The sequence below is a fragment of the Peromyscus maniculatus genome, chromosome X (assembly GCF_049852395.1).
Source record: "Peromyscus maniculatus bairdii isolate BWxNUB_F1_BW_parent chromosome X, HU_Pman_BW_mat_3.1, whole genome shotgun sequence".
NCBI lineage: Eukaryota > Metazoa > Chordata > Mammalia > Rodentia > Cricetidae > Peromyscus > Peromyscus maniculatus.
The window spans coordinates 58488859-58777216 of record NC_134875.1 but is presented as its reverse complement, the minus strand read 5'-3'; the positions used below and the strand labels follow the sequence as shown (position 1 = coordinate 58777216).

Below are 288358 nucleotides of genomic sequence, written 5' to 3'. Positions count from 1 at the left end.
TTATGGGTACTGCTATCCAACCCTTAGTGGCACTGTGCCATGATGGTCCTTGTTATAGACATGGGAACATGGAAAGGGGAAATCTTATAAGGCTTCACCCCTAGACAAAGAACTATAGGCAACCAAGGAATTAAGAAATGCTGAGAACAGGAGAAATAATCTCCCTCAGGAAAGTGTCCCTAGATTGGTTGTCCAGTACTGAGTGGTCAGCCCTGAAATTATATACATACAAATAACAGTATAAGGACTAAGCAGGTTGTGTTTATATGTTTAGAAATATATTAGAAATACATAGAAATATATCTATGTAACAATAGTTAAAGAAATAGAGGCCATGAATTTGACAGAGAGTAAGGGGGGTACATGGGAAGGGTGGGAAGGAAGAAAGAGAAGGAGGAAATTATGTAAATATATTTTAATTTCAAAAAAATTAAATTAAGACACTATTTCAACAATAAGATATTATTTTATCAATAAGATACAATTCTCCATTTTATTCATAAAAAGGTAACTTATAGTTCAATATTAGAAATATAATATTGTCTGTTGCATTTTCTTTTATCATTATACTATTATTATTGATTGTGAAAAACAATGAATAATATCACCATGCATATAGGTAATATATTTTTTGTCATATTCACTACTTATATTTTATTTTAAATATTATAGATTATGTATGACTGTATATTTTATATATTATACCTGTGGGATAGAGGGAAGTAAGGAAAAGTTCTTTATTATTATTATTTTATTTTATAATTAATTTAATTTTACATATCAGCCAAGGATTCTCCTGTCCTCCCTCCTCCCACTCCCCAGCCTTCCCCCCCCCAATCCTCCACCCATTCCCACCTCCTCCAAGGCAAGGTATCCCATGGAGAGTCAGCAGAGCCTGGTACATTCAATTGAGACAGGTCCAGTCCCCTCCTCCCTACACCAAGGCTGAGCCAAATGTCTCAGCATAGGCCCTAGGTTCCAAAAAGCCAGCTCATGCACTAAGGACAGGTCCCAGTCCCACTGCCTGGGGGCCTCCAAAATAGTTCAAGCTGATCAACTGTCTCACTTATCCAGAGGGCCTGATCCAGTTCCATGGGGGCTCCTCAGCTATTGGGTTCATACATAGTTCATGTGTTTCCACTAGTTTGGCTATATGTCCCTGTGTTTTTTCCAGTCATGGTCTCAATATCTCTCGCTCATATAATCCCTCCTCTCTCTCACCAATTGGACTCCTGGAGCTCCAGCTGGTGCCTGGCTGTAGATCTCTGCATCTGCTTCCATCAGTCACTGGATGAGAATTCTATCATGACAGTTAGGTTGTTCGGCCATCCAATCACCAGAGTAGGTCAACTCAGGCACTCTCTCAACCATTGCCAGTAGCCTACAGTGGAGGTCTTTTTGTGGATTTCTGGGCACTTCTCTAGCACCTTGCTTCTTCCTGTTCTCATGGGGTCTTCATTTATCATGGTATCTCTTTTCTTGTTCTCCCACTCTGTTCCTGATCCAGCTGGGACCTCCCACTCCCCTAAGCTCTCTTTACCCTGACCCTTGCCCTCCATTACCCCCCACATCCAGTTTGCTCATGTAGATCTCATCCATTTCTCTGTCGCTGGGCAATCCCTATGTCTTTCTTATGGTCCTCTTTACGAGGTAGCCTCCCTGGAGTTGTGAGTTGCGGTCTGGTTATCCTTTGCTTTACATCTAGTATCCACTTATGAGTGAGTACATACCATGTTTGTCTTTCTGAGTCTGGGTTACCTCACTTCTGACGAATATAGTAAAATGTTGATTGTAGATGTACTTTTAAAACCTGATTAGAAGCACTCACATAGTTGTAACATGACTGTTTTGAATTCAGAGCCAGTTTTTGCTACAAAATGAATTGGAAGCCAATCTTAATATCATAGAAAAATGTTATATCAAAAGAAAAAGTATATACTCAATAGTTCCTATGTAAATCACTAAAATAATTATGCAGAGATATATGTTCAAAATCACAATTGACAAGTTATATTGGACCTCTAAAAATTATACAAATATTCCCATGGCCTATAGTCCATCTTGGGGTAAGGGTTAACACAGAGTACCTGGTGTTTATATTCATTCTCTTTAAGTTTATTGATTATTCTTATAATTGTTTTTAATTATTGTCCAGAATTTCATGACTTATTTATCACTGTAATCAATTATTTTGAAATGTCTCACTTCTGGAAAGGTTGTATTAATTTGTGTTTCATGTTTCTTATGTTTCTACATTGGGATTTATGTACATGTTACTGTATATTAAACTTCTGATGAAAGTTTTAATATCACTCTTTTTTAAGTTAGTGTATTATTCTAGGTCATAATGTGCTAGGTATAACAGGATTAAGGGACAGTTTCTACCATTTGTGCTGGAAGTAAAGATTAGTAGTTTAGCTCACAGCCAACATGTTCATGTCATCATAGATAATACCCAAGAGTACTCAAGTAAATTAATGTTCTTGGCAGTAACACATATAAATGCAGTGATAATTTATTCAACACAATTCCAATAGCATTAAGGAAAAAGGATCAAGGATAATACTGAAAAAAATCGTAAAGAGGATAAAACTTAAAAGAGATAAAAATAGAATAAGAAAAGATATTTGAAAGGATAAAATTGAATTTCGCAATTTGTTTTAAAATAGTGCACAGAAAGAGTAATAGTGAAAATGAGGGAGGTGAGATTTTTAATGGATTTGACTACAAAGAAAAACTTTAGCTTGATGATAGTCATTTCAGCAATGGTAAATAATTTTTGATTTTTTTTCTTGCTTTATACTGATGTATAATGAAAATGTTACATTCTAGAAAAGTTATGGAAGAGTGTTTGAGTGCATAAAATCAAGATCTTTTTTCTGTGATATGGGAAGTACTTGAGTATTGCTGTCATTAGTGCCTCCCTGTTGAGTTAAAAAAACAAAACACAAACTAAAAAAGTCAGTAAAGATAGAACAATTAATTTCTAAATATTCTGAAAATTATATTTGATTATATTCTGAAATCTGATTTTTCCCCACTAATACACTGACACTAGCTTTAAACAGAATGTAGTTTTTCAACAGGGGTTTAATTTTCATAGAATTATACCATCTAACTATAAATTTAGTATAATTTGAGACTGAAAATTCACTGTCTCTGTTAAATTGGGCCTCAGGGCACTGTGCTTCAGCTGGTAATTCTTAAAAGTACATAAACAAAACAAGTCACACTAACCTTGAAGAATAGAAAGAAATTATATATATATATATATATATATATATATATATATATATATATATATATATATATATATATACACACACACACACACAAATATATAACTACAGATAATTCTGAACCAACTGTCTTAGATGGCATGACTATTCTATTAGAATATCAAGAATGATCACAATTGTGATAAACTATTCAATGCAATTATCTTTTTCTAATTATGCGGATCATAATGAGAGATTTAAATAAATGATTGTTTAGCTCAGCATATATTGTTTTAAAAGTTAAGGAATTTTACAAGTGCATATATTGTTTATTGTGCTGCTGCTGTAATAAAATGTAAATGTTTTAATTAAGACAATGTAATACAATAAATTGAGCCTTCCTTAAGTTAAAAATACCTGCTCTTCAAAAGCCACTATTTTAAAAAATGAAAACATATCATGGATTATAAGGAAATATTTTTAAAGTATATATTTGGTAAAAGATTTGTATGTTAAATTTATAAGTAATTTTTAATAAAAAATAATACAATATAAGAAAAAATGGGTGTGAGTTGAATAAATTGTAACAAACAAATATAAAAATGGCCTGAGAAGCATGTTAGAAATGCTAAGCAAAATTAGACATCTATAAAGCAAAATCACTATGAAACATCACAACTTACCAAAAAACAAGGCTTTCATGAAAAGGGCAGAGATGAAAAAGTATCAACTGTTGGTTAGGATAAAAAGCAACTGAAAATCTCACATTTCTTGTCCTTCTGTAAAAACATATATTACTTTGGACAACTGATAGTTTTTTTTTATGTTAGACATTCTTTGATCCATCCATCTACTTTCAATTCTATAACCATGTGACATAGAAATACATGTCCACCAAAACTTAATAGCAGTCACCATAGTAGCTGAAAAGTAGAAACAACTCTAGGAAACATAAAATGGTGACTGAATGAGCAAATTATAGAATAATATTAGCAATAAGATGAATAAACTATTGATGAATGCAGCACTTATGAAAAAACACAGACAATACAAGAAAGCTGTGCACTGTGACACAACCTTGTAATTCCAATGCTTAAGAGGCTATGGCAAAAGGATAGGAAGTTTGAGGCTAGCCTAAGATAAAAAAGTGAGAAACTGTATCAATAAATATGTATGTGTGTACACACACATATGGTATGATTGTATTTATGTACAATTCTAGAAAAAAATCACAAATGTATAATAGTTATGTGCAGCAGTGCATGATGAAAGTCAGAAACTTATTGCAAAGTAACATAATGGAATTTTTTATTGATACACATGTTCTATACTTTGAATATGGTGGTAATTAATGAGTGTAGACATTTGCCAAAACTCATCAAATTATGGAATGAATAATGGAATATTTTGCTAATGTTTACATATCTCAATCATCTAGCTAGTTAATTTATATTGATATAATTCAACATAATAAATTCTTTATATATTTTAGACACAGTGTAGTATACTACTTTATACAAAGTACTGTTATTTTGATAACTTACATAAGAAAAAGATGAGTTTGGCTATCTCTGCTTGGATCTTTGACTAGAAATTTGAGTTACATTGTTATATGATCAAATTAATTCTTTGTAAGCATGTTTTCACATTCAACACCATCCTTCAGTAACAGAGGTAAATGCATTGAACTGGTCACCAGTTCCTAGCATGAACTTAAAATACATGATTTCTATTTCCAGATTCACTAGCAAAACTATGGAGATTTCATACTTTTGATTGGACTTAAATTAATTTTCTTGTACAGGTTGTCTGACAGTGTTCAAGTGTTGAGGTCACACTAGTTATTTCACAGGGAAATGAGGGTTATTTGGCCTTTAGCTTTCTCTTATAATTTATTTCCAAGACTAATGATAGTCATTCCTTGGATAGAGATGGAGGGTGACCAGCCTATATTTCTGAACAAGTAAGGAGACTCTTCTTCACTTAAGGAAGACCTTGAAGTTATGCTTATTCTATAGATACATCAAAGTATTTTTGCATGAAAAATCTAAACATAATTCTAAATGTGACCTCCAAAAGGTGACATACTCTAGAAAATATCGACCTTTTCAGGAATACAGAGTTCTCAACGAACTCCACATTCATGAAACTACTTTTAATTTCCTTGAAGCCAATTCTGTATAGCATATAGGGTAAGGTATTGACAACTGAATAATAAATTTTGAATTATTTTACCTATCCACATAAAAAGCAGGAATGTATAGCGAGCACATTGTAGGACCAGAAAAGAACAATCTAAACATTATAAACTGGCCAACACTAGCTGAATAACTCAGTCTTGTCATACTCATCTACTCTTACATAAGGATATATGATATCCACCATTTTACAGATGCCTCAAAAATCGTACTTTTGTATATAATTCTGACTGGCATACTTGAGAATGTCACTTACAAGACTGTAGTAATAAAGGTTTCACCCTCTCTTGTCAAACATAAAATTTGCAATGTTAATAAACGCTAATTTTGGACTCAATGTAATCAAAACCCCAATTCTTTATTCCTTTTCTATGTATCTACAGTCTTTAGTCTTTCCCACTATGTTTGATGTTCAAAAGTGAATGTTATAAAAAGAGGCTCTAGTGTACCAAAAGTTGGTTACCACCTAAAATGTAAGTCTATATCCATGAGTTATTAAATTTATTTTTGCTATAAGAAATTAAAATTCAAACAAAAGTATATCCATTCCTCAGCTGAAACTTCAAAAATTATTCTGTTCCATTATCCCTAATACTTCTCTGATATTCCTCATAAATAATTCCCAGGTGCCCATTCAAAAATAAAAATGATAAGCTGTAGAGCTCTAGTGAGCAAAAATGAGGTGAATATAATAAAAACAACAATAGCTCTTTTATTTGAAAGAATTCCCAGAAATGACTCTAAGGGGAAAAAGGACAGGGCAGGGACAGAAGGAATGAATGTAATAGCTCATAAGTAGGATTTTGAAAATATATAAAATTATATAAAATATAATCCCCCAACCCTGCTGCTATGTTTTCAGAAACAGATAATAAAATAGAAAGCAAAACAGACTCTTATCTTAATAATGAATCCATATGCAAAGCAGCTATTGGATGCACTGCAAAGGAATGCATTCTTCATTGTATCATTATTACAAGCTCATTCTGTGGTTTCTCTCTCAATGGGTGATCGCAATAAGCCTGAAGGTACAGTTCACTCTTCTGAAAGAGCTATTAGAGTTGTTCCTAAATGCTTGCCTCAGAGCTACCATTTTTAAAAACTCAGAGTTTTCCTTCATCCTCCAAGCAGCTACAGCCCATACTTTTCACTGGTGGAAGAAATAAAAAGACCAGGAACTCAGTCAAATCTCAAAGGCAGTTAAATAAGTGGTTTCATCTGGGATTTGGAGTGGTGGGTTAAGTTTTTGTTTCCCTTTAGGAGCTCCAGATTCATGTATTAGGGATTCATGATGTGGTCAGACCTGATAGGGCAGGGCTGAATTCATGCATCCCATAGAGGGTTGAAGCAGACCAGAGAGATGACAGAGGCATGACTTTGTCACAGGCTGAAATGACAAGTAACAGCAAGGGAAAAGACTGAGCAGCCTACTATCCTTATTCTGGCGCATTCTATGAAAGGTAGGCTTGACCACTGCTACAGGCTGTCAACAGAGAAGTGTATTCTTTTGTCCTGTCTCTGTCGGTCTCACCCAAGAGGTAAAGTGCAGAGGCTGAAAAGGGAGAGAGAACATTGAAGGGTTTGGGTTCTGCTTTTGTTTTCACCCTTACTGACTTCCCTAATATAGAAAGCAGAGATGTGCACAGCTAGCTACCTATAGGCTGGACTGCTACCAACTCAAAAGCTGTCACAAAGTGACCTGGTGGAAAAGAGAAGATAGATGACCGGAGAGAGTCCCTCAGCCCCCTCCTCCCATAAGCAGGCACTGATTAGTAAGGACATTTCCATGAGCAGTGCAAGATTTTTTTTCCTTTGCACATGACCTTTAAAACTACCTGATAAGCTATTTGTACTGCCTACCCTAGAAGTTTCAATAGACAGAGAGAAGATGAACATTAACCTTAATGGCTAAATTACCAAGTGCCATTCTAAAGGCCTTTCCCCTTGAGAGAAGCATGTGCAGCAGCCAAACACTCACTGCTTTAAAAATTAACAGAAATGCACCACTGAGACCAAAACTGCAGTTTTCCAAACTTGGGCGCTTTTAAATATCAAAATGCTACCTTTGGAGAATATACAGCTTTAAAAAAGCAACCAATAATCTGGTCAAATAGTTGAAAGAATTTTTATTTGAGCTTTGTTTCAAAGAGATGTGAATGGCTGGAAAGATGGCTCAGTAGTTAAGAGCACTTGCATTGCTTGCAGAGGATCTGTATTCAATTCCAGCATCCACATAGTAGCTCACAAACATCCACAATTACAGTTTCCAGGCCTCTGCTCCTCTTCTGACCTCTAAGAGTACCAGGCACACATGTTGCACAGACTTACGTTCAGGCAAAACCCTCATACATTTATAGAGTATACATTGCCTGACACACATTATGCTTGATCATGGGAATGTGACAGTGAGCAAAATCATTGGTCTTGCACTCTAGGGGAGTATGCAAGCACTAATAGGTAGTCACAGAAATATGAGGTAAATGTGATGGTTGCAATAAGTGAGAATCTCAATGTTCTATGCTTAAACCCTCATGATTTCAGAGAGAATGATTACCTAGACATAGTCATGCTATTCTAAAGAGAGGGAGGTCACAGATATCTCCCTGTCCTGTAGGGGATAAAACATAATAACCTGTAGTTGGAGGGTTTTGGGGTCCTGTTTGGCCCATGGTCAGGACAAATCTCTTTTATCCGGCAGTCTCGTAGCTGTTCAGACCCAACTGAGTAAACACACAGAGACTTATATTGTTTATAAATTGTATGGCTGCAGTAGGCTTTTTGTTATCTAGTTTTTGTATCTTAAATTAATCTATTTTTATTAATCTATAAGTTGTTACATGGCTTGTGGCTTACTGGTACCTTATATTTTGTTTTTTTATGGCAGTGGTTGGCTGTGTCTCTTTGACTTAGTCTTTTATTTTTTAGAAGTTTTTTTTGTTTGTCCCGCCTATATTTCCTGTCTGCCTACTGACCAATTAGTGTTTTATTTATTAACCAATCAGAGCAACACATTTGACATACAGAATATCTCACAGCACTTCCCCTTTTCTTTTTTTTTTAAAAAGAAGGTTTTAACTTTTACATAGTAAAATTGTATTTAACAAAATAATTATCAAGCAAGAATTATAGTTATAATATCTAGTTTATTTTTAATAACTAGTTTATTTGGCAAAATTAAAGAAGATAGCCTATCTATCTTATATTTGTGAGTCTAAGGTTTTATATCTAACTTATCTTTTATTATAACTATCTCTAGTCTTTAACTACATCAAAGACCTCAGAAGGATATAATACTACCTGAGAAATGGGAGAAGGATGTAAGCAACTTTTGGGAGTCTTGCAAGAGTAGACAGAGACAGCTGGCAATCTGGACAGTCATCCAAAGTTCTTCTGTAAAGTTGGGGCATCTGTCTTCAGCCCACAGGCCTAGAGTCTCACAGTCACTTCTCTGTGTGTCCTGTAGAATGTCTGGCAGTTTCCTCTGTGAAGCAAGAACCTGAAGGACCATTTTGCCAAGCAAAGTTCAGTGGTCATTTTTCTGTGGGTCCTGTATGTCCAGTCGATCAAGCAGTCCAGGCAAGAACAGTTTCTTGCCCAAATGCCTTTTTTGGTCAAGATGAAGATAAACTCCATATGGAGTGTATTTGATGCCCATCCTCTTCTCTGAAGGAAATCGGTGCTGCCAGGAGCAGACATGTCTCATTGTCTAGAAAGTCTAAATTTTTAAAACATTTTAAATGCCATATTCTGTAGGTCTTTGAAGTGTTTGAAGATTACCTGTTTATCTGAAATATATCTATGTATACCTAGAAAAATTAACATGACTATAAGTTTGACTATCATAGAAGATTAATTGTGTGTATTTTTTAATTATCCATTACAATCTAAATGAGTTACATAAACATAATACCTCAAACGAGAGTAGAAATATATATACAGTATAATAAAATTAAGTTTAAACTTGTATCAATAAACTAAAATCCATAGTAATGTAAAACATTTTAAACAGGTTGCTCTTTAAAAGTAGATTCAATAATCTAGCCTTTTATCATATCAAATCTATATCAATACCCAGTCCTAGTGGTATCCTCAGTCTCCACTAAATCAAGTCTAGTGAAAAAAACTGAACTCTATTGCATATAAGCAATAGAGTTGTGGTCACTATTTGGCATCAGAATCTCCATTGTGATTTTTCTCATCCATTCTTCCAAACAGTTTATAAGCATTTAAGAGATTTTTGCCATGTGCACCAAACAGTGCTAGAACCTGGATAAATAAGGCAATGACCCTGCCATCAAAGTGTTCACAGTCTACAGAGAGAAACCGACACAAATGATTACAATACAGCACAATAATTGCTCTACTAGACAGAACTACAAAGTGCTTTGAGAATTCAGAGAGAGAGGAAAAAATACGCTTTTCTAATACTTTCTGGGGTCTAATCCATCAACAAAATCCTCACTACACAAGACTAACAGGAAAACACTGGCAGATCATTTGTTGTGTCGCTTGACATTTTAGCAGCAGTCAGGGGCTCCTGCCCAACAAAGGTAGGCAGGCAGTTGAAAAGGAAGCAATGGCATTAACAAACATTGCACGCCATTCTCAACTCAGTGCACAAGTGAGTTTACTGCCTGGCAACTAGTCTCTGACACCTCATTGCAGAAAAAGAAAACAGGTCTTCCAACTCTCCCCACTGCTAGGCAATTGTTAAGGATGGATTTGGATCTTTGAAGAAACTCCTCTAACACATCTATCTCAAGTGCACTTACCCACCACCCTGGGCCCTTCGCAGCCTTTCCAATTCTTCCCCTTTGGAAATAATTGGAGACAGAATTTATGTCAAGCAGCTGAGGAGAGCTACTTCTTCACCTCAGTCTACCCCTCATCAAAACACTTTATCTAAGGAGATGATAATGGGAAAGGGAAATGGTTTTGAAAAAGAAAATAAATACTATATCAATTATATACACCATAACTCTTTCTAAATTATCAATTACAGTTAAAAAAAGAAATTAAAATAATCAGTTATTGAACTGATCACATTCTTTACTACATTATGTAAGCAGTTCTAACAAAATGTCACTTGGTCCTTTAACAGACCGTCAAATCATCCTTCACACCAATATTAAAGATCTGAATTGCTCTAAGGGATACTGCCGAAAAGGATAAAAGAAATCCTTTCAAAGGGGAAATCTGTCTTGTTGAAAGTAAAATGGCTTTGAGTTTCTAATTTTAAAGCTACTCGAAGTTGAAATATAATCATTTGGAAAATGTTGACATGAATGTCTTCAGAGCAAGTTACAGAGAGAATATACACTGAGATAATCTTGTGACAATATACATTTTCCCCACAATTGCTGAGTGTTCATTAAGATGTATGTGGATATATATGTTATCATACATGACCATCAGAAGTCACATCTCCACAGTTCACAGAAATAATCCAGGTGTTCTGTATATATATGTGTGTGTATGTGTGTGTATGTATGTATGTATGTGTATATATATATATGTGTGTGTGTGTGTGTGTGTGTGTGTGTGTGTGTGTATGTGTGTGTGTGTGTGTATGTATTCATTTCAAAGATATAATGACTCCTCACTCTGAACCACATGCAGTACTGATTGAGGTCTCCTTAATTGCCACCCATTTTTCCTCTACTACATTTGTGGAATTAAATAGACTATTTTAGCATGGTAAAAGGAACCAAAATATCCCATGACTGCTTTTGCAAAGGTCATTCTTCTGCTTTGAGCTGGGGGTTATTTTTAATCACAGGTTATATATCTTAAAGGCAAGGCCTTTATTGAAACCTTCAGTTCATTTTAAAAAGTCTCCGGACATATTGAATAAATCACAGCTCAGGAGTAAAACGAGATGGTAGGCTCACTGCCTTCCTACATGCAAGGCCCTGGGGAGCTGCTTTGCAACTGTCCCTACCTCCGATGCAAATTAGCTCCTCACTCAGCCAAGTTCAAGATGATAATGCTCATCTCAGCATACACAGACCAGGAAACTTCAACCCATCAGGGGCTATGGTACCAGTTTTCAATAAGATGTGGAAAGGATTAAACTTTATGGGTCACTTAAAGTCTCCTAGAAGTTTCTCAAGAGGAGAAGCAAAAATATAATGTCCTGACTCTAGGTTCCAGGCTGAAGAAAAGAGCAACGTTAAAATCTATGTTCATATGTGACTGTGTAACTTCTGTTTTTCTCTTGAGATGCCTCACTCTAAAACTGTCTCAGTGCTGGTTGAAATGACTCTGTCACAGAGACAGCTGGATTTCTTCTGTGACTGAAATTTAAAAAGACTTGCAGATAAAATCCATATTTGTTGATACTCAGAAGAGGTAATATAAATAGTTATAAATTTGGCTAATGTTATTGGTGCTTCTCCTATCCTTTTGATTTACAACATTTTTTATCCTAATGTTTAAGGTTAGAGCTGTGCAATATACCTGGAGATTATCTACAAATAGGCCAAATTTTGAATTAGATTAAATATTCAGAAGATAAAGTAGCTGCCATCGTTTTCATTTGTTTTAGTCTGGATGCCAAATAACAAATAGCTTTCTCAAGATCTCAAAATGCAGCATCATGAATCAACTTCCTATGTACTACCACATCTTGTATTTAATATGTTAATATAAATTTCATTCTTAGTTTACAAAGATTTCAATTGGAAGGTTCAATGCAATAAGAAAGAGGCATTAAGTTTGCATTTACAGTGGTCCCCCAAGCATCTTCTTATTGGAAATACGTGTGCACTCTGAGGAAGCAGCAAATATATTTGGCCTACACTGCTATCTCTTAGCCATCTCTAATGAGACCACCTTGTGAACGTGTCAACTTCTCCTAAGAGATAAGTAACTTTCTCTTCTATAATTTGAGAAAGGAAGTATGAAAATGAAACTGTAACAAGTTCTATATCAGTGAATTTATATCACATATTATTATCATCATTGGTGCAGTCATCATATCTGTTCTATTCACAGGACACTCAAAATCGTGTGTTGTGTGCATCTGTCTGTGCATACGCATGTATAAGGGAGGACTATACAGACCTGTCCTATGGAAGCCATAGGTTAACAACAGGTCTACTCTTCAATTGCTTCTCCACCTAATTTTTGAGAGACCCTAATTTTGGATCTCTCAGTGAACCTGGGGTTCACCATTTTAGTCAACTTGGTTGGGCAGTGAACCCCTGGGATCTGCCACTTTCTATCACCAGCTTTGTGGCTTCAGATGAGTACCACCATGCCAGGATTTTACGTAGGTGCAGATATGTGTCTTAGGGTTTCTATTGCTATGATAAATGCCATAACCAAAAGCAACATAGGGAGGAAAAGGTTTATCTCAACTTCTGTATCCTAATCATAGTCCATCATGAAGAGAAGTCAGGGCAGGAACTCAAGGCAAAACCCTGGCAGTAGGAACTAAGGCAGAGGCTGTGAAGGAGTGCTACTTCTTGGCTTGCCACCCATGGCTTGCTCAAATTGTTGTCTTATACAACACAAGAACATTGCCTAGGAGTTGTGTCACCCCAAATGGTCTTGAACCTCCAATATTAATCATAAAAATCAAGAAAATGCACCACAGGTTGCTCACAGACCAATATGGTTGGAGAACTTTCTCAATTGAGGTTCCTTCTTCCCAAATGACTCTGGTGGCTTATGTCAAGTTTACAAAAAAAAAAAAAAAAAAAAAAAAAAAAAAACCTACCCAGCACACTAGTGCACATACATTCATTCTGTGCATTCTGTGTGCTGGTTAGGTGTTTATGCTTGCATAAGCAAGTTCTTTACTTACTGAACTATCTTTTCAGCCCAAACAAAGTGGGTTTTGTTCAATTACTTTTAATTGAAAAGTACAGTTTTACTAAAAATTATTGCTGTAAAGTGTCTATAGATACCATTACATTCACATATGTCTTACTCAACTGTTTTGGAATAGGGAGAAAAGCTTAAAATTAGGTAGTACTTGAAATCAATTGACAACATTTTTGATGAACCAATGAGTTACAATTGGGGTTTCTAACATGATTTGGGATGAAGAGTTACTTTATCAGAGCAGAGATGATTCAGAAGCAGCTGTATCACCAAAAAGCCCATCCCAATGTGTGTGGCAACTCAGGAACTTTGCAAACCTGAAGCTCTCTGCAGTTTGTAGGCAACGTGACAAGTCCAAGTAATATCCTTTGTACAGATTGGCTGGTGAGACTTTGCTCCCTGAGCCGTTGTTTACTGTTTCTGCAAAGCTGTGGAGGGCCCTTCTAAAATCCTTCAAGAATTCACTTCCCTCAGCTTGTGAACTTTCATGAATCTCAGGAATCTCCTGAGGTGCTTCCTCCCTCTTGCAGGGACCTTATCAATACAAAGGAACCTGCTGTGCAAAAACAGTGTCCACAGCTCAAGGGAAAAAAAAAAACATGTTATGGAGTTATAGAGGAGCTCACTCTATGCCAGGCTCCTCATGCCAACATAATATAACTTCTTTTTTCATGAACCAATTAGCTTTATTGGGATTACTTACAGGATTATGGGGGAAAGTTGCTTACTGGAGTAAAATGCACTCAAAAGATAGGTGCCATCATGAAACTCTGACCCTCATGGGATATGCATATGAACACTAGATGCATGGAATACACTGCACACCTGTAAGCATATCTACAGATTAAAGGGTGACCTATCTTCGTGGCTCAGTTCAACAAAGCCTTGTCTAAACTGCATGATTTCTGTGATTTTCTTCATGGGAGTTTATAGTGAATAGTGAAGTGTAGTGAATCCTCAGATTCAGGGAATTCTTGAAGTTGTTTGGAGTGGTTTATTTCCTGTCTTAATTAGCTTCTCTTCAGGAGGGAATGCTTCAGTGTCCATGAAATGGCTAAATAATAGCACATTCTTTAGGCTTCTCCATTTTGTATTTTTGTTTGTTTGGTTGTGTTGTTTTAAGAAATGATAAGCGGTGCTGTTGCCGGGCAAAAAGGTAATGAGACACAAGCCACAATAAAAACCAGTATCAGAGCTTTATTAGGAGGAGGGGGGAACAAAAGAATCAGGCCTGGGGAAGAAGCACATGCAGAGAGCAGAGAGAGAGAAAGATAGTGAGGGAGGAGAGAACAGAGAAGAGAGAGAAGGAGTCTGTGTCTGGCTTTTTAAGGATTCCCATGCACATGCGCAGGTGGGTTTACAGAGCTGCACCATACATGCACTGATTGTGTGAACACGCTGTTGCGCAATCATACAGCAATGGATGACATAAGACGCAAGATGCAAGACCGCCCCCCTTCGCTCTGGAACTGTGCATGTGTGGCCATGCAGCTGGCGTGTTGGCAGAATCCCAAGAAGTTGTGTCTTTTGTTATTGTTTTTTTCCCAACATTTTTATTGATCATTTGGGAGTTTCACATAATGCACTCCAAACAACATTCACTTCCCAGTCTTCCCAGGTCCACCTTCCACACTCTTGTGACCACCTGCCCACCCCCCCCCCAAAAAAAAGAAAAGATAAGAAAGGAAAAAAAACACCAAATCCAATTTGTGTTGCCATACACATTGGAGCATGGTCAAATTCCCAGTGGCCAGCCACTTACAAAGAACTGATTCCTTCCCTACCCTCATCCCTGGCAACAATATGGATCATGAACATCCACATGGCCTTTGATGGTAGTATGGCATCCTATGGGGGCACATACTTCAGACATCCACACTGCCTTTGGTGGTAACACAGATGGACTTCAACATGGACTCCTGAGGGAGCACAGACTATGCGTATCCACACAGACTCTGGCCACAGCATGGCCCTTAGCTGTAGACATTTTAGACATCACAACAGTCCAGAAGCCATGAAAATCACTTTCTTCAGAGTATTCTAAAATTTTTAAAATATTTTTATTAAGGCTGGAGAGATAGATCAGTGTTTAAGAGCATTTGTTATTCTTGCAGAGGACCATGGTTCAGTTCCCAACATCCAATTGGTTATTCACAATTACCTATAGCTCCAGTTTCAGGGAGATCTGACTTCTTCTGACCTCTGCAAGTATGAGGCATGCATGTGGTGCACATGCATACAGATGGCAAAGCATTCATACATATAAAATGAAATAAATTTTAATTTTTAAAAAAATTATAAATAAATATTAAGTATACATATAAGTAAGAAACATTGTGACAGTTCCACATATACATACAACATCAACATGCAATTGTTATATCCAAATACTCTTCTTCAATTCCTGACCCCCAAGTATGTTTTTTAGTAAGGTCAGTTCTTGCTTAATCAATAGGCCTCCATTCTAACAGGGCAAATAACAGAATTATCTCTCCACAATGACATTCCAAAAACAATGCAGTGCCCTTTAAAATATAACTTTGGATGCAATTTTAAATATACTCATACAGGAGCAGATGTTCCCTATGAACCCATCAGAAAGTACAAAATATGTATATGCATGTTATTTGTTTTATTTTGTTTTGCTCAGTTCATATCTTTTTTTTGAAACTGCAGAAGAAAAGAGCTCATTGATCTTTTCCAGACCATAAATTAATAGATAGGGCAAAAAGGATTGTGGGTTAAATAACCTTGTCTCTTTTGTGGTTGTGCCTGAAATTGTTTGATTATGTTTATTAAAATTCATCTTACAAATTAAAGTAATTCAAATTTTATAGTGTTAGTGCATAGTTTTCTTAAAATAAGCATATGTATTTGTTAGTAAAGAAAATTGTCTTTAGTTAAATAAGACAATGCAAACTGGTATTATATTTAGTGATATTGACTGTGCCAATGGATTATGAGAAAAGAATCTTAAACAAAATATTCACTGTTATCTTGTTTAATTGAATATGTTGTTATTTGATTATTTCACAAATAATTGTCCCAGTTATTTTGATTATCAGTGTAGCTAGATAATCTTCAGCTTTCTTATGGCCCTACAAATTCAGATGAAGACAGTATCACAGAAATGATGCTGGAAAATATAAAAATATAAAATGTATGTCCCCTAAAATGGAAGTGTTTCCAATTGCAAATATATATTTATATTATGTATACATATATATTTATAAAATGCAAACAATTTTCTCCAGTGCTGTCATCTTTATCTCTTATCTATAACCAGAACAGTGTCTCACACATCCTTGATTCTCCTTGTGGTTTTTAATATAATCTGAATACCTGTAGGCTATTATAATAGGTTGAACAGTAAAACATAAACAAATAAGAAATTATGATTTTAGTAATAAATTTTTAATCTGCTTATGTTCAAACTAATAAAATATCTGTACCATTATTTACTATAATCTACTAAATGAATGTCTTAGCTAGGGTTTCTATTGCTGTGAAGAGACACCATAATCAAGGCAACTCTTACAAAGGAAAACATTTAATTGGGGCTGGCTTACAGTTTCAGTGGTTTAGTCCATTATCATTATGGCAGGAAGCATGGCAGACATAATGCTAGAGAAGGAGCTGAGATATCTACATCTTGTTCCACAGGCAGGAGAAGCAGACTGTGTGCTACGCTGGGTGCAGCTTGAGCATATATGAGACCTCAAGCCACCACCACCCCCACAGTAACACACTTCCTCCAACAAGACCACACCAACTCCAACAAGACCACAGCTCCTAATGGTTCCACTCCCTTTGGGCCAAACATTCACACACATTAGTCTATGGGGACCATTTCTATTCAAACCACCAAATAAATAAATTCAAAATCATCAGACATTAGTAAATTATGAAAGTCTGTACTAATCACTACTAATACATCCAACCAGCAATTCAATTTACACTGGATTGAGTATCCTAGGACCTCACTTAATGTAGACCTAGTCCTGAATAAATGGCAGTGTTCAAACAGCATGGTGAGGGATAATATATACAGCTAATCTTCTATTCTCAAACATTCTTTATCTCAGTTTCTGGGGCAAATAAGAAGAGAATTTCCACCTTTCTCACAAAAATATCATTATAATCTCTCACAATTTTGCTCTCCTTCCTAGGCACCCTTTTAGTTCATATTTCCATCACTAATTGTCTACAACACTTTTAATCTCTGTCTTCTTTCCTATCATACTGTGTGTGTATATATATATCAAACTTACTTAAAATTCTCCAATGTCTCTTCTTTGTATTTAGGATAAAATTCATTTGTATCTGTTGTCATGTGTCTTCTGACCTTTATGTCATTATCCCTTTTGTAACACTCCATTTACTCCACCCAGTCGCTGTTGTCTTCTTTCAGGTCCTAAACTATGACAAGATAATCCAGCTAATACATTTCACTCACACTGTTTTCTCTGTCTGGAATATCTTTTACTCTATTACTCTTTATGTGAAGACTTGTTTATTAAAGCTCTCAACTGAACTCATTTTCCTGGAATAGGAATTTTTTGGTAAATATATCTAAAGTGGTACCACACTCTCCATTATTACTCTGTTTCAAAGCATAGTTACTCCTTTGTGCTACTTGAAAAAAAAAGTGACACAAATTTTTAACTATGCATATCTTGTGAATCAAATTTTAAAGTCTGTCTCTCATTAGAATATAAAACTGCTTCCAAGAAATGAATAGTATCTACATTATCCACTGTAAACTTGAATCTCAGCTATTTGACAAATATACACCAGGCATAGATCAATATATGTTTAAGAATAAATAGCTCTTCCTGTAAGCGCCCTAAGGACACCTTTGGATTGATCCTCAAAACAACTATTCTCTGAGCAGCTGTTGGTAGTATTTAGCGTGTTTGAGCTTTTTGGTGATGAGGTGATTGATGGTACTGTTGTGTTCCCAAGTGACCTGTGAAGATGGTTCGCTACTCGCTTGACCCAGAAAACCCTACGAAATCATGCAAATCAAGAGGTTCAAATCTTCGGGTTCACTTTAAGAACACACATGAAACTGCCCAGGCCATCAAGGGTATGCTCATCCGAAAAGCCACCAAATATCTGAAAGATGTCACTTTAAAGAAGCAATGTGTGTCTTTCCGGCGGGATAACGGTGGAGTCGGTAGGTGCGCCCAGGCCAAACAGTGGGGCTGGACACAGGGCCAGTGGCCTAAAAAGAGTCCTGAATTTTTGCTGCACATGCTTAAGAATGCAGAGAGTAATGCTGAACTGAAGGGTCTAGATGGGGATTCTCTAGTCATTGAACACATCCAGGTGAACAAAGCACCTACGATGCGCCGAAGGACTTACAGAGCTCATGGCCGGATTAACCCGTACATGAGCTCCACCTGCCACATCGAGATGATCCTCACTGAAAAGGAACAAATTGTTCCAAAGCCAGAAAAGGAGGTTGCGCAGAGGAAGACGATATCCCAGAAGAAACAGAAGAAACAAAAACTTATGGCACGGGAATAAATTCCGCGTAAAGTAAATGCAGATAAAAGTTTAAAAAAAAATAGGTGGTAAGTCATTGTTAAATTTTTAAAAATTCTGTAATAGATGTTATTAAATTATTGACAAGAAATTGTAATTGTAAATTAGACACAACTAAAAATTTAACAGAAACCTAACTGGAAGAGCCTGGAACATAAAGTCACTCAGAGGGCTCAGAGACATTTGGGAGGATGTGTAGCTGGAGAGCTTTTCTCTCCGGGTCCCACCAAGTCCCGCCAATTTCACCAATAAGGATGGATTGTCCATAAATCACACTGGGCCTTTCAACACCATTTATTTAGTCTCAAAGTTCTTAATTGATTCCTTATAGGGGTGTTCCCAAGGGTGTATTTATAAGTGTCCTATATTTTGTCACCTTTATCCTATGAGACTAAGTTAACAATTTATATATTCAAAATATCCAAATCAAGATGACCTATGAAAGAGAAATAAAATATTGAAAATTAATTTAAAATATGTATGTAGATTTAATATCCAATATCAGGCAGAGGACTGTACACATTTAAAACTTACAATAAAAGGGAAGATTTTTACTTGATCTCTACCTTATGACTTTTGTCTTGTCATGTAATTTTCTCCAGATCCAGAAAAATCTTGAAGATAAACCTTATTCACCTTATTGTGCCTATCATGGATAATAGCATCCAAAAGAGTTAAGTAAATTATGATGAATATCATTATCTAAATCACAATTTTGAGAACAATTTACCTTTTATTGTCTTTATTTTTTTTCTCCACTGAACTTTGAACATCACTTAAAATTGACTATTCTAACGATGTTAAATAATAAACATCTCATTGATACTCCAAACACAGCAACTAATTGTCTGCAATTCAACAGGAACCAACTTCAGACAATAGAAATGTTTTCTCTGTGCTCTGTGAATTATTAATCTTGCCTTGTACTGTTGTAGTTAAGGTTTCAAATAAGATGTTCAGTACAAAACCAAAGATGCACTTGATCTTACTCAAAGTCCCGGAAAATAATATCAAAGAGAAGGAAGTACTATAGTTCTAATACCATTTATTCTCAACTTCTTTAAGTACAGCTCTGTTGTGGGGCAGAATTTAGAAGTTAAATATTATATTCTTTGTCCCATGTGAAGACCCCAGACATCCCCAAATGTGATAAATGTCAATTTAAGCAGGTAAATATTTATTATATAGTATGAAATAAACATACTATGATAATTATGCAAAATAAATAATAATATATTGTATATTATACAATTTTATTACCTATATTCTTCATCTATTTTTAAGAAACAGGTTTTAATTGAAATATCTGAGTATTCATCATGCTAGCTATACTTAGGGTAGAAATTTTTGCAAGCATGTAATATCAATGTATATGCAACCACAGAAAATAAGAGATATCAAGTTCTTAAGTGATATTATTGCACAGAAGTATATCAATCAAAAGACAAATATTAATATTAACTTTGTTTTCTTGGACTATAAGCTCCTTAAGGTCAAACTCTGTGCTTTACACTTCTCTACATTAACCAATCTAAAAAAAAAAAAAAAAAAGGATTTTTCATATATTCTAAGTACTTTGTGAATATTCATTAGTTTATTTCCACATTCCTCTTGGTAAACCACTTCATTCTAGTATGTAACTGGTCTTCCCAGAGGAAGATTAGAAGGGCTTCACTCAAATAGACTTGAAAAGGAGGGCTTTCGTACTATCCTAACACAGTAATTTAATGTCCCCCCAGTGCCAGAGAACATCATGAATTTAACAAGATGAAACCTCTTATGAAAGGCCAAACTCCTCCAAGCAGGAATTCAAACATGTCTGTTTAAAAAAAAAACATAATTCAGATGCAAATTCAAACCCCATAATTAAGATGCAAGAAACTACACAACTTAATTCATGATGCTTATGCTCATTATATTCTTGGTTAATTTTACTTCTCAGCAATATTCACTCAGATAATACTTACCAGGAACTTCTTACGTGCCAGGTACAATGCCTGGACTAAGGACAGAGGACATATATAGTTCAAAATCTATAATAATAAATAATAAATAAATAATAAAATACATAAACTCTAACCTCCAGTTCAGAAAATTAGTCTTCTGATTGAAGTGATAAAACTCATACAAATAACTATAGCACAAAATAAGAAACACTCTCAACCACATTTAATAGTAAAGTAGTAACCAAGTGAAGAAATATGAAAGATAGATGAGGTAAGGAAGCCTTCTGAAAGAAAGAGATAATTTGCATTGGAATTGATGCAATAAGTACATAGTGAATATGTCCTGAGAAAGAGCATTTCAATTCCATATCAAGTTTCACTGGAGTTTACTTCCTACTTATTGCTGCTGTAACAACTGATTTAATAGTAGTTTAAGGCAGTACAAGCTTCTTGTATTATGGTGTGCGATGTCAGAAGTCTCTACAGCTAGCACTGAACTGAAATCAAGGCAGGAACAGATTGAGATGCCTTGTGGAAGGCCCCTACTTCCTTGTCTTTTCCAGCTTCTAGAGGCCACCTAGATCTCAACATCTCGATTCTGTCATCAATACTCCTGCAGTATGGTCTCTTGCCTTCCTTTTATAATCACATTTGTGATTATCTCAGGCCCACACATAATTCAGAACAATAAAATCCAGTATAAGTTATTCAATCCAAGGTCCTTAATCACAACATCAAAGTCCCCTTTGTCACATAAGGTAAAGTGTTGACAGGTTCTGGAGACTAAGATATGTACTCTAGAGAGAAATAGAGAGTTCAGTCTACTTCAAATACTGAAGTCAATATTGTTTATTCACTTTCACATTTTAAGTCATTCACATTTATAGCCACAAATAGGTTTCTAGGACATATTTACTCTTTTAAAACCTGTAAAGGAGAGGCTATCATTGTGGTGTCATACATTTCTATTGACTACTATTCTTCTGATTCTTATAATTGCCTAACTATACAGTGTGATGGGTGAGGTGAACACAGGAAAATTATAGGACTACACTACCCATAAAAAATCTCCCTACCCATATGTCATGTACATTGCTGCCACGATTGCCTTGAAATCATCTAAGTTAAAGGGTTTTATGACATTTTTTGGAAATTTCAAACATGAGTAATGTATTCATTTATACCCCACATTCTCCATGGGTATGTCTCCCCAACTCCCACCCTATGTAACAATTAAAGAGTTTTTTATTTTAAAGTAACACTGGATTCTGTCTTTTTATAACAGTCTTCAAATTCATAAAGATTACATGATGTCAGCAACAGGGGATCATATGATGAAGTCATGTCAATTGAAGTGAACTTTAGACATGGAAAAATATACCTGATGAACTACTGAATGTATAAAAATATGTCCACAGTTCTACATTTCCATTGTGTTATTTTGAGTGAAATAATAGATACCGGGGCACAAGAAAAAGGAAAAGAATGATAACACATATGAGACACTGATTCTCATGTCTTCAGTATGGACAGTCCAAGAGATGAGCTTGAACATGGTGTGGACTGCTACAGACAGAAACTGAGAAGCTGTTTTCACAAAGGCTTCATTAGAAACTGTACAGTAAGGTGATTTCACATTGGGGTAATAATGACAATGTAGCAAGTACACTAGGGTAAAAGATAACTCTTCCCAGTTTCCCAAGAAACATGGCTGAATAAAAAAATGCAGAATGTTTCACATCAGTTTGCTTTGCTTTCTTAGCTTTGGTTTGGCAGACTGAGGCATTAGAGAAGAGGGCAAAGAAGAAGTGACTAGATGCTTAGCACTAATTTGTTAGCAGTTCAGCCCAATGGCAATTTAGATTTATGGTATGTGACAAGCTTCTTCTCAATTTGTATCCTCATGATGGTGAGACCTGAGGAAATTTGAGTGACCTTAGTAGCATCTTTCCCACAGTAGTCTTCCAACAACAAAGATCACTTAATCTAATTAGAAAGTCATATGTGGATCTATAAGAAGCTAAACCTGAGGTAATGTGACATAGAAAGTGTGTGGAACTTTCAGAATTAGTTCAATGTGCCATAAAAACATATGAAGACATAGGATGACAAAAGATTCAGCTACAGGACTAGACATACTTGAGACCCAGAAACACTAACAGGCCATCACTTCTGTAGCTAGAGTTTTTCTGGTCCTGCCTGGCCCACAGTCAGGACAAATCTTTGCCACCCACCAGTCCCACAGCCACTCAGACCCAACCAAGTAAACACAGAGACTTATATTGCTTACAAACTGTATGGCTGTGGCAGGCTTCTTGCTAACTGTTCTTGTATTTTATATTAACCCATTTCTATACATCTATACCTTGCCACGTGGCTCGTGGCTTACCGGCATCTTCACATGCTGTTTGTCATGGCGGTGGCTGGCAGTGTCTCCCTCACTCAGCCTTCCACTTCCCAGAATTCTCCTCTCCTTGTCCTGCCTACTTCCTGCCTGGCCACTGGCCAATCCGTGTTTTATTTATACAGAACGATATCCACAGCACTTCCCCTTTTCCCTGAAATTTCTTAGCCTTACTTGTTCTTTAACCAAGCTAGTGTTTCTAACAATGTGGCCCTAGCAGCACTCATCAGAGTCATCTGAAATACAGATTCATGTGCAGCTTGTCACTCCCCACCCAGCTCAGCAACAGTTTTTAGAATCTCAGTTCAGGAGGAAGTAGAGTAAATACCTGTCAGTGTGCATATTAGCAAAGTTTGCAGATAGTCTGAACATACAGAAAATGTACAAAGCATGAACTAAGACTTCTCTTTGGCCTGAGCTCCCACTTTATAGCCTATTATAAGGCAAAAGGAAGTAAGAAAGTACATATCCACACTCAGTGAATTTGAAAGAAAGTAGTCTTTGTGAGATATCTATTCCATCTCTTAGCTATAAAAATATTCATTGAAATAAATTTTATTTATTTATTTATTTTTTTACTCAAAACAGTAAAGCCCCAGTGATAGGGTCACCATTGTCAGAATGAGTTCAACCACATACAGAGTATAAAACCCTTCTATCCTTGATTTTGAATAGTAGTTTTGATGAATTCACAATTTGGTCATAGATATGATAGCACAAGTTCTTACTTGAATTACTCTTCAAATATCCTCTTTAAAGGAAGTGAGGCCATTTAATGGATGACATTGCACTAGATATGTAAAAGTGAAAAAAATCTTTCGGGGGAATTACAGGACCTGACTTTTAGTTTATAATAATCCCTGGGGAGCCATCAGTTAGAGGAGGGTTATGTAGCCTTTAACTAATAAGCGAACTATTGACTTGAGTCAGCATGATGGTTCATTTAATGAAACCTTAACACTTGAGTTTAGCTCTCAAGTTCCACAGTTAAATAGGTATCTTTAACAATAGGCAGGAGTTAGATGTAGCTATGCAATGAAAGAACTATTTTATTGGAAGGTCAAATTTCGATTTAAATGTCTTGTTTTACTATTTGGTGATCAAAGCTGCAACACTCGAGCCAAAGAGTCACAGTAATCATAAAGAGATACATTACATAAAGAGAGTAGAGGTCTTTTCTGCCCAGAGAGGATGGGAACATATAAGTGGGAACAAATATAATATGGAAAATGTACTTAACTTTAATTCTTTACTTCCATTGTTTTCCAGTTTTTATTCTTCTTTTCTTTTTCTATCCATATGTATTCAGTTTTCAGTATACTTGTATTTCACAGACAGAATGGTATATGTGATGTTCAGCTCTGGGCTTGGAGAGATGAATAATACACACTTCCTATTCTTAAGCAAGTCACCATATAGCAGTGGTGAAATACATAAAGGCAGACAATAAGGGAAATCAGAATATTGCTAAAAACAGTATCAGTAACCATTCTCCCTGACACCCCTGAACCAAAAGCACCAGAAAACTTTCTGACCTAAATCTTTTAGGTAATTGGAGAATTCTATGTGGAGTATCAGAAAGGTAAGTATACTCTATGCAGAACAGGCAGAAATGCATGGGTACAATGCATTTCTAGAAACCATAGACACTTTGGTAGTCAAACTCTGGCCAGCTAACTGATAGCAGATTTGTATAAACAGTTTCAGGAGTATTAAACAAAGGAGCCACTTACAAATATGTGGACATGAATTTCAAACAATAACAGTACTCTGGGGCAAATAATATTTGGTTATTTACTATAAGCTTTGGTGAAGAAGCTTCAGTGGGAGTTCCAACACCAAGTAAAAGAGTACAACTAAGGCTCAATGGGAGTTCCAACAATGAGTAAAAGGGTAGGTCAGCTCGGGCTTTCTCTCGACCATTGCCAGTAGTCTATTGTGGAGGTATCTTTGTGGATTTCTGGGCACTTCTCTAGCACTTTGCTTCTTCCTGTTCCCATGGGAGGTCTTCATTTATCATGGTATCTCTTTTCTTGTTCTCCCACTGTTCCTGATCCAGCTGGGACCTCCCACTCCCCTAAGCTCTCTTTACCCTGACCCTTGCCCTCCATTACCCGCCCCCCCCCATGTCCAGGTTGCTCATGTAGATCTCATCCATTTCTCCATCATTGTGTGATCCCTGTGTGTCTCTTACTTTTAATTACACCTACATGGGTGGAGTATTATTCTCAAACTTTGACTCCTGGCCACATCACTTATCTTCCACAAACTGCTTTTTTAAACACCTACATAAACTGTCTCACAGGGCTTCCAAATATTTTAGAAAAATAAAGCATGTTGAATTTGGAAGATGTTTCACCACCAACTTCAATTGAAAAACTAAACATGAATGTATTGTTTTTAAAAACTGTGTGTCAGGACCTGTTAAACAATGCAAAGACATATTGAGGGAAACTTAGTTCCCTAATGTCATGCACTAATGTAGGAGGCTTTTTATATGGCATAATATTCCTGCTTTTGTTCTCCTATAACCTTCCCAGTTTGTTGCTAACAGCTATTCAGTATCAAGTCAATCATAAGTTGGAGGCATGTTTTAATTCTGTTTTTAGGGAGCTGGGGTGCAAATAAGAGCATTTGAATCTTAGAAACCTCACAACCACTCTGGCCCAATCTGTAGTCATCCCTCACACAAGGCTTCAGATATTTCCAACTTAACAACATGCTAGCTTTAAATGTCAGCCTCTCCATCCATAAAATGAAACAGTTAACCCTAAATTCTTAGCTTCTCATTCAATTGATTTGAGCAACTCTAAATATGACCTAATATACATTTTAACATTACAATTGGTAAATAAAAGGCACACCAAGGTTCCTGAGTTGACTCATTAGCACATATATCAGACAGATATTTTGTTCTCATGTTTTTTGAATTGGTCCTCCACTCCAGAGGAAATTATCTGTTTTCAAAACTAACATCTGGAATGAACATTAAACTTAATAAAAGGAATTTGGTTTGCACAGAGAGTAGAATTAAGCAGTTAAAAGGAATTCAGTTAGTTACATGACAGATTGGGTTTTATTTTGCAACCATCCAAAAAGCCATCAAACAGTGAGAAAAACTGGAGTTTTTCTCCAGTGCTGAAGTCATCAATGCCATCCTGGATCTCTGCCAACATTTTAGGCTCAACATGGCCTGCCTTTCTATATCCCTGTTGCCCACTTCCCAGATATACTTCTAAGTAGTGTTGAATGTGCAAGGAAAATAGATCCTAGTCTTTGTTTGGTAAGTAAATTTAGAAGGAAGATTGAAATTTGGGATATTTTGCTAGGAGCAGATGCTAAGAAAAAAAATAAGCAACCATGAAATAACCACAGGGTTTTTTTTACCTGAATACTATATGTTAACAGACAAATCCCTTTCCAATCATCTCTTTCTCACACTCTTGGCAAACAAAACTCATTCATCAACATGCCCCACACACGCCAAATAATGTCATGAAAAATACATTTGACTGTGAGCATGCTGTCTAAACCCAGGCTCAAAGAATCGGCATCATAATACACTACTATGGCCAACAATGATACAGACACATACATATCATCACACTAAACACACAAAATAGAAATAGTTCCTAAGTTCTTAGTACACTTGAAGCTGTATTAAATAATTAATATGCATCATTTTAATTTTCATAATAGTTTTATGAGTTAAATACCATTGATATTCCCATTTTTTAATTAAGAAAATGAGGTTACATGTAATTTTCCCAAGGCCACACAAATAGTAAATGTCAGAACTACAATTGGGGCTGAGGTAGTGTGCTTCTAGATCACACATTCTTTCTTTCATCCTGCCTAGACAGTCTTCCTTAGTATGTTACAGTGCCTCTCTACTCATCTACAGGGCCATCAAGAAAATAGAGCATGCACACTAAGTAAACTTACTTTCTCCCCTTCACCTGAGGAAAAGCAATCAGTGTTTTACTCCTACCTTATCTTCTATGTTGTTCTCAGAAGATAATTATCCTTTCTCAAGTCTTCCCATCTTATCTTAAGACAAGAGCTATTTTGTGCTCTCTGTCCTTAAACTTGAACCCTGTTTTAACCCTTCCTGATGTCTTAATACTCTAACATAAATGTGATTTTAAAAAAATTGACCAATACCTCTCATGTATTTTATGTATTCTCTAAGGTTTCCATTATTGCCTTTTGCTTCTATTCTTGCTACTTGACACTATAAATGTTCTCACAAATGAACCTATGAACCTATAACACACAATCATTTTCCAATCTCAGATGTGCAGAACCAATAACAGTCTTTCATAGGGCTCTGCAGTAGGCATTTGTGCACACAAACACCCATTTTAGATATCCAAATGCAAACATTAGCACTCCACAGTCTGTACCACATCTCAGTTTGTATAGAGTATTTAATCAATAAGAGTCATATTGTGCCTGATTCTTCTCTCAGTGGTTGGTGAACACACTATTATAAAGCTGTGGAAGGAGTTTCTTGGCTGAATTACTTAAGAATGCCAAGTCACAAGTTGAATCCATATGTTTATACAGCTGAATATCCCCCATCTGATCACACAGCTAGGAGAGATATTGACTAGTACTCCTATCTAAAATGTATATTTGTAAGATCACTGGTGGATCTGCTCCTAAGACACACTCCCTTGTATTATTCTTACTTTAGTCATGCGTATAGTGTTGCAAACTGGTTAGGGAGGAAAAGATTGGCAACCAATCTGAATTTGAAGTTTGGCTCCATTATTTATTGATTGTGATCTTGCACAAATCACTGTACCTTCCTAAAACCAAGTGTTTACATGTGTATTTGTGGAGAAGGAGTGAGTGTGGGTGTATGCATGGTCCTGTGCTTATGCTTATGTGTGTGGGTGTAGGGGGTGTATGTGAGGAAGTGCATGTACATGTCTGCTTATGCATGTGGAGGCCAGAGATCATTGTCACATGTTGTTTCACAGGAGCCTTGTTTTATGAGACAGAACCTCTCCATGAAATCTGGGCTGGGGTTCAAAGATTTGGCTAGGCTGATGGACTAGAGAACGACAGGAATCCATTAGGCTCTGCCTTCCCAGTGCTATGAGTACATGTGTTTACCACTATTCCTAGCTTTCTGAATGAGAGTTCTAGGGCTTGAGGTCAGGTCCTTGTACTTATAGGGCCAGGACGTTAATGGCAAAGCTGTCTTCTTAGCTTCTAGTTTCTTCCTCTTTAGTCATAGTAAAGACATCTACTTCATAAGATCACCTGTCCTTCAAATGAAGCAGAGTTGTGTGGAGTACTTATGCAATATTTGACATATTGGAAGTTAATGATAAATGATTCTTAGCAGGTACCATATAGCTACTCAATTGTACAGGAGTGTTTCTGAAGGGGGCTGAAAGGGGTTGTGTTGGGGCAAGAATAAGTTTTAACTTCACAGAAAATATTGGCGGGGGGGTTACAAAGGAAACAAAAACTGAAGCCACTATCATTGCAAATATGGTCCAGTCCCATTGTAGTTGATGTCAGAATAGAAAAGCCCACAAGTTTTTTTTTGCAATTAGAAGTAAAAAACAGAGGAGAAAATTACCAAAGTGAGCACGCATGACAAAATGCTCTTAATTTTCCCTGTAATGAAACAGAATAAAAGTGGATCATTAAAATCTTTCATTGGGAAATCAAGTAGCTCTCATATTAACACATGCAAAACAATGAAAACTTTGGCATGACTTGAGAATGAAAATGTGAGTGGCAAAATGCAAATGCCAGGGGAGAAATCAGTTGCCTTATTTTTCCATTATTAATGCTTTTTTTCTTTTGTCTACTGAATACTGGAGTTATTTTATTTAAATTCAATGTTTGTATGTAATCTTCCCTGTGCTTGGCATTCTTCAATAAAAATGATTCAGCAGAACAAAAACGAAATCTAGTAATTACGGCTGTAGCTACAATGTTTGTTAAAACTCAAAAGCAGACAATAGAAGTGGTTGTTTAATCACTGAAATTCAAAGAACAAAAAACATCTCCCTCTTACCCTTTTGTTGAACCTGGCCCAGTGAAAAAGAATTATAGCTGAATGAACCAATGCTGATGTGTGTCTTCCCTTAAAATATTTTTAAAGGTGCAAAACAGATTTTCCAAATCAAATTTGATGCCAAGGAGTTTTCTTCATTGGTGAACACTGCCTAGTAACCTCTAGTTGCCAACACACAAGACAGGTGAAAATATGATTGTAAGAGGTGTGATGACAGCTCCCTCACCATACTTTAGTAATTCCAGGATGCACTTCTGTAGGTGTTAAGTAGTTTGGGTGCCTCTTACTAAAATCCTTCATGATATTTTGAACAGATGTGCCCAAGATGTGATAAAGAAACTAGCTAAGTTTTACTGGAGCAAAATGCAATGGCAGTCTTGTGCCAGTACAAGTAGTGGTCACACGTTAACTCACTCAGTGAATAAGTATTCAGTGCCTGCATTCTAGGGAGTCAAGAGTGAACTTCTTCAGTGATGTGATCCACAGTTTAGCAGAGCTAACAGTGTCATCAATAAGAGCAGTAAACAAGTAAACAAATAAATGTTTAATTCTAGCGTGTAAAAAGGGGATAAAGAAAATGTGGCAGTATCCCTCTGGTGCAAATTCCAAAGGGAGGAGAAATGTTTCTGGAAAGGCATGAATCCACTGGGGAAATGTCCCAGTTTAACCACTTCAACAATGAATTGACCACCTTGAAGCATGAAGATTAATGGCCTTGGTAAGTTTTACCCTGATATTGTACTCACTCAGAGCATTTAATTTACCTAACAAAAATTTACCAACGGGGAAAAAAATGTGTTGACATGCCCAGTAACATAAAAGCCCTCATTTATTTCATGTGACACATGGGAAAAGATCAGCTTTGAGCTTTTTTCTTTCCTTTCACGAGGGTTGCTATTTAATTTCAGAAATCATTCTCTTAGTCCCACAACATAGGAAAGTGTAAGTAAAAGTACTGCTCTGCCATCTCTCAGCTGTTAATCATGTTCTAAAATCCTCCCCATTCACCCCCTTGCCTTTTAAAAAGTAAACAGTATACAGCATTTAATTCTTCCCTCTTTCCTGTATTTCTTGTTTCATTAATCCTTTCTGTTTCTGGATTTTAGGGTTTTTTATTTCTTTTCTTTATATTTTGAAGGAATATTGACCATAACTATGAAACAAAGGATCCAAAGCTATATGGACTTGCTTTTCCTCAGCAGAAATGTGTCTTTATCATATTATGACAGGATCCCACGAAAGTGTTAAAGTGGAACCATTCCTGTTATTAATCAGACCCAGGTCTGATCGGAACACCATGGAAAAGCAGAGTCTTGGTTAGGTGATGCATCTGTTTGGCTGCTGTAAGGAATGAAGCTACCTAAAGGCCTTGCCTTTGTTGCACCTGTTCATGTTGCTGAGCACATCCTTGCTCACAGAAATAGGCAATTTGTTGTGGTAGTGGTTTCTTTGATTCTTGGAGCAGTAAAATGATCAAATTCTGACAAACCCATGCTGTTATATAAAATCATGGTAATTCATCATCTTGGGAAACATTTCCTGGCATTCACAAAGGGTCACTGCCCCAGATCATGCTCTTCTCTTATTTCCTCTGAACTCTTTCAAAAACAGTGATCATATTGTTTATTACCAGCATTCCAGAAAGAGACAGCTTTCCTTCAGTCTCCTCCTCTCAACCCTATTCAGCACTACTTTGCTGCTTCTATTCTTTGTACCATAGCCAATCAATAGCTTCTTATTAGAGAAAGCCACAGTGACCTACAAGGAGGGCGGGGGATCTGTGGTATAGGAAAGTGCAGAAGTACGTCTTATGTGTTGTTCATGGAGTTTTTTGTTGGTTTGTTTGTTTGGTTGGTTGGTGAGTATTTTAAAAGTAATTTAAAACAAATAGGTACTCTTCCAAATGGATATGACAACAGATCTAAACCAAGAAGTGCTAAGATAAGTAAAAAAAAAAATATTTATTTAGTAAGATTAAACAAAAACTAAAAGTAAGTTCTGTGAGTTCAGAAAGTAGGTATCAAGTTCCGACTGTATGCTCAATCAGTTGATCTTCTAATAATGTGTTCTTAATAACCTTCCTTAATCTTCATTCCTTCATCTACATAAGACAGTGAGGAAAGCCCCAGAACCATTACTTATCTGTATACCAAATTTCTGTGCTATAATTTCACACTGAAGACAAGTTGAAACCATAATTCTCACATAAGTCATACATTAGATTCGTGTATCATAAAGATACAAAAAGTGGAAATTCTGTAACTCTTATTTAGCAATATTATTGGCTATACAGAGAATGCTGCTTTCTATATAGTGGGAAATGGTATTGTGTATATTGGTATTCCAAATAAATTTAAGCATTTGCCCTAGGTAACAAGCCAATTGGACAGCCATTCTCCTTAGGTAATTGGCCTCTGTTGAATGTGTCCTAAAAAAATCAATGAAAGAAAGACATGCCTCTCATTTCAATTCACACAATAGTCATCAAATCCTAGAGTTAGTGATGTAAGGAACGCCTGCACATGGACCAGGAAGAAGCTCCTTTATGGGCTTTCTGAAAACTGTGTGCTTTTATGAAAAGCTTAACAGCGAGCCAGCCTAAGAACACAAGAAACAGGGAGACTCTGAATAGTCTTTTGAAAGCTATTCCTTTCAACCAAAAAACCTAAACTGATGAAAAAGGAGACCGAGGGGATGCATGCCTGGTAGGGTGTTAACACAATCACTCAACAAACAGCAGCAGCAGCAGGTTTCACATGAGGCAGAAATCAAGGGATTAGCAACCTTGTCCATCCACACGTGAATTTGTAATGTACCACAGCTTCTGGCAAACTAATCAAGGTTTGAGGTTGATCATGAGGTCACTAAAAAGGTAGCTTGGGAAATCTCTTTCCAAGACACTACAAATTAGAATAGATAATAAGATTGTTTCTTATTGTTGGAATTAAAATGTCTTTGAAATATTGGAAAAATTGATGTGTAACACACAACTTAATTACATAAAACAGTATCCTGCTAAAGTTTTAAGGCAAGTCTTCCAGACCCAAATAATTAAACCCTTTACTTTGTCCTGTATGAGAACTAGAAGAAAAAGTGAGTTTAGAGATAAGCTTTCAATAAACTTTCTAGAGTTTGTAAATCTGCTATTTGTAAAATTAGAGGTATAAAAACCAGAAAGGAAGTCTAAATGGCCCTTGACTTTGACTCTAATATGATTAATCTTGCTGTTCCAAAGCTTAATTTATAGTGGTAGCATGTGGAGGATAGACACTTCTTCAAATTCATCATTCATTTTACTGTGGTCTGAGTGTGACATCACACACTCATTTGTATGTTCAAATCCTAGCAACAGAAGTTATTGTATTAGGAGGTAGCAACCTTTGAAAGGTCATAAGGTCAGAGCCCCATGGGTGAGATTGTTGCCCTTGTAAAAGAAGCCCCAGAGAGCTCTTGCCCCTTCAAATATGTTAGGATTGCCTTGGAGCCAGAAAGAGGGCCTTCCCCAGACTTAGAACCTACCATTGCTTTAATATTGTATCTTACAGCTGTTGGTTATAAGCTACACAGTTTGTGGTATTTTGTTATAGAGACCAGACTAACACACATCCCTTATTAACTTCACTATTCAATTAATTTCAATTGTGCATTTAAAATATAAAAGCATTCCTAGGGCCAGTGAAGGTGTGGCCAGCTCAGCCTTGCCCTCTGATTTCATCTCACATGGTTCCTAAGGCTTCGCAAGGTGACACAGGCCACAGACATCCACACAGACCCCAGTTGTAGCTGGACCATGGACCCAGACATGGTCCTCAGCAGCAGCTTGGGCCCAGTCAACATCCTGGCTCTGGGTAGAGGGACTGGGCACTCAGGTGGGAATGGTTGTAGCCCTAACCTTGGGCCTGGATGAGACTTTTGGTGACAATTCAGGACACAGACTTCAGCACAGACCCCAGCCACAGTAGAACTTCGAACCTCGACCTGGTCCTCAACAGTGGCTAGGTCCAGATATCACCACTGCCCAGTGGCATATGGCCCTGAAACACCAACCAACACAGGCCTCAAACTCGGGTGTCTACACATCCTTCTATGGGAACAGGTGCATTAGACATCAGGAGAGACCCTGGCTGCAGTAAGGCCAGAGACCCTGACATGACCCTCAGTTGCAGCTCTGGGTGGGACGTCACCATGACATTGAGTAGCAGTGTAGGTCACTCAGATCTGGATACATCCTGGCCTGGGGACACCAACCTGGATTCAGGTGGCTGATCTGACCCTGGGCATCCTCATGGAACTCGGTGGTAACAGGAGCCACATACGTCAATCCGGACCCTGGCTGCTATAATGCCACAGACCCCGATGGACACTACAGCAAGAGAGCTGGCCCATGCACCCTAGAGAGATGATCCCACCCCTCACCATAGGCCAGGGTGAACTAACACTAATGGCATGCATGTAGGGGAGCTGACTCCACCTTCTCACCTGGGGTGGGTCATCCCAGGGGTCCAGACCAATCAGCTTGGCTACCATCCAGGCCCACAGCTGGGCCTTGGGTTGACCCACCCTAGCATCTACCCCATCTAGGAACTGCTGGAGCTGGTGAAGGGGCTGGTCTAGATCTCCAAGACTCATGGCAACCACAGGTTATCCCAGAGGAGTTCCGGTAAGGATCCAGTGATTATGGTGTTCCAGAAACCAGAGGCCTTGAACCAGACCAGTGACTCATTGTAATAAACATTTGCCAGTAAAACTGATGGGACAAAGAGGTGTACTATATGGCACACTGATGCCTCCATTGCCACCAGGACGAATGAAAGGGTGTTGGAGAAGCAGGAAAGAAGGAGAAGCAAAGGATTTTTCTGTTGAAGTGGTTTGGTTTGGTTTTTGTTTTTGCTTTTGCTTGCATATGTTGATTTGTTTCCTTATGTGGGGGGGGCATGGCAAGGATGAGGGAAGGAAATGGGGGGACCAGGAGGTGAACAGAATTGGGGTGCATGATGTGAAACTCCCAAAGAGTCAATAAAGTAGTAAAAAAAAATACATAAAATAAAACATAAAAGCATTTTATATAACATAAAAGAATACTCCTTGAAATACTGGAGAAGTATAATATAAAGCACAGTCTTAACATTACAACTTTTGTGTAACAGTATCATAAAGATAGCATTAAGGCACGTATCCACAGAATTTTACTTTGATAGTCATAATAAGAACCTGAGAATTGACCTTTCTATGTCACCCTTAATAAAATAAAATTAAAAAAATAAGTGTGGTTGTCCATTCAAAACATGGAAACCTACCACTGTTGTCCTCAAACACAAGAGAAAGTCTCGGGGAACTCCAGATACAGGCAGAATGAGAGACAAGGCTCTGCAGAATGCTGGTGCTTAATTATGGAACTCCCATTAGACTAAAGAAGCTGTTCAAAGATGATGCTATACAGTTGCACTGTTAGTGACTTTAGTGACAACTGTGTACTAAATTTGGACTCAGATGGGATTTTTAATACAAAAGTCGTCTTTGTGAGTGACAGTCCAGCTAGCCAAGGGTTACTCTTAAAGACTCATTTAGCATTTTATTTTTATAATATGTCCAATGTGGTCAAGTCATGAGTACCCTTGTTGACATGAAGCACATGGAGTTTAGGTATATAAAATTAATCATTCCTTCGCACTTAAGCATCTTCACAAACAATTTTGCATGAGGGGAAATTCTGAAACTGATTAGACATATAACAATACTGGAAGCCACTGTTTGAAATTATTACAACTAATGAACTCAATTTATCGATCCCTTGTGCTTCTTCATATGGCAGCTTATCTTCAGTCATATTAAAATCAAACCTGTGAATCATCAATTAACATGATTTGTCAAATAAAGGCAAATATGCTAATATTTAAGGTAAGAGGTGTATTCCTAATTAACCAGTCTGACAAAATAAGAAAACTATCTCCTCCAAAGGTCTTAGTTTGAATTCCATAGTAGCATATCCTGAGGGGGAAAAAAATCAAGTGGCTCCCAGGAAACGCTCATTTAAAAGGCAAAAGGATGATGAAAGGAAGGAAAGACAAAAACAGCTAACACAAGATGATAAGGGAAACTCAATATTGTTGTGGAACTCTAGAGAAATTCATACCAACTGAAAGATGAAGGAAACTGAAATGTGTATGCACAAAATGCCTTTCAGACTTTAGCTGAAGGATGTTTCAAGGATCATTATTGCTTGGACACTTCGGGCTTGCACTACATCAAAAACAAATATTCCCACAAGCACACACCTATTGAAATCTGAGTTGTAACTTTGGTTCTCAAGTCAGTACATTTTATTTGCATTGAAGTCTGCTGCTCTTCTATGAGGATCTATAAAATAATAACAAATGGCATCTAACAATATAGAATACTATGTAGCACACATGTACTTCCATGCTTTCAGCCTTTTCAATGTCAACCTCTTCCCCTGGCAAAAAAAAGTACTTCAGATAGATAAGAAAGGGTTTAGTAGTAAGCATCATTTTGTGTAGAAAGTAGAAGGTCAAGAAATATGGATGGGTCACCACCATAATCTGTTATACCTTGACACCCCAATCTAACAAACTGCAGTGTCAGAATAACCTGGAATTTTTCAGAAATGCAGAGCATAAAACACAAGCTCTGATATATGCACACTAAGATTTGAGAAGCACTCTGCTGAAAAATTATATAGATGAGATAGACAGATATAAGATAGATAGACACAGATAGATAGATAGATAGATAGATAGATAGATAGATAGATAGATAGATAGATAGATAGACAGACAGACAGACAGACAGACAGACAGACAGACAGACAGATAGATAGATAGATAGATAGATAGATAGATAGATAGATAGATAGATAGAGTCACACATACACTGCAAATAGAAAAAAAAACCATTTAGGACCTAATTTGGACCAAAAGAAAGAAAAGCATCTCATTCACTGGGAACACACCAGCGAATCTGAACAGGGAAACAGATAAGCTAACTGAAGCCCCTCATCACTCACTGCTTCCTTCCAAATCCAGTTCTCCAGTCTCATCCCTAGTGCTGTAACAGAATACCAGTTGCAGCCTCTTTGCCCCCTACCCATATTTCCTTTGCACCTCACAGACCATCCCCTCCTAACTTCCCCACCTTGGTTACTTTATCCCAGCTCCCAACTACAGCAGGCAGCCCCTGCTCAACCACAGGCCACACCTACTAGAAAACCAGGTAGGGGCCCTCAGACCTTTTCCTCCCTCTCTGTTCCCCAAGACCCAATGCCTCAGTCTCACCCCAGCTATGCAACAGAACAGCCCTAGCAGCCTTCCTTGCCCCACCTACACTCTCATCTGTGGATTCCACATATATTCCCCTTCTAACTTCCTTCCCCAGTGTGTTGCTTTATCCCAGACTCCAACCCTAGCAGGCGCCCCTGCTAACCCAAGAGCTTCTCCTCCCAGGGCAACAAATAGGCTGAAGACAGACCTACACCTCTCCTACTATTCCTGAGTTACAATCCCCCAGTCTCATCCCCACCAGCATATCAGGAAAACTGATGTAGTCTCCCTTTCCTCTCTGACCCTATCTCTAATAGTTCACAAAGACCTCCTCCAATATTTCTTCCTCCAACTCATCTCAGCATCCCAGTCTCCAACACCAGCAGGTATTCCCTGTTAACACACCAGCTGAACAGGACAGGAAAACAGGCAACACACAGTCATAACACTTGCTGAAAATCCAGAAAGGAAACAGAAGACAAGGAACAAAAGACCCACCAAAAAAAGACAAATCCAGAATTCAGCACCTAGACATATAATCATCCCAAGGCCATGCTGAGACACCAGCATAAAAACAAAATCAACAACAGCCAGGGCAATATGTCTCCACTAGAGCCCAGGTGTCCTAATGCAGCAAGAAATGAATAGTCCAACATAACTGAAGCACAAGAAAAAGACCTTAAAACAAGCTATATGAAAATGAAAGATGTCCTTTAAAGATGAAATTAATAGATCCCTTAAAGAAAAACAGGAAAGCACAAACAATTGGGGGAAATGAATAAATCCCTTTAAAAAAAGTCAAGAAAACACAAACAGTTGAAGGAAACAAATAAAATTGTTCAGGGCCTGAAAATAGAAATAGAAGCAATAAAGAGAAGACAAACAGGAATTTCTGTAAATGGAAAATTTAGAAATTTGAAGAGAAACTACTGAGGCAAGCTTCACCAACAGAATACAAGAGATGCAAGAGAGAATCTTAGGTGTTGAAGACACAATAGAAGAAATGAATACATTGGTCAAAAATGTTAAATCTAAGAAAATTCCTGACACAAAATATCCAGGATATCTGGGACACTGTGAAAAGACCAAATGTAATAGGAATACAGGAAGATGTACCTATTTAAAGACCTATAAAATATTTTCAATAAAATCATAAAAGAAAATTTTCCTAACCTGAAGAAAAGAGATGCTTATAAAGGTACAAAAAGCATATAGAACACCAAATAGATTGGACCAGAAAAGAAAGTCCTCTCACCACATAATAATCAAAACACTAAACATACAGAACAAGGAAATAATATTAAAAACTGCAAGGGAGAAAAAGACCAAGTGACATGTAAATGCAAACCTATTAGAATTACGTCTGACTTCTCAATGGAGACTTTAAAAACCAGAAGAGCCTGGACAGATGTCCTGGAGACCCTAAAAGACTACAAATGCCAGCTCAGATTACTATATGTAGTAAAACTTTTGATCAGCATAGATGGAGAAAATAAGATAGTCCATGATTAAGTAAAATTTAAACAGTATCTACCTGTAAATTCAACCCTACAGAAGGTGCTAGAAAAAACCCTCCAACCTAAGGAGGTTAACTACAGCCATAAAAACACAGGGAATAGATAATCTCACATCAGCAAAACCAAAAGAAGGGGAGCACCCACACACAAACACTACCACCACCAAAGCAACAACAAGATAACAGCAATTACCAATCATTGGTCATTGATATCTCTCAATATCAATGGTCTCAATCCCCCAATAAAAAGGCACAGGCTAATAGAATGGATGTGAAAACAGGATTCATCTTTCTGCTGCATCTGAGAAACATACTTCAACATCAGGAATAGATGCTACCTCAGGATAAAGGGTTGGAAAAAGATATTCCAAGCAAATGGAACTAAGAAGCAAGCTGGTGTAGCCATTTTAATATCGAATGAAATAGACTTCAAACCAATCAGGGCCCATATAAGCTCAAAGAGACTGAAACAGCAAGCACAGGGCCAACATGGTTCTGCACTAGGTCCTCTGTGTATATATTATAGCTATTAGCTTTGTATTTTATGGGACTCCCCACTGTAAGAACAAGTGGGTCTTTGACTCTTGTGTCTGCTCTTGGGACTGTTTTCCTCCTTTTGGGTTGCCATGTCCAACTTTGATATGAGAGTTTTTGCTTCATCTTTTTATGCTTTATTTTTTTCATGTTTGGTTTTTATCTCTTGGAAGCCTGTTTTCTCATGAGAGACAGAAAGGGAGTAGCTCTAGAAGAGAAGGGAGGTAGGTAAGAAATGGGAGGAGTAGGGGGGACTATAATCAGGATATATTGTATGAGAAAAGAATCTATACGTAATAAAGAGAGAAATGGGGGGAAATGAAGGTAGAGTCATCTGGAAGTTTAGCGAAAACAAAAATCCTTCTCGGTTGCTCACTAACATTCTGTGTCAGAACCAATTAAAGTTCCATAAATAAATATCAAAGACATGAGATAACACCTGTGTGATTGAAAATACTTATGAGAGACTTCTATGGCCTGAAAGGTGTAGGGCTATTACCTAGAGGCTGCCTAAAACTTTATCAGTTTATCACTAAGCAGAAAACTAGTCATTGGCATCACAGTAGATGCTTCTTACGAAGTATCATTTCCATGGTAATGATTATTCTGATCAAAAGCTGATCCACCCTTTGAAAAACAATATTAGAAAATAGAATACTATGAAAAAAATGTTAATGAGGCCACAGAGTCAGAAACAATAATTCATAATCTTTAACTCTTTAGTCGCCCTAAAACAATTCCTCAAATGATGCTACCAATCATCCAGAAATGATTGCCTTAGTTTCTTCCCCCGCCTCCCTGATAGACACAACTTAAGAAAATGAGGACTTATTTTGATTGAAAATTCCAAGGGTGTCCATCTTAGTGATGAAGTCAAGGTGGCAGGAGCTTGAAGCAACTGATCACATTACATCCACAGTGAAAAAGAATGTGATGAATCATGGTACTCAGTTAGCTTTCTCTTTTTTTTATGCAGTCTAGGACTCAAGCCCAAAGAATGATGCTATCCACTTTTAGAGTGGGTCTTCCCCACTCAATTAACCTAAGCAAGACAATTCAAGGTAATTAATTAAGAAAGTAGGCACACTCAAAGACCCATCTCCCAAGTGATTATCAAACTAGTTGAAAATTGAGATTAACAGTAACAGTTGTCCACGATAGGTTTGTAATGCACATACAAAGAAAAGGTGGCAAAAAAGGGCCCTGTTCACCTACAGAAAGAGAATGGTATCTACAAGAGATTGTAGCTTGAGAAAAAACATAACAAACGAGGTCTAAATCACAGATGACAGGTGCAACTAGCCACATAGCTGAAAAACCTTGTCTTGCCACAAAAGCACATATGTACTAAAATCTGAGTTGTAGCTTTGGTTACCAATTTCAGTACATTTTTTATTTGCATTGAAATCTACTATTCCTCTATGAGAATTTATAAAAATCATCACAGATATGACATCTAACAATATAGAATATTTATTTGCCATATGTGCACTTACATACATTCATACTTTTAAATATCAACCCAATGAAGTGAAATACTATTATTAATTCCCATTTTACAGATAAGGAAACTGACAGTAACAGAAGATAGGTAATTAATTTGCCTAAGGTCACTTAATTAGGACATTGGAGTTAGAATTAGAGCATTGATGGTAACTATGACACTTAGACTCTTTTTATAGTTTTCTGAGGAAAGGAGAGGAGAGGAGAGGGGAAGGGAGAGGAAGGGAGGGAAGGGGAGAAGAGGGGAGGGGAGGGGAGAACATAAGAATTTGAATAAAATAGGTGCATTTGTAGTCTGCTTCACAAAAGACAATTTTGCTAACTCAGAGCCTAGTCAACCAAGTTAAAGAAACAGGAAAAGTGTGGACCATAAAAATGTGAGAGAAAAAAAAAATGGTAGAGGACTAGCATGGTGAATGCATGCCAATGACAATGAGAAGTTAAAACAAGAAAATGAGAAGATTTAAAAAAAGCACATATCTAATTTAGGAGCTTTTAGTAAAGCGGTACAAGTAACTCTAGCAGTCTGTGGTTGAGGAAAATGCCAATTTATCAAAGAAAGTAATGATGTTGAGACTATTATTATATTTAAAATATTCTTTATTCTTTTTAGAAATTCAAATCAAATAAACCCAGGAGATAAAGGACTGGGTGTAACAGGGTATTGCAGGATAAAAATGAAACTCCCCTGGGATCTATGGAAATGAGAACATTCATGAGAAATCCAGACAGTGAAAAATAGCCAATAACTGTCATTGAAGGGTTAAAAGGCACAGGAAATGATACTTTAGAAACTTGACTTAGAAGTGCAGGTTGATTTGAACAGATAATTAATGGTCAAATTCAGCATTTCTGTGAGTTCTGAAAAAAAGGATCCAAATTACAACTCGGAAGGCCTCAGGATCCGTTACTCTCTGTGGTCATTGAAGCACATATTCTGATTCAACCCATTAGCCTTTGGGGACCCCACCATACTCATACAGCTCAAGATACCTCTGTTCTTCTAGAATAGAACTTATTGACAATGGCTCGGGCCCATCAAATACACTCCAAGGCTTACCTTGATATCTCTTTATGTGAACAACACAAGAGTTTTCATTACTCTTTTCCATCCAATGCATGTGTCGTCCTCTGAAAGCAATGACTGTACCACTGTTTCTAAATTACTGAATGTATTGCCAAGATGGAATTCCACAGGAAACAATATTTATATTATGTTTCTACTGCTCATGTAAAGTACCTGAGAAAGAAAAGTCAGCAATTTTTAACTGGTTTCCCACAAAGAAAATGTAAGAGAAACATGCTATTAATAATGCTAACTGTTTTATGGGGCTGGTGGAAGAACAGATGGGCTGCGGGTGTTCAAGGAAGCATCCCTGAGCAAGTGAGAAACTACAAAGAGGTGTGAAAAGGCACCTCATCTTCGCCTATCTGAGGGCTTCTGTGGGCATCTGTCACAGTCACATCTGAGACTTCCTTGAGGGAACTGGGGAGTAGAAGCCTCAGAGCACACCTGAAGGATTCTTGCCCACTTATTGAAGAGGAAAAATTAAAAATAAAAACTACCATCCCACAAACTTCCAGACATTACCTGCCAGAAAATGGGGAGAAGGACGAAATAAGAGGTTACTTGATGGATTTCATTGTCTTCCTTCAACTATGAAGTCCCCCAAGAATGCTGCATCTGTCAGTGGGACTCCTTACAGTGTCTGAGTGCAGACCAAGCCTAAGTTTCAGCAATTTATAGCAACAAAACCACTAAAGTGGAGAGCAGCCACATCCTCATTGGCCTTGTTTCACTTGTCCAGATTAGCCATGCAAGAGAGCACCTATTCTATGATGAGACCATACCAGAAGCAAAATCCCACTCTTGTAGCATGCTTAGAGTCTTAACAATACTCATTCCTAGTAGCTTTAAATCATCTGACTACAAAGGAAATTACCAAATGTTCTGTGAGGTTTGTTTTCTCATCTAAAGTACTACCAAAGTAAAAGAGAAATGAAAGCAAGATATTCTGGGAAATGAAGCAAAACCATGGTTTCTCTGGGACAAGAAGATTAACAACAACAACAACAACAATAATAATAATAATAATAATAATAATAACCATTATTCATTGCCAGCCACAGAGAAGTCTCTAGAGGAAACACTGTATCCCAACATTCTTCTTATGTGTGTCAGTATCATAAGTACACATGTCTTGTTTACTATTGTTCCAAACTAGTTCGATCCTACCAGAGTTCAAATCTTTGATTGGTTATCAAATCAGCAGTGAAATGTAGGAACAGAAAAGTCTCCCTAGACACATTAGCGAATATTGACAAATTCAAAAATGATGAAACATATTGTTGAAGGTGTAAAAATAAGCAGAATGGAAAACACTATCTTATACAAATCAAATATAAATGAACATCATTCAAGAACCTGCATTCACAGTATATGTGGCTTAAATGAGTTAAAATTAAATATAAATTATATTTCAGTGTGTTCTAATGATCAAAATCACTAATGTTGCAAATATCAGAAAGTTCTTACCTGAAACTAATAAGAAAAGGCCATTTAGTTCTATAAAGTTGACCAATGACTGCCCTTAGCAGAGAAGCAAGGTTACTCAAGTTATCATTTATCACTACTGTGCAGTCTGTATTCCTGGGAATTCCCTTGGGAGGTTCAAGCAGCTTGTACATCATCATCCAATTAGAAAGTGATAGCCAATTAAAAAGAATAAAATCAATAACTTTGGGTTAAATCTGACCTCAGAACCATTGTCTGTTCCCTTCTTTGCAAATGGTAATGATTGAATTTCCTTATCCCACAGGAACAGCATGCAAAGCCATTGCAAAATCCCACTGCTCTTACACTCTACATCAATGACTGCAATGATAACGATTGTATTAGTTTATAGAATGAACATGGAACTAGTGTTTTTCCAAAGAGGCTCTCACAAACCATGGAATCATTTCCTTATATCACATTGGCTTCATATGGAAGTCTCTGTATGGGGCATTAAAATAAGTAGACTATTTTAAAGTTTGTTACCCTAACGTTTGCAGTCCTGCTTCAAACACTTATAAATGACTCTCCTCTCTTAGGGATGGCAATAGTTTTTCTATTATTATTCATCACTGTCTTCTCTTGGACTCTATATCACTTGCCCATATCCTTGCTCTTTGGAATCACACTCTGTCTGGATGTCTCACACCCAGTAGGACTCTGGTTGATCACATTTTATCCTCACATAGACAGCAGAAAAGAAGAATAAGACGTGGGCTAAGACTATGAGACCTCAAAGCTCATCCCCAATGATGTACTTCCTTCAAAAGGCCACAATTTCTAAAATTTCCATAGTAGCCCCAAATAGCACCACTAACTAGGGGCCAAGTGTTCAGACACATGAGCCTATGTGAGAAATTTCACATTCAAACCACAGCAGTCAATCAATTGATTCAATTCTGGTTTTATTTTCCTTCCTCCCCAGTCTCAAGTCCATGATCCATTATTGAAACACTCTTTTACATTCAAATATGTTGCTTATTTTACAAGAATGATTTTGTAGTTCCTTTGTCTTTATTCATTCTAACCCCCTACTTTCTGTATTCCTACATTCAGACAACTGACCAAGACTAGATGTGAAAATCATACAAATGTGTCTGGTGCTATGAGAAATCATGGTCTCCAAATTAAGTTACCCCCATAGACACCCAGCAATTGCTCCAAATGTCCTTGTTTCACAATTAAGTTTATTTAGAAAGTAGACAATGGTTGGGGATTTTTGCACATCCCCATTTAATCCTTCTACCTGATTTAAAATGAGTCCTGCCAATAAACAAGCATTTTGCTAAGCTGCCAATGGAAACCAAAAGAAAGGAGATGGCTAAGCCAGAGTATATGAACATTTGACATTTCTGCATATATGTCAATGAATCAAAACAACAAATTAATGTAAAGATTATAAAGCCAAGAATATAAAACATTTGGTTCATGTTATCAGAACAGAGATTGACTAGGGCCATATTAAAAGAAAGCAAGCAGACCATAAATACTAATCCCTAATGAATCAGTGCAGACCTTTCCTACTTGGAAATCAATTTTGTCTCACTCTTCCATATTACCAAGATCAAGGCACTTTACCCGGTTTCTCCTGATCTTTTCATTATGATTGAATGACCCCTCTTCATCCATTCACTGACCAGAAATCATGGGAAAATATTCTGACATATATACATGAAGATCTGTGTTGCCTCTTGCCATATGTGCATAGGGAATCCTGAAGTTAGCAGCAACCTTTCCCATACATAAATGATACAGTAGCACACAGCTAATGAATCATGCCTGGAGAAGCCAGTATAAATAAGTGTCATCTCTTAATTTATGTCAAAACAGCTCCCAACCGCATCTCACAAATGCAAGAAAGCATTTCCTTTGCCAAGCCAACTCTGAATTTCCTCCTTTGGTTCTCAGGGAATTCTTTCTGCATCTCATTGCTTTAGCTCAGCATACCACCCATTTAAGAGTTAACAGGCACAGGTACACTTACTTTAGGCAGGGTAAATTAAGTCCATTTATAAGCTCTTGCACCAATGAGTTTTCTCAGTGGGTTCTTCTAAAGTCATTTAGCTCAAGAATGTGTGTAATTGTGATACATGGAGACAATTCTCTACAGGAACACTGGGATTCAGTACAAAGTGCACGTAGTGCAGGTGCTGATGTGAGACTTGAAGGACTGGACCCAGCCTAAAGGAAATTCCTCCCTGGGAAAAACGCTTCTCTAAAATCTGAGTCATCTGAAGTTGGGAGAGTTTCAAAGGAAGCTCTGGGCAGGAAGGGTAAAGAATAACAGAGTTAATTAGGAGGGCTATTACCACTGGAAGCTTCAGGCAGGCAGGCAGAAACCCCAGTTAAACAGACTCCCAGGCATAAATCAGCAACGCTTACCAGCCACCTAGGCAAATTGGCAGGCTTTACAAAAAGACATGGTTGGCTTCCCAAGTCACACCGCTGGAGACGCAGGAATGGAGGAAAATGAGAAGTTGCAGTAGCAGCTGAGATAGCCAAACTGCTAAAACAATGGCCCCCTGGAGACTCCACTGTTCAGGGAAGGAAGCTGGTGGCAGCTAGATCATTCTTGGGTCGGGGGAGCATTGTGCTTCACAATGTAATGGACTTATAATTGCACATATTTTTATAAATTTTCAATTAAGCTACTGGATTCATTTCTTCCTAATTTGGTGCTTCAAGTACCAGTTTGTCTCCTGGAAATCTCCCGGACTGTTAGGTGTGTGACCAGAGGAACCACCCAGAAGCAGCCCAGACCTGCTTGCTGGCAGCCGGGCTTTCAGATTCCAGGCACTTTTCTCCAGGAGATTACTTTCACATTCATTTGCAGCTTTCCTCGGGCTTCCTCTTCTGGGGAGGTGAAGGCAGCCTCCTGCCCTCAAGACCTCTGTCGTGGCTCCAGAAAGCCAGTTCCTTTGAACAGGTCTGCACTTGCTTTCATGTCACTAATGGAGAGCTAGATTTCCTCACACTCTCAGATTCTTCTGAAAGGAGAGATGTCTGGCTCTCCTCTCAACACACTCCTTCTTTATCCAGGCTTCTTACACATATTCTTCTTCACATTTTCCTTTCATGATGTCCTCCCAAAAAAAAAAAAAAACCTTCTCCAATCACCTCACCTCAGTTGACACAGACCTTTCCCTTTCCTGAGCAATTGTCTTATGTAGGCAAGCAAAATGCACAATAAGGAAAAAGAGCCAAGTTAGAAGGCAGGCAAGCCTGGACTTGAATGCCAGCTCTTGAATTTACAATCTGGGTAATTTTACAGAAATTTCATCTCTCGAAGGCTCCCCCCATTGGTAAAGTGAATATACCCACCCATATTTCCTTCCTTCAAAGGGATTTATAAGGATTAAAAACTAAAATAAATAGCAAGCACACATATTTGCAGTTCTGTAAGTTAATTGTAAAGAATCATTGAGTTGTTTCGGAGAAACAGAGAGGCTAGTGGATTTGTAAAGCGGAACCAACTAGTGGAGAGAGACAAATTGAACTTCAGAAACCTAGTGACCATAGTCCTTGACCTTAACCTCTATACTATAATAATATATTGTATGTGAAAATGTAACAAGAAACACAGCAAATCATGAATTATGCAAAAGGATAAAGGGGTTCTCCCAATGTTTGTCCATAAAACAGAGTATAGTGTATGCCATAAGAATATAGATTTTGAAACAGAGAGAAAAATTCTAGCTAGACTCTGTATCTAGAACAAAGTCACTCTGCATCAGTTGTTTCCCCATCTGTAAAATGGGGATTGTTGTAGCACCATCCTTATCTAGTTGCTATGAGGCATAAATGGCATGCATACATACTGAGCAATGACAGCTAGCTTATTTCATCATTGATTATGATCCTCATGTGACATTTCCCTATATTTTTTAATATTGAAGCTTCTTTCTTCATTGGTGGGTCTCATGTCCACCAGTGCATGAAAAGCTTTAAGGGCCAAAATCATACCCTAAGCTTCTTAATTAGTCCTTGGCATAATGTTATTTCCACAAAATAATCTCATTTAACGGATTCCTAACCTCATTGAGCATATACTTGGTCCAGTTCTAGGTGAGGTGTTCAGAGTTGAGGTGCTCAAATGCATTATCTCTTTCAAGCCTTACAACTAAACTACTTTCTATGTTAGATAATAGATTTTGTGTTTCCAGGAACGAATTTCTGACTGAGAAATGAGACACATAGCTTATTAGGGACCAATTTTGACAGGGAAATAGAATTTCACATTGTTCCTATCCCCTTTATTGGCTAGGAGAAATGTAAGTTCCTCACCCTCTTTTTCAGAAAACCTTGACTCAGTGGCATTTTTTTCCAAATCACTCTGAATGTTTGTGCATGTGCGAGCCAGATTCTTCCTCCAGGGCTCAGCTGCAGGAATCACCTTGAGATTCTTTCCTCTGGAACCTTTACCCTTGGCTCTTTCTCTCTCTCTTTTGTTTTATTCATCATATTCAAACCTCAGAGGACATGTGAGGCATGCGATGCGGGACTGTGTGACAATAGTGGTTCTCTGTGTATGTAGGGCCAAAGAGGGAAAAATGCAAATTGTGAGTAAAGAAATTAACCCTGGAGCTTTATTTGAATGGCTGACAACTCATAATGCAGACATGTTGAACCATGTATCTGGTCTCATTATTTTCGTGATTGTGGCTTTATAATTGCTTCTGAGGAAAAGCAAGGAGATGAAAATTCAACACTGAAACACAACCAACAAACCCTGGTTGTGTGGAAAATGCACTGTAACAAAGAATTTACTTTCCCAGACAAAAGGATGAAAATAAGTGGGTTTGCTGCTATTGAATTTGAAGAAATTGAACTTGGCTTCTCTCTGTAGTTCAACTTTCTGGCAAATAATCTACAATGTAAATGTAGCAGAGTTTCTTTTACTGAACAAATAGTGGTGTGTTGTGAATAGGATATAAATTAAGGACACACTTTTCTCTCTAAGCCTACATGTAAGTAACTTCTCCTAACTCCCTCTGCACTACAGCTCTATTTTCACGTGTGGAATGAGATGCTTTGAAAGAAAGTCATGGAAACTGTCATCTGGTCCACCAGTGTTCGAACACTATGGGGGGAGGCAGTAATACTATGTGGCACTTTAATTGAGTTTAGGTTGATACCACAATTCAGGAATATCAATTTCTATTACCTCCATTAAGGCTAAACTATTGGATGTAGCAGTCTGAGGTAGAAAAGGTTGCAAGCCACACACTGTGTTAGGCCTGCTTAGAGAGTCACCTGCAGTTGTTTTAATCCTATCCCCAGAAAAATTGACAATTCAATAATCTAATTGGACCATTGCTGATTACCAAAACAGGCACCATTATTCAGTCCATGTGATCTGCTGGGCTCTCTAGTAGACATTTTGTTAGCTTGCTGCATTTAATCCTCACAAGAACCTTGCAAAGTACACGCGACATGACCTTAATTTTATAGATTTGTCAACTGGCAGTCAGGGGCATTAAGGAATTTACCCCCAGGTCACAAGCCTTCTAAATTATCCATCAAAGACCAGACATGGTCTGTTTGGATGTAAAATCTATGCCCTTTCAAGTGTGACGTGCTGTGAAGAAAGGAAATGATCACTTTCAGTAGGATTTCCTTGATTTCTTGACTGAGATTTTTACACTTTCCCCATAACGCAAGCTGCTGGCATGATTACCAATAGTAGATTTAATTTAATCAAAGAGTGATGGAAAATCCCTAGCTTTACCACTTCTTAGTTGTAGAATCCTGGATAAAATGGTCATTTGTCAGTCTTAATTCTTTCACCTCTAAAATGGGGCTATTAATTATGGTAGATAGTCTCAAATTCACGTACAGGTTTAATGATATCACAGATGTATCTGCCATATACTAAGCACTCGATAAACCTTAGCTGTGATTATTAGTGTACTCTATAACAGCTTATCATGTAAATTAAAGGAATTCTCTATCTTCTCCTTGACACACATGGCTTAGAAATACAATGCAAATGCAAGTGTAATATCTATCCTCTAGCATCCCTGCAAACTAAGTTCTAGCTGCAATGCTTACCAGCTTTAATAGGGCTTCAAACCCTCAAAGATCTACTACATCAGAGGAGAAAAGAAGCCTTAGAGAAAGAAAGATCTCAGAGTTTTAAACTGAACATGAGAGTTTTCTCCCCAAATATCCCAATTCACAGAATGAGTCCTTAGATGTATCTGCCTTAGGCATCTATTCACATTTCAGAATCTTTCCTTGTAGTCATGTTCCTTGAGAACCTAGTCATTAGGTCCTATCCCACACAGATGTTTCAAGTCTCCTTAACAATACCCCGTCTCATTGGTACTACAAAGATCTGCACTCTTTCAAATCCTTTTCGAAGAGCCAAATTCTAAAGTTAACATATTGCATTCACTATAAAAGCCAGATCCTTGGCCCTAACACTAAAATATTTAGTGTGCATGCACAACAAAGCTATACCTGTCATATATTTTTAATTACAATACTATTGTTTTTGCTATAAAGCAGTTGTACAGATTTTATTTCAACAAGGTGAGCAGAATCAAGGTTTAGAAAGAATGAGCCTCATTCCCTGGGTCAAACAGCTTAGAAACAAAACTGTGTTTTAAAAAATCCAAGAACAAACAAAAAAATTGATTTCGCTTTTGTTTTTGTTTAAGAGAGAGTGAGAGAGGGAACATGAAGTTGGGTAGGTAGGGAGGTGGGGAGGAACTGGGAGAAGTTGGTGGAAGGGAAGAATATGATCAAAATATATTGTATGCCCTAAAGGCAATAACACGGTGTACAAGCAGCAATGTGTCTCCTAAAGCAGCTTCCTAGGGGGAAAAAGAATATGATGAAAACTTGGTACTCCAAACACAAAAGAAAAACCAAATTGACGTATCAGGCAATTCTCAGACTCTCACTCTCTGCTTTAGCCTAAGAAAGTACTTCTAGTTGTTCCAATATACCATCTTTTGTCTTTCCTTCAGTCCTTCACTTGAACTATTAATTATTCCTAAAATATGCCAAATCTGCCACTTTACCTGTATTATGCTCATTTATCCTTCTTATCTCTCTAAAATGTCACTCTACCCAAAAGCTTTTCCTGGCCACCCCCTTCCACAGTGTGAAGTAGTAGATATTGCTATCAGTAAGCAAAAGGGATATAATTCAGAGCCTATATCATGTCACACTCTAGTATAATTGTCTACTTGCTTGTCCAATCATCCACAGGAAACAGGAAACTTACTGTAGATGAGAGAACTTATTTTCCTCCTTCCTTCCTTCCTTCCTTCCTTCCTTCCTTCCTTCCTTCCTTCCTTCCTTCCTTCCTTCCTTCCTTCCTTCTCTCCTCTTTTTTGTTTTGGTTTTGGAGACAGGGTTTCTCTCTGTAGCTCTGGCTGTCCTGGAACTCACTCTGTAGATAATACTGGCCTTGAACTCACAGAGTTCACTTCTGCCTCCCGAGTCCTGGGATTAAAGGCGTGAGCCACCACCATCCAGCTGACAATATATATCTTTTACGTAATCATGTCTCAAGGTCCAAAGCAGTGCTTAGTAAGTAAATAGTTGCTCAGTTGAACACAACTTCACTTGAAGTATGAGGGATAATAAAAAGTAAACTTATGATTGGGAAATAAAATTTCTTTGCAACATACATAGTATGAAGTAGTTTTTAAAATTAGCCATCCAAAGTGTAAGTTTCATAGTACAGTTATCATAATGTTTAGGGTTACTATTATATCTCTAACATATTTTACTATGTAGAGGTTATGATACGAAGCTAATCAATACTCACCGAATTCATCAATAAATGAAGCCAACTGTGATGATACACACTTGTAACCTCACTGCTTGGGACACTGAGGCAAGAGAAGGGCTATCAGTTCAAGGCCAGCTAGATCTACGCAGCAAAACACTATCTCAAATAAACAAAGTTTAATTAGTTAATTAATTATCAAGTGGAAATCTATTATTGTAGATAGTTTCTTCAGGAAAAGTTCATGTTCATAGAGCAAAGTGTTATCCATCAAAACACACGGCAAAATTTACCTCTTCCATGATGCTATCTCTAATTGCAGTTACCCTTTTTCCCACAAGCAAGAAGTTTTATATTATTCTGAACAAATAAAGAGGGAAAATCTATAAAATGTGAATATTTTACAAAATTTAGAACAAGTAGTCAATAGGGTGGATGACCAAATCAAGATTAACAGTGATTTCAATAAGCCAGGATAAAAAGCTTAAACCGAAAGGATTCAGCTCAACAGAAATATGCACTAACTCCAGCACTCAGCTTCAAAATATCAATTTCACAAGTACAGCATAGGGAGAGACCAGATTTGATGACCATTTGTGTGAAATGGACCTGGGGATTTTAGTTGGCCTCAAGATCAATATGAGCCAGCAGTGAGATGTCACTGTTAAAGATGCCAGTACAGTCGAAGTTTGCCCATTTCACAAAAAAGCAATCATCTGAAAATACCCCGTTTCAGTCCAACTACATCTCTGATGTTGTTTCCAATGTTTTAAGAAAAACATTTACAAAATATAATAGGTTCAGAAAAGATCAACTAAAATGGTAAGGAAATACAGAAAACACAGTTTATGTTAGGTAGCTGAAAGACCGAGAGGTCTTTTACGCTAAAAATTGTTTGATTAGATAATGTAACACTGTCTCTGGAAAAGGAAAAGGAAACAGAATGTATAGTGAAATATAGGGAAACTCTGAGAAGTCCCATATGCAGCAATACATGACTGAGTTCTTAAGGAAGTACAATTAAACTAGCCAGAGAAATACCACATGAGGGTGATTCTACAAACATTATTATTCTTGAAGTGCTCTAACAATTGGAGGGACTGCCTTGTAAAGCAGAAAGGCCCTTTGACCACTGGTAATATTTAAGCAAAACCTGCCTCCTTCTAGGACTATCAAAAAATAAATGGATTGTATAGTCAGATGTTAGAGAAGACAGCTTGTTACAGAGATGTGATTCTATGTCCTTCTACATCCTTGAATCCATAAATCAGCCAAGGAATCATATTCTTCTGGCAATTAACCTCAATATATTCATACAGTATTTAAGAACTCCATGACAGCAGAATCTGGCTAGTCTAGAGGAGAGATTATATGCCCATTTCTAATTAATCTCCAAATTTTATCTGTAAGAATATCTGTCTTGGCTATCTCAGGGGATGCTATTAAATGGAGAGGCTTACTGCATGTTTTAAGAGTTATTGCTCTATTGCTAAGGGAAGGCACCATGACCAAGACAACTCTTTTTAAAAAAAAAAGCATTTGATTGGGGCCTTGCTTACAATTTTAGAGGGTTAGTCCATGATCATCATGGTGGAAAACAGAGAGGCATGGGTACTGGATCAGTATTAGAGCTTTATTTACATCAAGATCTGCAGGTAGCAGACAGAGAGACAGGGTAGGGCATGGGCTTTTGAAATCTCAATGCCCAACACCCATTGACACACCTTCTTCAGAAAAGTCAAGCCTTTCTAATTCTTCCCAAACAGTTCCACTAACTGGGGACCAAGAATGCAAACATATGAGCCTATAAGGACCATTCTCATTCAAACCACCAGAGTTTCATAAACTATAAAGCACTGGATAGTACTCAACTCATTGGCCTATGACTAAATGGCAGACTACCTCTGTGGAAGATTTCTGCTTTCATCTGTGTTAGCAATGCCCCACTCCACCAGTCTCCACAGCACCCAAACAATATGTACTCCTCCAGGGGCTCAAGACATGTAACACCTTATCCTCTCCTTGCTTATAAATGTGAGTAAAAGGAATTTCTTAACAGTGCATTGAAAGAAAGGAAACCATTTGATGGTATAAAATTGGGGCTCCCTGTACAGCTCAGTAGCCTGTCTACCATCCTCAGAAATACTAGCAAGGGTCCATATTCCTTCCTACTATCACCATGCTGATCATGAGAGCCATCACAACATTAGAGAGTCTTCTTTTCCTCCGAAAATCTCTTAGGCTCTCCATTTCTTTCCTCTGGAGTTTAATAACGGAATTACTTTGGTTTTCTCCTGAAAACTATTTCTTGGAAAGACTATAAACTAGTTCCTAAACATTGATATATGCCTTATTCTTTTCTTTTTTTGGAAGTTATCCAATAATAAGGAACAAATGCTTTCTTATCCCAAAGGAATGAGGTTGTAAAGGACAGGCTTATCATTATTTGGGATATAGCTCTTTCTGGAATCCTTCACACAGTATCATAAAAGCAACATTGACATAGACTGACTACTCTGAAAATAAAATTCTCCCTATTCCACTCTTTGAACTCAGCCCTCTTCTAGTCTGTATCTAAGTATGCATGGTTAGCTACATAAGCTAGTCCTGGATTTTAAAATTTTAATAACTGAGAATACTGAGACACCATCCATCTGTAGACTGTGGTCTGAATACTGATAACAACAAGAGGACATGTGCCCCTTCGATTCTTCCTCCTTATGATTTCTGAGCAAAATATGGCACATATAGTTATTTGTTATGCAATTGAAATTTATACATTTGAAGCAATGTGACTCACTAATTCTAAAGCAACACAAATGTTTTAACCAATATAAAAAGGCAGTCTCTCCAAAATATTGTAGATTAAAAACATGTGCTAAAGCCCCTGGCAAAATTTTATATTTAGACAGTAATATAATTTAGACATTTTTTACAACCTTTTGACTTAAAAATTCATTCTTTATATTTAGTTTCTCCCTGTACTTGCTCTTGAAAAAGACAAGTGGATAATAGAAGAATAAATAAAATCAATGCAACCAATCAGCTATGTATCACAAATCATCTCCTTATACAGGTAGACACAGCCTTAAACTTGCATAGATTGCTCAAGATAAATTTATTAAAATGGTGTTTATAGTGACATCTGCTCTATTCAAAGAAAAGAATCATGTTTTTTATTAAGTTTGCCATAATATATATGGACTCCCATAGAAAAAATAGATTCCTTCTTGCTTCATAGTATATTCTAGCACTACAGAGAATCATCTTCCAGGTTCATAAGACCAATGCTCTAGCATCATCTCTGTTTCTACCAAGTTGTGGATTCCTTGGAAACCACTTTACCTCTCTAGGCTTCTCCTGATTCAACTGAAAACAAATGCAGTTTTACTAACCCAATTGCTCCTATGCTATGACCCATAGACATTAGTCTATGACAAAAAGTCAATGCTATCTAAACAAAAACAAGATGAAGAAACTATAACAAAATTTTCATTGAACTAAAATATTCAGGTTTTTAAAAAAATTCTCAATGTCTAGCATTTTTATATTGGACAAAAGTGTCCATTATTTTTTATATAGTGGTAATAGAAATATTAAATATTTGTTTATTAATTTCATTAGTGGCAAAAGAAAAAAAGTTGACAAGCCTATATTTTTTCTCATGTATTGATTTTTAATTTTTTTTGTTTTATTACAATTAAGGTAATGAACATGGAGAATGGTGACTATGATAGCTGTGGCCAATTGTCAAATGGAAGTCTGGAGTAGTGTGGGTGATGAGGTTCATGCCTGTGGAACACTGTAGGATTGTATTAGTCTCCCTAATTGAGGTACAAGAAACTGCCCACTGTGGGTGGCACCTTTCCCTGCCTGGGCCCTGGATAGTGTTAAGTGAAGAAGGGCATCTTATCAGAATATATATACACTCATTCATTGTTTGCTATTTTTTCACTGTGGACATAATGTGACTAACCACCTGAAACTCATGCTGCCACGGATTTCTCAAACCTTAAACTGTGAACTGAAATAGACCTTTACCTTTTAGTTATTGTGTCAGGGTATTTTATGACATTGACAGGAAGAAAACTAAGACTGTGGTTCAGGCCTATAATTCCAGCATTTGAGAAGCAGAGGCAAGTTTGGTCTACATAGCAATTTCCTGTCTAATAAATAAATAATATGAAAATTAACTTAGATGCTTTCTAAGATCTTTTCTAGCTCTCAAATTCCCAGGATTAGGCATCTTATAACTAGTTATTACCGAGATTTCCTCATTTTTAGAGTCAACATTCAAATATTTTATCTTAAGAACGGAACTGCTCTCTGAGCACTTATTCTAGAAGCCCTACAAATTGATAGGTACAATTAATCTGAAATGAAAAGTGGTAGGGGTGGGGAAGTTCGAGGAAAAGGAATGGGGTGGATTTTGTCAAAAACATATTATGTGCATGCATACAATTCTCAAACAATTGAAAAATATTCTAAAGTGTTTAATGAGTTTTCTTTAACCAAATCAATCCAGATTTTAATAAACTCCAGATACCTGCCTGAATGTTGGCTACCTCTCAAATTGAAAGATTCAACTATGGCTCATGACTCCTCTGTCTCTGTCTCTGTCTCTGTCTCTGTCTCTGTCTCTCTCTCTCTCTCTCTCTCTCTCTCTCTCTCTCTCACACACACACACACACACACACACACACACACACACACACACACACACACACACACACACGAAGGGACCCAGACAGAGGACGATTCTTCATTCCACATACCCAAAGATTTCAGGCTCTCAATAGTATATTATATATAAAATACAATTAAACAAGTCTCTCCTTTCTTAGTGCTAAACATTATCCAGTTTTTTAATATACTCACCTCGTCTTCATTACATTGGGAAAATCCCCCTTTTAATATATAATGGTATTACCACCTCATATAAATACAGTGTTTTACGGTTCTTAGAAATATTTTCAATGTTTTACTTCTTTTGCTTTCTTTATAGTGTTTTTGGTTTTCTTAATATTTCTTTTGCGTCCTGACCACAGTTTCTCATGCCTACTCTACCCCCAGTCCCTCCCCCTAACCTCCCCTTCCCTCACAGCCACTCCTCCTGCATTTCAATTCAGCAAAGGGCAAACCTCCCATGGATAGCAACAAAACATGACATATCAAGTTGCAGTAAGACTAAGTAACTTGCTTGTATTAAGGCTGGGCAAGGCAACCCAGTATGAGGAATAGGGTCCCAAAAGCCAGTAAAAGAGTCAGAGACAGCCCCTGATCCCACTTTTAGGAGTCCCGCAAGAAGACCAAACTACACAACTGTCACATATATGCAGAGGACCTAGGTCAGTCCCATGCAGGCTCCCTGGTTCTTGATTCAGTATCTATGAGCCCCTGTGCACCCAGGTTAGTTGATTCTGTGGATTTTCTCATGATGACCTTAACCTTCTGGCTCCTACAACCCCTTTTTCACCCTTCAGCAGGATTCCCTGAGCTCTACAGCTCTACTTAATGTTTGGTTGTGGATCTATATCTGTTTCCTTCAGTTACTGAATGAAGCCTCTCTGATGACAACTGGGCTAGGCACCAATCTATGAGTATAGCAGAGTATCATTAAGCATCGTTACTTTGACATTTTTTTCCTCCAGTCATGTTTGGTTCTACCCTAGGTCTCTAGGTCATCCAGCCTCAGGCAGAGTCAGAGGTGAGCTCACTCTTAATGCATGGGTCTCAGGTTGGAACAGTCATTGGTTGGTATAATTTTTTTTTAACTCTTTGGCTCTTTGTGGGGATGGGGGGTGCCACCCAGCTCCCAAATAAATACATGGAGGCTTATTCCTTTTTATAAATGCCTGGCCTTAGTTTGGCTTGTTTCTTGCCAGCTTTTCTTAAATTATCCTGTGTATCTTTCGCCTCTGGGCTTTTACCTTTTTCTGTTTTTGCATACCTTTCTTTACTTCTTACTCCATGGCTTGCTGTGTAGCTTGATGGCTGGCTCCTGGCGTCCTCTTTCCTCTTTTTCTCATTTTCTATCTTCTCTTCCCAGATTTCTCCTCCTATTTATTCTCTCTGCCAGCCAGCCCTGCCTATCCTTTCTTCTGCCTGGTTATTGGCTGTTCAGCTCTTTATTAGACTAATCGTGTGTTTTAGACGGGTAAAGTAACACAGCTTCACAGAGTTAAACAAACGCAACATAAAAGAATGCAACACATCTTTGCATCATTAAAAAAATGTTCTACAGCATAAACAAATGTAACACATCTTAAAATAACATTTCACAACAGATTGGCCACTCCCACAATCTCTGTGCCACCCTCACCTCAGCACATCCCATAGGCAGAACAAACTGTAGGTTGAAGCTTATGTGACTAGGTTGGTGTCCCAATCCCTCCACTGGAAGTCTTGCCTAGTCACAGAAGATGGCCTGTTCAGGCTATATAATGTTCACCATTGCTAGGAGTCTTAGCTGGGGTCATCCTTGTAAATCCTGGGAGTTTCCCTTGCCCCAGTTTCTACCTGACCCTGAAATGACTCCCTTTCCAGTGGTCCTGCTCAGTAATCTCCTCCTCCATCCCCACTTGCCCCCAGGCCACTCATAAAAATCTCTTCTATTTCCTCTTCCCAAATGTTGCCCCCACCTCCTTGAACCATGCTTGTTACTTAGCGTCTCAGGGTCTGTGGATTGTAGCATGGTTATCCTTTATTTTACAGCTAATATTCACGAACGTTGGGCGCCAGATGTAGCAGGAATCTTAAAAGTACTTATTAATAAAATCAAACCCGAGGCGAGTTATTGGGGTCCATGCTGGTAGATCAGAGAGACAGAACAAGCCACAGCTATCTCACCTCGCCGGATCCTCAGCTGGTCTTGTCTCCTCAGACTGGAGGCCTCTGAGTCCTCATCCGGAATGGGTCTCAGCTGAATTATTGCTCAAAAGCCTGAATGCTTAACCAGCCAAAATGTTTCTAGTTTCTGGTCCTCACACCTTATATACATTTATGCTTTCTACCATCACTCCCTAGGATTAAAGCCTTGCTTCCTGGGATTAAAGGCGTGTGTCACCATGCTTGGCTGTTTCCAATGTGGCCTTGAACTCACAGAGATCCAGAGGGATTTCTATCTCTGGAATGCTAGGATTAAAGGTGTGAGTGCCACCATTTTCTAGCCTTTGTATCTAGTGGCTGTCTGTTCTCTGACCCCAGATAAATTTATTAGAGTACACAATATTTTGGGGAACACAATACCACCACACACATTTATGTGCACACATATAATATATTTTTTAAAAGATATTACTCAATGCTCAGCCATCAATGGGAAATCTATACCATACACACATACACTCTCTCTCTCTCCTTAAAGCTCAGAGACCATCATGGAAAAAGGGACGGAAATATCGTAAGAGCTGGAGTTCAGGAAAGATTTAGGAACAAATGTATCTTCTAGAAATGACAAAACCACTGCAATCAAGGGTTCACAGCACCTGTGGTTGCCTACACAAGACTGACACAAGATCAAGTCAGTCAACACTCAAGCATGGATTAGTGAGAGGCCCATGAGCACAGACTCCAGGCTGAGGAGTTGTCAGTTAATGGATACTAGAAGGAGAGTTAGGTTTTTTTTTAAGAGTGTGGCTCCTGGTAGGTCAAGATCATGTTCCAGTGGGTGAACCCACACCCAGGAATATGGGCAATTGGCCATATTGGATGAGCACATTGGACTGAGTGGCTTGTTAAAAACAGTCAGAGACATGAAGTTGGAGGGCCATTGGGAGGATGATCTTGGAAGATTTAGGCAGAGGGACAGAGTAGTAAATATGATCAAAGCACATTGTATGTATGTATGTATGTATGAAATTATAAAAGAATTAATACAAATACTGCATTTAAATCTATGCCAATCAAACATTGATTGACTACACTAAAGACAATTCAAGTGTGGTTATGATGTTTTACCAATACTTCCTATACAGATAATTTCTATAAGTTATATGTAATTTGCCTCATAGCTGGAGGCAATGAGTTTTTCAAGTGAAAGGGGGTGTCAAAAATCTAAGTTGGGGCCTGAAGATATGGCATAGTGGTTAAGAACACTTGTTGCTCTCACAGGGGACTTGTATTAAATTCCTAGCACCCACATGATGGCTCAGAACCATCCATAACTATACTTCTTGGGGATCCAATGCCCTTGTCTGACCTCTGCAAGGCCTAGTCATGGTGCACACACATACTTATAGACAAAACACTCATACACATAAAATAAAATAATAAAAATTTAAAACATTTAATCTATATAGGTATTTTTGATAATAAAATCTATGTAAGAAAGAGGTTCTTTGCTATCCTGATTCAAAGACATTTGAAACAATGAGTTTTTTCTTCTGAGTGAAAGCCTTTAAACCCCAAATTGCACTTCAACATGGAAGCACTATTAGAGGAAGAATGGCTTTTATTAATTACTCTCTTTTAAGACATTGGATAGCATTGGAATATTCAGTGAGTTGTAAGTTTCCGTTCAACTAATTGTATCCTAATTCTTTTCATCTCCCTATTACACAGACAAGGAAAAGATCACCAGAACCTATGATAAGGTAGTCCCCACACAACAACAGAGTGCATGATGTTCAAAGTTCGACTGCTTAGCCACTGTAAGAGTATAGAAATAGAAGGTGGAATTCAGATTTGTACATTTGGGGTAGAGAAATGGCAGCTTCTAGTAATTATGCTAAGATAGAAGATATGAACTGCACCTATCTTCAGGTAAGCCAGCATGTTTGACCTTTTTAGCCATGAAGAAGAGTATCTGGGTAGTTAATTTAATCCCAGGCATTGCTCACCAGAAAGAGGCTTTGGTAATCTCTCTGCAGACAAAAAGAGAGTCCAAGTTGATGAAGTTGATGATTTCTGCCTGACTTGAGAAGAGGTCAGGTGATTGTTTAAGGATAACCAGATGTTCTCCAAGGAGAAGCCAAGGATGTCTGAATTTGTCTCTAATTTTAGGTTTATAATGTGTTTTAATTATGTAAAACCACTGATTAAGAAAGACAACTGTCACAGCACTGAATAAAAAGTATGTAAACAATTCAACTGCATTATTATATTACAAAGAGCATGTAGCAGGCAAAAACTTTCCACTGAAGATTCAATGATCTCAAGAGCAGAAAGCATTTATTTCTACCCCTCCCCAGGAACCCTCTCAAACAACTCACTCCACTATTGGTAAGGCAACCTATAGCAAAATACAAACAGCCCCTGCTGGTTGCTCAAGAACCATATCTATGGGTACAACTTAAATGCTACAGTTGGAAGCTCAGTCCTTCCTAAGCACCTTGTAAGAAATCAAAAGATGCAGTGAATCCGCAACGTGGGATCATCAATGTCTCACCCTCTCTCATGATATTTCCAAAAGAAATTTTTCTGAAAAAGGAGCCATCCTTGCTCGCTGGTGATGCAGTATCTACTTTCCTAGTAATCTCAGTGTACTCATAAAAGAAGCATGTCAGTAGACTTCATTAGAATATCTACTCTGCCAGAAAAGGGCACTTGACTAACCAGTTATCACTTAGAATCATTTCAAAGTTGGGCAGCAAACAGTTGGACTCTGTTTGAAGAGCTTCAACTAAGTTAGAAGCGGTTATCCCAGATTCCTCTGGGAGAGAGCAGTTTCCTTGTTTGGTAACATCAAATAATTATGTTGCTCAAAGCCAACACAACTTGAGAATATAGAAAACTGCACCTAGATCTGAAAGCCTAGTAAAAATCCCCAGTTCTGTGCTATGAAGAGGATTATTGGCAAAGAGAATCCTTAAATTACCCTCATAGCATGTGTCTCCTCGGCAAAGCACCAAATGGCCCTTTCTTCACTAGCCAAACTAATGGAGAAAGAATACATCCACAGATGGCAACAAGACCTGTATTGAGCCAACCATTATAATCTTCTCTTTCACCAACGCTTTTACCATACATCAAGCAGCTATCAAAGTACCAGAAAAATACCCAGAAGGCACACAGCAGAAGGGAGGTGTGGTCTGGCTAGTCAAAATCTGGATGGTTATTCCTGAGTAATTAAAAGCTGGCTTAAACATCAGTCGTTCATAACCTTACATATAAGGCCAGTTCCTGAATAACTTTATGCTGCTTGTTGATTCTCCCCCTAACTACTATAATTATTGAGTAATCTGATGCTATACCAAGATGATAAAATTTCTGATAAATGCAACATTAGTATATTACTTCTCTGTTTGTATTTTCAAAGAGTATTTCAGCTGATAACATTCCTTCTAAGATATCAGAAAGGAGGTAACCTGGTCAGGGTTAAGATTTAAAATCTCCTGAACAGACATTAGAATTCTACATTTTTCAGTATTTCTCCTGCTTTCCTTGAGAAATTTCCTTTATTGCCATATTTTCTTTCCACTGCAGTGAATGACTGGACCTAAATGACTGTACTTCAGGTACTAACAGTCTAAGTCAATTTTGGTCAGAAGAAATTCTATCTACGTGGCTATCCCTGTTCACAAGTACATAGTGCCTGACACAGACACATCTTAAATAAAGGCAAAAAAAAGCAGCATCTCATAGTAGGTTAAGAGCATGAGATTATGTGTTAGATGGTACCCAGTTTGGATGCTACTGTTATTGCTTTTAATTGTATAATGTTGTAAAAGGCAATTCACCTTTCTGTTCATCTGATTGATTGTTTTATCTGTAAAAATGGGTATGTGTGTGTATGTATATATATATATTGTTTGTGATATTTTCCATTTATGGTGCCTACTATTGGAATGTTATCCCATTGTAAGCTGGTGTGTGTAGGTATATGGATGTGGATGTGCATAGTGTTAGGCAGAATAATGATCCCTGGTAAAAATTTCTCTAAACTCTGAAACTTAAGAATATATTACCTAAGCCGGGCAGTGGTGGCGCATGCCTTTAATCCCAGCACTAGGAGGCAGAGGTAGGTGGATATCTGTGAGTTTGAGGCCAGCCTGGGCTACAGAGTGAGTTTCAGGAAAGGCACAAAGCTACACAGAGAAACCTTGTCTCGAAAAAACAACAACAACAAAAAAGAATATATTACCTAATGTGATAAGAATAATTTAGCAGATGTGATTTAAGCTAAATAATTCAACATGTGGAGATTATTCCAGGTTTTCTAGGTGGAAGTTAATATTATCATGGGAGTCTCTGAAGGTGGAAGACCAAAGAAAAATAAAAACAACTACAAAAGAATAGCCAGATAAATGCATTATTCCAGGTTTCTAGTTGGAGAAAGGAGGTCATAAATCAAGAAAAATTCATCTTCTTGAATTTAAGAGGTTAAAAAAGGTTATAATTTGATTCTTCCCTAAATCATTACCATGGGAACACAATCCTGCCAACACCTTATTCTTGGCCCAAAGAGACACATTTTACATAAACAGATATACAAATACTGGATGATGTTCACAAAAATTTAATGAGAACAAATTTGTCTCTAGTTGGTATGATTACAGATATGTATTTAGTGGTTTTAGTTGTTTGTTGTCTTTCAATTATTAAATGTTTCAGTGACACATAACAGTATATGTAAAGACAAACTATATATATATATATATATATATATATATATATACACATATATGTATACTATATGCATAAGTCAACAATTCCTATATATAGTTCCTGAATCCCCTTGCCAAACTTCTTCCAATTCTCTTAACCCCGAGCTATCTAGTCTTTATTTTAGACTTTAATACGACCATGTATTGTTTTAAAAATTCACTACATAGGTATGCAGTATAATCCAAAAAGGATATTTAGTATTCCTGATGCTTTTATTTTGATATAGATGACATTATATTCTATATACTACCTTAACATCTGCTTTGTTATTTATATTTTAAATATTTGTTTTTTCCATATTTATTTCTAGTGACATTTCAATTTCAATTTTTCTTATTAAGAAAAATTTTTATTCACTTAACATACCAATCAAAGATCCCCCTCTTCCCTTCTCCTGCCCCTCCAGCCTCTCCTCCCAACCCATCTCCCATTCCCTCCTACAAGGTAAGATCTCCCATGCAGAGGTACAATTGGTAGAGGCAGATCCAAGCTCCTCCCTCTGCCCCAAGGCTATACAAGGTGTCCCATCATAGGTAGTGGGCTCCATAATTCCTGCTCATGCACCAGGGGTGGATTCTGATCCTACTGCCAGGGGTCCCCTTAAACAGATCAAGTTACACAACTGTCTCATTATGCAGAAAGTCTAGTCCAGTCCCATGCAGGCTCCACAGCGGTTGATCTAAATTTCATGAGTTCCCACTAGATTGATTTGGTTGTCTCTGCTGGTTTCCCCACCATGATCTTGATGCCCTTGCTCATAGAATCCCTCTTCTCTGTCTTCAACAGGACTCCTGGAGCTCAGTCTGGTGTTTGACTGTGGATCTCTACATTTGCTTCCACCAGTTACTGGAGAAAGACTCTATGATGACAGTTAGGGTATTCACCAATCTGATTACTGGAGTAAGCTAGTTTGGCACCCTCTCCACTATTGCTAGTAGTCTAAGCTGTGTTCATCCTTGGGGATTTCCTGGGAACTTCACTAGCACCAGGTTTCTCCTTATCCCCATGATGTCTCCCTCTATCATGGTATCTCTTTCATTGCTCTCCCACTCCATCCCTGTTCCAGCTCGACCATCCCATTCCCTTATGTTCTCATTCCCCCATTCCCTACCCTCACTTGTCCAGCCCTCACCCCCAATTTACTCATGGATATCTCATCTATTTCCCCTTCCCAGGGCAATCAATGAGTCCCTCTTTGGGTACTCCTTAGTAGCTAGCTTCTCTGGAGCTGTGGGTTGTAGTCTGGTTATCCTTTACTTTACATTTAGTATCCATTTATGAGTGAGTACATAACATATTTGTCTTTCTGAATCTGGGTTACCTCACTCGGCATTATATTTTCTAATTCTAGTACAGTGACCACACTACAGCATTACGGAACTATATCAGGATTGATTTGATTATTCTTTTCTTTACAAGTGCATTTGGAATAGTTCTGCTATTTTGAGGTAAAACAATATTTCAGTGAACAACCTACAGAGATAGATACCTAATGCTTTTCTGAAGAAGTTTCTTTTAGATTTAGAATAAAACATGAACTTCTTAAATCACAGAGCCTATGAATCATTAGTAGGTGTATCAATTCTCTATCATCACTATGATAAAGTATCATGATCAAGGTAACTTAAAGAAGTAAGAGTTTATTTGGGCTTATAGTTTCAGAGCAATAGTCTTCAATGGCAGAGGAGGCATGACATCAGATGACCAGAGCAGAAAGCTAACACATGTCCATTCAGACATAACAAGCAGACAATGCAAAGTGAAAGTTAGGCATGGCTATAAACTGTCAAAGCCTGCTCCCATGACATACTTCCTCCAGCAAGGCCCTATCTCTTAAAAGTTCCATAACCTCCTCCCAAACAGTGCCACCTCCCTGGACCAAGTATTCAAATACATGAGCCTATGGGGGACATTTCTCATTCAAAAAACCACACTGTGTTCTATCAAATTATATTGTGCTGTTGTTTTAATTTGAGAATAGGATCTTGCTATGTAACCCAGGCTGGCTTGAAATTTCTATACACTCCCAGGCTATCCTGTATTTAATCACCATAATATTTAGGTGTATCTACTTAGTATACTTTTGTTAAGTATCATTAAAATAGGACAAACACATAGGTGATTTATATTTTAAATTTTAAATTTTTATAAATGAATTACTGATGTAAAAACTGGAGTTTTCTAACATAAAAACAATGATAAAACTATGCTTACCCCAGAAATATCCATTCAACAATCTCAAATTGTTAATGATGTCTCTGTAATCAACTGCATAATTCAATATCCTTCTGAAAGATACATGGAAACTACTTCTTATTATACTATATGTATAGAAAATGTATGCACATTTACTCAAACTGTATGATATAATTTAGATTCTTAAGATGGCAAATTCAATGCTTTCTGATTACAAGAACATTTTTAGACGGGCTCCAGGGGCTATACAGAGTAAGTAGCTAATCATGGAAGAGAATTCCAGACTTCTCGTATCTCTTCAGTGGTGAGACCAAAGTACAAAGTCACTAGAGATAGGTACCATACACCAGCAGGAATGAGAGAATCGGGGTGTCATTAACCCTGTTGCCCTTTGGAGCTAGAATAGACACTTCAGCAGCCATTACCACACACAAGTTCAGAATCTGCCTCCTTCAGACACTTGCTATAACCCCAATCACTCAGTGAAGAGTTGCCCAAAGTGAAATAGAACCCAGCAATCACCATGCTTTATGGAGTAAATATTTACTAGATATCACAGATTCTACCTATATCTAGAGTATCTAAATCATATAAGTGTGCTCCAACTTCCAATTCTCCCTTTGTTTCTCAAATATATAAACATCTTTTGGGCCTTTAAGAGTTATATCATACATTTAATAGGCTGTTTCTTATAATTTACTTAACACATATTCAACCTTTCTAGTGAACACTCACAGCATCTAGTTCATATGAAGTCCTTCAATATTTCTTTTTAAATGAAAACTTAAAATTTGTTTTAAAAGAAGGACCAAATGAAAATATGAGTAAATTTTAAAAATTATACTGGAGTGGAAGAGGCTGTTAAAATGGGAATATAAAACTCAGAATCTATGAATAAATATTTGATAAATTTGGCTACATAAAAATTTAAACCCTTTATATGGCAAAAAATACTACTAAAATGCAGAAGACAAATGACAGAGTAAAAATATTTATTTTACATTTAAGAGAAAAATAAATTCTTTCATATTTAAAGAGCTATTAAAATTCAGTGAGAAAATGAAGTAAATAGTAAATGAGTAGAAGGCAGACTAAGAAACTGAAATCTCCAATAAACACGCATGCATATTCAAACTCACTTACACTTAAATACAAAATAAAACAATAAGATACCATTTCCATTTATCAGATTGATAAAGATTATGACAGTATTAAAACTTTAAAATCAAGGTATTAGTATATATGTGTGCATAAATATTATATGTTCATAGAAAGTTTCTAAAAATGATACATAGGAATCTTAACAGTCAATCCTTACTAGAGTAAGTGATAAGAAACCATGACCAAAAGCAACTTGAGAAAGTATTACTTGGCTTACACTTTCAGGTCATAGTCTATCATTGAGGAAATTCAGGGCAGGAACTCAAAAACCTTGAAGCACAAACCGTAGAGGAACACTGATTGCCAGTTCACTCACAGGCCCAGGTTTAGCTTACTTTCTTATAGAGCCTAGTGTGGTGATATATTTTGTACCCTAATAAACTTACCTGAGGATCAGAAGACAGAGCCACTCACTAGATTAGATATAGAGGTCAGGCAGTGGTGGCACACACCCTTAATCCTATCACTTGGGAGGCAGAGATCCAGATGGATCTCTGTGAGTTCAAGGCCACACTGGAAACAGAGCCAAGCAGTGGTGGCACACACCTTTAATCCCAATACTGGGAAGCACATGCCTTTAATCCTGGGAAGTTATGTCTGGGCAGAGAAAGGTATATGTCATGAAGGAACAGGAACTCACTCTCTTTAGACTGAGGATTTCATAGAGGTAAGAACTAGTGGCTGGCTGTTCTGCTTCTCTAAACTTTCAGCTTTCACCCTGATATCTGGCTCTGGATTTTTTTTATTAAAAGACCATCTAAGATTCAAACAACAGCCTAGGACCACCTAAGGGTGATGATGCCCACAGCAGGCTGGCTCTTTCTGCATCAATTAATAAGCAAGACAGTTCCCCACAGACATGTGCACAGGCCAATCTGATCTAGTCAGTTTCTCAACTGAGATTCTCCTATCAAACTACTGTAAACAGTGTCACTCTCACAATACTGAAACATCACCCTTTGCCTTATTTTTACAATTCAATTTTTAAACATGAGTAAAAAATACATTTTAAATGCAAAAGGAGAGTTAATAATAAGAACAAAAATAGTAAGAAAAAATGACAAGGAAAGAAGAGTCTGTAAGGGTAGGTGTAAGAGCAATAGAACACATGATATATGAAAGTATAAAGGGAAATATTGGAGACAAAGGTGTGGGAGGCCTACCCATTTCTCTGTGGGAGGCCTGCTCCCACTTTTCCCCCAGTATACCCTTGAGGAGGGAGGAGGGAGAAATATTTAGATAGAAAGATAGAGGGGAGAGAAACAGATAAAAACACAGGATAGCCTTGGGAGGACCTGGATCAATATCCACCAGCCCCTTCTGTCTCTTCTAAAGGCTTTTTATAGGAATGCCAAGGGGTGGAGCAAAAGACTTTCCCCAGAACTGCCAAATGTAGACTTTTCCAATCAGCTGATAACCACACATGTGATCAAGCCATCCTCTAATGCAGCCCTGCTGGGTAAAGCAAGTTCAGCTCTCACTAGGAAATCTTTGTGGGCCTCCACACAGAAGTGCACACCAGGGATGGAGAAGGGAGTAGAGAAATGGGGAGGTGCAGAGAGCCAACCAAACATGAGCGTTATGAAAATGCCACAAGAAAACTTGTTATTTTGTAAAATAACTAAAATAAATAAATAAAATTTTATGAGACAATAAACAAACTTTCTTCCTTTCTACTATATATGATAATATTATAGTTTATTTGAAATACTGAAAATGGTATTGACAAATCCTGATATAAGGTGCTTTTACTTTTGTTCAATTAAAACATTTTTAAATTTCTAAAAATTAAAAAGGAATAAATGCCTGAAGAAATGGGACTCTCCTGCATGAATTTAGTGAGTGTGAAGCAAAAAAGAAAGGAAAGGGAACTGATAAGATCCAGGGCCATTTCAAGCTGTAGTTTTTTCACTGCCCCCAGAGATACTGTCCATATAGAGATGAGGAAAAAGTGGCTGTGAGGCCATAGGCTCCTCAGTGTGGAGACATGGTAACTAATTATCCATTTTTATTTTTATGCTGAAACAGTTGCCACATTACATTCTGCACTGTAATACTCTGGGTTAATTTGACAATTTTCATTTTCATACCCATTAATCGTAATTGCACTTTAACTTTTAATCCTTTTTTGAGGACTACAGGTGGAAAGCATTATCATTAACTGGTTACCAAGTAAACAAACATTTAGAAAAGGTTTATTAATATAAAATGAAAGAAAACAGACATCTGCTAGAAAAAAAAATACGTTTTAAGAGACTCTGACAGGGTTAAGTCTCTTTTTCTTTCAACTACATTTGTAAATTCTTAATCTCCATCCAAATGCTGAGATATTACCCCAAAGACACTGCCCACTTGTTTCAATAAGGTTTATAGCATACAGGTTGAAAACAAAGAGGAAATTTGTGTCATCATGCTGGTTCATACCCCCAGCCTCTATGACTTTGTGGCAATTTGCACTTCAGAATATTACTTAATTTCCCTGAATTCCAACCTCCCTTTCATTATCTATAAAATGGAAACCATGAAAAGATCAACAAAGTCTGTTAGAAAAATCAAACAAGGTGATTAACACACAAAGTACTTAATGCAGTCTCTGGAACATAGTAAATAATCTATAAGGGTGAATAATCAATTCTGTTTCAAAGGCCGAGAACTATATTAATATCATGTGATATTAATTAATTAATATCTCCTCTCTCATAAGGCAGCTGAGGAGAAGATCATGCAAGTTCCAAGCTCCAGTTACTAAAATCCTATATTGTTTATTGGCAAGTATTCATCTAGCTTCACCATAAAAACATTTTTTTTAAAGGTGCAGCAACTAAGCACCAAGGCATGAAACATTTCTTGGCAATAGTCCATCCAGTAAGGGAACAGTTTTTTCACAGCATAAAATTTGTATTGATTATTTGAGAATTTTTCATGATACACCCTGATCATACTCACTTCCCAGTCCTCTCAGGTCCACCGCCCACACTGGAGCCCTCTCCCTGCAAAAAAGAAAAAAAAAATGCATCAAGTACAAAATGTGTTGGAGCATAATCAACCTTCCAGTGACCAGCCCCCTTAAGAAGATTGAGTCCTTCCCCACCCCACCCCCCCTTAAAAGGTGATAGCAGGCAGGGAAAGAAAACCAAGTCTTTGGGGAAAAAAACCAAGTCTTTAATGAGGTTGAATAGTCCCAAAGCAACAACATTAATTATTTTCATAATATATATTCTCACAACAAGCTGCTCATTACATTTCTATACTTTTATGAAAGGAAAACTGGAACTGCTTGATTTTGTTGATATTTTATGGACTAGGAAGACAGCCAGGCAGTCCCTGTAGCAGAGGAGAAGGTCTGTCTTTCCACAGGTGTTCCCAAGAAGAACAACAATCAAGTGGCTTAAAAATAGAAGACAACTGTATCTGCTGGTGCCAGAGGTGACAATGGAGGAGAAGTCGGGAATAGCTACACCAGCTGATAATCCAACTCAGAAGTACTTTCAGCCATTATAAATAGCAAAAGGAGGACAAGTCAAAAATTTCATAGAAGAATAGTGTTAGGTTCTTGAAAGTGCAGCCAAGTGCTTCATGTGAGTCAAACATAGTCCTAACTCACCCTGTTCTGTACTTCTTTGGCATTTTTCCTTCAATATGCCTGAGCAAGAGCCCCCATGAAGAAAAGATAGAGATTTTCTTTGCCATTCTAGGAGAAATCATCCTTTCAAGCAGAAACATCTCAACTTGTGTTCCTCGTCATCAATACTTTCTATTTGAACAAGGAATTTTTCCTCTAGGGGTTTATCTCTAATCTTTCCAGTGCCTCAATCAAGATTCGCTATGACAGCATGACAGATACTTTCAAGTTGGGCAGTGGTAGAGATCTGGACATTGACAATATCCACAGCCCTCAGGAGCACATGCTGACTTTGGTGGACATTGGCATTGGCATGACCAAGGCTGATCGCATAAATAACTTAGGAACCATTTCCAAGCGTGGCACAAAAATGTTCATGGAGAATCTCCAGGATGGTGCAGACATGTCCATGATTTGGGTTGCATTCTCCTCTACCTATCTGGTGACACAGAAAGTGGTTGTGAATGCAGACCACAGTGAGCCTATCGGCCAGGGTACAAAAATTATCCATCATGTCAAATAATACCAGGCAGAATTCCTAGATGATATGAGGGTCAAGGGAGTGGTGAAGCAGCACTCATAGTTCATAGGCTATCCCATCATTCTTTATTTGGAGAAGGAAAGAGAGGAGACCAGTGTTGATAAGGCAGTTGAAGAGAAAGATGGGAAGGGGCAGAAAGACAAGAATTAGGGGAAGCCTAGTATTGAAAATATGGGAGCAGATGAGGAAGGTGGAAAAGAAAAAATATATATGAAAGAGAAAACCAAGAGTATTAAGAAGTAATACATTGATCAGGAAGAAATGGATAAAACCAAGCACATTTGGACCGGAAATCCTGATGACTTCATTCAAAATGAATATGGTGAATTCCATAAGAGCATCACCAACAAACAGGAAGACCACTTGGAAAATAATTTTCCCATGGCTTTCCCAGAAGCCTTGCCTGACCCTGACCCACCTGGCTCTCTGCCTAGTGTTTTTCTTCTATCCTGTCCTTGATGTCTTATTGCAGGAATAGCCTCTCCCTCATAGAACAGAAGGTTTGAATGTTGTGTATGGGGGGGAGGGGTTGCTTTGTTCTGAAATTAAAATATACAAAATAAAGGAGATGCACATTTTTTAAATGCAGTAAGTATTACTTGAGGGTAGATCTTTATTAAAATGTAACTTCTTGGGTCCTTCTATATTCACATATCTTCATTTCTATCAAGCCTCCTGTGTTATTCTCTGAAGATTAAGATATGGTGCTGAGCCTTTAAAAGTGTACTTCATTTTATAAAATAATCTTCAGCTAACAGATAATTTCCAGTCACAGGATAACTAAGAAGCAGTGCATATCTGAAAGGTTTATGGTGAATAAGCATGAGTCTGAAATCAGGCAAACCTGTGTAGAAAATACTAACTATATCTAAACATATATAGTCCGCTAAAGTTCAATTAGAGCACCAAAACAGCCCAATGAGAAAACTGGATTCCACATGTCAAAGAATGGAAATGGATACAAACCTTACACCAAAGTGAACTCCAAACAGATAAAAGATGCAAAGGTAAAACAGGAGCGCATAGAGTGCCTAGAAGAGAACAAGTGAAGATCCTTGACATTGGTCCTGACCATGTTATTTTTATTTTCACAAAAAAGTACTGGTAATAAAAAAAAAAGAAAAGAAAAATGGGACTACATCAAACAAAGATTCTGCATAGCAAATGAGAAATTGACCAAAATGACACATCAACCTATGGATCAGAAAACTGCTTACAAACCATATAACTTAGAAGATTTTTAGTTTCAAAATATATAGAATATTAATACAGCTCAAGAGTAGAAAAGTAGTACAATTCAAAAACCAGCCAGACACCCAAATAGCTATTTCTCCAAAGAAGAAAGAGAAAAAGACAAGAACAAAGGTTCAACATCACTAATCACAAAGGAAATGCAAGTCAAGACCACAATGAGGTATTACCTAACTTTGGTAAGAATGACTATTATTAAAAAGGGAAAAGATAACAAGTACTGGGAGGAAAGGAAATCATTATACACTGCTGGTAAGAATGTAAATTAGTTCAGACATTATGGAAAACAATGTCAAGGTTCTCAAAAAACTAAAAAAAATAGATTTATTATATAACCCAGAAATCCTACTGTTGAATATATATGTTTGAGTATATAATGAAATGTATGTGTGTCAAAGACACATCTGTATCGTCATGTTTACTGCATTATTCACAGTAACTAAGAAATGCAAACAATCAAACTGTCCACCAATTGATGAATGCTGAAAATTATGCAATGGATATAGAGACATTATGTAAACTTCAAAAAAAAAAGAGAAATTCCGTCATCCATCCCAACATGAATGAACCTAAAGAACCTAATTCTAAGTGACATATAAGACACACAAAAAAATCCTTGTGTATAGGTACCACATTTTCTTTATGAATTCATTAGTTGATTGGCACATAGACTGACCATGTTTGGGCTACTGTGAAGAGTGTAGTAAATAACACTGATGCACAAATATCACTGTAGCATACTGACTTAGCTTCCCTTGAATATAAATCCAGAATTGGATATATAAATGTTAGATCATAAAATGATTCATTTCTTAACTACTTTATTTTTATTGAAAATAGATTCTTCTTTCATACAATACATCCCAACTATAGTTTTTCCTCCCTCCTCTTTTCCCAGCTCCCTCTGCTCCACCTCTTCTTTATCAGGCTTTCTTGGACCACCAGGCCCCAAATCATGACACAGAAACTTATTATTAGTTACGAATGCTTGGCCTTATCTTATGCTTGCCCCGCTAGCTCTTCTAACATAATGTGATCCATTTCTCTTCATCTACCTTTTGCCTCAGGGCTTTTTACCTTTCTTTCATTCTGTATGTCCTACTTTCCTGCTTCTTCCATGCCTGGCTGGCCCTGGGTGTCTCCTCTTACTCCCTCATTCTCTCCTCTTCTTGAACCTAAATTCCTCCTACTACTTATTCTCTCTGCCCACTAGCCCTGCCTATCCTTTTATTGCCTGTCTATTGACCATTCAGCTTTTTATTAGACCAATAAGATGCCTTAGACAGGCAAGGTAAAACAGAAACACATCTTTATCTAGTTAAACAAATGCAGCATAGACAAAAGTAACACATCTTTATATAGTTAAACAATTATTATTCAACACAAACAAATGTAACACATCTTTACTTAGCTAAGCAAATATTCTATTCCACAATACTCTCCCCTATCCACTCCCCCTCGATTTCCCTTCAAAAAAGAACAGGTCTCTAAGAGACAAAAACCAAACAAAGCAAAACAAGATACATAAGACAAGGCAAATGCCCTCATATTGAGGCTGGACTCTATTTTTAGGTTTTCAAGGAAAGTCCATGCTCATTTCACAGTGATTGAATTCATTTACGTCCCTACCAGCAGCATACAATAGCTATTCCTCACTGCTGTAGACTCACTAATATTTGTGATCATGGGACGGCCAATTGTCATGGATATGGTAGAGCGAATTTATGCATTGTGTAGGAGGGTGGATTAATTTCAAAGATCTCTTTCCAATTTCTGTGAATCTGCAAATGATACAGCCTTGGTGTCTTATTCTGTCCATGTTTTAAAAGTGATCTCTGATCTCATTTTCTGCACAAGACCTTGCCTAGTTACTGAACTTGTTTATTCTCCACAGTTAAAACTAATTCTTTATGGCTTTACATTTTCAGTCCAAGGTGCCAAGATACATAGGAGACATGCACATGTGCACTTGCATGTGTGCTCTATAAGCACACACACAGACACACACACACACAGACACACACGCACATGCACACGCACACAATTTCTTGAAGAAATGTCATTGTTGAATTTTGTCCTAAGCCCACTACAATTCTCATCCTTTGGGGAATCCAGGTAGTTGTGAAACTCAAAGAATGTTTAGGTTTACCCATACCAAACATTGATTTTTCATTTACTTGACTTGACTTCTTATTCTAGTGATCAGAGAACAAAGTAAACTCTCTGGCTTGTGAATCTTGCATGTATGCGAAGTGCAACTGCATAGGAAATACAATGTAGCATAGCTTATAGTCTCTCAATTCTTCTCATTGATACAACATTTTAAAAGTAGAATTTATTGGCCATTGAGGTGGCTTAGGCAGGAAAACACACATAGCACACAAGACTGGAGACCTTGTGATCTGAGTTTAATCCCTGGAATCCATATACACATGAGGAAGATAACAAAGTCTGTAAAATTGTTCTCTGACCCACACACAGGCACACACACACACACACACACACACACACACACACACACACACTTAATGATAATACATTTTAAATGCAACGTTTATGGAACACCCAGTGTGTTTTGTGTACTTTGCGATCTCACTCAATTCGGAAACAAACCTAAGAAGTAGATTTTTTCTCATCTTCACTTTTGTAACAGAAAAACCAAGGATATTAAAACTAATTTCCAAGGAGCGGTAATTTAGAAGATTATACTAAATTGAGCATTTAAGGTATACATCATGTTATATGATATATACAGATAATTTAAAAGTTACTACAGTGAAGCAAATTAAAATATCCATAATCTCACATGGCTACTCATATTTTCATGTTTCTGTGAAAAGAAACTAAAATGTACTCATTTAGTAGGAATCCTGAATATAGTTTATTTTTCCACCAAGACCCTGAGCATCTTCTTATCCAAAATAAGCCAGACACGAAAAGTCCAGTGTTGCATATTTCTCTCATATGTGTATCCTAGCTTTTATATTATCTATATAAAATTATCTATATATGTAACATGCAAGTATATGAGACACTTCTGGGAAAGAGGAAGATAAGTGAGAGTTAAAAAGGGACAGTATAGGTTGATGGAAAAATGAATATGGCCAAGGTAAATAATACACTTGAATGAATTGTAAATAATACAATTGAATGAAAATGAATGATTTTGAAATCTATCATTTTGTACAATAAATACATGTGAATAAAAATTAAATGAAAAAAGAAAAACTTCCATTAGCACAAAGGACATTGCCTGATTTGGAAGCTCCTGCTTTCTCAGTAGTTCTGGTTATAATACAAATCTTATGCTTTAAAACCCAAGCCTGCTTCATCACAGTTGCCCATAAATCCTAGCTCTGCCCTCAGGAACTCTAGAAAACACCTGTTTACTTTCCCCCATATGATGAGCTTCCACATTCTAAGACACAGGTCTCTAGTCTTCCTGAATCAGGCTGTAATTAAAATGGCGTTCCTCTACTGGACTCATGGAAAACACATGTTGGCTCAGTACCTGCAGGAACATTGCCATCTCAGTAAAGCCCACCCAAAGTGAAAGCATGTCTGCAAAAAAAAAGAGAGATACAAATGGATGTGGTGAAATAGTCACTACAAAAAGCATAAACTTGCTGGGTGGCCCCCAAATCACAGAAGGGAGCAGCTAACACAAACGTTTTTAAGGAAGGAACTGGGAACACGGATCCATTGAGTGTTCTGCAATGGTTCTTCCAGAAATGGAACAATAATTCACAATATTCTTCAACACATACTAATTATTTCCTGGTGCTGAGTGCAGAGGAGACTCCTTAACTAAAAAGTCCCAAGGAAAACTGGAGTCCCTCTCTTTCACCACTTTATTTCTACTACCTTGGAGATGAATTTGTCCTTCATATCTAGGGGCAAAGTGGAATGTCCACAGAGTGGTTACCTTCACACATGTGTGTCCATAAGATGACAAGGCAAGTAATTGCACTTATAAAATTTCACAGTAAATTCGAGTGGATGGTGAGGATGTGAAGAATTTTAACAAGAAATATTAACAATGTTAAACACAGCACGTTTCTATGAAATTCTCTAAAATTAAGCCACACTCATCTCACAGGGAAACTGGTCATAACCTAATGGAACAGATTTTAATTTCATACTCTGTCTATGCAGTTCTCATTTACGGTTTAACAGTTTTAGTGAAGAGTTCACAGTGAATGCTTTTACCAAGCAGCTTCATATTTCCCAGATGAATTTCAGGAACTTTTTCTCTCCACAAACTGCCAGTAGCCTATTTTTCCAATTGTAGCTTCAATTCTACCCCTCCTCAAATTGGTCTCTTGGCCATGTTCCCAAAGTCCTCAGTGCTTTCCTAGCTCTACAATTTCCCTCAGTCATTTCTTCTAGCAGAAAAGTCTCATTCCTTTGTTTCTAGCTCTCCTATTAAAAATTGTTCTTCCTCCACAAATCTCCTATATTCCTATCCCCTTCCTCTAAATCCTTACAATAATCTTTCAGTACTATCCCAGGACCAAAGCTTACTCAAGTAAGACAAGAGACAAGAGGGGGGGAAATAATACTAGAAATAAGGAGTAAAAACTTTAATGCCCAAAGCCACATAAAACTTTAAAAGGCCAGGATTGGGATGAATTAGTAGAACATACTATTCAACAGATATCTAATAAGCCTTACTGTGTACCAGACATCCTAAAGTAGCAGTGTAGAAAAAAATTAAAAAGAAATGATGGCCAAATAATAATTCAAATGGAGATCACACAAAGACCTTTTGCTTGGGAAGATAAATAGATTTTAGATGAGGAAAAGTGGGAGAAGTGCATGCTGGCCTAGAACAACAGGGACTTGATAGTTCAATTTTGGCCACTTAACTTTGGAAAAAGCTATGCAATCCTCCAGTGAAAATGTCAAGCAGACAATTTTATATACAAGTCATAGACTCAGAAGACAGAAATGAAAGGAAGAGTGAAAGTCAACAACCAGGAATTCAAGAAATAGTTGAAAGTAAGTGAAATAGAGTCAGCTTGAAAGCAATTCTGTAAATATTGAGCATCTCAATAGGTCCTCCTCTCTATATTGGTGACAGGCTTTGCAGCATCTAGAAGTGAATTTTAAAAGAGCCAAGCCATCTTATGGAACTTGTAATATTCACCTTTCCTTAACATTTGATATGAACTTGTGCCATACTTCTCAGTAGAATGGTAATGATAAGGAGTCTGAATAAAAACTCTTCTCTGAATTCTGAGTCAGGAGCCTAATAGATGCTATTACCAGTGTATCTTATTAACTAGTTAATGTTAAAGCCTAGTGTCAGAGACACAGCTTAGCTAAGTTGCCCAATTTTTAAAGCCAGTTCATGATAGGATCACCATTCGCAAACGGTACTGAAAGGTATCAGGCCTCCCCCATGTGGGTATTTGCATGTTCCAAGAAGACTTAGGCATGCAGGAACAGACCAGAATGTATGTTTTTTTTTTCCTACAAAACAGCCAACTAGATTTCAAATGGAAGCTATAAAGCATAGCTGAGCATCACCTGTTGCATTGAAAAGTCTACACTTTCTATACTTTGGGTTTTGCATGAATGAGTGTATTAAGTATATAGCAAACAAAAGTAAAAAACATAAAGAACAAACAGCAGGCAGACATAAGCGGCAAATGAATAGAAAAACATCAAATCAGCAGTTTCTGGTATTTAGCAAAGACCACTAGAGTAGCCTGAATAAGAGAACAAACAAAAGAAATATCATCAAGTTGGGATCTTGCAAACATCCAGTAGAAATTGACCAGGGAAGTTGAGATAGTCATCTGGAGTTCCCAATTAGGTGTTCTTCATGGATGAGCTTCTTCCTTTCTATTCTTACTGTATGCTTTTTAGTCCATGGAATAAACAATAGTATCCCCTGTTGAATATGATTTTTTTAATCTAGTTCCTTTCAGGGGCACAATGTTTTTAATACTCTTAACTGTGTGCTCTTTTCCCCTTTCCCCATTGTGGAACCAGGAAGTCAGCCTGATGCAAAATGGGAGGTTTTAGAGGTGACAAAGGAAGGCCTCTGCCCAGAGTCTATCTTCAGGAAGCTTAAACAGCACATGACAATATTTGTTTCATACCTGCCTAGTACCTGCTCAGGATGGAGAGTGAGTGAACCTCCTCAGAAGACCTGACGTTCATGGGGAATAAAGGCACAGCTCGAGTTTTGTGCCTTCCTGCATCCTCAATGCACCCTGCACAGTGCTATACTATAGCAGATGGTAGACCAAATACTTAACTGAATAAGGAAATGGCACTAGCAGCAATGTGTAAATGTGTTGTGAACATTCATCATTCAAAACTTAGCTTCAAATCTGTATCTTTTGGAAAGGCTTATCTTATTAACACTGCTGCACTGTGATCAGATCTTAAATTTGGAGAAACCAGTGAAACATACAAGTGAGATGTCAACCAGAACATTGCATCCTGGGCTTCCTCAGCCTTTCTCTATTCTAGTTGTGCCACATGAATTTACACTCACTTGTATGCTATTTTGCAAATGATATTGAAAGTCATTTGTCAACCCCTAAAATATTCCTTTTGTAAAGGACAAACTTCTGACCAAGTATTTTATCCTCCCTTCTCATCATGTATGCCTAAAACTGATAGATACATAGTATAGCAGAGGCTTTATGACTGTCATTGCTAATTTCTGAGATTGTTAAGACTTATGTGAGATGTGAAGTATGGTATTTCTCAAGATAACAGAACCGCCACCAGGGTTTCAACTTCTGTACTTGATGCATTTCTCAGTGCTAGGCTCTCGGAACATGATTCTCTGCCTACTGCCCTTTTCTATCTATCACAAAGGAAGACATAAAGAACGACAGGCTCTAAAGAGACTAGGCTGTATACTACCCCTTTGCACTGTGGTAACACTCCTCAGTGACAGATTTTGAAGGAATTGACAAAGACTAGCCCCGAAATGAAAGCTGACAAGTTGGAGATTTCTCTGCAGTTGGTCTCACCCTCGTGCCTCTCTGAGCTGAGTAAAGGAGCAATCTCAGGTTACACAAATTGATAATGCACTTGATAGGGCATTAAAAATGAAGATAGGAAAAAAATGCTAGAAATAAGACTTCACCCTAATGGAATTCATAGAATAGGAAAAAAATCTGTCTGTTATTCAGTGAAATGCCAGTTCTAAAACTATAAACTTTTTGATTCCTAGTCCCATCTTGATTCCTATTTCCATCATAGTCCACTGAAGAATGACTCAGCACATACAAGGGGTAAACTAAAATTTAACTCCATAAGGAAGGCAGAACTTCAACACAAGTTCGAGATGAAAATATTAAACTGGGTCGAAGGTTTTGTTGTTGTTGTTTCAAGATAGGGTTTCTCTGTGTAGTTTTGGTGTCTGTCCTGGATCTTGCTCTGTAGACCAGGCTGGCCTCAAACTCACAGAGATCCACCTGGCTCTGCCTCCCAAGTGCTGGTATTAAAGGCGTGTGCCACCACTGCCCAGCATGGGTCAAAGTTTTTGTCTTAGCTTTCTATACATCATATTACCAGTATGTGGTATGCATGTGTGTTAAATGGAAGAAGGAAGCAGCGATCAAGGCAAGATCCTTTATTTATGAGTAGAGGTAACTATTATGGCTAGTGATATGTCAGAGAAAAAAGCCCCTTTAATCAAATATCAAGTTCAAAATCCTACAGAAATGAGGAAAATTATTCGTGAAGGAGTGCATCAGTTCTTTTTCCCCCTTTTTTATATAGACTTTGTTTATTAAATGAAACATACTTTACATATAGCAGAACATCTTACATATTAAATAGCACTTTAACAGAATGATATGACATATTTTTAAGCATAATTGGAAAAAGTCACTTTTTCAAAGTGGGTCAATGAGACAAATATATGCAGTGACTAGTCACATCAACTTCCTACAGCTCTCGTGGTCAATGAAAATGAAAAAGGAAAGCCAACTTTGACAATCACGGCCTCAAAGGAATAGCACGTGTTGGATTCTTTTCAAATAAAAAAAAATGGTCTTTAGTTCACCGGTTCTTAAACAGATGCCTCTGACTTTTTGCATGTGTCTCTCATCTCCCTATAGTATAGGTAGCTACTTAAAAGAGTTCTCAACTAATTTGCTCTCTTAATCACAAAATTTGTAGTATTGATATATTTTTCAATTTTTAAATATTTTCACACAATATATTAATATCTTTAAACATTTTATTTTTATGTAACTCCTGAGCCACTATATAATTATAATACCATTACACTGTAAATTAAACAGTATTTCTTATTTTGACATGCAGCATGTGGTATCATTGTAAGACATTGATGAAATTATTTTTTTTCCAAATTCACAGAACTCATGACAAATTTCAGTATTGTATCTTTGCTGTATGGGCTATTAGAAGATTAGACACTATGGAAATATTCAGGACCTCACACATGTTAATCTCATAATATGATATCTTGAAATGTATTCTTCTCTTGCCCAGGATATCTTCCTACCAGCCAAGCCATCCCCACTGTCATCTAACAGAATTCTGACTTTCGTGGCATAAATAAAATGATGCTTTCTCTTAAGCTAAGAGTCTTCAGCTGATATTGTACTCAAGTAAATGTCAAATTTTCACTGTTATGATGGCACTTGCTGTGACAAGCCTTGTTGGTCACCAATTTTCTGCACTTGCTGGCTCGAAATCCATGGTCACAAAGATGGCCCTGCTTAAACTCAACAAGTCATAAAACAATATTAAAAGACGTGAATGGGGTACTTGTAAGGAGGAAGGTGGGGTAACAGGGCTGGAGGTTTCAAAGTTGGTTAGAGTGACAGTAACCTGAATTACTGTATACATGAATGAAATTGTCAAAGAAGAAATTTATAAAAAAAAAAAAGAATAGTTAATAAATAAACCTCAACTGAAGGATCAGCACAATCTTACACTACAATATGTTGTATGTCAAGCCAAATATTCCATTTTTCTTTGCTCTACAATCTATATGCCACTCTCCTTTATAGACAGGAGTGGTTATATTTGATCAATGAGGCTAAAGGATTGTGAAGGATCTTAGATTTTTTTATCCTACTAACAAACTAATGAACTGGTATGCCATCATTTTATGAATGTTAACAGAAGACATAACACTTTGGACAGAAACAAAGGACATAATTGCTCATAATAACAGCAATAATCAAAGTATCAACATTTTCTTGAACCTGTTATCCAGATCCTAATATTCAAACGTTGATACAAAGACACATGGCACCTGGAGTACATTGGGTTATAGCACAGGAGAGGAACCCTGAGTATAAGAAACCCAAATCCTTCATAAGAAACAGCAACCATGCCTGACCTTTGCACTAGAAGAAATTACTTCTACTTTCCAAGCTATTTAATTAAACAAAAATTACTGAAAATATTCCATAATGAGAGCATCATCATCTTTGTTCATAAGGCATGTTGAAATGTGGGAGGCCACTGGAACATTGCTTGCTAAGAGAGATATAAGAAGAAATGTGTAATAGAGACTTTTGTGAAAGATTTTTAACCATAATGAGAAGGAAATGCTGCACAATATGAGCTCCTGTTTAGAGCATTTGCAAGCAAGACAACAATGCTTAATTTATTTTTAGCCACCATGAAACTGTGGAATAGTTAAAAGAATCTCAGGTATTGCTACCCAGTTCCCAGACATCATAAAATGAAAATTATCTTACCTCCATGTTTAGCACCAGCAAGCAAAAGTATCCAATCTGAAACATTTTCCTTAAGCCTCATTATTCACCTAGTTACTGAAAGCAAGAATCATATTAAATTTGCACTAATTAACGTTAGATTTTTGGCTTGAATTTTCAGTCTACTGCTGACTATCCATATGTTTGAAATTGTTGTCTAACTTTTCTATGGCTCAGTTTTCAGATCTATAGAATGATCATAATAGCTTAAACTCTCTTAAAGTATTGTGAGGTTTAAATAAAATAATGAATCTCAAGTACATAGCCTAATTCTGAGCACTCAATAAATGCTAAATAGAAAGCAACTAACAGTGGATATTTTTCATTTCTCTATGTATATCCTAAGGAAGAGCTAGCTATACACAGAATTGGAAAAAGTCCCTAGAATGTGTTGACAGGGTCATATTGCCAGAAACTTAAATATAATTACTTTTCAACCCATGGAATGAAAGAAATAGAAAGAACATTGTTAAATAAAAACCCTGTAATCTACCAAATTTGTTTTTCTTTAATATTTTCAATTTTAACTATTCTTTCCTGTATATATGTAATGAATTTTTTTCCAAATGTAGCAGTTGTGTGGAGCTGAAGATGTAGCTCAGTTGGTAGACTATTTGTCTAAAATGAATGAAGCCTTGGCCTTAATCTTGAGTACTTTATAAACTGGACATGATAGCACATGCTTACAACCCAGGACTGGGTAGATGGAGGCAGAGGATCAGAAGTTCAAGATACAAAGTAAGTTCAAGAACAGAATATGATAACTGAGATTCTGTCTCAAAAAAAATATTGATCCTTATTCTGTGTTAAAAAAGGGGGGATCCCCCAAAATGTAAAGCTAATCATAATGCTATCATCCAAACACAACCAGTGAACCCAAGGAATCACTCTGATCTTCTTTGGTCTGTTTTACTATATATGTATCTTTCAATTTAATTGTGTTCACCCTGTATATAGAAACTTGTGTTCTTTATTTTCTCCATTTAAAGTTGCAGCATAAGTATTTTCCCATGTTATTAAAATCTCCTTGTAAACACATTTTTAATGACTGCCTTGTAGCAAATAATGTGTATAAACCATAATGTACTTAAATATATTCCCACACTAATGCATTTTGGTTTTGTCTGATAATTAGCTAAAGAAAACAAGTCACAAAGAGTATATATATTCTGAAAATTTTATGGCGTTAATACAATCCTCTAGAAATATGCAGAAGTTAAATTATTACATCAAAACTTATGAACACTTCCAATTTTTTTCCAACTTATAGTCCCACCCACAACGTGTGAACATGCCTATTACATCATGCTTTCACCAACTCTACAAATTTTCATTTTCTTGCTGTGGATATCGCTCTGTATGTTGTGAATGTGTTGTTCTTATTGGTTAATAAATAAAGTGCTGATTGGCCAGTAGCCAAGCAGGAAGTATAGGCGGGACAAAGATAGAGGAGAATTCTGGGAACAGGAAGGCTGAGTCAGGAGTCGCCAGCCAGACACAGAGGAAGCAAGATGTAAAGATACTGGTAAGCCATGAGCCATGTGGCAAGGAATAGATTAATAGAAATGGATTAATTTGAGATATAAGAACTAGATAGCAAGAAGCCTGTCACAGCCATACAGTTTATAAATAATATGTCTCTGTGTGTTTACTTGGGTCTGAGTGACTGTGGGCCCAGGCGGGACTGGAGAAAACTGCAGCGATATTTTCTCTTCTCTGATCTTTTGATTGGGGGTCTTGAGATTCTAATATTCTAGTTTTCATTCCTTTGGTCATCAAAGAAGCTAATTTTTCCCATGTGTTCCCACTGAATCTTTCGATCAGAGACACTGACATGTTATAGATCTTAAGAATTCACAGTCTAGTTGCTTCTATTCAGAAGGAAGCCAAAACAATACCCAAGAAAAGCCTCAGAGGCCTAAGTTGGCACCTAAATAATCTAACTATGCAAACATTTGGCCAAAGGTTCTTATCACAGTGATGCTTGTTTCCAAGTCCGTGTTCTATAAACACTTCAGTTACTGAGAGAGAAGAGAGTGACTTACTATCCCACTGCTTCTGGGTTTCATAAACACAACCTGGAAGCAGCTGATTAAAGATCAACCAAGAAATGCCTGCTTTTGAAACCTCAGCTTAGAAGATCATGTTTAACAGGCACTTAAATCAGTCATTGTGCTTGCTTTTAACTTTCCTTACCACTAAGAAGCCTCATGATTTACAAGGAGTACAAGACATACCATAAGTCTTGATGCATTGAGGTGGCATTTCTTACACCTGCCTCTAGGCCTCTTCTCCCTTACCCCCACATAGTTGTCAGTGCCATGTCCAGGAGTGTGAATTAGGCTGACCTCACTGCCTTGCCACTCCATCACAACTGGGGAAAGGGAGATGTGTAGCTTCTCCTGAGTGAATGTCTCTGCTTTAAAAACCTGAAAAGAGACCTGGGCAGCTGTTCCATCAGTTTCCAACTATAGTCTGAGACATAACTAGTCATTCCCTAGCAAATTTTAGATGTCAGCTAGTCAGGTTTGTCACCATGATGACAGGTCAGGACTATCCACACATGTTTATGAATGAAGGAGGTAACTTTGCCTCAATTATTGCTGATTTTAAAGGTGTGTGACTTCTGAGAATAAGCCTGGGAGGGGCTTGAAGATGGTGGGCAAATGATGTGGAATTCACTTCTGCTTGATCTAGATTCTTCTCACTTACTTTTCAAGGTTTAGTTGGATCCAAGAGCCAGCTAGCATCATTTTCTAAAGCCAGGCTACTGTTATGTTAGCCAGGCAACACAATAGATCAACATGACAGGAAAAGCCACCAAAGGTGTTTTAAGATTCCAGCCCATTTGCACTTACCCAGCTTGACACAGAGTCGGCACAAGCTTGCATCTCTTTTAAAACATAATGGGCATTCTATTATACAGCTCACTGAAACCAAGAGTACAAGGCTTATAATGGAGGCATCACCCCACAGCCATCCTTGGGAATAAATCCCTCTAATAGATGCTTACTCTGAGGCTGAGTGTACAATTATCATACTATCTTAGTCTGACTATCATGTCTCAGCCTACTCTTTCTCTCTGCAGCCCTCTGATCCACGGCTGACATGTCAGACAAGGAACAGCCAGGAAATTATGGTCTTGCCATCAAAAGAACATGTAGAAGTTTGATGCAAAAAGATGTGTTTCACTCAGAAATCTTTTCATCCTTGTTTAATCATTTTCCTGCCCTTTTTCTTTATTTTGAAAACTCAACTTCCTGGCCTGGTATGAATAGAGTAACTAACTCAGAAGCCAGCACAATATCACAGAAGTGATTCTGTTCTGTCTTAACACACACACTCGGCACCAAAGCTCAGAGTCTAGCATTTGCTTAACTGGCAATAAATGGTGGATTCAACTGAACTGAATTGAACTAAGCCACATGTAATAACATGGAAACGAATAAAATTCAATTGTTTGGATTTATTAAATGGGGTCTTTCCTTTTATCCACATGTCAGCTTTCCAAATGTCCTTTTTCAACCTCCTCAGACAAACTGAGAATAAATAAATGATCAATACAATTCAGCACACATGAAAAACAGTGAGTGAGCTAGTAGTCTGTCTTTATAATGATAACCATGTAAAAAATATATAATTGTGTCATTGGTACAAAACAGAAAACAAGAGACTCTACTAAAGTGAAGTTTCCATTAGAAAGCACTGTAAACAAGACAGTTTGTTCCCAGCACCACTGAGCTCTGCGTTCTAGGCCATCTTTTGGCCCTCTCAAGCTTTCAGTGCCTTGTATTTTCATGAGATTGCTCTCTCTCTCTCTCTCTTTGCTCTCATTAAGAAATAATAATCTCTGCAACTGATGAAACATATGTATTCACAGATGTAAACCATCAAAAATCTTGGAAGTATTAGCCCTCCAAGAGATGCCTGCATGGGCTAAGGATTTAAGTAATTTACACTTAAGGTTAGTGATTGAGGAAAAACATTAGGGACTATATTGGCCTTTTAGTACTCCCTAAATTCTGCTATACCAACAGGAAGTAATTGTTCCTTTGATTTTCACTAGACCCTGTTAGAAAGGTAATGGTGTCATTACTGAGGGGGGTAACTATTTTGTTTTTTAATTAGGCCTGTGACTTGACCCCTGTAGTCTTCAGTTTCCAGTTGATGAATTTTAAAATAGGCAAAAATCACATAGCTCTTCTTGGGGACTCTTCTCAATAGCAATTAGAGAGAGGACTATCCAAACTGGGTATCTTTTGGTTTGTTAAATTGCTTGTGGCTCTAGGCTGAGGTGTTTGGGAATATATTCTGAAGAGTTAGAAGTAAAATAATCCATATACCTTCCATTTATCTCATTCTCTTCCCAAAGGAAAATTTAAGCTGTGCACTTGGCAATTCCCAACATCAAATCATCTCTTCTTTCCAGTCTTGAAAAGTACTCTTTTCATTCATGGGAGAGGGAATGAACTCTCAGCCAGAGCCAGACTACCAGTAAGAAAATTGCTGATGAGTGTACTCTTGATTGGAGTAAGAGAAGAGTGAAAAATAGAATTTTTTCTTAAAAATATTGAGAGGAAAAAAATCACTCTTCCTGCTGTTGAGGCTTACCACATCAATAAAGTAATCAAAACAAGGAGGAATTCACAGACATATACAGAGAATCCAGAAATAAATCCCACAAATATGCTCAACTGATTTATCACAAAAATGCAAAAGTAAGTCAATCGATGAAAGACTGTCTTCTTAATAAATGGTGTTATAGTAATAGGACAATTAGACAACCATGTGTAAAGTAATGGCAACAAAATGAAATCCTGCCTTCTGGGATATGACACAGCTGGGACATATAAGAATTCATTGCTGTAGTGATTTTTTGCATAAGACAAAGCCATTTAAAATTCCAGCATGGAGAAAGTAGGGTCTACTGAGACCCTACAGCTAGCAAAGTAGCTATTGTCACTTGATGGCTGCTGGAGGAGGGAAAGTCACTTTTCTTTGGGGTCTTGGTCCCTAGTACATTGTCCATCCCAATAGATGGCCCCAACCACATATGCATGTGGGTAGCATTAATTACACTCAAATTATTTTTCTTTAAAGAATAAGAAGTTGAGAGGGGAGAGATGGCACAGAATTTAAGAACATTATCTGTTCTTACACAGGACTGGGTTTGATTCCTAGCACCTACATGGTTGCTCACGATTATCTGTAAGTCTAGTCCAGAAGGAACCTACACCCTCTTCTGACCTTTACAGACACTGCATGTATGTTGCATGCATATGATGCACATACACGCATGCACCCATAGATAGATGGATAGATAGATAGATAGATAGATAGATAGATAGATAGATAGATAGATAGATAGATAGATAGATCGTAGATAGATAAAGTTCCATGACAGTAGTTCAGCTCCATTTTTATAAAGTTGGTACTGTTCCCAGCTTCCATGTAAATTCTTAAAGATTTATTTATTTTATATTATGTATATGGATGTTATTGTCTGTCTGTATGTATGTGTACCATGTATGTGATTGGTACTGGTAGAAGTCAGTGGGGCACATTACGTCCCCTGGTACTGGAATTGCAGTTGGTTGTGAGCCACTATGTGAGTGTTAGAAATCCAACCCAGATCCTCTGTAAGAGCAATGGATGCTCTTGACCTGTAAGCCATCTCCAGCCTCAAAATGTATTTTAAATTAATTGAATAATTATAATAAACATCCAATATTGGAAATTACTACATTATAACTTTAAAAGCCTTCGAAAATTTATTTTCTGGGGGCTAGGATCAATGGTTTTGGAGTCCTGGTTGCTCTTCAGAGGACCAAAGTTCAGTTCCAGGCACCTATATAACAGCTCACAACTATGTGTAGCTCTGGTCCTGGGGACATCCAACACCCTCTTCTGAACTCTGTGGACACTATGGGTATGGTACATAGACATACATGTAGGCAAAACATTCATACACGTAAAATAAAACAATGAATAAAAATTTGAAAATTGGGAAGGAGACATGTTAAAGATGTTGGGAGTAGTAGGAGGGTGAAATAAGGTTTGAGCATGATTGGTGAGCTCCGGGTTAGATAATAGTCCCTATCTCAAACAACAGGACAGAGATTGGTTGAGGACAATATTCAATGTTGACCTCTGGTCTCCATATGCATCCACAAACACATGCACATGCACTCACAGGCACATATGCACACAAACATGCATCCAGACACACCACCCTACATATATACATATCTATCAAATTATATAAGTTGTATAGATTTATACAAAATGTATAAAGTTAAAAATGCTAACAACACCAAATGCTAGGAAAGACTTTACCCATACATTGCTGATAAGAATGTAAATTAAGGTTTCTAGCATGACAATTAGGATGTTTGGCCAGGTGGCCTTTGAATACTTCAGAGATCTATTCAGAGGGCCTGATCCAGTTGGGGGCCCCTCAGCCTTTGGTTCATAGTTCATATGTTTCCATTCGTTTGGCTATTTGTCCCTGTGCTTTATCCAACCTTGGTTTCAGCAATTCTCGTTCATATAAACCTTTCTCTTTCTCACTAATTGGACTCCCAGAGCTCCACCAGGGGCCTAGCCGTGGATCTCTGCATCCAGATTCCTTAGTCCTTGGATGGGGTTTCTGGCATGACTATTACAGTATTTGGCCACCCCATCACCAGAGTAGGTCAGTTCCGGCTGTCTCTCGACCATTGCCAGCCGTCTATTGTGGGGGTATCTTTGTGGATTTCTGTGGGCCTCTCTAGCACTCTACTTCTTCCTATTCTCATGTGGTCTTCATTTACCATGGTCTCCTATTCCTTGTTCTCCCTCTCTGTTCTTGATCCAGCTGGGATCTCCTGCTCCCACATGCTCTCTTTCCCTCGACCCTCGCCCTTCATTACTCCCACTCATATCCAGATTATTCATGTAGATCTCAGCCATTTCTCCATCATTGGGTGATCCTCGTGTCTTTCCTGGGGTCCTGTTTTCCAGACAGCCTCCCTGGTGATATGAGTAGCAGCCCAGTCATCCTTGTTCCACCTCTAGTATTCTCCTATGAGTGAGTACATACCATATTTGTCTTTTCTCAGGGAACCGGATGCAGAGATCCACAGTCAGGCCCCAGGTGGAGCTCCAGGAGTCCAATTGGTGAGAAAGAGGAGGGTTTGTATGAGCGAGAATTGTTGAGACCAAGGTTGGAAAAAGCACAGGGACAAATATACAAACGAAAGGAAACACATGAACTATGAACCAATAGCTGAGGAGCCCCCAACTGGATCAGGCCCTCTGAATGGGTGAGACAGTCGATTGGCGTGATCTGTTTGGGAAGCATCTAGGCAGTGGGACCGGGTCCTTTCCTCAGTGCATGAACTGGCAGTTTGGTACCTGGGGCTTATACAGGGACACTTGGCTCAGCCTGGGAGGAGGGGATTGGACCTGCCTGGACTGAATCTACCAGGTTGAACTCAATCCTCGGGGGAGTCTTTGCCCTGGAGGAGATGGGAATGGGGGTAGGCTGGGGGGAAGGCGGGGGTGGGGGGTGGGAGGAGGGAGAACAAGGGAATCCGTGGCTGATATGTAAAATTAAATTTAATAAATTTTAAAAATGAAAAAATAATGTAAATTGATATATTTACTTTGAAATAAAAGAATGTGTAAGTTTCTTATAAACATGAATATTCAACTACCACATGAATGACCACAATTTGTGTAGTAACTTCATACAAAGTTTATTTATAATAGCCCCAAACTGGAAACATCTAAGATGCCCTTCAGTATATAAAGGTTAAAAAGACTGTGGTATATACATATTGTATAATCTTACTCAGCAATAAAAAGGAAGCACTTATTGATACATGAAACATCTTAGGTGAATCTCAAATGAATTATGCTGAATAAAAATAGTTTATGTACTCTTTTAATCCATTTTTACAATGTTATTGATATGTAATATGTAAATATAAATATGTAATTATAAATGTGTAAATAGAAAAATCAGTGATTGACAGAGCTCTAGGTGAGGCGTGGTAACAAAAGGACAACGTGAGGTTAATGTGTGGTAACAAAACAGCTCTCTGTATCGAGTGTGATGACAGTTTGTGAAGCTATATATGTGATAGAGTTTCATAGAGCTATCTACATACACTAAAATATTATCCCATAGCATGCAATATTGTAGAAGTGGGGTTGGATGGTGAATGTACATTTTACACAGTTTTTTGAATCTATGACACTTCAAAATACAAAACTAGAGTCGATGTGAAGGCCCATTTTGACTTGGTGTGCCGCTGTCTTTTACCATGACATCCAGCTCATGAGGCTACGGGAAGAAGGATGCCCAAGATAAGCTTAAGCATACAAGTCCCCTTTTAGAAACCTAACCTTGAACTCTCACTAGGAGCAGACACTAGAAGTCACTACAGCAGGCTTTAGATGTCATTTTTGTTTCTGCTAATGCTTTAGAACAGGGCCAGATGCAATCAAATACAAGTACTGTAGCCCTTCAAGCAGGGAGCCTAGCAGAGAGTCAGAAATAACAGACCTCCCAGGAGACAGTGAAGGCTAAGAGAGTGGAATGGAAGTGGGTCTTGAGGGCAGACATGAGGGCAACTCACTAAAGAAAACCTTCAAATGATTATTGTCCTTTTACTGAGACCAACCAAAATAAGGAAAGGCACAGAAGCATCCAGTCTTACTAAGTTACTTTCAAACTGTAAAATGCTGCTTGACTGTTCTACTTGCTGATTTTCTCTTCTGTGATGGGAAGGAATAAGTTTGTGCTTCACTGAAGATTCTACTTCTAAGTTGTGTCCTTAAGGTATTACATGTTAACAAAATGTTGACAGATCAGACAGCATTTTTAAATGTTGCTTCTTTTTTTATTTTGACTGTTTTTTTTCTTAAGCAGAAGGACCGCTAGCAGCACCTTCAGTGTTCATTTCATCAAAGGACTCTCTAAACATACCGTATATTTATTGCATCTTTGGGAGTGATAATTTTCTTCCCAGCTTTCAAATTACTACATATTTGTTACTGCACCACTGAGGGAGGAGATCATTTGTTATTAGTTCCTTGTCTGACGTGAAACATTTAATTTGAACTGAAACCACTGCACAAGGAAATAAACAGTGCATTTCATACTCAAAGTGTCTGCTTCCCTCACTGGGAGGCGGTGGGAATCATTTTGACCATATGGTGAGTGTTTATCATCAGATGCCTCATGAGTATCTCTGCTGTCTGCTTCGCTCTTCTCCTTAGACCTGTGCGCTGGCGCTTTTTCAAAGAATCCAGGTCAGCCTGCTTTCAGATGGAGCATGTGACCTCCAGAAGCTCATCAGAGTTCCCCCTGGGAGATTTTTTTCAATGCCTATGACCAGGCCACAACTCTCCAGGGGTGGTGCAGTTGAGTCAAGAGGTTATTATCTTGGATCCCAAAAAGACTGGGCCATGCACACAGCTTTGCCACTTATAACCATGAGTTAGTAGGCAAGACATTTAGCATATGGGCCTCAGCTCCCTTAAATACAAAGTACAGGTAATAATATTACCTAAATTCTCAGGGGTACTGGGAGGAGCAAATGAGCAAAATCCTGTAACTCAATTAAAGCAAAGCCTGGGGGTAGGAAATACATGATATTCTCAGCTGTTACTTTTTTCTAATCAACTATTCCATTCTTGACTTCTAGTAAGAAAATTTGTATCAGAGGCATGCTGCTATTCATGGGAATGGGATAACACAGCATCCTTTCTCTAAGAACAGACTTTTAAAAAAATTATGAAAGATCACAGTTAGGCAACCGTGGTGGCGGGACTTCATGGGTGTAGCTTCTCTGACATTTCTAGGAGGAGGCACAGTCTCACAGCAAACTTCCTGCTCCTCTGGCTCTTAGAATCTTTTTATCTCCTCTTCCACGATGTTCCCTGAATAATAGGTGAGGGAGATGTACTGTGGATGTACCAATAAACACTGAGCAGATTGTATTTCTGTATTTAGGAATAAATGTGTGTGTGTGTGTGTGTGTGTGTGTGTGTGTGTATGTGTGTGTGTACATATTATCTATGTATATTTACATATGTAACAATAATTGAAGAATGCATGATAAGAGGTCATGGATTTGAGAGAGCAAGGGTGTTTGGAAAGAGGGAAGGGAAGGAGTAAAATGATATAATATTTTAATTTAAAAAATAAAAATAAAGTATGAAAGAAAGAAATCTAAGCATTTCCTTCTTTAAAACTATTTTTTTTACCACTCTGAAGTTTCCCTAGCTACAGATGACTAAATCCCAAACACTTTCTGGGGGTAAAGTTCTACAAAACAGAATGGAAAACTGAAAGCCAGCTTCGAAGTAGACCAAAGACAAAGCTGTCTCTCTCTCTCTCTCTCTCTCTCTCTCTCTCTCTCTCTCTCTCTCTCTCTCTCTCTCTCTCTCTCTCTGTGTGTGTGTGTGTGTGTCTTGTTTATTTTTCTTACAAACAGAAGTATAAATCATGAGTAAAAGAAACCTATTAGAGAAACCTGTTTTTTTTAATTCACATACATGCATATGTACAATGCCAAAACATAACAATATTCTAACCATTATGTCTAACTGCTAATTTGATCATCAATATATTACTAAAATATAATATGCAAAGGGAGACAATCTATCATCCAAATGATTACAGCATTAATATATGTGACTATAGCTATGAAACAAATACAACAGAAATGACTATATTTATCCTGTTACCCAAATCCACATCTGATGCCCCTAGTTATCATGCATCTGTAAACACACATGTTGCACGTCAAATTTCTGTGTTCCTGAGCCTGACTAGATGAGTTAATTCATGGGAGTACTATTACCTTGAAACATGTTCTACCTTTACAAATATATACACCATTGCCTGGCTCTTTGGGCTGAAATCTTATTGCTATAAACTGGTCCCTTTAGTCTTTCTTAGAGTTGCAGATTGGCACAGATTGATGAACTTTCAAAAGTATAAAGTATAAAAGGGCTCAGGAGAAGCACACTGGATAAAGCTTTGAGCTACCCCTCACCCTGCACATGCCTTTTTAATGACAATACATGAAAAAGAGATACTGACACCAATTTTCTTATTTATTCTTCTAAGGGCACCTAGCATAGTATGTAGATAATCAAGAATTTGTAACTATCAAATATTACAATGTCTCTGTACCTCCAGGACACTTCATATACGTCTATGGTACAGAGTATTTACTGCCATGGCCTTTGCTGTAAGTTTTATTGCTTAAAAAGAGACACAAAAGGGACACAAATGAAAAGTTTTTTACTTACAGTAATTTTTGGGTCTCTTCTGGTTATTGCCTTTTTTCACCGCTCATTCATCTTATTTTATTGATGCTTGACTACAAATCATAACTCTGAATGAAACACTATTTGATAAGCAGGCATGAATCACTAGCCTCTCTTATCTAAATCTATCCCACTACATATTTCTAGTGTCCATTAGATCAGCCATACATATTAAGCCAAATATATTCAATATATTGTCCTTTCCTGCTAGAGATAAGAATAACACTTCAGCATAAAGTTTAAGAGGCCTCAAATCACATTTCGATTGTCATTTTCAAAACATGAATCTGCTTTGTCATATCTAACCCTCAAAATACACTTCTAGTACAGCAATTCAAGAAACTAGCTTGATTATTAAAGGGCTCTGTATTTTCTAATTTTGACCACAATATTAAGCTAATATAACGGAAGCTTAATAACTTTATTTCAGCAAGACATTATCATATTATAATAACATTTTACTCTTAGATCCTTGAACACTTTAACACAATAGAGATTCCATTAATATTAAGAGAATTATTGACTGAGAAAAGTCTGGGAGAAGACCTTCTCTTCACTTCCCAACATTCTTCAGTTGCCTATAGCTCTTTGTCTTAGGTGAGCTCTGCAGCCCCATTGCTCATTCCCCACACCCTGTCAAGCTAGCATGTCTCTGTTCAGCTCATGTTTGGGAAGTCATATTAGTGAGACTTTATGGGTAGAGCTTCTGATGTTACTAGGAAACACAATCTCACACAGAAAACTCACTGGTCTCCTGGCTCTTAAGATCTTTCTAGCCCCTCTTTCATGATGTTCCCTGAGCTTTAGGTGTGGGAGTGTTTTGTAGGAAGAAGGGTAAAAGACATATTATAGTTAGGAGGGTAATGAGATTATGTGAAAGGGAACTTTACAAATGTTTTGCCTTTAAAAAGAAATTGACATGAATAGAATTAGAAAAAAAAATCATCTGATTGAGGTAACCCAAAACCCAGGAAGACAAATATGGTATGTATTCACTTATAAATGAATATTAGCCAGTAAGTAAATGATAACCAAGTTATCATCTGTAGAAACAGAGAGGTTAAGTAAAGAGAAGGGATCTGGCAGTGGGGAATGGCTCTCCCTAGGAAGGGAAAATAGAAGAGATTTTACTGATGGACTTGGAGCAGGGTGGGTTGGGAGCAGGAGTGATCAGGTATATTGGGAGATGGGATGGAGGGAGAGAGTGTGGAGAGAGATGTCTGGAACTGGGTGGCATTTGGGGGTTGGTGTAGAAACCTAGTGCAGTGGAAACTTCCTGGAATCTATGAATATGATCCTAATGAGGACTCCTAGTAATGGAGGATACAAAGCCTCAACTGGCCATCTCTTATAGCCAGGACAGGCTTCCAGTGGCAGGACTGGATTTCATTCAATTGAGTTGTTGGCTAAGGGGGTCTCATGGAAATCCCCAAACAACTCACGCTGATGCTAAGACAAAATATTGCTCTCCACAAACTGACAGCAAGGCCCCATTGCCAAGGACAACACCCACACAACTAACTGAACATTGAGAAGTCTAGTCTCTTTGGTGCAGGAAGATACAACTGCAAGATGTACTAGGACAATGGTGGCACAGAACTTGTGGGAATAGCCAGTAAATGATGTGACTTAAGGACCACTCCATGAGAAGGAAGCTGTATCCTACACTGCTTGGCTGACCAAGAACCAGAGACCAGAAAGCCCAAAGACCTAGGGTAAAACCAAACATAACTGTTAATTAATTAATTAATTAAATTCCTAATTATATCCTGTTATATTCACACATCAGCACCTTATCCTGGGATTGTCAGAGAGGTTTCTTCCCACAGCAGATGGGAATAGATGAGAGACACACAGCTAGATATATTTGGAGAGAGAGTCTAAATTGGAGGTCTCCATCAGATCCCTCCACTCAGAACTCAAGGAATCCCTCAGAACAGGAGACAGAAGTATTGTAAGATCCAGAGTAGATGGAAGACACCAGGAGAACAAGGCCCTCTCAATCAACTAAGCAAGACACATACAAGCTCACAGAGACTGAAGCAGCAAGCACAGATCCTACATGGGTCTGCACCAGATCCTCTATGTATATATTATAAATATTAGCTAAGTATTTTTATGGGACTATTGACTGTGAGAACAAATAGGTCACTGGCTCTTTTGCCTACTCTTGGGACTCTTTTCCTCCTGTTGGGTTGCCATGTCCAACTTCAATATGATAGTTTTTGCTAGATATGATAGCACAAAAGGGTGGATTATTCTACTCTGAAAAGAAAAAAAGAAGTATATAAATATGATAAGATAAAATGGTATATTATTGAATCTACTTTTAAAAAGAAACTACTAGTTTTAAATATCGTACATTGATATAGATCTTTGTATAATTGATACAAGGTTGAGATTATTTTAGTTAGAACATACTGTACATACATTTCTAATCTTCTTCAAGGTATTGTACCTATACAATTCACTTAACAGTGTAATGCAAATTTCTAATCCTTGAAAGTTATTATTACCAATCAGTTTGGATAATAAAATATGCAGGTTAGTAGTTAGTCAGCTATTACAATTAAACATGTCATATTAGGTATGTTTTCAAGGTCAAACAGATATATTTTAGATAGACAGGTCATCTTCAAATACTTCAGAGATCTACAGAATATGACATTTAAGATATTTTAATAATATAAGGTTCTTTTTATGACAATGAGACATATCTGCTCCTGTCAGCACCAATCTACTTCAGAGAAGATGATGGACATTGAAGAAACTCCATATGGAGTTTACTTTCTTTGTGGCAAAAGCTAGCCACTGGGCAAAAAAATTCCCTTACCTCAACTGCTGACAATATGCTGTCCAAAGTGGACAAGCAGAACACAAAATAAAAGACTGCAGAACTTTGTCAAGACAAGGTAGGACAGTCCTTCAGAAAATCCTGCTTCACAGAAAAAGTCTGTTAGATATGCTAGGCTTGTAGGCTGATGATGGATGCCCCAACACTGCAGAGGAACCTTGGGTGATTGTCCAGGCAGCCAGCTGTTTCTGTCATTTCTCACATTTTTTGGAAGTTGCTTGCTTGCACTTCCTGCTTACTCGGTTAGTATTATTTCCTTTTTGGGTCTCTGAAGTTGAAGACTAGACAGTTATAGTTTTCCTTGTTAACAATTTCAGAAACAAAACTCACTAAAGAGGTGTAAAGTGTATAAGTTTGAGAAACATCAAAAGATAGTTTTTAGTTGGTAACACAAGTTAGGATAGAAAATGAATTAGGCACAACACTTTGGACTCACAAAAATAAGATAAATAATGGAGTATTTTTCTGAATTTGTCAGATGTTAATGGACTAAACATTATTGATGTAATTATTGCCTGTATATATTGTATATATTGTAATTATTGCATGTAGTTTTTCTTATATTAGTTATAACCTTTTTATTTTAGACAAAAAAATGAGAATTGTGGTGATATTTTGTGTATGCTCTAATAAATAAAGCTTGCCTGAAGATCAGAGGGCACAGCCAACCACTAGTTAGTCATAGAGGCTATGCAGTGGTGGCACACACCTTTTTAATCCCAGCACTTCAGATCTCATGTCTTTGCTCCCAGTACTTAGGAGGCACACGTGCCTTTAAATCCAGCACTAGGAAGGTTGAGATAAGAAGTGATATGGCTGGGCTGAGAGAGGTATATAAGGTGGAAGGAGACAGGAGCTCAGTCTTTTTGGCTGAAGAGTTGGTGAGGTGAGAGGTGGCTGTGGCTTGTTCCTTTGTCTCTCTGATCTTTTAGCATTTACCCAGATATCTGGCTCCAGGTTTTTATTAAAACCAATTAAGATTCATGCTACATTTGCTTCATCTTATTATATTTTATTTTGTCGTGTTTGGTTGTTATCTTTTTTTTGGGGGGGGTGGGAGGGTTGGCTGTTATCTCTTAGAATCCTGTTCTTTCCTCATGAGAGACAGAAAGGGAGTGCATCTGGAAGGGAGGGTTGATGGGAAGGGACTTGGAGGAGTAGAAGGAGGGAAACCTATAATCATAATCAGGATATATTGTATGAGGAAAAGAATCTTTTTTGTTGTTGTTGTTGTTTTAAAACAGGGTTTCTCTGTGTAGCTTTGGAGTCTGTCCTGGAACTTGCTATGTAGACCAGGCGGGCCTCAGACTCATAGAGATTTGCCTGCATCTGACTCCCAAGTGCTGGAATTAAAGGCATGTGTTACCATGGCCCAGGTATTTATTTATTTGCTTATTTTACATGCATTGATATTTTTCGTATATGTGAGGGTGTCAAACCCCCTGAAATTGGCATTACAGACAGTTGTGAATTGTCATATAGGTACTGGGAATTGAACCCAGAACCTCTGGAAGAGCAGCCAATGCTTTTACTACTGAGACTTCTCTCTATTTTCAATTTTAAAAAAGGAAATTGACAAAGGCCAGAGTGATTGTTGAAAGGAAAATGCTGCCATGGTTAGGAGGAAGGGGGTTAATTGGCCTAATAGACTCCTCATTCTAGAGCCCTAACTTTGACATTCAATTCATACTAATATATCCAGACAAATTGACTCTGATATTTCCACGCACACAATACAGGAAAACATGTAGTTATCTGAGTCCCAGTCTCTTGTGAACAGATTAATGTTGAAATTGACACATGGGCGGGTCCTTGCTCAGATGACAATGTGTATTCACTCTACATTAGCAGGTTTAAAGCTGCCAGACAAGGAACTATCCAGGAAGCAATCTGGCGAGGTGACAAACTTGAGTCTCTAACATTCTGTGAATTTCTAGTCCACACCACTTCCATCTGCTAAAACTATAGCAGCCCCAACTACAGCCCCACACTCTCCATTGGGAGCAGATGTTCTCTCTGGAAATAAGTTTCCCTTTTAAAGATGAACCATCAGACTCCATTTTAATCTGCTTTCCTGTCATTTACTTTGTTACACTTTCTGTGCCAACAGATTGTGAGACACCAAACATTTTAAGTGGGGCTCTGTAAAATTGCAACGTCTAGCAATAAATATTAATGTTCAATTGTCATATGTTAACTAGAGGTGAATGTAAAGTTGGCTAACATTTGACAATAAATAGCAAATTATTTCTGCAATTAACAGTTGAATTCATCTTAGGAAATGTGGTCAAGACTGAACTTTTATTACTAGTATAGATATAGGCACAGCCTTATATGGAATTCTATTACATGGCACTTTCTGAAGAGAAAATTGTAAAAAATTAATGGCAATGATCCTTTCTAATATTGTAGTCCATTTATATGGCAATATTGGAAACAGCGAGAGTGAGTCTACTTTTTCACACCCACAGAAGCATGCATACATGTGCACATATGAACAGACACAATCACACACATACACACAGCATAGAAAAAACTTAAAAATAAAGTTCTAAACTTTTTCAATTCTAATTTTTCATTGCTATAGACCCTCTAGGCTTTATGTATAACATATATGTGTGTGTGTGTGTGTTATATGCATTTATATAATGTTAAGAAATTAAGTTAGACAAAGTCTAAGAAACTAGCCTAGGGGCACTGAGAAGGCAGGAGTAAACTGGATTTGAATTCTGAGCCATATAAGTAAAGATAAACCATTCAGCCCCTAAGCCAGCTTCATCAAAACATTACAAAAGCAGCCTGTACCACCAGCACAGTGCTTCTGGAAACATCAAGTTCATAATCTTTCAGAAACAAAGCAGCCTGATTAGCCTTTCAAAGCCTTTATGGCAAAGTACATAGCTCCTATTGTGTGGACATAGTACCATAGATCAAGAAATTATGTTAGTGGCTTGAAAGTAAATAGAAACAATGCTAGGGATGGGGATATTACAAGTTGATTCTTCTCTCAGATCAACTGTGCATTTGTGTAGTTGGGTATATATTCCAAATACTTATTTAGAATGTATAACTTTTTAGTGCAGAAGGACATGGGACTCAGCTCAGCTGTAAAGAGGAGACCATAATGTGACCAGTCCTTTAGGGCTGCAAGGACGATGAAATAAATGAACAAAAAATATCAAACTCTTTTTTTTAATTTTGTATTACTTTTTATTCATTTACTTTGTGTGCATGGTTGGATGTGCATGTGAAGGTCAGGAGATAACTTCAGGAGTTGATTTTCTCTACTTCCACAACCATGTGTGTCATGAGTATCAAAATTAGGCTTTCAGACTTGGCATTGGGCACCTTAATGCACTGTGGCATCTAGTCCACCCACGATCAGATGATTAACACAAGGACTGTAACACATTACATATGCAGAAGGGGTCAACTACTGCTAATTTTATTGTGTTATAATACTTAACTTTCTTGTCAGTCTCTTCAAACAGCTCATGTATCCTTTAAGCCTGAGTCCCAAGGACTGGTGCTGAAGATGAAACTCAAGGTCTTGCACATGTTATGCAAATGATCTACCACAGAATTACGTCCCCAGCCCTCTTATTTTCTTTGAAAGGCAACAGAGTACAATAGGTAAAAGCAGTCTCTGCAACTATACTACATAGCTCTGTTGTTTAGTCTCAATGAGATATGTATCTTTCTTCTTCATTTCCTGATCTATACAATGGTGCTAATAATGTAGTCAAATTCATAAATGTGTTTGTAAGACTTTAGAGGATCCATTCTATGAAGAAATTATTTTCTCTGTTTTGCTTAACAATGCAATCCCAGTGCTGAGAATACAATAAGTGCTCAGCACAAATGTGCTGAGTGGCTATACATAAAGCACATTCACCAGACCCTGCAAATTCAAATTAGCTAATTTGAAAAGATGAGCTATTATTATTTGTTCCATCAGAAGATGGAACTTAGTACAGCTTATGCACTCATGAAATTTTTTTCACATAGACTGAATAAAAATCATCCCCCAATCTAAGCAAGTCCTTCCTCATGGTATGCTGTTAGTAAGGTCTGATCGTACATGACCCCCTTACTTATGCCATATAGTATACAAATGTAAAAATTCTGAGGATCAGATCAATAGCAGACATGTAAGAAATCTTATAGATCCATAATTAAAGTCCTTAATTTCACTCTTTCATTGTACATTTATTCAACAATAAGTATTGTGGTGATTTGAAAGGAACTGTGTGGCTTTGTTGGAGTAGGTGTGGCCTTGTTGGATAAAGTGTGTCACTGTCAGGGGGCACTGGCTTTGAGATCTCCTATACTCAAGCTACACCCAGTGGCCCACAGTTCAGTTGCTGTTGCCTGCAGATCAAATGTAGAACTCTCAGCTCTTTTTCCAGAACCATGTCTGTCTATATGCCACCATGTCCTGCCATGATGATAATGGACGAAACCTCTGGAACTGTAAACCATCCCAATTAAATGTTGTCTTTTATCAGTTTCTGTGGTCATGGTGTCTCTTCACAGCAATAAAAATGCTAACCAAGACAAGTATCTACCATAAGTTTGACCCTGTGATAGTAGTGGTGTCCACAATAATAGACAAAATAGTTCTGATCCTTGCCATCATAGAGATATGGGTCATTTCTTTTCTGTTCAGTTCATTTTTCTCATTTGTGAAATTGAAACATTAAGCATATTTAAAATAGAATTAAACAGGCTGATTAAAAATCATGGAATTTGAAATTGGCCTACTTGTATCAGAACTCCATTTGTAGTACTTGCCAGATGTTGAAGACTGATAAGGTCCAAGTCTTTATACCTTACTTTCCTCTGTCACAAAAGAATGATGACTGTATGTGTATAAATATGTATGCATATGATTATATATAATAGACATATATAAACTTCAAAGGTGGTAAGTACATAGTAAATGCTCAACAAATAGTCATTAATATCATAATTTGTCACTCTGTCCTGCACAATCTATTGATCCCAATGTGAAAATGTATTCCCTGTAAGTCCAAGCCCTGGATATCAAGTAAGGGCAATCTGCATATCAACCCTATTTTTAAGTGTATTTGGATTTCACTGTAGCCGTAAGTTTCTCAGGTCCCACCTGGCCCCACAGTCCCATGTTTCTCCAGTTCCACCTGGCCCCACAGTCCTGAAGCACTTATAAAATAATCACTCAGAAGCTTAATATTAATTGCAAATTATATGGCCTATGGCTCAGGCTTCTCACTAACTGGTCATTATAATTTAACTAAACCCATAACTATTAATCTATGTATCGCCACATGTTCCGTGGCTTTACCGACATCCCATTATATGTTGCTCCTTAGAAGGCTGTTTGGTGTCTCCCCTTACTCTCCTTTCTCCTCTCACTATCTCTCTTGGATTCCCCCCACCCCCGGCTCCATCCTGCCCTGCATAGGCCAATGCAGTTTTATTTATTAGCCAATGGGAGTAACACATATTCACAACATACAGAAAGACATCCCACAGCCTTTCACCTCCTTTTAATTATGTCAGATTTCAAATGAAATATGAAAGACCTTTGTCTTCAAAAAGAACTTTTTTGCTTACCCATGGCATATTTTTAGGAATCCTCTATATCACTAACCACCATTAAACAGCACCCCAGGAGTGTGTGGATGATTTCCAATGAATTCCAAATTTCTTCTTCTCATCTGGAAAAAATAGACTTCCCCATGTTCACTGACTTCTAAACAAGGCACAAAATTTTAATTATATTACTCTTTAGTTTGTCAAAGCCAGGTGCAGCTGCTTCACAACATGTGGGAAGGATTTAAAGTATGGTCAGCTGCCATGGAGACCTCTGCAAGGATTGGTCCAGGTCAAATATTCAGATAATAGTCTGAAAATAAGAAAATGAAAAACTACCATATGTTCAACTCAAGTTCAACCTAGGTACAGGCTCTAGATCCTTCTATATCACCTCCCCAAGGTCCAAATATACATGCCCCCTCTTGAAGTAGCCTCACTAGAGTTTTTTTGAGGTACACTATTTTCTATGCAAATTTCTGCCACACACACACAAAAAAAAACATATAAACAACATACATACACATACCTCTTTTATTCCAACACAATTACGATCCAGGGATAAGAATAATGAAAATGCCACAGATTTAAGTGTGACATTTATTTTATGAGGGAACACCATAGAAAACTTCAAACATATCATTTAAGAATAATAGAACTTGAACTTTTAAAAGTCAATGAATTGGAAAAGAGAGAGAGTGAAAGTAACCATTGGCAAAGTAGATGACTTCCCCCCATGGATTCTATGATGAATTATATAATACTTAATGTTTTATCAGGTGGAGAGAATAAAAGTTCTTAAAAAATGAGTAAACTAAGCTGAAATATTCGAGGAAAAGTAATTAACCACATTGTGCCAACTCTATAACCTCAGGGTGGGAGTGTATCAGAAGCCTAGTACTTTGCGGTTTTCCTTGGTGGAATTTCCTAAATTCTAAAATTTATCATTCTTCCTTTCCCTACACTTGGGTGTTCCTAAGTCAGCAAAACTTGGAGTTGTCTCTCATTTCTTTCTATTCTGACTACAAGATGTTCTAGTTTTTCTTTCTCTTCCTGTGATAAACACAATGGCCAAATGCAATATGGGGAGGAAACAATTTATTTCAGCTTACAGCTTACATCATGAAGGAAAGTCAGGGCAATAACTCAAGATAGGGACCTAGAGGCAGGAACTGAAGTACAGTCCACAGAGGAACACTGCTTAATGGATTGCCCCTCGTGATGTATTCAGCTTGTATTTTTCTTTTAAATACAAACCAAGAACGGCTGCTCAGGGGTGGCACCTCCCACATTGAACTTGACTCTTCCACATCAATCATTAATTAAGAAAATGCCTCCACAGGCTTTTCTTACAGGCCAATCTGATGGAGGTGTTTTCTCACTTAAGAAACTTTTCTCCCTTCACCCACATGGTTCTATCTTGAGTCAAGTTGACAAAAAATAAATAAATAACCAGCATATGGGATGATCAAAATGTCACATCCTCAAAAGGCAGTCTTACCCAAAGAGTCTTCTTTCTTCTTAGTCTCTATGAAGTTCAAAGCCCCTCGTATACTGAAAAATAGTAAATCTGTGTCTGTACCCATCACTTTATTATACTATTCTTTAAAATACTTTATTCATTGCACATACTTTTGTTTTGTGATATTTCTACCACATTCTGATGCTCCTGAGACTGACAATAAAGTTTGTTTTGAATCAGGGAAGAGTTAGCTACTAGCTGACCAAAATTAATCGTAGTGGTTTTGGAGTACTGAGGACAGATAGACACAGGAAGTAGTAGGGCAGGACTTTGATGGGGTGTCGGTCTTTTGGATGGAGAAATGAGAGAGAGAGAGAGAGAGAGAGAGAGAGAGAGAGAGAGAGAGAGAGAGAGAGAGAGAGAGAGAGACTGTTCACTTCTCCGCCACTTCTCTGAACATTCAGGTTCTTACCCCAATATCTAATGCCCGAGTTTTTTGTTGATAAAGAATAATTAGATGAATGCTTCCTCTGACTCCCCACATTGGGTGCCATGTATAAATGAATGTTTTTGGGAGGAGGCTGCCAGTTCACAAAAAATGACATGTAGACTTATTATTAATTATGAAAGTTCAGCCTTAGCTTAGGCTTGTTTATAACTAGCTCTTATAACTTAAATTAACACATATTTTGAAAATCTATGTTCTTCCATGCACTCATTACCTCATTATCCATCTCCATTATACCCATCCTGGTTATTCTGTGTCTGGCTGACAACTCTGCCTTTCTTCTTCCCAGAGCTCTCTCTCTGTCCAGAAGTCCCATTTATCTCTCCTGCCTCACTATTGCCCATTTAGCTTTTTATTAAAATAATGAGTTACACAACTTCATAGTGTATAAAAAGATTATTCCACAACATTTCACTTTTTTGTCTAAATAAAAAGGAAACATTTTAACTCTAACATAGTAAAACTATACAATAAGAACAATTATTAAGTATTGTCTCAATAGAAAGGAAAGGTATAATTTTAACAAATGAAAATATATACAATATAAATAATTATCAACTAAGAACTACATTTACAATGTAAAGTCCATTTGTATTTGGCATATTCAGAGAAAATACTCTATTGTCTATTTTATCTTGATAAATTTAAAGTTTCATGCCTATTTTTTTAGACCTCAAAACATTTTCTTATATAAACAATTTAAGCTTTTATGTCTCTCAACTTTATATACTTTTCACCTCTTTTGTGAATTTCTTTTCTGAATTTGTTAACAAGGAAAATGGTAACTATAACTATCTAGTCTTCAACTCCATCAGGGACCCAAGAAGGATACAATATTACCTGAGTAAACAGAAAGTGCAGAGCAAGCAACTTCCAAAACTATATACATATATATTAAACTTTATGTCATGATATTAATGGTCATATAGAGTACTAACTAATTCTAGAAAAAGGCTTCATCTAGCTTCTTGTACATGATTTCAGGCTTGAGTCTGAATCGGGTAACTAGGAATTAAGTTTGTGCACCCTAGATGTACTTAACAAATTGTGGTTATTTAACCTTTCTGAGATCTGTTGCATATGACAATTCAAATGTTTAAGTTTTCTGCAGTAAACCATGACCATTTCTAAAAGTGACCTTTGATGTCCCAAAAGGATGATGTAGCCCCATAACAATTCCACCTATATTGTGGTAATGCCACTAAGCTAACAAACACCACAAGAAGATCAGCTTTGGACTCCAAACTGCTCGTAATTTCAAGGTGGCTAGCTGAAATGGTCCAGCTTCATGCACTACTCCAGCCAGGACTTCAGATAAGCCCTACACTTTTCCATTACACAGAGACTGGCAATAAATGATGCAGATAGCTCTTCCAGGACTTGACCATTATCTCAATTTTCTCAGATTACCCTAGAGAGGCTGTCACACACACACACACACACACACACACACACACACACACACACACACACACACACAAACACAAACACACACACACACACACACACACACACACCAGGAAGCAGTCTAGAAAACTTGACACCCACATTCCCAAGAGATGAGGTGGGTGGTTTATGGTCATTCAGTGAGTTATGGATGCTTGTCATCATTTAGGGTGGTTGGTTACAAGTTGTTATTAGTAATGGTCAGAAAAAGAAAATAAAAACTAACCAAAGGAGATTAGATCCAGGGATTTTGTTCTGAAAAGAAAAAGAGGGGATATAGTATAGAAATGATGGAGGATAAAAGGGTGGATTGTGGAGTCTACTTTTGAACAACCTAGTTTCAAATATTGTATATTGGCATGGAATTTTGTATGTTGATACAAATGTAAGGTTATTTTTGTTATGCAGTATATATATTTTCTACTCTAGTTTAAGATATTTTTGTATATTGATACAAATTTGAGATTATTTTTGTTAGAACATGCTATACAAATGTTTATACTCTTGTTTGAGGTATTATGCTTATGCAGCTCATTTAGAAACACAATTTATAATTAAGAAATGCCAGTTAGTAGTTAGTCATCTGTAATAATCAAACTTTTAGTCATACTAGGTATGTTTTCAAAGTTAGATATATTTAAGATAGATAGATGATCTTCAAACACTTCAAAGACCCACAGAATGTAGCATTTAAAATATTTTGTTAACATAGGGCTTTTCATGACAGTGAGACACATCTGCTCCTAGCAGCACAAATCAAGTTCAGAAAAGATGATGGCTGAAAGGACCATGTAGATGCCATAAAAGACTGCTCAGTCTACTCTCAGAGATCAGGCCTCAATTTCAGTTTCCTGAGAAACTTAATTTCTTAATCAAGCAGTTTCTGGGAGGGCTATGACACAGTCCTTGCAGTAGCTCCCTTTCTGCACATACTCTGACTGCTCAAGGTTCAGCCAGTTGTTTACTGTCTGGGACTCCTCACCAACTTAAAGCTATGTTCATGGACCAATGTGAATGTGCTAGGCTAGCCAGCCCCCATGGTAGCTCATGGACAAAGCCTGGGACTTGTTCAGGCCTGCCTCCCAAATGATAACTGTAACCCCCAACCAGTAAATTCAAATGTTACACACCCTCACCCAATCATATGATGCCAAGGCTTGTACTGTAGCTAGAGTTTTTCTGCCTTGCCCACAGTCAGGACAACTCTTTGTCACCCGCCAGTCCCACAGCCGCTCAGACCCAACCAAGTAAACATGGAGACTTATATTGCTTACAAACTGTATGGCCGTGGCAGGCTTCTTGCTAACTGTTCTTAGATCTTAAATTAACCCATTTTTATAAATCTATACCTTGCCACATGGCTGGTGGCTTACCGGTGTCTTCACATACTTCTTGTCATGGTGGCGGCTGGCAGTGACTCTTTCTGCCTTCTTGTTCTTTCTTTTCTCCTCTCTGTTAGTCCCGCCTATACTTCCTGCCTAGCCACTGACCAATCAGTGTTTTATTTATTGACCAATCAGAGCAATTTGACATACAGACCATCCCACAGCATTGTATCACACTGCTTGTGGTTTTTCTCTTTAAAAATCCCTCACCCTGAGAGCTCAAGGCCGTCCTCCTTCACCTGTCTAGCCAGTATGTTGGACACAGACCAAACCTGGGTTTGTAATAAACCCCATTTGTTTTTTGCATCGGATATTGGCTCTGTGGTGATCTTGTTTTGGGGGGTCTCATGATGCAGCCACAACAATGGCCATCAAAGAAACTCCATATGGAGTTTGCTTTCATTTGTGGCAAGGTTAGCTACTGGGCCAAGAAACTGCTCTTGCCTCAACTGCTGACAGAATGCTGTCCAAATTGGACAAAGAGGACACAAAAGAAGACAACTGCCAAAATTTACCAAAACAAGGTAGGGCAGTCCTTCAAAATTCCTACTTCAAAGAAAAGTATGCCAGACCTTCTAGGCCCATAGGCCAGAGATGGGTGCTCCAACATTACAGAGGAACCTTGGGGTGACTGTCCAGTCAGCCAGATGTCTCTGTAATTTCTTAGTTTTGGAAGTTGTTTACTCTGCACTTACTGTTTATTCAGGTAATATGTCATTTCAGGTCTTTGATGGGTTGAAGACTAGATACAGTTTTACAGTTTTCCATGTTAATAAATTCAAAAAAGAAACTTACATAAGAGATGTAAAGTTTATAAGGTTGAGAAACATAAAAGTTTAAATTGTTTATTAAGAAAAAAATGTTTTGAGGTCTAAAAAGATAGTTTTAAGATGGTAATATAAGTTATAATAGAAAATGGTTTAGTATAAAGCTTTGGACTCATTAAGAGAGGATAAATAATGAAATATTTTCTCTAAATTTGCCAAATGCTAATGGGTTGGACATTCAAAATGTAATTCTTTTTTTTTTTTTTTTGATTTTTCGAGACAGGGTTTCTCTGTGTAGCTTTGCGCCTTTCCTGGAACTTACTTGGTAGCCCAGGCTGGCCTCGAACTCACAGAGATCCACCTGGCTCTGCCTCCCAAGTGCTGGGATTAAAGGCGTGCGCCACCACCACCCGGCTCAAAATGTAATTCTTACCTGATAATTGTTCTTATTATATATAGTTTTACTATGTTAGAGTTAAAGCCCTTTCCTTTTTATTTAGACAAAAAGGAGGAAATGTTGCGAGATATTTGATTACACTGTGTAAAGATATGTCCTGTGATTGGTTTAATAAAAAGATAAATGGACCAATAGCTAGGCAGGAGGTATAACATGGACTTCTGAAGAGAGACCACTCTGTGAAGAAGAAAGGCAGAGTCACTAACCAGATGCAGAGAGAGAGAGCAAGACATGCAAGAGGAGAGGTAAAAGCCACGAGTTATATGACAACACATAGATGAATAGAAATTGGCTAATTTTAGTTATAAGAGCTAGTGGGACAAGCCTAAGCTATAGTCTGAGCTTTCATAATTAATATAAATCCCCATGTCATTTTTGTGAAAAGCCTGCCTAGATATTTTTCATAATATACTTCAAAAGCTTAAGGCCCAGTTTCCAGAAATTTGATAGTTACTAGCCTTCTAATAATGGGAAGAAATTCTAGGCTGCCATCTACCAGCAGATGGTATTTAGCTTCACTGGTGGCTATCACACACTTAGTAATTAGAAAGCAAACCAGAGAGGAGACTTGCCTAGATTCCATTCAAGTAAGTACCACTACTCCAAATATGGATAAGGCTGTACTAACCAATTAATTACTTTCCCAAAAACCAATTAGAATTTCCTTTTGCCTCATTTAGCTTGGAGAAGAACAAGTATCTCCCTACTCTATAAATATAAAAGAGAACAATATCGCTATTTCAAAATGCTGCAAATCAAGTTATCTTACATGGCTTCAGATAAAGAGAAAGGCACAGGGATGGTCTGGTCTGTGTAATCAGAAGCACTTGACACTGAAAATGAATTAAAAACACATTGTAATTCACAGCCTTTACCATATAGACCTCTCAACATTCCTCACACTATCTTTCCTTGTCTCCCCATTTCCTATTGTGCTTTACAAACCAGAACATTGAGCCTCCTTAGCTTTTTACTACTGCTCCACCACCTCCCACCTCCTCCCACCCCTCTGCTTCTCTGTCTCTCCCTCCCTTTCTCCCTTAGCTCCTATCTCTCTAGAGCAGAGGTCTCACATGCTACTCAGGCTAGCCTGAAACTCCTAGCTTCAAGAGATCCTCACGCCTCAGAGACCTGATAAATTGAACTGTAATGGCAAGCCATATACAACATTCTATCTGTATTTCTACAGATATCAGATATCAATATCAGCATTTTGGTTACAAAGAGGTGGTGAAAAATATAGCCAGCTTGGATCACTTCCCATCACCTCCACAACCACCATCTGGGTTCAGCTTCCCATTGTATCTAGCCTACATTATGACAGTGCTTCCTGATTTTTCTCCCATCTTTTATTTTCAGTTATATGGACACTTTGACACTGTTAAAATCTGAGTCAATTCAATGCCTTGCTGAAAACCTCAATATTCCTCCTTTTTCTTGACCTCATACTCACATGGCTATTTGATTCTTTAGGATCTAACACAGAAATTATCTTATACCATCTCTATCAGTGCTTCTGTGACTCTTATGGAAATAAGCAGTAGCTTTCTGACTAGTTTTGTGATCTACTCCCCAAAAGAAAATAGATACCTGATCCTGAAAACCTAGTTAAGAGCCCATAGTTGGAGAAGTCATAGATCCATGGGGGAGCACACTATCATTTTGCTATGTGGTCTTGTTGTTGTCAAACTGCTTTCTAAACATCTACATTTATATCTATAGTATTCATTTCAGAAGATTCAAATTTCAGTAGACAGTAATCAATGCAGACACTGAAAACAAGGAAAATGGCCAAGCATAAGTGACAATGGATTACTTGGCCCCAACATTTATGTCATGCCCTCTAAGGCTTAGGGAATATCATGGAAGAAGGTGTATAAAGAATGGAAGAAGCAAAGAAAACAGCAAAATGCCTCTTCTGATTATGACATAGCCTTTGCACTCATGTATTTGCTACAGCTGTGGTTATCTGTAAGATTTGTTTAAGTGGGGCCCATCAACATTTTCTCTTGGATAGGGGAGAGGCTCATGATACCTCATTCCTTTCTGAGGAGTCTTTGCAGTTGATAGCTGCTTAGGAAGGGAGGGTCTCATTTTTTTCAGTGGTGTAGCCATTGATTAGGTGATATTGCTTTGATAAATAACCTCCCATTCATGCTTAGACAAAAGACATACAAAAGAAGACATGAAAGTAGACAAGGGACTTATGGGAAGAAGGGTTTCACCTAGAGACAAAGAAATATAATAGAGGGTAATAAGGGTGTTGAAAAGGATTAAAATACATTATATATATATATATGTGTGTGTGTGTGTGTGTGTGTGTGTGTGTGTGTGTGTGTGTGTGTAAATGTATTAAGGAATTTAAAATTTTAAATTAAGAAAAGAAATTATCTTGTCAATCAGCCTTACCATGGAAAACCTAGCTGAAGTTTCAGTAACCCTACAGACATTTAATATTCCTATTTTCTGCTTGTTTATTCTCCTTTCCTTAGCATTTTTTACAATATGACATAATGTATTCCATCCATTTATCTTATTTATTGTCTGTCTTTCCTCACTAAAATGTAAATATAAATTCTGTGAGGACAAAAAATTTTGTCTCTTATTGTATTCATAGCACCTCTCACAGTTTTATCTTTTAGTAAGTGCTCACTAGCTCTCTAAAGAACCAATGAATTAAAAATCACTGCTTAACAAAGATCCAGCAAAGCTGAGCCACATGATGGCTGCCACATCACCTTTGGTTTTCATCTTCACCTGTTAAATACTTGGGGCACTTGTACAATTTGGGGATGTTGGATTGATGGAAAATCTCTTATAAATCATTTATGCCTTCTCCCAGGAATGCTGCTTCTAAGCTCACCCAAGAAAATCCTGAACATACTATCCCCACCCCCCACTTTGAGAGAGATATCCTTATCTACTTGAAGGTCTTCCTTATGCCTTGGAGGTTGTGACACATAAGAAGCTAGTCAGTCAGGCTGCAAAATTCTCCTGACCACCGTGGCCTGGCTCACTTCCTTCTCCCACCGACTCCTTACTCCCTCTGCAGGACCCATCCATGGCTGTGGATGGCTCCCAACAACCTTTTTCTCACATCCTTCTATCTTCTGTTCAAATCTGGTAACAAAATCTGCAAAGTTTTTTGTTTTAAGATTTTTTATGGGTATAAGTGGTTTACCTGCATGCACCTATGTGCACGGTGTGTGTGTGTGTGTGTGTGTGTGTGTGTGTGTGTGTGTGTGTGTGTGTGTGTGTGTGTGTGTGTGTGTGTGATGCTGGAGCAGGCCAGCAAAGGATGTGAAATCCCCTATGTGAGCCACCATGTGGGTGCTGGGGACAGAATCCAGGACCTCTGCAAGAGTAGCAAGTGCTCTTAACCACTGAGCATCTCTCCATCCCTCTGTTTTGTTTTTTTAAATACCACTATTACTGTCCTACTTCACTACTTCACTTTTTATATATAAATCATAGCAAAACTTACCCACTTCTCCCAAGCATCCACCCTATGTACGAATCCATTCTTCACAGAATCTGGCATACAGACATGCCACTTTCCTCCATGTACTCAAAGTTTGCAATACTTACAATGAGACTATGACTAAGGAGGTCACATTAGGGCATTTGAGATCAGAGCAGAATGAGACTGGATACAGCTATATTGCTTGTGAAGGTTAGAGAGAGAATAGTGCTTACAGATAGAAAAAAAGGCAATGTCAGGTGAAGAGGAAAGTAATTGGCTTGACATCCCAGATGTAATGCTAAACATCAGTATAAAAAAGATTCATGAAAAAATGATTTTCTGGAAAAAAAAAGCAAAACAGAAAGATTCAAACTGCAACATTCTCTTTCAAGATGTATAAGGTATAGATAACATGATCTAAAAATGTCAAGCTAATGTGCTATAAAATATAAGTATTTTTTCTCCTTCTGAGTTGTGTTGTTAGAAAAGGATAGTCTTGTGAAGTAGGATCGAGATTGTGCTTTGTGTTAAATTATACTCTACCCAGTGTACTTATTTATATACATTCATGTAAATGTTATCTATATTAAGAAAGAAAAAGAGCGACACAATTTGTTGTGTGACTCATTGATTTTCTTCCTTTTTGTGAAGGGAAACATTCTTTCATAGCTCATGGCTCACTAATCAATGTTAAATGCTTCATTTGTATTTCAAGGGGAAAATGTTAAAATAAGATCATATCTATATAAAAGGGATGTTGATGTGAAACTATCCACTATTTGGCTTGGGAATAAGGCATTGAGTGACACTGACATGTCTCTGGAACATTTGCTACCCGGGGTGCAGGACGGGATACTCTGCACTGTGAGAAGGGGGTGTTTCTCTGGGGGATTCACAGAGTCCCTGGAGTTACAACAATATGATGAAGCACAGTAGCAGCAACATAGACCATATGCCTAGACAGCCTAATAGATTTACTATCTGACCCTTTACAGGAAAAGCTCACCCTTTGTGTTCAGAGTTGAATAAAAATCTGAGAACATATTGCAGGCAACAAAGATAAGTATTGTTTGTGAAATGTTCATTTCAGTTACAAATATGTGATGTAAAAATGGATTTCTTCCTATAGGGAGCAGACAAAAAAATTGAAAATAACTCTTGTAATCCATGTTAAGGAAATTAGATTTCATCTTAGTAAAACCATTGACAGATCTTAGGCAGAGGTGTGATTTAACGGGTGCTGTGTTTTAGCAAAATCCCTCTTGGTGCAGTGTGAACATGTGACAGAGAAGGGCAAGGAGAATGAGAAGAGACACGTTAGAAAATTATTTCAGTTACCCAGACAAGGGATGTCTGGACCACAGTGGTTACAGTGGGGAATAAAAGAAGTTGACCAGCTACTTTGAGGACAGTTCCTCGGTATTGATTTGGAGGCAAAATTACCTGTCTCTTAGTCCCTGATATAGCCATATTTTTCTGCTATATGTAAAAGGAGAATAGAAAGGAGAGAGAGAGAGAGAGAGAGAGAGAGAGAGAGAGAGAGAGAGAGAGAGAGAGAGAGAAGGAAGGAAGGAAGGAAGGAAGGAAGGAAGGAAGGAAGGAAGGAAGGAAGGAAGGAAGGAGAGAGAGAGAGAGAGAGAGAGAGAGAGAGAGGGAGGGAGAGAGGAAGTAAGTTATTATAGCATGTACAAAGCATCTCAGTGCTTAGTATTTGGGGTAACTCAGCTCTGACAGGCCTAGAGCTATATTCAATATAAGGAAGTGGTAGGCCACTGAGGCTTGCTGGATATGGACACTTCAAAACAGGAACTATTAAATGAGGGGTGCCTTTTATTTACTCTTTATATGGGAGCCCCTTTAGGAAGCTGCTCTATTCATTATCAAAGGCTTGTAAATTTCTCTTTCCTTCCCACTTACCTTTGTCTGAACTCACTTCCTAGTTTAGATACATATCAATCAGGATGCTGGCTGATTTGTGAGAACCAGACAAAAGGATCTTGGAGACTCATCAGTACCTCTTCAATTCCACATGAACTATGAAGCATATGTGGAAACCAACTCATGTTTCTGGTGACCCAGTGCTGAAAACTGAATTACCCTTTTTTTTTCATTGAGTTTTTCCTTTTTATGATGCATTTCTTTATAATGCCCCGTGGTTTCAATTTCTTTTTCAAACATGCCTTCCATCCCCATCACCACTAGTACCCCACTTTTTAGCCTTTAACTTCTCTAATCTTCTGCCAACTTTCTGCATCTAAAAAACTAATCCAGCCCTGTTGTGAACATATATTGGGATTGACTCCAGCTGTGCTGACCTGTAACACACATGAGTACATCCTTGACAGATTGCTTGAAATCCAGAGGGACAGAAGAATATAGGGTTACCAGACCTTCATTTCAAGGGCTGTTGACTAGCTAGAGTGCACAGGCTCTAAAAGGAGTCACAGTCCTGCCATGCATGACTAATGCAATTTGAAAGGGAGGCACTGAGTAGGAGTAGGGAGATGCCTGGGAGGCTGATCAAAAGCACCCTGTCCTGAAATTCCCACTGTGACAATCATTTTTCAGAGACATGACATTGCAATCCCAAAGATCTGTTAAAAATTTCTAGGTTTTTCTAGGATGAATAAATAGATGCCTTAAGTTATTAGCACCCACTATTAAAACCCTGTCTAGGAAGAACTTATCAGGATGCTTGTTGGTTCCTCAAGCATAGTTAAAGAGAGTAATACTTTCTTAGTAAACAGACATGGCTTTGAATCTTAGCACTTCTATTTAGTAATCATGTCTCCTTGAACAATCTCCCATAAGCCTGCCGAGCTTCAATATTGTTTGTATATACAATAGAGATATCATCATTTCCCATACGAGGCTGCCTTGAGGACAAGATGCTGAACTGAGAATGGAAAATGGCTCAGTAGATAAAGGTGTTTAACACCAGGCCTGAAGACCTGAATTCAGTTCCCAAGACACACATAGTGGAAGGAAAAATACTGACTCCCACAAATTTTCCTCTGATATTTACATGCCAGCAGCAGTATGTGCTCTTGCTGCACATATACACATACCCTCTCACACAAAATAAGCAATCAATCAATCAATAAATAAATAAATGCTTAAACAAAAAGCTGCTATGAGGATACTGCTTATAAAGTGTTTGGCACACAGTAGTTCTCTACGAGTCCCTGGTGCTCTAGCACATCCAGAAAACTGTAGAAAGTAAAAGGGGAGACTTTTTCTCATTAAATGGAAATACTTATAAGACAGGGAAAGTCCTGGTTTGAGACAAAGATCCATACTAGAGGACCTGGAAAACCAAAGTGAAGTCAAGGCTTCTGGCATCTGGAGGAAGTTAAGATTCTAAAGCACAAGATACAGCCAGTACCCCAAGAACTGCAGGTAACAGAGATTCTTGTCTAACCATTTCCCATCCATCATCCTTCTCCACACTAAAAATGGTCCAATCACTATGGAAATCAGCATTGAGTTTACTTAGAAACAAAATTAAAGGACAGTCATAACACTTCTGGATAAGTGTGTGTGTGTGTGTGTGTGTGTGTGTGTGTGTGTGTGTGTGTGTGTGCATGAGTACAAGAGAACATGTGTAGACTCTGAGGAATCCAAGTCAGAATACAAAAGAAATAAATATTTGCTATTGATGGCTAATTATTGTTGGGGGCCTGCCCCCACGTTTTCCCCCAGGGTACTCCTGAGCAGGGAGAAGTGAGAAATTTTTCGATAGAAATACAGAGGAGTGAGACAGTTAAAAACATAGGATAGCTTCAGGAGGGTCTGGGTCAAAATCCACCAGCCCCTTATGTCTCTTCTAAAGGGCTTTTAAAGGAATGCCAAGAGGGGCGGAGCAAAAGACCTCCCCCTTGCACAGCCAAGTGCAGACCCTTCCAAACACCTGGTAAACATGCACATGGTTAAGCCATACACTAATGCAGCCCTGCTGGGTAAAGCAAGCTCAGATCTCACTAGGAAACCTCTGTGGACCCCAACAAATCATCAACTTGATGTGATTTAGAATGATGATGAAAATAAATCTGTGGGCATATCTATGTTTATCTAAATGAAGTTAATTAACATAGGAAGACTTGGCTTAAATATGCATTAACATTGCATGGGCTGGATTCTTAGACTGAATAAGAAAGGGAAAGTGAGCTGAGAGCAAGTGTTCATCACTCTCTACTCCCTGACTTCAGTTGCAATTTGACCAGGAGCCATTTGTTCCTGCTGCCATGTTTTCCCTGCCAAAATGAATTGTATCCCCTTGAACTGGAAGCCAAAACACACCCTTTTCTTCTTAATTTGCTTCTTGTTAGGTATTTTGTCACAACAGTGAGAAAAGTAACTAATACATCTGCATTCCTATATTTATCATGGCACAATGGCAAAATTATGGCTCACCAAGAAATGAATGGATGAGCAAAATGTGGTATATATGCATTATAAAGTTTTATTCATCCATAAAGAAGAAAGCAATATGTGATCATTAGGGGAAATAGGTGGACCTATATACATTATATTAAGTGAAATAAACCACTGCCATAAAGCAAGTATTCCTTGGTTTTTCTCATACGTAGAAGTTGTGGATAGGGAAACAAAGTATGTGGAACTAAAAAAGGATCCATGATTTGGAAGAGAAAGGGGAAAAGTTGGGAGAAAAAATAATAATATATGAGGTGAATATGCTCAAAGTACCTTATATGCATATATAGAAATGTTATAATGAAGTGTGTTTTTTATAGTTAATATACATTGATAAAAATACAAAGAAAAAAGTAGAGAATTAAAGTGTCAAGAAAGTGTAAGAGCCACTTACCAAGATTCAGGAGGATTATAACTATAATGGCAACACTCGTATGCTCTTATACTAAAGAATTTTGTTTTGAAGTCCTATCACCTTCCAAGTGGTGGAAGTGGCATCCAGGACATCTTTAATCATGTCTACACCCTCAAACCAAAATAATGAAAGTGGTTAGGCCCATTTTTGTCTCCAGTACAGATACCATACGCTAGAAGAGAATACTCTAAAAGCCATCAATTCTCATGGACACCACACACAGCATGCCAATATTGCACATATAGTGCCTTACAGGTACTTTGTTCCCACTAAAAAGCAGATAATTTAGTGCTTTGGTTTCTAAACTTGAATGTATTTGAGTTTATGCTTATATAATACTGTCAGTTTCCCGTACTTAGGCAATGATCATTGTTATGTCCTAGTGTATGTCTTGGTATTCAAGTGAAGGTTCTTCATCATATGAGAATTTATTTTCTCTTCTTTGTTCCTAAGGATGAATTGACGTTTTTGCTCTGTCTCTCCTTCCCCACTCAAAAAAATAATAGTAGTAGATGGAAAAAAAAAACTCCAAGAACTTTATTTTCTTTGTGCTTTTGGTGCAGGCTAACCCAGAAGCATTCCGTTGACCTCCTATGCCTTAATTGTTTCCAGGCCAATGACAGACCAGTTTCTTTCCAATATGTCTTTCCATCTGTGAGATCATGTGAACATCTGTACATATACCAGTGTATGTTATGCCAGGGCCTCAGCATGTCTGTTTGCATTCTGATGAGACACCTATTAAAATGCAGTACCAAATCTCTGTCTATTGCTTTGACTCTAGGGTAATTCTGGGGAATAAGATACAATCTCAATTTCATACAGGTGAACAGAGATAACAGGAAGATGGAGATCCAGGAAGACAGTGGATTTCCTTGAGATCACTTTTAATTGTCTGGAAAGAATAGGTCATGCTGAAGCAATTTAGCCTTTAACCACTAAAGGCACTATTTGTAATGGTCTGATGTGCCCCCCTTTTCTCTAGATACCCCCTCCAGTTGTAGCTGGAATGAATACTTGCAGCTCAAATGTTAAGTCCTACAGAATAATTGTTTGGATAAAGAGAGCTTGTTGGAACTTTCTCTGCAGCCTTGTTATGTACAAAGTCAGAGCTTCTCCTGATGCTTCATTTTCAAACCTGGAGGCATGAAGGGGCAGCCAGGTCGTCTTTGTTTTACACTCCCTTTTTCCCAAATGACAGCCTCAACTAAAGCTTGCCCTTTTAAAAAATTAATTCTGCCGAGAAGTCCCACTGTGCAGTTGCCCCTGAAATGATTTATTTTAAAGAATAATTTTAGTGTGCTTGTTTAAAGTGGCTCGTGGGAAAATCTTCAGCATCCCAGATGTGAAATGGGTTTCCCTCCCTCCGTAACAGTATCGATAGGGTTGGCAACAGGAGGGGTTACAATGTAAATGAGTGAGGACTGACTCCAGAAAGAAGCCCCTTAATTAGGAAGTTGAAAGTTGTTTGAAATGGGAAAGGCAAACGGAAGTCTTTGCCTGAATATCAGTGCCCCTACAAAGAGCTGGTTAATTCTAAGTTCTGAGACGCTTCCACCCACAATCAAAGGGGAAAAAAAACACTCTCCAAGACACATTTCACCAAAAACTCAATACTTTTTCCATAATAGCCTTTAATACTAAAATGCATTAAATTTTTGAAGCAGAGAAAACACATTTAAGAGGGAAACAGAGAACCACCAGATAAAAGGAAACAATGTGGCAGGTAACACCATTTAAAACAGAACTGTAATAATTTAATAAAGCTGCTTTATCATCTTCATAAAATAGACAGAGTAGTGATTCTTTTTTGTCTTTTTTGTTTTTACAATGATTCAATCACTGTGAAAATGTACATAACATACAGATCAGCATATACAACCATTTCATCTTCATATAATCAGCAACAGAGACTGCTTAATGAGACGTACTGTACTTGCATCCTTCTAAATTGCCACCCTGGTTTGACAGGTAAACAGTAATAGTGTCATCAGGCTCATTCCCCTCACTGGAGGAGCGAAGGCGTAAGCCTTTTGCAACTAATACCTTAGCATTCAAATAGCACAAGGAGGTATTTGTTGCTGAATTTCTAGCTAGACCTAGTCTGGCTCTTGGTCATTAGTCTGTATCTTAGCCTTCCTCAGCTGAATGGCAGCCAGTGCCAGTAAACATCTACTTAACTGGTGCTGTGAAGGTGTTAGCTGGTTTGCTTGCTAAGGTTGACAGCAACATTCAGTTAGTAACAAGGTCATCTTTAATTGCCGACATAGCTGGAGCAATAGTCAGCATCATCAGATTGCCCTAATGACCTACAATGCTTTCCAATCAAGGTCAGGTGTTCCTCGGTGGTTCTTTACCAAGAGCGCCTTACAACGTATACTTCAGACAAGGTGGTTGATTTTCTTTGTTTTACAAAAGCAATGTGACTCCTATTTGAAATTAATTCACTTTTGCACAACAAGTGACCCACAGGCCAATTCCAGCTTCACAAGAAAACAAAGAGAGCTGCAACAACTTCATTAGGACAATGTGTTTTGCTCTGGAATATTTCATTATCAATATAAAGCCACCCAGTCCCAGTCCCACCCCCATACATCCCCTTTGAATATTACTTTGATACATACTTAAACTAAAGAACAACATCTCAATACACTTTAGTGTCAGCAGATACAATTTGACTCATGAAATGACATCCTTAAAATGTAATTTTACCAAGAAGGCAAACACTAGGACTGTATACAATGGACTTCTTCAGCTCATTTATGCCAGTTTTTCAAAGTCAGAAGGGTCTTATTACCCTGTGAAAAGAGCCAAGTGGACCAGACTTGTCGAGAGTGCCTTGGGGGAACATTTGGCATCAAAATGATCCCCATAAAATGGATTATGTACAGTAATAATCCTTTCTCCACCTTGGATGCCCAAAAAAGCTATCCCTTCCATCCCTGCCTCTCCTCAAACCACTCCTTGTCTTTCTACTTCGAGTAGACCACTTGTGTTTGGTTTTTAGTGGTATGGTAGGTGTAGAGGAAAAAGTCATCTGAATTCCCCTCTAATAGCCATATGCTGAGACAACAGGATCTGGAAGGTACTCTGGGTAGTCTCAATTTCCAAAGTTCAGAGTTACAACTTTCATTAGAGATCAGTTGGTCACCATGTCAACAAATTTGCATAAATGGCCACCTTAGATACAGTTAGTCCTATGAGGCAAGTTGCCTCTGGAGCATTGTCTCATCTAGGCATCTGTAGACAGGAAAATAAATCCTACCCCAAAACAACTAACTAAGAAACTCTAAGGATTAGGCTCCACCAACCTGTGCTTTAACAAGCCCTCAAATTTGAGTGGGCAACTGACTCATGGATTTCTGTGCCAAATCCTCCCGATTTCTTATATAGCCATCCTAGGAAGGGATAGAGAATCATCATTTCTAAGAAGTTCCCAAGTGATGTTGCTTTGAGACGATACTTCTGAGAACCACTGTTCTGCAGGAACTCCTGGATTCCATAGTCCACTATCTATTCAGTACCATGACAGACCCTCACTTTTGCTAATGGCTTCAGAGGATCAATGAAACACTCAGTTTCATTCTGAAAAGGTTGATTTACTAGTCTGCATAGGGAAAAGAAAAGTTTCCATAGGGCATTGTGGATCACTTCTCCCCATTTCTTACTGAATAGCATGTTGCTATGTTAGGGAGAAAGCAATCAATCAATGCAAACTAGATTCCCTATACCAAATAAAGAAGTTTACCTGGCCAGAAAATTTTTAAGCATGTCACACTTCATGACCAAGGGACATCAGAAAGAAGTGGAAGAGAACTCCCTAGGACTTGGGACCTAAAATTGTTCCCATGTTTAAGTGTGTAACATGTTTGCAGAAAGAAAGGGCAAAAAATATTTGCTCCACTGGCCTCGGTAGCTTTTCATCACATGTTAAAAAGGGAGGGGGATAATCCCGATTCGATGGGAAGTTTCAGATCCTTGCACAAAAGTCCTATTTGCAAGCACAGTCTGCCTGTAGAACCTGCCTACAAAGCCCTCCTAGGATGTGCTTGCACTTCCATCAGACAATTGGAGGGGGAAAGATACTTCTTTAATGAGAATTCTCTGAACAAACAAACAAAAAATCTGACTGCCCACTGAGAACAATGATTTTACATAGCTTGGAACTAAAACTAAATTCTGGGGGAAAAATTTAAGAACTGTAGTTGCTTTTAATAAAAAAAAAAAAAGGGTTAAAAAATTGCCACTGCTACACTGTTTTTAATTGGCTGGTAAGACACATGGCAGGCAGTGGCCTTTCTACATTCCAACATTCCATTTCCACTTTCCACAATCTTTTAAACACCCTAGTTTCCACTGAGCAAAGTAAGAAATCCACCTGTAGAAAGCTATCCGATCTGACTACAAAGTGACCTTGAGGTGCTAGCTAACGAGATAATATCAAATGGATCATGGCAAAGATCAGTCTAAATTGTATAGGCAGTCATCCTAACTTAAAGGGCACTTTAAAAAAAGTTGAATATGTTAATCAAATAGTCACTTGGAAGGAAAAATAAATACCTAATTCATAATCTACTACAACAAAATGAAATAAACCAGAATAAGAGAACATATATGAGAGAAAATCAAATGAAGCAAGAAGAAGACATAAAAGTCTCTAACTGTGTCAGTGTCAGGGAGAAATTTGCAGCCAACCCAATATTTTGCATGAGGTAGTATTCAGCACTGAATAGGAAATAAGGATGGATTTGCAGCTTCATTATAGGTTCCTTTTATTTTTCCAGAAATCTTCTCCCCTACCTAACCCCATGCCCAGTGCCCTACCCACCCCCTCCCTTACAACCCTCCCACCACCCACAAAAGAAAGTATTCCTAGTAATGTATAAAGCTAGGAACTCAGGTAAAAATAATGAAAACATTTCAAAGAGCTGACTGTATCTACCTAAACTTAAGAAAATAAATTCTTTTTTGAATTCTAGTGCTCTAACTTCTAGCTTTCTTTCTAAGTGTTCTTGAATTACAAAAAACGAGAGAGAGAGAGAGAGAGAGAGAGAGAGAGAGAGAGAGAGAAACCAAAAAACCTGTTTCTTTAGAAGCAATTCTTTTAAGACAAAGGTAGAGCAAAGGTGACATGTTTCTTTAGTTTGTTTTAAATAATGAACTCTTAGGCTGCAAGAATACTATGTTGGCTAGTGAATATTAACTAACAGATGATAAAAAGGGGCATTTGTGCAGTGTTAAAAACAACAAAAAGAATGAGTGGTCTGTTAGTTTAAAAAGGCATATTCCTAGCCTACAGCAAAAAAGAGTCAGCTAAATCTAAAGGATTTTTGTTTTAATAATTTCTTGTTCACATTTTTAATCAAAAAAGTGTTAGTCATAAAAAGACATGTTCAAGTGTCTGAGTGTCTCCGTTTAGAAGGCACAGTAATTAGATTAGTGATGTTAGTACCTGTCTTTTCCTAAATGTACACTTTATACTGCTTACTCTATCATTATTTATAAGCCTAAGGTAAAGAGCAACATGGAGACCTTAATTCTAGCCCATGATGTGCTTTACCATCTAATTCCAATCATGATTGGGAAAACACTGAATCAGGAAGTGTGTGTCTAAAGAGATGTTAATTTAGATCTCAAAATAGACTCAGTCATGTTGCATGAGTTTTAGATGATTGGAGACAAGGAATTTCTCAGCCTGAAAACTGATAACTTCAGGGGTAACTTTCCTGTTCAGGGTCTGAAAATTAGAAAAAAAAAATAATGCATCTCATAAAATTTTCAGCACAGAATTTCTGACAACTGCAAAGTAGATAGCAGCATATCCAAAAATGACTTTCTACAATGATCTAACACAGACCCAGGCAGAAGACCGAAAGGCAGGAGAAATCCGCTGCAAGGTGGTGAGCAATCACTACATGGATTAAAAAACGTGAGTATCCAACAAGTACTCAACCTCTAGGTGTGGGGTTGCTCACTCATTTGCTGTCTCAGTTTTCTGCATTTTGTTTTTGTCTGTATTTTTATTATTTTTTTAAGAAAAGAAAACATCAACCTTTAAAAGCCTTTTGCCATCACCACACACATAGCAGTTTGCAATATCAAATACAACAACAGCACGGCTAGCAAAAGGGTTCTTAAAGCAGGGGCGTCCACAGCAAAGTAGCGGCATTGGGAAGGACTCGAGCTTCAGAAACAACCTCTTGGGGGCTCGATTTCACATCACTGAATCAATGAACAGTACACAATAAATGACCAATAACTTGTCTACACTACAAAAAACAGTGGCGAGCTTATTAAAGGTGTCCAGAGTTTTTTTTTCTTTTTTTTTCTTTTTGCTTTTTTAAATGTAATTCTTCACAAACAATGGTGATTTATATTATCATTTTGACATATAAAAATATATAAATTCAAACACTTAATACATAATACTTTTTCACAACTGAATTTGCCTCTGTTTCCCCAACATCAAGGCCCCATGAACAACTCAAGCCAAAGCTAATTTGCTCCAACTGAACACCCCTGCTGCCTGTTGAAACGAGAGGGATTGTCACGGAATGATAGTCACTTATACACAATACATTTAGGGAAAGCTCTACAATGCAGCCACTCGAGAACCAACCATTGGTGAGCAATTAAAATGAGCAGCTGCTGCATCTTCACTAGCCAGTGTGATTTCTTTCTCTTTTCTTCCCCAGATGGGTTTACAGAATGATATCCTTCAGACGCTTCACGCCAGGAGATTCCTTGTCACGACCTTCCTTCAGAATAGGATTGACCTCACGCATGACTTTCTCACTGTCGGCTCCACGGGGCTCAGCTTCAGAAGGACGAGAGGCGCCATTGTTGGCATGGTGCTCCAGATCATGAGCTGGAGGAGCCAGGGCGACCGTGTAAGACATAGAAGGCTTGGTGGGCAGAGGGCTCTTGAGATGGAGTGGGGAGGTGACAGGGCTAATAGCCTCACAGCCATTGCCAGCCTCCCGGATAGCGCTGTTGACTTTGGGGCTGCAGATGGTCACATCGACAGTCCTCTTGCCTTTCAGGATGGGCCGCTCCTCAGCCGGGTGGGTGCTGACATCTTTTCCAAAGGTTGCGAAAGTCCGCTTGGTGGGGCCGCAGTCGTCATAAGCCTCAACATCAGCAGCAGTAGCTTCAATGGACAGAGCGATGATGTTCCTCACATGCTCAGGAGACTTGGAACGGGTGGGCATAGGATTCCGGGGCATCCAGCATCTATCAGAGTGGCCAAGAATCCGGCATTCTTCCCTGCAATGAAATCCTTCATTCTGGTCTATAAAGGGGGGGAAAAAAAGGAAGATGTCAATTTCATCAGCTTTTCCGGGGAATCACTTCAACCCCCTCTGGTCTCTCTGGTATCCACAGGCCCTTTTAGGAAATAGCACTTTGAATAGTCTTTTATTGCCTTTTGGGAGTAGTGTGAAAAAAAATGGATTTTTAAAAAGCTATAGATCTCCCTCCAAACACTACTCTTTTTTTAAAATGATCCTTGCTGTTCCCATTGCTGACAAAACAAAAATCCTAAAAAGAAACAAGTTATAATGAAAAAGTATCTTTAAAATTTTATCCTCAGTGCTAAGGTGCGGAGAGTCAGCAATTTTATCAACACCTACTGCTCAAAATCACCTATGTTTGAAATGGCATTCAGCAGAAGAGGACGTGGAAGTAACGCTCATGTTATCAAAGAAATTTGCCCATAATTTTTATGAACACTATCAACCCCTTTCCACCTTACCAGTGAAACACGGTACTTCCATTTCAATTACTGTGCATTCTTTTTTAAAACCTAATACATGGTTTCTTTTTGACCACCAGTTCCCCCAAGAAATCACTTCACTATGACATCACTATGACTAGATTTCCCATAAGAAGGAATACTCTGGGACCCCTTCATTCTGGAGAACTCACAAGCTTCAGTTACACACACACACACACACACACACACACACACACCTCTTATATATTGGGTATTATTTAATTAGCCACAAACCAGCTATTTCTCTTTTTTAATCTTCACTTTTATTAAGGACCTACTTCCTAATGTTATATAAATAGCTAGTAGGAATGAAAATTACAACAGCTATTAGGGAGAACAAAACAGAAGGTTCCTCAAGAAAAATTAAAAACAGAAAAACTAATCTACCTCTCATTTCTGGACATATATTCAAAAAATAAAAATCAAAAAATCCCTGCAAAACCAAGTATATCATTATACTATTAACATCAGTCAAGATATAGAATCACCTTAGCTGCCCATCAGCAGAGGAGTGGATAAAGAAAGCATGGTATGCATGCTTACTGGAATTTTATAGCCATAAACAAAAATGAAATCCTATCCTTTGAGATAAAGTAGATGAAACTGAAGGACATTACATTGAGCAAAATAAGTCAAGACTGAAAAAAACAAGTACCACATATTGTCCTTCATGAATGAAAGCTACAAAAATAGAACCATAGGCATTAGAAACTAGGAAAGGCAGAACTGGGAGGGGTGATAGAAGTAAGCACAAAAGCACAAGTTCTAGTATTCTAACACACAACACAAACACACAGCAGTAGCACTACAATTTACAATAACCTATTTTGTATTTGAGAGGATCTAGAAGAGACAGCGGACTTGAAGGAACAAGAAGATCAAAATGGTTATTACATTAGTTAGTACGTGCCATATATGTGTATTAACATATGGCAGTGTTGCCCCTGTGGTGGTTTGAATAGGTATAGCCCCAATAAACCCATGTGTTTGAGTGCTTGAACCGTAGGGAGTGGCACTATTAGGAGGTGCAGCCTTATTGGAGTATGTGTGGTCTTGTTGGAGGAAGTGTGTCACTGTGGAGCCAGGAATTGAGGTCTCATATATGTTTAAGCTACACACAGTGTGGCACAGCCTCCTGCTGCCTGTGGATCGATATAGAGCTCTCAGCTCCTTCTCCAGCACCATGTCTGCCTGGATGCTTCCATGCTTCCTGCCATGACTGTAATGGACTAAACCTCTGAGACTGTAAGCTAGCTCCAAGTAAATGTTTTCCTTCTTTATAAGAATTCCATGATCATGGTGTCTCTTCACAGAAAAAAAAAGCCTTAACTAAGACAACTCTAAAAATATGTACAGTTCATCCCATGCTACTATAACATAAAGGTTTTGTTGATTGCTTTAGCCCTACCATAAAAGATCTCAATAGTTAGAATTCACAATTATTACAGTAATATATTTTTATCTTTCCAGCCCAGGTTCATTCAGAGCTAGGTAATTTATTTGGCTCTCAGAGGAGCTTTCTACAAAGACTACTTTACCAAAGCATGAATGAAGGGTTAACAACTGCCTGATCATTGACTAAATATGCATTAAAATGGTTTGTGTATAGCAACAGTTTTCCAGCTTAATTGATGTTTATGACATTCTTGTATAAGGATGACCAAATGAAAATTTTCATCATATTGTACAATGTTTCACTATATGAAGCATTAATATTTACAAAAATAAAACCCTGAGGTAGGGCTGGAGGAGGTAGGAAGGCTAGAAGAAACACAAAGGCAAAGGAATTCATATGTGAATGAATATAAATTAGGTATATGTATGTCTATCATACAAACACAAAGAGAGAGAGACTGAGAGACAGAGCATAAAAATTGAAACTGGATACTGTGATTCCATTTTTGTAAGAGTATGAAGCTAGCATATAAGGGGCTTGCCTGAAATGAGTCTGTATATAACACACCAGCCTTGCACACTTGTGTGTGTGTTTCTTTAATTAAAAAAACAATAAATGGCATAGGAGAGAAAAGCCACTGGAAGTAGTTAGATGGCAAAGATTTTATCCATATTGAGTACAGATTTGAAGACAATTGTGGACATGGCACTTGATCTCATTTAAGCTATTTAAAATCTGACTAAAGAAAAAGCTCTGTGTATCTGGGTGAAAACATTACCAACATCTTTAACATAGGTATTTCCTGAACCATTTCAGTGCTCAAGAATGAAGCACTCAGAATTTTGCATATTTGAAAACAAATAACAAATTAGCATCATCACCAACAAGAATACTGTCTGTTAAAAAAATAGGGCAATTCTTCAGATGCCAGCACAGGTTTACATCATGACTGCATGAATAGCCATGCATGTGAAAAAATGAAGAGTTTGCAAACTCCAAGGGATGCCATCTACTACTTTATCACAATTCAACATGCATATGTTCCTGGGGAGGCACAAAATACGAAAATAATAAAAATATGCTGGCACATACAAAGAAGGCACTTTATATAAGCTCCAAACACATGAATGGAAAAGCTGATATACCTCCTGTCGGTTTTCTCTAAATCCTGTGCTTTCTTCAGGAGGCTCTAGGATTGTTACAGTACAACAAAATGCACAGCTTTGAAGTTTTCTAAATAAGAATACTTTATATTTTAACGTATTTTCCATAATTTTTCAAGTAACACCTATAAAAATAAGTGTCAGCTTTTGGGGTGATGGGATAGATGGTGAAGAAGTGAAAATAAACACAATTCAATAACTGACTTCCTGTGGGAGCCAGCTAGGACACCGGCTCCCACATTTTATGACGGGGAATTCTTAAGGAGAGAGGGATAAGAGATATTAGATAGAAGGATAGTGGGAAGAGAAACAGATCGAAACACAGGATACCATCAGGAGGGCCTGGATCATTATCCACTGGTCCTTCCTGTCTCTTCTAAAGGGCTATTTATAGGAATGCCAAGGGGTGGAGCAAAAGACCTCCCTCTAGCACAGCCAAGTGTAGACCCTTCCAATCACCTGGTAACCATGTCAAGCAATCCCCTAATGCAGTCCTGCTGGGTAAAGCAGGCTCAGATCTCACTAGGAAACCTTTGAGGGCCTCCACAACTTCCATTTCTATAAATCAAATCAAGTATCCCTAGAAGCCAGGAGAAAAAATCCAGAAAGCAATGGAAATGCTGTTCTTTTGGTTCTTAAATCAGGGCCTCTAAGCCATAGAGCCATGATCATGTGAGCAGATAAAAAGAGATTCTAGCCTATCATTAAACTGATACTACAGGCCACTCACAATTCTAGAGTATAACAGTGGCGACCCACTGTAAAGTAGCCTCTGCCCCATGCAATCAACCTTTTATCTCTTACAGTTTTGTTTTGTTTACTATGAGGGAGCTCTTCAAATTCCATGCAATAGCAGAATCCCATTCATGTGTTACCCTCAAATCCAAGTATGTTGTTCCCTCCCCATTCTAGGTTGCTTCAAATGAATACCATAAGGAAATCTGGATCTCTTCCATGCATTGACAAGAAATAAAAATGCCAGATACAGATGCCTCCTAGATGTTACGAATCTAGGAAAAGAGAAGTAGTAACTCAGACTTCTCAGGAGAATCTTTGCAAAAACCAGGGTAGCCTTCTGCTTATCAACTACATAAATGAAAAGGAATCACTGTCTGGGAAGAGAAAAACAAACTTGTAGAATATTTTAAGGTGTGTTACCTTTGTTTATGTTGCATCTGTTTAACTCTGTGAATCTGTGTTACTTTACCTGTCTAAAACACCTGATGGTCTAATAAGAAGGAAAATGGACAATAAAGAGTTGAATGGCAGGAGAAAGTATAGGTGGGACTGGCAGGCAGAAAGAATTGATAGAAGGAGAAATATGGGAGGAGAGGAAAAAAGGAGCAAGAGAAGGAGAGGAGGACACTAAGGGCCAGTCACCCAGCCACCTAGCCACTCAGCCAGCCACAGAGTAAGAGTGAAAGTAAGATTTACAGAAGTAAGAGAAAGGTAAAAACCCAGAGGTAAAAGGTAGATGAGATAATTTAAGAAAAGCTGGCTAGAAACAAGCCAAGCTAAGGTCTGGCATTTATAAGTAACAATGAGCCTCTGTGTGTGATTTATTTGGGAGCTGGGTGGCAGGCCTCCTGAAAAGAGTAAAGAGAAAAAACAAACAACAACATGAACTAACATAGCACCCTCAAAAAGATGCAATTATTCTAAGCATACTAACCAAGCTTGCTAAGTCCATCTCAGTTGTACATGAGACAGAATGATACACTATTTTCTTAGATTAATTATGTGAACTTATATTCACTGTACTCACTTATTCAAGTAACTACATGAATCTAAAAGATCAATTTATTAATAATTTCTCACTTGGGATTTAAATCAGATATTTATATTTTCTTAAGCACGTACCATGGATAGTGAACTTCTATTTATCAGCTTTGGCTTCAAATAGCATGATATTTGTGCCAATAAGATTAATATAAATCTAACCTAGCTTAAACTATTTATACTCATTTTCTATATAAGAGAAGTCATAGTTAAAATTGACAGAATAAATGTACTCCAAATTATAATTTAAGTATAGTAAAGAAATTCACTGTAATATTAAATGTTAGAACAACACAATAAAAATACCACCTATGACTATCAATAAAGATAGACTGCAAAAGAAAAAGGAGAAAATAAATAAAAGAAAAGATTAGTATTGTTAAAGATTATGTGCCCGCAACTACAACAGCTGGGTGTTGGATAGAGGTGTGAAAATAGAGAGGAGCCATTTTGTATCACCCATCACAAATAATCAGGTTGCAGACTCTTGCTTAAAAAGGCTAATAATTTATCAATTCTCTGCTAGGGTTCCCCTAAAAAGTATATGTGTGACTTGATATTTACTTACATCTTTATCTGAAAGTATTGGCCTAAACCTAGGCAAAGTGTAAGATTCTAAAATCCACAAATAGTTGTGATGATTCAATCTCACTGCCATACACAGATGTTTGAAGGCAGGTGGGTTTTTTAAAGATACATTTCTTTTTTATGTTATGTGTTTGAGTGCTTTGCTTCTGTGTAGGTAAGTGAATTGTGTACATGCCTGGTACCTGAAGAGGCCAAAATATGGTGGGGGATCCCCTGGACCTGGGGTTACAGATGATTTTAAGGTGCCATGTGGGTGGTGGGAATTGAACATGAGTTCACTGCTCATATGCAAGTGCAGCAACTGCTCTCAACCACTGAGCTATTGCTCCAGTCCCAAGGCATGAGGTTTTAATTCAAACATACACATGATTAAGGTTGACTGATTTGTCAACTAGTCCCCACTACTTCTGAAGTTATCCCCAGGTCTTACAAATCAGAAAAAATTACAAAGTGGGTGCATCAATTTGGAAGAGGGACATAAATCACAGTGTCAGAGAAGTCTTAACTTAAAAACAACAACAAGAAGCAGAGATAAAGCTCCAGAAATCTACACAGTAATCAATAATTCTGTTATTACTTGTTATCAGGACACTGATGAGAGAATTTCCAAGCATCTGGCAACAAATAAATAAATCTTCAAAGCATCAGTCTTGCAAACTTGTAAGAGGTATAACAGACAATAACAATTATGTCATGATGGATAAAAATGTAATTCAGATAGAAAAATCCCAGAATATGTTATTTATACAAACAGCAAAAGTTTGTACAGCAATTGCTACTGTCTTTGAGACATGAAACATCTGTCTTTTTAGATAAAGGCAAACAATGTGCTGCAACAATAGTGTCTATCCACGGTCCCATTCAAAGCAATAAAAGCCAACTCAGACTTTCCTAAGATTTCAGAGTCCTGGAAGAATAAAGGAGCTGAGAGGCTCTGGTGGATTTTTATAGGTGTCCAGTCTCAATGAATGTGGTCAATAACGCTAGTAGTTCTTTATTCTAATTCAAAGTTTTAGTGGATTGTCTCAAAGATCTTAATGATCATATACAGGAATCCAACACTACAATATTTCAAGGCTACAGTTCCAAGAGCACTGTTACCTCTTTAGAAGTGATTTGAAAATAGGAAAATGTAAAGTGAGTTTCAACTACTACAGGTTCTAAGTAGTGACAATAATCCAACATATAAACAAGTGATATATTAATCAGAAAAGTTTCCTGGATTGTACCATTACTCACCTAGATAACTTATTCTGCAAAAAGCCCATGGGCAAGACAATCTACAACCAAGACTGGGTCAGTTTATGTAAAGCATAATGAAAAGCATTGTTGTAAAGATTATGAAGAAGGTAAGTGCCATTAAAATTGGTCACCTTTGCCTAATCAAGAAAGCACAATTTGGGGTAGACAGGAGAGATTGCTTAGTGATGAAAAGCATTTGCTAATCTTCTAGAGGACACAACTTTGGGTCCAAGTACTCAAGTCATGTGGTTCATAAGTAACTGTAACTCCAGCACCAGAGAACCCAATGCCTTCTTCTGGTCTCCATGGGCACCTACACACATATAACATATACTCCCACACATATACACAAAAGCACCTTCAAATGAAACACATTTTTTGATAGGTATCCCACTTGAGTAACTTCTACTTATCTGAATCAGATATTTAAAAAAAAACTGCCTAGAAATAACTACGTATATTTTGTCATAGAATCCCACTTCCATAGGGATGATAATGTGCTTCATTTTTTTAAAAAAAATTCATTGGACTTCCTTCAAGACAGGTGTGATCATATAACTAAGATCAAACCAACCTTATGAAGGCAGGATATGATGAAAATTTGAAAGAGAACTGGTTTATCTGTGAGATTATGGGTCTTTATTTTTTCTCATTTTTTCCTATCTAGAACAGAATTATAGTGACTACAGCTACAATATATTTTTTTTTATTTTTTTTTTGAGACAGTGTTTCTCTGTGTAGCCTTGACTGTTCTGGAACTCACTCTGTAGACCAGGCTGGCATTGAACTCACAGAGATCTGCCTGTCTCTGCCTCTCAAGTTCTGGGATTAAAGCTGTTACAGTATCTGTCTTAATAGAAATGCAGTAACTCTATGAAAATCATCAGCCTTATGAGTGGCAAAATAGAAAGATATAAGGACCTTGGGATACTGAAAATCTCTAGTTACCTCATCAGATCTGAACTCATCTTATATAAGAGGCAAAATAAACTCCCCTTGATTTAGGCTATTTATTTTCTTTAGTGGAGTCTTTATTTCCAATACATGAACACAACTCATGGCGGATAACATTATTCCTGAAGTCCCAACTAGAATTTCACTTTCTCAACATTCTAAGGAATCACTCAACCATCCCTTAGACTAAGATAGGGTTCAAAGGATCTCCCTTTCATAGCACTCATCCCACTTGAAATTACTTATTTAAGTCATGTATGCTTTGCTTGCTTTTTAAAGCTTTAAATGAGCAAACACTATGCCAGTCTGATTTTCCCCTACCCAATAAAAGTAGCAAAAATGCCATTACAGAATAATAGTGAATAACAGTTTAACTTAATGGAATGATAAAAAGTACCGAAAGAATGAAAAGAAATCTAGATTGATCCTCAAGATACTATGGCATTGATGCAACTCTTGAAATTGGAAATAAATGTTCTAGCTAATAGAAACAGTTTAGAAAAGTAAAAAGTAATCTGTGTCACTTTGTTAAGGGCAATAAAAGTGGAACTTGAGAAACATTAGTCAAGTGACAAGTGGTTTGGGGTGGTTCTAAAGAGATCTAGTATGCATTTTACAATCAATTGAAAATATAATTGTTTCAACCTGGAAATTTCCTATACTAGCAATAGTTAGCAGGGACTGTACTATGATAACTTAAGAACTTTTAACTAAGTTTAAAAGTGTAGATTGTAAACTGAGTGTGCTGTTCAAATATCAAACACTATTTCTTAACATCTAAAAATTGTCATTGATTCCCATAAAATATAAGACTAATATGACCTAAGATAAGTATTTCAGATCTACAGGAGAAGCTGGTATACTCTGGCAAAATTATTACTGAAAAATATTACAAGACTTCATAACAAAGTTCATGTATCAATCTATTATGCAGGGGAATTACCAAAAGGAAGAATTATTCAAGAAAGAATTCCTAAAGGGGCTTTCAAAGCCTTCAGAGTCTGAAGAAAGAACATCTATTCTGTTTCTATAACTTGACACAGCATTCAAAGTGCTAAGGGGCTCAATGAAAAAGGGGTAAGCAGGAATGTTGATAAGCTGCTAAGAGCAGGAAACACTGTGGAACTCGGACATTCTGTGTTTGCTTGGATCTGAATGATATTTTGAGAATTGGCTTTGTTTGGATGTTCAGATACCAGGAGAAAAGTACCTTCTAATTATCTAACAAAATTCAATAAAGACTTAAGAACAACTTCTCAAAGCTATAGGGGAGTGGAGTTACACTCACTTCATAAAGTGAAAATTTAACCATAAAAGACAGTATTCCCTTTGTAAAATATGTAAAGGGACATCAGTGAAGGCTGGCACAGTTTTACAGACTTAGGAGACAATAGTACTAAGCCATCCTGTAGCCAGTCTAATTCTGATGAAACTTGAATTACAGATTTTACTACAAATAGCTACTTGTATCTTACTACCCTCTGCCTTTCTTCCCAAATCATTCATTTTGTTCTCCACTTCTTTAGCCCCCTAGTTCTTAGCAGCCCTAAGTCCTATAGCACTATGCTCTGATACACAGCAGACAGAATCAGTGGAGTGGCAGAATTGTGGTTGACATTTGAAATACTGATGTGAAATTATTTGATAGATGTCAAAAAGTGTTCTCTGCAAACCAGTCCTTATCACATGGAGAAAATTCCCTACATTTTTCATTTATTCAGGTATACACATTAAGAAATGCCAGTGGTAATAAAAGGGTCCTTTATCAAATTAAGACAATCTTTTTCCTTTGGCAATTTAGAAGAACACTGAGTAAATGGAACCCAAATTCTATGGAGTGAGGAAGAATAAAAACAGCTTCTGGTGGAGAAGGGTGGGGGTGGGAATGGGATATCAAAACAAAGTTACTGGGACTGGCAAAGGGATGTTGCCAAAAACAGAGGCCAGAAGAGGGAGAAAAGGCCAGTCCTAATAAGCTACCATGGCATTTGCAGAATGGTTGATAAACACTGGGAATTCTATAAAGGTTACTTTGGGCTCGACACGGGGAAGACAGCTGAAAAGACAGATGAATTCCAACCTTGTCCGAGACAATTTGACAGATCAGCATTAGTTATCAAATGTCACCCAATAGCCAGCCTCTGATGCCAAGTGCTACATAACCCTTTCTCCTCATTCATGGTCTGTTCACCTGCAATTCACTTAGCACCAATGGAACATGGAAATGGATTTAAAAGATGGCTCTTTCAGAATTCAAAGAAATCGAATTATCTTCAATGGAATCTTTAGTGCTGAGCTGGTTGAAGAGACAAAGTTAAAACATATTGAAGTCTAAGTGCTTGAGAATTTAATATTTATGACAGATGACAGTGTGGCATGTGCAGGTCATATGATCTAAGTTGCAATTTTGGCAATCACAATAGTTCCTGGCATTTTCATTTTTGTACTGGTGCTCAATTCAATTCAGTCCATAAAGAACAGATATCAAGACGTGTATAAGTATAAATCATTTGTGCTGACACATGGGGAGCAAGGAAATGAAGTACAGGGCTACCCAGAAAATTGAGGCAGAGGAATAAGAAGTGGGGACAGTGACTGAGACAAGCAGAGACTGAGTAGACTAAGATCTTTGTATTTGTCTTCTGTGATGGAAAAAAAAAATATGTGACAAAGTGCTGGGTTTCATCTACGTGCTTAGAAGCCATTTGAAAATGCATCTTTATAGATAAGATATGAGATGACACAGGTCCTGAACTATTTCCTACAATGTGGAGCACTGAGATACTGCAATTCTGAAGGGCATAAGACTGTTTTCAAGGGTCTCACTGTAAGACTCTCACAAAAATAAGCCCTTTAGCCCATACAAGTGGGCCTCTTACAACACCTAGTCAGGTCTCTGAAGAATTCAATCCATTTGTTTGATTTTGCATAGATTAAACACAATCAGATCATTTCACATGTTCAGAAAGTATTTGTGCTGCTTGCAAAGTGGAGTATTTACAATGTGCTTACCAGGAGCTCTGAACACAAACTTAGCTATAATTTGGTTTCCCCAGAAAAATAGACAAACTACTAGTATATTATGGAATTGCACAAAAGCCACTTTGTGGTAGATTTGAGCTTTTGGGTGCCTGAGACAAAAACACACAGTAAGGATAGCATAAGTAATGTTGGCAGATAAAGAAAGGAAAGACAGGGTAGGTTAACCAGGAGCAAAAATTCTCTTGTAGCAGAATTGGGAACATAGCTTAATAATAAGAGTGCTTGCCTAGCATATGGGAGATTCTGAGTTTGACACCCAGCACTGAAAACAAAACACTTCCGTTTTTAAAATGAAAATTTAATTTTGGAGGTGGGAGGAACATCCAGCAGCAGGGTTCTCCTTAACAGGAACTGACATTTCCTTCAGTTAAATCCCAGGACACTTGGTTTTGTGGAAAGGACAATACTGGCCATGAGTCAATAAACATATTGCAATTGTAACTTTCAGATTCCTTAGAGGTTTTTTTTTAATTTTTTAAAAAAATTTCCCAACAATTTGTAGGACTGACAGGGCAAATTAAAAGACTATGTTGGTAATTCTCCAATCACTCATTGGGCTTTGAAAATAAAATGTTTAGTAAACCAATCATGTCGTTTACAGTGATTCAAAGGGCTAGTGTGCTGTGTCTTTAGCTGAATAGTAATCACTGGAAATGATCACTGGAAGTAAGTAGGAATGTTGGGGCATTGGTATCTATTAGTTACCTAAGGTAGACTATCTGTTACCAACAGAAGCCTTACAGACTTTGAGCATTATTTTGATGGTTCAGTGTAACTCAGCAACCATCTGGAATGCTGTAGTGTGATGACACTGCTTCTGGGTACAGCAAACAGCACAAGCATTAAAAAATTCATTTCAGATATCTTCCTGCAAGCAAATAAATTTTATAGCAGTTTCAATCCTTCTTTCTTGCAACAAAGAAAAGCTTAGTTCCAGACAAATTAAAAGTAAATTGATTGCCTTAGGGAAATATATTCAAATATCACTTTTCTGTGTTAGAAATCTTTTGGGGTGGAATATTGGGTAGAATAGTGAAATAGATGCTGGAGATAATAATGTAGAACATATAGAAGTGAGTATATGAAAATGATAAGCAACATAGGAAGAGCACTCAACTCATGAAATCTTTATTTGCACAACTAGGTAGAAATCAACTTAAAATAAAATGCAAATGTGTCACCGGGGTGCAGACCTAACATTTGTGCTGGAATTTATGAATAATAACTATGAATAATGAATACTAAAATTGAAGGGATCAAACGTCACCTTCTGTTTATTTGTCATTATCTGTCTCTCATGGACAATGCTCAACTTTGTTCTTTTGCTCCTTTTCTTTAAAACTACATAGAGTTATTCTTTTGGGGTTGTCCACTTAATCACCCCACTTAGAGGAAAGCAGGCTGCATGTTATTAGGTGCTGCCTCACAATCAATAACACAAATTCAGAAGAAAGATCAATTAATGTATTCTTTGAAGAAGTCAGAAAGTGTGAGGCTATCCTACATTTGCCCTATGATCTTATCCAGAAGGAAATGGCCCTTATACCTTCTACACATGTGTGCTTCACTGTGACCCTCCTTGCCAACAGCTTTCCCCAACTCCTCACTGATGCAGAGCATGGCAGCTCCATAGAGCATTAAAGAAGCCTTGCTATCTATTTGGGCCACAGCTGTGGAGGTTTTCCCAGAATTGACTCAAAACTATGCCCACAGGAGTAGCAGAAAACTCTTGGGCTAAAATAACCTGAATTAAAACACTGACACAGTTCTAGAAAAATATCTTGTAGTAACTGATGCATAGTAAGCCTAGACCATAACAACCAAATCCACCCCTCCATTTCTCTTCATTTACCCACTCCTCACACCACCACCTACACCACTACTAGTTCTTAACAATTATTTCCATTCACAGATTAAGACAAGAGAACAAATCACAACAGTGCTGAAAAATAGACTCATAAATTTAAATTCTGTGCCCATTGGCAGATATCCTTGGCTTAATCTCTTTTTTTCCAAAAGACTGCATCTCCTAAACTCCAACCCTACTGCATTTTCCCCTTGTTGGTTAAATGTGTATCTTTCATGACTGGATCTGTGAAACATAGGGCCAATGAGCAAATTCCATGCAGTGGTGAGAGAAGCCTGGAGCAATCTGGGCAGAAAACAAGATAGCACTGGGAGGAGAGAAATGGAAGCTTCATTCAAACCTACATGATTTCCATTCTCTGATATTCCAATTTGGCAGTCAGAAGACAGAAGGTGTAGAAGTGTTTAACATGAAATGTTGGACTTTAGCGTGAAAATACTCTGATTAAATTGAAATTATTAATTACAGAAAAAGCTTCTTTGGCCCTAGAGTTTTCTTATCCCCTTAATTCAACTTTGACTTTTTTATTTGTTTCAATCAGTTGTGAACAGAAACTAATCTATGTTATCATTAAAAATGCAAATGAAATAACCAGTTTTGGGAAAATGCAAATGATGATGAGTTAAAGAGCTAAAGATCATCATTTGTTCATATATTAAGACATAGCACAGTTCTTTATCTAATCTAATATCCATGGACCAATGGGTTGGGCTGGGAGTGGAAAGCTTTGAAAAGAAAGAAGAGAATGGGACATATAAAAATGGTATTTAGAAGACTTCCGGAACACTCTGAATACACACACACACACACACACACACACACACACACACACACACACACACGGGAGGGGAGTTGTACAGAGTTGTAATGCTAATATAACTTCCTGGATAAGATGTTTATAGGACATTAAACAAACAAGGGCACTAACAAATGATTTTCTTCTCTTGGGAAATCTTTGCACTCTTCAGAGTACGAAGTTTTATACAGAGTTTATGCAAACTCAAAAGTTTGTATTTTTAACACCCTGTTGTCCATCCCAATATAGGAGATCCATGCATGGTAGCTCAATAGACTACTTAAGAGTAAACACTTTACCAGGACAAAAGTGGGCAAACTGGAACGAATCTAATTCCTTGTGTAACTGCCACTAAAAAGACACATGTGGTGACAATTAGAGTAGTCATTGATCCGATTACAGGGAAAGGCCAGGTCAGGCACCCTCTCCACTACTGCTTGGAGCCTTAGCTGGGGTCTTCTTGTGGGTTCCTGGGAATTTCACCAGCACCAGGTTTCTCCCTAACCCCATAATGGCCCCCTCTATCACGATATCTCTTTCCTTGCTCTCCCTTTCTGTCCCTCCCCCAGCTCGACCATCCTACCCTAACTGTCATCATAGAACCTTCATGCAGTAACTGATGGAAGCAGATGCAGAGATCCACAGCCAAGCATTGGATGGAGCTCCTGAAGTCCAGTCAAAGAGAGGGAAGAGGGATCATATGAGCAAAAGGGTCAAGATCATGATGGGGAAACCCACAGAGACAGCTGACAAGAGCTAGTGGGAGCGCATGGACTCTGGACTGACAGCTGGAAAACCTGCATAGGACCAAAGTAGGCATTCGGAATGTGGATGACAGTTGTGAGGCTTGGGCAGTTTGTGAGGCCACTGGTAGTGGGATCAGGATTTATTCCTAGTGCATGAACTGGCTTTTTGGAGCCCATTTCCTATGGAGGGATACCTTGCTCAGCCTCAGTACAGTAGGGAGGGGCTTGGTCATGCCTCAACTTGATATGCCAGACTTGGTTGACTCCCCATGGAAGGCCTTATCCTCTCTGAGGACTGGATGGGCAGTGGGGTAGGGGAAGGTGGGGGCAAGTGGAAGGAGGGGAGGGAGGGGGAAATGTGGTTGGTATGCAAATGGAAAAAAAACTTTTAAATAAAAAGAGACACATGTGAACCCAGTGCTTGAGAAACTTTTTTATGCGGTTTAACAGACTGAAACAAAAATTTCTTTTCTTGTCTGCATGATCATTAAAAACAATCTTTCTTTCTGGCCATGTCTGTCTACTAAGGGCATAAAGATTGAACTTGTCTTCATTCTGTACCTCCCAACTAGACACAGGAGGTCCAGAAAAAAACCTTTAACACTAACTAATATTTAAAATTAAAAATAATCACAGTATCTAAATGTTTCTGAGGTTACCCAGGAACTTTGAAGAAGCCAGAAAAATTTGAAGAGAGCTATCAAACAGATTGTCCAGTAAGTAGATGTGACTAGTTATGGTTGTACAACACCTATCATCCACTACTTGAGAGGTAGAGGCAGGAAGGTCAGGATATAAAGGCCAGCCTCCACTACATAGAAAGTAAATGTTGCTGGCTATGAAAGTGCACACCTATAATGACATCACCAGAGTGAGAGAAGGCTGGAGGCTCACAAGTTCAAAGCCAGCTGGGCTGCATTGCAAGACTCTATCAAAATAAAACAAAACAAAAACAAAAACTAACAGAAGAAGTTAAAGAAGATGCTCGCTCACTGCTCCCCTTTCTTTAAGAAAGCTCTTGAACTCACCTCAGAGTAAATCATCCAACTGTACTATTTACTTTCTTTTGACCACACCCCACAGATTATTCAGAACAGGGGAATAGTAGACTGATTATACACTAGACTGAACAATTCTGTGAACTGCACACTGACAGCTCCCACAGTGTATTTAAGACTGAACTGTCTTTATAAAATGTCATCATATCCATAGATACTGCATGAAAGAAGCTTCCACTGCTCAATGAAACTTTTATTCTGACTTCTAAATATTAAGTACTTTCATGGATTAATTCCCATTCCTGTCTGTATCTCATCTTCCTTGTCTCCATTCCATAGTGTTCAGCTCCTTTCTGCTGTGACCAAAATATCCACTCATCGTACAATCTCTCTTCAGACCTCATTTCTCTTCCTTCAGCTTTGTGGCCTTTCCTTGTCATAGCAGATTTTTCTGCTAAAAACTCATACCTCCGTGAGCTACAGGGAGTCAGTGAAAGACAATAGTAATGGGCAAGTATATGCCAGGAAAACCACTGACAATGGAAACAGTCCATTTTCTGGAGACATTTCCTCCGCTCTACCGAAGACCCTTAAGAACATGCCTGACATTTCTGTGGGGACCCTCCTATTATTAGAAACAGCTGTGTCTGGAATGTCCTTAGTAGGATATGTTACAAACACTGCTTACAAGATAAAAACCTTAAGGACAGAAATATTAACTATACAGTTAGTCTGCATACCCTATGAAAGAGCTCATATTTTAACATTTGCCATAAAACAAAAACTTTAAATCTTAGCAATGTCTTCAATTTCTAAAAAGTTGCCATAAATTTTCTATTTTTTCCAAAAGGAAAAAAAAAACAGACCATTCAGTAAACTACACAACTATTTACTCAGTGGAAACTCATAGCTTAATGTAACACTGGCCTTCTCTTGCCCTTCATGTCAAGATCATTGGGCCATCAGCCAAAGCCTAGAGAAGTTAGTTTCATCTTGGTGAATTGGAATCTTTAGTGTCAGACACAGTCAGCCTGACTAATGGGAGCCACAGCTTGCCAAAACCCACAGCCTCCCTGTCTGTTCCACCCATCAAATATGTTTAGAAGTCTATGGCACAAACCCAGCATGCTACAGATCCCAATCAACTATCAATAGCTTAAGTGTAAGTGATTGTCGATGAAGTACAAGCCAAATGTGTTTCCCTTTTAGTTGCAGGAATTCCAGTGCTGTTATGGCACACATAATGCTCACACTTAATGATTCAGACAAGCATCCACCAGCTAAGTGTTATAGAATGCTCTGCACATGAAACAATTACAGCATGCAGCACAGTTAATAGGTATCTCAGTTTGAAGTTCCAGAGGCAACACATGGACAATATTGACAAGACTTCCCACATGTCAGTTGAATATGATGGAAGATGGAGATGTCCCTAGATTTCCTGCTGGGTACTCTGCAGGCATGTTTCCATCTCTTAGGAATCCCACAGCTATTGAACAAAAGAATGCCTGTGTATGTGTGAATTTCTCTAGTGAATCTCTGACTTCACTGACATTCCAATATTGATCATCAACAGTAATTTACTGAACTTTTTTGCCTTTCTACTTTTTAATTCTTGTAGAATGACTCAAACTCAGAGTTCTATCAACACAGCATTCTTTTCTCAATTCATAGCTTCCCATCCTATGAATATTTTAAAAGACAATGATTTGAAAAGAATGGCTCGGGAAAATGCTTTTTTTTTTAATTTATGACAATCCCAAATGTGTATACAATGGATTGTGGTCATATCCATCTCCATTACTGTCTTATTCCCCTCCCACTCTGGTTGACTACCTTTTTCCCAACCCGCCCCTTTCTACTTTCATGCATTTTTTTTTGTATGTGAAGGTCTTGTGCATGTAGCCACAATTTCTGTGTGTTCACTACTGCAACAGTCTTGTTATATTCTGAGACAACATGTCATGACACTGTTCCCCATCTTCTGCCTTTTATAATCTCTTCTTCCCTTTTCTTTGATGCTCCCTGGGCCTTGGAGGGGTGGATACAAATGTCCCATTTAGGGTTGAGGATTCAACATGGCTCATTCTCAATGCTTTGACCAGTAATGAGTCTCTGCATTAACTACCACCTACTGCAAAAAGAAGCTTCCCAAACTAAGGTTGAGAAGATCATTAATCGATGAGTATAAGTAGAGATACTTAGAAGAGAATTTGTCCATTTAGCAAAGCATCAGTAGTATGTAAACCTACCAACCCTGGGCCTGTGGCCTCCTCACCCAAACTCTTCACCAAGTTTGTAGTGCCAGCCAAGAGTTCCTTCTCATGGAACAGGCTCAAATCCAATCAGAAGGAAGTCCTTCGATAGCAAGTTGTGTCAAGAATGAATAGCATCAACTGGCTTGGACCTAAATACAATGCCACTTTGGTACACTGAAAAAGTAATGTTTTTCTTTCTTCCCTGATCACAAATATGTCCTAAAATCCATACCCATTAGGAATCCAACTATCACTGTTTCATCTGGTGATTATCCCTCCCAAGAATAAGATTGGAAATCTACATCATGAAAGCCTACTATCTCCTCAGAAAGTTCATATTTTGGAGCTCAGGCATATGTATGCCTATGTGCCTTTCAATCACTAGAGCTTAGACTACTGAATTGAGCAGATCCAACTTCCTGTATAATTGTGGAGAGAGGCATGGTGGAAGGATTGGATGGTCTATAATATTTGCATTTATTTTGAAGAAATCACACTTATTCCATAATAATAATGCTCAGATTTTAGAGGTCTATAATATTATATATTAATTCAAAACTTAAATCTAAAGGACAAAGCTGATCCCAGTTACTGGTTACAACATTAAATTTCTCCAATCAGCTAAATATTACCCACCCTTCATTCCTGTCACCACAAGGAAGAACAAATGGGATGTAAATTCAGCTGCAGTTTTAACAGGCAGTTTTAGATTTTTTGGGGTATTTAATATTTTACATTTCCATACTTTGTCCAATACCTGCCATTTCTTTGTTTCCTACTGTTGTAAGTGCAGTATCATGAGGATATAATTTTTCCTAACCCTTGCCTAGTTCTCATCCCTCACAGATATGAAGCTATAACAGTGTAATTAACTCCAGCTGCCCCATCTTCCCTTCTGACTCTAGGAGCTGAGCAAGCCGACCCCGCAGGGTGTGGACTAAAGTGGGTGGAAGAATGTCTGGCTCCATCCCAGCCATGGTGTGCCTCACCCAAATTGCAATCCTCCCCCACTAGACAATACCTAAGTTCTGCAATCCTGTTTACACAGCTGGAACTGCATGGCCCCCGAAGAGCACGCAAAGAAGACTAAGACTGCTCCCTGCTCCATTCTGAATTTAATCCTATTTCTTGAAAGAAGAATAAATGAATGTATTAAATTCCCAGTGTCATGATAAGGGCGACTGGGAAAGAGTCTGAATGCTCCCCTTCCGAACAGAATGTTCATTATCAGGATTGTGGCAGCCCAAAGGCGTGAGGCTTTCGATCTGCTAAATAGCAGCAGCCAATGATAACTTCCTCCAGATGGAACAGCGGTACTACCAGAAAACACGACCACCCACTTCAGAATTCGTTTTATCATTATCTTAAAAATGACAGAGTAAATTACTTTCGTGAAGCTGGGTTTCTTGCCAGTCTGGCACTTGAGAGTATAGATGAGTCTGTTCTCCCCTTCATGGAACCCCTACCTGAAATCTGTCACATTCCTGCTCAACAATGCCAAGGAGCCCTCCCCACAGCCCATCAAGGCCTAAAGTAAAGAAAAGATGAGGTGTAAGTTTGATCCTAGCTTGGCACTGTGTGTGCTGAGAGCCTAAAGCCACAGGAAGTGCTGAAGACTGCAAACGGCTGGGGTTTTTTAAAAAAAAAAAAAAAAAGGCAAACATTTCTGCTCCATTCGTTTATCCAAAGGCAAAATTCTCTCAAGAAAAAATGGGGCATGACCCATATTTACTAGAGGCACTCAAGACTTAACCTGCTTCACATCAAAGGGAAAGTTTACACCTCCACAGAACGTAAGAAGCCAGCCTTTCTCAGTGAAGTTGAGTTGTGTAAAAGGAAACCCTCCTTCTAAGGGCAGTCTAGCAAAGAGTCGAAGACTGTGCATTTTGGAGCAAAACTGCCTCAAGTCCAAGCTCTGAGACTTCATGGCACTGTCATTGAAGTTACTTAAAATAACCACGACTTCTGGATTTTTTCCAATCTGGGAGAAAAGACTAATAAGACTAACCTTGAGATTGATGGAATGATTAAAAAAAGAAAAGAAAAAAAAACACTATGCTTTAAAGAATGTCTAGAAATGTGGAAGAAGAATTCAATACATTTTAGGTGTAATTACAGACACATAGAGAAAGCTCTGAATTATTGGGAGCTATGAGTCCAAGCTGGTCTCATCTTTCACTATGTTTCCAACTACCAGTGGAATACAAAGAAAAGGATGCTAAGAAATAGTTTCTCTTAAAAACATCACCACATTAGGCTACACTGATGACCCAAACGCCACCAAGGTCATTCTTTTGTATTGGATTTACATTAAGATGCTAGTACTATTTGAAAAGGAAAAAGCAATTTGTTTAAGAGGTCCCTGGAAATAATTAGGACCTTGAAGAAACAGAGCATTGAACAAGTAAATTTTTATGTGGATAGTAAGAAAGAAGCAAATAAAGGATGTGAACACAGGGCTCTGAGCAGAAGGGTTGGTAGTAGGGGAAACTATGAAATTCTAAACAGTACAAACAGTATTTGGTGCTTGGGCTCTCAAGTGGAGGCAAGATGTAGGCAGATGGATATAGTTGCATGGTGCATACAATTGTTTCAAAGACTGGACCTTGCATACACCAGAGAATGTGAGAAATGCTATTTCACTCATGCTTGCTTTTCTTCCTAGGCACTAGGCTATTGTCTTTGTTACAGATCTCATCATTTAATGGAGGGAAACACATATATGCAGAATATATTAAAATTCAAAAAAATAGATTTCAGACAGGAAATATTGACAAGATGCCTAATATGCTATTTATGAAGAATTAAATTGAATGAGGCACTTGGATCAGGCAAACCAAATTGGTTGTACCACTCACATTTGGAAAGGCAGCACTGTGGTGATATTTTATTTGTGCTCTAACAAATAAAGCTTGTCTGGAGAACAGAGGAATAAAACAAGCCAAGCCACAAATTCTTACCACTAGGAAATCCTCAGCCCAAGAGAGCTACTTCCTGTATACTCACCCCTTATATGCCTTTCAGTGCTCTGCCATCCTACTTCCTTTCTCCTCCCAGCTTTATCACTTCCTCTTTCCACCCAGCTCTATCACTTCCTGTCTGTCTGTCCAGACCGCCAGACCTCTATGGTTAACTAGCACTGGGATTAAAGGCATTTGCCACCACTTTTGGCTCTGTTCCCAGTGTGGCCTTGAACTCATAGAGATCTGAATGGATCTCTGCCTCCCAAATGCTGGACTTAAAGGTGTGTGCTACCATTGCCTGACCTCTATGTTTAATATAGTGGCTGGCTTCTTCCTCTGATCCCCAGATAAGCTTTATTGGGGTGCAAAAATAAAATATCACCACACAGCACTAAGCTGACAGTACAGAAAGTTTTCCCATTGATTAACAGGGGGCATAATGTGAGAAAGGAGGTGAGGAGGAATATAGAAGTTGCCTTTTATTGTCAAAGCAAGAGAAAGGCATGATAAGATGAAATTCCAACAATGAAAGTGGAATCATAAAAATTAAAGGCCAGGGACATAGGTGAAGTCAAACCACCTAAAGAAAACAGCAATCACTTTCTAAAGTAGAGGTACATAAAACTAAAACAGAAAAATGGATAGGCAAGAGGGCTCTTTAAAATCAAAGTAGAGAGTCTGTGACAAATGAGGCACATTTAATTCAAGGAATATATAGTGTCTTTTCTTCTATTTCTCTACTAAAACCAAACCATGGATGCTAGGCTAAGTTCTCCTCATAGATCAGTATCTCCAAATGCTAAGCAGTGGAATTACTGGGAATAGTAAGGTAAATGCAGTTCTGAAGGATTGATAAAGCCCACATACCATATGGATTAAGTCCCCAAAAGACTTAAAGGCCCTCAAGGTAAGTTGGAGCAACTCTGGCCATAGGATTTTGGTAGGTCTAAGATACAGGAAATGGGCTAGTAGTCCTGAACTAATGGCCAGTTAAGAAATCAAAGGAAAGAGCTAATCATTCCATTTTGAGAAAGGCAGAGGCAGCTGCCAAAGCATCAGAGAGGAAACAGCTGTGTTCTTCACTTAGGGGAAAGACCTAATTAAGTTGAAAATTGCCAACTATTCAGAAATGGCAAAGGAAGATGAGAACACGAATTGGATGTACACGGAAAAGAGGACCACTTCCACAAATATACACACTTTGAAAGCTAAACACATGCAAATAAAAGCTAAAAAGAGGAAGAATCTCACAATGTTTAACACAACCCAAATTGACCGATTTTTAAAATCTCCATATCCTTCATAATAATGGAAGGATTTTTAGACCCCAAAGCCTCATAACTAAGAATCAGATTTTCTGACCTACCTTGTCCTTTAGAAACAGAGAAAAGTTCAAACTTAGAGTCCTCCAATAACCTTTTCATGCTAAATAAACTCTAGTATGCTAAATGGGACATTAGCAACAGTGAGCCCCTCTAAATTACCAACCCTACAATACAGATAAAGGACTGAGGGGCTCACAGACAAAAAGGTCCTGGAGATCATACAGGGAGTTAGTGCAGATCCACGACGTCAATCCCTGTGCTTAAACAGGACTCCCCCCTCCCATCTACACAACAACAAAAAACAAAACAAAAAAGGGAAGGGAAATACAATAATGGCTATTTAGAAATCCAGGGTGACCATGGTATATTTTAACAATGTAAAAAATATTTTTGCATCATCATTGAGAAATGGTCATTTCCAAGTTACCAGTACATATACTATCACACACAAAAAGCATGGCATGGTAGTCCATGCCTGTATTCTTAAAGCTCTAGAGAGGCAATGACTGTGCCTCAGGAAAGCTGTACTTCAATAGGCCAGAAAAGAATAGAATAGTCTGATCCAAAAGAGCCCAAGTCAGAGGAAATGACAAGGAAGAGAAACTAAAGACTGATTTTAGTAGACATTTGATGTGGCGTGGGAGTGGGGTAGATACCAATGGGAGCAAGAGACCAGCAAGGATAGAGTAGGAAGGCAAGAAGAGTTAAGCTGTGATTCAACTGGCATATTGTGAAAAATGGGATTGCCAGTGACACAAATAACACAGCAGGCAAATTCCACATAAAATGTAAGAAAGTGAAAGACCATCGACTGTAAGGATGCCGATGCAGTAGATACACCTGGTACTATCAAACATGCCCCTTGGGGTAGTTAAAGCAAACCCATTATTTCCCTCATTTCATAGCAATGCTTCTTACTCCTTGATCTTTTTGACATCATGCTAGGTTCTGCTGCATTTTCCTGAAGCAACATGTCTTCCAAACTGGAGGAGGCAGCCCTTTTATACCAATGATGAAAACTCCCTGCCAATCCAGTAGCCTTTGAGACTTCAAGTAGAAAAACAATACCCTGGAGTCACATATGTAGGAAGCAGAAACTTTCTTCTGATCTATGTTCTGTGTTACAGTCAATCATTTCACAACTAGAATCTGTAGGATGACATGGATGAGAACTTCCCTGGGGAACAAACATTGGTAGATGACTTAAATGTTTAGGAGTATTTAGAATGAATTGATGAACACTTGCACATTTGAGATCCCCTGTGACCTGTGTGGGAAACTTGAAGAAGTAAGAAGGAACCTAACTCAACCACATGAAAGAAGTCACAAAAAAAATGTTTAATAAAGGATAACTGACTTGGGAAAAATGAACGAAAATTTTCTGTGCCATTGACTGTTTCTCTGTTTCCTATAAAAGTCAAGTATATGAAGTTGTCCCTCAACACAAAGAGCATAGAATAAGGCTAACCTGAAGACAGGAGGCATAGAGAAAGACAAAAACTATCAAGGTAAAAGTATATAGAGGGAAGGGAGGGAGGAGATGTAGTTAAAATAGCAGTGGCCCATACAAGAAAGGGATGGAAGTATTAGTTTCAGAAGAATAGATGAACTGCAAGAGGTATGACCTTTTAGCCAAGCAGGAGGAGTTGTCACTCTTTAAGGAAAACAGAGACACTTAACAACTAGGAAAGAGGGAATGAACTGAGAATTAAGTCCATTGTACCCTTAAGACTTATTTGCTCCCTAATACCAGGGTTAAAAGCCTCTTCTCTGGTAGACCTTCACCAGATTTTAGCTTAACTATATTTTTTGATAGACAAGTGACCTGCTACTTCAATTTGATTTTTTACCCCAAGCTTTATGACATTGCCATTGAGCTGTTTCCAACAAATGAATGCCAAAGGGAGGAAATTAAGATGAAAGAACAATTACCCCTCAAAGCAAGCACACCATACCATCTGTTAGCTTGAATATGGCACTCATTACAGACCCACTGGCAAATGGCTATGTGCTCAGGAATCTGAAAAGGTTGTGCCCTGAACCCAAAATCAGATAAAAGAAAGCTCAGCAGTGGAAGAGCTTTAACAATTGTCAAGCCTCTCTCTCTCTTCCTGCATTTAAAAAACAGGCAAGCCATGAATTAGCATGGCAAAAATCATGGACATAGGTACAGAAGCAGAGCATCACAGAAAGAAGAGATCAGCACAGACCAAACAAGGCTACTCACAGGACTATTTTGCTCGTACTATAAAGTGAGAAAGACACATGGATGAGATGGGGGAGATGAAATCAAGAATGATTCACTTTTGGCAATTCCATTTTGAGTACCTACTAAGTAACAGGCATCGTGCTAAATGTTTGTCATACATTACTATCTCATTCAATTCTCACCACCTAGCTCCCTGGCAAATTCTACCAATAGCCTTCATTATACAGATGTGAAATCTGGGCAGGCATTTAACATGTTTATAGTCACACAGCTATTAATCTGTGAAATGTAATGAGAACCTGAAGTCCCTGACTCTTAGGTCAGTGCCCTTGTTGGTAAATGTGATCACATTGAGATGAAAGCACCCAGGTCAACAGGACATGAAAGGGAAGGGCACGGGGGAGGGGGGGCAATCTTGTAATCTGATTCACAATTATAGTGTCCTAAGAAGAAGAATGATGCATATAAACATCACCATGGTTATTGATCCTAGCCATACTGCTCATCATTATACCTCATAAACATATAAGCTGAAATTTTGAGAGGTTAGTGACTTATCCGAGGCAGAGTAATAAACAAATAATATAGAAATTTCAAGTCCTTGTTCCACTGAGCTACATGCTATAAAAATATTTTAGGGACCTATAATTATCTTTAATATTTTGCATATAGTACATGGATTTAGATTTTTAGGTCTAGAGAAGTTGTGTTCTTCCAGCTACATTTGTCATGGAATGTCAAATAATGAAAGGAAAATTATTTTCACAATGAATCTGCCTTTTTAAAACCATGGTGCTGGTCCCTGTGTTCTAAGTTCTTTGTGCATAGCCTGAATTGCACACAGTTCTCTTTTGTCCCTCCTTTCAACATTTGCATATTGACAAATGCAAATACATCATAAGGTCCTTCATAAGCCAAAACACTTTATGCTGCAAAATTGAAGCCTGTTAGCTAGACTCAATAGCATAGAACCAGTGAGGGTGAGCCATATAACTTAAAGTAATACGAGACAAACAACTATAAGGAATGTAAGGGTAGAATTATTTTTTCATTTATCATTTTATTTAATGAGGGGCTGTCTCCTAAGATTTTAAAACTTTGTAAGAGCCTGTGGTTGAAAGGGTTTTGTTTTTTTTCAATCATTAACAAATTCACTTTTCCCACTATAAAACAGGCAGAAATCCAAAGGTACATAAATTCCCATCATTTCTCAGATGACAGTGTCCCCACGGACCTGCTGTGAGCTCATTCATATGGCAAGGAGATATGACCTTTCAGGTAGGAGCTGGGCATTTTTCAGTGCATTGTTAGAAGAGGAAAAAGAACAGAAGGGATTCTTTATATTCTTTATTTGTAGGGTGACTTTTAGAAGAAAACTAGAAATGAAAGATGTGTTTTCTTTTCTTTTTTCTTTTTTCTTTTTCTTTTTTTTTTTGTGAAAGTCTGTCCATGATGTAGGAACAGCAGTAACAAAAGAATCACAATGGTATCTGCCACTTGTCAGCTGCTTAAGAGCAATGAAGCAAGAGGAGAGCAGGCAAAAGCAATATGGATGATCCTAGGGACTGAGCTGTGCATTTTGTGACCTAGGAAAGGCTAAGTAGAGGTACCACTACCAGAGATTTGCTTATGTCACCAGGGTGCCAAAATACATGAATTTCTTATTTAAATTAGCCCAGAGTTCACTTCAAATATTTCATGGACATCCTATCATCTTTTGTATCTCAAGAGGCTGCTTCATAGAAATGACTGGACAGGGAATAGAGCTCTCTAACATCTCCACATTTCACTGTGAGTAAACCGAGTAACAACTATCAAATGCTCTTTTGGACACTGACAGCTCTGAGTAAACTGGTGAGGTTGTCTGGCCTCCCTTTTCTATATTCATTTCCCTCCTCTAAGACTATTCAATGTCTATAAATCATCCTCCTTGCATCTCTACCGTATCCCCAGTTTGGAACAATATCGAATAGAAATCATTTACAACTTAAAATGAATCTGAAAACATGCATTCACTCTCTTCCTGTGGGATGCCTGAAATTTCAACTATAGTCATAAAATGCAATGTGCCAACCTCTATTCAAAGGATTCCAGACAAGCAAGCAGATAAGGAGTTTTGGAGGATAGGGATGCTGACATCAAACAAAATGAGAGGCTCGTTCACTGACTCAATCTACTTTTGATGCTTTGTACACTTACTATTTGGCAGAAAATAGACAAAGTGTTTTACCTGAATCATCTCACAACTACCCTGATAGGTAATTTCTGTCATTCTCCCATTTTGCAAATGAGTAACTAAACTGAGGCCCACAGTCACCAATTGTCAAAGGTTAACCTGGAACTTAGATTTGTCATATCCCAAAGTCTGTATTCATTTTCACTATGCTATGTGGCACGGCTGGCAATGATGATCTTGAATATTGTGGAGTCTTATTATTATTTTTGTTTTATTTTGTTTTTAATTTTTGTTTTTGGGGTTTTTGTTGTTGTTTTGTTTTGTTTTTTGAGACAGGGTTTCTCCGTGTAAAAGCCCTGGTTATCTTGTAACTCTCACTTTGTAGACCATGCTGGGCTCAAACTCACAGAGATTCGCCTACCTCTGCCTCCTGAGTTCTGGGATTAAAGACATGCACCTTTAATTACTACTGCCCAGCATGGAGTAATATTAAAGTATTTATATTATCTCATTAGAGCCAGCTCATAACAGCTAAACCCCGTATTTGTAGGGTTTACTGCATTTATAGGTTACTATCTATCTAGAAGACTCCAATGAGAAGCAGAATTCTCAGACTTACCTATGAGTGTTAGTTACATCACATCACATATATTAAGGGAAATCTTGATTATATCTCATTATATTCCTGTCAATCTTAGATTCAACCACAGATATATGTGCCTTAATTAATTTGTCTCTCATCACTTCATTCTAACATTCTGTACATTTCTCAGTCTACTAAGAGTCTGACTTTACTCCTCACTTTAAATGTCTCTCGTTGTTTGGATTTTTTTTTTATTCTATGCTTGTCTACCACTTGTAGTTGCTGTAAATGATAAATAATACATTATAACATGTGTTAATTTCACAATAATTCCAGAGACTGTATTGATTCAAATGTTCTATATTAATGGCAGTAGAAATTTAGGATGCCATGAAGACTATTAATAATGCTGCAAACTGAGTATGTAGTTTTGAACCTGAATTTCTGGTATAAGAATTTTAAGCTCTAAAGGATCCTGTGTGATGATTAATATTGTTCTCCTTGAAGATGTCCTCCTTTTCTAAATCAAGTAAGACATTGTCTAGCTTTGTAAATTTCATTTAGATTTTCCTCATCTAGATATTCCATCCCACAGAATCTGTAAACCATTTATTTTAGATGCTTTTTATTTAGAATACAAAAGAAAGAAACCAGTAAGAGGTGCTGGAGATGGATAAGCAAAAACAGAGGGTCCAACATGCTTCAAACGTTCACAATATTATTTCTTTAATGATATACTTATTTGCAAGTGTTGGACATACTAAATGGAGTGGAATATGAAACTAGGTGGAATAAATAATACTATCTTCCATCTTCTATATTGCAAATACAGTATTTTGAATGGTGGGTGGGACCATGTGAAAACCTATCATTTTTAAGTTAAGGAGCATTTCAACTTTAAAGATATTTACTCCTTCCAAAACTACAAAATTCATTCCTTGGCTCATTGTCCCACAGGAAGCACACAACTTGAGCTTCACTCAAGCAATCAAGAGAAATTCAGTCCAAAAGATAAGGCAGAAAAATATAATCACTCAAGCTTTACTTAAATGGTCAGTCATTTTCCTTCATAACGAAAAACACTAAAATAACACAATCCTTAATGTAACCTGTGTTTCTTTGAAAAAGACTGAACAGATAGTTTAAAGGTCACTAATTGGCATCTCAAAGTAAACACTAAAAGGTAAATAGGAGATGATGAGTTTGAAATGTTGGTTTATTGGTGCCTGCTCTTGTAGTTCAGTTTGTTTACAGACTCATTAGCTGAGTAGATTGATTAGCAGCTGAATTCAGGAAGTGTTCACTTGCTCTGTTAGCTGAAGACTAGTATGATTTGATGTACCTACATTCGAGTTAACTGGGACCCAATAGTAATGTTTTCTACATCAAAGAAGGAAAGATTCCCTTCCATCCAACTTCAGTTTAAATCAATTATAAATCTGAAAGTGTTTGGTGAAGCTCAGGGAGGCATAATGAAACCTTCTACATTGACAGTCTGCACAAACAAAGATCTGCCTATAGTTCTTTGAAATTCACTTGATGCTTAGGCATTGTATTTATGAGTTTTCATTTTGCCACTAAGCAAAATCACCCAGCATACAAAAACTCAGGCTTAATAGAGAACTCACAGATAATCACTCAACTTTTCTGAAATGTACAAACAGTTTGATGAGCATTGAGTCCAGAAAAATAATTTGTACTTTGAGCTGCACTCTGGACTTTGTCATCAATTTGTATTCTGACATTAATACAGCTGTTCAAGTGTTTTGTACATCAGTTTGGCTCCCAGAGAGAAAAATGGAACAGATATTTATATGCAGTGTGTCTGTGGGATGCAATAAATGCTTGAATTAAGGGGGCTAAATTTTCTGGCTAGTCATGGCAATAACAAAAGTTTCCCAAGTTTAAAATAATTTACTTTTGCATATTAATGATAGTTCAGTTTCTGTCTCTAACTTGCCTTGGTTTATCAGCAGGGTACAACCTGACTCTTAGAAGCTGGAGGCATTTTTTGTTTCAATAAGCTCATTTTTCAATTAAATTAAAATCAAAACCATTCTTTTGGTTCATCTCCCAGATTAAAGCTAACTGACAGCCTCATTAATGATTAAAAACAGCAGGTGGTGATGGCTTGGAACAGTTTGACCAGTCTAAATATCTTGGAACCTACATCATTCCCCTTCTCCCTCTTTTCCCTGTATTAAAATGGAAAGATTCTGTTGTTCACACAGGTTGGTAATTTTACAGACTGAAGAGCAGAGAGGAAAGCAATTCATCTATTAGAGTGGAGAAAAATATAGAGATAGAGAGAATGGCAGCAGAGAAGTTGGAAAATATATCTCTGGCATGGAATTTGAGTTTGCAAACTAACTCCTGGGAAGTTGCCTTGCTATAATGAATTAGGGCTACAAAGTTTTCCCAGATAATTAGAGCAACGTAAGCTTGTGGAGTTTCACTTAAAGAAACAGCATTATAAATTATCCTTTTATTCAAACCAGTTTTCAATTATACTCCCACAAGACTTATAGACTAGATTCTAGGCTACTGTTTAGAAAGCCCATATGGCTTAACCAGTTGGACTAGAAGCCCATAAACTTGTGTATAGGGCGCCAATATCAGCTATTTTGAAATTTTTCCTGTTAAATTGAGACAGAATTCCAAGTACTTTCATTTGCAACTGAAGTGGGTATTATTAAGATTAAAAACAACAAAACTTACAATTAAACAAGTTCTATTATTTTTTGTTTAGCATCCTCACTGTTGCCAAAACTTGTGAAGGATAACAGAGTTAACTATTATTTCTGATAACAGGGATCCTTAAAAGACAAAGTGTCTCTCAAAAGGCCTCTTCAGTATGGCAATGTGAATTCTGAGTTCATTTTCTGATAAACTCCTTTAGCACCTCCTAGAGCCAGTGCCCTTCAAGTCACCTCTGCTACATGCCAGCTTGTACATACCTAGAGGCTCAAAGTCAATCTCTGACCTGCTTACTTCTCAGTATGTCCAGAATTCATCAGAATACCTTAAATCTCCCACAGTACCATTTTGAATTTGTCACCTACACATACGTGTCTACCCTCAAAAGATACACTTGATAACTCTAGAGACCATTTCATTGGCATTCTTTTTATTCGTATTTAGTTAACTGATTCTCTCTCTCTCTCTCTCTCTCTCTCTCTCTCTCTCTCTCTCTCTCTCTCTCTCTCTCTCTCGGTGGGTGTGCACACATATGTAAGAAGGGATAGTGTGCACACCTGTGCACAAACATAGAGACAAGAAAAAGGTGTTCTGTGCCTTATTCCCTTGAGACAGGGTCTCCAGATAAACCTGAATTTGCCTGGTGGCCAGCAAGCTCCAGCAATCTTTTTGTCTCTACCCCCTGCCCACACTGACTTGGCTACAGGTTTGGGAAACCATACCCAAATTGTTACATGGGTTCTGGAGATTCAAACTCAGGCCATCATGCTTGAACCCAAAGTCATCTCCATGGCCCCTCATTGATGCTTTTTCTCAAGAAACTTTGAAGAACAAGTTTATGTTCTCTACACTTAGCAGAATAATTGGTTTTTGAGATACTATTCTTCCCAGTTACAAAAAATGTCTGTCATTTCCACCCACCTCGAGTATTAGAAGGTCATGTATGACCAAAGTCTAGAGTATTTAAGATCTCTGAAACCCTCTGCAAGAGCCTGTGTATAGTACTCTAACAAGCAATGCTTCTAATAGCCCTTAAGACAAACTTAACCCTTGTCTGACCTGGTGCTTGGTGTTTTCATTTTTTTCCAAGCTGGAGTTTTATTGTGTGGAAAGTCTTACAGGAAAAAAAAATGTAAAAACATTTCCTTGTACAAAATTTACCCTTTTAATGTGGATGTATCAAGTAAGCATGCCCTGGCTCAAAGTGAAGACAGAGATTATAAACACCAGGGGAATACCTAATTCTTGATGAAAGAAAAATATGTATGGCAAAAGAAAAGCCATTTCACAAGTGCCCACATAATAAAAAGATGATATATAATTCTGATATTCTTTAATTTGCTTCTAAAATCGTTACCAACTTAATTCCCCATATTTACTTCATAGTAAATGTAGTAAAGGGAAAAGAACCAGAAAAATACAAATATTCAAATACCATGTTTAGACTCATGCTTCTCTATCCTGGTAGGTTATTATGGTTCTCAGCCATATTGTTGTAGACAGTAATAAGTTTACATAAAAAGAAAATTTCCAAAAGGATAATGAACTTCCTATTTTAGTGCATCTTTTGAGCATGTGAAGCAATCCATATTATAGTATCTTATACTATGGGTCACAATCCTATATAGGTTCATGTAACTGAATGTGGAGATTGTAAAAAAAAATGGCAATAATAAAATGTTTCTTGACACACAACAACCAAAATTCAATTTGAGTCGAACACATGTTGATTCCAAGCTGTTTTAGGCAGTGCTAGTTCACATTAAATCCTGAAACAGCATTGCAGCTCTGGTTCTTAAAAAACAACATGCACACTTTGCACTGTGCATACAATGATACTGCTCAACACCAACTAACACTACCCGAAGCACCTTGGTCATAATATCAAATGGAATGATATTCTGTGTTTTTATTACACTGTTCTTCTAGAAACATCACATAATAATCACATAAAACAAAGGCTAATTAACAATTTTCTACCATCATTCCTCAGAGTATATCAAATTAGTATATTTTTAATTATATTTTCTTAGAATATTTCATATTGAAAGTTGATGGTAGAGTTACTGACTTGAGTTTCATTTTAAAAAAAATCATTAAATGAATTTTGGCTTGGGATTAGGACATAATACTGAAGAACTCTGAAATGAGCATAAACATACTTCTGCCATTTCATACTATGTATTTATGCAAAGTAGTGTTCTCTTTATTGATGATTATAAAATCAAAGTATTTGTCAACTCTGAAAAAGTTAAAATTTCTGTATCCTGCAGTACAAAATATTCATCCAATATTTAACTCTTTATGTAAAAATAAATAATTACATTCATATTATTCATTTGCAAATTTCCTTTCATTTTTAATAAATGGTAAAATATGTTTTTAAAACAAAATTTCCTATGATTTATTAACAGGAACTGCTTTATTTGTATACTTACTTGGTGTACACATATACGTCAAGTCCTTTAAACATTTTTAGAAGTGAAATAAGGTAGTGAGTGGGAAAATTTTAAGAAGCCAATATTTTGACTTTGCTCTTATCTGTTACCCTATTGGTATTATATCTATTCTTCCAGGCCTACAGAACTTACTTTTGCATGAAACATCTGGAAAAGATTCACCTAGCAAATCACCCAAATAGAGCATAATTTTATCTATCATATAATCTTGGGGTCTGGCTTCCTGTTATTTCTCCAATGGGATCCCACTGCGCCAAAGTATCTTTTAAAATGCATGTTGCTTTCCAGTTCAAATATTCTTAATTGATTTCTTCACTGCTCATATGGCAGTCTATTCCACATTGGACCATTTAGGCTATTGGTCCATAAACTCCTACAGAATCAAACTTTGAGTTGTTCATTGTGCTCCCTTTGTATAGCCTCTATCCTCTAGTGCTTAGCAACACTGAAATTCATAATGTAAGGTAGCCAAGATAGCACATGGCATTCTTTGGATGAATCTTTTATCATAACTTGTATTAATAGTAAATGTTCAAATGACCTTAAATATGAAACAACTAAAAACTCCAGATGTTAAAAAACATTTGTGTGTGTTTATGTGTGTGTGTATGTGTGTGTGTGTGTAGACTCGTGAACGCACGTGTGCACACACATGCAATTCATTTTCCTATCTGAAGGAAGATAAACAGCTGGTTTTATTCCAAAGCCTTGCATGGAAAAACTGATGAAAAGGTATAAAAATAAATTTTCTGATCAAAAGGCCTATACCAAAATAATGTTAGTGAACAAGTGCTAACATCATGGACGTTTCCACTAGTTAAGACCAACTTTTTATTGCAATGACTGTATTGTCAATAAAATATGAATAATGCTTTTGTAGGGATCTGATTATCTAATACAAAAATGTAGTTGAAATAAATAAAAGCTCCACCTCTCACCTCTTTTCCTAACTTCAATGTTATCTTTGACAATGGGAACAAGGCAGTGAATACCCATAAGCCAGCAAGGCAATAAATCTATCAGAAAATTCAACCTCAGAGCACATATATTTTAAAAATGTTTCTAATGTTATTGTGCAAAATTAGAATATCAAGAAATATATTTCATGATGTTTTCATAAAATAAGAGTTGTTAGTCTTTTGTATCGGCATAATATTTGAAAGGCCCTAACCCTTCAGGCTTACACCCCCCAAGCTCCAGGAGAATAAGGAACTAAAAAGAAAACTAGTTCCAAGGGCAACCTGACTCAGCTACTACTCAATCACCCCTGTAACAATATAACAATGTAAAAAGATTTCTGTTAAGAGATGTGCTCAACTGTGACTGGGATAGTTGCAAGTGTTCCAGGAAGGACCACTGTAACCTTTGTGTAAACTCCACTCCTGCCTTGATACCCCCCCTTGAGGTTTCAGGAAGAATGTACATGTGGACATGACTGTACCCACTCTGTGATCAGACCATGATCTTGTGAAACGAAATTGTATGGGAATTGTAATCTTATGGCTTTTGTGGGTTTTTCCTTTAAAAGTACCCATGTGACTGTAGGGCGGCACGACTCTTGCTCTCTGGAGCTGAGTTTGCCCGACTGTACAGCCGCAACAATAAACACCTCTTGCTGTTGCATCAACTGGATTGGAGTCTGGGTTCTTGGGGTGCCCACTCGAGACCCTAAACTTTAGGGTCTAACAATATTAACAATTTTATTACTGAGGTCATCTCAGCAGACCCTAAATACGGCAAAGTAAAAATATAGTACTTTGGTAGTCAATAACAGCAGAGTTAACACATTGCCATACACCTCAAAAATATTGTTGAGTGACAAATGGCAAGATAGGTCAGTAGGTGTAGACTTTTACAGCCAAGCCTAATGGATCGAGTTCAATCCCTAGGACCATATGGTGGAAGAATAGAACCAACTTCCCCAAGTTGTCCTCTGACCTGAACATATAACATGTTTGTCACTACATGCTTGAACACTTTCTCCTCACTCTCTCTCTACTTATCTATCTCTACCTCACACACACATTCAAATACATAATAAATAAATAAATATAGCATGATTTTTTATTTTGAATGAAGTATTAAAGTGTTTTGTGAATGTATTATTCCTTCTTAATATCAAAAGACTATACTACCTGGGGCAGAATGAATGAAGCTGAAAGATGCATGTATAGCAACATTGTAAACATGATCCTATGTTCAAGTAATTAAACATTTCAATGGGTACATTTGCAAGAAGATGATAATTCTAAAAGTTTCTATAGGAACAAAACTGGGGAAGAAATAACCACATGAATTGCAAAACAGTATATCTAGCCTCAAAGATGCTAATTCAGGTCCAAGGGGATCTAATCAACCTCTTTGTTGAAGTAAAGATAAAACTTTTTGACAGCAAATGGTATTCTGATAAAATGGAATTTTCAATTACTCTATGAACATCTGGTCCATATTTCTGGAGCCCAGCAGCACATTGCTTTGCAATGTCACAAAATATTCTCCATTGAGAACTCCTTGTTTTGCCAAGAGATTAATTGCAATGAGTGTTTGGAAATTTAGTGAGGTGAGAGGTAAGTCAGGGGATAGATAAAGAGATAAAGATGTTCAGTCACTGAATTATAATTTCATTAAAAGGCTAAAGAAACTGAAATTCTACATTGGTGATAGAGTATTGAGGGTGCAAACACCTTAATATACTTGTGGTTGACACTAGTCTGTGCATGGAATGAATAATGTGGGACATTTTTATGAAGATTTTGTAGCAGGGGTAACATTAGGTGCACCTAATGTTCTTCTGATCCACGTTTTACACAGAAAATATGTTGAGTGATAGTTAAGTGATAAGTTTTGTAAATAAGTTAAGTAAAATGCAGAAGAATGTAACACTTTCCAAAATAAGGCAATGATTATCTTGCATTTGGGTGTGTTTGGATATAAAACATAGATAAACATCACTGTAAATTTCTATGCATTGCTTCTATTTGATAGCAATTAGCATGGGAAGGAAAGCAACTCAGTGTTATAGTGAACTCCAAAATAGGTGCATATTAGTGCAATTACAGTCATCTTTTCAGTAGATGAATTTATAATCAATAACTAAAATCACAAGGAATAAAATTGAGTGTGATTTGAAACAAATTACTTGGGATTGGAACTAGAGTGTGATTCTAAGATGTGATCCCCATAAACTTCAGTTTCATGTCCATATTACACATTTAAGCACAATGCAATATCCACATCACCACACATGACCTTGCAAAAAAGGGGAGAGGGAAGCAAGAGGTCTACTAATCCCAGCACTATTCATGTCAAAGAAACATGGGCTAAGGAGAGATTCAATCTGGCAATGCTCTCAATTATGCAGCAAAACCATGAGCCACTGCCATCTTTCCCCACACTACTTGTCAACTTCAGACATTAAAGGAGTCAATATTCTTATCTTCTCACGAAGGTTGTAAATTTACTGAATAAAATCAGATGGGGAAAGCATTGGTTAAGAGATGTGCTTGTGACTCCCAAGCTCAGCATCAAATCACCTCAGGAGCCAAGTCAGAAGATAAGCCTGCCACATGTGACAACACTTGCTTGTTCTCAAGGTACTTTGGGAGCAATTGAGAGATAATATTCTAAACAGCACAGTGTGTCAAGAGAAAGCACATGTTAAAAATGTTCCATTATCTTCCTTTCTGGGAAGCCACAAGATCCACAGGACTGGGGACAAACCTAGATAGATAAGCCATATTAATTCTTGGGCATGATGGATGGCCAAGAAGTCTGGAATTGTGTGGCAACTAGGTAATTAAGCTCAGCAAGTTCACCCACCTCCTGACCTGATTTCAAACTTGTTAAGAGAGATGCCAGGGTTGAACATAATGTAGAAAGCAGAGGCTCTTATCATTCCTTTGTTGCCATGCTGACCCAGCTCACAAATATGTTTGTGGGAAATAATCAAAACGCAATCCAAACTTTCCAGTGACTAGAGTTTTGACCTTTGAATTTGAAAGCCCTTTAGTCTCCTTCCTCCACTGAACATAGTGGGTCTGGGGTTCCTACGCCTAGGAAGAGTTTCATAGAAAAGCTACTGAAAACTAAGACATTTGGGCCTTTACTCAAGACAAAAATCACCTTGTCATTCACACTGAGCATTCTTATGCTGTAGCAAAGTTATAAAAATACTGAAGAAACCTGGGGCAGTACAATGAAGCCTAGGTGTCTCTCAAAAAGAGTGGACCAAATATAATTTGTACATTTTAAAATACTGACAATACAATATGGGATCATATAAAAAGCCATTCCTGCCTGCTCAAGGAGAAAATAATGGGTGCATAAAATAATTTTTGTTTGATATTCCTGGGATTTCCCATCAAACACATGTCCCCACGTGTACAGCAAAGGGGGCATACTAATGTTAAAAGTAGAAATGTCATAAGGAAGACCCACAGTTATGACATCCAAGGTGAACCAAACTTGTCAATACAGTGGTGTAAGGTAACCTTTATTGGTTGCATTTGGTGTGATGTTGCACTGGTTCTCACAACCCAAAAGATTCAGAATTTTGCCTGGGGAGTTCAAGATCAGGAATGTGTAGTGAATTTACCCAGTGAGTGTCTTTCAACTACTGAACCTGAGGATAAAATAGGATGCACTTACATGAATGCACGTTTGAGACAACAAATGCTATAAAATGTTAAGTGGTTGGAATAGCTGTTATTTTTGGAGTCATATAATCAACCTAGGTTAGCTGGTGACACAGTTCCTGTGGCAAGCCTGGAGTTGATTTGGAATACACAGTTACATATCATTAACAGAATCATCGGAAGTTGTGGGGTATCACACATAAAGACTGAGATGTAAACAAGAGTTCAGTTCCTTTTGTCACTCAAACTAGAAAGGACCAGGTCAAGGATTGACTCAAAGTGTAGCCATCACTGGAACAATAAAAAAAATGAAAATAAAAGCATGTAAATAAAATAATAAAAAATGTAAAGGTATTGTCAGAATGGTATATACTAAGAAAAAATGTGTCTACATGCATGAGTGTGTGGGAAATCATCATTTTTTTATGTAAGAGAGTCTTTGGATATTGTTACATATTTGTTTTCTAATATTCTTGATGTTATTCAATCTACACAGTACATAATGCAACCCATTTATAAGAAACACTCGGAACATCTAGCTGCAACACACTGATATTGTTTTCCTCAAGAAATGTGACAAAAAATTAAAACAGATGTTGTTCTAGCCAGGCATAAAGTGAGAATCAATTACAACTATTTTCTTTCCTGGAGTCATTTCATTTTGGAGAGCCTCTAACAGAAAACCTTTCTGATCTAAATGAAGAACGCATTTCTTTGAGATACACATGAGTAAGAAATGATACATATCTGTCTGCATCCTCTGAGAATTAAATTGCCTCTGTTTCAGCTATATAAATGTTTAATTTTTCATCCTCAGTCATATAGTAAGGTTTCCCAGAAAGTATATTATCTCTGCAGATGTCACCACTCTCCAATTAAGGAAAGGAGCAGGGTACAATTGGTAGTGACCTCTCTATATTATAGACTTTGACACTTGAGTCTCCTGAGGAGAGAATGGATCCGACAATTAAATAGAATCTACAGTGGCTAATTTTTTTCCATGAAAAACATTTTGTTTTGTGAATCATGCATTTTTTGGATTCATTTAGAAAACCAAAACAAAAGCGTTTAATGATGTTTACAGTGAAATGAGACAGCTGAAGACCAGCACGTAATCACCATATTTTGTTTTCTCATCTTTAAGACTTTTAGCAGTGGGGCTTCCAGCTGAGCATGAGACTAGCTTTTCTCAAGACATAGCCAAGCATTCTGAAGCTTCACTGAGCCTAAACACCAAATTGAATTCATACTTCTTAATTGGGAAAGACAGGCTGTTTGCATACTATGTTTACATCAGTAAAATATTGAAAATGACATTTGTGCCCAAGTCCATATGAACAATCTGCCTTCGCTGAACTCTGCTAGTGTTTTCATACTCTGGTTTCTGCCTATCACAGTTTTAAAGAGCATCTCTTCCTAAAAGCACTGTGTCTGGGTTCATACAAATAGATTCTCTGCATACATGATGATGTGGGCTCCTGACATGTGCTTTGTAACTCGTTCATTTCACAATACCAGAAGGCTTTGTACTGACTCAGTCACATTCTCTTAGCCTGTCTCCCCTATATCCAGTGACATGGACTTCTGCAGTAGCTCCATGGCCTTGGAATAGCAGTCCTGTAGGTGAAATGGAAAGTCTAGCAATTTCTATCCTCAGGAAAGACTACAAAATCGGTGGGAAGAGAACAGGGTCTCTGGGGAAAGTTCGCCAGACTAGTAGAGAAATAAATCCCACCCCTCTGGTCTCATTAGAGCTGTGTTCTATGCAATTTAATTGATTAGCTGAATCCATGGACTGTAGCATAAAAGCCATTTATTCCTGATGAGAAAGCATCTGCTTACTTCCTATGTGCTCAATACAGTTATTTTTTTTTAAAAAAAGAATGTGAATCCAGTCACCTTAATCACCTTATAAAATGCCCATGCCCCAACATTACATAAGGAGGTAGATTTATCCTGATAGATGTTATAATGCCTCAAAACTCTCTAGATGCTCCTAACATGTGAGCTAAGTGAATACCTTCATAACATGCACTGCAGTAAAGTAGTACAATATGTCTAGAAAGAGTCTGGGTTCTTTGGAACATATAGTTTCGATTTAACATTGTCCATCCCTTACCATGGTCAGGCATCTGAGATCCCATGGAGGTCACGCTGGTGTTCAGCACATCGTTCACAGCAGTATCACAGTACAGGCTCCTCTGGACATCATGCTCACTGTCAGTCTGGTCGCTCTCCTCATGTCCACTATCCTTCAGGCTGTTGCCCTCGAGGTCCTTGAAGGTGGAGCTGCTGGGTTGAAGAAAGTACATTAATTTACAACTGTGATAGATCTGATTTTTAAAATCTTTCCAAGCCAGGATGATGTCAGCTCTGTAAGGAGGCCAGCAGTGGCTAGATTGTCCAAAAGGGTAAAAATATGGAGAAGAGACATTTCTGTTTGAAGATAACGGAACATAACAATACAGAGAAGTTCTCAATATTGGATGCTGATCCAGCTAATACTTTCATTTGCTTCTTTTTAGTGCTTCACTACAGGCGAGGTGGAAGAAGATAGAAATCTCAAACCACTTCTAAAGAATATCACCGTTGCAGTTTTTCTATTCCGATACAGTTAAAGTCAAATAGAAATAGCCAATGTTTTCTGAGAAATTACTGTTCATGAGTTACTGTTTTAAGAGATCAACATTAACTTTTTTATGCCACTCAGGCTGTATAAGAAAAAGGTGCTAATAATATTATTATTTGTAGATGACATAACAGAGATACACAGAAGTTAAATAACTCGCCCAAGGTCACACTACTGGAAAAAAAAGTGTAGTACATCTAAGATCAATCCCAGCTTTTCAAGTTTCAGTGCTTAAAATCTTAACTAGTATGTAAATTGCTTCTCTAGAGAGATCTACTAATCATCAACTATAAAAAGCAAGAATGGCAGAAATTGAGGTAGTGTAATTAAAATTAAAAAGATGATCAGAGTTCGAAAAACCAGGTCAGTTTCCTGGTTGTTTGATTGCTTGTTTTGTTTTTAAGACAGGGTCTCATTCTGTGCCCCAGGCTGACCTGGAACTTGATACATAGCCCACACTGGCCTTTGAACTTATGATAAGGATAACAGTTTCCTCCTGCGTCCTGGGATTACAAACCTAAACTGCCATACCACATGGCCCACTTGTCAGTTTTGAGTAAAAATGGCAGAGGGACCAATTCAAAGAAAAGGAAGACTGGCAGTAGCTGAGGAAACTGTTGGTGCATGGAACGTGTTTGGGGTAATTTTATGCATCTATTTGACTGGACTAAGGGTGAGCCAGGTGGCTACTTAAGCCTTATTTTGGAATGTGTCTTTGAGCGGGTTAGCTGAAGAGATTAGCATTTAGATTGAAGAACTGAGTAAAGCATGTATCTTTCACCAGTGTTGGTGGGACTCATCCAATCCATTGAAGAAGACCTGAAAAGAACAATAAGCAAAAGGTTGAATATCCTTTCTGCTTGAACTGAGACATCAATATTCTCCCATATTCAATGCTCCTCATTTTCAGGTTTTTAGGCTCAAACTAGAATCTCTACAAATGGGTCTCTAATGCTCAGGCTTTCAAATTATACCATCTTCTGCTCTGGCCCTCTAGCTTATTAGTAACAGAGCACAGAATTCCTGAAGATTCCACAACTGCATTTATCAACGTCTTAAACTTTAAACATTCACAGACCTCCCTCTCAGAGACATAAGAACATTCACTACATATGGTAAAAAGCTATGCCATGGACACAAGGATACACTGTCACTCTGCACATTTGTCCTAAAGGAAGCACACAGAAAATTAACACATGACCAACCTGGATGTTGAATGATTGCTGACATAATAAAAAAGTGAATGATCAAGAGGGTAGTAACTGGAAAGCCATGATTTTAACAAAATGCAGTTTGATTATGCAAAGCACTGTCCTATTAGTTAGTTATTTCAGAAAATACATCTTAGCATCAAAGTCACTAATATCCAATAACTCAACAGGCCAGTACATTCAGCTCTGCCAAATTATGTCACAGAGGTAACTCGGTCCAAATAACCTATCAGAACACAGGTCTATTTAAGAAAATCCTACAGTTCTTTCATGGACAAAAAGACCAATTGGAAACTCATGATTTAGAAGTGGTTCACTATTTCAAGCTTCATGGCACAGACTCTGTCTTCCTGTATATACTAATCCAAAGTTTAAGTAGATTCAAAGTTTATATTTTAGAAACAAAAATTGGGCCTGCCTACAAGCACTCATATACCTCAAGAGAGAAAAAATGACCTGCCTGGGTGATATTATAGGCCGTTCCATTTTTATAACAAATATTAGCTTTTTAACCTATATTATCTGGTTCTGAAACATAATGAAAAGTTCTTTAAATCCTCAGCACAAAAACTGCCGTGTTAAGCCAAAGAACTCAAGTCTAAATTGAATGCATTTCAGCAGTTGCCAAAATTTGCTTGAGAAATATGATGGTGAATGAAGTAGTCTAAAGACAAATGTAATTGGCCATCCCTTAGAATAGGGCTTCTTAATCTTGGCACTATTGAGTTTTTAGGTCACACAATTCTTTGTTGTGTACATCCTGTGCATTATGAGATGTTTAATGGACCTAATGACCTTTGCCCATTAGATGCTAGTGATGACCCCCATCAAGTTTAATAATGAAAATTTTCTCCAGGGTGACACTGCCAAATCACCCTCAGTTAAAACAACTGTTCTACATTTTTTCACCAGTATTCTTATAACATAGTGTGCAAGAGAAAGCACTGAACTTGGAGTCATTAAAGCAAGTGATAACCAGCAATCTACCACTTTGTTTATGTGGCTCTGGGCTCCATATCTAATCCTCAATTTCCTTGCCTTGACAAATGCACTTGATGAAGTCTCCCTCACAGGACCATTCTGAGGACTCAGTGAGATACTTTGCATGCAGAGTCAGATAGAAATAGGTATTCAATGAAATTATCATTATTTAATATGATCATTATTCTGTATTATAATGCCTCATTCACATCACAGTTAAATAGTATGTATGGTTATGGTATTTTATGAGATTGGTATAAGAATTTTATATTTATTTAAAGAATGTTCCTATCTTCTGTAAACTATTGTCAGCCATTGTCCATTATTCTATTTCTTCTAAAATCCAGGGACAGAAAAATGTCTTTCCTGTAAAATATGTGTCCTTGCTTTATTGAATGATAAAACTATATGACCTGATGCACTTTTCATTTTGTCTTGGCTTCTCAAAATCTTCAAGCTAAGCATAACATTTAATTGCACCGAGTTATCTCATCTCCCTGGAAGCTGGTGATCTCTATCTCACTTCTCCTAATTGGTTTTATATCTGCCTTTTAAAAATTTGGTCATCTATTTTATATGCATCAGAATGCTGAAATCTACCTCGGGACTTCTGGGTTTGTTTGTTTGTTTGTTTGTTTGTTTGTTTGTTTCTTTCAGGTTTTAAAAAATGACATAAAATATTAAAACTGTGAATGATTAGCTACTAGGATCTAAGGAACTGCTGGGGTGAGCAAGAGAAGAAAAATCAAAGGTAGAGCCACTACCCTCTCAAACCTCAGGATAGTTAACTCATTTAAAGATCAGTTTGCCCATCTGACAAACTAAGTGCCGCTTACTGTGATCTTGTAAGGACATTTAGTGGCTTAATGAATGGATTTGTGTAAGGCAGTTTAAGAACCAGTGAGCAAGATGCTGCAAACAGTAAAACAGCCTGGTAAATGGCTACTCACCCAAAACAAATAACAATTTATGCCAGACATAAAAAATGCTGATTTCACTTGCTTTATTGCCTGTGTACCTCTTGGGAGATGAGAGACTTGTAAAACAACTTTTGTGGGACAATAAATTAGGGGCACCTGTTTCCAATGGTATTGTAAATGCAAATGTTTCTATTACTGCTCTGGTGCCCAGCAGAGGAAAAAGTTCAGTTTAAAACACCTTGAATAGGGTTCTTTACACAAGAGTTAGTCTACATGCTTGATGAAAGAGCATTACACTAATACTAACCTGTGTGTGCCCTTTAAAATATTACTTTTGCAAAAGATAGAAGAACCTCAGAGGATACTGGTCATATCTCCAATAGGTGATCCCACATACATAGAGAATGCCATTTGCAATGGAGAAGAGAAAGTAAAAAGAGTATTGTAACTGGCTTTTAAAAAGTGTAATCTCGAGTGTTTTCTGGACCATCTTTGCCATCACCTTGTAACCTGTTAAAATTGAAGCTTCTCTAAGGATGGAGTTAAAGACAGCTGTTACCAATGCACAGAATTGTTTAGAAATTGCTGTTTTAAAAGAAAGCTTACTGCTGTTTTATTTTAATGGTAAAATGATGATGTTTCCTTTCATTCTTTTCTCTTATTTATCTGAAAAACATGTACCAAATACTTACTATATACATGGCACCATACCAGATGCTACAGAACTCTGGGACAGTTTCTCTTAATGAGTCTCTTCAGTAGTATTTTTAACTCCTTGTTCTTATACCAGAAAAAAATGAAATGCATCTTGTCCCATCCTTTTATTATTTCATGTAGAAATCCTGACTGCTACAAAAAAAGGACCAGGGATGGCCAGTGCTCAACTATCAAATGTAGACAGGTGTGAAAGAATAAAAGTGTGTGTGTAAGATTCTGGCCAAGATTTTGGCTATTATGAATAATTCTTCTATAAACATAGTTGAGCAAGTGTCCTTGTGGTATGATTGAGCATTCCTTGGGTATATGCCCAAGAGTTATATCATGTGTCTTGAGGTAGATTCCCAATTTTCTGAGAAACTACCATACTGATTTCCAAAGTAACTGTACAAGTTTTCACTCCCACCAACAGTGGAGGAGTGTTCCCCTTGCTCTACATCCTCTCCAGCATAAGCTGTCATCAGTGGTTTTGATCTTAGCCATGTTCATAGCAGCATTATTCGTAATGCTGGTTTCCAGCCAGAACCTGGAAACAACCTAGATTCCCCTCAACCAAAGAACAAAGAACAGATTTTCTTTTTCTTTTTCTTTTTCTTTTTTTTTTTCTGAGACAGGGTTTCTCTGTGTAGCTTTGCACCTTTCCTGGAACTCACTTGGTAGCCCAGGCTGGCCTTGGACTCACAGAGATCCACCTGCCTCTGCCTCCCGAGTGCTGGGATTAAAGGTGTGTGCTACCACTGCCCGGCTCAGATTTTCTTTTTTAAATGTAGTACATATACACCATGGAGTACTCCCCATGGGAGGCCTTACCTTTTTGGAGGAGGGAATGGGGGATGGGTTGGGGAGGTGGAGGCACAAGTTATTCAAGATCAGAGAATCTGAGCTTGCTTTACCTAGCAGGGTTGCATAAGGGGATGATTTGACCATGAGCACAGTTACCAGGGTCTGCACTTGGCTGAATCTAGCAAGGGAGAGGTCTTTTGCCTTGTCCCTTGGCATTGTTATAAAAATATCTTTTGAATAAAGTTCTGGGCCAATGGGTATTGACCCAGGTCCTCCCAAAACTATCCTGTATTTCTGTCTTTCTTCTTGTTGGCTAGGCCTATCATTCTACTGGTAATTTCTTATCTCTCTCTCATCAAGAGTACCCAGGGTAAAGTGAGGGTAGTTATCCCACAGAGAGGGAAGGCTTGAGGGGAGCAGAAGGAAGGAAGAGAGGGGTATCTGTGGGTGGTATGTAAAATGAATAAAAAATTCTTAATAAAGAAAAATGAAAAAATATTTTTTAAAAAAAGAGTCTGGCCAAGAAATCCCAAAACAACATTCCAAGAAATGTCCTTAGATAGCTAGAAATTGAATGTAAGATGAGAAAAAAAATGTATAGGAAACAAATTCTAAGAGTTAGGCTGAACTTTGCCAGACATTTTTAAAATTCAGAGGTTTGTTAATAAAATTAGGATTTATGACAAGATCAGAATTTCCTGTCCAGGAGCTTTTTTTCAAACATGGGTCTTCAGGAAAACATAAACATCTCTTAAACATCTTGGATGCTCACTTCCCACGGCTTGATCCCTTGGGATCAGTGTTAATATTAGTCACCACTGTCATTTCCTACCATTTTACACTTGTAATGGTTATTCTCCTGAAAAGGACAGCACACAAAATATCCTGTATCTTTTTAGGTATTTTTATTTGTCTAAATGCAACTGGCCCCATATATTCTAAGACTTTCATGGGTTCCCAAAACCGTCACAGTTCTATAAAAAGAAACTGATGAAAGTGTGTGTGTTCCCAAGCTTTCAGATGTTTCCTCTTAATCAGGTGGTCCCTGATAAATAAACTACTATCTTTGATTTTGGGCCATATCTGGAGATATTTCCTCCAAGAGCTCACTCAGTCCAGGATGTAGCTTTTGTGCGCATGTATGTATAAAAAAAAGTAAAATAATTAATCAAAATCAAAGGTTTCTAGTGAGTCTCAAAGCTGTCGTGGAAATACTTGTATCCCCAAAGCTAAATCCTTTAACATAAGTCTTTATCTCATAAGTCTGCCTTGTAAGTTGGATATTTGGAGCTGATCTAAGATGTGCAGGTCCCCAGGAGTCTTAGCCTTCTACTAGGCTATGAAAATCAGTCTCATGCTATCAGTTTAACCTAGTCAGAGAATTTCCAGGTACCCAGAATGAGCTAGCTCCAGAGACCTGTAAGGATCAAGCAAGCCACTGTTTTTACCAGTTCAAAAAGAAGCTTTGAAAATAACAGTCCTGAAGCAGAAAACAAAGCAGTATTTTCCTGCAAAGCCCCTCTAATCAGTACATACAAAGAGGCTTTTTCTTTCTTCCTAAAATAAATTTCTTAGCTAATTTTCATTTCCTTACCTTTTGTCCAGAGGATTCTTCCAAACAACTCCAAAATTTTCTGAATTATACTATGATTGGTAATACAAGGATAGCCATTTTAAGATGACTAATGATCATCACTTAAGGTCACAAGCTATCCCAAGCCAATATAGATAAATCTACTGTAGTTTGGGGGGTTACTGCAGCATCATAAATTAAATCAGATGTGAATTCAAGTTTCTTGTACAAAAAGCAAGGATTTTGTTTTTTGCTTTGAATCCCACTATTACAGCGATATAAATTTATGGGATTACAGCCAGCAAAATAGTAGAATTTTCAGATCTTTCCCACTGCAGTTCTATTATACCCTGTTTGTTCCTCTGCTTTATTGCTATTATTTTAACAAACAAAACTCAGTGTTCAATTTTAACTGCAGAATAACTACTGGACCATTCAAGAGGCTATTTACATGAAACAGTAATAAAGGCATCATCTGAATGGTCAACTTCTGGCTTACTTTTGCACACCAAGTTCTCTCCTTTGCTTAGTTCTACCTCAATAGAGGGTTTCCTAATCTCATCTTCCTCCCAATTGTAAGAATTTAGGACCCACCATACCAGGTGGAATCTTGTCAATATTCACCTCTGCTTTGTACTCAAAATATAGCTAAGTTATAACCAATCAATCATACAAATTTCAGATTTCAACCAAAACATTTCATAGTGCCTTGACAAATATAAAGTTGGAAATTTTTCTTTTCCTCTTTTATCTAGAAAATATTATAAAAGATATTTCATCTGTCATTTAAATATCTTTAAATTTTCAAAGCTGTCAAAATAATAACAATCTTAGAACATACTACAAGCTCCACAAGAGAACAAAAGTTGAAGCCTCCTGTTATTTAAATGAGTAGCAACAAAAATTTGGATATCAGTATGATTTTGAAAGTTTTCTAATTTTTCTGATCTCTCTAACATTGATTCCAAAATCACCATTAAATATTTTATGTTATCCCAATTTTATTTTTAATTTTGCATATGTTTTGATGGAAATAAATATGATGAAATACCAACAGTGATGCTCTTTGTGTGAGGGAATTAACAGTGATCCTTACTTTCTATATTTTCTCTAAATTCTTCCGAGCATAAGCACATAGGCATTCATCATAACATCCAAAGGAGTGGAGTTCTTAAAAATTAATGTTTTGAGGTTTTTATATTAAATCAAGCTAAGCAGTAGAAATGCAAAAGCAAACCAACATACCTTTTGATTAAATGGGCACGGCTATTCACGTAGTTGGAGTCAAAGGAATAGTTTTCAGTCTGCAATGAGAAAGAAAAAGATTAAAAGATGATTCATAATAAGAGTCCAAATGTTCTACTTCAAAGGACTGTTTTACTGTGCAAAGCAGTAATGGGGCAACAGTTTGATGAATGTCTTCTTTGGGGCCCCCAAGGGCCCTCCAAAAGCAGCATCTTACTTCTGCAGGCCAGGGTGGACTTGGTACAAACATTCTCTAGAATATGGCTGGCTACTGACCATGTAACCACTTAGAGACAAGAGACAGTATGACTCACAATCGTTACAGAAACTAATTGCTTCCCATTCCCCAGTGGAGACCATTTTATGCCCATCAAATTGACTATAAGTTCAAAGGTATTTTTATTAGAAGTAGATAATTAACATGTTAAAATATTTATTCCAAAGATATGGAAATGCGGCAAGGTAATCCCCTACTGTGGATTTAAATGCTGCACTTCCCTTTGTTTTAAGACATTTGCTCGGTATCAGTTACACAGGATGGATTTCATTTTATCACAGATACAAAGGCAAACAAGTACTATGCCCAAAACAGGGTAAAGGGCAGTCCACAGGGGGTACCAAAGTCTTTCATGTGAAACATGAAGTTTGCAAGCAAAGCCCTGTCTCAGTTCCTATCATTAAAACTCTACTGTGTAATCTGGTTACAGTAGCTGGTTGGAGCAAGGGTTTTACAAAAGCAAGTGCAAGGTACCTGAAAGATGAAAGAGATGGAAAAACAGCTTTTGAGCACCGGGAGTCTGGACAGATTGAAGGGGGGCAACCTTAGAATGGGTAGAAGCCAAGGAAACATCTATACTAAAGTCAGTGTCCTAGAAAACTTGATCTTACACCCAATGTTAAAAGCACAGCTCTTGTTGAACCTTTGTATGAACTCCAAATGCCCAAACACATCTCTTCCCTCATCCTGCCATTCAACAATTCCCACCATTCTTTCGAGGCCTTCTGCAATCCCTTCAACTGAAAGCACCTGGAAATGGAAATACAATAGCTGTCTAGAGAACAAAATAGCAGATTCTTTTCGGATGACTACCTGTCAGACACTGACTGCACTAGACTGTTAGATGCAGTACTTACATTCAAAGATTCACAGTTTGATAGAGGAGAAAATGAGGCAGGTACACCACATGGACACTAACCAGCCAACTGTCAGGGTAAGTAAGGGCCCTAGATATCTACAGAGTAGGTAGGAAGCTGGCACTAAACAGTTGGGAGGATCAAAGGAGAGAGAACTGGGAAGGAAACAAAACCCTACCGGTGTCCAATAGTTACTCACATATGGCCATGTTCCCTACATGGCCCTCACTTGAAGACAGACTGCATACTATCTCTTTACACTGTTCCTGTCTAAATGTTTAGATACCCTTTAGTGTAAACACAAGTAACTTCTGATGATATTGGAAGAAATAGTTTGAACGAATAAAAATAAAAATGGTCAGTCCATTTCTAATTCATTGATTAGTAAGTGAATGCTGAGATTGTGACAAAAGTAATTAGTGGAGAAGACTGTGTTGGAAATATGACCTTAGTATTTGCTGTAATAAGTTATTCAGAAGTCACTTAACTAAGAAACATCTGATTTGATTCATTTTACCAACACAATGGGAAAAAATGGTGTTACATGTGGGTTGTTTTATTATATTGATTACAATACTCAATTTAACAAGAAGTTATCACCTCCTAAAAATCATGCTACCCTGCCAAAATAGGGAATGGACTGAGCATTCAGTGATTTACTTCTTGGTTTCATGGTACAATCTATGTTAAATTACTTAATTTGTCTGTGCCTCAGTTTCCTCCTATGTGAAGTACAAACCACAGAAACATGAGTTCAAAAGATAAACTCAACAGCATTTATCAAGGCTCACAATGAGATTCCATACAGACACTGCTTTCTGTGGAGCTCAACATCACAAGCAGAACTAGGAATTTATTTCATTCTGGTAAAGAAACAAGTTCCTGTCCAAACTTACTAGATCTTTACAAGTAAAGTGGCAGAAAAAAATACATAGATACACAAAAGCACTAGGAAAAAAAAAGAAAAGAAAGTAGAAGGTATTGGTTGGCCTTGCAGAAAACTCAGGAGCAATATTGCAAGCTAATATCCTGTGAAGAGAAACGTATTTTCCAGCAGAATATTTTACATGTGTGCACAGGTGAAGGCATCAAATCTCTGTACATTGTGATGACCTGACCTCCATGCACCGTACAGAAACCACATGTTTGAGCAGAGAGGAATAACCATGCAAATGTTAGCTCTGATGACTGTACTATTTTTCACTCCTAGGGGAATATCTATCTCACCATGAGGTATCCCACTCACCATCAATGAGTTAGTAGTAGAGAAAGCTCTAGAAGTCCTGGTTATAATGATCTTAAGAATTCTCCCCACTCATCAAGGTTCACAAATTGGCTAACCATTGAGAGATGCAACAGGTATGATATGACATTCAAGGCAGAAAAACATCATTGAACTTTATCACCTTCCTCTACCTTTCCTCTTCTTTAAACTTAATGAGTAAACTTCCCAGTCTTGAGAATCCTGAACTCCAAATGTGAATGTTCCATTATCTGAAGCAGCAGATGGACCATGTTGCGTCCTAGTAAAACAGATTCTCAAAACAACTTTCTCAGAATAAATGGAGCTATTCCACCTCATCCATTGTCTTTTGCCTTTACAATCAATTTCAGTACCTAAAGAAGTAACTTGGTTGCAATTACAGGAACAATTTATGCAACAGAATCATTCACATGAGAACAGCATCCACTACCGGCTTCAGTACTACATTCAGAACAACTGAGTTAACTGGCCATGAAGGCCTATTTTATTATGGATCTATATTTATTAGCATCAAAAATTCTAGCTCAGACTGAGGAGATGTCTTAGCAGGTAAATCATTTATTGTACAAGCATGAAGACTAGACTCTGCATGCCCTGGGACCACATAAAAGCCAAATGGGCCTGGCAGCCTACCTGTAATCCTTTGGGAGGCAGAAATAGAGAATACCCAGATCACGCTAACTAGCTGAAACCCTGAGTTCCAAGTACAGTAAGGAACACGCCTCAATGTATAAGGTAAAGAGTGAAGAAGATACCTGACATTAACCTCAGACCTATACACACATGCAAACCTACCACACATACACATATATGTACAAAAGACGTTCTGTCTCATACTGGGTCCAGGTGTGTACTCAAATCCAATTCTTGTGCACTAAAAGAATCAATTTTTCCTTATCTAGTGGAGTGAATAGTGATACTTAGAGCACCCTGAGAAAGAAACCATCTTGTCTTAATGAACTGGAACAACTTGCACATCTTAAATGAGAGTTTCTCGGCTCTAAGTGCATATCAGAATCATCTCAGGAGCTTTTTAAAAAAGTACCATCTATGAAAGATGCTGAAATAATTGGCATGGAATTCATACTAGTTTTAAAGTTTTCCTGATAAATCGAATGCACCTCCATGGTGAAGTCCAAATGTCATAAACAAAGAACTAGCTGCAGCCTTTGGCCAAATGTCCCATGTTTGTTCACATAAGCCAGTCATCATATTGTCCTACCAGTTGATCATATGATAGCACTTCTGTAAGTTTATCAGCCAAGGTGATCTCAGTGTAGGACAAAGAACCACAGAAGGAACAGACTTTTCAAGAAATAATGAGAGTTTTACTTTTGTGTGTGAATATATTAGCTCCTGGTTAGCCTTATTTAATCAAAATTTGCTTGACATTATTCCAGTCCCATCTCTAAGTATTCTAAATGGCAAATAACATGAAACACTTGAGAGAGAGATTTTTCTCTAAATGTCACATTAATTTCACTAGGAAATGTCCCCATCTCTAATGAGACAGCCAGGTTAACACAGAAACACAGCAAAGAGACAAGAACAACATTTGTTTCTGAAAATGTAATTTTGACATTAAAAATGGGTCAAAAGCAAACTTTAATTTCTAGTCTTGATGGGAAATATGTCACTTTTAAAATCACCAAAAACACTCACAAATTCTTTCTCTAACTAGAAGCCTTTTTCCTTTAGAAATTCAATGAGAGCAGACTTCTTGGCCTTGAGTTAGTAAAACCTTGGTTTTTCTACAGCTATTAAAGAACGAATATTTCTGGATAGCTGAGATATCCAAAGGTTAGGGATTTTCCCCTTTAAGAACTGAAACTACGTTACTAAATTAACTTTTCCTACTTGTTTCTGAAATGTATCACCAAATTCCCTCTGTATAGTATAAAAAGTATGATTTTACCTTTTCTTGGTTATTTGGGAGTACCCATCTAAACATAAAATACCGTGATGTGCAGGATTAAACTCTACCCTCAATGACCCCAAAACACTATTTTGGGTAGCTCATAGCTTTAACTTGAAGGGGAACCCTTAGTGTTGCTGCTTTTCAGGACTCTTTTGCCATTTTTCCTTGAATGTTTTTACTCTACCGTGTTCTGGAAACAAGTAAATGTCTTAGCATAGTCTAAAAATTGAGCTAACAAGTTCTGAGTAGAGAGCGTGGAGATGTACAGGTTCTAAAATAGGAATTGCATGGCCTTCAGTATACGGACTTTTGTGCAGCATTTTGAGTTTTATGATTGCTTTGTGTTGCGCTTGCTTAGGCACCTTCTTTGTTAGCTACTTTTTCCTCAGTATCCTTCTGGATATAGGAAATTTGGAGTGAGACTTTGGGGGTGGGTGATATGTTATGTTTCTATGTTAATAAGTCTGGCACATCAGAAGTCAAATACTTCCACTTTGTCAGGCCCTCAAGGTAGCAGAGAATGCCCTACTTTAATTGTCATTTTGTATTACTTTTACAGTTCACTGAGTTGTGCCCTAGTCTCTGGAAGAGTGACTGCAGCTCTCTCAGCACCACATTTATCACTAGAAGAGACTTAAACCCTAAGGAGAAAGAAGCCCAATAAATGCAAATATCCAGGACTAGACTCTTTGCCCAGTGGCACAAATCCCCAGGCCACTACAACAAGCTATAAAAAGGTTTCAGACGCTTGGGTTAAAACAGAGATTTTCAGACCTAAAGGTCTGTATTTCAAAAATGAACAGTCTTTTACATTGCACCTTACAATTCCCACCAAACTGAAGAGCATAGCAACTGTAATTTACTCTTTTGAAATGGTTAACTCTTAAGTCATCTTAGTGACACAAACTTTGAAACTAAATCCCCAAATCAGATGCACAGCAAAGTGATTTTAAATTGCTGCCTATTTTCTTAACAGCTAACTTCCAATAATGATAATTGTGTCCACTGATCAATGATGAAAAGACCCATAACCTTTTCCAAAGCCGAATACTGTTTTAGATATTCAAATGACCGTCCTTTCACGTGTTTTTTAATGAATTGACAAATGACTTTTTCCTGCTTCCTCTGCCTAACACATAAAAATGAAAAAATGTAAGTTCTGCATAGCGATAAAGCCAACATGCCTCCAGCTAGAATGTATATTCAAAGACTCATCCATCCACACAGCAACAGTTAAAATAGGAATTACTGGCAGCAGAATAAAAGACAGCATCCCAGAGTTCCTATCACTAGGAAAGACAACTACTAACCACAGTAAATCTGATGTTTTATATATACCCAAGCTCCAGTTCTGACACACAAATGCACATATTTGCAAGCAGGCAAGCATGTGTGCACACACACTCACACACATATAATTTGACTATAAAGAACAGTGTGTTGTCAAAAAGGAACCTAAATTTTCTACCCATGGTTGTCATTCCCTGACAGATAACCTTGGATCAACCATTTTGTTCCTAGAGAATTTAACCTATCCACCTTCAAAGTGAGATTAACCAAAATGATCTTAATGCTTCCTTTCAAGCTCAAAATGTCTAGGCTTCTTAACAAAGTGATTCTTATGAATTAACTCATTAATTCATCCATTCAATAATTATGTTCCAAACACTAAGGGTAAGAAACAGCCCATGTCTTCCAGGAGCTCACAAGCTAACAGACTTCTTTCCAAGGATCATCAACCTGATAAAATACACACAGTGAGGCTGGCACATAGCTACCTGCACATACATGCATATTATTGTATACACAGCACTGTACATGCAATCTACAGAATTACATCAGTACTCTTTAGAACTAAATAGCATCTTAACAACTTGATCATGGTGGGTGACACACAGAAAAAAAATGGCCATTGCAGTTGTTACATGTGCATAACACACATCATAAATGTAAGAAACATCTCTCTCCTACCAATCATTGTAAAATGTTTAAGATTTTAGGGCCAGATCCTGATTAGTACCATTAGATTCTCTTAGTACCATCTCCACAGTCTGCATCACCTGCCACTGTTGCTTCATTTCCAGTTGTTTTATGCTTCAGCCCATTGTGCAAAATGCTGTTTGGATAATCATTCTTGCCATCACGACACTTCTGTTTTCCAGTCCTACAGTGATTCCTTGTTATTATTAGCATTAAATTGGAGCAAATCCACCCTTAGTTAAACAGTCATCCAGTAAAAGACCTTCACTTCCTCACCTTCCTCATTTCTACCTTCTCTCAAGTCTAATATATATGTCCATTACTTATCATCTCATATGCTTGTCATGGTCTCACACTCTGATTACATATTGTACATGCAATTATGCATTTTCTCAATGTCTATGACTATTTCACATGTAGCATGTCAGTTTCTCTTCCAACTGGGCTTGAGGCTCTCTTTTGAGGAACCTATGCCATCTGCTACAATCCTCGATAGCAAGAATGCATGTGATGTTTTAAGAATAACCAGAGAAAAGGTGGAAGTGATTAAGAATAAGACTACTCACATGTGAAGATAGATGACCAATTCTGTTAACCCAAAGTGGTCCTATTTTCTTCAGAACACTTTCATACTGCATACTGTCTTCTGTAGCTACAATTTCATTCTTTTATCTCACCCAATCTCAACCTCATGTGTGCATACAGCCTAAATACTACTGTCACGGATAAAAGTTGATGTAGTAAGTGTTTTCTATCCATCTAAACTCATCAGTACTCTGAACATGTCTTGGAATGACTTGACATTTTTTCTACATCAGGATAGATTATAAACTCTATCAGAAGATAAGTATTCATTTATGTAGACCTCAGAGACACAGCCTGCCAGTTTGGCACCCACCTACTTTTCTACTTGTGATAGAGAACTAAATGTAGGATACTACTGAGTTTCAGGGCAGGGCTGTCAATGGGTAACATGGGCTACATAGTTAACACACAAGTTGAACTGAAAGAGTTCTTACATGGCATCCTTTCATGATCATTCAAAGCGTGGCTGGCACAACTGATGTTGTCAGACTACCAAGACATAACAGAGATGTCCTAAGAAAAAACACTATTCTCTCTGGGTTGAAGTTCTGTGTTTTGAAGCTCAATTCATGTCCTTTTCCAACAAAGGTCTTCTTAACCAGCCTCTTAGTTTTCTACAGGAATCTGTGTAATTCTAATGCAAAAGTCCTGCTGAAATACTGGGATTGAATGTGGTACCATCAAGCAAGCAAATACAGGCTTCTGCATAAGGTTCTTGAACCTATCACTAAGTCTTTGATGGGACATAATACACTCTGATACAGGATCTGCCTATAGAATGCTCTCTGGAGCCATTTAATGCCTACTGTACATAAAAATACAAAATCAATAAGGCCACAGTATGAGTAGACACAGGTGAAGAGTAAACAAAATGAAGTCATGGAAGGCAAACTACATCATCCCACATAATCAAAACTCAACTCAAGGATTAAGTACCTATCAACCAACCACATGTGAGAAAATCCTGGAGTTGAAGCACCATCCCAAATATGGAGCTACAACACATTAAAGCTATTTTGCAGGCAAGCACTAGCACGGAATGCTTTCATCTCCAAATATCAAAGTCCTTTACAAGCAGGTGCCAACTGTTACCCTTATCCCTCTAAAAGCCAAGAAAACAAACACACGGGATAAGTACTACAATCAGTTTAAATACTGACTCAGCTGGAACATGCCTTAACAACAAGGATGACAAGAAAACCACCAGGAACACTGTTCCTGGCATTACCTACTACTGAAACGAAAAACAAATATAAGACTCATAACATCATCAGTGACGTAACCAGCCTGTTTCACACTTTCTTTTACTCAGAGTGACATTGCTTGGCTGCTTCTAATGAAGCTGTGAGTAGAGTGTAGTCTATCAGTTAGACAAAGGGAAAAAAAACTTGGCAGTTGGCACTAACTAAAGATGGTTCCCCAGACTCAGCTGAAGGACCCAGTCATGTGTGTTAAGGGATCCAGGAATGAGTAACTTCCTTCCCTGGATACTCGGTAAGCATTTCAATTGTCACTTGGAGGCAATGACAACCATCTTGAGAATGAAAACTAAGATAACTTGCTATAATTTATACAGCAGTTTCAATTTCAAAAGCTATGATTTGATAAAACTGATACATCTTATAATAAATCTATTTGATCCTCAATACTGCAAAAAATACAAAGAAAACAAAATCCATATAAGACCTCCCACCAGCAATGACAATTAGGGATCCACAGTATGAGTTACATTGGATCCTGAATTCCTCTGGCTCAGAGAAGGCCCTGCACTCTCAGAACCTGAGGTGGTCCATTCTTTTCCATTAAGTTCTCCTTTACCAGTTCCTCAATTCCCTGCTACTTAGCAACTATAGAGCCCTGGCTGCCTACAGAGTACAGTTTCTATTGAGTGAGCCTTGTCAGCTGAAAAGACTTTCAAAATATTTGGAAGGTAAGTGGCAGGTGGCCCTGTCCCTGTGAGCCAAAACAACACCCCCAAATTCAGTTCCAACCCCAATCCCATTATTTAGATTATACATCACTTAAAACCCAGTTGCCTCCACAAGCTTATTTAAAAGTAAAAGAGGATCAGTCTTTGGCATAGCACTCACTCTAAACTCATTTCCCTTGTACCAGCTTGTTGCTCAAGTCTGTGATATGTGATCATGCTGGCACAAAACAATGGAGCAATCTCCCATCTTAGAAATAGCGAGTGCATTAGTTTCTAATATTGATATTTTCTAATTAGATACAATAGATCATTTTCTTGTTTGTGGTCAATGAGAGCCTCCATGGTTCCCTTTTGTTGCAGATATTCTAATTACTGCTATGGCAAACCGAGCAGACTCTCATCATACCAGGATGAATGGAGAGAAGCATGTACACATAGAGCATTCACATGTATTTTCTGCCACAAGCATATACATCGATTATTTCTGAACTTTCAAGTACTAATTTCAAATTTAATGAGGCACAATAAACATTTCTCAAAATTGGGGCTGCATGGTTGCTTAACATTGGCAACCTCCTAATTATGACTGTAGTTTAAGTAAAAGGCACTTCATTCTATATAAATTATTAGGTATTGAATGAAACCCACAGTAGCCTCCAGTTTTCAGTGTGGAAAGAAAGCATTGCAGGAAATCGGCATTAGGGGGAGAAGCTTTATGAGCTGTAAAGGAGAAGTAATAATTGCATTCAAAAGTTGTGGTGGAAATGTTAACTCATTCTCAAAACGCCCCTACCTGTCCTCCCAAATTTCTCAGACCTTCTCATTTTCTGTATGGTAGAAGGGTGAGAAGGAGGAGGGCATATAGACTTTGACACATGTTGAAAACAGAGATTCAGGAAAAGGCTACCATCTGATGTGGAGTTCTGCCAGCCATGCATGGAGAAGGCCATAATTTGCACCTCACAAAATGGCTAGTTTTATCAGCAGCTTGAAAGTGTCAAATTATTAGCAATCTGTAATGCAGTTATGGAAAGAACCAAAAGCACAGCAATTACTAAAGCACCTTGTATTTATATGGAGCCTTTTATCAGAAGACTTCCAGAAGGTTTAACAGGCTCTCATGGAAAGGGATCATTTCCCCCCACAGCTGAGACACAATAGACATTCTGCACTAGTAACAGTAAATATAAAGGGTTGCTGGAGAGAGGGGAATTACTAAACCTTACAGAAACCATGAAGGAGAGGAATTATTTTTAGACAGGCAAAAAACCACATACCCAAGTTGGAAACTAGGGCTGACAGTAGCAACATTTTTTACAGAGCTCATGGCACAGAACTGAAGAATTTTGCTTATCATTCAGCCAGCAAGACTTCTGTGAGGTGCTTAATGACTGTAATAGAGCAGGTGCCTCCTATTAATAAGAATTAGCATTTGAAAATGAACACAATGCACAAAACTTGCCATTCTTTTCCTGAAAGCCTTTTTGCTAACACGAACTAGCTAATCCTCCTGTTACCATTATGAGCTAAATAAATATTATTAACTCTACTAATGGCATGAGAGAGGAAGTGAAGAGATTCACCCTCTACTAGAAAGAGGTGCTGAGCATCTGCAATCAATCTAGAACTTGAGATGTTCACACCAGGTCCCATGCTCACACCACCAGGCCATACCTCATTAAGATCCTGGAAAATGCAACGAAATGGAAGTAATTAGGACTGGCTGACTGAGTACACTCCTTAGAAGAAAAAAAATTATCCCCAGTCTGCTTAAACATGACAAGTCCAAGGGCAGTGAACACAACTACGTCAATTTCCTCCCGAAGGAAGATTAAGAAATAATGAGGGGGAACTCCTCACTCTCCCTCTGTCATCAGATTCCCAGCAGCAAAAACAGGAAGAATTCCAAACTCAACTGTCAAAAAAAAAAAAAAAAAACATTGTCAGAAACATAAAACTGTGCTGTGTCAGTACTGCACTTCAGCCTGGGTTGTTTATGTCTCCCTTCTTTGGTCCACATTTGCCACCTCCCTCCCCAGCTCTTCCCAGATCGTTTTTTCCAAGTAGATTTAAATCTCCTTGGCTTTACTCATTCTTAATTAGTGCAACCACTCCTCATTCTGGATAGCTTGATATTTGTGTCTATTTCTATTTTGTTGATTTGCAGCATGGTCTCACGTAATCAAGGCCAACTTTGAACTCATTTCCTCCTGCCTCCCGAGTGCTAGGGTGACTCATGTGTTATACTGTGCCCAGCTCTTGTGCCCTCTTAGTAAAAGATTAAGTAAAAGACTATTTGGTCTGGGCTTAACTCAGTACAAATAGATGTGGCAGTTATTTCTCAACACACACACACACACACACACACACACACACACACACACACACACACACACTTTTTCTTTTTCATGAGGGAAATAATAGTGTATGTTGTGTTTAGATGTTTCAATTATTTTTCTCTGGTATAACCAGCTACATTTAAGGCAAAAGTCACCCTGGAGACAGTTTACACAGATGGTTCTAAGCTTAGGAAAGATCATAGAACATTTTTTAACTCACAGAAAGCTTTTGAAATAAGGCAAAGATGGTTCTTACTAAATGTTAGGCTTGTTAACAACATGGACTCTCTCTAATTCTCAATTTCCTGAATTACAAATCTATAAACTGGAAAAAGAAAGTGCCTGTCCTAAGCACCTTGATAACGTTGTTATTAGGGTCAAATGGAATAATGCATGTGCAAATGTTCTCTAAAGCTGTGATTCCACAGATATGTAGCACATCTTATTAGCTCATAAACTTGCTTTCTCTTGAATATTTATTTCTACTTCTAACTAAATTCTCATTGAGAATTGTGAATATATTTTTCTACATTTTCCTGCTGGGATATATTATCTTATTCTTGTACTATTTCTTCAATCAACAAAAAATATGGTGAACAATCTCTCTTGTCATAGAGGACTGTGGGGTGTGTGTGGTGTGGTATGTGTGTGGGGGGGAGAGAGACAGAGAGAGAGACAGAGACAGGGAGAGAGGAGGGAGAGAGAGACAGAGAGAGAGGGAGGGAGAGAGAATGAGAACTAGCTTAAAGAGAGTAGAAATGACCTCACACTATGAAAAATCATGTGAAAGGCAAGATTTGAGACGTTTTAAAAGCTGTTATATACTAGTTTTCTTTCGCCCCATTTCCTTCCTTTGTTATGATTTAACTGTCACAGAATATCTTTTCTTTAAAAAAAAAAAACCTCATCCCAGGGTTAAGTAAAGCACATTAGCATGCATAATTCAGAGCTGTCAGCTGGAAATGAGCCATTGCAAGGCTAGTATAGTCTGTGGGCAGGAAAACAGGATTAAAGGACGGGACAGCTGCACCAGAGACCACTCAGGACCAACTAAGGGCCCACTCCTTGAGAGCTGCACTATATAATAGCATAGATGCCTGCAGCAATTTGAATTTAAATGAACAAAAATGCAATTAAGTTTATGTTTGCTTTCTTTGGTCATAGTAACCAGGTATCAAGAGCTCAATAGTCACGTGCAGCTAGTGGCTCGATTCTGTTTGTAGACCATTTATTTCACCACAGAAAGTTCTAGTGGCAGCAAGAATGTAGAGGACAGCTGTCGGCTTGTGACTCAGCATTCTCCAGTATTGAAATGTGACACACTTAGTGACCTATAGAACACACTCACCTCTCTCATGTCACAGAATACCTTGTATTGCTCATTTACATACTACCCCCACTGGGCAAGACAATTTTCAAGGCTAGGACTATGTCCTCCGGGCTTGTCAGTGGTACTTGCACAGAGCAGACACTCACAGACTGGTGTCAGCTGATTTAACCACCATCTGGGATAGGAATATCTCTCACCTGTCTCTTCCTGGGATTGAATTGGGAATGTCAAGTCTTATATGCTCGTTCAAGATTGATTATTTCGTTTCTGAGACAGGTGTATGTTTGAACATTTTGCAAGAATTTAAACAGGAGGGAGGAATGACTTAAGTCAAAACCCGAATTTTATGTTTCCTTATCCCTGTTTTTCCATCATTTTCATTTGTTCAAAGTATCATTTATAAGCCTAAACAACAAACCAGTGACCTCCATTTGTTCCTATTAATATGCCAGTATGTAACACAAATAATTCTGAATACAATATAATCCTTCAAAGAGAGTGTTTTATAATTTAATAGAATTTAAATATTTTTTAGGCTGTGGGTCTCACTGACTCTATCAAAAAACATTATTTTCTCAATAAACATCCTGTATTGGTATGGCAATAGTTTTTACAGAGCCTTGTATCAAATGGTAAGTCTTAGGAAGTGAGGAGGCAAAGTATTAGTCTTCCTTTAAAATTGACAGAGAAAATGAGGCTCACAGTTTCTGAATCCATGATCAAGTATCCAAGTATTGAAAGAGTCAAAGCAAGAGCCCAAGACTTTCCTGCTTCCCAAACAAGGGGAATGTCCTCTAAATTTAGAGAGAATAGGAAACAGAAGCCCAGTTAGTGGGTTTACTGCTTTTGCTTTCTATCTATAGTCCCTTTTGAATTCTACCTTTCATAAATTAAAGAAATATACTCTTTATGCAATATTAATTATTTCTTCAGCTCATGGTGGAGCCTTCAGTTGCTTGATTGCCAAATGTGGTCATTTGGAAAGGTTTTAAAATCATCACTGCATCCTGACAATGATATGCTGTCTACTGTAGACTTTGAAGAATTCCTTTTCTGTCTCAGGACCAAGACAAAATCATATATTCAAAGGTCACTAAAATTCAATATGACTTTAGCAATTATCTAATATCTTAACTACCTTCTTCTCTCTCTTTTCTCCCTCTCCATAGCCCTCGATTTATCCCCCACCATCAGCATTCTGAACACAAGAAAACAAGCCTATGAGGATCTTCCAACGACCCCAAGGCAGCACAACTGGTTACTAGAAACCTAGGCCTGAGTACAGAACCCATCTCTTCCAACACTGACATCATAGCTCATCTCTTTCCACTTGCCCAGCTCTCTCCTGTTAATTTTCCAAAGAAGCCCCAGAAGAATAAAACCCAATGCTCAAAGTCCTCTCAGCTAAATTTCTCATGGGAAAAAAAGTAAAATTTAGTGCAAATGATATTTATAAGTCACTTTTTGTCAATTTTCTGTCGTTTAAGAAAACTAATTGTGCCTGGGGAAACTGTAGAAAGAGAATATATGATCCACCCAAGGAAACAAACTGTCTTTAGCTTAGTGATTGGGAGATGTGGAATGATAAAGCTCTCTGAAATACAGCCTCATTCTAGAAAACGACTTGCTTGGTTGCCACTTAAATTGCTCATCTATAATTGCTGGAGATAAACTGCAATCAAAATATAGTATCTTCTATTAGTTTTGCCCACTGGGGGTTGTTTGATCATAGGGAGATTATCGAAAAGGTAAATTTTCTCATTTTAACTGCCTCAGTGGAAACTCTGCGGCATTAGTTGGCGGAAGGGACTGGACTGGTGCTAAATATTGCATCCAGGAAGCCCTTTTCCTTTCAGAATAGGACTGGGCAGGTAACTGTGGGTAACTAACAACTAGGTAGGAAAGGAAGAGTCTGTTCTGACCACTTCCTAATAGCATCCACCACAGGCTTACTTGACTCACCATATCAGAGTCACACCTTTGTGGTTGGGTCTTCACTCATTCATATTTGATGATCATTCAGATAGAAACAGACTGCCTTACACAAATTTTAAGTTTGCTGGGCAAATTGTGATGTAAACAAGTTTACATGGGAAGTGTTTAAACTACTTAAGAGAATAAATTAAAGTACTTTAGAAGCAATTTACAAATAATAAATATGTTAATTGCACATCGCTCTTATTTATTCATTAAAACAGGTCCAAGGACTTCTACTTGGCAAAACATCCTGGCAAGGACTTTGTTAGTCTACTTCTTATTACTCTATGAACTTGAAAGAAATAAAATTGCATTTACTTTCTATCTATACTTCCGACTGGCCTTCCTCCAAGTTAGTCTCGATTAATCAGATTTGACTGTACTATATAATACTAAGTATGATGACAAAGCCACCAGCCCATGTCAAAAGACATTAAAGTCACGGGAGTTCTTATACTATGTTTAAGATCTGTGTTTGTACAAACTATAGGCATCCACTGGTACAAAGGGGTAGATGGAAGCAATCAGCGGGTAGAAGAGAAAGCAAAAAGAGATAAATCATTCCAAGATTTCACAACCAAAAAGCTTTGCTTCTTGCTTTCTGGATGTCCTTGATGACTGCAGAACAAATGGTAGCTAGGACAGCTTGAAGCTGAAAAAGTCTATGCAATTTAACAGATCCTGTTAAGAGTAGGTGCAAGCTCCATGGTCAGTGCTAAGGATACAGACTGCCCTCAAGGAGAACACTTAATGTCATGTGGCTGAGAGTAAATGAAGAGGCAATTACAATGCAATGCTGTGGGTGCTTCTGTGGGTGGTATCTGAGTATGTTTACAATGCTCTAACTAAAGGCCTAAGATCAAACAATCCACAAAAAGCAGAAATTTGTTTTCCACAGTTTTGGAGGCCAGAAAATCTAACATGAAGGTGCCAGAAAACTGCATGCATGTCTGATGAGAGCTATTCTCTACTTCCCAAATGGTACCTTGTTGCTATACCCTCCAAAGAAGATAAATACTGTGTCCTCACATTGTAGAAAGCAGAAAGGCAGAAAAGACTAGATAATCCTTTAAGCCTTTTTATAAGGGCACTAATCCCATTCATAAAGGCAGATCTCTCATAACTTTACCTACTAAAAGCCCCACCTGTTAATAATATTGTATTAGGACTTAGGTGCAAATATGTGAGTTGGGAGCAGGGGCAAAACAAACATAAAATCCACAGTTACAGTACATGCAGAGAAAAAGAAAGCAACAGAGAAGAAGTCCTTGTCCCTAGAAAGCATGTACCATGGAAACTTCTTGCAGATATGTGCAACCTATGCAAGAACTGAACTGGGAATAACCTTTGGTTTGAAAGAAGAGTGCTTTGCTCTAGGTCTAATTCTTGATTTTGTGACTTAGATAACAGTATGGAGGAGAGAGAAAGCATAAGCCATGCTTAACAAAATCAAGGACCTCTCTAGAGCCACAAATCCAGCTGGATTTGGGTTGGCTCTTCTTTAAACTTTGGAGGACAAGTTAAATTCCATACTAGGGCAAAAAAAAAAAATCAATGTCCGAAGGGTTAGCTAATTAAACCTCAGAGATTTATTTTTGATCCAGTAAAGGTTTTCTCTAATGGTCAAATGTTCTTGACTTTCAAATTCTTTTTGCAGCCTTTGCATAAGGATGAGTCCTGAGACAAGTAGACCCTAGCTTGAATAATCTCTTTTAAAACTAACTCTAGCCCCCAAGATAGTAGAGGGGAATGGAGCCCTTTCTGGCAGAAGCCTGTAGGTGCAGGCCTTCACTTTCCCAATGGGTCAGATGGGCTCTTAGCAGTACCAGTAAAGACAGCTATAACATGGCCTCATTTCTTGGGAAAGAGACAGCAGTTTCTTCTCTCTTTATATATGGTTTAGGCTTTCATGGTTGCTTTTTTTTTTTTTCTGTTCTTCTCTTGGTTGGCTAGCTCTGTGTCTTTACTCCAAAAAGAAACTCAAGTGCTACTGGGGCACCCTCGTGTATTCCATTTGTGATGGAGCCCTAATCACTCTGTCACTGTCCAATCAACTGTGTGTCACATCTACAAACCTCATCCTATACAATGCCCAAAACAAGGGATGGTCACAAGAAGCAAGAGAAATTGTGGCTCACTGACAAACACAATGTCTAGACAGAAGAGTGTCCCTGGGCTTTCTCTGCATGAGTAGCAGAGTCTGGAAGATTCTGAAGACAGAATCTTTATGTCCATTACAGGCCTTCGGTCAAAAATGTACACAGTGTGTTACTGTGTAAACATGGATTACTTTTGTTTCTTCTTTCTCCCAAGTTTCACTGCTGTGCCAAAAAAGACATGAAAAGATAGAGATGAAGAAATAAGAGTGGCTGCTCAATGTTCTATGTTTTCTAAAAGGAATAAGGACTCTGTCGCAATTAATTATTTCATAAGATCTGCCTTTTGAAATGTTATTTTCATAGATTAATGTTTCTTCTATAATTCAGGTTTATTGCCATTATTACTACGTATGACACTGAGAAACCTTGAATTTTTCTTCCATGTAGCTACTAGAGAGATGGGAAAAGGGGCAGGGAAAATAAGAAAGAGTATTAAGTAGGGGAACATGATCAAATACTATTATGCACATAGATTAAATGACATCTTTTATGTTGCACAGTTCTCAGTATCTCTAAAGGAAAAGCCAGTCAACATCTAAGATCTTCCTAAGTCATTACTTTCTTCCTAGCCCCTAAACCATGCCACTATAAGTCTGCAGATGGTGTTGTCTTACTCTGTTTTGTAAAACAGAATACCTGAGACTTGGAAATTGTATAAAGACCAGAAATTTATTTCTTTACAATTCTGGAGGCAGAAACATCTAAGAACAGAATGACAGCACCTGATTGAGGTTTTCTTGCCATATCATAATGGAAGGTATCACATGATGACAGAGAGCAACAGCAGGACAAGTTTGTCCTTCTATAAGAAAAGAATTCTTGTAGTATTGAACACACTTCCACAGTATAGGCATGGATCCACTTACAAGAGCTTCACCTTTGTGATTTAAGAACTTCTCAGATGTACCCGTTCATAGGACTGCCATGAGGATTAAGCTTCTGGCACATTAATTTTGAGGAATACATTAAACCTACGGCAGGTGTCAAAAAGATGGAAGACCACACAACAGCAATCAGTCCTACCCTCCTAGAACACTTCTATCTTCAGTAGTGAGCGCTTGTTTTTTTATTTTTTTTAATAAAGAAATGTGATATAGAGCACTTCACAAGAGAAGAATAAATTCCCCAATCACACAGTGGACAAAAGACCCTTTCCCCATTTTTTGACCTTGTTTAATGTTCTTTATAGTCCATGAGTGTTCCACTTAAGAGAAAGCATCCAGAAATGAACATCATTGTCCAGATGCATTCTGATCAGGAAAGACTTCAGAGGGGCTGATGGCCCCCATAAACACAAATATAGATTTCATTAATGAGACCTAAGATTCCATTTATTTTAGCTGTCCCTTCCATTACAGCATATCTACATTTCCAAAGACTCCTTATCAACTCCACTCTAAATTGACATCAGAGACTAATTCCCAAAATGATTACCAGACAGGCAAGTAGAGACACTGAAGGAAAAGGAGACCAAAAGGCAAAGTAACCAATCTCTCAAACAAAAGAAATTCTACAGAAAAGGAAAGTGAACAGGCCAGTAAATATGTCATCAATATGCCCAAATGTAGACTTTCAGATCTTCACTTATAAACAATTGATTAATCCTGCTCACCAAAACAACTCCATATCACAGTAAAAACAGAAAGCAGCAAAACTAATCTATTGCCTACTTAGTAAACTGAAAGAAAAAAAAAAACAGATGAACTACATTTCATAGACACCCATTTTGTTGGCCTTTATTGAAAGTCAATATTCTCTATATGCACATCCTTTGGACAAGTCTTTTGTTCTTCTGTCTCGCCCACTCACCTCTCTGCACTATTAAGAATTCAGTAAATATAGTCAATTATTCTAAAGGTGCCAAAACTCTCATTTCAACTGGTTTCCCAGTTAATGTACCATAACAGAGAATGAATTGCTATTACAAGGAACTAAAAATAAAAATGTTTCAGAGTCCATAATTGGCTTGTCTTGTTGGACTTTTTAGGGAGCCAAAGTACCAGTTCCAGACTATTAGCCCTTGGTTTGTAGGAGAATAATATATTTCCTCATTAAAATACTTTGCTCTCCACAGTTTAAAAGTAAAAAAGTTGCATTTTGTCCTGTAATTTTTCATTTTTAAAAGGTTTTGAAGCTTTGGAGGCACAACGAAAGAACCAGAAAAAAACAAATAGTAACTCTGCTGTGAAAATCAGCCATTACCTTCATTAATGCTTGCCCTCCTCCTAAGTCTGTTTTCTAGCAGCTCCAAAATTTACCACATCCAAAGGTCTTTCATTTGCTTCAAAAACAGGCTATGTGTTTATGTGTTTGTGTAAAGAGGCACATGTTTAAAATAAAATGCCAGTGATTAGCTGGTTTAGAGGTCTATGGTATCTCTGGGCAATTACGGCGACCACACAACTGAAATCACGAATTGCCTAATCGAGCTGGCACTTGCCGCTTTGCAGTCATATCCTGCAACAGCCCTCCCACTGCAGCCCCGTGAGCCTGAATGTCTGGTGGTCTACCTGTGGCCTTTTGCTGGCCTCCATGAATAAGCAGTGTGTTGACACTGAGTATGGCTTTGTATCACACTGAGAATGATTGCAAGCAATTATCTGTGTGATCATTTCGAATGTTTCCTGAATTGTGCTCTGTATTTCTAAAGGTAACATCTCTTTCGTCCTTAAAGGGGCTTAGTAGGACATAAGAGTGTATAAGAGTGGCACTAATAAGTGAGGGAACCATCAGACTAACCGGAGGAGAGAGTATGTATAAAGTGTAAGAAACAAAATTAAGACTTACTGAAGACTTACCTAACTGTCCATTTAAATCGTTCTCCACTCTTTACTATCACCTATTTTGGGGAGTGTATTTTTCCTTTTTGGGGGGGTGTATTTTTCCCCAAAATAGCATTGTTTTTCCCTTACTGATTGTAATGTCCCCGTCTTTCTACTACAATGTTTATGTGATGTTAGAAATCTTTGTTGATTTATTTCTTGCACTTACAGGCCTGAAAACAGATCCTCACACAAATTAAGCATCCCATAAATATTTGTCAAATGAATGAATGTTCTTTATGTATTAGGCAAATGGTCGTGTTAAATTTTTAAATGTTAAATGCAAAATACACTCACCCGTTTCTAATTTGGTGAAAATACATCATAGAAACGGTCCTAGAAATCCTTCCCCTTTCTTTCCTATTTTCAACTTTCAAAAATGTAAGCTCATGGACATGATACCTGACTTACTGGGACATGGATACCCAGAGAGAACCTAACCACATCCACCTGTGCACTCTGTGAGTACCGCCAAGACACTCTCAGCAACACTTCACCTTGTCTTTTCCTACACATAAAACACAAAGATGGACTGCCTCTTCCTGTTCGTGAGACTCCAGCATGGCACTGGAAGAAAGATTTCTGTTCATGAACAAGTCACCTGGAATTTGCAAAATCTTAGAAGCTTGGAGTGAGTTGTGTTCAAGCTGGTATACACAAAGTACTCGGGATCTTTGTCTTGGTTTGACTTGGTTTGACTCAAGTCCTGATTATGTGGAGACATCAGAAAAAATTACACAGCTTACATATACTTTAGTTTCTTCAAATATCAAACCAAGATGCTAGCTAGCAGTTTCCAGGATCTTAGGGTTGTTGTAAAAATTAATTTAGTTAATACATGAAAAATAAATCCATTAAGTGACAGAGGCTACGTATTGAAATAATGTCTTCAGTTCTCTTCGCTTCTCATGTCTCTTCTTATTTTAGGAAAGACATAAGAAATAAATTTGCTATTTAAAACCATTACCAGAAGTCTCCAATTCTTTTTATGAACAATAGTATCCTCTGAAAGAATGACCTCATTAAAGGAAACCGATTTCCTTTGTAATCTCTCTTTCCTCTGTCTTTGCACTAACAGCAGGAAAACAACTTAACATTCAGAGATGTAGAGAAGAAACATGGACTTTCCAGTCTATGTACTTGGGGAGGGAGAACAAAGGGAGAAAGATCTTCACAGCTACATCCTGTTTGTTTCTTTAAAAAAAACAAAAGAGCAAAACCACTGTCAAGCAACATCAGATGATCCCCCAAGGCATTACATACAAAAGGCCTCCAACAAAATTAAAACTTGGAAAGCCTCAGAGGGGCAGAAACCCAGGTGAGAAAAACTCACAACTTCCTTGTGAGGGAAAAAAAAATGAGGAAAGAAAACTGATACTGTAGCCAGACTGCAGAGCAAGGCAAGAAAGTTCTAGATGAGACAAAAACAAAGCAGGGCTATGATAAAAGTGGAAGCCAGAGGGATGGTCCCTTGAGAGCTCTCACAGGTGACTGAGTGAAAGGAAAGCAGTGGCCTCAGGGAACTGACTGGTTAGCTCCTCTTCATCCCTTTCCACTGTGGCTTGTACTTGCTGACTCTGAAACATCCAGGAGTAGGAAGAGATCCAACAAAAATAAGGCTTTCTCTAGGGGAGCCACCTCTGAAGGGTGGGCAGCTTTCATTCATTTCAAAAGTAGCTTCCATAGAAGGATTCAAACTTTTGTTCGAACTTTACCTCCCCCATTTTGATAACATTTAGGCAATACCTTGGGAAAAGGGGGCCAAATAACAGATATTAATTACCCTAATTAACCCAATTCAAAAGACATATTTGTATGGCTGTCATGACAACTGCTTTGACTAACTTGCCAAGAATAGCTTAGCTGTCCATTCAAATAAATCCCTGATAATTACCAGTCTAGTTTACTGGGCTTCTGTGATAATAATAATTAGTGCTACTGTGCAAAAGGTCGCACTAAACAATTTATGAATGATGCATTTTGCATGGTGATTATGTGAGTCACAGGCAATGTACAGAATGTTCACTATTATGCTATTAATGTGAAGGGGGTGGTTGGATTTGAGGCACTGACTGACTCTATGGTCTTTATAGATAAAAAAGGAGAAGGAGGAGAAAAGTGGGAAATTCTGCTGTTAAAGAAGGCATATCCAAGAAATAGTGGGGGTACTTTGCAACTACATATTTCTCTGAATCTATACTCCATATGTTAGGGTCACAAGTCTTGGATTCAAAAGAGAATCATATATGAAATATTTTGAGTTATGAAAGTGCACATCTTGGTTGTAGTATTTGTTAGATTAGGAAGATACAGCATTGCACAAAAGGAGCTCAGAGAAGGTTTGGAAACAACATTCAGAAAAGGGGAAGGTTTATATTGAGATGTGCATGTGAAGCCTACATAATAAAGTAAGTTTCCAAAAAGAAAATCTCCCTATCTTACTGGTGATGTCTATGGTCAAACAAAAGGACATTTTATTTGAGGATGAACATGTTACTCTAATGAAACAATGATATGGTCCAAATGCTCCAAATAGTAGCAGACCTTTGGAAAATGAATTCTGAATGTTGGTGTCATGTTTCATTCTAGTAAAATCTCTTTACACCAAACAAGTTAGATTAGGAAATACGGATATTACACTCTGTTTTAGACGTGCACTATATCTGAGTAGATACAAAAACTGCATATATTGAAGGAGCAATTGCTTTCCATTCTGCCTTATTTTCGGGTTCCTTTCTTTCCAGATATTTTAAAAGATGGCGCAAGAGACTGGGAGGAGTGCATTGGGGTACTGTCTTATGGACCGATGTGACCATCACACTCATGAACACACAACAATTGTGGTTACCTGCACAAGAACAGACCAGCCAAAATTCTGGCATAAACAAGGGAGGTGCTCCCCAGGCCACAGCCGTTGATGAAAAGCTATTGGCGGTTTAGAACTGTCGGAAGAGGAAGACTCATTCTCTTCTGAGGATATGGCCACTGGTAAGTTGCCCATACTCCAGTGAGTGGCCCCACATGCATGCATATATGGGCAGCACTGAATGGACTCGGGGGATTATCAAAACAGATAAAGACATGAACTTGGAAGGGGTCTTGTTGAGGATAATACAGAAGGGTTGGAGGAGAGAACTGAGGAGTGGATATGATTACTTTCTACTCTATACATATATAAAATTCTCTAGAATAAAGAAAAATCAGGAAAAAATCTTTTGAAAAAATAATAGTAAACTGGGTGGTCTTGCATGCCTTAAATCTGAGCACTCAAGAGGCAGAGCCAGACAAATCTCTGAGTTCAAGTTGAGCATGGTCTATCTAGTAAGTTCCAGACCAATCAGGGTTATATAATGAGACCCTGTCTCAAAAATATATAAAAACATAAAGTAGGGGCTAAAGAGATGGCTCAGAGGTTAAGAACACTGATCGCTGTTCCAAAGGAACTGGGTTCAATTCCCAGCATCCACATGACAGCTCACAACTGTCTATAACTCCAGTTCCAGGGAATCTGGCACCCTCACATAGACATGTATGCAGACAAAACACCAATGCACATAAAATAATAAATCATTAATCAATAAATAAATACAGTAAATAATTGACCAACATCTGTGTTTTTATTTAATGCCTATGTCAAATAACGTTAATTACTGCTACATTTCTTTATAAATCATTATTTGTTATTTCAAGCTTCAGACTAGCCTATGAGTACAGTGCACCATCAAATCAGAAATTTGGCATTAATGAAGCACTCCAGTTGAGTTGGCAGAAAGAGACACAAAACACATCCCTTTGTTGCCAGCAAACTTGTTTTTTTTTTTTTAAACTACAGCAAATACAGAAAAGAAAGGTTCATTGGTGATAATTACTGGAATGCTACAGTAAGGCACCCGGAACAAGGCCTGACACAGAGGTCAAAGAATGTGAAGCAACATGAGGAAGGAATCAGACGATAGTCACACTGCTATGAAAGGTGAGATTGTGAGCTTACCCCCAAGTTGAGACTCCTGAGAGCTAAAATTACAACTGCTAATGCTTCTTCCACTTCTGGGTGCCTGTGGGAAACCATGACTCACTCCACTTTGTATTAGTTCTTTATCCTTAACTTCCAGGGATGAATAAAATTGCACAATATTTTATGTCAAAGCATGTCGAGGCATGTTAGAGAACAGTGCACACATGAATTATTTCTCTTTGCCTGATAACTGTCTTTTAGAGTGCTCATGCTGTGTTCAGTCCCTACGAAAATAAGACTGTTAAGAAAGTATTTTAAAAGACCCAACAGTTTTATCCCAACTCTGTCAGTAACTTCAGTGGATTCTCCTAGATGTTTTTTACTCAACTGTACTACTTAATTCTTTTCATTATGAGACACAGGGTTGTCATTATAGTGAACAAGCTGCCTTTTAAAAGGCTTTATGCCAAATACCAAATGGTTTCTAGAAAATGAATAAAGCCAACACCTACCCTTCATATAGAAGTTCTTCATCTTATGGACTGCTCTGCCCTGCCTCACTCCAGGAGATTACATTCCTTGAGGACGTGGGATATTCTGCATTCCTTTGTAAATGCTGCATCACTCAGCATAGACCCTGATGCACAGATGCGTGATTCCACACAGCTGTAGTAAACTGAATCTGTGAGCAGGCATAACTGCCTGAGGTACTGAAGTGTGAGGTCAGAGCTTGTATAGAGCTGCACATCAGAGAATGTGCAACAGAAGTGAATATGCAAGAGTGTAATTAGCAACCCAGTAACTGTTGATGAGATAAAGAATTCGATACTACACAACACCAAACACAACTTAAGAAGCAGCAACCCATGTAAGGGAACCTAATACTCTATACATTTTGGAGAGAAAAATCCTGCTAGGCAGTGAGGTGTAAGGGAATCTAATCTACTATGAATGGAAGACAGCCTAATAGGGGTTGATGTGATTGGAAATGCAATGTACTGGAGTAGAAGGAAACCCAATACAGACTAGTAGTGAAGAGGGAATAAGCTTTGGTGATTAACCAGACTGGTCACTGGAAGTTTCCTTTGTTCCAAAAACACATAATCAAGCAGGATGAGTATTCAGCACAGGATGGCAAGTCTTTTGAGAAAGGCCAAAATGACCCTGACTATACAAACACTTTTCTGGGGTTGTTCATTTAGACCAAGAAGCAGCCTGGGCCCAACTCCCAATACTGCTCGAATTGTGCAAAAGCCATCCAAAAGTGAGCAAGCTGGCAGCAAGTACTCCATCACAAACAGTTACTTGGTAAATTCCCTTTGTGTTTGTTAGTATTCTGCTGGCACACAAAGCAATAGTGCTTCTGTTAGGTACAGAATCTAGCATGTGGTCTGCTCAAGTAGACCTGTGAGAAAGAGCAGATACCTTAGAGCCCCAAAGGGAAAAGTTGAGAAACATTATAGTGGAAAATAGTTCTCATTTTTTAAATAATCTGTTCTTCGATACAGTTCTTTTCCGAGCTCAGTCATGGTAAGAAAATTTATATGAAAAAAAATTGACTTTAGATGACATGACCATTATTTATGAGCAGCCATGACAATTCTTGATTCTATACGTAAGCAGAATATGATAAACTAAATTGTACCTGTTCCTCATATATAACTATCATTATGAGACTAATTGGTTATAAAGCATCCTGGACTTGTATTAACGTGCAAGACAGTACAGCCACCAGCAGCTAGGCAGTTCTTTGAGGCACCAGAATCATTTGAGCAGACAAGAACAAAAGTCAGGTTAAGACATCAGAAGGAGAGTGGCGCTTGGGGCAGTGGGATGTGAAGTGTGGGGGCTGTTGTCAGAGAACCGCATTGAGCTGCATGCCTCCTTACTCCCTGAAGCTGAGCTCTGGGTGTCTTCTCTGATTATGTCGTTGACACAAACAAGTCTCCACTTTCATCGCTACTGCCATGCAAAGACACCCTTGTAGGGACTTACACTGTCTCTCCTCTGCCTCTCACATATCATCCATAGACTTGGCAAAGACATATGCAGATCTTTCTCTGTGGCCCGTGATGTTGGACACAGACAGACCACAGCTGGATACTCTGACCTTGGGCAGAGTGAAGAGGGCACACTGTTAAGAGGAGACAATCCTCTGTGGAGTGCAGCAAGGGGCAGATTCAATGAGGAAGTCATACTGGGAAAAAGCTGAATCTCCCCCTGGCCACATCATCCTCATTATTAGGATATGTCAGGAAGCGGGGCAGCTGCTAGCAGGACAACAGCCGGGGGAGGAAAGCAAAGAGGAGCCCAGACTGTCTGCTTTGCTACTAGCAAAACAAGTCCTTTCCAAACCAGTCACGTAGGGTACTAGTAACTCCCAAGATCTTTCTCTCCCTCTCCCTCTCCCTCTCTCCCTCTCCCTCTCCCTCTCTCCCTCTCCCTCTCCCTCTCTCCCTCTCCCTCTCCCTCTCTCCCTCTCCCTCTCCCTCTCTTCCCTCTCCCCCTCTCCTCTCTCTCTCTCTCTCTCTCTCTCTCTCTCTCTCTCTCTCTCTCTCTCTCACACACACACACACACACACCACACACACACACACACACACACACACACACACACACACACACACACACACACACACACACACACACACACACACACACACACACCATACACACAAGGAGGGTGAGGGAGGCATGCACATGCATAGAGTTCATCCCAGATCTCAGGAACAGTTCCCCGCCCTCCTCTGGTTATCTAGACAGTACCCTTGACCCACCCTTACAAAACAAGGGGAAACTGCTTGTCCTTGATGGAAATATTACAAAGAAAAAGAAAGAAAGAATGCATTCCTATCTCTGAGGAATGTAAAGATGAGATAAAGACAATAAAATTACTGTGGCCAAGGGAATAAAGGCTGGGTTTTGGTGCATTTGTGCGCCCTCTGCTGACTTTCACGCAGAACTTCACAGAAAAAAAAAAGTTAAGGGAGAAAAGAAACTGAGATTGGAAGCAGAAAATAGGGAAGAAAAGAAGCCTTTCTTCTGCGGAGTCTGCAGTTTGTGTGTCTGGCTGGAAGGTGGGGGGTTGAAAACTAGTTTCTTGGATTAGTATCAAGAGTAGTCAAGGAAATAATCATAAATGCTGTGTTGCCCCTTTCTGATCCCACATCACTAATGTGACTAGCTAAGGCTTGCATTGTATCACACATGCCTTTTCACTGAGCTGCATCTGTACGCCACCCACCAACATAGGGTGAGGCAGAGGAGTGTCAATACCAAAGACCACCAAGCAGAGAGTGGAAGATTTGTCGCTACAAATCAGCCATCTGAAGCTGGCTGCAGGCTGCTTCTTTCTTTGTCTTGAAATAGATTTCTTTGCACGGCTGCTTTTCAGGAATAAATTTGCTTTTTGCAGAATTCATGGTAGACTCTGGCATTGGAACTACAACCTTCCTGCCTCAGCTCCTTTCCACTTTCATAACCAATGTATTAGATTCAGGGCATTTTACAGGAGGAGAGAGTCACTTCATGAGGCGAGGCCAAAGATTTCATTCCAGATCCACACCTCAGCAACCACAATGCCATTCCATCACAGCTCTCAAGCCTAAAACCTCTGGCCTCACCTTTGAAGTCTGAGCTCCGACATGACATCCCTAATTTCCTGGACTGAGTGGGATCAGCCTACTCTTCTCTCTCATAAGAATGTATACTTTTCTCTCATGATATGTAACTTTTTTATTGGTCGGGTTTCATCTTCCCACTCCAGAAAGTCAGAGCCATATCAGTTTTGCTTATCACTGTTTAACCAGTATCTAGATTCTAAGAGAAGAGAAGCATGGAATTAAAAAATAAATATACCCATGCTAAACCAAAATAACTCAATCAACATAAAAGACCTACTGGGATTGATTCAACCCTTAAGAAAGCTTTGTGAAACATCTCCCCTAAAGTCTCTGTTTTCTGGGTATCCTTCCTCTCCAACAGCCAGATATATTTCATCATTTTCAGACATGCTGGCAGAAATTTTATGCCACAGCCTACTTTCTGCTTCAATCACCTCTAATTTTGTTTTCAAATTCCAAATCGAAACATTTCTCTCTGCAACAACTTATCACTGCAACTGTTTATGCTATGTTTATTAATTTTGCAAACCAAGGAATTGATAAAACATTATCTTGGTAATACAATTTCATTGTATCCTGCAAACAAGCTACTAGCTGATACCAAACCAATTAATATTGAGTTCTAGGTACTCTCATTTGGTCTAATGATCACATACAGTATTCATAAAGTTTATTTGGCAGCAATAAAAAGGGTTAAGAATTATATGATCTATATCTGATCTTTCAAATTTTGCCTGCTTTGAGTCCTTATCTCTAAGACAATTGCCTACACGGGGCTCTCTGTGCAGTTTCTAAAGTTCGAGGCCAAAGATACACTATTCTAAAATTCATTTGCTTGCTAGTGGGCGAGTAATTACAAGATATTACCCAGCCTGCAAATGTTTACCAATCTTAAGACAAAGCCAGAATATCTGATCTTACTGGAACTTCATATGCCTGACTTAAAAATGGACTACCACATTGCACCAAAGGAAGCATTTAAAACCTTATGTATGCCATGCACTCATCATAGTAAAAGACAACAAACTCTGGCAAACTGAAACCTCAGGAAGACCAAAATTCTTCTGGTCCCCGAAGATAGATTTTTTTTTTCTCCAGTACTCAAGACAGCAATATTAAACTTCATTTGGGTTTATGTTGACTTGATTTACTATAAAAGGAGTTTTTCTCCCTGTGGCTCTTTGCTTTCACTAAGAGAAAATACAGTCTATGGAACATTTTAGGTAGACTGTCAGTGTTACAGGGCACAATGTATACGATCCACTTCTCTCTTGGTACATCGTTATCAATCACTAAATTATCTTTGGCCTGAACAAGAAAACAAGAATCAAGTGGAGTGATCTGTTTATTGTAAGGAACTGATTTGAAAAGGACAGGCAAAAGGAGCTCTCCACCTGGTGTGAATCATTAGATAAGCTTTGCATTTTGTACATTTCACAATAGTTAGGATGATGTAATATGGGCAATTACACACAAGCAACTAGAAAGTTGTCGTCGAAAATAGCTACAGCACAGCTGAGGTTTACTCTGGGCCTGTGGTTTAGAGCAAAGCAACAACCTACCCAGTACACAAAGCCAGCACAAATTCAAAGGAAACCTAGAGCTGCATTTGGATAGCATTTTAATCATATGTGCACGGATTACAACTCTGTAAGCTGGAGAAGAGGGAAAAAGGCAGCCTGTACTTAAATGAACAGAAAGTGATTGGTACTCACAGCTGCATCTGGTAGGGAAAATAGCCATTTAAAAGAGAAAACTGCTGTATTAGAACTATAGAGTACCTGGGTAGGAAATAGTTACAACAAACTACTTATTTTTTAAGGTTTTTTTTAAACAATTTTGATTATTTATATTGCTTAAAAAACATACTTGAAGCAGACTAATTAACCTAAAACTCCATTTGCTCACTACTCATTTTAGATAACTACTAATGTTTCATGAATCATTTTCAAATCTATCTTCCCCTTAATTCTTTTTGGACTAGAATATTTTAAAACAATCCAAAACATATTTTCCCTGAAAACACTTGTATCTCTGATACATGAAGCCTCTTTCTTTTTTCCTGGAACACATTTAGATTTATAGGAAAATTAAGAAGATAATACAGAGAGTCTCCACGTACATAGTGCCTAGTGTTATTAACATCTTCCATTAGTATGGTGAACATGTTGCAGCTGATGCATGATAGAGAAATTATTATTCAGCTACCTGTTATTTCGTTGGCAACAATTTACTTGCAGTAAGAGTGTTCTTTTTTTTCTCAAGACTCAAACACTTCATCCAGTTTAAGCATTGTAGGAGAGAATCAAGCTTTGGCTCTCCTCCCTTCACCAAGCCTCCTGGCCTTTCCCTAAAGTATAAATTGGTCCCCAAGTGGCCAAAGTGGAATTCAAGTCCCTGCTCTTGGCCATTGCCATATTTTATCCTGGAACTAAGAACATGGTATAAAGTATTTCTAGTAGGATATCATGCCCTGGGGTGAAGAAAGTGTCTGGGACAGAACACTTTCCTGGGAACACAAGCTCTTCACCATGAACTAGCTTTTTAAAATTCATTTGCAAGTCACTTGCATGAAAGCAAGAAGAAAAGGCAGTGGCCCTGAAACAGAACCCAGGTCTGCAGAACCAGCAGGTCACGGGAGAAGAAAGGTTTGGAGGCAGGATTTATTAAAGTGCAGGTCACAACCCCAAGCCAGTGGTCCATGAAATTGCCATCTCCAGAGCTTCCTAGCTAATGGAGATGCCCAGCACAGAGTCACATAGGAGAAAGGTTGAAAAATGCCATATTAAGGCCTAAATTGATATCCACTGACTCTGGAAAGAAAATACAAGGGGGATAACATCAGAGAAGGGCCTTTGGCTTTCTCACCAGCCCATCTAGCTAACTTTAATTCATGGAGGACCTTCTCCAACTTTAAACTCAACTATCAAAAAGCGTTACAGTAAAGAACAATGAGAAACCCTGAAGGAGCCACTATGAGCACAATAAATACTGTTATTTAAAAAGAAATTTTTCTAACTCATACAAAAAGGTATGCTGGGATGGAATTTATTTGCAGTACTAAAATAAATGGAAATTTCCTTATTTTCATAAGTGGATGGTGTTGTCCCATTAGCGTGCATTGCTGATTACCTCATTTCAGACAAGAGTTATAAACTGGATACCTTCCTAGGGAAAAATGAAATGTTGCCAAAAATAGGTACTAAACAGTTATTGAGGCTTACTAGGTGCCTGCCACTTCAACACTCACATTGAATGCTCTCTCTCTCTCTCTCTCTCTCTCTCTCTCTCTCTCTCTCTCTCTCTCTCTCTCGCTCTCTCTCTCTCTCTCTCTCTCACACACACACACACACACACACACACACACACTCACACACACACACACACACACACACACGCACACACACACACAACTAGTCTGTGAACCTATGAGGTAATCACTATTGTTCTTATTCTATAAATGAAGAAGCTGAAGCAAAGGGAATATAGTTTCTGTACAGTCACTCAGCTACTGGTTTTAACTTCTAAAAACAGACAGGCAATAAACCAAAATAACTATTACATGAACACCTAAAGTGGCAAGCCATGTCTAAAAACAAAAAGTGCTTAAGACAAAATGTCGATACATGTATCAAGACTATTCCTCCAGACTCTGCCACCTCTTTTGGATGAGAACATGTAAGCGGGAGCTGCTCAGTAGACAAAACTCTTAACAAAAAAGTAATGAGAGTTATGTAAATGTACTGATGCCATTAGAAGAAAACATGACTAAATAAGATTTGATATTCCCAATTATTTGTCGGGCATCTTTTAGTCAAAACCTTAATATAATATTTTTTTAATATTTAACATGATTTCAAATTTCACCTGAGAGAATTAAACAGAAAAACTAAAATGCATTTTAAAAGACCAATGAGGAGAAATTTTCCACACGATCTATTAAAATCTGTTATAAGGTATTAATAATTAAAACAGTATGGTGGCAGTACAAGACTACACAAAGAGATCCATTCAAAGCTATGGATAGCTTTAAAATGTCCCTAGACTATATAAAAACTTAAGATAAAATGTTTTTAGAAGCACCAGAAAATGGAGGGTAAAGAGTAATAAATAGTAGTGAATCAACTAATTGATCAGTCACAAACAGCTGTAATTGTTAATTCTGTACATATGCACAATAAATTTCATAAAAGCACTCACTCGAAGAAATGCTGCATATGAATTCAGAATGAGTTAAAAGCAATAGAAGAAATCACAGAGTCAAAGATAAAAATGTTGTCTATGTGTACATTCTAAAAAAGTATAGCTAGGTGGTAGAGCTTAGCATGGTCAGTGCTCTGGGTTCAATTCACAGTAAAGAGTCCCACAACAAACTTAATAAATTTTTTTATATTAAACAAGACAAAGGATTTACTTTAAATATATGTATATGTGTATATATATGTATGTATGTATGTATTATTCCTCATTGATATGTTATTAGAAATAAAAAACAACAAAGCAATTTTTAAACAAAAATGAAAATCAAAACTAAAATTAAATACACATTTTCTTATTTTTCCTTACTGAAAATAGATTCTTTTTCCATATAATATATCCTGATTATAGTTTCCCCCTCCCTCTACTCCTCCCAGCTCCTCCCCAATCACCCCTCCCCTCCAGATCTACTCCCTTTCTGTTTCTCATTAGGAAAGAATGGGCTTCTAAGAGACAATAACCAAATATGACAAAATAAAATATAAGGTGAAGTAAAAACCCTCATATCACAGTTGGACATGGAAACTCAGCACAAGCAAGGAAAAGGGTCTCAGGACCAGACAAAAGAGTCAAAGACCCACTTGTTCTCACAGTCAATGGTCCCATAAAAATACTAAGCTAATACATGTAACATATATGCAGAGGACATGGTGCAGACCCATGTAGGCCCTGTGCTTGCTGTTTCAGTCTCTGTGAGTTTATACACATCTTGTTTAGTTGATTGAGAGGGCCTTGTTCTCCTGGTGTCCTCCATTCCCTCTGGCTCTCACAATCTCTCTGCCTCCTCTTCCACAGGATTCCCTGAGCTCTAGGGTGATGGATTTGACAAAGACCTCCAATTTAGGCTCTCTTTCTGCATAATGTCTAGCTGTGGTTCTCTGCATCTATTCTCATCTGCTGCCAGAGGAAGTCTCTCTGGTATTAGATACACATTTTCATCTATGAATTAAATCATTCTCCCTCCCGCTCTATCTCCTATTCTCTCTGTTTTTATTCTTCCAATAGGTACCTACTCTAATTAATTACCCATTTATTCTTACATACATTTTCATAGATATGAAAACCAGCAAAATCTGTCTTCTCTTTCCCTATTTTTAAAAATGAACTTATACTATGCTGTACATATCCCAAATCTTCATTTCATTCATTATATTTAAAGAACTTTGTATATCAATATATAAAACATTCTTTTATTAATTTTTCTACCACTAAACACATTTTCCAATTTTTCTATTTCAAATTGTATATATATATATATATATACTATAAATAATCATATATATTTATATATTATGTATTATGTATATATCATGCTGCACATGGTCAAGCATGTCTGTATAATGAATTCCTTAAACCTGAAATTGCTAAGTTAAAGGGTATGTGTATTTGCAATTTTGAGTGAGATTGACAAATTGCCTTCTACTGGGACTTGTACCAATTTAACTCCCAACAAGAATATATAAGACTGCCTGTTTCCCCCAGTTTCCCAATCTCAGCAGTGATAGTTAAAATATAATGATATGACTAGGGGGGTTATATATGGTTGTGGTAGAATTCTTGCTTAGCATGATCTATGCCCTGGGTTGATCCCCAACACTGAAAAATAAAGATGATAATAATGCTTTATGACTACAATAAAATCAGATCATATACATTTCTGGGGGGGGGCGGGAACCATAACTTTTTTAAACCTTTAGACCAAAACAACTTCACTTCTATGGAATTTATTCTAAGGAAACAATCAAAGTGCACAACATGATTTGGTATAAGAATTTTGTCACGGGCCGGGCGGTGGTGGCGCACGCCTTTAATCCCAGCACTCGGGAGGCAGAGCCAGGCGGATCTCTGTGAGTTCGAGGCCAGCCTGGGCTACCAAGTGAGTTCCAGGAAAGGCGCAAAGCTACACAGAGAAACCCTGTCTCGAAAAACCAAAAAAAAAAAAAAAAAAAAAAAAAAAAAAAAAAAAAAAAAAGAATTTTGTCACGGTTTTATTTATATAATATAAATTTTTTTAAAGTTAAATAGCTTCAAAGTTAAATGTTAGAGACTGAATAAAAGCAAGCCCTACCTATGTAACATAAGAATATAATTCAATGACTATAAAATTTACTTAGAGATATTTTCTACTTAAATACAAAAGTTCATACAGTGTGCACTACAAAACTCATACTTTTGCCTTGTCCTTTGGAAATGATGAATAATAACTCTTGGATTCCATATCCTAGCAAAGCAGCTTTCCCCCATTCTAATAATCTGTATTTTTATAAAATCACATGTGTATTTTTAAGAGATTTTACAGCTCTGTGTAAAGTGATTTCTTAATAAATAAAACAGATGTTCAATGGTTTTACTCAGAAATTCAGTGAATAAATATGATCTAGCCTCCAAAAATGTTCACAATATAAGATAATGACAAAAAGAAACAACCTCAACATTAAAACCATTGAAATTTTTCTCAATAATTAAACAACATTTGTATTTGCTGAACATTTGTATTGTCTCAGGAATTGAGCAGAATGTCAATGTGTCTACTCTGGAATAGAATTATGGTTAACAACGTCTTCAAATATTACTAAAATTTTCATTTATTTCACAATCGACATGAATTGATTTCATATTGAGTAACCAATAAAAACAATCATAAAAGACACTAGGATCCAACCCACTTCCCCCAGAGAGCAACATATTCCTTAATAATTGTCAAGTAAAAACAAAATACTATAATATATTCACTCCCTCATGTTATTAACAGATGTGTCTTCAAAGATGTCAACACATTAAAAATCACCATTTGTTGAAAGGGGCTCTCGTGTATCCATAATTTCTTTTATGTGTTCATCTCCCTTATGTTAGCACTAGTGAAAAAAATCTCTCAGGTACAACATGTCTGTTCTTGGGCACCAGCAGCCATGGAGGGTGAAGGATAGGCCTTTAGAGCTATCCAGGATCCATGAACACGTTTAGAATTGGGCCTTCGTACCTATCATGTAGATATCAACATGTAAGTGACAAGTGTAAATAGAATCAGAAGAAGAGAATAAAGAAATTCCCTTATGTTTCTGTCATCATATTACAGAGTTTTATATTTACTGGTGATATGAATTTACATAACATTACAGCTTTTATCCTTTGCTTTACTATAGTAACTTCTTCCAAATCCAGGCTTAAAAGCAATTAAATATTTTAATTTCCTGGAAATTCTCTTCTAATCCAAAACCTTTCATCTTCTCATCACAAAGAAAAATATTAATCTTTTCTTTACATCACTTCATAATGTTTAACATTCTCAATATTTCTCCCAATGAAGATAATTTTACTTTAAAAGACTTACAAATGGGGGGAAGGGTGCGCCTCAATTTATAGTCCCTTCTGTGCCATCACACATGAAAAGTGAAATGGATCACTATTTCAATAAAAACGCATCTTGTCATAACAAGAACAAACTTACAATTCAAATCTCTAGTCATTTAGTTAAATGGCTGCACATAAAAGAAGTACAGTCCCAAGGAAGACTATTGGGCAGTCTACATCTTTAGGCTGCAAGTTTTTTTCCAGAAAAAAATGGCAAACACTTCATTCAGAATCTGGGTGGTGCCTTGCAGGCTTCTCTTCTGTCAGCTTTGGGGTAATGGGTGTAGCATCTGTATGTGGTTTCTTTGTTCCATGAGAATTTTTCTCACAATATCTCTATACTTTTGAAGTCCATCTATAGAGATCCACCGAAGTAAACCTTTTACATTTAGGTGTATGGCTTGCCATATGAAGTGGAAAAAACTATTCACAAGGAAGCTGTGTTTTGAATTTCTGGCATTCAAAACTGCAGTTAGTTATGGAAGCAATCAAATGATTTTATCTTTCTTAAAATGGTTGAACCCATTCCACCTTACTGAAAATGGTTCAGATTCTTCAATTTCAGCATCTTAATAACCAACAATTCATTAACTCCCTCTCTTTTGTATGAAATTGTTGAGCTATCATTTTAAATAGTCTGTATGTCTCAGAATTAAGAAGCAGGAACATGAAATCAAACAACACAGAATACTAAAAAGAACACATCCACAAATTATCCATTGGGTACTCATTGAGTGCCAACAAAGTCTTTGCCTAAAGTGGTCTTTATAATGCTACAGGCTAGCCTATAGCATTTCTACAGTATTAAAATCTGTACAGGTTGTAGTTAAGTTATTATCTTAAAGCTAAAACTTAAAACGTTTAAACCAAATGTCTAAAGCTTACGAGAGCATTCTACTTTTACAAGAACATGCAAATGGGTATGAAAAAAGAGGAAAATATTTTTCCTAACACTATTTCCCACATTTTAAAAGGGATTGTTAAAGAAAAGCATTAGTTGTAAATATAGTCCTTTATGTCAGTTATTAATTGGGAAAAACCTCCAAAAGAAGAAATATAAGAGGAAAAACTGCCAAAATTTGATTGAAAATGAAAATAAGAAACATATTTGTTCTAGGCCTCCTCAAATAACTTATACAATCTGTCTATGTCATCTCATTGGTCTTAATACTGTACAGTCTAGCACCTTTTTTTTTTAACTAATTGGCTTTTCCAAAAAAAATTGCATGTTCAATTAAATGTAGAAAATTTGGAAAATTAGCATAGTATAAATGTATAACCTGATTTCCGGTATCCTACAATAGACGTGTGTATATTCAGTTCAGATAAATTAATGCTTGGTAACATCTGTCTTTGCTTCAAAACAATTGGAGCCAATGTGTTTACATTGTTCGCTTTTCTGTTCTGTTTCTTTCCAGTTAAGATAGATCATGAGAATTTTCCTCTATCATTAAAAATTTCTCAGAAATCATTTTATTCCCCTCACATTATTCTAATGTATGTGTATATATTGAATCATTCACACAAGATGATACTTGAATATTTCCAATGTCTTACTTCTGTAAGTTATACTGAGATTAACACCTTATAACACCATTAATTCCTATGCAAATCTAAAATTTTTTCTTTAAGATAAATTACAAAATTAGAAATAGATAGCATAAGGCTATCAATGTGCACTGCCAAATTGCCCTCAAGAAAGACATGAATTTCACTGATTATACTTTATATAGCAGCAGTATATCCTAATCATGTCCTTGGCACCCATGAGTATTGTTTTGCTTTAATCTTTGTTCATTTGATAAGTAAAATTTGAAATATTGCTTATTAAATTATTGTCTGTGATTGTTCTAGGTAGTAAATTGTTGAGGATAAAGTTGTGGAGACTAACTTAGTACTTCACACACTTCTTTATTACTTGATCTTTTAAGTAATATGCATGCATCATTTTTGCAATTAAAAATTAATAATGCCATTCCATTTCTATTGTCTGATTAACATAATTGAAATATTTTCAAATGCCATGGCTATTATCTGATTACTAAAACTAAAATATTTTCACATATATTGCCATCTTATAGCTTCTCTATGAAAAATATCTTAATGTTTGCCTTTTTATTGATTGTAGCAGTTCTTTTGAGGGTATATTGTTTGTGTCTCTTTGTCTAAGATGTCCCACCTGAACTTCCTAAAACTGTCACAAAAACCTAAAACAGTCCTTATGCTTCCTTATTTTTTCATGTTTCCATCTAAATTTATTTATTTATTTGCTTCTACTCATAAAAATGTAAACTCTGTGGGAACCAGAAATTACATTTGCTCACTTTTATAGCTCCAGTGCTTTGAGTAGTGACTAGCATGTAGCATGCACTCTACGAATATTTGAAAAACTAATGAAATAATAAATGTACTTTTTAATCATAGAAGCAGATAGAATGATAGTTAGTTGAGATTGTGAGTGGGGAAAACAGGAAGAAACTGACCAAACAGTATGAAGTTTTGACTATAAAAGTGTATTCCAAGTGTCTGATATGCTGAAGGGCCATTATCGTTGACAACACTGCATCCTACATTAACACTTGCCAGAAAGGTAAGACTGAAGTGTCCTCACTATTTTAAAAATGACAACTATATGATATGGCACATCCATTAATTCGATTGGTTTTGGAAATCATTTCACAGTGTATATAGACACCAAAATATCAAGTTATGTACCTTAAATGTATAAGACTTCCATTTACCAAGTAACTCCAATAAAGCTGTAAAACAAAAATGAAATACACTTTCTTGATTGCTGTATGAACTTAAAATATTTTCTCAGCTTATGTGTTTTTAATTTAACTCATGAATTTCTGAGACATAGACTTTACTAAATTCCAGATAGTGAGTCAGAGCTATAGATGTTTTTGGTTTGTGTATATTTCCACTTCATTTTCATTTTCAAAATTAGATATTTGACTCCTAATAATTTTATTGTTTTCATTTTAACTCTTTATGCAAAAATCTATTTTGTGATATAATGGAAAATATTTTTTAATTGTCAAGTAACTACATAGCACCATGGAGTAACATCTCTTTTTGTATCACCACTGATCATCTAAGCTATGAGGGTAAGTACTTCCTATTCTTTCCATTTCTCAGAGCTGAGTACAAGAATGGTAAAGAAAAGATGATTGCAAATATTGAGTGGCTGCTGAATGGATAGATGTTTTCAAGCCAAAATATTTTTTTTGAAAAGAGCCTAACTACAAAACAGTACTTCCATTCACTAAATTCTAGAAGCAAATCATCACAGCGGGCCAGGTTTTATCTAGAACAAGTGAGTACCCTGTAAGAGCAGGGCTCTTTAACCACTACACTACAGAGCTAAATTCATCAGTAGCAAAAGAGAGTCAATAAACAGCAGATGCTGTACAAAGGGAATGGTACACAATTGACCTGCCTCCGAAAAAACTCCTGAAAATACTTTTTCAGAGGTTTTCAGTAGAACACCACTTCCCAATTGGATATTCACTGACTCCCCCTACCCCTGAAGTAGCCACTGACTCTCTTAAGAAAAAGATTGTCTTACTGCAAACAGTGCCCCAAATCCTGCTGAATGCAATCTACCAGCCTCCAATATAGATTGGATTTAATAATTCTGGAATCAAATCCAGTTTGCAAAAAAATCTAGCTCTTTTTTTTTTTTTTTTTTTGGCTCTCAAGTAAAACCCCAAGTGCCCCATATTGATTCTGTGAGGCTAAGTTAGCCTCCTCCTATGGACTGAAATTAAAAATAACAACAACAAAAATACATTTTTATTGAATTCTGGCTCTTTGCTGATAATCTATAGCAAACAACAAAATGAGCAAAGCCAAGCTGAACTGCCTGTCATGCCAACAAATCCCACAAAGAATGACAATCGGTGAAACATATTGTTAAACATGAATTGTAGCTGAAATATTTATCTCAGCTGCAAGGTATTAAAATGTGAAAACTTTCCAAGTGGAAGCGTCAAACAATTGTATTAGAAGTTGCATAATTTGGTTAGATTGACCTCAGAACAGAATAAAAAGCTGCTTATTCCATTATGTTGGCCTTCGTTGATATAAAAGGTTATATAATTTATCAAGATACACAAAACCTTTCTCAGGAACACCTAACTTTGAAAGGAGAGCCCGCTGACTTCCAGCTTATGAATGTTTAGGTAGGGTGATAACCATAGCAGAATTTATATATACATGAATCTGTCTTCTCTGCAAAACCTCAGTTGGTCAGGCAAGAGGAGTCCATCTCTTATTTATCCTTAGAACAAGTGCATGCGAATTGAAAGAAGATGAGGACATTCGTTGCTGCCTTCATGGAAGAAATGGCATTGGACTGAAAGACATACTTGAATGATGCAAGTGTTGTGCTTGATACTCGACACCGATTGCACAGAGAACATGCTATCCTCATTGAAAAGCTAGAGTCATGCCTACAGTGTCACTAGCCATAGCTAAGCTCCTTACCCTTAATACAACCAACAAACTGGGTATTCACATCAATAAACTCAAACCTTAATGCGGTTTATGAAGCTTTGTGAAGCCCTAAAACCAATACTGCAGAAGTCCATACAATTGTCCTCAGAGATGAGATGAATGAGAGACTGGGATACACTGACCCAGTCCCTTTACATATTATTTTAGGTTTAGTATAATTTAGTATTTGTTTGACTTCTTCAAAATTCTTGATGTCTTTGATTCTGAATTCTTTACTAATAATGTTTCAAAAAAGCAAACCTTCTTTGTGAGGTTCTGAATTTTGTTTCACCTGTTTTGCTAGTATCCTTCTCCCTTATCACAGGACTGCAGATTGCTACATTATCTTCAGGGATACAGTGACTCAGGGTCAGCCACACTCTTGAAAGAAGGTACTGATGAAGTTTTCCAAGCTCAGAGAGTTAAGAGGACAAAATGTTGCAAGTTTCCAATACATTTTTGATCAGGTACCCCCAACTAGGAGAATATGTATAGTCACAAACCTTTGCAGTTCCGGATTTTTCTCCACTTGCTATGATCTCTTCTTGAGGATACCTGCTGATCAGATGTAGATCATGCAATAATACCCAGTGCCACAGCCTTGATAGCGCACCAGCTTTTAACAACTTTTCTCTGGCAAGTCACCACACAAAGCACAGTTTGTGAAAAAGCAATTTCTTTTTCTTTCCAGTTCAAGTATACCATACCACGCTTGTACTGCAATGAAGCACACCACCCTTTTCCAATTTCTGAAGAATTACCAGTAGAGGCAAAATTAAAAGGAGTGACCCAGAGGTCTAAGAACACATATCCCAACAGTAGTCTCACAAGCCATGAAGAAAATTGGGTGTTTCTTCTATTGAATTTGACATTGGTTTCTACAAAGATGTAACTACTTTACATTGTTTTGCAACTTTAAATCCCCACTATGGAAGAAAAAAATCATTATTTAATACTGATATCAACATGTTCTCTCCTAAGCTCTTAGGAATGAATGTGACCATCAGCATACTCTGTCACTTAAAAATCTGTACTTGAGAAAAAGGAAAAGCACTGATTGAGGAAGTGATCAGTACAGCAATATCACATTTGATGCCAGTGCCAGTCATATGAGTACAGTGTGCGCATGTCTTCACCACTGTCTTCCAGTAAGTCAATAAGCACTGCCTGTAGCCAAATGCAAACACCCCCTCACAGGTGTCAAACTCCAAATATTGCGGCTATAACACAGAGATTTTAGTTATTCAAACATTGCTCAAGGGTTAAACCAATGCCTGTGACTACAGGCAGTCTGCCTACTCATGCATCCTCATCAGAAATGGTTTTATAGCAAACTGCCTATACATTTGGCAGTCTAAACCAGTCAGACTTCTCCAATCCAAACCATGAGAACAAATGTGAAAGAGGAGGGTTTAAAACAAAGACAAACTCAAAAGAGACAAAAAACAGTCCTCGGGAAATAATTTCCAAGAAATAAGCATACTCACTGTGGGAAATACTTAAGCTGAGCTTCACGTGCAGCAGTGATTATTTGATAGTGTCTAACTCAGAATTCTCAATTAAAAGTCATTCCAGAAAGGCCTATCCTTGGCCTCACATTTGAGTGGTAGCATTCATTGTTTTTTTCCCATAGGCAGCTAGCAGAGGGTAAGTGAGTGGAGAAGACGGCTCTGATGATCTAAAAATCATAGATGTGTCTATGATCAGCCTAGCCCACAAAAATTACCATAAAGGCCGAGAGAAGCAAAATTTGTTCTCTACACACACACACACACACACACACACACACACACACACACACACACAGACATGCTCGCATGCACACGGAGGGAGGGAGGGAGAGAAAGGGGGAGAGAGAGAGAGAGAGAGAGAGAGAGAGAGAGAGAGAGAGAGAGAGAGAGAGAGAGAGAGAGAGATCTAAATTTTCTATTAAACTTTTCCCCCTGCCAGCTTAACTCGGGGAATCCATTTTGTTCAGAAGAACAGGCTACAATCTGAGAAGAGGTGCCCTTCATGCTCTGGAAATCAGATTTAGGCTCAAACAATCTAGAAAGCTGAGACCGCCAAGGCCAGTTACTGGTGGTGCTGAAGGAGACCAGCTTGCCACAGAACAACAGCCAGATGGGGCCCAGTGGGAGAAGCTGAAAACTGGCCACCCTGGCACTCAGAGGCTTAATGGAGCATCAGAAGACTATGCACAGGAAGACAGTGCTTAAGCATCTGACATTAAGAAACGCTGGTGCTGGTCTACTAACGCTGAGCTCAAGGAGCACACAGGCTCGACACCAAACTTGTTGTCGGTTAAAATCCTAGCCATGCACAGGTCTCAAAGGTAGCTGCTCCTAACACTTGTTTGTCAGTCTAGCAGTCTCATTTCTTTTGAAAATCCATTCTCTCCCTCCCCAAATTCTCAATTTAAACAAAAGTTATAAAGGAAGCCTTTATATTTCATATTTCAAAGTAATTTCTGGGTTCTACCTAATCCAGGAAATCCTCGCTGACCTGAGGAGCTTTTGCATCCTAGAGGGAAAAGGAATAAACTTAAGAAGAGAAGGTCAAAAGAACTAAAAACATTCCAGGCAGGTTTGTGCCATAGGCTTAGGAAGAGTATAGCTGGACTAAATTGGGGAAGCTCTACATTTTTATTTCAATTTTTTTTAATCTGTAGTAAGTAAGTTTAGACATTTGCTAAATCTACATGATATGTATCTGTCTGGTCTTGACTTTATATATTTTAACTATTACATAATTGTATTTTTAATTAAGTAAAATCCAACTAGGAATTAACCCATGAGAATTCAGGGGCTGCTGTTACCTTCCAAGGGAATAAGGAATTTGGCCCAGCTTTCAACACTTATGTAAATCTTGCCACCGTAATGAGCCTGCTTTAAGCAAACAAAATATGTAAAACTCCAGACTTACAAAGGAAATCAGTTCAAAGCTGATTGTTCATATTATATTAGGACCCTTTCCTTAAGAAGGAATCCACCATAGGTTTCTTTAAATACAGAAGGCCACCCTGGTTAGATAACAAAGGGTCTAATTTGCAAAACAAACACTGACTGTCAGCTTTTCAGGAACACACCTACCAACGGGGGTTTATCTCTAGATGCTCCTAAGAGGACGGTTGATTTTCGGTCCTGACAAAGAAGGCACTCGGAAGCTGAAGAACTATAGTCAAGCTACCTGCGGTCTGGTTTGGTCACAAATAAATGTGCCTGGGCAAGTCATTTGCTCTGGGGGGGTGGGGGAGAAGGTACTGGGTACTGAAGCTAGGGTCTCATGTATGCGCCTGAAATATATTCTTAGCCCCTTTGTTTTACTTTTTATTTTGAAAGGAGGATTCAGTGAGTCACTTAGGGTGGTCTCAGATTCACTCTGTAGGCCAGGCTTGGCTTGAACTGGAGACTTCTCTGCCTCAGGCTCCCTGGAGCTGTGATGACACAGCTGTGCCACCAAGCCCAGGGCTTTTGCCTTTTCTGGAACCACATTTTCTTGACCGAAGAGTCCCTTCTGACAACTATTCCAGGAATTCTATGGAGCTTTGTGGGGGCAGCCAAAATGTTAAGCAAACCACTAAACGAGAGCCAAAAAGGCTTCTTCATGGGAACCCAAGCTTCTGGAGCTGACAAAACCCATCTCACCAGTGACAAGACTGTTGCTCATCATCCCTCTGGGGGATCCAGGGAGGCAGAAGCACACTGGAAGCTGCTGACCCCACTAAGCAGTCGGCACAAAACTCACTCCTCATACTCAACAGGAAATGAAACTTGAAGAGCATTTCCCTCTACAAACAACTGACCCTCTGGGACTTTCACTTCAAACCTCTCAATTGTTTGAAGTAAATGAAGCAAGCACACATTAAAGGCCGGCCAGTCACATGTCAAGATCTCCAGCCTCTTCTCCATGGGGGAAATGGCTGCTCCAGCACCAGCCTCCCACCTCTCAGACACAGAACTCTTCCACAGATGCCTTTATTTATCCACATCTGAGACACTATCCAACCAAGCCTGGCCTCCCCTAAGCCATGGAAGCTAAGACTCATAAGCAGAGGGGTCAACATCTGAAAGTCCAAGCAGGTTCCTCAGCTCTAAGGCGGCCCCATAAATGAAAGATTCTATCTAGTTTTGCCAGTAGGTAACGCCATCTTTTTTCATTCCTCTAACTCCTGGTAAGCTATCATCTACATGCCCAGTTTCAACATCTCGGTACCATATATGGACTCAACAGTAGATCCAGGCAAGTTTAGGAAGGAAATGGGACAGCCCTTTCACTTTGCAAGTCTGACTAACAGAAGAAAAGCAGGTTGGGCCACAATGGTCCTGAGATAAGAGGAATTCCAAAGCCCCAGAGCTTTCTCTGGAAAATGTCCTGCCTCCAGACCCCTGGGGAGAAAAATCTCAGGATCATTAGCAAGCACTCTGGCTAAGCTCAACTTCAGTGAAGGTGTACAGGGAGAGAGATGATCTCTCAGGTAACCAGTTAATTGCCAATAAGGAATGATAATAATAAATTAGCAAATACTAATGTAAACTAACTCAGTTCTGCAGCAGTTGCGTGGAGACGACAGAGGAACAGTTTATTCTGGAACACATCTTGCTAGCTGCTGCCCTCTGGGAAACGCACTGCCTCAGCTAGATGTGAACCAGGCCAGTAAACATACAGTAGGCAATGGGTGGCCCAAGAATATCCACTGGTAGAAGCAGAGCCCTGGAGTTTTGAAGAAAGCCAAAGGCTTTGTGGGGATGCATTGTTTCCCACTGCTTCATCCTGTAGCCTCGGGATTTCTGTTGACCTTTGACTTCAATGAATCCAAGATCCCATAACAAGGAAACGTTTTTGAAAAACTAAAGCTCACTGGAGGAAAGGTTTCTTGGTTTGCTTTAACTGCATGTAAAACTGTGTGGTATCCAGACTATACAAACTAGCTTCATAAGATTTACTAGGTTATCACTTTTCTGGATCTGCTGTCTGTCTAAATGGCTTGTGGTTATCCATAGCCCCAAATTTTTCTCAACTCATTGCAAATCCCTAACTTCTTTGTTTTAAGGAACAAAGCATGCTGAGATATTTCTTTCATTTTTTTCCAATGTTTCTTCAAGGCCTAAATGATGTTTTATTTTCTGTATTTTCTATAACGTAGCCATGCATTCAAACATTTTTGCAGAGTAACTGGAAGCGTTCATTCCCGCCTGTCACACAGATCCTTGTTCTGCAGATTCTTCCTCTGCTACATTACTGCTTGTAGAGCTGCACAAACAACTTGAGTAAAGCAAGCAAGCACACACACACACACACACACACACACACACACACACAATTTTGATGCTTCACATCAAAGGTGCTACATTTTGCCAGCAAAGAGTTTCAACCTAAAACACAAGGAGAAAAATTCAAGATTGAGAGTAAATCAAAACAGAATTCTTCTGCATCTATGTGGAAGCTTTGGCAGTTGCTGTCTACTATCCACCAGGCAGAATTGTCTTCTCCAAATCATTCAGTATCAGAAACTCAAATATTAACAAGTCTCACAAAGGTTAAATATGTTTGGACCACTTCACCCATCCTGAAAGTCAAAGGAGACAGACTCTACCCAAATCTCCATTCTTCATAGGAAAAACATGAGTTCTATTTGCTCCCTCTAATGACCAGAACCCCTACTGCCCAAAAGAGCAATACAAAAATGTTAATGTGCAAAGGAAAAACATTTTCTGGAAGCCAGAAGCACTCACTATTCATGCTTCCATTAACAAAACATCAGAAGAAAAAACATGGCACACTATGGGATTCACAGAACAAATTCAGATATTTTCAGAAAAATATTAGCAAACTAACAAACCTAATATCTTTCTTCTTTATCAACCTCCTTTCTTTTTCTTCCGTCTTACACACACACACACACACACACACACACACACACACACACACACACACCTCATTTTCACATAAAGTCTATAAACTAAATAAACTAGAATGCCAAGGAATGTGAATCTCACCTTCCAAGTTAAAATATTTAAAATGTGCACAGCATCACTAATTCTAAAAAAAGCCTTCTGCAAACAGCACAGACACCTTCCACTTTACCCCGTCGTATGTGTATACAAAACCATAAAATTGCCACAGCTGGCATCCCAAGCAACAGCAAAGGACAGGAAAATATTCCCATCCAGTTCCACAGGAGACTATCTATACAGCACTAGAAGCTAAGTTCCAATTCTCTAGACCAGTGCTCCACTCCCTTTACCTAACCTACCAAAGCACGTTCAAAGTCCTGTTTCCATGTTCTTAGACCTGACAGTGTTCAAAGGTAACTAGGTTTATGGATGAAAAAGTCACCCTCAGGGCAAAGGGTCATTAGCAGAGCATCTGGCTAACATGTACATAGCTCTTGGTTTGAGCCCCATCACCCAAACAAAAGCCATCTTCAATTCAGCACCAAGCCGAGATAGTGCAGCAGCAAATTTGCATAAAAATACTATCATCAGCCTTGCCTTGGAAGGAGAAGTACTAAGTAGCATACAAGAGAACAGGTGGTCGGTCAAAAGCTATCTTTTTGTTGCCTGCTTGGCAGTTGAATCCTTTGAGTGATCTTGGCTCCCCCGCTGAACTGAACATTCTGCGGGAGGGCAGCAGTTTCTTTCCTCTTACATGTATTTGGAATATCCAAGCTACCTGTTACATATAGCTAGGGACTCTGGGCATTAGAAAAACACTTAGTGATTTGGTTTAACGCAGTGGCGATCCATTTCAAAGTTCAGTGGAGTGGAAGCAGCAAGGTGCAAGCACAGTAGTTCTGAGTCTACTCACTTGTCTAATTACTATTTCCAATAAGCCCTATCACCATACAAATAGTAAAGGGAGTGTGTGCCATAAAAGGCAACACAGCAGAAGAATCGAATATGCAGTCACCTTTGGTCCCAATCTGACAAGTAAGAATGTCACATATGCTTAGGAAAGGCACATTATCCAGAATTGAAACTGTATTATTTGTCCGTCTCTCTTAAGCTGTCTGATGTCAAAGATCAAGTGTTTTAACTTTGCATCACTAGCAAACAGCAGATACAATATTTGGCACAGTCCAACCATGCAATAAATGCTAGTTGCTTGAGCTAATGAGCAAACAAAAAATGGTTTCATGAAATAATATAAAGGATAATTTTAATGTAATGACTTAAGAATCATCTATTTACTACATCATAGCACTTATCATTCAGTACTATAATTGCTTCATAAATGAATTGTTTTTTGGATGAATTAGTTAACTAATGAGGAAAGTATAAAGGTAGGATATACATCAGAACATTATTATTCTAGGAATCCCACTGCACAATATAGTAACATTTAACGTCCCATATTGCAAACCACCTGTTTATATGCTGGCCTCACTAGAAAGTGCATTCATTGCATTCATTGTTGTTTTGGGCTTGGTTTGGTTTGGTTTTTTGTCTCTGGAACTACAGACCCTACAGCAGTACCTTAAAAGGAACGTACACTCAACAAATATCAGCTGAATAAATGCACTGATCATTCCTGTTCTTCCAGTCAATGTTCAGTGGCTTCTAGTTTGAAAGAAAAGGACAAGTGTCGTTTTCCCTATTCAAAACTTCATGCTGGATACAGGTTAAATATCATGGTGGATGCTTAGCTATGAACTCTCCAGGACTATATACTGGAAATACACATGTAACCTCAGCCTAACCCTGCATACCAATTTTGCTGGACAAAGAGGATATCAGTGAAACAATCAGAACTGAGACTTTAGCTTTCTGAAATGCTTTGTTTTATCCTGCCCTTAGGATAAATGCAAAAAGGACGCCAAGATACTAGGTGAATCAAGAAATCATAGTTACTAACTCCTGCTTCTTCCACATATTCAATAGACATCACAGCTCCCTTTTCTTAGGAACTTGAATTGATTGCAAAATGATCACTAAATCTTCAGGATTCAATACTTTTTTGTCCATTTCCCAGAGCAATAGCAAACCAGCAATGGAATACACAATAGTAGCACTTTTCATCTTCATTGTTCAATGATCACTACAAATCAATGGTCTGCTTACACCACCTTGCAGGTATTATCTACACAGAGCCAGCCTAAATTCCTATTTGGTTATAAGAGCCTGGAGAGACATACTCAAGTGAATAGCTCGTTGCCAATGGTGATTCTCTAATTTTCAAGTAAAAAAGAAATTTTTAGAGATATCTATGAATCATACACACTCCTTACAATTCATAATGTTTTATTTCTCCTTGGAAAAACTTTCAATAACAGATGTGCCCACTTTTTTAGATGAGGAAACAGAGGTTCAGAGAGGTTCCACAGTAAAAGGTGACTCCAGGATTCAAAACCATGCTCTGTTTGATTCTACTACAAACCCTTATCTCTCAATCACTGACTGAATTATTAGTGGCCCACAGCATCTCTCCAAGCAGTCTATGGTTAAGGCACTAGCAGTATTAAGGGTCATTAATACTTAGAAGTAAGTTTATGTGAAATAATACTAGACTTTCAATAACTCTTTGTTTATGGAGTTAGGTATTTTAAATGCTGGTGCTTTTGTTAACAGTGGAATATTATGAGTTGCTCATTAAAAATACTGCTTTTCCATGCTATTAATTCTAGTAGGAATTATTTTCCAGAAACTAGGAGACAACAATGTAACAGTGTAAATGGTCCTAAGCACCCTTTGCCCTACAAAACTGATAAAAAAAAAAAAAAAAACACTAAGTCCATTTTATGTTCACATGATTGCTTAGGTATGTCGGTGTGAATCATTTCTAAAGGCAGAAAGTACCACTCAAACACTAAGAAGTACAAAGCAAGGTGATGTACTCCTCCCGTTCTGTGTGATCTTCTCTCTGAGTCTGAACAAGTTCCTCAGCATCTCTGAACCTTTGTTTCATCTTCCATCAAAGAGAAATATATCAAGATATCTGATTGTGGGTTCCTAATAAGATGATGTTTGTAAAGATACACTGAAAAACTGTTGAAGTGTTCTTGAAATCTACAAAATAGCTTTTGTAGTGACCTGAAAGAGAGCATGTCTCCCAGTGTGTCAACTTTCTAACCAAAGAGGGATTTAAGCAATTCACAGAAAATGAACCCAGTTTAAGGACTTGATTTTAGCCTTCTACTCGATCCCCCTCCTGCTGCCCCTTCCACCATCACTGGTTTATCACCCTACTCTCCCAAAATATTTCCATAACCAATAAACATTTGACCATATTGCGTTGTTAAAAACTCCTCCATGAAAACACCCAAACTGAAGAGAAACAGTTCATTCAAATTCATGGCTACTTCATACAATATTCATATTAGTGACAGTTTCAACATCCTCAACTGTCAAACGTTATTACCAGAACTGCTAAGAAACAGCAATCTGACTTTTTAAATTTGATTGCTTGCATCCTTTTAACCAGAGTTCAGAAAGATGGTAGAGCACAGGAGTATGAGAAGAAAACGGCAAAGCTGGGAGTGGCTTTAGGACTCTGAACCACGAGAGGAAACTGGAATTGAAGCATTACAGGGCTTCCATCATTTTCAACACTGCTTGGCGACCCAAAACTGCTTCAGTCTCCAAGCTGGTACCACTGGCTTTTGAGCGTGCATGTCTGCAACAGGTGGAGCAAGCTTTTGCTGTGCTGGGACATTATGAAGGCATGTCAAGGCTCAGATTATTTGAGTTCAGACTCCCAACACCACCCCCTAACAAAAGCCCTTTATGTTAAATCACTCTTTGTCCCAAAAGGCGCTATTAGCAAATACTGAGTATGGGAATGGGCTTAGACAGGTGGTATGCCTCCAGAATGGCCCATGGTAGAACAACCAGCTTCAGAAGGAGATCTTGGAAGACCTCACAAAACTACTTAGCCGCACTCACCTCAGGCAGGGGCACACCATTGATGATCAGATCTGGCTGCTGAGGGCCCTGGCTGTTGAAGGAGTGGTGGTAGATGTGGTTGGCAGTGGTGTTGCGGGTATTCTGGTTCTCCACGTTCAGGAAAGTGCTCTCAGAGCGTCGGCAGCCTAGGGGCAGTGTCTGCTGGTGGTAGTCGAAATAGTTGAGGGACGAAGTAAGGGAGGAGCAACTGACAACATTCATCTTGTCTGTCTCCTCCACATCCCGAGGTACAAGGCGGATGTCATTCTTACTAATTTTTTTCTTCTTACTTGATTTCTTTTGATGCCCATAGGAGTATTCAGCGATTCTATGTGACAGAAAAGGCAGCACGAATAGATAACACCTTCTCAGACCATATACTGATGAATAAACATTAAGCACCCCAGAGGGTTGCACCCCATCTCTGCTCCAGCTCCTTATTCTGGCGCATTACATCATCGGGTTTCTCCCTGTGCTTTTTGCATGCGAAAACAAGCTGAGGGCCATGAAGTCTTCATATTACATACTAACCTCCCACCACCCCTCCTAAAGAAATTTTCATACTTTAGATTTGGAATTTTTCATTGTGGGTGGCCAGTGAGCAGGGGTGGGGGATGGGGAAAGTTGAGCCTATGGGAGAGAGCATGAAGATGCTCAAATCTGAAGCTTCCCTGGAACCCAAAGGACATACTGGGTGAAGTAAAGAGTAAGTGCCAATTAACATAAAAGGAGATAGAGGGAAGTAAGAAAAGCCCTCGCCACTGCCTCCAAGAATTTGTAGTGTGGCAAACACCATGGATCAGCTTCCTCTTTGATTAAAGTGATCACTTTTAGATGAGGGTAGAGGTTCAGACCCTGTCCTCCAACAGCTCCTAGCTCTGCTCATCCACACCCTCCTCCCTGCCTTAGCCCAGCTCCCTTCTACTTTCCACCCTTCCCCCTCCTCTCCTAGAGAAATCTGATAGCCAAACCCATTTGAATGAGGGGAAATGCCTTTTTACCTCTTTCCCCTTAGGCTCACTTTCTCCTCTGCCTTTTTGTCTTGCTCCTCGCTAATGGGAGAAACCGAGATGCAATGCAGACACTTGCTGTTTTGTCCTTTTATAAAACAGCCGAGGAGACAAGTGATGGTTAAACAATTACTGCAAAGGAATTTAAAGGTTAGTGCATTCAGCATCCTTCTCCATTCAGGTGTACCTACAAGCAGCTGTGCTGCAACTGGAACATAAAAAGCTCAATTTAATTAACAGTGACACAGATCCAGGAACGTGCACCAAAGACACCAAGCATTAAGAGACTTGTCAAAAGAAATACATTAAAACGTAGCCAGATTCTCAATGTCATGTATTACTTTGCACATAATGAATTCAGCTTATTGTTTGAGAATTCAATCTCTAAGCAATAATCACCAAAACAATAAGGTTAATAAATAATACAGGTTGAACTTTACAAGGGAAAGAGTGTGTCTTGTATTCTCACTCCACAAAGCTAATTGTCAGAATATATATATAAAAAAGGGAGCCCAATTCAGTCAGCAATTGCAGATCATGTCACAAGTCTCATAAATGAATGCATTTCAGGAAGAGATCCTGCAGGAGCAAAGAACTAGACACCTCTGCCTAGTCACATACATAGAAAGATGGGCTCCTGAACTTTAGGATTCTAAGAAGTCTGAGCAGATGGGGAGTTTGCGTATCTACTCATATCTACCAAAGCAAATTATTACTCTGTCCCTGGGATCTACCTAGAGCTAAGCAATTTATTTCATCTCACCCTTTTGCTCTCTGCCAAGTCTGACTTGAAATGATGGCAAATTGATGATACAGAGGATGAGGAACAGATAAAAATCCCCCAAACCAAGGGACTAGGGTTACATTTCTTTTCTAATCTGTTTACTGAATCAATGGGAAGTTCTAATCATTTTGTTTACCCATGATGGGTAAGTTTGGCAATGCCCCATCCAATTATTCAGCTGAGGCATTCATTGCACAGCCCATTCTGTATTGACCAATTATTTAATTAAACTGTACTTCATTAATCGCAAGCCATAGCAGTGAAGAGTACTTAACAAAATCCACATTTGGGTGAAGTTGGAGAGCACTGAGATTTGCACTTTTTCCCCCAATTCAAATGCTCTCTTCCTTGTTTAATGATCTCCCTGGCAAGCTCTCAGAAAGAGCTCTTACTTCTAGTCATATATCACCAAGAAGTGGCAAAGCCTTCAATATCTTTATTCCAAGCTGATTTCTTTTTCATCGTAGGTAGGGTCTTATGCATTTACTTTATCCTGAGAAAATGGCTTAAAAAGAGTCCCCTCTATCATTATCTCCATATAAATAAAATTTTATTGACCCTGCATTTTTCTCCTATAAAAATCGCCATTGGCAGTCACAGGTTTCAAAGGTAAGAGCACTATTAATTTCCATTTCTTCCATCTGAAGTGACTTGGTACTGAAGGAAAGAAAAGTCACGGCCATCTCACTAGTAACAGGATTAAAGCATTTATGAGGCATTGCAGCTGCTCTTTTATGGCACCTGATTGATATTCATGTGTGGTTAGCATTTGTCTACTAACTTGTGTAATGCAGAGAATAGTAAAAGGGAAACAATAATTGCATGGCTGTTACATATTCAGGGAGCTCGGATTCACAGAAGTGTGTATTTCAGATGGTGTCAGATACAAATCGGACCTACAGGAACATATTTTGACTGATTAACATGCAAGCACAGATGGCACAAGATACAGTGGATGTGTAGGTGTGTTGAAAGCACACACAAGCACACACACCTTGGCTGGAAATAGCAGCACCATTCATTTTCAGCAAAGTAAAGAAAATAAAAAAAACTTTTTTCAACTGTTTCGATGAGACACTGCTGGAAAAAATTATATGCATTATCCTAAGAAGGATTCTAGAAATTCTTAGACTTATTTCTTCTATCAAATTGCAAGAAGTTTTCAACAAGAACCTCTAATATGTTAATCAAGACTTTAAAAAATATTACATCACATGCTATTCAAGTTTTTACATTTCTCTCCTCTCTTCTTTTTCCTCTGCTCTTGTTTTCCTACCCACACACACATCCCACTCACACTTCAGAGAAACTGTAACACAATAGCCCATAGTGACATCCACTGGTAGCGACCAGATCTTAATGCCACAGCACAGTTCCACATTAGAGGAAAGCATAGCCAACTCCAGAAAGATTGCTATTTTACAGAAACATCTGGATGCAAACTCTTGTCTCTCATTGGGATGTTTGGTCTTCACACACCAACCAAGCAGATATTTGAAAACATACAGATGCCTGACAGAATTTCACTTTGTATAGCCAGATGTCTGGGGACTAGATACAAAACAAGCCAAGAATACACTAAAACCCACTAATGACCTGCTTCCCCACACACTGCTTTCTCTCTTCCTCCTACTCTCTGTTTCCCATCATAAACTCACTCCCCAGCTCTCTCTTGAGTATAACCCTACAGCAGGACAAGGCAGCTGTCAGTACTCCATCTCCTTTCAGCTATTGTCTGCAAAACATTGTGCTCCAGGAAAATCAAGCCCTCAAATCACCATACATAGAACTTTAGCTAAAAATACAAAAATCTTTCTCTCTGTAGCTCTCCCTCCCTCTTCTCCCTCCCTTTTCTTCCTCCCTTTCTCCTCTCCCTCCCTCCCTCCTCTCTCACTCTCTGATTCTCCCTCCCTCCACCTCTCTCATTTTTTCTACCTTAACTTCATTGGAGACAGCTGTGCAAATTTTAAAATGATAATTGCTTTTCTGCTCATCATCATTATGTGACAGAATCCATTCAAACAGTAAATGATTGTCTTCCAGCAAATTGTCAGATCAAAAGAATTGATCAACTTGGACTGTCACAAACTTTTCACCCTCCACAAAGAAGCACTGTGAGTATGCTGCATGCATTTAAGTGGGAAACAAAAGCACTGAGGGTTTTACACAGACACAAATACACACACCTTACTCATTCAAAACACAGAAGAAAAGAAAGAAAAGTTAGCTCTACCTGCAGTTATAGGTCCGGATCTCTTTGTTGTCTCGCTTGCACTTGATTGCCACGAATATCATAGTGACAAAGAGGATGCCGGCAATGGAGCCCAGAGCGATAATGAAAATCAGGGATAAGTTCACAGACCCCATTGACTCTTGGGCATCAAGAGCTGGGGACAGGTAGATTAGGACAAGGGCAGAGGCAGAAAGAGACGTCTTGCCATGGTCATGGGCCACCACTATCAGCTCATAGGAAGCCTTGGAATTCTCATTAAAGGTGCGAGTGGTTCTGATTTCTCCGTTGATCTGGTCTATTTCGAAGAAACCGCGGTCACCTTCTGTCATGTCATAGGTGACTCGGCCATTTTCGCCCTCATCATAATCGTCTGCCTTAACTATAGTCACTAAGTAGCCTATGCCGGCGTTTCGAGGAATATAGACCTCAGCAGTGCCATTGATCAGGGGTGGGGCAGTGATGACTGGGGTATTGTCATTGACGTCGAGGATAATGACCCTCACCGTGGCGTTGCTTTGCAGCGAGGGCAAGCCGCCATCCTTGGCCAGCACCTTGAATTCAAATGCCTTGGTCTGTTCATGGTTGAAGGATCGTAGCGCATAGATATCACCAGAGTTGGGATTGATTGAGACATAGGTGAAGACGGGCATGTCTCGCACCTGTGATGGCACAATTTGGTAGGAGACACTACCATTGAGACCCAAGTCGGGGTCGCGGGCAGAGACAGAGAGCAGATAGGCGCCAGGAGTGTTGTTCTCCTGTACAATGACTTGATAGTAAGGCTTGGAGAAGTGTGGGTGGTTGTCATTCTCATCAGTGATGCGCACAATAAAGGACTTGGCACTTTGCAGCATAGGCACACCGCTGTCTCGAGCCTGAATCGTAAGATTGTACTGGTCGTGCTGCTCACGATCTAGCCGTCCATCAACAAGGATAGTGGAGAAGCTCTCATACTCCTGCAGCCGAAAGGGGACATTGCCCAGCAAGCGGCACTGCACACGTCCATTGAGACCTGAGTCGCGATCAGACACCCGAACCAGGGCAATCACGTAGCCCGGGGGGGCGCTCTCGCTCACCTCCACAAGCTCGCTATTGACCGATAGTAGGTTGATAATTGGCGGGTTGTCATTAGTGTCTAGTATGCTGACGGTGACTTTGCAGTGTGCAGGGATAGAGTTGGGCCCCAGGTCCTTGGCTTGCACATCCAGCTCGTACACGTGTCCTTCTTCGTAGTCTAGCGCACCGGTGACAGTGACTAGGCCGCTGTGTGGGTCAATTTGGAAGAGTTCGCGTGTGCGATCATTGACATAGCCGTAGAAGGAGTAGACCACCTGGCCATTGGTGCCCTCATCTGGGTCGCTGGCATTCAGGCGGATGACGGGTGTATTGGGAGGTGAGTTCTCAGGCACGCTCACTGAGTAGGTGGACTCTCCAAACACCGGGTTGTTGTCATTAGAGTCAGTCACCTTGATGCTGAGGCCAACTGTGCCCAAGTGTGGTGGGTCACCTCCGTCGAGTGCTGTGATGCGAAAGCTGTAGTGTGACTGTGTTTCGCGGTCCAGGCTCTTCTCCACCACGAGTTCAGCAAAGCGTGAACCGTCACCCCGCGTCTTTATCTCCAGGCCAAACAGCTCGTTGGGTGTGAGCTCATAGGTCTGCACACCAAAGCTGCCCGAGTCCGGATCATAAGCGCTGTCCAGTGGGATGCGCGTACCGGGACTGGCTGCCTCAGAGATTTCTAGCTCAATCTGTGCGGCCGGGAAACTGGGAGCATTGTCGTTCAGGTCCTTGATCTCCACCTTAATCACACAGATCTCCATTGAGCTGGACATGACCTCTAGCGAGATGATGCACTTGGGGCTCTGGCGGCACAGCAGGTCTCGGTCAATCTTCTGCTTGGTGACCAACAGACCTGAGCTGGGGTTGATGTCCACCAGGTGCGGAGCTGAGTTGGACACCACGCGGAACGCAGAAGCCTGCCGCGTATCCATCGCGAAGCCTGCCTCCCGCGCGTCCTTGGCCACGTTAGCGATCACTGTCCCGGCGCGCTGTTCCTCTTCTACCGAGTATTTGAGGTTAATCAGGGCTGCCGCCTGTGTCCACAGTACCGCCAGCAGCAGTAGCACCGGCAGCAGGAGAGACTCCATGGCTGCGCGGGGCTCTGCCTGGCCTCGCCTCTCCACACCCCTCCGAGACCGACGCCGCCGGCGCTCCAGCTTCCCGCCGGCTCGGGCCGCCTGTTGCGCGCGCCCCGGGGGCCCGGAGGCCGCGGGAGGAGTCCCGCCCAGGGCGGCCCGGCGGCGCGCAGGATGAACCTGCGCGGGCTCCAATGCTGAGGTTGCAGTGGACTCGGCGGGGGCTTTCTGGGGGTCCGGGGGCTCCGTGGGGCCGAGGGAGCGCCGCGCGGCCCCGAGCCCCCTCCCTCCAGCCCGGCTACTCAGTTTTCCCCCTTTAAAGTTAGCCAGGCGCGACTGGCCGCAGCGGCGCAGGGCTGCGGATCGAGTGGCGCTTGCACGCCCCAGACGGCCACAAGCTGCAGAGTCCAGACTGTACTTGGGGCGCGGACGCCTAAGGCTGTGAGAGCTCAGCCTTTCAGGCACTGGCCGACCAGCCGCAGCGCACCGGCACTGGGGCAGGCGAGCGCGTAGTCTGTGCACCTGGCATGCGCAAGGACCTCCCCCCAGCGCGCCCAGCTCACTGCGGAGGGAGCTCCCGCCCGGTACGCGCCCTCCGGGCTCCGGGGGGGCCACTCTGGCCTCTTCGAGGCCTGTTGGGGAGAAAAGGGGGGATCGTAGGCAGAAGTCTGAGTTGCTGACAAGATCCTTGGGCGCCTAGGGATCTGGCTGAGCTGGAGGGCTGTCCCGGGGCGGGCAGAGGAAGGGGGAAGGGAGAGATGCTAGAGCACTGTCCCTGGCGCTGAGGTTGGAGTCCGAGGGCGTGGGGGGCGCGACTGCCCGGGATCCGAGGTGGGCACAGGGCTCCTCCCACAGAGCGGTTGAGGGGCTGCGGGCGTTTATATCTCGGAAATCAAAGTTACCAACGCAGCCCAGGCCTCCGCCTCAAGTTTATGAAAATGGGAAGATGGCAATTTGTCCAAAAAAAAATCAAAGTCCTGCTCTTTCCAATTGCCCTGGGGGGAGGGTACAGGGAATGAGAAGGTGAGGAAAGGAAGCTACTACAATACCGGCCAGGAGAGGCGGGACTGCAGCTGCGGGCACCCGGGGTTCTTCGGCTTCCCGGGTTTGGGCTGGGGTGTCGCTCCAAGGACCGCCGCCGCCGCAGCCGCCGCCGCCGCCTCCGCTGCTGCTGCCGCCGCCGCCAAAGGAAGCCCTCCTTAGTTCAGTTGCATGTCGCTGGGGTCCGCCTCGGCAGCTGCCAGGGTCGACGGTTTCTGTCGCCTCCAAAGTTTACTTGCGGGAGCGTCTGGATCCCATCCTCCAGGAGAAGCACCGTCCGTCTGCCCTGCTTAGGGCTTCCTCCCTCCCTGGCGCTCGCGCGCTAGGGAGGTCTGTCTCTCTCAGTCGGGCTGTGCGTGGATGTGCCAAAGGGAGGAAGAGTGAGTGTGTGGATGGGAAGTGTGAGTGTGGAGTATGAGAGAGCAGGAAGAAATAGGACTGGGGTGGGAGGTTTCGGGATCTCAGATGAATCGGCTCAGCTGGAATGCCAGAGAGGACAGCGCACCGACGGCCCGCGAGGGGCTAAGGGAGTGGATGCCGGGCCCCCCCGGGCAAGCCAGGCATGGTGAACGGTAGCTGGTGCTGCCGTCTGCGCCGGCTCGTCCGTCTCCCCTCTGAGCAAGCCGCCGCCGCTACTGCTGCTGTTGCTGCTCCTCCTCCCGCTGCCGCAAACTACTGGCCACGGAGTCTGGAGAGAGCCAGAGAGAGCCGGAGCTGCCGAGCGGGGCTACGCCAGGCACTAGCCAATCAGCGCGCCGCCCAGCGGGCTCCGGTCTTGGGGCGGGACCAAGGCACGACGGGGGGAGGCGGGGAGGCGGGGCCAAGCGGAAACTTACACACCGGCCGGATCGAGTAGAGTACCCTGCCCTGCAGAGCCCTTGCGGGAGTCGGCGGGGGGGCCTGACTGACACGGGACAAGCAGAGTTAGGAAGGGAGGGTGGGCCGGACTTGAGGTGTGCTGCCATTGATGCTGAGTCCACATAGGAACTGAGCGTCTCTTGCATCTCTTGTTTGCAGAGATTACAGAAAAAAAGATGAGGGTTTGAATTTCTTGCTGTTTATCTCCCTCACGTATCTTTCTGTCTTAAATGCAACATTCTCTGTCCTCTGTCTCTCTTTCTCTCTCCTTTGTCTCACCGTTCTGCATTTCTGTTTCTGTTTTCTCTTATTCTCTGGTAGTGGAAAAAAGAGGAGCAAGCGCCCCCGCGATGGTCATTCATCAAGCTTTTGGCCAGTGTGTCTTCACTTTTGGCAAGAGCAAGGCCGCCATCCAACCAAACCATTATCCCTATCCCTCCTCACTGGGAAGATGCTGCACTCTCCGGAACACCCCAACACACACACACACACACACACACACACACACACACACACACACACACGAGAGAGAGAGAGAGAGAGAGAGAGAGAGAGAGAGAGAGAGAGAGAGAGAGAGAGAGAGAGAGAGAGAGAGAGAGAGAGAGAGAGAGAGAGAGACTGGGGACTGGGTTGTTGGTCCGGTCTGACTCAGGTCTCTACTTAATCAAATTGGATCTGTGGCTCAAAGAATGAGCCTCCAAGGGCTCTGGATACATTTTCTCACCCCTCACCCAACCCTGTCGGATAATTTAGCTCCCTATAAATAAACTACGTTTGAGAAATCCAGCGGAGCGGACGCCGCCGTGCCGCGCCGCACCGCGCCAGGAGAGCCTGGATCCGGATAGAAGCTGTGGAGTGGGCGCGCCGTCAGCCAAGGTCCCTGGCAGCTGTGAGCGGGCGCTGGTGTGGTGGGCGCTCAGCCTTCCCTGGGGGCCTGGTCTCTCCGGGGGTTGCCAGTTCCCCTTGGGCGGCGGTGGCAGCTGCGGTGTGTGCCAGTGCTGGGAAACGGGAGGGCGGTGTGGCCGGGGTTGACATGAAGCTTAGGCTGCCTTCTGAACCAAAGGCACACTAGAGACAGAGGGGGACTCCTCCCCTCTCAAATCTAAGGCTCTTAATTAAGATCGCGAACTGAAAAAAGCGTCTTCGACGAACAATTTTTTCCTGTTTTTTTAGAATTACAGTTTAAGGATGGGGAACAGCTTCTGAATTCACAATTCTTGGAAAAGCAAACCTTCCTTCTGAGTTAGTAGTCTCTATTATTTGAGAGTCTCGGTTGAACAAACTCATAATTAGCTCAGCTACTTTGGCCCGAACCTATGGGCTCAAAATAAGACTCGCTTCTGCCCTTTAAAAAACATTAAACAAGAAAAGGAAAAACGCATTTGGACCCATAATGGATTTTTTTTTTTTCAAAACTGCCATCTTCTTTCCGAGAGCAACCCAGCTGCTTAAAAGAATATATCATCCAAAAGGAGCTAGTTTAGCAGCTTTTACCTTGTCGTGGGGAGGGGGAGGACAGCTTCCTCCCACAAAAAGGAATTATTTTGGCAGTGAGGTTGAGACCGGACCCACTGAAAGTGTAGCCAAGGCCAAGGGGAAAGCGCCCGATCGCTTGCCTCGTGGGGGGTTGCTTCACATTACAATGTAATTCAGCCCAGAACATCAGAGAGAAAGTCGAGGCATCTGCAGTGAGAATCATTTCATTTTGATCATTTAGAGCTGCGGGTAGACGGCTGAGAGGGTGGCTTCAGGGAGTCCGGTGGCCCGCCCGGTTTTCTGCAGACACCGTTAGAGAAATGGGCAAGTAGTGGAAGAGAATGACAACATGGCAGGCAGCGCGGGCGCACCTCGTGGGCTGCTAAAGGAAGGGTTCCATTTGATTTATCATAGTTATTTACCTTTGATGTCAGCGAGTGGGAATGAAGTACAGCTTGGTCTAATTAAGAAGGTCTAAAAAGGAATTTAAAATGGGATTGCTATATGATCATGGGATGTGAGTTCCGTGTTTGGCAGCTTTCTAAAATATTGCTGGGACTATTTAAACAGAACAATTAGCAGCATGCTAAAATGTTTGCATGCTATTGCTTAGAAGCTCTTAGCTGTAAACTTTAAGGCGATCTGTTCCCCTTTAAGTTAAAAAAGGATGATGCTGCTTCCTTGTGGCGAAGGCTGTCAGGAACCCGCTGATCAATAAAAGTAAACTGGCGCCTCCACGGCTTGATTGAGCGGGAGCAAAGAGTCTGAGAAGTAGTCTCGGCCATTAACAATCCCCCAGGTAATGAGAAATGGAAGAATTACTCAGGTAAAATGATTAACATTGCCGTGGCATCTGAAAAGATGCACACAACAAGCTAAGAAGACTGCGGACCTCTTACCTTAGGGAGTGCTAATAGAATGTCTATATTCTGCTGTCTTTTTAAAGATAAATAGGAGAATTCAATTCATGTAGAATGTAATTGCAATCACATTGTAAAGACATGTTCTGCTTGCAAAGACAAACCTCTTCACTAACGCAATGGCACCATTTCCCTGGCTTCCTGCTCACTGCTCACATTCCAGGCACCCCTCTTATTCCAAGCAGAGCACCAAAGTACTTTCAGTTACCAAACTGCTTTTACAGAAGGCCAAATGCTGAGAGAGGCAGGGGGCGTATGTATCTGCTTCCTTTCTTTCCCATCACCTCCTCCACCCTCAAGCTCACAGTGATAGTTACAACCCCCCCCCACACACACACACAATAGTTCTTCCATCCCCCACTCTATAGATAATCCTAACACCCTTTGCTTTCTGACTCGTTTTTTTTCCTAATATGTGCCAGAGATTATTGCATTCCAACAATCCTATTAACTAAATGAGGGGCCCCAAACCACCTTCATTATCAGGAATTTATTAGCTAGCTGAATAAAAGCATCTGCATGTAGATAATAAAAACAGAAAGAAAGTTCTGTTCGTTTTAGCTTCCGTTTACTTCAATCCTGAAGGGAGCCCTGCCTCCTCAGCCTCTTTAGAGACACAAGAGGGCCATCTAGTGACTATTCCTGGTATTTTTTTCTTCATCTAACTGCTGTCACAGGAGGCTCTGGGTACTAGCTGCACAGCCTGCCACAGCTTTCTAGGCCAAGTCAGTTCCTTAGGCTACTGAAGCCAGAATCAAAATTGGTAAAGGAATTGCGGTTTTGTCCTTAGAATTTCATGCACGCCACTAAAATAGTCCATAATGGCAATAGAAGAAACAAAAATGGGGAGATCCTTACATATAAATCAAGCTGATGTGTGAGTGTAACCTTTGCTGCCCCAAGACTCAGAAAGATAAGTTTGGTTCAGAAAAGTTTAAATTGATGGTAGGAAATGAGATATCAGAATATGAGGGACTGAACAGAAAAGTTTAAATTGATGGTAGGAACTAAGATACCAGAATATGAGGGACTGAATACCTGGAGCTTTCTGAGATACATTTACAAAATTATTTGTTTCACTTCCCCCAAAATAGCATTCAAACAACTCCAGTTTCCCTTGCTCACCACCTCTCTACCTCTTCCTTCTTTTCATCACTGACCTTGCTGCAGAAAACTGGATGTCTTCTGGCTTGTTTTTTTTTTGCTTTGTTTTGTTTTGTTGTTTTTTTTTGTTTCATCACATGAGCATCCCATTCCCCAAGTAATTTGACTGGCTTCCTGACAGCATTCTCTTAGGAGAAAAGGGGGGTCAACTTAAAAGCTAGCCAAAGTCAATCTCACTTTTCCTGACTATGTATCTTCTCTTCTGACTTGAGATACACTGTCTAGAATACATAGAATAAAAGAATGAAAGGGGAGTGAGCAGGGGGAAACTGGAAAGTGTCCTCACTAAAGTCATCATCTTCTTGAAGCTTTACAGTAACCCTGGGAGGTAAAAACTCTTTGCAGATGTGGAAGCAGAGTTGCAGAGCAGTCCAGTGATTTGCCAAGATGACCTCATTACACAAAACTCAACCACTTTCCTTGTGAGATCAACAAGTGCTGGCTGTGTGCCCAGCATTGTGTTAGAGACTAGGGAGTTTTCTAAAGATGGACCTTGTCCCTGTGAAGATTAAAATTCAGTGCATTAATTGAATAACAGCATGGAGTTCTATACACTATAAATATTCCTTGAGAAAGAACTAAACGGGGCCGTATTATGTTGACAGCTTCCTGAAATTCTAATCCCTTCTCCCCCAAATGATTGCCCAATTTGTAGTGACTTCCCCTCCTCCTCCCTCACTGACTCAGGCAGTTGAAGCAAAGACAACATGAGCAGCAGTCAGGGATGTGGGCCTGTGGAGCAGGAATGAGGTGTGGTTTCCACTGTGAGACATGCTGTTTCTGATCCTTTTGGAACACCAGGAAAACTGGAAAGGGGGGCAGGGGGCAAGAAAAGATGTTGCGGTCCGTTGTACTTTTTTCTTTCTCTTGTTGCCAAGCCCCAACCAACCCTTGCCCTGTTACAAAGGAAAACAGTAACAGCAGGAGTTGCAGCGCATAAACAAAATACAGAAAGCGTTCTTAAGTGCTAAAATGGCTCACTGTGGTCCTGATGCCTGCCTTTTCCAAGAAACACAGAAAAGGTCATGGACAATGGAGACTAAAAGGCTGTTAATCACTCCAAGTCTTCCCATTTTGACAAGGCCAGCATCCTTAGAGAAGCTGAGTCAACCCTGACCCCAAGCCTTATGCACTCTCTCTTTAGGAATTCTGTTTCCCACAGGGCCAAACTCCTGCTGCTGCCAGACTCATAACTGTCCCTAAATAAACACACATCACGGGGACCATTTAATTAGCAAAGGCTAAATCAGCATATACATTTCAATAAATGACACTGCTCCCTAACACCTTCTGCACTACCCTGCAGTGATCACCTGTGAAGTTCTGACAGCACCATTTGGGCTCTCAGCATTATAGCCTCTGTCTTTTCATGTGAATTCTCTCCAAGTGGATCCCAAATGCCAGTTTCCTAGGTGCAATCTCATGCCAACTGTTATTGTTCCCACCGACACCATCACATTTGAAAACAGATAGCTTTCCCTTCAAAGGCAGATTGCTCACTGCTGCCTCTCTCATCCCTAAGAAGAAGGAGGATAAGAGTGACACTCCACAGCCTCCCAGAGGAAAGGCTTTTGGCACCTTGAAAGTGAGGGGTCCTCAAATTAGAGACCAAAAAAATTGAAAATGGGACCACCATGTTTACAAGAAGAGGGGATTAAAAACTAGGGATGTTTTCTTTTAAGATAAACACATTTTTCTTTTATTTAACAGTTTTCATCACTGCTCCAAATCCATGATGCCACAACCTAGTTTGACAATCCCAGAGACTCTGTCTGTGTAACGCACTTAGATTAGAGCTCCTTATGGGAGCAGAGCTTTTGATTCTCAACCTAGACTTCTCTATCTTTAAGCCAGTTCTGGTTCTTCTAGGGCAATTCAAGTAAAGTAAGAACCGCAGCAGAAATACTACAGAAAGGAATTGTTTAGGGTGCTGAAAGAGGCCTGATCAAAATATCAGCTCTACAAAGTACACCCTGAAGATCAGCTTTCCAAATGTATATATATTTGGAAAACCATATATGCACATATGTCCGTTCTTTCAGTTTGTTTTGAAAGTGCTAACATGACTGGAGAAAACAGATCTTTTAAAGACTTGAGATAGGGCGTGGGAGCTGAAAGAATGTGGATCATACACGATAGCACTGGGTCACATTACGTTCAAATGAGTGATACTAGCAAAAACAACTTAGAAGAGGAATAAAAAAGTCAAACTGATGAGCCAACCTCCTGAGCTTCTTTACATATCTTGGGCAAAAGATGATTTCAGCAAGGCACTAAGGTTATGGTATACTTTTTAATTCTAGATAGTCAGGTTGGATCTAGATTTTTCTCTTGACTCTTCCAAAGCTTCTCCCACCACTCAGAAGTAGCCTCCTGTAGCCTGTAGCTCCCCAGGAGTTCCAGATGCTCCACCAACTGATTTTTCACTAAACTCAGAAACTTAGTAGTTGACTAATGCTAACATAAGAAGGAAAGGAAGAAAAAAATAATATACAGGAAGAACTGTCAGTTTGACAGCTGCAGTTACATTACCCAGGCTAGCAATGTAAGTACCAAAGGCATGTCACGTATGCCACTAACAGCGCCATGCACAGTATCTGTTCAGGTTGACAAGCCCTGGGGCAGTGGCAAGTAAACTGAAAGAGGGAGATCTCAGAAGGAGGCAGAGGGAGCACCATAAAGGGGACAAACAGAGCAGAAGTGACAGAAAAATCATTTCAGCGATAGGGAATTTATGCACCTTTTTTTTTTTTTTTTAGTGAGAAGAAAACAGTGCCTTGCCAGCTGGGAAAGCATTCCAATTTGGGGTCCAAGAGTTTGCATCATGGTACACTGGGATCGGGGGAAAGGCATATTAATTTGTATCTGCTTCCAACAGCTCGAGTCAGAATGGCCATAGAGGGCCAATGACCTTTCTTCTAAAAGCTGGGAGTTAGGGGGGAAGAGGGAGTGTCCTATAACACTGCTTTGAACTTCTCTGGTTTCTTTCAGCAAAGATCACAAAATGTAGCAACATCAGTACCAAACAGTATCTACCCTGAGATGGCAGCCTAGGCAGCAGTGAACAAATTAAGTCTTCTGCCTAATGATGGGTTGGTGAGAGAACTAATGATCTTAGTGGGGAGTGGGCCCAGCTTGAGGCCTGTGTAGCTCTCCATGTTCTCTGCCTTGGGAAATCGTGGAACTTCAGAAATCCTTGCTGTCTGGCTGTGCAGTTTCATTTGGGGAACAGGCAATCAGTTCTGGAAGGCTGACCGAATAGAGTGGACAGAATGATAGCTCAAAATGAGATCCATCAATGACTTTGTTGCAGCCCCAGCCAAACAATCCAAAGCAAATAGTCAGCTTCTGAAATCAATGTTTCGTGAGCTGATGAGCCAACCAGTGGCGTTCACATGGGGTGGAATGAGAAGGAGAATTGAGAGGGAAAGCAGAAAAAATTTTTTTCAAGCTACCCACCAAAGCAAGCAGTTGCATTTCCTTGAAAAGGCAAATTTGGTTCCTAGCAAAATCAGAACTGTAGTCTCCTAGCAGAACAAAACAAAGGAGCAGGGGGCGAGACATTTTTGAAAACAGGAAGGCGTTTTGGCAACAATCACGGGAGGGCTGGTAAGCCATTGTGCTCTTGGGATCCATCTGCTAAGCTCCAGAACATCCTCTTCTTTCTCCACCCCCATCTAGCTCTCAGATTGCAAACACAGGGTCAAGAGCGGGGTCACTTGTGAAGAAACAGTAAAGTGGAAAAGACGGACTCAGCCCAAAGTTGAGGAGAAGAGCCCGGATCCAATTTGTTTCACTCATGAAGGATGTGGTGGGAGAGATCGGCAAGCCCTTATTCTGGTGCCAGTGTAGGGGAACAAGAATGGACTTAATTAAATTGATAGAAAATGCATTTAAAAATTAAAGCTGGTGTGCAACTTCTAATCAACCTAGAATCTACTACAGTGAAGGACCATAGATAAGAAGATAGTGACTGCATCTTTAAGGACCTGAATAATTTTATAGCTATTAATAATTTTGTTAGTCATGCAATAAAAGCAAAGACTAGCAAGGTAATCAAATTGCATGCTCCATAGCAGAGATCAGGACAATCTTTGAGGGGAAAAAAGAGCTTTTCTTCAGTACAGTATATATGAAAACATCTTCTCCAGACTTTTCTTTCTAATATAGAAAGAATATAACTTACTTCATTAAACATTATATAGATCTGTAGATTCATAATATATAATAGCTTTTTCAATGAAAAACCATACTTAATCTCATAATCTGAGACCACCAGAGCAAGACCCTAGCAGTGGCAATTACCATTAAGACTCAAGAGAATTCATAACACCAAATTTAACATTTTTTCTTTTATTTTTTATTATGATTTTTTTTTGCTACAGGAACTCCATACATAGCCCAGGCTGGCCTTAAATTTGGCATTTTCCTGCCTCAGGTTCCCAAGCACTGGGATTACATGTGTCACTCACTGTGCCTGGCTTTCAAATATTTCCTTGTTCATTCCAGGCAACACATAGCCACACGCAAGCCACCCTTCCTTTATAGCTCAGGGTTCCGAATATTATGTAGTGGACCACTAACCTGCTCCAATATAAAGTTAGATTTTCCTAGCTAAGGGGAGTAAAATTAAGATACTTAATTTAGTTTTCTTTTCCTAGAGAAATAAATAGCTGTCAACATCCAGGACAGAAGGTTTTGTGGACAGCTTTGGAACTTGGGAGATCAATGAAATCTGATCCTCTCATGAGAAATAGAGCTCAACTTAAAGTTTTAACCAAAGATTTCCTACCAGAGGCAGCCTGTCCTTGTCAGGAAGCCTTTGAAGACCCTCCCAGGTTTCCTGTTCAGTATTGTTTGATGTCCAGTGGACATTGATTATTGTAAAACCACTTTATAAATGGAAATTACTCTGTAAATACAAAATAAATTTGTTCAGCCTGGGCAACTAATTCTTGATTTCTTCAAGTTCCCATGATGTGGTCTAAGATAGATAGTAGACAAGGAAAGATAATTCAGTCTTTGAAACAGATTGCTTTGTAAGGATGATGGTTATGATGGTGACTAACTACAACTTCTTTCCTGTTCTTTCAAATGTTCATTCCAATACTAATACACTAAAGGGTTTTCACGTTCTGATGTATCCGTGTGTGATGTAGATCACCGATCAGTTGTAATTATTTATAAATTGAAATTCAATAGTCAATCTCAATTTTAAGCCAGTTTCATTAGAAAATATTAATTGATCTGCCTACACTGGATACCATGTGCTGGTGAGATATATTATTTGGAGACATGGATCTTGCCTTCCACATGCTTCAAGTCTGCCTGCCAATATTAAAAAAGAAGAACCACAAACACAATGATATATTTATCTGAGCAGAAAGGTTCAGTATTGATGCACAGTGATGGTTAGTAACAGAAGCTGTGGGAATGCCTTTCCAATGAGTTAAAGGATGTTTATGAAGGCATATACACTACAGTAAGTCATGTGTTGAAGAAACAATGAAGAATATAATTTGGCTCAAGCACTTATTCTACTAACATTATTGAAGTGGTGTGGTGCAGTCATAAGGATACAAGCTCTGTAGCTGCACAGATCAGGATTCATGTATTGGTTCTACCCTTTCTCTGGTTAACTGGCATTAGGCAAATTAATACAGTATGTATTTCATAAAATTGTGGGATTACATGAGATGATACCTATAAAATGATTGCCATAAAGTATTTCAAATTGGACATGCTTAGCATAAAACATAAAGTTATTGAGCTTTAGCAGTCTTATTCATAGAACACCATGATGCAATTTGACAGATACAAATCTCAAAATATCAGGTTACTAGTAAAGAAGAAGAAACCTCTGCCCTCAAGAATCTGAAGGAAGGTTTATACAACAGATAATAAAAGCTGAGGTTGTAAGACAGGTTCAGGCTATTATGCAGAAGTGATTGCTGTGATGAAGAATTAGGAACTTATTCTGGAAGCCAGTGGTGTCATCAAAGACTTTTGTGCTGTAAAATAACTGAGTATCATTTCTTTGATTTGTGATTAATGCCAAAGTATTAATGTTGGCTTCTTCAGCCTTTGTCTGCTTCATCTACAAACTAGGGTAGCTCACTTCTTTCACAAGTCAAATTCCAGTACACTGTACACTAATGCAGCATAATGAACAAGACATCCAGATATTGTAAGCTCTAGCTTCTTAAACTGGTTTGTGACCCTATGTGGAGTTCTGTGACTGAATGTCAGTGGTGTGAAACATTAGTAAGATATTTGAACAAATTGTGCAAGATATTTGAATGTATAACAACCCAAATTAATTGAAAATAAAATGTATAGTAAATTTGAGGTATTTCAGGCAGCACATTCCTGCTGTATCCTGAGATTTGACTAAAGCTTCCACATTTAATACACATCATGTACACTTTATACATGCACTAGCATGCAATGGACCACAAAAGAATGCTTCCTGAAACACATTAGCTCACATTCAGTATAAACAGTGTTTATGAGTTGCATTGGTTTAACTATACATACAACATTTTTCACATTTTAGAAATGTAATAGTATATTTGTAGAAAACAAAAGCTTTTTAATATTTTCTTACCATAATTTCTCAGCATATATGAAAGTAGTATCACTCTGAATTGGATTCTATTATTATGATAGATTGTTTGATTTTGTAATTTTTGAAACAAGGTCTCACTGTGTAGCTCAGCTAGCCTTCAACTAACTATATAGCCTAGGTTAACCTCAAAATGAAGCCTAATCTTCCCAAGTACTGGGATTACAGATGTGTGCTATTATGCTTGCCTAGAATGTTTGATTCTAATAGCTATTTCTTGAGTTCCTGACTTGAATGTCATAAAATTATTAAACTAATTTTGATTTATGATCAGAACAGAATTTTCAACAATTTTGAACTGTCCCTAGATTTTTCTGCTATTCTGTACTTTGTATTTGTGTATAATATTAATCACAGTATTGACCCTAATAAAATAAAAATATCAGTAAATTCTGAAAAATGTTAAATAAACATAAATGCAAAAGCTATAAATGCATAAAGATATATCCTTCATTATCAACTATCTAGTCAAGATTTAATTCATTTTGTTTACTTGTTTGGTCTGTGTTTGTATGTTTTGAGACAGGACCTCATGAAGCCCAGCCTGGCCTTTAACAGTTTATTCAAGGATGACTTTGAATTGACCTTTATGGTTCTATCAAGATTTAATTCTTTATGTTAAAATAAACAAGTACAAGCACCTCAATACAAACATACTTCATCTTTAAGAAATGGTAAAATTATGTATCAATGTACCAAATTGTTTTGAAATAAATATCTTTGTAGTTTATTATCAGTAACTGATTCATATGCCTATATTATACCTATATATCCAAAGTTACATAGAAATTTCTTTGATTAAAAAGGAATTATGAGCAGAAAAATTTAAGATGTGTAGCTGGAGTTTTCTCCAGTCCTTCCTGGGCCTGCAGCCACTCAAAACCAAGTAAACACACAGAGACTTATATTACTTATAAACTGTATGGCCCTGACAGGCTTCTTTCTATCTAGTTCTTATATCTTAAATTAACCCATTTCTACTAATCTATAAGTGGCCATGTAGCTTGAAGCTTACCAGTACTTTCCACCTTACTTCTCATGGTGGCAGCTGGCAACGTCTCCTGACTCAGCCTTCCATTTCCCAGAATTCTCCTCTCGCCTTATCCTGCCTACACTATACTTCCTGCCTGGCTACTGGCCAATGAGCATTTTATTTATCAATCAATCAGAGCAACACATCCACAGCATACAGAAAGACATCCCCTGCAAAGATGCTCAGATGTAAGGTAGCAGGAGCAGATAGCAATAATGGCATCCATAAGTCTAAGGCATTGTACCCAAGGAATTAAGTCTCAAAATATTTCATGGAAGCAGAGGATAGGACAAGTCAACAGAACAATGCATATAACATGATTCTTAAATATTTGGCTAACTGTGACAAAAGGACAAGAAGTAATATCTAGTAATTGGAGGTTATAATAACACCAGGGGTTCATCTACTCTAAATTTTACACTAAGATAAAGGGACTAAGATAAAGAGACTTTGCAGTATATTAAATTAGTTAATATGTCTGGAACTTCATAGTTTTGTACTCTAGACTAAGTCTTAGACATGGCTTAGATGATTGACTGCTGCTCTCATCCCAAGCCTAGAAGTGAGTCACATTAGTAGACTTAGCTGAAAATAGCTGGAGCAGGCAGATCCAGTAGTAAAAAAAGGATGGGCTGACACAGAGACTCATAAGTGTTACCCTGGCATTTTGTTTATAACAAATCTTCCTTGAAGTAAAATGCTCAATTGGTTGAGATCTACAAGTCTTTTTTATTTAAGGAGACTTTATGGTACTAGGAGCTGAAGGAACAAGATTTATAATATTTGAATTGTTTCAGCAAACGGCCTTAAGTAATCATTCTTTCATTTGGTAAATGTTCATTGAGTTCCTATTGTGTGATAATCACTGTGGAAAGAATGACCAAAGCAACTATGATTTCTGTTCTAATGCAACATTCAGAATAGTAAAGGAAACACTCAAACACTCTTAGAGAAATTTCAAGTTTTAACAAGTGCTATGAAAGTCACAGACTAGACACAAATGATGATGATGATGATGATGATGATGATGATGATGATGATGATGATGGAGGTGGAGGAGGAAGAGGAGAAGGGAGAGGATGAAGATGCCAGTCAGCTACTATCCTGATGCTTTTTGCATTGTATTCCTCAGGATAATACTCTGAAAAGCACACTAATATGTATATTAAACAAGTAAGGAAATTGAGATGTAGAGGGGCCAAGTAACTTGTTTTGCATAGCATAGCTTAATGATAGCCAAAGCCAGAAAATTGATATGTGGTTCTATAGCATGTTTTCTTATCTGTTATACCAAAAATGAAGTAGTAAAAATTAGTTATATGGCACCATGTTCAGGAAAGGCCTCACTGATGAAATAACATTTAATGGTGGATCTACAGACCATATAAGGCAGGCTGCATTGACAGGAATTCATAAATGCCAAGAGATGACATGTCAAACAAACTTTATTTTCTTCAGAATGTTTGCTGGAGATTAGACTAGGAGGATTTTAGAAAAATTAATACAATAAGACTATTAACCAAATTTTATACAGAATAAGGGAAAAAAATCAGGAGACATGGATTAGTATAAAGCCTAGTGGTAACAATGAAAAATTATTAACTCTGGGAACTCGAAGAGTATATCTCTAAAACTGTGTGTCACAAGGATTTACATACTATTGGGAACTGAAGATCCTGGGATAGAATTCTCCTGTGGACTTCTACAATTTCTACTTGTGTCAGATTTTATGACTCTACCAGATATATGTTGTTTTCCAAGCCTGACTTATCTCATTTTAGGCCTTGCCTTGGCATAATGAAAATTAAATATATGTCTAAGAGAAACCAAATGACCAACTCTGACAACTAGCCTTCCATGTGAACTCAAAGAACGCTTGACTTGAAGAATGGATCTAGAAAATCATATCATCTTGGTGCTATCCACATGCTTGTTTTAGAGTTGACAGGTGAGATAGCTTCAAAGTTCAGAGGATCACTCCTTTCTTTAATACTGCTCTTGTCTGAATATGTATGTCCCTCCAAATTTATGTCAGAAGAAGTGGGTGGACCTTTGGGAAATGATTGGCTGACAAGGGCAAAATTATCACAAATGTGATCATCAAATTTATTTAAAAAAACCAGGTCTTTTAAAAATTAATTTTGCCTATCCATCCTTTCTCCTATATGATTACACAATCTTTGTCTCCACTGAAGGACAAACAACATAGCATTGTATAAGAAGCAGAGAATAGCCTTCAGCAGATAGTGAACCTATAGCACCTTGGTCTTGACCTTCCCAGTGGGCAGACTAGGAGATACATTTCTATTTCTGCTATTTATAAATTGCCAAGGCCCAGGTATTTTGTCATAGTTGTACAAATGGCCTAACGTAAATTACCTGCCCATCTTGCACTAGGAGTCATTTATCTATAAAAGGGAATCATTACAATTTTTCTAATCACAAAGAGTGTAGTAAACTAAGCAACTAAGTGCATTTTTCTGATCTTCTGCCATGACCCAAAACTAAATTTTGCCAAAAAGAAAAACTACAGTTGCCCCAAACTGATTGCTAGGAGCATAGACAGAATATAAGAAGGCAAGTAGCAAGGTCATCAGCACAGAAAGATAACAGGAAGCTGAAGATCAATCAACTTCCCCATACCACCGAGGTCTTACAAAGTTCTCCAACTCTGGATTCTAGAAACAATTCCCACAGAGGTTCTCAGTATCCTTTGATATCTAAATGTTTTCAGACAAGAGATTCACAAAAAGAGATGCACTGCCATCCAACCACCAGATTTTCCATGTCCTAGTGTTCAGAGATGCACTGCTTTATCAAGCTTTATGACTGGAAAAGGGTACAAAAGGCCTGCTTAAGGATTCATTACTGTCACCTTGGTATATTGTATTTAGTACCTGAGAAATCAAACCCCATTCCATAAAAAGAGAATTCCTCCCACAAATCAACAGGCTTTAAAAAAAAAAGAATTTTTTTAATTTGCTAATTTTTAAACTTTAATTTCATAAGTGCAGATAGTCTAAACTCTCACTCACTCAGTCTTTTTGTGGTTATGCATGTATGTGTACTTTGTGTGTATAATTTGTAATCTAATTTTGACACCATGATTCTAATTTTATGAGTTTATAAGCTTGGGCATCTGGAAAGATTTCATTTGACTAAATGAATGTGGGAAGGGGTATTTAGCGCTAAAAAAACTTGTCTGTTCAATAAAGTAGATTTCTCAAAGTTGGAAAAAAAAAAAAAAGAATTTTTTTTCAGACAAGAGAATAAACCCAGCTCCATGATAACTAGAAATATGAGACTTGAAATATGCCAGCACCTTACTGTCATGTCCAACCTGCAGCCCATGAACCATACACATACATGCATTCCAGGATAACTATAAATGTGGCCCAGTATAAAACCATAAACTTAAAAAAAACCACAAACATAAAAAAAATCTGCAGGATTTTTGCAATTTTTTAGTAATTCTATTTCATGGTTCTCAAATAACAATGTCATGTCACAATGTTAAAAAATTGGACATACCTGATAATATTTCCTAGACTCCTAAAATGAAAGAAATAAATTTCCATTGTATAAGACACACCACTTCAAATGAAGATACTAATGATCACCAATCTTCATGAATATACAGACTTTTTTCCTAATCAAAATACTTTAGACTCCCACAAAAGAATGTTTGTTCTTGTAGAAGCCACTGATTTAATACAATGAATCATTATCATCCACTCATAACTGAATAATGTTTTTAATGATTTATATTTGTTTAATCAAACAACACTATTATTCATCTAATAATGCTAGTTAAGTACATGTTAAGATAATATTTGTTAGTATATATAAAAATTTATAGCTCCTAAATTGTAGCTCAAGAACACTGAACCACCAAAGCAGAAAAAACTGATTCATTATAACAATATAATATAATTAAGCACAGGATTGGAAATGAGACCCTGAGGATTGACAATGTACATTGAGGTAGAGATATTTGCTTTAGGTAACTGAAAATCAATGCTACCTGTCTTTCTTTCTGTCTCCATTCTTTCTTGTCTAAAATAGGATAATAATATCTACTTCATAAGGATATCACAGAAATTAAATTAGGCTATACACATAAAATATCTAACATAATGTCAGTCATAAATTACTAAAAATTATGGATTTTTAAAAATTACCTTCATCTTTCAAAATTTTCTGTATTTTTGAGGTTTAATACATGTATACAATGAAATAAATAAAAGATAATTTTAAGAATCATCTTCTACTAATCTGTCTTAGCTATTTTTTTCTATTGTTGTGAAATAACACCATGACCAAGGCAACTCATAGAAGTTTATTAGGACTTAGTTTCAGAGAGTAAGTCCATGGCAGCAGGTAGGCCCAACATGCCTTTGGAGAAGTAGCTGAGATCTTACATTGCATCCACAAGTACAAGACAAACAGAGACCGGGGGGGGGGGACTAGGAAAGCTTGGACTTTTGAGGCCTCAAAACCCATCCCCAGTGACACACCTCCTCCAACAAGGCCACATCTCTTAATCCTTCCCAAATACTTCCACCAGCTGTTGACCAAGCATTTAAATACATGAAAGTGTGCATGTCATTCTCATTCAAAACACCATTTAGCCAAATGTGTTTATTACATTCCAGTGATCTTTTTTTTTTTTTTTTGTTTTGGCTTTTTGAGACAGTGAATCTGGCCTGGAATTCACTATGTAGTAGAGATGATCTTGAATGCCTGATCCTCCTGCCTCCACTTCCTGAGTGTTGTAGATTAGAAGTTACTCATGTTTTGAGGCAATGTCTGCCCATGTAGCCCAGAGGTAGAGTGGCCTCAAATGCATGATACTTCTGCTTCAGCTTCCCAAGAAGCTGGGATTATAGATATGTGCCACTGTCCCTAGCTGATATATGGTTCTAAGACTATCAGTGGCATTTTAAACATTGAGACTGCTACTAGCTTCAAGGAATCAGTACAGAAAAACTTGCAACTGCAATAATTCAGAACAAATGTGGTATGATATTTCTAAATTAGATTGTATTTTCAAACTCCTTATTTCCAATCCAGATCAAATTTGCAGTTTCTGGGTGGACATAAACAGAAGAGGGTCACTGTTCAACCCACTACACTGAGAATGTAATCTTCCTCTGCTTCAGCTTCCTGATTAGTGAAATACTATGTGCTCAACATATTATGGAGCATCTGAATATTTGGATCCATATTTTTTACAATTTCCAATCAAAGTATAATCACGATATCCTGGCACAAAATAGTTCATGGAATAAAATCAGAAGTATCTAGGTTTGTTGTTCAAGCAGATCAGTTAAAAAACATTAACAGACCATAAACGGTCAATTCCCATTCTGTACCAGCACTAGGATAAATGCTATGACAGTGGGGATTGAGAATTCCATGTATTCTGAGTAAGTAATACCTTGCACCGTGGGTGCTTAATAAGTGTTTGTCATCATCATTATCATAATTATATCATAGGTTGCCAACAGAGATAGCTAGTGTTTATTACTGCTCTGTTTAGAGGCAGTCTCTGTGGGGAAAGTAAAAGGAGAAGAATGTGTACACCACTTACCATACACTGCCCGATACAGCAAATTTTGCCTCTGGACAGCATCTATGAGAGTTTTCAACTGCTGACCCCTTAACATTCCCACCTGTCACCTACAACCGTACAATTACCATACCCTAAAAACACAAAATACTGAAAATACCAATAATAATGATTTTTTATTACCTATGAGAATGAGTAAATATGAAGAAAAGCATTCATAGAGCAGCATCAAAGTATCTTGGAGGACAAAGACTGCACTAAGGGTTTAGAAATGACAATCTTAATTCATGGATATACTATGTGTGAAGTCTTGAATGCGTTTCATAGGGCATACAAATTATTACAGACTGGATAATTTAAAACAACAAAATCTTCTTGCAAATTTGTAAGATAGAATTCTCAAATCAAATTGTCATAAGAGTCATGATTCCTCTGAAAATTCTAGAGAACAGTCAGCTTCATGCTTCTCTCCTAAGCTCTGGCACTTCCCACCAGTCCTTGGTGGCATTCTTGTAGCTGGATCTCTGTTTCAGATGTCACATGGACTTCTTCCCATCACAGGGTCTCTTTGTGTCTCTATACCTCCTTTTCTTTACAATAACGCTTTTCAGTGTTTTTAGGGTCTATCTTAATCTAATATTTGATTTTAATTACCTTAATTACATCTGCAAAGACAGTCTTTCCAGATAATGTGCTTAATTCACAGGTTCTGAGTAGGCATAGATTTTGGAGCAGAAAGTATTATTCAACCAATTCTACCAAGGAACGCCATTTAATCTGATTCTGTTTCCTTATCAGTAAATTGACAGCCATGATTTTGTCCTTGCCTGTCACACAAGTAGAAGTTGTACCTTTGGGGGAAATAAAAACCGGGATATACTTGTGAAATTGTGTACCCACATTTATAATCCTAGAAGCTGTTTGAAAAATATTTTATTTCCTCCCTCTAGAATGTAAGTCAAAGGGGAGAGCTGTCCCTGAGGTCATAAGAGTGGAAGAGCTTACTCATTGATGTAAGGGGTGAACTAGCCAGGACAATGCTGGAGAGTTCACCCTGGTAGCAAAAACAAAGTCAAGAGATGGTTGGCCAACCAACCCTGCTACTACCTAGGCCCAGAACCAGGGTTATGTGTTGGCCCACCCCAACATCCACCCCATCTGTGATCTCCTGGAGCATTGGGGGAGGGGTCAGTCCTGAGGACCCAGGTCTGTGCTGCAAGATCTCCATGACAGAGCATAATTGAATGTTCAGGAAGGCCCAGTGAGGATCCAACATCAATCAATGGTATAGCAGAGTCCAGGCCTCCAACCAGACCAATGATTCTTCAGTATGGATACCTGCATGTAAAAAAAAAATCTATGGATAAGGAGTTTACTATGTGACTCACTGTGTTACACTGCAGCTTCCATGATGAGATTCTCTCTTTCTTCCTTTTTTCCCCTTCTCTTAAATTTTATTTTGTTTTTTTTTTTGGGGGGGGGCAGAGGGTGAGGGAAATGGGTGAGATTGGGAGATATGATGTGGCGATATTATGTGAAAGACACAAAGAATAGATCGAAAGTTAAAAAAGAATATGTCACTAGGGCTGGAGAGATAGTTCAGTTTTTAAGAGCACCTGTTACTTTTGCTCTTGCAGAGGACCCTTGCTAGGTTCCCCATATCCACATGGCTGCTCACATCTGCCTTGTTAACCAGTTTTAGGGGATCTGATGCCTTCTACTGGTTTCCATGAGCACACACACACACACACACACACACACACACACACACACACACACACACACACAAAAGTAAACATGCGTATATGTAAGCAAACATTCATACTCATAAAATAAAATAATAAATCTTTAAAAACTACAAGTCAAATTCTTAAATAGTATTTGTGGTTGGTTGCTTGCCATACGAGGCACAGTTGAAAGGAAACAGAAACATGGCATGCTACAAAAGCTACAGGTAGGTTTCCATAAAACAATCTGGCATATTCTACATTATTGAATATAACCATGTTTTGGAAAAAATCTCCTGTGAAAAATAAAATATACTACCCTAAAAATGACCTTACCAAGCCACAATAATGAAGCATAGACTTTGAGGTATTTCCCACAACACAAATCATCCAAGCACCCTCCTTTTAGCAGTCTCCATAGAATAGATATAAACCCAAGGCTACTGTAAGATCAGTCTCTGGCCATTTCAAGTGGCTGCCTGTACACTCCAGACTCATTTAAAAACTGAACAGTTGTACTGACTCACCAATAAGTTTATCATTATTTAGAGCTAGTCAACAATGAGCTTTAAGGTTAAGTTGAATAAATGGAATGTTCTTAGCTATAGTTTCCTTCTGTTTGAGGCATTCTTTCTACTTGGTTCAGTGAAACTGGTTGTTGGTGTTCCATGTGTTCATGTGGGAAGATATGTACATCACATCGATGTACATATCTTCCCACTACATCCACTAAAATGAAAAGGAATGCATCACAAAAAAAAAATCAAGAAATACACCTTTGGCCTAATCCTTGAATAGTTTCCCCTGTTCCCCCCATGTCCTTAATGATGGATTGATCTGCCATACCACAAGATTGAGAAAATCCACCCTTTCTTTCAGCTCCAAACATCTACTACCCTTTAGTAATGGCTTCACTCAAATTAGGAGAACGGTTTCCTACGAAAATTAGGAAAATTAATCAGCCAAGTAAAAATTGTAGTAGAAGTTTACCCAAACAACACATGGGCGTTAATTCTCAATTCAGTTTTTTCAATTTTTCTTTATTTTTGAGGATTTAATACATGTATCCAATGAAATATATTCACGTCTACCCCCTCACTTTGGCCCTTCACCTACCACTATATTTCCCTCAATATATCCCCTCCCATCTCCACATGCTTTTTAAATAACCAACTATGTCAAATTAGTACTGTCCATGTGTGCATGGGTGTGAGACCATTCAATGGAGCCTAGAATGTAAATAGTGGCCATATCTTCAATAAAGAACTAACTAATCTACCTACCTCAGTAACTATCTACAGACAATTGCTCTTTAGAGTGAGATGGGACCTAGGGACTATCTACTTCATCTCTGTCAGGATTTTCGCTGATGAAGCCATACTTTCAAGGAACTATAGGAACTATGTAAATCTGATCACTTGGGGATGTCAAAATAGTCCATTTCTTTGATTAATCAGACTGGCTTCACTACTTAAGCACTGAAAGGGAACCAGGTTGCTCGGCTTGATTTGGGTCAGTATTTGCAGTTGGGATCTCCTTAGTTCTTCCCAAGAAATATACAGCTATCTTGAATGATGGCATATACTCACTAGGGCCAGACTGTAATACTCATATAGGGAATATTTATTTGATATAGTCTCCTCTAAAATATGTTGGAGAAAGTACTTATGAGCTCTGGAATACAGAATCTCTGCATATGTAATTTAGATAGCCTTTGTGTAGCATCCCTGCTTCAGTTAGGGCCAACCTGGAACCATGTACAAATTATAGGAATATTCCAAAAGATGTTAATTTCATATTTGGTATTTTAAAAGCAAATTCAAATTTTTGAGCTTTCTACTCTCACTTTACAGTTTAATATACCTTTTATTTTGGAGTTAGACTTAGTGCTTAGAACCTCTAAATGCCAACTTGACCATGATGGGAGCACATGGTACAGATACAGCTAGAAACATTGTTAAAAAGATGTTGGAGGAAGAAGGTTGATTTGGGTCAGTATTTGCAGTTGGGATTCAACGTATATTTGGAGGTTTCAATTCAATACAATTTGGAGGTTTAGAGTTGAATAATTTTCTCTACAATCAAAGACCTATTCCCACTGATCCTATCAGAAGCTAAGTGCCTATTTGCAGCAGGTTAGTTGAGGGACTGAGATAAGACTCTCAGACTAGTTTCCAGAGAGCAGATGCTAGCTGGTGAACCCTGTTTACCAGGCCATGGCAGTTCTGCCAAGCAGGAAGATCCTGTGGAGAGGCCGTGGGCTAGAGGATCATGACTGAGCTGTTATGAGATGGTCCAAGGCCTCAGAACTGCCAGACAGGCACCTGCTCCCAGCATTCAGATTAGCAGAGAAACCAAGCAAACATTCCCATCAACCAGTATTTAGCCTCCTGGTGCTCAGAGTTGAGCTTTCTTGATTCACTGGGGATGCTGGGGAAAGTAAAGAATCAGTAGGGCATGAGTCCTCTACAGGCTACTGCCAAACAGGTGAAAGTTCACTCCCTGAGAGCAGTCAGCACAAATCGTATTCCACCTCACAATGTGATTAGAGGCTCACACTTCAACCTCTCAATCAAGAAAATTAAGTACATTCAAATTAAACAAGCAGAGGCTCCAATTTTTACTCCAGGCTCTTGCCTGTCTCTATGTTAGGCAAATATGGGAATCCAGTTCAGGGTTTTCCTTCCACAGTCACGGACTGAAGTATTAACTCCAAGAGTTGGCCTAGCCAGACAACTCATCCATACTTGAGCCAAGGCATTCACTTGAAATAATTTAGTAGCAGGGGCTTTCACCTCCAGCAAGTCCAGGTAAATCCTGGATTAGCAGTCCTTGTCATTCTTAAATGGACTGCACATCTCCTGCTGCTGGGCCTTCATTAACAAATCTCTGAAGAAAAAACAGAGGGAAATAAACAAGCCACTTGCTGAGCACACATGTGCTCACAAAACTCCTCCTCCTTGGTTTCTCTTGCCTCCTGGGATTCTCACTTCATGCTGGGTTCTTTGAACAGTATTTTCCTCGGTGCCTTTTTATACCAACAGCAAGCCCCCCCCCCTTTCAGCTCTCCTCCCTTCAACTTCTCTTTCTTTGCCTTCCAGCCTCACAGTGCCATCATCTCCCACAGATTTCTTTTTGTATGCTCTGTCTACAGTTACAATTCATGCTAAAAAAAAAAATAGAGCTCTTCCATCCCTACCTTTTGCCCTTCCCTCCCTCCCTGAACAGCCCTAAATAACAATTCATGCCATTATAGGCATGGTGATCAAGGCATGTGTGTTTCACAATGCCATAATCAGACTAGCCAGCTCCGTTTCAAAAAGGGTCCCGAAGAAGGAATTGACAGAAGCAGGTGTACAAGGACTTCTGAGCTTGGTACCGGCTGTGTGACTTTGAAAATTCTGTGAGAGTTCACTACACTTCTCTGTTCCCATCTGTTAAAAAAAAATACACAGACATATTGAAATGCCAGCTACCTACACATTTCACAGGACACTTAGAAATCAGTTTAGCCAACAGAAAACTTCTACAAAAAGTGTAATGGACCCTGTGAATCTCTCTTTGGAAAAACAGGAAGAGTCTTGATCATAAAAGAAGGCTAATTGTGCCTCCATAATTCGACTTTGATTGTCTTCCCACTCCATTCTTTCTCCACAAGTACTATGTTCTGGGTGTTTGTAGTTCCCTCAAAATTAGTATATTAAAGCATAACCCCAAATGAGACAGCTTTACATAGTGGGGGTTTTAGGAGGTGAGTAGGGAACAGGGATACAGCCTTAATGGATGAAATTAGTGTTGCTATAAAAGGAATCCAAGGAAACCTGGACATTCCACCATTTGAGGACACAGTGATGAGGAACAGGCTCTCAGTAGAAATCAAATGTGCTAGCACCCCCAGAACCATGTTTAGAATTTAGCAAGACTAAAGTATTTTGTTATAGTAGCCTTAGCAGAGTAAGATATCTAACAGTCTAAATTTCAATCATTATAGTGATGCCTTTAAAGTCTATATCTCTAGGCCTGATTCTCTGGTAAGCTCTGTTTTCATATATCCAATTGTGTGTTTATTGTGTATCACACTTAAATGTTCCACAAATATTTCACATGTAATTCATTCCAAATCACCTTCTCTTGCTCCTTAATTCATGAGCAGCACCATTAACTATTGGATTATCTTAGTAAGAAACATGATTAAAATTTTCCTTATTTTCATCTCTATCTAGCAACATCATCTCTGCTGCTGTAACATAACCCTTTGTCCCTTCTTCTCCATGCCCACTTTGTTCCTGAATGCCATCATTTTTCACTTCTATTATTGCACAGTCTCCTAATGGCTAATGAATCTTCACTGTTGTTAATCACCCTTTGTCCACTTGTCATTGGGCTTCCCTGGACCAGCACTATGCCAGCCTTTATTACTCTAAGTACTGACTAGTGTCAGGCACTGAGCTAGGATGTCAATCTGTACAATCTTATTTCATTCAAACAATAACTCATCAACTTACATGCTATTAATATCATTATTTACAGAAGAAGAAAATAAATAAATTTAATAACTAATTTCAATGGAATTGCAGGCCCACCAACTTCATAGACTACATAGCTTCCCTTTATATGTCAGCACATCTAGAATTCTTCATTGGAATGATTTGGTCTTTCCATTCATTTTAAACTACATTTTTCAGTTTGATTTTTGCTTTTTGTTTTGTTTTTGATTTCTGGGTTTTGAGACAGAGTGTTACTATATATCTCTGGCTAGTGTATAACTCGATATATAGACCAAGCTGGCCTCCAACTAACAGATCCACCTGCCTCTGCCTCCCAAGCTCTACACTATGTTTTGAACACAGGCAACATATATGCTGCGATTCATTCCTGCATCTCTAGGGCAAAGCATGGTGTCTGTTGTCTGTTGAGTCAATACATAAGCACTAAATAAAAATATTGACTGACTTATCAGAGAATGCTTTTCAGGAGTTCATAGATCTCTTTTTCTTACTTCACATTCTTACTGGGGTACTAGTTCACATGTCTTGGCCAATATGAGGTGCATTTTTGTCTCTAGAACCTGGCGAGAAAGCGTCAGACTTGTTTTGCTGGTTCTTCCTCCATATCTCCTGCGATAGCCCAAGATCACTTTCAAGCAGCTAGATTTCCTTGCCCAGTGAAAATTTTCCTCAGTCCCAGGAAAACCAGGAATGTGACCGAGATGACTTGGTTCTCAGTTACCACTAAGATGAAGGAATAAAGAGTGGCTTAGGTCAATCCTCTCCAGTTTAAGAGAGAATAACACTATGCCTTCCTGAGGTAGTCAGAAAAAATCAGTCTCACCAAATATTACACATTTTAACCAATAGAATTTGGCCACAAGCCACCATTTTGTTTAATGATGCAAGACATGCTCTTGGCACTTGAACTCTAATAAGGACTGTACAGGCACTTGGCAGCACACATTCTGTCAAGGGGTTTTGACAGCTAGAAAGCAAACAAAAGGACAATTTAAATGTAACATCATATCTACTCAGGCTGTCACTCAAGTGCCTACTAGCAATCTGACACCAAATCAATAGTATTATGGTTCATTGAAGTTGGATCAATGGCTTCACGATGTCTCAGAGCATCAGCAGCAGCACAATAGCAAACTTCATGTCTCCTGTCTATTATTACAAAGGATATAATCACTGTCTGGCTTCTTGGAGTGCCAAAGCCTTGGCACACTCCTTCCTGAGGACTCTAGGACTCTAGTTGAGATCAGGGCATAAATAAGGTTATATTCTCCCCACCTCTTCCTTCGATTCTGTCTCCTCCTCCTCCAGGAAATAACTTGGAAAGCGTTTCACCTATCTCGACATTAAAAGCAGGGATATCCCATCTTCCAGGAGCTTTGTGAGAAACCATGACCAGAGTGCAAGATCCCAGAGAAAACACTATTTTTCTTCATTTTTTGAGGCAAGGTCTCACTACATAGCCTTGGCCAGGCTGCCTAGAACTGCTAAGAGGTCGGCCACCACTGGTTCTAGTTTGGGAACTCTTAGGTGTTTCTCAGTCCCATAAATACTTATGTATTCACGTTTCTTGACCCTGTGACCAAACAAAAGGCTTCTGTTTTCAGCTGGTGGAGGATATTCCTGAAGTAGCCACTTTCCAGGGTTTCCCCCCATTTCCTCGTGCCCTCCCAAAGTTGACACACTTGAGTATCACTTTTCCAGACATTTCTATAGAGAAATGTAATCATTTGTACAACTTCATAAGGCCTGTGCAAATGTAACCTCCCAAGAAAGCTACATGAAGAGAAAACACAATTTTCAAATGTCCCCCAGTCCACTGGAAAGAGGTACCCAGGAGTCTAATAAAGTTGAAAAGCATCTAGTCACAGGCTAGAGCAGCATTAGACAGGTGGCTCAGACAAGGCATACATTGATTTCAAGGCTCAAATGAATTTCTCCCCCGTGCCAGAGCACCTATTGCACTTGCCAACCTAGCCAAAGGCCTGCACATCAATGAGATGAGGATGAATTATTGAAAAGCTTCTGTATAAAATGCTGCACTCTGCCATTTCCTACAAATCAAATTATCGAAGGAGATATTTGATTGTAAACATATTTAGAAAATGATTTCATTGTCGTTAGGTTGGTTTTGCTTGCACCCCCTCCCTTAAATTTCATTTGCATTAAAGTGCTACAAAGTTAAAAAGGTCACACACACACACACACACACACACACACACACACACACACACACACCACTCCCAAACAGGAGCTTGCACATCAGCTACAAAAGCAAATAAATTCAATCAGCAAAAAATGAAAACCTATTATAAGCAATAGAAACCCCTTTAAATCATGCTTAACATCCTTAAAACAGAATTGCCTCGGCCTTGCCCAGGCCACTAACACATAGTTATCCTGAAAACAAATGTTTTTGCTTTGTTTTGTTTTTAACATGAAGAGACCTAAATTCTATTTATAGGTCTCAAACTGCAAAACCTAACAGTGTTAAACAGGTTTCCCTCCCTCCTACTCCACCCTTCCCCCCTCTCTGTTAGTGCAAGAAAGTTCTCAATTTCAGTCATAGCTCATCTTCTGAGACTACTATCTCCAGAGACGGAAGTGTGGCTCCTCCCTGCTGTAGGCTCTACCCAGAGGCACAAAAGCCCACTCAGCTAAGACTGAGCAGCTTCTGTTTCTTGCTGCCTTGGGCAGAACAGTCATCAGAAAACGAGGCATCAGATGACCCAAAGGCCAAATTGCTTCTGTGGAGAGACTTGCTTAATGGCATTCAACTAGAATGCCTTTGCCTAAAGGAGCCTCTCAGCAATGCCTTTGGCTCGAAGCACTTAAAAAACCAAGAAAGGATGTGGACTTCCCTGCCGAGAAATTGGTGCCAAAGAGAAGAATCTAGTAGAAAGGGTGAAGGACACATTAATTCAATAGTCATTCTTTATTTTCAATTACATTTTGAGTGCTTGCCATATATCAGGTACTGAACCTGTCCCGGAGCTGTGAAATCCCACCGTCAGATTTCCATAGCCCTCACACTCAGTGTCCCCTTTCTAGAATAATAGTAATGTGTGTTAAGTTATTGAGGTATCCTGGAATTTGATCTATTGGCAATGAGCTCTAGGGAATGGGGAGAAGGCTCAGTGGGTAAAGTGCCCATCAGGCAAGCAAGGGGACCTGAGATCAGATCCCCAGCACCAATGTCAAACCCTGTGTATGACAGTGCATTCCTATAGCCCCAGCACTGGGCACTGCAGAGACAAGCAGACCCCGGGGCGTTTCTGGCCTGCTACTCCATCTGAAACAGCAAACATTAGGTCCAGGAACAGACTCTGTCTTACAAAGATAGAGAGCTGTGGAGAAGGACACCTAGAGTTGACCTCTGGTGGGCCTATACACATGAGTACATACATGTGTATGCCACATGCACAAACATGCCCACACAGAGAAATAAAGAATAAATAGTTAAAAATGTAAAAGAAATGAACCTTTATACAAACAAATTGATGACTGTTTAGCGATGTACTTATAGAACGTTCACTTTGTCCAAAGAGTTGAAGCAAGCACAGTGACCAATTAGAATAGGGATAGGACAGGAAACAAAAGCAAGTCGTGTGACTAAGATGCCAGTGGGGCTATCAGAGGAATAAAATATACATGAAGCCAGGATCCAATCACTAAGGTGTCTTCACTACAATTAAATATGGCCAATTTGTATATTAAGTGTATTTATGAAATCTCCTTTTAAAAATACTTGACTGTCTGTGCACTTAGTGCAGTATTTAGCAGCTTTGGAAAGTAGAAATAACGACTTATTTGATACCATCCATTAATTGAGAAGCTAATATATGTCAGATTCGGTGCTAAGTAAGTATTTTTATAGCTTTTCAATTGAACTCTCACAAGAACACTGTGTTTCAAATGATCTAGTATGTGATAATTTACAGAGGTCATTTTACCTACAGGAAGTGCTATCATCCAGTAGCTAATGATGCCTTATATGTAACTTAAATTAAATGAACAACTTGCAGATAAGTACAACCCTAGAAAACATTACTATTTTATATTGTGTATCCTAATTGTTTTCACATTCTTGGTAATTGTAACAAGTGCCAGTACCTATTAAAGTTCCACACAGGGTCTGGAGAGATACTTCAGTGGTTAAGAACCTTTGCTGCTCTGGCATATCAGGGCTCAGTTCCCAGCATGCACATGGCAGTTCATAACCTCCCAAAACTCCAGTTCCGGGCTATCTGGCACCCCTTTCTGGTCTCCAAGGACACCAGACATGCACACAGAGCACACACATGCATGCAGGCAAACCATTCATATGCATAAAATAAAAATAAATCCACTATTTAGGGCTGGAGAGATGGCTCAGCAGTTAAGAGTAATTGCTGTTTTGTCAGAGGACTTGAGTTCACTTCCCAGCACCCAGGTGGCAGCACACAAGTCCATAACTTCAGTGCCAGGGGATCAAATGCCCTCTTCTAGCCTCCATGGACACTGCACACACATGGTGCACATACATACACACATGCAGGCAAACACATGCACAGACAACACACATATAAAATAAAAATTAAATCAAATTTTAAAAAAATTAAAAAGTACAAAATGGTGTGATCCTATTTTCCAAAGAAATGTGAGGCATAAGAGATGAATTAACTTGCCCTAAATACCACAGGAAGTGAAAGGCAAAGTTGGTACTCAGAATCATCTGACTAGTTCCAGAGTTCTTTCCAGTACCTGTTCACCACTGTACCTTCAGTTTCTTGAGCAGGGCCTGGAACATAGAAGATATTTAGTAAATGCCTCTGTGACAACTGTAATACCAGCACATACAATGAAACAAGAGGTATTACATGGCTTTGTAATATGAGTGAGTGTAATTATAAGAACTCAACATTCAAAGGAGGAAGCAGTTAATCTAGGGGACTATCAGATGGGCATGACTATCAGACTCCTCCTTGAGCAGTGTGAATAGTTGAATGAGTAAAGAACAATCCAGCAAGGTGGACACTTGGCATCAGAAGAGGGGAACTATAGGAGTGAATATTCCTTGGCCCAGTAACAGTGGACAGCCCAGTCTTCTGGAGACTGATAAAGTAAAACATAAAGGACATAAACATAAAAAAAAAAAAACATGAAGTGCCAGGTGGCGGTCGCGCACACCTTTAATCCCAGCACTCAGGAGGCAGAGCCAAGCGGATTATTATGAGTTCATGGCCAGCCTGCTCTACAGAGCGAAATCCAGGACAGGCACCAAAACTGTACAGAGAAACCCTGTCACAAAAACAAACAAACAAACAACAAAACCCATGAAGTATAAAGCTGTAAGAAGATCATAGAGATCGCTGAGTAGTAAGCTAAGAAGCTTGGCATTTAAAGAGAAATATCTCAGAGAAAGAAATACTTTTTAAATAAGTGAAATAGGAGTTTGTGCTAGCTGGTTTACGTCAACTTGAGCTAGTTGAGGGAACCTCAACTGAAAAAAATTTCCTCCAAAGACTCAGCTGTAAGGCATTTCTTTAATTAGTGATTAATGTGGTAGGGCCAGCCATTGTGTGTGGTGCCACCCCTGGGGTGGTGGTCCTGGGTTCTATAAGAAAGCAGGCTAAGTAAGCCATGCAGAGAAAGCCAGATAGTAGTGCCCCTCCAAGGCCTCTGCATCAACTCCTGCCTCCAGGTTCCTGCCCTGTTTGAGTTCCTGTCCTGACTTCCTTCAGTGATGAACAACAATGCAAAAGTATAAGCCAAATAAACCCTTTCCTCTCCAACTTGATTTTTAGGTCATGATGTTTCACCACAGCAGTAGAAACCCTAACTAAGACAAAGTCGTCAGGGAAACACACCATCATTTTATTTTCTTTACGATCATCATCATTGGTGTAGGAAATTCTGGAAAAAGCATATTAGGCAAAGAGAAGAGCAAATATTTGGAACCCAGAACTTTATTTGGTAACAATATGGAATCTTACAATGAAGTGCTCTCTCCCTCTCCCTTTCCTATGTGTTGTATGCTATCAAACACACTACACCTCAAATCCAGTCTCTAATTCCTCCACTATATCACAAATTCATTTATATAAGCAGTCCTAAAACAACTCTACATGCAACAATCTCTTCTCCCCCTTCCTTCTTTCCTTCCTTCCTTTCTTTTTCGTTTTGTAGAGCGAACACATTGCTGAACGTGTCTTTGGATAGCCCTGTCTTAGTGGTATTGGCAACAGCCTCTAAGCGTGTCTGGTGCAGTCTGGGGGCTGTAATCCATCACAGAAACTTAAAGCAGGTTTTTGTTTGTGCACAGCACGAGTTAGTTATATGTGAGAGTGGTTGTTTTTTTTTTTTTTCATCTTCAGTTGTCTCAGATGCAGCTTATATAAAAATAATTATTATTATATTAACTGAACACCACTCTATAATTGCAAAAGTGCAACTGTTTTGTTGACATTCTGAATGCTTCTATGCAAATACATGTTTTTAACTAAACAAACAAGCAAACAAAAACCTCTGCATGACAAGGATTATCTTCACTACACAGATGAGGAAACTAAAGTTAAGAGGTAGCTTGCCTAAATCTACACAATCAGGACTGGTTCATCCAGAGAAAGTAAATCTTAGACAGGAAAATCCTTCTCTCTGGCATTACTTTTTTTTCTCCAGTTTAACTTCATGAAGATTCAGTAACCAAAAGTCGTGCTGCCGCTGATCAATCCCCTTATCAGGTAGACTAGACACAGAGAATATTTTGCCACTGTTAATTTTTCAAACTCACAAACATGCTCACCTAGAGCAGTTCTATTTTCATTTAAATTTGTCATGTCCCCCAGCAAAACAAGTTCACAAAATAATGGCCGATCCAACTTCAGAACTCTCAAAATATGCCATTTAACAAACCATGCCCAAGCACATGCTGCCTTTGCACCTCCTATGAAACAGCCAGTTCGCATTGCATTTCTGCAGACTGTCAGGTCCTTTCCAGAAGAACGTGCAAGTTAGCAACATTGCCAAATGTGGGAGAATCAGTGGCGTCCCTCCCTAGGGATGCTGCTAAATGTGCTCAGCTGAAAACTGCAGCGAACTGTACAGGTGTCACCAGTAAAGTCAGAAATGAGGACTTTAAATTTGAGGGATATAAAAGATACCAGAAATAATAATAGAATCTCTTTGAATAAATTGCTAGACATGCAAATGAGATGTGAGTCTGGGGAAGAACAGCATGTGTGTTAAAGTCTTAGGGATAGGTACTCCTCTAGCAGGGACAGTGTGTGAAGCAAATGAGGGGAGGTGCTCAGAAGCCCCTCTTTTTTTTGTAATTATCTCTGCCAGTTGGTTATTGTTTACACAAGATCAATTTCTGTCCAGGCGGTAGAAACACTAACACATTGCACTTCAAACATTAACATGATATGAGGTGAAGGAGTCATTCAAGCATAGGTTTGCTTAATTGTTGAAGTGATAAGAACACTGAATCTTAGCCAAAAGGCCAACCAATGATGACTTAACTTTTGTAACACAGGTAAGGTCAATACTTTTCATTCAGAGCACACAGACTTCATTTGTCTGCTTCCTACAAGAGGTCAATGGAACATAGTATTCCTGTCATAACACTTTATTTTTAGACAGAAAACACTGGGGAAACATAGCTATTCTAGGATATGGGTGATTTCAGGGCTCATGATAAACCGAGAGGCAGATGAATGAGGTTTACAGTGTAGTAGAACATGCTTCAGCTCTACACTGGACCATTCCCAGGTGACTTCTCCAGTTTCTAGAAAATGAATTAGGCCACTTAATTAGTGCTCCAGTTGCCTCTTAAGCCTTTAAAAGATCAGCAAAAATATAACTGGTAATGTGCAAGATATGCACAGAATTAAAAAGGGAAAACTTAAAGTTGCTGTATATAGCCACAAAACTAGATCTCCTAAGTTGGGAACCTTAGGTTATTTATTATTGCATCTACCACAGGGATGGACATAGTGCCTGGCACTCACAAGGTATTTGATTAAGTTTCCTATAACTGAATTGAAAGGAACTGATAGAAACGATCCATTGTAAAAATATTTTAACTGAGCAATTTACATCCTGACTATACCTAGGGCACCAAGCCGTTGATCTCCTGCAGCTCTTAATTTGAAAACTAAAGCCATCCAAGTTGTCCTAGTACAAGAATGGGTAACTAAACTGCACATCACACTATCTTTTTATCATCACAGCTCATATCACAATGTTACTAGAAACTTTGGGGAGCCTCACTTTAGATCCCACATGTTACTGGGGAAATTCGAGTCCTCTTAGGGTTCTTAGTCTACTTATTAAAAAAAAAGATTAAGAACAGACTAAGGAGGAAGTTTGAGGAATTTCATTAGCATTTCAAAGAAAAACCACAGGTCAGGCAAACCTTAGCTGTTGCTTGGAGGAGAAAGATGGAGAAGAGAAAGCCATGCCTTTTAAGTTCACAATGGAGAGTAGAAAGAGTGAAAAGGCCCAAAGTAACGGAGAAATCATACTTAGGCTATGGCCAGTATCCAAAAGAGAGACAGAAAAGAAGGAAAAGTGAGGTTTTTCTGAGCAGACCTAACCAACCCTCAAGGCAGCTCCACAGCAACTGCAGAGAGCTGGATTCTGTGAAGGAAAAGTACATTATCTCATTAAGTAGATAATTATTCCTCCCATCTATTTAGCATGGCCTTAGATAATTCCACCTTCCTGGGGAGTAGTCCCTTGGCTGGGTGACTGACAAGCTCAACTGGATTAACTCTTTTATGTTTTGGGTAGCTTGCAATTCTAAGTCTCTACCTAGGCCCAAGGAAGATACTATTTTCTTAACCAGAAGGAAATAGCTTTCCCTTAACGGCTCTTAACAGGGCCTTGATCAAGGTTACTGTAACAACAGGGCTTTTAAATACAAATCCCTTTAAAAAGAAGCAATATGTTCTTCTTTTGGTCAATAACTGACTCATTTTAAATTATAAAACCATAACCCTATATAGCATCATGTGGTCCCTGACATTGTTCAAGTAAATTTTCTAACTTGGAAGTAGTTTTTTTATCTTGTTTATACTAGCAAATTATTCTGACTTAAAAAATGCAAATAGGGGTTAGAAAGATGACTCAGAGGTTAAGAGCACTGACTGATCTTCCAGAGGTCCTGAGTCCAATTCTCAGCAACCACATGGTGACTCAGAACCATCTATAACAGGATCTGGTGCCCTCTTCTGACATGCAGACAGAACACTCATATACATGAAATACATACATAAATAAATAAATAAATAAATAAATAAATAAATAAATAAATAAATAAATAAATCTCTTAAAAAATAAAAGAAAATACAAATAATAAAAGCTGATTGCCCACAAATATATTCTGTGCCTCCTCAATCTTTCCTGATTCAATGTTGAGGAAATGATTTCAGTGAAATATTTGCTAGCCATAAACCTTCCCTTTAATTTTATATTTTTATTTATTTATTTATTTATTTATTTATTTATTTATTTATTTATTTATTTATTTATTTATTTATTTTGGTTTTTCGAGACAGGGTTTCTCTGTGTAGCTTTGCGCCTTTCCTGGAACTCACTTGGTAGCCCAGGCTGGCCTCGAACTCACAGAGATCCGCCTGGCTCTGCCTCCCGAGTGCTGGGATTAAAGGCGTGCGCCACCACCGCCCGGCTCTTATATTTTATTTTATGTGTATGATATTTGTCTGCATGTATGTCTATATACCACCTTCATGCCTGGTGCCCATGGAGGCCAGAAGACAGCATCAGATCTCCTGGAACTGGAGTTACAGACTATTGTTAGCCACAATATGGATGCTAAGAAGAATCAAATCCAGGCCACATGGAAGAACAGTAAGTGCTCTTTTTTTCCAAAAAAAATAAACATTTCTCTAACTCTATTTTTTTATTTTTATGATAGTTTTTTTCTTTTGTTGAAAATAGAGGGTTTTTTTCTCACATAATACATCCTTATTATCATTTCTCCTCTTTCTACTCCTCCCAGCTCCTCTACCTCCCTTATCACATGAATCCATCCACTCCCTTTCTGTCTCTCATTAAAAAACAAACAGGCTTCTAAAGGATAATAATAAAATAAAACAAATACTAACACATTGGAACTGGAAAAAAGAAACGGAAGGAAAAGAGCCCAAGAGAAGGCACAAGAATCAGAGACATACTTGTTCACACACTCAAGAATCCCTTAAAAACACTAAACTGAAAGCCATGATATGCACACAAAGGACCTGGTACAGACCCGTGCATGTCCCATGCATGCTGTCTCAGTTTCCGTGAGTTCATATGTACTTTGGTCATGTTGATTCTAGAGGACTTTGTTTTCTTGGTGTCCTACATTCTCTTTGGCTCTTACACTCTTTCTGAGTCCTCTTCCACAGGGTTCCCTGAGCCCTGAGGGGAGGGATTTGATAGAGAGAGACATCCTGTTTAGGACTAAGTGTTCCGGGGTCTCTCATTCTCTGCATAACACTTAGCTGTATGTCTCTGTATTTGATCCCATCTGCTGCAGGAAGAAGCTTCTCTGATGTTGGCTGAGCAAGGCACTGATCTATGAGTATAGCAGAATGTCATTAGCAGTCATTTTATTGCCTCGCTTTTATTTTTAGATCAACAGTATTTGGTTTTCCCCTAGGTCCCTGGCCTATCTAGTTTCAGGTTCTTGGCCACCTGAGCAGTGTCAGGGATGGATTCCATCTCATGGAGTGGGCCTTAAATCCAATTAGATAGTGGTTGGTTACTTCCAGAAGCTTTGAGGCACTATTGTACCTGTGTATTGAAGGGTTTATAGCTGGGTTGGTGTTTCCCATTCCTTTGGTAGCATGCAGAGCACCTTCCAGTACTATAAACAGCAGTGTTGTAGGGGAGCAGGTTCAAGGTAGGCACCAGCTTGACCTCTCTTTGTTCAATGAGCTGTATGTGTGTTCTCTTCAGCAGTGGCAGCAAGCGCTCTTCACCACTCTCCAGCCCAGAAACACGTTTCTTAATCAAATAAATGTACATATCTAGGTCCAATAGAAAAATCACAAGGTACTTTAAAGTGGGCCCAGTGTTTTATGAAGGAATAAAGAATTCCAGGTGTCATTTGTACATGGCTTGAGCATGTCCCCCTAAACATTTGAGCTTTAGAAGCTTAGCACCCAATGTGGTGAAGTGAGAGGTGAACCTTGAAAAGGCAGAACCTACTGAGATTTGGCTGACTCCTTGGCAGTGCACTTAGGATGTGTTAAGGTCGGTCGCTCAGGGCTTTGATTCAGTTCTCAAAAGAGTAAGTTATTTTAAAAGAGCCTTCCCTGCTCTTTGACCCCTTGTCTGGCCTTGTGATCTCTCTGTCTTCCCCATATGCTGCCACCACTGCAGTGCCAGCTGCCAGGAACCCTCCTCATAGCTATCGTGAGGCTAGGTCCAGGTTCTTAGTTGTATACAACCATGAGCTCAGTAAACCTCTTTTGCTCACAAGTTACTCAGCCTCTGGTATTCTGTTACAGTAAGAATAATTTGAGTAATGGACATAAGAAAATTGTGCATGGCTTCCTAGCCTGGGTAGCACAATAGAGCCAGCCCTGTTGCCACAGGTGTGGGTGAGCCAGCTCTGAAGTTTTGAGCATGGGAGAGCTCTTCCAATTACTCATCTGTCTTGTGGCATTCTGGGCAGGAGAAAGATGCCCTACCCCTCCCCACATCAATGCCTGAGGCAAATGGGAGAACTGGCCCTGAGGTCATAAGAGGGGAAGAGCTGTCCCTGCTCCCCAACCAGCTGTAACACTCAGAAAGCAGGTCATGCACCTCCCCTGGGCAACACAACAGAGCCAAATATGTTGGTGGAGGTGTGGGCAAGCCAGTCTCTAAGTTGTGAGCAAGGGAGAGCTGTCCCCATTACTCATCTGACTTGGGGCAGCATGGGCAGAGGAGAGATGACCTCTCCCCAGCTCCCACCCATCAATGCCTAAGACAGGTGGAGAAGCTGCCATGGGGTCAAAAGAGTGGGAGGGCTGTCCCTGCCCCTCACCAGCTACAGCACTCAGGAGAGTGGCCCCTGTACCTTGCTGGGGCAACACAGTAGAGCTGGCCCTGACACGGTGTAGGTGTGGGAGAGCTGACCCTGAGGGCACTAAAGCAGGAGAACTGGCCCCATCCCTTGCTCATTGCTGGAAAAGGTGAGTTAGCAGGGGCAATGCTGGAGAGCTCACCCTCTGGTGAGGACAAGGGAGAAATGGCAGGCAGACCAACCCTGCAGCTGCCCAGGTCCAGAACCAGGCTTATGACTTAGTCCATCCCAACATCCACCCCATCTGTGATCTGCTGGAGCACGGGAAGGGGCCAGTCCTGCAGACCCAAAGCTGCAGGATCTCCACAGCCCAGGGCAACAACTGGAAATCGAAGAGGAGCCCCAGTGAGGGCCCTGCATCTACAGTGTAGCAGAAGCCAGAGGCCTCAAACCAGACCAATGACTCTTTGCAATGAACACTGGCAAGTAAAGATGCATGGACTAAAGGGGTTTACTGTGTGACTCGCTGTGTCACGCTGCAGCTTCCATGATGACATTTTTAAATTTTCCCTTTTTCTCTTAAATTTTGCTTTATTTTGGGAGTGTGTGCAGGGGCAGAGGGCAGATTTGAAGGGACGAGGAATCTGAATGGGATCAAGATACATGATATAAAAAACACATAGAATAAATAAAAGAAAGTAAAAATAAATAAAAAGAAGACTGTGCACTGTAATTGGATGTTGTTGAGACTGTTAACTATGAACTTCCTTCACACTGCATTTGTAGGAGTAGTGGAAATTGAATAGCCTACAGCAAAAACAAAGTTAAATTTACTAATTCAGACTTTCTTATGAAATTCTCTTAGTGTAAAATAAATATGGCACCTGAAAAATTAATACACAGATGTCTTTAAGTTGGAAAGCAACTTTTCTCCACAGAATATACTCTAGAGTACAACCAATATGCCTCAGGCCTACCCTCCTATAGTAGCCAGTACTAATAATTTCTTTGATAGTCTTCCAGAAATTTTCTATAAATATACATACAGATGTATACTAATTATATTTGATTCCAGTAAATAATATCAACTTCACTGATAACAGCCTGGATTTCCAACTTAGTATTTCTTGGATAACTTTCTTCCTGAGATGGAGATAGATATAGGTATAGTCATGTTTATAGTAGCTACACAGTAGTCCATAATCTAGTAACTGGCATTCTATTCATGATTATTTGACTGTTCTAGCTCTTGCTATTACAAATAATCATCTTTCTATCCATCTTTTCACATATATGTTAGAATTCTTACATGAATTATAACATGTGGAAATGTAAAATGATGCAATCACTTTAAAAACAGTTTGGCATTTCCTCAAAAGCTTTTTCATAGTTACCAAATGATCTAACAATTCCAAGTACATATTGTAAAAGTGAAAACATACTTTCAGGTAAAAACTTGCATGTAAATGCTCATGCCAGCATTATTCATGAAAGCCAGAAAGTAGGAGCAACTGAAATGCCTATCAACTAATAATGGATAAGCAAAATATGAGTTACACATAGACACAGATTTATTATACATACTGTGAAATATTCCTCAACCATGAAGAATAATGGCTGAGAGCCGTTCTACATGTTAGTATTGATGAAGCTTGAATACAGCTTAGTGAAAGCTCTCACATTGTGTAATCCTATTTATAATAAATATCCACAACATAAATATACACATATACAAAATTGATTTGGTTATTAGAATCTGGAGGGAGTGGGATCAGGTTGTATCTTTAGGATTTCAAAAATGACATAAGCCTGTCGATGTACAAAAAAAATAACCTACTTGAATGCCTTAAATGAGTGAATTTTATGGAATGTGAATTATATCTAAATAAAACAGTTTTTTTTAATTGGTAATATGAAGTCTTTCAAAGAGGGACCAGTGTAGAATATATACTTTCCAATGGAACATTTTTACATTAGGATATTTCCCCCATATACCCCAGAAAAAAATTCCTTTTAGTTTCTCCCACCAGACAGTTAAAATGCTTCTGCTCATTTTCCAAAGGAAATGACTGTGTTTAAATTTGAAGAGAAAAAAAAATTAAATCAAAGATTAGCTTTCAGAAACAAGCTTGAATGTCTTTTTTAATAGTTTCTGTGCTGCTGTTGTTTTTTTCTAATTACAAACGCAGCACATACCCAGTGTATGAAATTTGGAAAATTTGGAAAAGACATAAAAGCCCAGAGAGAAGCAAGTAAAGATTATCTGTTACCCTGCCACGCAGGCGTATACACAGCTTTATGTGTGACTTTCTTATTTTAATATTATGATATCATGAATGCTTTCTTCTATCAAAATCCTGATTTTTAATGGAGGCATAGTTTTCTAATACAGGCCCACACCATCATTTATTTGACCACTTTCCAATTGGGGGTAGTTAAGTGCTTCCAAATTTTCACCTCCACAATTATTTATGTAAACAAATCTTTTTGTGCATCCTCAATTATTTCCTTACGATAAAGAGCTAAAAGTGAAAATGCTGGGCTAAAATATATATCCTCAAAGTGTCCTTCAAAAAGGTTATGACAATTTATAACTCCACAAAAAAGCAAGTTTTGTATCTATTTGAAACGGGTCAATTTATAACTCCACATAAAGGCAAGTTTTGTATCTATTTCAACCTGGTCAAAAGTGGCCGAGGTGGCTTGTTATGAATTTGGTAAGCCATGTTAATGTGTTGAACATGAATTATGCACATGAGTTCACTATTACTTTGAATGATGTCTGTTGGCCAGTTTGATTCAGTTCTTGGTCTTTTGTTGTGTGTAATGGTCTGCTCATCTCTTTTATCATTTTGTTAATCTGTGAGAACTCTTTATATACTATTAAATGACAATATCAGAATTTTTCTATTCTATATGATCACATTTTACATGCCATCTCCACATATACAGCACCACAGTGCTTCTCTGGAGTCTTTATGTCTTCCTCAGGGTGAAAATTCTCCAAAATCCAAAGCGGGGCGGGGGGGGGGGGGTGACAGAAATATTTCTTTTCCTTTCTTTCCACCACATACTAGAAGATATAAGGAACCCACAAATGATCTTTAAAATAAATGGACCATGTTATTAGAGAAATAATTCAATCTCCCCTGTGGACTCATTAATGGCTCCTATAAACACCTTTTCTCCCGTGTCTCTCTGGGCACCTAATGCTTCTTCTAAATCAATAGCCCCGGAAGTTAAGGAACTGCTCAAACCCCCCTCTTTCTACCAACAACTCAAACCGAAGCTTTCCCCATTGTTCCAGGCTCCTTAGCACTTGATGGTACTTACAGAGCAAACTCCTGAGCATCTAATCACCACATCTAATTGCATGGAAGAGAATATTTTCACTAAAATGCTAGTAAATTACTAAGTTAACTGAGATGCCATGCTCCTGACAACCTGGTGATGTGGAGTAGACTGTTTCTGGAAATGATTTCCTGAATTGTATCTGTAAAAGGAAGATTTTCTTCTTTTTACTACACAAAGTACTTAGGAGTTCCATTGACTATATCCATGCTGAAGCATGCACTAGCATGGGGTAGAGAGTGACACGGGTCACGAACAAAATGCTATTGGTTTAGGGCTACTTGAGGGTCCTGGGTTTCATATATTTATGTATGACTTACTATCATATGAATTTTGTCCCCTCCTCATTCATGCATTGAAACTCCCATACACTAACAATTCCTATACTACCCCTCCCCTCTGTGTGATGTATTTGGAGGTAATGAGGTTGGAACTCTCATGGCCATATTCCTGCCCTTACCAGAAAATGAAAGAGACAGACACTAGGACTACCTCTCTTCACTTTGTGAATACATTATGATAAAGAGGTCACACACAAGCCAAGGAGAGGTCTCTCTGCATGAATCACATAGGGGAGCATTTTAGCTTGCCCTTTCCAGCTTCTACAACAGTGGTTCTCAATCTGTGTGTCCCGACCCTAAATGGTCGCATATCAGATTTTTACATCACAATTCACAATAGTAGCAAAATTATAGTTATAAAGTAGTAGTGAAATAATTTTGTGGTTGGGGGTCACCACAACATGAGGAACTGTATTAAAGGGTCACAATATTAGGAAGGTTAAAAACCAGTGTTCTAGAAATATGACAAAATAAATTTCACTTGTACAAGTCAATCTGTCTTTGTTATTTTATTGTGATAACTTGAGCTTTCAACACACAGCCAGCAATTAATGCTAGAAATTCATTCCTTATGAGTTTATTCTGAATGCCTAGTGCTCAGTTCATATGCAAGCAGCCCCATGGAGGAAGATTTATCTGTCAATGAATCATAAGAGTGAAGATACCCGGTTCCTTTCATTGGGACAGCAGTAAATAATGCATAGGAGAAAAAAAGAGAACAATTTACAGAGTGCTTAGGTGTCTACATGAAGTGGATCTGGACACACACACACACACACACACACACACACACACACACAAACAAAACAAAAAAAAAAAAAAACAACCAAAAAACTCGACCAGTTCATAAACCTCTCCAAGGCCGGCAATGAAAAGGAATAGCTGCCAATACCCTCACCATGATGGTTCAACAATCCTGGTGAGTAATAGTTCTCTTCTGTAGCCAACGGTGTTGCTGTTTTGTGTTCTTTTGACCTAAATAAGACTCATCTTTACTCAGCAACTCAAAGACAGAACCAAATACCTAGATTTCTTCCATATCTTCATTAATAGAGCTTTTAAAATAATTCTATTGACCAAGAAAGTTCTAAACACTTTCAGGTATGTCCAGCCTATGTCCTGTAGATGGCATGAATCACTGAGTAGCTATGAATACTGTCCAATACGTTTTTAGACCACAACATTATATTACAGTGTCAAAAGGTTGGACACCTCTGCAAGTTACATGTCTAAGCTAGCTAATATTTCACAATCACCTATCAGGGTAGAAAGATATTAGTATCTTTGATTTACATATAAGGAATAGAGAAGAGGTAAAGCTAAGATTTGGACTGAAATTTGAGAAACCCAAAACATAACATTCTAATTCATACTTGGAAGACATTTGTCCATTGTTAAAGAGCTAGTATTCAAGCCAAAGGCAATTGTTGCTCCTGTATTTCTGCTTTCCTATTAAGTCGTGTGTGTTCTTGCAATGACTAGAGTTAGAAGCACCTAGGAGATGTTGAGGCATACCTCTGGATATGACAATGATGATGTGTCTGGAAAGAATTATCTAAGGGGGAAAGACCTGTTCCAAATGTAGTTGATACCATAATGCAGGCTAGGGACCCCACAGAATAAGAAAGGAAAAAGAAACATGCTAACAAGGGACAGGCAAACTTTTCCTTTGCTTCCTGCTCTGCTGTGACATGAACTATTTGGTTCTACCACATCTTCCCTGCCATGATGGAACAACACCTCTGAAAACATGAGCCAAAACAGATCCTTCCCCTTAAGTTGTCTATACGAGGGATTGGGGCCATGGTGAGAAAACGTTAATAAAGTTCTTTTTGGAATCTTTGAAATGTGTGTGTGAGAAACTTCTCAAGAGACTTAAAATGCTCAGGAAAATGAGTTTTGAAATCAGATGAACTTGGATTCAGTTACTAACTCTGTTATGCATTAGCTCTGTGCATTTCAGCAAGTCACTTAAGAGCCCTGAGCTTCAGTTTCGTCAGCTCTAAAATCGGTTGGAAATAATGATTCCTACTTCTTTGGGCCGGCGATTATGTGAATTTTGTAAAGGGCTAATTACAGTGTGCAGCCCCTCCCTGGCACTCAACAAATAACACATACTGTGAAAGCTGGAGAGGAGGGCTTGATGGTCACTCTAAGGTTAAATTCCGGTCACATTGTGAGTACCAAGAAAAACCCAGAGAGTGCACTACCAGCAAACAAGGAAAGCCTCCGCTTGAGAAAAGGAGCCAGGCAGCAATCACCCACAGGGACAGACAGCTGCAGCGCCATGCTGGCCAACAGCTCAGTCTATTGACTGATGGAAGTGGACTAAAGAGGGAATAGACAGTAGCTCAGTCTTCACTGTCATACCCAAGGAGTCTCCTCTTTAAAACCAGAGAACAAAGCTGGCCTCATCTTCAGTTTGTTTATCTTATTCACCAGAAGTCTGTTTATAATAAGCCTTAGGGAACTCAAAATGCAAGACTTAGTTTCCTCATCTTCAGAGGATGAAAATGAAATAAGGAAAATATGTTTATATTCAGAGGCAAAAATTCTAATTAATTCATTAAGCCAAGGTTCAGTTTATTTTGAGGCATTAACTGAACTTCCCTGAATACAATTTGCTGTGAAATCAGGGACAGTAGAGGTTGCTATAAGGAACAAATAACATGTTGCATATGAAAGTGCTTTGCAAAGTGTAAAGGATATACAAATTGTGAGTGTGCTAATACTGCCAAACATATGCAAAGGAAAGCACTAAGACTCAAAATTGCAGCAGGGGTGATTAAAAACACTAACCAATAATGAATTGTCAACTGTGAATCATTCACATATTGTTGTTGTTGTTGTTATTTTGACTTCCAAGATTTTAGAAAAGGCAAGGATAATTTGATATAAGTGAAGAAGTCAATAGAGTCCTTTGGGAAATTTTTAGAGAAAGCTTGAGGGCAGTTTTTAGGTCTGTAGATGGCAGTAGTTCTTCAGAATATTTCATTCCTTCTGTAAATTGCAGAGCATTCCGTTTTCTTGAGTTGCAGGGAAGAATGAAGAACTACACAAATGACATGCTCTCCAAGACCCTAAAGAAGAGCAAAGTGTGCACAGGTATATTTTAAGACTAAAAGCATGAACTTCACCTCCAAACCCAACCCCTGAACAAATCTCCCCTTGCCTTCCCTGGATCCCCAGCTGAGCCCAGGCAGCCAGGGCTGCATTGACATCATGTGGCCACTAGGGGCCATCTTAGTGACCCCCTAAAATCATGTAAACATGTGGAAGCAGAGCTACTTTTCTCCCTTGCTTTTCTGAGATAGGCTAAAAATATTTCAAAAGCGACCTCATGGAGAAGCGAAGGAAAAACAACCTTGGAATAAGCAAAAATGAGTCGAGAGCAGAAACTGCAATGGGTTCTGACAGCATTAATAGTCTTTCTCTACTTTCATTAACTCTAATTATATAACTTGGCAGTCACCTACTGAAATTTACATGAGCATGTTCTCCAGCCAAGAAATTCCACTTTCAAGTTTCTACCCAGAGCAGTTCTTGCTCATGAGCAGAACGAGGCATTTGTAAGAATTCTCACTACACTACTCTTTGTAACCTCAGAAGAAGGGAAGTTGGAGATACAAAAAGGGGCGGGGGAGAAAACATAAAAAGTAGAACATTTATAGCATCTGGTTTATCCAAACAATAGAATACGGTGCAAGTGCATAAAATGAGATAGATCTGTCTATCATAACAACAGAAAGTGCTATGACACATATTGTTCAATGTATAAAACAAGTTGTAAAACGATGCATAGAGTAGGATGTTATTTATGCAAAAAACCACAACACCAACAATATACTTCTGTTTATGTGTGTATATATAGTAAAACTCATATAAAATTTTGAGAAGCTGCACATCAAACTGATGGTGGAAAGTATATTAAAGAGAATTTTTGCTTTTTCTTTATTGTGTGACTTTAAATGAGAATGTATTTCAAATACTTACGCTTTCACTTTCAGTTTATCAATATATTTGTAAATTCCAGGCACAGACCAGAAACAAGGTATTTTGGGACTGGCACTCTAACAGCTCAACGCTATATTCAGTGCAGCTCTAATTGGCATAGGCTATCCTCTCTGGTACAAAGTGCATCCTACTTTAGACTGTGGCCTTCCTGGGTTCTTCAGTAGTCTGGTTGAAATTTCTCTCTGTAGAATCATTTCATTTATTCAAATCCATCAGCAATTGTTTTTACCCCTCAGTGTACTGCAACACTAATGCTCTTATTTAATAGTAGAAAAACAAAAAAAAATTGTCATCACTTAAAGAATTGAGTACAAAATATCTTGTATAAATTAAAAGGATGAAAACATTTACATGTGTAAATGAAAACATGCTTAACTCAAGGCAAGTAGCAACTCATGTTGGGCAGAAAGGAAAACACCAGAATGGGCTCTGGGTCCTAAGGCTTGAACTTCACCACCCAGATTGGCAAAACAGAAGTGACAGCTAGTTCAGAAACTCTTGCCAGCCTGAAGAAATCCTGGAATAGTTAGCTCTGACGTTAACACCCTGCCCAGATCACCACACTGGCTCACACAGACCCTCCAGGCTGAGGGTTTCTTTTCCATACTGGTTTTTCTCAGCCACCAAGTCACCAAATCATACTGACGAAGGGCTTAAACCAAGATAGATATGGACAGGGTATTAAACATGTACCAACAAAACAGTTAACAGAAATTCAAGGCCAAAAATCAACAACAAATTTTACAACCTATACCTGATAACAGTTGCAAGCTTCAAGGACAAACTTCTATTCAAAGACCTATTTAAGTTTCATGATACTAGCACGAGGTACATAAATTTGCTAGGGCAAACTGATACTACGGAATCAGGTCATGCAGTAGATGTTTGGCACCTCCTCCTTCCATCTAGAAGCACTTGCAGTGGATGATGCAGGGGTCCAACTCATCAAAATCCTGTTTGCTGATCTAGATCTTCTGGAAGGTGGATATCAAGACCAGGAGGGACCAACCTACTGAATACTTTTGCTCAGGGAAACTATGATCAGTGGCTTCACCATGCTGTGTGCCAGAGCTGTGATGTCTTCTGGCATGCTGGCAGTAATGCCTGGGTGCGTAATAGTGGCATCTACCCATCAAGCAGCTTGTAGCTCTTCACCAGGTTTGTCGAGGAAGAAGCTATGGTTATTCCTTACTACTCCAAGTCTCTGGCACCATGGACCATCTTTTCCTTGAAGTCAGCACAATTCTCTACTCGGCAGTGTTGGGGAAGGTGTACTTGCTCTGTCGGGATCTTCATGAGGTAGCTTGTTACCTCCTGGACAGCCAAGTCCAGACACAAGATGGAGTCAATAAGGAAGGGCACAACCCTGGTAAAATCAGCACTCTCTGTGCGACTCTATTACCCAAGTCCATGACAGTGCTCGTGGTGCACCCAAAGGCATATGGCAACAGCCTGGCCTGAATATCCAGGGTGCTAGAGATCTCAAACATAATCTGCATCACCTTCTTTCTCTTAGCCTTTGGGTTCTGGTGCAGGAGCAGGGTTGCCCATCCAGTATCAGATGTTCCTTGGAGGGAATGTGCACCTCACTGTGGAAGACAAATAACCTGATCTCCTCCACACCATCTTAATAGGTGACTGTGTTGTACGGGGATACTTCAGAGACAGGATACCTCACTTGCCCTGAGCTCCATTGCCTGTATAGGAGTTCTTCTGACCCATGATGCTGTGTGTCAGAAGTTACCAACCAAGGAGAGGAATACAGGAAACTTGGCACATGCCAGAGCCATTGTTAATGACAGTCACTACAGGTTCCTCTTCCATTGTGGTCCATGAAGAATGGAGCAACCAAGCAGCAAAAGGGCACAGAGTGGAGGCCAGCAGTGTGAGTGACAGCCATTGGTTACATCTGGGTGCCCACTATTTGCTAGGGAATGAAAATAGAGTTACCAGATAAAGACACACACAGTCGGTCCTATGATCTGGAGGCTGACATTAGTATTCTCAAGTGGAAAGAGCTTAAATTCAAGACTGGATGGGAATAAACACCCCAGATTCCTTGTCTATAGAATGGGATAACAATGTTGCCAAGTTGACAAGGCTGTACTAAGGGTTCAAGCAAGCAGGATAAGCAGCTCTTTGAGCAAAGCCCATAAAATGAAAACAATGGTTTATACATTGTTGTACTAATCCCTCTATAAACATAGTAATTGTTAGCTGGGCGGTGGTGGTACACACCTTTAATCCCAGCACTCAGGAGGCAGAGCCAGGCGGATCTCTGTGCATTTGAGGCCAGCCTGGTCTACAGAGTGAGATCCAGGACAGGCACCAAAGCTATACAGAGAAACCCTGTCTCAAAAATGCAAAAAACAAAATTGTTTTGAATAGGCAAACACATGGTTTTTACTGTGTTATGTACTATTCTGTCTTATTTATACCTGTCAACTAATTCAATCCTATGTACAACATAGCAAGCCAGGCCTGGCGGCAAGACCCATAGTCCCTGACACTTGGGAAGCTGAGGCAAGAGGACTGCAAGTTCAAGGCCTGCCTATGTTGTACTCTGAATTTAAGGGCAGTGTGGGTAACTTAAAGAGATCCTGTATCAAAATACAAAGTAAAAAGAGACCTGGAGCTATTGCTCAATGGTACGGCATCTGCCAAGAATGTGCAAAGCCCAGGATGCCACTCACAGTCCTAAAAAGTGAGAGCAAAATTATGCCCACTTCCGTGCTCAGATAAGGAAATTGAGGCCCAATTTAACCATCTTTCCCAGAGGTTCTCAGGATTTGAAGCCAGTCAGTTCAGCACCAGAATCCGATTTGGTTATTTTGTTTGTAAATTTTTGTTGTTTTTTTTGGGTTTTATCATAGTAAGAGTTGGACACAGGATCTCATTCATGTTAGGCCAGCGTTTGTTTTGAGAAATTTTGATGTTTTTTGTTTAAGTCCTGAAAGAATTTCCATAGTATCTCTCTGTCTCCTCCATGTCCTATGATCCATTTTCCTTTGTCTTTAGCCCCCAAACAGACATTTATTGAAAACCTACAGTATACCATGTACTGTCTTAGGCAGAGTGTCATAGTAGTGAAAAGATAAAGTCCCTGCCACCATGAAGAGTGACAAAAGTCATCCCAAATAAATCATCATGTAGCAATCTGTGTTTTGGAAAAAAATAATACAGAGATGAATCCTGTTTGTTTTGTTCAACAGTCCCTGGCTGTATTTCTTTTAGGAGAAAGTTAGGTCTGCTGTCTGTTCTGAGCTGACAAGGAGGCATGACAGCTTCTTCTTCACCTCATGCCCTCTTGTCTGCTGGGAAAATTACGCAAGCTCCCTTTCACAAGCTCAAATACCTGAAAGGTCTGCCCACGTTGTTCTTATTTGAATAAGAGCCAAACCCTACTTAGTTCATTTACAGGACCAAGATTGCAGATTGCTCTGATCTCTCCTAGGTCATCTACACTAAAGAATCTCTTTTTAGCACCCCCTTCTCGAATGTATGATCTCACAACATTCCAGCCAAGCCAGTATGCTATGATTAAAATATTTCCAACATTTCAGACCCATTCATTCCATGTCTGCCTGTCCCTTTAAGCCTGGGCATTCTGCTATATATTGTTCGATGTGTCTATAAAAGTAAGTCAAGCCAGGCAGTGGTGGTGCATGCCTCCAGCACTTGGGAAGCAGAGGCAGGCAAATCTCTGTGAGTTCAAGGCCAGACTGGCCTACAGAGTGAGTTCTAGGACAGCCAGGGCTACATAGAGAAATCCTATATCAAACAACAACAACAACAAAAATAAATCAAATGTATGCATGCAGCAAACCCAATGCATCAAAAACATTCCATAAATTAACAAGTGTCTCTGTTGTGGGCCCTGACAGTGCCTCCCATGAGCCCGTTCCAACTCCCCTTTTGCAGCTGCTTGATCCAGCAAACTGTTTTCAATCACTCATCTCATTTTACCCTAGGCACACTTCCTCTAAGAACAAACTGCTGATAAATGCCTAGGGGCCCCTCCTTTCCAACAGCTGGCATAGATACTAACAACTGGATGCTGGGGTCGGAGACTTTGGTTTGCATTCTTAGCTCTGCCGCCCATTGTCTGTGTAACAATGAATCTTGGTTTCCACATCATTATTCCTACCTCTTAGGGATATTGTGAAGATGGAGTGACTTAATGTATATAAGTTTATGACAATGCACAAACGTTTGATACATTTATAAGCATAAAACTCTTAAATATAAAAATGTTGGCTATTCTTCAGAGTCCTGCCACTGGCTCTCTCCTCACTTTTGGTATGCACTCCAGAAAATCCTTTCTATTCCAAAGCTTCAAACCTTGGACATATGTCAGTGACTCCACAATCTCCAGTCTAGCCCAGAGCTATCTGTGCAGAGATTCTAAGTAATGGTCCAACTATGAACTAAGGAGATTATTCAGAATGATGTAAATTAATGGTATCCTTTCTTTAAAAGAAGGAGGATCTGAGTTCAAATCATCAGCATCCATGCAGAAGCAGGGCATGGCAGAATGTGAACCCACATGCTTGTAATCCTGGTGTTGAGAGGCAAAGACAGGCAGATCCTGGGAATTCCCTGGACAGCCAGCTTTGCATTGATATGCAATAAGAGTCTCTGTCTCAAAAAATAATGTGGAGAACAATAGGGGAAGATACCCAGCTTACTCCTCTGGCCCTGACAGGCCTGAACATTGGCATGCATGCACACCCACACACATACATGACATGCACACTCATACACACCAAACAAAATTTTAAATCAAGAAAGTCTATTTCACTTTACTAGCATGATGATTTAGGTCATAAAAATAGAAAAGAAACTGTGGTGATATTTCATTTGTGCTCTAACAAATAAAGATTGCCTGGAGATCAGAGGATAAAGCCAGCCACTATATTAAATATAGAAATCAGGCAGTGGTAGTTCATGCCTTTAATCCTAACATTCAGGAGGCAGAGATTCATCGGATCTCTGTGATTTCAAGGCCACACTGGGAACAAAGCCAGACATTGTGGCACACACCTTTAATCCCAGTGCTAGTTAACCATAGAGGTCTGGAGGTCTTTATAGACAGAAAGGAAGTGCTAGAGCTGGGCAGAAAGAAAAAGTGATGTAGCTGGGCGGAGAGAGGAAACAAGATGGCAGGGCACAGAACGGTATAAAGGCATGAATATACAGGAAATAGCTCTCTCTTGGGCTGAGGATTTCCTAGTGGTAAGAACTTGTGGCTTGGCTTGTTCTATTCCTCTGATCTCTCAGTTTTCACCCCAATATCTGACTTCGGGTTTTTTTAATTAATGAGACCATTTAGCAATTTGTGTTACAGGGGACCATGAAAGAAGGTGGAGGTGGTAATGTTAAGGTGGAATGGGGACTAATTGGGAAAAAGGAAGGAAGGAAGGAAGGAAGGAAGGAAGGAAGGAAGGAAGGAAGGAAGGAAGGAAGGAAGGAAGGAAAGGAAAGGAAAGGAGGGAGGGACAGAGGAAAAAAGGAAGGAAGGAAGGAAGGAAGGAAGGAAGGAAGGAAGGAAGGAAGGAAGGAAGGAAGGAAGGAAGGAGACAAGCAAAAGTGGCACAGGAGGACAGGAGAGGGTAGTCTTGGAGAAAGACAAATAATAAAGCATGTATGTTAATTTTAAAAAACAATAAACAAAAGTCTATTTCAGTGATTCTCAATCTGTGGGTAATGACCCCCACAGGAGTTGTATATCAGATATCTTACATACCAGATATTTATACTGAGATTCATAACAATAGCAAAATTATACTTATGAAGTATCGACCAAATAATCTTGTGATTGGGGGTTGCCACAACATGAGGAACTGTGTTAAAGGATCACAACATTAGGAAGGTTGAGAAACACTGGTCTATTTCTTTTTAAATTAGCCAAGCTGGTCAGACATGATGGTGTACACCCCCAGCACTCAGGAAACAGAAACAGACGAAGGATTGAAAATTAAGCCAACCTGGATTACATAAATTCCTGTCACAAAAAGGAGTCCGCTGAAACAAGTAGTTTGCATTCCCTCTCTTGTCACACATTGGCAGCTAGGACTGTGTGGACGTAAAATAGCAAAGCCTTCTCCAACTAGATGTTCCTCCAACATCCACTTCTGTCCAATCGATAAAAATCAGCTAACAGTGCTTGTCCTTTGAGAGACTAGTGTCACAGACATGTGCACCGCCATTCCTGGCAATCTCCACCTTGATTTCTCTGATGTCTACTATCACATCATAGATTCCAGGTCCCCCTATATTATGTCTTGAGGCCTTGATGAGTCTCGTGACTCCCTTCCTAGCTTTGGAAAGTTGGCTTTTCTGCACAATTTTTAGCTTTGTTCACATTTTAAAGAAAGGAATTCCACTCAAATTTTGATTCCACAAATCCCAATCCATCCTTCATCAGAAACTGAGTTTGACAGCATCTTGCCTAAAGCCCTTGGTATCAGTGACACTTTGTCACTCAGCCAGGATTAATAGTCTACATATTTTTGGCTGAAGTTAGAGACATAGTTGGGAATTTTGGTCCCTCTGCCCTCTAAATCCTCCTCAAATTAATACTGGAAAATAAACTATGTTATCATGTGCTTTGTACATGTTCTAACATACAAGCACTTACCCACCACATTTGCTGCTCCAGAACTCTGTTACTTGATAAAATACAACTTGTTGGGCTTTGATCTACATTCCAATTCCCAATCACAGGAAAGGAAGATTTTCTGAGTTCCCATGTATCAATACATAGGAGGCTGTCACTCACAGCCAACTCTTGGTCAAAAATCCTAATTGCCAACCCAACCAAATCAAGCTGTCAAGCTAATGAATATATCCTCACCTAGGTAACCAAGTAACCCTTGAATACAGCCTGCAATTACCAACCATTACAAACTCCCAGTTTCTCCTAATTTTTCACCTCTGTTCAATGAAAATCCCTGACTTTTCTTTGGCTTGCAAAATTATATCCTAAACATTTCTTCCCATTATAACCACCAGCATTGCCTGTCACCAACCTAGTTCAGTCCTATTTATCTTTCCACTGGGGCTGAAAGTGATTCCTGACTTCTCAAATTTCATCCACATCAGACAGTTATTCTTACCAAAAATACAACTTTTACATTTTCCTGTAAATGTACGCTTCCTGTTTGTGATTCAGCCACAAGAATGGGAACTATAAAGGGCAGAGACTTTGGTTTTACTTAATCTGTATCCATGCATTAGCTTAGCTCCATTCATATAGTCAGTAGTCCATTAAAAATTTGCTGATAAATGGCATGAATGAATTATTATTATGGATCATTTCTTGTGAATCCTTGAACTCTGGAAATGAGTCTGTATCCCAGACAGTCCTAAAGCTAAACCAAGATATTTAGGACCTGGCTCAGATTAAAGAAGGCAACAAAATGGAGAGTTCTTTTAAATCTGACCTCAACATGAGAATAGTCTTCCCTTTCACAAGGCAGTGCCATTACTGCTCACCAGTAATTACTGAAGAGGTTCTGTACTAGTTTGTTCTTTTTGTCAACTTGAATACATTGTGAATCACATTTCCCAATAATCCTCTTCTCTGTGTGGAACTTACTTAGAGTAGAACAAAAGTTAGGTTGTGTAAAATGTCAGTGGCAGAAGTAAAACAGAACACACACACACAAACACACACACACACACACACACACACACACAGAGTGTGATCTTTGGTTAGAAGTGGTAAGAGACAGCATAAATGCATGGATGTTCTCCATGTTGTATTCACTTTTTCCTGTTCCTCTTCTATCTCTTCTTCTCTATTATTGGACCTGCTGACCAAGAACAACCTGAGGACCACCAGATGCTTGACTGCCTTCTCACAGAAACAGAGGAACCATACAAAGCCAACAACTTTCCATAGTCTACTACATCATCAGTGTTCAACAGTCCAATTCCAGTAGCCTAATATTACCACCTTCCAAAATTTCCTGTAAGCTCTGGCTCTTCCACATGGTCCACAGTGGATTGATGGTCTTTCTGGTGGTTTTTACACTGCTGTCTTTTACACCATTGTAACCCTCCCACATTTACCAATTGCAATTGTAAGAGGTATAATTCTTTATGTGTGTGTATGCATGTATGTATATGTATATATAAATATATAAATATATATGTATACAATGTCTTCCCATATATAGATATACAATTTCTTGTGCTATAAAACTATCCCCCTGATGACACAAGAGCCTGTACAAACTTCCGCATTAATGTATTATTGGTTTTTAAAATCACACCCGCAGTGCCAAGATGTGCTGTTTAGTTTCTGTTGTCAACTTGACACAACCTAGAATCACCTGGGAACAGAGCGTCAGTAAAGAATTATCTAGATGAGGTTGGCCTGTGGAGATGTGTGAAGAGGATTAGCTTGATTGTCAGGTGAGGTGGAAATCTCTTAAATGAGAGTGGCATCACTTTATGGGCTGGGCCCTAGAGTAAACAAGAGTGGAGAAAGCTAGCTGAGCATAAGCAGTGAGGAATCAAAGATGTGTTGATTCTCCCCACCCCTCTTGGCTATGGTTTGATACTTTAAGTTCCTGCCTTTACTGCTTTGCAACAATGGACTATAACTTGGAATTGGAAACTAAATAACTCCATTTCTTCTCAAAGCTGCTTTTGTCCACAGCATCCATCATAGCAACAGGAATGAAATTAGAACACAAGGTATGAAGATAATCTCAACTTGCCTTTATTTTCTGATACTTCTGTCTCCCTTACCTACCATTTCTCATTTCCCAAATGAAAGCTCCCAAACCATTACTTACATTTAATTCAAACTTTTCAAATTACTCAAATAGCAAACGAATACAATCTCATTAATGCCAACCACAGAGAAATATCTGAAGGGAAATGAAAACTTTTTTTCATCAGTGCTTTCTACCACCACCCCAGAGGCAACTTCAAAGCCAACAGCACTGTGGATCATTCCAGAATTTTTCCCATGCATGTGCATACCCATACATAATGTTCGAGGCATTTTCTTAAATTAAAATGAGGTCATAGCCTATATTTTATGCTACTTAGATATTTCATCTAAAATATGACATGGAAATTTCTCTATGGAAGTACATTTTATTTTCAGTGGTAAAGTAGTATTTCACAGCCAAAAGATAATAGTCTATATAATCTTTCTACTACAGATGGACCATTAGGTTATTTATAATCTTCTAAAACTATAAACATCCTTGTACAGATGTGCAAGCATTTTTGTAAGGCAAATTACTGTATCAAAGTAAATTTGCATTTTAAAATTAGATATAATGGTTCCAAATTATCCAACAGAATGATTATATGTATTTAAATTCCCACCAATAATGTGTAGTAAGTTTCCCACACTCTAGTCAACATTGCATGTTATCAGTAATTTTTATCAACACATTGGGCATATATATGATTTCTGTATCGTTTTGCATTCTCCTGATTACTATTAAGAAATAGAATCATTTAATATGTTCATTGACCATTAGTATAACTTTAATGGATTGTATCTTCATAGCTTTGCTCATTTATCTAATATGCTATTTGTCACTTTCTTATTGATTTGTAGAAGTACTTACTATATTATGGATATAGCTCTTATTCAATGCAGTGCTCAAATCCTTAGCTATAGCAATTAGATAAGAGGAAGACATAAAAAGAATAAAAATATTAAGGAAAGAAGTCAAACTAGCCTTCTTTGCAGTTAACATGACTCTTTACTTAAAAGATCCTACTGAGTTTACTGGAAAACTCTTTGACCTAACAAACACAGTGAAGTTGCAGGGGCACCAAATCAATATAAAAAATCAGTGACCTTCATTTATACTAACAGTCTACTTTCTGAGGAAGAAATTAGGAAAAATATTCCATTCCAAATAACTCTTGCCAAAATTATGTAGAAATACATCAAAGGAAGTAAAAGACCTCTACAAGAAAAAATTCAAGATATTAAAAAAGGAACTCACACAAGATACTGCACAATAAAAAAAATTTCATGTTCCTGGATAGGCGGGATTAATACTGTTAAAAATGTCTATAATAGCAAAATCACTGTACAGAATTAATTCAATACCTATCAGAATACCTATGACATATTTCACCGGTTTGAAAAAATAATATAAGAAGCCATATGGAACCACAAAAGATCATGAACAGACAGAACAATATTGGAGGTATCATAAGACCCAACCTCAAATTATACCATAGATTAATAGTGATAAAGAAAGCCTGGTACTGGCAGGAAAACATTCAGGTAGATCAATGGATAGAACAAAGGACCTGAAAATAAAACAGCAAAGCTATGCTCACCTAATTTTAGACAAAGGAAGTGTACTTTGGAAAAATATAGCCATCTCAACAAATGATGCTGGTAAGACTGGATTTCTAACTGCAGAAGAATGAAATGATATTTACACCTTTCTTCTTATACAAAAATCAATTTAAAATTGATCAAAGACCTTAATTTAAAGTCTGAAACACTAAAACCTTCTAAAGAAAATGCAGAATGTACCCTTTTAAGATATTGGGGTAGGCAAGAACTTTTTTAATAGAGTACCAACAGCACAGAAACTAGCCTCAAATATCAACAAATGAGACTACACAAAAATAGTTTCTGTACATCAAAGGAAAGATTCAGCAGTTAACATTAACAGAATTAGAGAAAATCTTTACCTGCTAAACTTCAGACAAAGAATTAATAACCAGAATTTACAAAGAATTACAGAAATTAAATACCAAAGAAGTAAAACAACAAATGAGCAGTAAATGAGAAGTAAGATCAACAAATGAGCAAATGAACTGAACAAGCTTTTTTTTACAAAAAAAAAAAATAGCCAATAATCATTTTTGAAAGTGTTTCAATGCCCCAGATCATCAGAGAAATGCAGATTAAAAGTACTTAGTGACATTACCTCATTCCATTCAGGATGGGTATCATCAACAAATCTGAAAAATGTTGAGGAGGTTGTGGAAGAGAAAGTACTCTTTATTCACTGTTGGTGGGGTGCAATTTAATACAAATACAGCCATTGTAGAAATCAGTTTGGAGATTTCTTTGCACCCCAGTGTTTATTGCTGCTTCACTCACTATAGAAAAGAATTGAAATCACCTTAGTTATCCATCCACAGAGGAATAGATAATGAAAATTCAGAATATATGTAAAATGGGAAAATACTCCACTCTAAAGAAAAACGAAGTTAAAAATTTGCAGGAAGATGAATGGGATTCTCAGAAAGATATATAGTCTCCCATATGCATAGTCTAGCCAATAATACATACACATGTATGTGTGTGGGTACATTATATCATGAAGAAAAGAGAACAAGAAGGGCTAAGTATAAACGGATGAGGAAGAACCAAATAGGAGAAATGAACATGAGTTATGAAAGAAGATATAAAACTAATCATTTTCTAGTTCTAATTCTGTAATACTATTTTTTTGGTTTTGGTTGTGGATAAGTGCTTAAAATATATTTGATAGCAAAGTGTAAAATTTAATGTGAAGCACCACAGCTTCCGTTCTGAATGCATGTTCTAACTGAACAGAAGTTTTTTGAGTTGTGTAGAGTTTGAGTCTGGTTAATTTTGTTGTGTTTATGTCTTTAATTATTTGCAAGTTTTTTTTTAAAATAAAGCTTATTAAAATATGTTGTTTATCTTTATACATATATTGTAAATATTGCTTCCAATATGTTTCTTGTCTTTTCATTTTGTTTCATGGGTCACATGCTCAAATAATTACAAGGACCAGAAAGTTGAAAATTTTGTGATTCTAATAGGGTATAAGACAAGAAAGAAAATTGCAATAATGTCCACCTGGTGGTTTAAACCTGAATGTTAAAAGCTCTCTGCATGTATAGATAATCATCTGTAGATATAGCCAACCGTCTTATTAAATAAGAAACACAGAAACAATGTAAAAGAGAAAGCCAACAGGTCAGAACTCAGAGCTAAAATCTCACCCTTCCTCCTGCTGTCCCACCTTCCCGAAAAGAGAGCTACTTCCTGTCTGTGCGTCTTTTTTATAGTATTATTGTTCTGCCTTCTCATTGGTTGTAAACCCAAACACGTGACTGCCTCGTCACTGTCTGAATGTACAGCCCCCTAGGTCTTAAAGGCATATGTCTCCAATGCTGGCTGTATCCCTGAACACACAGAGATCTATGGGATTAAAGGCGTGTGTCACCACCGCCACACTCTGTCTATGGCTCTAATAGCTCTGACCCCCGGGAAACTTTATTTATTAACATACAATCAAAATCACATTTCAGTACAATTAGAATACCACCACAGTCGTCATCAGTTTGAGACCTAGATTTTAGTAAGTTTTTGTTATTATTATTCAGATGCCTTTTGTTGCTGATATTCTTTCACATATGTTGTATTGTGGGATTTGCAAGTGTTTTGTGTTCTTACTTCTATATTTTCTTCAGTATCTTGCTTATGATGGAATTGTGCATGTGTATACATACACATCACACATATACATATAGGTATATGTGTACATACATATATACATACACTATATACATACACACAAACACACACACATATGTACATAAATATCCTCAGTTAGCTTTCAAATAGGTGCCAAGAACAGATAATACATAGACTGTATCTTCATCCATTGTTGAGTTCACTGCGTGGAAGCTTTTAAACTTGATGTAATCTGCAGAGTGAGAGACCTTGGAACACTCTACCCTAAATGGGATGTCTCCATCAAATCCCTCCCCTCAGAGCTCAGGGAACCCTATGGAAGAGGAGGCAGAAAGAGTTTTGAGAGCCATAGGGCATGGAAGACACCAATAAAACAAGGTCCTCTAAATCAACATGAGCAAAGCTCATGTGAACACACAGAGAATGAAACAGTATGCACAGGACCTGCACCTGTCTGCACCAGGTCCCGTGTTAACATAGCATGGCTTGTAGTTTAGTGTTTTTATGGGATTCCTGAGTGTGAGAATGAGTGGATCTCTGATTCTTGTACCTTTTCTTGGGCTCTTTTCCTTCTGTTTGTTTGTCTTGTCTAACTTAGATGTAATAGTTTTGTTTTATCTGATTATATTTTATTTTGTTATATTTTTTAAAAAATAAATGAAAACCTAGCTACTAGAATAAAGGTTAACAATTAAACTGTTGTCCCTTGTACTTGCTGGGAGAAGGAAAAATTAGTTTTCTCCAATGGAGTGACACTGGGTATATCAACTATTCCAAGGCAGGCCTCATGTTCAGAAGTAGTTGGCCAACATATAATGAACTCCACCGGTTTTGTTTGCTTGTTTGCTTTTATTTGGTTATAATTTTCTAGTTTTCTTTTTACTTTCTTTGGGGGGGGTCTTGTTTTATTTTGGTTTTTGGTGTTGGGTTTTTGCTGTTATACTCAATCTTGGGGTTTTTTTGTGGAAGAACTTTAAGTTGGGTGGACTGAGAAGAGGAGAGGATCTACAACACCTTGAGAAAGGGAAGAATATAATAAATATATATTTAAATTTAAAAATTGTTTAAATAATAAAAATTATAATAAACTAGATGAAGTCACACATATATTTGCCTTTGTTTCTTGTATTTTTGGAGTTATATCAGAGAAATCTTTGCCCAGATAAATATAGGTTATTCTAATTATTTTACAGTTTTGTCTTGTGTTTAAGTTTTTAATCTATATGAGTTTATTTTGTGTGTAGTATGAAATAAGGATCCAATTGCATTTTTCTGTGTGCAGATACCCAGTTTACTCAATAATAATTTTAAAGGGATTGTCTTTCCTCATGTGTGTTCATACCATCTATTAAATTCATTGTTTTTATAGCTGAATAAAATTCAACTGTGTAAATGTATAACATTTCACCATTCATTCGATAGTTAGTGGATATCTAGGCTGGTTACATTTCCTAGCCATTGTGAAGGGGGAAGAACTGAACCAGGATATGTAGGAATCTCTACCATATGGTATAGAATCCTTTGGGTGTATGCCAGAAGTAGTATAGTGCTCATAGTACTAGAAGATGCTATTCAAGCTGTTGTAGAGGAAAGTCTGCTCTTAACTGTAGACTCTGTATGCTATGGTACTGAAATGCCTGGCAGAATATGCTCAATAGTGAAATAGTGGCATGGGGGTTATCAGAGGATAACCAGTGGCTTCTGGAATAAAACTGAGGCCTAAATTCTAAGAAGGAATACATAGCTACTGTCCTAGTTACATCTTTTTGTCAATTTGACATGAGCCAGAATCATTTGGGAAGAGGGGACTACAAACTGAAAAAAATTCTGCAACAGATTGGCCTATAGGACTTACCTAAGTGTGTGGATGATTTTCTAGATTCATAATTTATGTCATCCTGCTCAGGTGATCTTGAATTGTATAAGAAAACAAGCTGAGCAAGCCATAGGAAACAAGGCAATAAGCAACACTCTCCATGACCATTGCTTCAGTTCCTGACTCCAGGTTCCTGCCTTGAGTTCTTTTCCTGACTTCAGTGGGTGCTGGCCTGACAATGGCAATCTTAAGTAAACCTTTTCCTCCCCACATTCCTTTTGGTCATGGTGTTTATCACAGTAACAGAGAAGCAAACTCGGACACCTACCCTTGTAGAACTGACCAAAATCTAATGGCTAGGAAGATCACAGGCCATATGGGGAAACCAACAACTGATATTGTGCCAAATGGACATGTAGTTAAATTGTACTCTGAAAAGTTAGGCTTTTATTCACAGACTAGTGCCGCTCTCAACCTAGGTCAGAGAAACTTCTTTCCACGGGGAGATAACTGTAGAAGAGAGGGCTGAGAATAAGTAACTGCTGCGTGTTTGGCCTTAAATGAGACCTCTATGATGGCATCTTTTCTGAGGCCTGGGGAACATTGCAGAAAAGAGGATGGAAGGACTGTGGGAGCTGAAGGGTAGAAAGTAGTGTGGGAAATGTCACCTGCATTTGACATGATCACTGCAACAACACACACAGCAGTTTGAACTGCCTGCATGGGCTGGGAAGAAGATAAGAAAAGGAAAAGAGGGAGATGAAGATAGGTAGAGGACTAGTTGGGAAAGAAGGGGGTCAGTGGACGTGAGAAGAGGAAGAAAGAGGGTAGTAAGGGATGAATGCAATCATAGTGTATTATATACAGGTATGTTACTGTCAAAAATTTATTAATCCTAAAAGGAAAATTGCCATATCATCTGTTATTTCACCCCTAGCTATATTTGCAAAGGAATTTAAATTAGTATTATAGATAGCTGCACTAATTGGGTTGATTTCGATCTTATTCTCAATAGCCAAGATAAGGAATCCATCTAAATATCTATCAGTGGATAAATGAATAAGGAAAATGTGTTATATGTGCAAAATAAAATAAATTCTTAAACATAAAAATGAATGAAATCTTGTCATTTGTAATATGGATAAAGCTTCAGGACATTATGCTATGTGAAATAAATCAGGCACAAAATGAAAAGTACTGCATGTTTTCAATTATATTTGGAATATGCATGTGCACATATACATGTTTGTGTGTATATAAATATGTGTAGGGCATGCTTGCACAGTATACACATGTGTGTAGGCTAAAGGTTGACAATAGGTGTCTTCTTCAGTTTTTCTCCACCTTATTTTTTGACACAGTGTCTCTCACTGAACCTGGAGCTCATTATAGGCTAAGCTAGCTAACCAGAAAGACCCAGGGGTCCTCCTATCTCTGTCTCCCCAGTGCTGAGATTATAAATGTGAGCTGTTACACATGATTACACATGGTATTCTTACACATGGGTACTGGCTATCAGAACTTGGATTCTTATGCTTACACAGCAAGCACATTGTCAAACCAGCTGCCCAGCACCTGTATGTGGAATCTTCGAAGAGTCGCACTCACAGAGCTAGAGAATAGAATGAAATTCCTAGGGTCTAGGTGAGTAGCACCTGTCAGACTGTTTTCCATAGCAGCAGGCTTCCTCAGGTTCTAGCAACCATTTATGCTCTACTTTGGGGGTCTCCTAGTAATAACAGCTATCCACTATTGATACACTTAAATGTTTCATTATTCTATGGGTTCTTTAACCCTGTCTCTAACAATCTCATTTAAACTGTCCTTAGTTGAACCATGTGATTATGTCCCTTCTTTTCTTCCTGGCCCAAAAGAATAGAACCTAATCATTTTAATGACAAAATTAGAACTGTGTTGTCAGGATTGAGCTGCATTTCTAGAGGGCTGCAGCTATTGTCAAAGATAGGACAGGGGAAGTAAAAAAGGAGATCAGAAATACTCTAGCTTTTCCTTCCTGAATTTCAATCTCTTCTAACTCATTAAAGAGAAAAAAATATTGAAGTTAGTCATCAAGAGAGACCAGGAAAGTCAGTCTAAACAGCAGACTAAGAACAGGTTAGTGTTGGGGGACAGAAAAAATTCAGCATTGTCTGCTAGTCTCTCTGCAAGATTAGTGAAGGGTTTTTTGTTCATTTCCAATCTCAGAAAGGAAGGATTTATTTTGGCTCACAGTTTCAGGTGTTCCATTCTTTCATCCTCAGCTCCACTGATCCTGGGCCTGTGGTAGAGCAAAATGTCATGGTGGCAAAAGCATGGAGCAGAGACTGTTTACCCTGTTATGGAAACGAGAAGAAAGACAGAAGACAATCTGGGAGGAGTCACCACTCCCAAGAACTTGTCTCCAGTAATCCACTTTCCTGTCTTTTCCTCACAGCACCTCACAAAATACCATTGTCGACTGGAGACCTGGGTTTCAACATATGAACCCTTGTGGGACATTTCCTACTGAAAGCAAAACACACACACACACACTCCTTAGTTATACATGAACTCTGGAAATAAATTACTCAGAGTTTTTCCTCTAAAGAAACTATTCAGAACTTTTGGGTTATCCAAGGGGTAAATTAAAAACAAGGTTAAAAGCGTGAGCCAGTTATGCCTCAAAAGGAGTAATATTTTATGTCTCATTTCATAAAAATATCCTAAGAAAATTACTGAAATGTCAACAAATATTTGTGCCCTAAAATTTATAAGGCAGAAACTGCTGTCTATCTCACCAAAATCTCTCTTCTCCTTCTTCCATAGCAATTGAAGTACCAAACACATAGATGATTAACTATGCTAGAGTTTTAATGTTCACTTGCTGTCTATGGCTGTTTAATTAAGAAACACAAGACACAGTATATGCCACTCCTGTCCCAGAGCATATCCCAACCCTGTATCACTTTATTTTCCTGTGAATCTGAGTGTAGATGTTCTATGGATACAATTTTCAGCAATATTTATAGAAAGAAAAACAAATCATATCTGCATTCTTCTATGACTTTGTTAAGTAAAACTGTGACCTGACTTGAGAGAAAAACAAATTTCTCTCTTTTTACATTTAGGCAGTCTTTTTTTTTTTTAAACAGAGATTGGCATTGTCCCAACTAATGCACTGCACTGCAGCGTCATCAGTATTAGGAAACTATCAAAACAATCCTAGCATTAGGGAACTTCCAAAAATGGAAAGTGCTGTAGTCCTCATAAAGGATGCTTATAATAATTCACAGCGTTTGTTATATAAGGTGAAATGAGAGAGCAGGACACACACACACACACACACACACACACACACACACACACACACACAAACACACACACTATTCTTTTGTCCTTGGGTGAATAAATCATGAGTGAGCTTTTCTCGACTGATTCTTTTCTGTAATTTCCAAATTTTCTACAAAAATTATAGCGATAATAATAAGATTCATGATTACAGTCATGAAATTTTCATAGGTAACCATATGAAAACTTGAAAAGGAATGTAAAGATTACATAAAGATACTGACCATGGAACATGGTTAGGCTACAATGCTACTCGATAAAGCACAGAATGCAACTGTGCAAAAACTGTCCCTGCCTTTGAATGCAGACCGGAAAAGGAAATGGCAAAGAGACCATAGCTGCTGTGTTGGAGGCTTCAGGATGCTCCCTTGTTAGAAAGCTTTCTTTCCCTATAATTCAATAAAACCATGGTCATTTAACCTAGTTATCTCCAAATGTTTATACTTCTGGGTGTTTATTTAACTAACCACTGAGATTTTATTCTCAGGGGTATGTAAGACTTTTCAAGATCAGGTAACTCCAGTGCTTTCATCTAGAATGTTTTGTTTTGAGTTTTTGCCTCAACTTAATTGATCCTGGGCCAATCACTTCTTCAGATTCCAGACAGGGTAATCTGAAGGAAAGAAAGAGGCCTTGCTGGTGGCAAGTTTATTTAACCTAACACCGTGCTGGCTATTTGCCTTCATCTCCTTTTTTTTTTTTTTTTTTTTTTTTTTGTGTGTGTGTGTGTGTGTGTGTGTGTACTACGATTCAGCTAACCGTTCAGAGCTGTTTACAAGCTAATAAAAGTGATGATGCAGGCATGCCTCGTATCCTCTGGGAGCTGGTGATGGGCTTTTGGCAATGGCATGTCCTCCTGCAACGTTGGCTGCTTAAAGCCTATTAGTGGGATGCCACATAGACTGAGAGTGTTTTACTTGGAAAAGAACACATAAGCCTTACTGCTTTGAGCATATGTTCCTCCAAACACTCCACACAATGCTAAAATGCTGCAAACACACCCTGATTTCCCCTGCACCCATTTGAACTCTGTGGGCAGCCATCTGCTACTTCTCTCTTCCCAGTTGTTGATTCATCCCAGCTCAGTTGAAATAAAAATTGACAAATCCTTTTTGGCCAAACAAGCTGAAAAGTAATGATGGAGGTGTTTGTGGTGTCTACCTAAGCAAGAGGGAGGAAATTCAGCCATTCCTTTAGCTTGCATCTTGTTTGTGGGACTGCTCTTGAGCTTCAGAAGAAAGCTACTGCCTAGCTACAACAGATCACCCGGGGAAATTTTAGGAGGAGTTCGAGCACACACTAGACCCTGAAAATGGAAATTTCATCTTCTTTGCTGCAATCCTTAAAAAAAAAAACCTCTTTAAATAGAAAGTGGTTGTGTGTACAGTACTCTAGCAATATGTGCAATGTGCACAAGAGAACTTACATAGGGTAGACTCATTTTTAAAAATAATGTTTAGATAATTGGCTGTAACCCAGTATTTTGAGAAGAAAATCAGGCTAATCTGAACTTGTCCTTTTTCTTAAAGGAAGAAAAAAGGTTCTAGATTCATTAAGGTGAGTTCTGCTAAGTCAGAAATGCTTTCTATAACTTGGTACAAATATGGGTAATCCTTCAAGTACTTGAAAGGGTACAGTGTTTATATGTCACATAGTTGAGAGTATCGGAAGCATTAAGAATAATCTTGCTATAACTTTGAGGTAAATTTGCCTTAAATTCTTACTTAAGTAAGGTGAGTGTTCCTTAGCAAAATTAGGAAGTCGGTGACTTGACTTCTGTATGTTCATCTCTTCTTTTTCATCCTCCCGGGCTTACTTAGACTTCCACTGCTCGCCACTGCTCTAGCCTCTCTTTCTGCAAAGAAGATATGCTCTCTGTAGGATCCAACACCTCCACGCAGCTTCGGCCATGTTAGAAAAGTGGGGGAAAACCAATGGTTATGGAAAGAAAAGATCTATCTATCCTTGTCTAAAATAATTTTAGTCATCTGTCAGTAGATGGAAGAAGTGATGGACTTTTCAGAATGTGACACTGAAATCTTACCCTTTAGTCCTTCACTGGCTTGAGCAGATTTTGAGGCTACAGATAATCCTCTAGGCATACTCCTGAGGTCCAGAGAAAGTATTCCAACAGTATTTCATCACCCCCTTCCTTTCTGGTGAGTCTCAAGTGCTGATGGAATTCTGGAAAACTGTGGTCAGTTTTCCTGTGTGTTCATCATTTTGAATCCGGTACATTGGTTTATCCGTTGATTATGACTTATATCTAATGTTGGCCAAAAAACTGTCCTCATTATAAAGAATCCAACTCTGAACTTAAATTCCAGGCAGAAATCCATAGAAACTGATTGCTTGGCATTAAAAATATATTCTCCCTGGAAACTCGAAAGAAGGTAAAGTCATCACTGACAGGGTGGGACTTGTCGAGGTGAAGAGAAGACCTCGAGACAGATTTCACTGTGATCACAAGTTTCCAGCCTGTCTGAGGGAATTTACAAAAAAAAAAGAACTAGAAGAAGAAGAATATTCCATCCTCAACTTCACATAACAAAGGAACTTTTCATGGTCACGTTTCTCTCCCGGGAGTGCAAGCTCTTCCAAGCACACCACGCCCTTGAACTATGCAGGCCAACAAGAGTTAAACTGAGATTCTTTTAAGGTCCCACGAGGGACTAATCCTGCCAAGTTTTTTTCCAGTGGAAACTTTCAGATGTTTCTATTTCTGGTCTA

General features: G+C 38.4%; 1 protein-coding gene, 1 non-coding gene and 2 pseudogenes across 4 annotated transcripts; 3 read left to right on the top strand and 1 right to left on the bottom strand.

The window, feature by feature from the left end:
- The first annotated feature begins 18081 nt into the window (after positions 1–18081).
- On the top strand, positions 18082–18141 carry LOC121825925 (small nucleolar RNA SNORD58). The gene has a single exon (XR_006068288.1). It is a non-coding gene; the product is annotated as a small nucleolar RNA SNORD58 (small nucleolar RNA).
- Positions 18142–18213: 72 nt separating this feature from the next.
- Positions 18214–18779, top strand: LOC121825675 (large ribosomal subunit protein uL22 pseudogene; annotated as a pseudogene).
- A 40244-nt stretch (positions 18780–59023) lies between these two features.
- LOC121825601 (heat shock protein HSP 90-beta pseudogene) lies at positions 59024–69903 on the top strand (annotated as a pseudogene).
- A 46236-nt stretch (positions 69904–116139) lies between these two features.
- Positions 116140–225126, bottom strand: Pcdh19 (protocadherin 19). 3 transcript variants are annotated; one of them, XM_006986411.4, is made up of 6 exons: positions 221263–225126; positions 218237–218377; positions 217236–217563; positions 168231–168289; positions 160291–160463; positions 116140–121813 (listed from the first exon to the last, which is right to left on the bottom strand). In XM_006986411.4, the coding sequence occupies exons 1-6, from the start codon at positions 223407–223409 to the stop codon at positions 121224–121226; spliced, it is 3438 nt and encodes a 1145-aa protein (XP_006986473.1). In that variant the 5' UTR covers positions 223410–225126; the 3' UTR covers positions 116140–121223. The 3 variants fall into 3 exon arrangements, with proteins under 3 accessions (XP_006986473.1, XP_015860471.1, XP_015860472.1); XM_016004985.3 differs by lacking the exon at positions 218237–218377 and having other exon boundaries at positions 221263–224092; XM_016004986.3 differs by lacking the exon at positions 218237–218377 and having other exon boundaries at positions 160291–160460; positions 221263–224092.
- Between the last annotated feature and the right edge of the window lie 63232 nt (positions 225127–288358).

Excerpts from the sequence above, each read along its gene's own strand:
- Pcdh19 (XM_006986411.4), bottom strand. The coding sequence starts at position 223,409 with ATGGAGTCTCTCCTGCTGCCGGTGCTACTGCTGCTGGCGGTACTGTGG. Across the intron at positions 168,290-217,235 it reads ATGGTGTGCCCCTGCCTGAG|ACTGAAAACTATTCCTTTGA; the intron begins GTGAGTGCGGCT and ends TTCTCATTGCAG. Across the intron at positions 121,814-160,290 it reads ATCTCAGATGCCTGACCATG|ACCAGAATGAAGGATTTCAT; the intron begins GTAAGGGATGGA and ends CCCCCTTTATAG.